This window comes from Mytilus trossulus, chromosome 12 (assembly GCF_036588685.1).
Source record: "Mytilus trossulus isolate FHL-02 chromosome 12, PNRI_Mtr1.1.1.hap1, whole genome shotgun sequence".
Lineage (NCBI taxonomy): Eukaryota > Metazoa > Mollusca > Bivalvia > Mytilida > Mytilidae > Mytilus > Mytilus trossulus.
Window position 1 is genome coordinate 52,229,471 of NC_086384.1, and position 231,852 is coordinate 52,461,322.

Consider the following 231,852-nt stretch of genomic DNA (forward strand, 5'->3'; position numbering starts at 1 on the left):
TTCAGGTGATAAAACATTAACGAAAAAACGTTTGTTGTCAATTACCAGACTATATATTACGGTAAAGTACCTATATATGTGGTATTGTGTTTACATGCAGACTTATGAAAGAATCATTCGTCGTTTAGCTATTACAGTATTCCGTCCGGTGCGTTTTATCGCTATTTACTATATAATTTGTTAGGGTGCATATAATTCATACAACGTCACTAGATTAAAGAACATTGCATGTCATTTTCAGAATTTTTACACTTGTAGACGTTGAATTAAGTGTATGTCAATGCTTTTCGTCAACAGTATACAATGTTTAAAGAAATTTTAAAAAGATTTAAAAATCTATCTTTCTAAAGAATATATAATTTCAAAACAAGAGAGCACACTTTGAATTGTCTCGCCTTTTTTACTTATGATTAAATTTATGTGTAGGTTGCAACAAAACGATTTTACTATAAGTATCAAATAAAATTAATATAAAAAAGAAAATGGGGTGTGATTGCCAATGAGACAACTGTCCACAACAGACCAATACTACAGAGAAATTAACAATTATAGGTCACCCTACGGCCTTCGACAATGAGCAAAGCTCATACCGCATAGTCAGCTATAAAAGGCATCAATGTTCTATGATAATGATTTCATGGTCAGATGAACCAGGCCATACAGACGAATACCCCTTCAAATCATCCCATAAACCTAATATAGACCTATTAATTATAGTACTTGAAAAAAAAAAAAAAAAAATCAATATTGACCAAACAAAACCACGAAAATGAAGTCAATGTCAGATAATATTAAACTGCCAGACAGACATGTACATTTTAAAATTGTTCCATACACCAATTATAGCTGACTTATTGTTACTATAATTTGAAAATATACCAAAACACACACACTTAACATTAACCAATAAACCATAAAATGACATCAAACATGCCAGACTGACATGTACTCCTTACAATCATTCCATATACCACCTACCGCTTATTTTTTCTAATAAACGGACCTAATCTTGTAACTTTAACCTTTGATTACTGATCCATGAAATGAGGTCGAGGTAAGGTGAACACTGTCGGACAGACTTGTTGATGAAGTGAAAAAAAACATTACGATGTCTCCCAAAAAATATGTACGATAGAATTATAGATATGAACAAAACTTGGAATGTTAATTTTTTTAAAAGAAATGTTTTTAGGTATGGTTGGTATTTATATAATTAAAGATGACCTTTTTTTCAGATCCGGACCATCAATATGGACAAGATTTTATATGTCGGTTTAATACCTATTTCTGGAGTCCTTTTATGGCTTTTTCCTTCCATCATGCCATTGACGTTTTGTATATATGCAGGGTATTGTGTAGTCTTGTATGTTTTCAAGTACCAATACAAAGTAGCTATACATGGTAAATATCTATTGTTTCAAATGAGAAATAGTTATCAAAGGTACCAGGATTATAATTTAGTACGCCAGACGCGCGTTTCGTCTACATAAAGACTCATCAGTGACGCTCAAAACAAAATATTTATAAAGCCAAACAATTACAAAGTTGAAGAGCATTGAGGATCCAAAATTCCAAAAAGTTGTGCCAAATACGGCTAAGGTAATCTAAAAATGTTCCTTACTACAATGTCGTCCCTTTTCACGATGGGACCTACCAAATAAAACTATTTATCGGGTTTGTAATAATATGAGCAACACGACGGGTCCCTAACATGGAGCCAGACCTGCTTACCCGTCCGGAACACCTTAGATCACTTAGTGTTTGGTGCGGTTCGGAATGTTAGACTTCAGTTTTTCTATGTTGTGTCTTGTGAACTGTGTTTGTCTGTTTGCCTTTATCTTTTTAGCCATTGCGTTGTCAGTTAATTTTCGATATATGAGTTTGAATGTATCTTTCGCTCTTCTTTTATCCCCTTCTCGGTAACTAACATATAAGAAATATTATGGCATTTATATTCATCATTGAGTTTACTTTTTTGGCAATAATTTCCAAACTAAACACTGGGGGTATCAAATTATTTGCCTGAAACCTTTGATAAATTGTGCCAACAATTGACTGACTTGACTTGCTGAGTTTACGTCTCTGTGAGTTTCACCAGCTCAGTTGTAACGCCACTCTGCTGGCATGTCTTTATTGTGATGGATTGCAATATTCAGAACGCAGGTTTCTCTAATCCAATGCATAATGAGCATTCTCTATATTTGATTTGGTTTTTTTAGGTATATTTCGATGCGGACGCTTTAAAATGCGTATATGGAGTGCTTATTTATGACTTTAACATGATATATTTGATAAGCTTTTAAACACAATTTAGATCAACAGTATGTCCTAATATCAACCAGGAAACAACAGTTTTTATTTAAATTAAAATTTTTGTTAGTATGCTGCTGATTATACAAGCAAAACTGTCCATTCGAACAGTTCAACTGAGTTTTTCTTTTAATAACGAAAAAATTAATTAATAATGTTAGAACATTTAAAAATCATTTCTGAGGCTAAACATTTCAGTCGCTTTCCGTTTTATAGATATGTACTCTCACTCAATATTCCAAAGCTTGGTCACTACAAGTATGTTTGGAGCATGCATTCCAACGATTTTAAAATGACGATACCACGTATACTTTTAAATTATCTCATATTTTCACTCATATTGAAAAATGGACAACGAGGATTGGTTAAAACCAAACCTTAATTACTACGTTACAAAAGTGAAACATTTCAGCTGCATAGAGTATATATATCAAAGTTGATACAATATTTCATATGCTGCTTTTCATATCATCATACATTTGATAAAATGTTACTTCTCACAATGAAGCAATTGAACCAACATAGTAAGGGATGCAATCATCACAAGTTGGTTGCGCATTATAGAATATAAAAAGAATGGTGTGTCCAAATTGTCGTAACGACGGCCCTGTTCTCCTGTTGTGACAACACCGAATGAGACAATTCGTCTTACTATTTTTAAAAGAGCGACACAAAAGTTTAGTTTTGTACGTATTTTACAAAATTGTATTACCTTAAGGTCGTTTTACGTGTTCACGGCATTGGCAGTTTCTCTACGACTAATAGAAATTAATTCTTCTCCATTTTTAGCCTCATTTGAAACTATAAATTGGAATACTGCAGTGAAACGATTACTAGTACTTGTATAGATGCAACTAAATGCTTAATCTCTTTTTTTTTTAAATAATTAGACCCAGAGAACTCATCTCAAAGAAATAACTACTTTAAATTAGTAGCGTTGATTGTTGATGTATCATACGTCGTTCTATGGAAGTACATAGAAGAGCAAGTAATAGGATCGAACAATTTTGAGTCATATCTGAACACTATTGCAGCAAAACACTGCATCTTTCATCTATACAAAATTACACCATGCTGTGAATGTAGAATAACGAAAATAAAAGGAGAAAAGCTAATATCGGATAAACAATTTCGTATGTTATATCAATGTGATGAAAACAAATCTTTATCGGATCACCAAAAATATTCGAGGGGAAAACTATCTCAAAACTGTATCTGCTGTTATTCTGCTGTACAAAATGTCAGTGTAAGAGTTCTCGATATAACACTATCAAACCATTTGATAAAGAGGTGTGGAAAGCAGGCTCTTGGACTTGACATGTGGATGAGAACAATAACCAAACTTAGAAATGAAATTTTTCATCATTCTGATATACAAGAAATGACAGATGACAAATTTAGCCGCAGATGGCAACAATTAGAAGGATCAATAATTGGTATAGCCAATCTAATATCCGCTGAATTTGCTAAGGAAATAAATAGGGAAACAGAAAAACTCAAGCAATTAGTCGTTATTTCTGATCAAGTGTTGCAGCATGAGAAATTATGTCGAGACTATTGGAAAAGTAAATGTGCTGAATTCGAGGTACTATTCATACATTTAAGACATTGAGATTTATTAATTCAATTTGATATTAGGGGAAATTAAAAAGAAACCTCATGGCATAGTCGAAAATATTTTCAACCACGTAATGAATAGAATTGTTAAGAACAAATTAAAAAAGATACTAAAATTGCACCATATATCCTATCATATGATCGCCTGGAAATAGTAGGCGGTGGACAGATGTAAACAACATAAACTTAGCTGCCTACCAGGTTATCGAATACAAATAGATACGGGTAAAATAATTCAGTGAAGGTCTAAGGAACGTAAATTATACGCAATAGGACATGTTTGATTATGAAGTCTTTGATCATGACAGATATATAAATATCTGTGTCAATGTGATTTTTTTTTTAGTTTTAAATTAGTGTGTTCAACGGTTAACCGGAAGGACCGAATATCGAACACCAAAAACGCTATCCGGTTAACCGGACGTTTTATTTTAATTTTAATAGATTTGATATAAATGTGTATTGAAATCATTAAATAATTGTGTTCTATTTAAAAATATTCGTCGAGGTAATTAATTTGACCAATGATTTGTATAGTCTAACTATACAAATCCTACATTTGACAGATCAATTGTTCAGTATATACTGATTGCTATTGATAATAATAAAAAAATAAATAATTAGAACTTACTAGACACATTGTATATCAGCTCGGGATAAGCTCTTAAGTAAACATATTTAGTATACATGTTTTTTTTAGTAATCGGAATAAATTTTACGATTTACTTCATTATTATATTTTTATCTAATATTGCGTAGAACTACAACTGAATGTGCAACCTTCATTGTTCAAGGCTTAATTTGTCATACATGTACTTTAAACGAAATGCCGACTAAAAAATGTGAAATTTAAATAAACATGTATGTAACGTTATATATATTTGATGGTACGAGGAAAAGGTTTAATCATTTCAAATTGAAACACTCCACATTATTTTCTGGGACATCAAGAAGAAAAAAAAGAATCATTGTATCAGACATTTTCAATTCGACAGGCAAAAAAGTTTTTTTTTTTATTTCAATATCAAACTATTACAAACGCCATAGTAGATACGATTTATTGGATTATTAAAAGTCAAACTTAGATGGAAATCCTCACAGACAAGCCTTATAATAACAAACTCCAATACATCGCATTATAAAACGTACATGTGTATGGTACTATAGATAAGACCTTCGAAAATCAACTTAAACTACCGGTTAGGCAAAACTGTACAAATTGACAACCCTATTTTAAACTTATAGGCAAACAGATCACTGATGGTTGTCTTACGAAAATGTGTGACATGCATCCTATAGGCGAATGCAGAAGAGTTAAATTTCCATCGTCGGCAGCAAATACGTTTTTCGAATGTAACACTGTAAATAAAATACTTCGGTAACTATCAATTCTTGAATTAGTTTACCCGAATGTACAGATGCATCAACTTTTCATTCAACTCATCATAAAATGATAAATGTCAGTTCATTCTATATTTTTTGTATAACTGTTTTTGATGTATTTATTTGATAACACATATCACTTTGCATTGACTTTTGTTTTATTATCTAAAGCGAATGCAAATGGAAGAAATGAAAGCAAATACAGTAGAACTGTGTGAAATTCATCCTGGAAATACGAGTGGATCAATTGAAATGATGTGTGGAGAGGTATTTCAAAAAATTGGTAAGATAACATTTCGGCTTCTAATTTGACTATTCTGACCGTCTTAAAAATACAAGTAAAATATATAATTTATTAAAGATTAAAGAGTCATGCAGATATATTTAATGTACAGAACCTAATACCCGGAACATTAGTTGATTGTAATAGCAAAGTGACACTTACAGCTAGATCATGAAAAAAGTGCGGGCAATCTTTTTTTAAATAATCTGTTTAAAACCATAGCATGTGTAGGCACTAAATGTTTCATCAATAGATCACTATCGAGTTATGTACTTATCAGGGAAAGTTCGTCAATTATACGTAAAATAATGACGTCAATTACAAGATAGAGTGGACCGCTAGCATCTCTGCAACATTTACGTACACCAAGCGCCTAAATGATAAATATAATGTCTGTTCTATAGATAATCACAATTCTGAATGACACCCGTGCTGATTATCAATTTTAAGAATTTAATTTGCCTAATAATTCGTGCAATCAACCGCTCGCTCAACATGGGAATAAAGTGGCGATGCCCCGAAACGCACGAATGATGTTCACTAAAATTAAGGATTTTGTCCTCAACGCAACTAACTCGAACTTATCTAGGGAGTCTAAAATATACCACCAGATAAAATATCGGTTCATATGTTCTTTAATCTTGTTAATACACATTAAAAAAATAAAGGTTACTAGTATATAAAAAACAAATAAACAAAATTTCCACACTTTCTATAACATAATGCACACACTGACGGCAAAAACATATGATCTCGAGTAATATTTTTTTATCGTTTCTATGTGATTATTTATCAATTATTTAACACAGACAACAAAGTATGAGGCCGTATATGAGGTCTAAATGGTTGTTGTCTGCTCTATGATCGGGTTGCTGTCTCTTTGCCACATTCACCTTTTTTTTAATTTGTTTTATTCATTTCTATATTTTCTCTTTTCACAATTTATTGCATCTCAAATGTCATAAATAAATGGTTGAAATGTTCCTATCATAGTTTACTATGAAATACACATATTATATGACTCTCATCCAACAAAAATACAGTAGTGGGTTACCATGGTATTTAAATATAACCTCAAAATTGTATGACTTTATATTTAGAATCGAATACATTCGATAACAACAAAAAATGAATGCTCTTTTCTTCTTGGTACAGAAATACATGCAAGTAAATGTTGATTTTAAATAAGATGTTCGCAATGTACTGGCCCTTTTATTGTGGTCATGCAAGAAAACAATTATCTTATAAACCAACCATAGTCAGCCTAAATCACATTAGACATGTGTTGATTTATAATATGACAAGATAACCAAATTTGGTCGCGTCATGAAATGCGGGGGAAGTATTTGTAACGCCCTGTTTTTGTAGGAGAAAAGACATATTTTTCATGTCTTTGTGTATTTTTTCTATTATAAAGAATTGAAGATCAGACTGTTTACTGTATATAGCAAGGAATATAAACCCGATATGACCTTACTGGCTGATAGATCATACACACGAAAATGAGATAAAAATATGCCGTTACAAAAGATGAATGTATTGTACATTGTATTCTCCATGATCAAAGCAGAACTTTGACGATTTTGGTTTTGTCTGTGAATGTGAAATTATTCGTTTGTTTCATCACATGTAACTAACTTACTTATGTTTATTTTCATATGCGATTTCATTTACAATAACATTTTGCAAACTTGTATCGAATATTTACAGAAACCCTTAACACAGCTGTTGATGAAATCCTCATAAATGTATTTGGAAGTGACGGTGTAACCGAGCTATTTGAACCACATGAAACTACAGAAGAAGAAGGTATGCAAATATAATTACATTAGATGTATGTTTCATTATAATACGTTATTCTGATTGGCTACTTGCACATCACATGTTTTTCCGTAAGCAGTTGCATGAGACAATAACATTTCATTCATGATGACACGAGGTCCCACAATAAAGTGCACAGGTGAATTTAAAAATTTAACTTCATGAAAATCGTGTTTTTATAATCCTAGCTAAAAAATGTAATTATAAGTATTGAATGCTTCTTTTTGTAACTTTATAGGGTTGTAAAAGCATTGACCGTGCGTACATTTTTAGAATGAAGCGCTTCCGCGCTTCATACAAAATGTACTTCGGTCAACGCTTTTACACCCCAATAAATTTAAAAAAAGAAGCATTCAATTCTTAAATAAAAACTTCATAAGATTGCATTTAATAGAGGTACTATAACAAGAATAACAATCGATTAACCACGCCGCATGTTTGCGTTTGTCCCAAGTCAGGACCCTCTGTGCTATGTAATTCTGTGTTTTTTAGTATTATTTTAGTTGAATGTTTTGGAGTTTAGTGTAATGTCCATTTTTTACTGAACTAGTACACATTTTATTTAGGGTCAGCCTAAGCTCACCTCAAGGTGCCAAATGATCACGCTGCGTGGAAGGCGCGTTTGTTGCCTTCGGCTGTGTTCTGTTCTTTGACATGTTTTTTTTCTTCATAGACACATTCAACATTTCTATTCTCAATTTTGTAGATGTTTTTTCACTATTTTTCACTGTCAAATATGGATTATTGGATAAACCCAATCGAGAAAGTTGAATTATCGAAATTAACTTAAAATCCGAGCCTTAGCGACAATTTTATAATTGAAAATTTTATTATCGAGATCATCAAACCGATAATCCTGGGTAATTATTTCAGAATATGAAAATAAACTGAAAATACCATGGTTAAAAATAAATAAAACAAACAGAAAAACAATAAAGTACACATTACACAACATAGAAAACTAAAGAATAAGTAAAACGAACCCCACCAAATGGTTAAATTGCCACAGAATTTAGATAAACGAAATATTTATCATTATTATGATATCACACTCTAGCCATATATTTTATATGTTATGACATGGTATGCTTATTATGTTCATTTATTATACTTGCTAGATTATAAGATATTAATTAAATGTTTTAAAATAAATTTTATTTCGCATCAGATTATGTCTTTAATTAATAATTGTACACCATAAATGCACGTAATTAAATATTTGAATAATAGAACACAAATAAAAGATTCAGAATCAATCATCAAAAGAGGTACGAAAGATACCAGAGGGACAGTCAAACACATAAATGGAAAATAAACTGACAACGCTATGGAAAAAAATGAAAATGACAAACAGACAAATAATAGCACATACGACACAACACATAAAACTAAAGAATAAACAACAAGAACCCCACCAAAATCCAGGGGTGATCTCATGTGCTCCGAAAGGGTACGCAGATCCTGCTCCACATGTGGCACTCGTCGTGTTGCTTATGAGATAATAAATCCGGTAAATAGTCTAATTCGGTAGGTCACATTTATAAAAGGAGAGGGGATTGTAGTTACGACGTAAGGAACATATCCGATATCATTTGTGAAACGGTTATTCCATAACGGTCAACCAACTCGTGATGACGTCCGTAAATAGTTATCAAATGTACCAGGATTATAATTTAGTACGCCAGACGCGCGTTTCGTCTACACGAGACTCATCAGTGACGCTCATATCAAAAAATTTATAAAGCCAAATAAGTACAAAGAGTAAGAGCATTGAGAATTCAAAATTTCTAAAAGTTGTGCCAAATACGGCTAAGGTAATCTATGCCTGGGATCAGAAAATCCTTAGTTTTCAAAAAATTCAAAGTTTTGTAAACAGGAAATTTATAAAAATGACCACATTATTGATAGTCATGTCAACACCGAAGTGTTGACTACTGGACTGTAGATACCCTCGGGGACGAAACGTCCACCAGCAGTGGCAAATTTACGAAGAGATGATTTCAACTTCACCATTTGGAACTCTTGATTTAATAGTTTCCTTGTGAGCAACAACCCTCCACCAAGAAAATCATGATAGGAAATGCAAGCACGGGTATATCGTATCAATCAGATATCAGATATATAAACCGTATGCAGGTGCTGCTGGAATGTTGATACTTAGAAATGGAAAGTTCACAATTGAAAAGCTCTTTTGTCGTAAAGTTTTGTTTGCAATCGACCCTCATTGTCAATTTATAGATGAAAGTCAAGATATGAGGCCGACTTAACTGTATCTGTTGTATCCTTTATCTCTTGTTTAATGGTATAGATGTGTTCGACATAGTCACCAAATTTTGAATTGTTTAGTAAAAGAACATCATCTTTATAGCGCAAAGTAGAGTTAACGGATATAGCTAACTTCTTATCGTTCTTCCTAAGACGTTCCTGTATGAAGTCAGCTTCATAATAATAAAGAAACAAGTCGACAAGAAGAGCACAATTAGTTACCATTGATTATCGATAGTCTGTTGAAAACACGTCCTCCGAACGTAACAAATATGTTGTCAATCAAGAAATCAAGCATCTTGATAATGTCAGTTTCAGAGGATTCTTTGTTTGAATCAGAGTGATCCTTTACAAAGTAGGATTTATCCCTTCCTATAACAAGATACTTGTATCTTCGTTCGCCATTCTTTTTTATGAAACAAAGTTATACCAACTCTTTCAATTTGTCTTTTAGTTTGGAATGAGGAATACTTGTATAAAGTGTTGAAAAGTCAAATGTTTTAATACTATTACAAGATGAAAGAGAGTTAGATTGTATGTAATCTAAAAGATCTTTGGAAATTTTAAGTATCCCCATCTGATTCACGCCACCTCTAAAAAATGCAGTTTCACAATAAATTTGAAGCCCGTTTAACCTGCTCTTCGCGTAATCAATGCATTGTTCTTAGAAAATATCAAAAAAAATTCACCATTGTTTTGTTTAATTTCAGAACAAAAGACTGTTCCTATTCTTTTCCAGTTAGAAGTACCAACATCGTGGAACACCAGAAAAATAATGAAAGCAGCCGAACAAATACGCTTAAGTGGCACTTGTGACACTGGGTTAAAAATCAAGGCCGTATCAAGTGATGATCTATACATATTTGCAGAAATAGCAAAAAAAGTTTTACACGAGTCAGAGAAGTTAAGTATAGAGATCAACCAACTTATGACCAATATATTGACCAAAGCTAAGGTTAACACTGTTGAAAGGGAAAACGTGAACATCAACTTGAGAAACCCAAAATCCAAAGGTAGATTATTTACCAATCACATATTGAGAATATATTTGTTCAAATATGAATTAAGTCAATTTGGGACATAAGTCTTACATTTTATTTCTTAGATAAATAAACAAAATATCAAACAATCGAGTTACCACATAGAATTATTAACTTCCGTTGCAAGTGTATGCTTCAGTTTTGTTTTTCTGGGTCTGTTTGATTTCAATTTATAGACAAAAACAATATGTCAATCGTCTTTCTTACCTGTAAACTATATGTGTCAAAGCGGCACGAATGGCCCCGTCTTAAAAAGTTCAAAAATCTGCAATTTCAATAACATATGTGGACACAAACATGATGGTAGTCTCACATAACGAAAAAAAAGTTTAAATCTGGAGGCGTATAGAAAAATGTCTGTATAACTGTGATTATCAACAATTAAAAAGTTTATCAAAGTGCAAAGCCCAAAAATACAGTAAAAATTAGCGGAGCGGAATGAAACTTTAATTTGATCTGTAACTCATCACGAGTTACTCACATACCAAAAATCCGCCCAATAACTGAAAGCGTTTCGAAAAAAAAGTCCGTATAACAGTGATTTTCAACAATTTATCAAAGTGCAAAACCCGTAATTTTGGCAAAAATAAGCCAAGCGGAACAAAACTTAAACTTGATCTGTGTAACTCATTTTGGTTAACTCACATGCCAAAAATAATCCCAATATATGAAAGCGTTCAGAAAATAAGTTCGTATAATTGTATTTTAAACAATTTATGAAATTCCAAAGCCCGTTATTTCGGCAAAAATAAGCGGAGCGAAACGAAACTTAAACTTGATCTGTAACTCATCATGGTTAACTCCCATTCCAAAAATCAGCCCAATATCTGAAATCGTTTAGAAAAAAAATCCGTATAATGGTTTGTTGCGGAATGACGGAATGACGGAATTACAGAATTACGGACAAGGGTAAAACTGTATGGTACCGACAACTTCGTTGACATAAAAAAAATGAGTTTCTGTGAATCGGATCAGTCAACAAAATGGCTTACCCTTGTTTCACTTTCAATGTTGACATTCATTTCCTTTTAATATAGCTGAACACGTAACCCGTCTCTAGATAAGAGGTTAAATTGACCTGAATACGGATGCAATGAGGTCGAATTACTTTCTTGCAAGTGAAGTTGTCAGTTACGGGCATCGTGATCTAGTTGTGGTAAATTATACAGACTATCACTGTCAAAAATTATTTTTTAAGTAACAATAGACTAGAGAAAATAAAAGTTGTGTCTTTTGTCGTAATTCTTTGTGTAGAATTTCTTGTGTAATCCTGAAATTCTTTGCGTAGAGTTTCTAGTGTAAAACTGAAATATGATAATCTATAAAATGCCAGTTATTGCTATTAACATTTGATTTATCTAAAATCATTCCATTGGATAAATGTGTACAAAATCACGGTAACAGTTATAAATTAAAAGGAATTTAAATGGGTTTAACTGTGTTTGGCCTTATACTGTGCCTCAGAACAGACTGTAACACGTTTGCTATTTAAGAGGCACATTTGTTCAGGAGAAAATTTACAGCTTTAATCATTTCATCGCACATCCAGTAAGAACATTTTGTATATTTATCTTTATAATTCAAGGAAAGGGTTGTATATGAGTTGCAGCAAATCAATTTTCAATCAGTATTTTTAAAGACTATTTATTAATTAATAAAAAAAACGTTTGATTGATAACACTGTGTGAATGTGTTGAATAGATTTTAAAGAGAAAAGTCGTACAGCTGACCACATATTCACTCTTAAGACCATAACTGATCAATATAGACAAAAAAAGAAAAAAAGTTTTTGCTGCCTTCATAGACTTAAAAAAGGCATTTGATGCTGTATGGCGACTAGGTTTATTTTCTAAACTCATAAAACATATTATCCCCCAAAAAATGTTTAATGTTATTTATTCAATGTATACTGATACAGTATATAGAATAAAATTCTCTAATGGGTTGAGTCTCCATTCCTATCAGAAAGGGGTGTTAAACAAGGTGACGTATTGAGTCCCCTTCTGTTTAACTATTTTATAAATGAACTAGTAGGTAATCTTGATAACAAACATACGGATCAAGTTGCCATTGGGAATACCTCTTTCAACATTCTTTTATATGCAGATGATATTGTTTTACTATCTGAAAGCAAAGAGGGTCTACAAAAATCTCTTGATATTTTACATGAATATTGTTCAACATGGAAACTACAAGTTAATACTGATAAATCAAAAATTATTATATTTAATTCTAATGGCAAGACATTGTTAAACCATTTTACTTATGATAATGCATATCTTGAAACGGTAACAAATTATTGTTACTTGGGTATTGCTTTAAAGTATAATGGCAATTTTTGCCTTGCTGTGAATACTCTAATGGAAAAAGCCAGGAAGGCATATTATAAGATTAAGAAAACTATCGGTCTCAACAACCCATGTAGACTTCTTGAAAAATTGTTTGATTGTTTAGTTACTCCCATTCTTACATATTGTAGTGAAATTTGGGGGGTGGATTCACATTTTAAAGACTCTGATTTATAAAACTTCATGTTAAATTTATCAGACATATTGGTGGTTCACAGTAAGGCATCTAATGATGGATGTCGAGCCGAACTTAATAGAATTCCCTTGAAAAATAAAATATTATATTCAATATTCAACTACCTGAACCATATAGTTTCTTCGGAAAATTCTTTTGCATATGATATATTCACTAAATCTGTAGATTCAAACCCTTGGGTCATAAAGGTCAAGAGTCTTCTGAATGAACTTGGAATGTCTTATATCATCAATAACTTTAATTATGTTAAAGGTAATTTAAATTCTATTAAACAAAGAATTAATGACCAATGTTTGCAAGTTCAAAATGCAACTATATTTGAATCCAAAGGGTTAGACTTTTTCAAGAGTGTCTACATAATGGGCAGAAGACCACCCTATGTTGATATATTAAAAACAAAAGTGACAGAGCTGCACTATGTAAGATCCGTATAAGCGCTCATATACTGATGATTGAAAGAGGGAGACATCTAAATAGTCCCAGAAATGAGAGATACTGCTCTGTATGTAATTCTGGTCAAATTGAAAATGAAAAACATTTTCTTTTACATTGTGAAAAATACTCAACTAAAAGGGACATAGTTTACCATAAAGTTTTAAATATAATCGTTGATCCTACAAAATTTCAAAAATATGAAAATAATATAATCTTTTTATTAAATAATAACTCATACACAATCCTAAAATTAACTTCCTCTTTCATCTCAAACAGTTTGAACCTGCGTAAAGCAGAACAAACTCTATAAAATTGTCAATATGGCTAATTCATAATCATTGTTCATAATATTACATATTAATATTGTCATTATTTTCAATACTTATTATGTTTGACCCACTATGTAATTGATATATATTTTTTTTCTTAACCATTTATTGTTGATGATATTGATATATTTATAACTGCACTTTTCATTGTTCGAAATATGCCTATTGATATTCTATGCAGTATTGTTTAATTGCTGCATCATTACTATTGGTATACCAGTTGTATGGGCCATTGTCAATTATTGTAATTGTGTTTGTGCCAATAAAATATTTGTATTTGTATAAATGGTGAAAAAGCCCAAACTATCAACCTAATCGAAAAGACCATCAAAAGCACGTAATTCATCTAAAGCATTCAAAAAATAATTTCACTATTTCCATATGTTGTTTTATTACAAATATTATTGATATGGTTTTTAATTTTCTTGTAGATTTTTATGTACCTACCAGTGTTAAGTTAGAACTGACCAGGTGTATTCCAGTCAACACTGAAAGTCTTTTAAGAAATTGCATAGTAGCTGGTAACAATATTGTTATGATCGAGATTGGCAAAGGATTGCAAATCTTCAAAGTAGATGGAACTTTCGACAGAACTATCAAACTCGAAAAAGTGTATTATGTAAATCGGTTGTTTTTAATCGATTGTAATACAATAGCTGTATCATACCGTCTTCGTTCTGTAGATGTTTTAGATCTTTGCACAGGACTTGTGAAAAACACCATAGAGCTGTTTATAAGTAATACAGACTATGAAATAGCTTATGCAGATGGATTAATGTATGTTGTTGAATATGGTGATAAATTTACCGGAGATTTAAACGAAAAAGAAAAAAAGGTTATTGTAATGAATTTGTCAGGGAAAGTAATTCGATGTATCTTTTTTACGTCAAATCGATGGGGTAATACATCTATTGTAACTGATTCAAAAGGACTTTTCAGCATTTCAAAGAATAATTTAGTATATTGTCATGATTTGAAAGGAACATTGAAATGGAAATTTCAACCTGACAAACCGTGCTATATTGAATCCATTGCAACATACGAAGATGGTCAATTATTTGTAGGCATTAAAGGTCACATTTTGTTATTGTCATCAGATGGAAAATCGCTTGACGTCGTATTGACTTTAGAAGATTCGAAACATATAAGTGATCTTTATTACGACAAGGCACTTAAGCTGCTTGTGTTTTATGATTCAGATAATTTATATCTTTATCAGGTTAAACAATAACAATTTCTTTAGGTATACATTATCAATTTGAATAACAGTTATGAGAAGGTATCTTTTGTCCTTAACTCGTTTTCATTTCCAGGCTTTTTTTTGTATTTGACAGTATATTCACTTAATAATTTAGAAAGGTTTAACAACTATATCAAATGTAGATATGTGTTTTTAACTTACTTTAAATAAAGCTAATACTAACAATGACCACTGCCCTTTCCTCGATCTTGATATCTATATCACTAACGGAAAGGTGAATACTAAAATTTATGATAAAAGGGATGAATTTTCATTTCCTATCGTTAATTTTCCGTTTTTATATGGTGACGTTCCCTTGTCACCATCTTACGGTGTTTATATATCTCAACTTGTACGATTCGCTCGTGTATGTAACAATGTTTTAGATTTTAACAAGAGAAATTTATGTATTACTGAAAAATTATTACACCAGGGTTTTCGATATCACAAACTAGTCAAAACATTTACTAAATTGTATCATCGGTATAAAGACATCATTCGTAAATATAGCTCAACATGCAGACTTCTTCTACGTTCAGGTATTTCACATCCAATTTTTTATGGAAATATTCTTTATAAAGCACAAAAGTGTCAGTATTATATGCACCTCAGAAACTTACAAAACCTTTGAATAGACTTATTAAGAAGGGATATATTTGCGATACTGTTGTTAAGTCATTTAAGATTGCATATTTTGGCGTTAATATTGAGTCACTGATAAGGTCTTTGCGTCGGAACTTAACACATTTATTCTAAAAACAGTTGTTGGCATGAAACGGGTTATGTTCTTCTCATATATGTTATGATGGTATGATACTAAACCCCTAACGGGAAGGATTGTGCCTGATGTTCATATGATGAAATCATAATCTTTCAGTCAGTTTAATTGAAGTCTGGAGCTGGCATGTCAGTTAACTGCTAGTAGTCTGTTGTTATTTATGTATTATTGTCATTTTGTTTATTTTCTTTGGTTACATCTTCTGACATCAGACTCTGACTTCTCTTGAACTGAATTTTAATGTGCGTATTGTTATGCGTTTACTTTTCTACATTGGTAAGAGGTAAAGGGGGAGGGTTGAGATCTCACAAACATGTTTAACCCCGCCGCATTTTTGCGCCTGTCCCAAGTCAGGAGCCTCTGGTCTTTGTTAGTCTTGTATTATTTTAATTTTAGTTTCTTGTGTACAATTTGAAAATTAGTATGGCGTTCATTATCACTGAACTAGTATATATTTGTTTAGGGGCCAGCTGAAGGACGCCTCCGGGTGCGGGAATTTCTCGCTACATTGAAGACCTGTTGGTGACCTTCTGCTGTTGTTTTTTTATTTGGTCGGGTTGTTGTCTCTTTGACACATTCCCCATTTCCATTCTCAATTTTATTTTTTGTATTGCATCAACAAGTACGTTGCTATTTGCCTTATCATGTTATCATGGTTATGTTAATGTTTAACTTGTGTTCGTATTCACACTTGAAGTATAAAAAAAAATATGTATGAACATGTTTTTACACTGACTGTCCACATATTTTGGACACCGACACAGTAATTAATTTTACTTCTTTGCTATTAAAGAGAAATAACAGTTCAATATTGGTTTACACAATTTATATCTAGTTCCGTGTTTCTGTTGTTTCGATTTCGATTTGTTTCCTCTTATAGTTTTGGTTTGTGACCCGGATTTGTTTCAGTTAAATCAATTTATAACTATTGAACAGCGGTATACTACTATTGCCTTTATATTTTAATTTATGATGAGATTATCTTTTAATATAAAGATAAAACTGAATGATTCCATCAGAGGGTATCCTCATTGGGTTAAATCAAATGTTGAAATTGAAATGACAATATTTTAATATGTATACCATCACTGAAAAGGTAGGACTGGACCAAATAATATTCATAAAAATTAAATGTGCCAATACTAATACAACTGCATAACAAACCAAATACCATTATCCTTCAACTAGCGGTTCCCAATAAACTTACCTAATCACAAACTAATATATGTAAAAAAAATAGTTTCAAGTCAATAACCCCTGAGAGAGAGGGTGGGACCAAATCATCTCCATAGATGTGCCAATACTAACACAACTGCATACAAAACATCACTGACTTATCACCAGTGGTTCCCCATAAACTGAAATAATTACAAATTACTAATACATTTTGTATATGAAAACTAAGCAAATATTCAATGTCAGTAGATCATAACTAAGGTGGCAGGGTCAAATAATCTTCAAATGATGTGTCAATTTGTATACAACAGTATACCAAATATCATTGATCTACCACTATAGTGGTTCCCAACAAACTAACCTAAGCACAAAATTATACATGTACATTATTGATTCCATCAGACACAGTATGTGTTAGGCCGTGTTCACATTGACCTAAACTCGGTGTTGTGTTAGTGTAACTCACACATAAACTAAACATAATTACGTTCTCATTGATAAAACTCAATGTTTACATGTAGTGTAAATCATGTTTTGTCTACACGCAGTCGATAGTCGAGTTAGGCCTTGTGTAGGTTAAGTGTACACAAAAACAAGGCATTCAGAATTTGATTTGCCCATGTATATTTCAAAAAGAAGCGATTTTTATATAAAATTGATACTTACAACACTTATTAATAAAGTTCTTGCAGAAATATTTGTCTAAACTTGATATATTAATTTGTTATAAAATCACTATACGTAGCCTCATTAACCTCTTATCGAGACAGACAAGACTCATCCATCATCATTGCCGAACACATAATTCATTTGAAAAAGTCTTCCCGAATCGACTGGACGTACACACTGACAGAAATATTTGCCACTGGTCTTTACTCAAACAACGATTCACTCATAAATGCATTAGTGAAAATGGTGTTGCTAATTGTTTATGTGTGCACTGTGCAGTATCTCAAGTCCGTTAAAATACAGTTAGAAAAAAACCCATAACACCCTCCTTTTGCTAAATACTCTTTGGAGAAAAAATACCAATTGCAACAAACAGAAAAGATAGAAATGTAGTGATCCTTAACGTCTCAATTCTATTTCTTCGTCTGGTTTGTAAGCAAGCTGATGCAGCCTTTGTTTTTAATGCGTAATCGAGACATCTTTAAACTACTGAAAATCATCCAAAATGACTTTCTTAAAGGAGCAAATGTAACGGTTTATTTCTTCCTCAGTGATATTTTATCCTGAGGATAATTTGTCACGGTAAATTTTTTCCAGGCATGGTATTTCACAGGTAGAATTTTTCCAGAGGAGTGAAAATCTATCTGTGTTATGCGGATAGTATGTACCGGTATATATTAGCCGTATCATATTTCACAGAACCTTGTGAAATATAGTCCCATTAATTAGTATGTAGGTTACTCGCAATCAATATATACCTGACTTTGATTATAAAATGTTTCATAAAGGTAGAACAAATTTGCATAATTTATCAAAGGGAGGTAATTATGAGCAATTTATATTTTAAAGATATTAATATAGTATATTCCTGAATCTATTTCATAGTGAAATTTTTCCTTGAATCTTATTTTTTATATATTCATTTATATAACAAGATGACTAAAACAACATGAATTTTTAATAAGACAGATAAAATTTCACAGGTAAATACTATCCAGCTGTTTAAATTACTTCTTTTCCAATATATTGTTATGCTATAATTTATCTGATTTCCATATAATCAACGGTAACATCTTTGTCCCCAGACTATTTATATAGTTAAAAATATTATCATAATCAAATTCTTCCATTACTGTTAACAGTAGTAATGCAACTATATTTCTACCTTTACGTTTTAATTTAGATTTGTACTGAGATCTGAAAACAACTCACTTTTACATGTATTTCATTTACATTATTTAATCATGATATTATTTTACAATTACGATCTTTCAAATTATTTCTGGTTTTCTTTCTTATGTTTAATGTTCTTTTTAAAAGAATGATATTTAGGAAATTTTTTCAATGATAATGTGTGAAATAATTCCCATTATAATACATTTTTTTTTTACAAAATTGGTTTAATTCAAATACACGATTATTATTTCATAGTATTTGTAAAGGATAAGTTTTTTTCTAATAACTTTTCAATAAGTTAACTACCCAGATAGAATTTCACGGTAAAGGAAAAAATATCCCAGGGAAGTATTTTCCTCCGGATAAAAAAATAACAACAACTACTGTGACATTTTTTCCTCCGGGTCAAATTTCACCCGGATATAATTTTGCTTTACACAAACACTTTATTTCAAAATAAGGGGGGTGGGGTCTGAGTCGGAATTTTTTCTCGCGCAAAAGTTTTATCTATTTATTTTTTCTATGGTACCAATTCAATATTTGACACTACAATGTATGGACAAACTTTGGATTCAGAATATTTGTTCATTCTAATCATCTGTTTTTTTTTCAAATTGTGGTAAAATCACCCCCCTTTTTTAAAGTCAATTGGTTGTTACCTAACTGCTAGAAAAGTTGTTCGAAAATTTGAAATCTGTTCTACGTACTGAACATTTAAATGACATATAGTTTACAAGTGTGAACAAAACTTATGTACACAGTACAGGTAGCTAAACAAGATGTATAGATGTGAACAAATTTAATGTGAAACTAGTGTGCATTACATTAAACCAAATGTAAACATGTTTACTGTACACAGCGTTTGGTGTGAACACGGCCTTAGTCTCACATGTTTTATTGTGCGCGACTACACAAAAAGAAAATTTAAATATTTCCACATTATTTTTCAGAAAAATTTCATTTTGAAAAGGAAGTTTCTTTCAAAGATAGATATACATAAACGACAATTTATCATAGAATAAAAATTTTGTCCTCCATCTACCTTTTAAAATCTTATAACAAAAAAAAATGTTTTATCCAGAATTAAATGAAGACTCAAAGTGCTTGTTAGCACTGAAAGGTGAAGATAACTTAGATTTTTCAATGTTTTTAAATTATGAAATAAAACATAGCATTGAAATTTGGCACGTTGAAATTTAATTTCCTGTGTTCATGATTGGAGTTGAAACTATTTCTATAACAGATTCATAAACAGATAATAAAGTATAACATATCATTTATAAATTCTTTGACTGAATGGGATCAAAGTAATGATCACTTCAGTCTTCACTGCACCATTTTGTTTGAAGTATCAGGCAGAGATCAACCTTGTAAAATATAGATATCAATTCAGTATAGCAAGGTTTCAAATAAGCTCATCATAGATACCAGGATCAGTGGCGGATCCAGAAATTTTCATAAGTGGGAGGCCCACTGACTGACCAAAGAGGGGGCTCGCTCCAGCCACACTTCAGAGATTCCCTATATAAGCAACCAAATTTTTTCCCAAAAAGGGGGGGACCAGGCCCCCTGCCCCCCTCCCTTAATCCGCCTCTGAGGATTGAATTTTTTTATTAGCGTCTCGTTAGCAGCATTTCATGATATCTTTACCCCAAAACAGCAATATATGAACATTATATTTGAAAAACAATTCGTACTTGAGCTACCTTTTCAAAAGTTTGTCAATAGCTCTTTTTTTTTAAGTCATCAGTGTAAAATTTATAATTCCTATGATATATGGTATTACCTACAGGTAATGTCAGTACCTAATCCTTTTGATGTTTTAATCACAAATAAACCAAATTAACTTACTTCGTATCTACAATCCCCTTCCCTTTCATGAATGTGACTTACCGAATTAGACTATTTACCGGATTTTTTATCACATGAGCAACACGAAAGGTGCCACATGTGGAGCAGGATCTGATTACCCTTCTGGAGCACCTGAGATCAACCCTAGTTTTTGGTGGGGTTCATGTTGTTTTCTATGTTGTGTCATTTGTACTATTGTTTGTCTTTTTGTCTTTTTCATTTTGGGCCATGGAATTGTCAGTTTATTTTAGATTTATGAGTTTGAATGTCCCTTTGGTATCTTTTGTCCCTCTTTTAAGACATGGTAATTTATAACTTGCAGCTATCTTCACTGAACGTTTTTAATCAATTTAAAAAGTAATTTCTTACAGTCATTCTACAGATTTTATAATTCATCTAATCAAAATTCTTATATTTTGTTTCAAAAACACTTTCATTGTTACCTTGTTTTTGGAAGTCAACAATTTACTCTAATTGAACTAAATAGAGTGGTGTGCTCATTTTCGCCGTAATTTTCCAAGTTTACGGCTATTTTTGTGTAGGTCTTTATGTTTTTAAAGTATACTGATATTTCAATATGAAGATAACATCAAAAGCAAAATATTCTTAGCTGGAAAACGTGTTTCTTTGAAAAAAAATCCTTGAAAAGTAAGATTAAAGGCTATTTGAAATGTCCTGATGTTTTGTCAAAGGGGGTCACATATTCTCCCTTTTTACATATCTATTTAAAACCAAAATACTGCAGCTTTAAAAAATATTTAATAAGTCAATTTTATTATAGATGAATAGCATACATTTCAAGGATTTAAAGAACTGAAATTTATGGCAATCAAGTCAAAGATTTACTAAGAAATGCTTCTTTGAAATCATGTATTTCATTCCAGAAATTGGCTTCAAATCGTTGTCTGTTTTTCAGTCCTTTGCAGTTAGTGGCGAAATTTTGTCTAAGTTTAAAAAATAATCATTTTTTTTGCAAAAATATAATTTACCAGCATATTTCTTCCATTTTAGCCATCTTTTGAAGTTTTTACACCTCAAAATCATTAAACGGCGAAATTGTTTCCCCGGCGAATATGGGATCTCCACTCTAACCAGAAATAAACATCCGACTACATACCTACCATTTTCTATGCATTATTCTTCATTAAATTCAAACATTTGTGGTTTAAGTTACCCAAGAAAATTGATATTCAATGATGAAAAATAAATCCACAGTACAACATTTAATAATATTTAGTTTTCTGAGTAACCTCCCCTTGTATGGCTTAGTTAAGGTTGCAGTCTTGTAATTGACTGCTCCATAGGCTTACATGCAAAACAGCTGATCTTTGAAAATAAAAAAATAAAAAATGCTACATAGAAAAAATATTTCATGTTCATATCATGTATGTACTAATGTGAAATTGTGATTTAATCGAAAAAAAAGGGGGTGTTGCCACGAAGAATAAAACATACGCAATCCTGAAGTCAAAACATTTTTTTTCTACTCTATATTTGCTATTTTTACTAGGCCACTTCCAGTAAACTTGATATCCTTCCACTTTCCTGGATTGATATCCCCAAAAGATGAAAGATTTTTTTTAGAGTCTATATATATGTTTCAATTCAGCATAAACCTATAATCAAACAGAAAAAATTGAGTTCAGAAAAAAATTCAGAAAAAAATGCACTATTTTGTTTCCCTCCATGTTTTGACATGCAACGGAAACTGGAGTTGTAATACAAGACTGGTACCTTATGAATAATTTAAATCGAACAGAAAATAATATAAATAATATATATTTGTTAAAACAATAGAAATCATAAGATAAAATAAATCATCCAAATCAAACTTCTAACAAATGAATTGCATCCCTGTCTCAAAATTTGCATATTTGATGACGAATCTAGACGGATTGTGTTCTGCTATTGTGTTGTCCAAGATGGTTGTTTAGCACCTGATCTACGTGAAACTGATGTAACCTGACTAATTATTTTGCTATGATGTAGTTGATTGGAGTTGCCGGCCTTTGTTCTTTATTACTTGTATTAAATTGTTCTGTTTTTGTTTTTCACAGTTCATGGATATGTATGGTAGAAAAAATAGAAAATTTCCATTGTCAGGTAACAAATTTAAAAATTCTTCTGGTCCTGTTGTTTTTGCTAGGAAGTCAAGTATATCTAAAAATAAAAAAATGGCAGAAGTTTAGTAATAATCAAAATAAATTAGTAATATCTTCAGTCTTTATCTGCATTTTTCACTAGGTCCTCAATCATCATTACTATATAAAGAGTTTCTTAATTTTGATCATATTCATTTCACAGATCTAACTTTAAAGAATAAATTTTAGACACAAAGTCACACAATATCACTATTTGCAGGGGGGGAGGTTCCCCAATGGAGGCTCCCAAATGAAAATTTTGAAAGAGCAATTGTGTTCACAATTTTAAACAAAACAATCAATTTTACAATGGCTTAGGCTTGAACAATTATGAAGAAGCCAGAAAACAACATTATATATTTGAAGGCACCCTTGAAGAAGGTTTTTAGGACTATAAGAGCCATTGTGCACGTAAAACCCCCATGGGCATTTTGAAAAGTTTGCAGGTATGCAATATAGTGCAGTATATCATGATTAATACAAAAGTGTCTCTATGACAATATTGATTTAATGGTGGTGTCAAATTACAGTAGGGTTAATCTGGATAAAGGAATAAAAAAAAAGATTTTTTGTTAGAATTTTTTAAGATGAAATCTTCTTTTAAAAATCTTTCCATATGCCTAATTCGCCAGTGTGCATAATCAAAGAGCTGATAGCTCTGAAGTGGAAGAAGGTGAATAAAAAGTAACTTGAATTACCATAAAAGCAGCCCCACTTACCCAGGCTGCTTTGTTCCATTATTGTTAAAATGTATTTTTTTCTTCAAACAAGAAAAGGTCATAAGTACATGGATTTCCCATCCGTACAATCTCTTTCTATGTTCAGTTGACTATGAAAATTAGGTAAAATCTTTAATTTGGCAGTAAAATTAAGAAGATCATATCAAGAGGAACACATGTGTACTAAGTTTCAAGTTGATTAGATTTCAACTTCATCAAAAACTACCTCGACCATAAACTTTATAACCAGAAGCAGGACGGACGGACAGACTAGAAAACATATTGCCCATAAATGGAGCATAAAAATAGTTGTTACATACCCGCTAACTTTTGAAAGTTCCCATATGGGTTTTTACTGCACAACAACAATTTTAAAGGTTACAATTTTAGCGACGTATTTTGCAAGATCTGGATTGTCTAGAAAAAGTGTCATATTTGTATGATGAACTTACATGCCTTTTCCTTAAGTCTGTTTGCATGATTCTAGTTATATATTAAATCGGTAGAAAAAATATACATGAAGCTAGCAGACCAGGGTTTATTTTCCAGATTAAGAATATTAGATGCTTGTTGAAATTTCCAATTTCGAATAATGCACAAAGATGGACCTTTAACAGGTTGGGAACAACACTCCAAATGAGGGTAACCTAACTGGAAGATCATCACAACCCACTGTAAAAAATGAGCACAAAAAAAGTCATTTATATTCATATTATTTGATAAAACTTCCCCAAGAACTATGCATCTATTAAGTACTGAATGGTCAAAACATCATGTTTTTTAATCGACATAAATTTTGTCGTAAATGTAACCAAATGATGTAGAAATTGTAATGTTTATAGTTCCCTTATTGCCTCTATTTGAATAAAATAAAATAATAAGAAGAATCTGTTTCTTGTTTTGTTTTGTTTTTGACAAATGATTGTTCACTGCTTGCAAATGAATCATTATATTTATATATCTTATCTGTATATATTTTTGTTCATGTCTCCATCTCCGTATCATTTGTAAATGTTTAGACAAATAAGAAAGAAATAAGCTCCACATGTTTATTTGCAACATCGTAAATTAATTAAAAAAATAACATACACTAACACTAGTACTGCATGGATTTTAAGCATTATGAAAGTCATATTTGTAGAAAGCTTAAAAAGACTTAAAAACCGTGTAAAATGTCTTGCTAGTTCTTAGCTTACACAATAAAATCTAATATAAACTAACATTTACAGATTTAAATTTCAAAATTTTACTAGGAATAAATTTGACTGCTAGACCTTTTTGTAGTCTAGTTGCACATATTGTGTGTTCACTTCTAATCAATAAAAAACAAATGTATTATATAAACTTTAATGTAATCCTTGAAAGGAGGTCTAGATTGCTAAAATAATTTATAAATTTTTATTTTTTTATTTGTCCAAAATCATTTAAATTCATTTAATTAACATTATTTTATGATTAATTGATTAAAATGTTAATCATTTATAGTATTTTTACAATTTACATTTTTAAAAGCAAAATAACTGAAAACAGGCTAAAACAAAGGGAAGTAACAAAAAAGTATTTCAATATTCCCAATACACATCGTTTTGATAACACAACGGCAGTTAGCCGGAGGTAAACATCGTTGATTACCAGTATGTTTGACACCCAAGCTGTCAAGTGAAGCCATATAATTATTCATCTTCTTTGATGTTCAGGTAAAATTTAACACAGGTGTCAATTAGACCCGTGCAGTAGTAAGAAATGATTAAATATGGCGTCTGAAAATTTTCATTCATGAAATATTTCATACACAGGAGTTTTTTCTCCTAAACGAGAGGACGGGAGGAGACCCCTGAAAACGGGAGTTTTGTTCTCCCGCCGGGAGGTTCACATGTATGGTATTACGAAGGGCATCTAATCCACATGACAAAGGAAAACCATGAATAAAGACAATTTATATATCCTTTTTATTTATATAAAAATAAAATCTTCTTGTCTGCAGGATTGCAAATTCGTAACTTCAAGGGCGAACTTGTAAACAGGGCGAGTTGTCCCGATACCAAATTCACGCATGCGTAATACAAATATCTACAGTTACAAGTAAACAAATAACCTTCATGTGGATGAGATGAAATCTAATAATTTACATAAATAAAAGGGTCATATTTACGATAGTGATTGTTTTACAATCATAATTTACAAATTAAATGATTCAGATGCCTAATCATGTGTAAAAATCGGTGTCAGGAATCTAAGTTGTTTTGAAATTGTAATATACGAAATGAATGCGGCATACAGAGACTCAATGCCAAGGGTCGGCCCCTTAAGTCTTCAGAAGACTTGACGTCTTCTTCCACTAAAAACATCATTGTTGTTATTGTTATTTAAGGAATAAGGAATGACCGTAATATCTTTTCTCTCAATGAAGAAATAACATAACAAATATGGTACAAACTGATTATTACATTTTAAGCCGGTTAAATCATGAAAAAGCATTCCTATGAGCTGATAGATAAACACTGTCAGCCAATCAGAAGGCATGTTCCATCCAAAATTAAATAATAGAGTTATAGTTATGTCTGAAATTAAGTGTGTGATGTGTAAATAATGCTACTCACTTTTCAATGATTGAAGATAAACTGGTTCATTGTCATCTGGTTTTCCAATCTGTTGTTGGAGAGCTGTGTATACACTGTCTAAAACTATTTTTCTCTGCAAGGTAAACGACAACAATCTGATGAGAATCTATAAAAATGACTAAATTTTCAAAAGAACAAAAATATCATAAATCAGAAGGTTAAGGGGAATTAAATAAAAATCTTTAAGAATTGTTTATATCAAAGTTTTTTAAGGGTTCCGCATATCCTAGTGTCTCGCCTACTTTATGAGTATAATAAATGTTTTAAGAAATCTTACCTGTTCCCTGTCAGAACTCATTACACATTTCCCAAACTCTAATATAACACTAGGATATTTCTGAACCACAATATCTGTTGCCCTCTGCTTGTTATTTTTTAACAGTACCAGTATCAGTATAGAATCCTGACCAGGAACCAGATTGTCTTGATCCAACAACTCTAATACTCTGTTCAATAAACTCTCACTTGCTTTAGGAAAACATAACAAACTCTGAAAAAGATCAAATATATGTATATAAGTGTTAGCAAGATAAACCAATTCATCTTAGTTATTGACATAAATTAAGACTAGACAAAGGGGGTGTGGCCAATAATCTCCATGGAAATGAGATGTGAGATTTCTTATACAACTGCATACCAAATCACTATGTGTTCCCCTTAAACTGACCTAACCACAAACCATATCATTTAAACTAAGGAGGAGACAAGAGACCTCATGAAAACAAGATTAACCAACGCTAATGCAACTGCAGACCAATTGTCATTGTCTTTGTTATACCTTAACTTACCTTTTCACAAACTAATATTTTGTTGTCATTGTTGTTAGTACCCATTAGCCATTACTATATTTTACTAATTACCTGTAATTTTAGAAGATCTTCAAAACACAAACCACAGTTACAATGATCATGGGTAACAGCATGCTGCTTGATCTTTGAAGCATTTTTCCGAGCTGTTGTAGGACTGGCACGTAAAATATACTGACATGGCTTTTTCATATCTTCAGGTCCTTTGAAGGGAGGTAAGCAATCCAACCAACTGTATCTTCTTCCAAAATGGCCCTCATCAGCAGGCTGAAATATCAGATACATTAAGTCAATTATTATCTGCAGCTATTTTTATTTTCTGAAAAAAGCATTATGGATGATATTTTTTAAGTCTATATGGTTATTAAGTCTTCTTGAAACTGCCCCTTTTCACTAACAATACTTAGTAGAAATGTGCAGCAGTAGACATATAACTGTCCTCTAACCTGGGACAGTGGTGTAACAGTACAACATAGGAATAAATTGTAAAATTGGTTCAGAAATGGCGTGACTAATCAGATGACAATGTAGCACTAAAAGCAACCAACTGTAAGACAAAAGACACAAGGAACTGTTTGGAGAGTATTCAGGGTTACTGAAACAAGCTCTCAAAGTAATTCCAATTAATAAATGAATCCTTTTCTAAAACAAAAATGTTTCCTCCCACTATTAAAAAACAAAAATGTGTCTCTAATATACAGATGCCCCTTCCACGCTAACATTTATAATGGTCAGTGGACCGTGAATATGGGGTAAAATTCTAATTTGGCATTAAAATTAGACAGATCATATCATAGGGAACATGTGAAATAAGTTTCAAGTTGATTGGACTTCAACTTTATCAAAAACTACATCGACCAAAAACTTTAACCTGAAGCATGAAGATGGACAAATGGACAAACGAACAGATGCACAGACCAGAAAACATAATGCCCATAAATAGGGCACAAAAATCAATATCATTTTAAGCAAAGCCAAAGTGAAAACTTCTTGATTTACAGTAGAAATCATATTTTTATTTTAAATTGCTTTCATGAAAATAAGGTTTTATGCTAAATAGTAAATAATTATATAATTGCGGATCCATGATTATTGCTGGGTAACTCATTTTTGTAAACATTTATATAGAAGAGAGAATAAAAACTGTGAAAGTGTTAAAGAGACAACAATCGACTAAAGAGCAGAAAACAGCCGAGGACAACAAAGGGATCTGCAACACAGCCAGAAAATCCTGCTCTTTGAGATGAGCTTGAACAGGCCAATAAACTATTACACTAGTTCAGTGAAATGGATGCCACAGTGAACTCCAAATTACAAATAAAACAAAATTGAAAACAAACACCAGACTAACAATGACTAGAGGTTCCTGACTTGGGACAGGTCAAAAGCTGTTCATAACATGTGTACTTACCAACTGTAATACTTGAGGGGCTGTTCTTTTCTTTGATATCACAGATTTGTAATCAGCCAGTCTTTTGATATACATTTCACTCAACAAAACCTAGAATAAATAATATTTGATGGTTTTATTATAGATATCAAGATAGCAGGTAAGTGGACAATTAAGAAGGATTTTTTTTATTGCAATTATACATCAACAATTCCAGATAAAAATAATAATATTCAATAAAACTAAGTGATAGACATGAATGGGCTCATGAATTTTAATAACATTTTTAAGAACTAGATCATAAGGAAAGCCATTTTTTAAATTTACATGCAGTGTATACATTTGTATTCCTATTTCCAAAATATTTAATTTACTTTATCTGAAAAAAAAGTATAATACATGTAGTTAAAAAAAAAAATTGTTTTGCAATATTTATTTATGCTCCTCTTGTCTGATTGATAGATAGATGGACAGATAGAAGCATAAACAAAAGGCAATCACAGTGCAAATCTAAAGTCCTCTTTGACTTTCACAACAGGGAATAACAAGCACAAAAATCACCAAAGTAAATAACATCATTTCATACTAGCTTTGACATTCTAAGCAGGCATTCATTCAAGGCGTTTTTTCAGGGGGAGGTGCTCAACTTATTACAACTAACTTGGTCATACTTACAACAGCCTCTTCAAAAATGTATCTTCTTTGTGTATCTACAAAATAAAATTTAACTTTGATGCTATTTGTGAGAATGAGAAAAAATTAGATGTTTTATCTAGTAAAGTGAGTTGTACACAACAGATGAGTTCTTCCCATTTCGTTACTGCATGTCTGTTGGTAGTTTTTAGGTAATACAAATTTTTACTATGACATGCTTCTTTTACTTTGTACACAACACTGTGATAAAATTCACCATATATATGTAATAAGCGCAGACTCAGAGATGTGCGTAAAAAAGGCTGTAAAAATATACCTCCCACATAAACCAACATGTAGCATAACCTATTTGCACCCTTAAGAAACTTATTCTTTTTCTGAGACTTTACAAAAGAAAAAAATGCGTAAGAGATTGGGAAAATGTACAAAATCAAAATAAATTAAAATATTCGAAATCACAGTAAGATTTTTTGCACCATAAAGTCATTTCAAAATATGACATCATCCAAATGAAAATGGCAAAGCTGAAGGTCATTCCATTGTGTTTACTTTCTAAACTTGGATAATACTGCATTATATACAATAAAGTTTTTGAGTTGGTAGGTGCGTTTTTTTCTGTTTCTATTGCATTCTTTGCCCATTTACATATGATTGCAGCAAGTCAACATGGCTTCTTGGTAACAAAATGTCAACATTGAATGTGAAGGTAGCTTACGAGAAAAAAACATTTCATCAAAAATGGCAAATGTTGGGAGATTCAAAACAAATGAATTGCATTTGCTTCTAGCTATAGCGGTTATTAAACCAAGGATTCCTTCAAGCTACAGAGTTATTACATTTTTTTTTACTTTTATCAGTGGATAAAATAGAACATTCACACCACACACAGCATACCCACCCTCACTTAAGTTTTTAAATGACTATGTTTGTCCTATTGAAATCGAAATAATTTATATTTATAACATGTTTCTTAATTTTACCGCTAAGGCTTAGGATAAAATTTGAATTGGCTTCCATGAATTTTTTCTTAATTCTAAATATTTGTAAACTAGTGTTTCTTGTAAGGAATTCACCATGGTATTTGCAGGATTAATATTAATAAAAATTCTTTTTAGTTTAAACATATTTATTTATAGTGGATTGGGAAACAAGTTTTGCAACTTATATTAATCCCTTTCCACTTTGCGGGTGCGAGTGCTGCCTTGTAACGGCATTAGCCTACTCTTTTTTCGAAATCTACAAGGGTGTCTTTAACGTGCAAGAGATATGGCTCTCTCTTAACACGGGTCAGCCATTTATCGTCCCTGTCCGACGGACTATCATCGTTTCCTCAAGACCATACTCGCGAATGGTGTCAAGGGAGAGCCGAAAATTGAGTTTCTGAAATTTTCATCCCAAACGGGAATCGAACTAGGAACCTTTGTGTTAGTAGTCCGATGCACTAACCACTACACCACGTCTCTCAAAATTCTTTTTTTAAATGCATTCCTTAATTTGCGTTCTCATCATGTTTTACCACTTGCTATTTCTATATAAAACAAATTTTTACCATTCAACAAAAGTTCCAGGTATTCTTTAACATGAGTATTTTTATACATTTCTTCACTGCTGCTTGTACCCTACAAGAAAAAAAAAAACAAGATACAGATACACTGTAAGTTTAGAAATTATTGCATTGTTTTTATTATTGCAGTAATGCACCTGGAGGAGTCCTTCAGCTGGCCCCTAAACAAATATATTGCTAGTTCAGTCATACTAAACTCTGAAAATTATACACAAGAAACTAAAATTAAAAATCATACAAGACTAAAAAAGGCCTGAGGCTCCTGACATGGGACAGACACAAAAATGTGGCTGTGTTAAACATGTATTTTGAAATCTCAACCCTCCCCTATAACTCTAGTCATTGTAGAACAAGAATGTGTCCCAAGTACATGGATGCCCCACTCGCTTTATCATTTTCTATGTTCAGTGGACTGTGAAATTAGGGTCAAAACTTTAATTTAAAATTAAAATTAGAAAGATCATATCATAGGGAACATGTGTACTAAGTTTCAAGTTGATTAGACTTCAACTTCTTCAAAAACTACCTTGACCAAAAACTTTAACCTGAAGCAAACGGACGAACAGACGCACAATAATATGCATGGTAAAACTCAGTTTAAGACATCAGAACATTTCACATTATTTCAACAAGTATGGACACAACATTCAAGCTGGATTCAGCTCTAAATTTGGATTGTGATTAAATAGTTGACACAGCATAGGTTTCTGACACAGAATGAATGTGGTCTAATGAATTTAATTTTTTTGTTTTCTCTTAGAGCAATTCACTATGCTGTTGAATATTAATCCTCTCAAAAATGTTTGAAGAAATTTTCTTTTTATTTAAGAAATTTCAAATGAGAAAAATTGAACCCAATTTTTTTAATCACATCCCCCTTTCCCTTATTCCAAAACTAATCTCAATTAAAATTTCTAATGGAGTTTGCAAGAATAACTACTCATTTAAATACATCATAAAATATTAAGATGTAAAAAAACTGCTTGTTATCACTGTATGGTAAAGATTATTTTAATTTATCAGTTGGTAGTAAAAAGTGAATATACATTGTATATTATATATAACAAAGATTTAAGTTGATTCTGGACAAAGAAAGATAACTCCAATTAAAAAAAAAAATTGCTATTTCACAATATTGTGCAATTAAATATTTCTTGCTTACTATTCTGGACAAAGAAAGATAACTCTAATTAAAAAAAAAAAATTGCTATTTCACAATATTGTGCAATTAGATATTTCTTGCCATTGTGCAATAATGTGCAATTGAAAAGACTTGCTATTGCACAATACTTAATATAATAATTTTAGATCCTGATTTGGACCAACTTGAAAACTGTACATGTTTGGATTCAGCATATCAAAGAACTCCAAGATTTCAATTTTTGTTAAAATCAAACTAAGTTTAATTTTGGACCCTTTGGACTTAAATGTAGACCAATATGAAAACAGGACCAAAAATGAAGAATCTACATACACAGTTAGATTTGGCATATCAAAGAACCCCATTTATTCAATTTTTGATGAAATCAAACAAAGTTTAATTTTGGAACCCGATTTGGACCAACTTGAAAACTGGGCCAAAAATCAAGAATCTAAGTACATTTTTAGATTCAGCATATCAAAGAACCCAACCGATTAATTTTTTGTCAAAATCAAACTAAGTTTAATTTTGGACCCTTTGGACCTTAATGTAGACCAATTTGAAAACGGGACCAAAAGTTAAGAATCTACATACACAGTTAGATTCGGCATATCAAAGAACCCAAATTATTCAATTTTGATTAATATCAAACAAAGTTTAATTTTGGACTCTTTGGGCCCCTTATTCCTAAACTGTTGGGACCAAAACTCCCAAAATCAATACCAACCTTCCTTTTATGGTCATAAACCTTGTGTTTAAATTTCATAGATTTCTTTTTACTTATACTAACGTTATGGTGTGAAAACCAAGAATAATGCTTATTTGGGCCCTTTTTGGCCCCTTATTCCTAAACTGTTGAAACCAAAACTTCCAAAATCAATCTCAACCTTTCTTTTGTGGTCATAAACCTTGTGTCAAAATTTCATAGATTTCTATTGACTTTAACTAAAGTTATAGTGCGAAAACCAAAAAAATGCTTATTTGGGCCCTTTTTGGCCCCTAATTCCTAAAATGTTGGGACCAAAACTTCCAAAATCAATACCAACCTTCCTTTTGTGGTCATAAACCTTGTGTTAAAATTTCATAGATTTCTATTCACTTTTACTAAAGTTAGAGTGCGAAAACTAAAAGTATTCGGACAACGACGCCAACGTGATAGCAATATACGACGAAAAAATTTTCAAATTTTGCGGTCGTATAAAAATTGAAATCACTTTTAAGTCCAACATGACAAAATAGAGATAAAAATTTGTAAGGGTTCCGCGGAACCCAGTGTCTCGCCTACTTTTGCTGAAATTCACAGGCTCAACAAAATGAGGAAAAAAATCAATAAAAATATTCCTCTTGATACTATCTTTTGATTTTAAGTAGCTTCTGTCCAAGTTTAGTAAAAATCCAGGATAGTTTATGAATCTAATAAATGTTTAAAAACTTTAACTGCAGACTGTATGTAATGTTAACTGGAAGAAAACTTAGTCCATTTATAAGTAAAATACAGATACACAGGTACAAAATATTATCAAAATTTCCTTCTAAACACTAGCTTATGATCTTAAACAAGCTTCTGTCTAAGTTTGGTACAAATTAAAAGTAGCAAAAGAAAGTATTTTTTTTTTTTAAATTTAACCACAGAGTGAACATGTTATTTCCTGGCAGAAAATCTAAGTCCATTTAAAAGTAAAATACAGAAAAAATGGATTTATTTTTTTACAAAATTTCCTTATGCATATTATCTTTTGATCATAAACTAGCTTCTGTCTAAGTTTGGTAAAAACCCAGGATAGTTTAAGAAAGTTATTAAAATTTTAAAAACTTGAACCACAGAGTGAATGTAATGTTTCCCCGCAGAAAAAACTAAGTCCATTTATAAGTAAAATACGGAAAAAATGGAATTCTATTTTTACAAAATTAACATTTGGATACTATCTTATGATCATAAACAAGCTTCTGTCCACGTTTGGAAGTAATCCAGTATAGTTTAAGAAAGTTATTAAAATTTCAAAAACTTTAACCACAGAGTGAATATAATGTTTCCCTGAAGAAAAACTAAGTCCATCTATATGTAAAATACGGAAAAAAAGGAATTTTATTTTTACAAAATTTACTCCTGGATACTATCTTATGATCATAAACAAGCTTCTGTCAACGTTTGGAAGTAATCCAGTATAGTTTAAGAAAGTTATTAAAATTTCAAAAACTTTAACCACAGAGTGAATATTTGTGGACGCCGCCGACGACGACGCCGACGCCGACGGAATGTAGGATCGCTTAGTCTCGCTTTTTCGACAAAAGTCGAAGGCTCGACAATAAATGCATGCAATAATTTCTGAATTTACAGTAAAGAAATTGAATGAGGAAATTATACAATCATTTCAAATATTATTGTTATATGAAAATAAGGAGATGTGGTATTACAGATGGGGAGACTATCTACCAGCAATCAAAGGTTCTCTAGCTTGCTCTTTCTTTTGGTCTTTTGGATGTAATCATAATGAACAAAGAGAGAGAAAATAACAGAACAAGGCCTACAATGGGTCTTCAACACAATGAGAAAATCTCTAACTGGAGGCAACTTCAGCTGGCTCATTAATAAAAATGTGTACAAGTTAAGTGAAAATATACACCACACTTAACTCCAAATGATATAAAACTTTAATTAGAAGAAATACAAGACTGACAAAGGCCTCTGTAGAACAAACAAACACAGCAATATACACAGTTAAACGCAGTTTCAAAGAAGTCTGAGTCCAATACCCAAATTGGTATCAAATGCAACTAAGCAAATTGACAGCAAAACAAGCAAGAGTCTCTTGTTCAAAGTGGGGTCAAATGAGGTCAAAACTACAGAAAAACTACTCTTGACATCCAGCGCCTCTCACATTTATGTGTGTTTAAAGCTAAACATACCTGAAGAAGCTGTATAGCTAAGTCAAGTGATATGGTTCCTTTGTCATGCAGAGCCACCATTGATTGTGTCAATACACTGGGACAACATCTTCTCATCAGCTACAACAAAAACAGGTATAGTTATTTTAAAAAATATAAACAGTTTCTGTAAACTTGATAAAAAACTGATGGCTAGTAATGATTGATGTAGACTTTATTATACTTGCTGAACAATACACTTTTTTTTTATTTAATTATGAAATCTTAGGCATTTGAAGAGCACTACCCAATATTTTACTTGTTTCTAAGCCTTCTCAAAATTATTTTACATACATACACAATATTTGTTAATTCTTGCATTTTAAAGTCAACCTGGATTACGACTTGTCCTCTAGGTCATTTTCAAAGATTTATACAGATTTTTACTTTATAAATACCTGTGACAAGGGAGACAGCTGCTGGAAATTATCATGAAGAATTTCATTGTGTTGAACACATATTTTCATTAAGTCAACCTACAAATTAGAAAATTTATTCATTAAAAACAATAAGCTTTTTATACATTGGAGTGAAATCACAAACTTTCAGTATATTTCAACTTAAATAATTGTCCAGCTTTTTTTTTACCTAATCATATGCACGTCACTTAATAATATTAGGAAAAAAAGGCCAAACACAAAAACTTTACTTTGACCACTGAACCATTAAAATGAGGATTAAGGTCAAGAGATGACGCCTGCCAGTTGGACATGTACACCTTACAGTCATTTCATATACCAAATATAGTACCGATAGACCTTTTGCTTATAGTATCTATTACATGGACTTGACCACAAAAAAGTTAACCTTGTTCACTGATCCATAAAATGAGGTCGAGGTAAAATAAAAACAGTCTGAGGGGTATGAAGATCTTGCAAGGTATGCACATACTTAATATAGTTATCCTTTTACTTATAATAAAAAAATAATTTAAAAACACAAAAAAATTGAACTCTTTTTTTCAAGTACTGGGTAGCCACTGAACCATGAAAATGAGACATATGACAGATAAAAACTTCATATGTAAGGCATCTATCTATATACAAAGTATGAATCAAGGTGTTTCTAAAATATAAAGCTTTCAAGAAGTTAGCTAACATGCACAGCAGCCACCTCCACCGTTGATCACTTTCCTTATGTCAAGCTTTCTGTCACAGAAGTTGCAAGCTCAACAAAAATCATTATATCATAATACTGAGATTTATATAGTTAAGTATATCACAAGAAGAACTTTTATTAAATAAGTTGTTACCTTTGGAATCAATAGCAAGGTCCTCTCTGCTGTTTCTGGATCACACAAAACCAGATATAGATTGGTCAATGCTAACTTGTCTGTTATACTGAAAAATTATGAATATTTTGGTTTTTAACTGACATCCACTTCTGTTGGACTGTAGGAGATAGTGGTGTAATTGTTAATCATACTACTTTAATTAAATAATTCAATTAGGTTACCAATTCAACACTATAATTAGATCAATGAAAAAAAAATTGGTTACATTTGTATTACGGTAATATTGATTTTGTCATCAGTAAATTAAAATCAAGCTACGTAATATTTTTTTTATACATGTGTACATTCATGTCTCCCTTCTATCAATAATTGTATCTTGACATTGTTTAAGGTTTTCTCTGATTGTTTATGACGTTTTAACACTAAATCGATTGGATGTTGGATGTGTACTGATTGATAAGTTGTTATTGGCTCTGAACTAGCTAGCTGTCAGTAGTAGCTGTGCGTACTCTTAGATCTGCACTGAGTGTAATTTTTTTGTGGGATGTATAAGAACCATGCCACTTCCACTCTGTGTTTTTGTTAGATGTATTTCTGCTGTGTACAGATCTGATAAGTTGAGTCCTTTTCAACTGATATCTATAGTTTTTATGTTGAACTGTTATACTGCTGTCCCAGGTTTGGTGAGGGTTGTATGCTTTCCAACAAGTGTAACCCTGCTACATTCGGTATGTGCCTTACCAAGACAGGACCCTGTAAATCAGTGGTTGTAGGTTTCTTTCATTATTTTGTACATGAATTTGTCATTTTGGGGCCTTTTAAAGTTGACTATGTGAAATGAGTTTTATTAGATATCTATTGATTCATCAATCAAAAAAAGTAGATTAAAATTGTACATGTATGTAGGGTTCAAAATAAACAGAGACCATAACAATAGCTGCTGTGACCCTGACCTTTGGCCTTATGACTCTTAAATCAATTGTACTCTTTTATCTATGAAAAGTAATTAAAAAACAGTTAACCTTGACTTTTCTCCATGTCTTGCAAGTTCTTTGATCCAAGTTTGTAGCAAGGTAAGGGCATTTTCTGAAATAAATTTAATGTCTGATTTAAGTATTATAAATTCAGAAATTATTGCATGCATTTAATTTATTATTGCAATTTTGGAGAAATGGACGTAAATGGAAGATTCATTATTGCGACTACATGAAAATATGCATACATACATTTGCATTCAATATCAGAATGTGAGTTCTTATTATTGTGATACTCATCCAGTCACATTATTCCCAATAATTAAAACCTCACAATAATTTCTGAATTTACAGTATTCAGTGTAATCATATATATACATGTATGTAAAAGGGTCAAACATGTCCAATCATCAAAATGTTTCCATTTTCCTCAAAACAAGTCCTTAAAATCACACATTATCAAAATGGTCAAACAATTGTTATCCACTAAAACATCTTCGTTTTAAGGCACCAAAACATAAGATGTCCTTTGCTTAGACAGTAACTTCTGCTGCATATTCAAAGATAATTTGGGAGTTAACTGGGGTCTAGAGATAACAAAAAATGAATGAAAACTGTTATCTGATGCTATCAATGCAGAAGTATTTGCGGTACTGGTAAACATCCTGGGGATTTAAAGAGTTACTTATAACACTTACAAAGAAATCCGGGACCAAAATGTCATGCAGGTGAAACAATAATTCAACTCCATTTACCTGAATTAAATTCCTTCACTCTGGAAAACAAAATGATATCTGAGAGCAGGTCAGGAATTGCTTTACTGCAAATAGACAGAATCATATCACCTTCTGCCTACAAAGAAAATTAATTAACATTATTAGTTAGGAGTATTAAAATAAGAAATTACAAGTATAAGTTGAAATAATAAATAATCCAAACTGAAACTGTATTTTATAAATTGTTATAATGTAGTCTACAATTTCAATATAAACTGAGACTAATAGCATGTTTTCATTTTGGCCTTCCACTTTAATAGATTACATATTCTTTCTCCAGTTTATTGAGGCATATATTTTAATTTATTATTAAACATTGGCTCTGACTTGAGTTTCTGTAGTCTCTTTGACTTGAGGTTATTTAGTCCCTCTGACTTATTACCTCTAACTTGAGATAATTTAGCCCCTCCAACTTGGGGTTATTTAGTCATTCTGACTTGAGGTAATTCAGTCCCTGTAACTTGAGGAAATTTAGTCCCTCCAACTTTGGGTAATAGAGGGAAGAAAGATACCAGAGGGACAGTCAAAGTTATAAATTGAATATAAACTGACAATGCCATGGCTAAAAATAAAAAAACAAACAGACAAATAATAGCAGTTTAGTCCATCTGACTTGAGGTCATTTATTCCCTGTAACTTGAGTTAACTAAGTCTTTTTGACTTAAGGTAGTTTAGTCCCTCTAACTTGCATTGTGTTAATTAAGCCCCTCTGACTTGAAGTTATATAGTCCCCTAACTTGAGGTAATTCAGTCTCTCTGACTTGAGGTAATTTAATCTCTCTGAATTGAAATACTTCAGTCCCTCTGACTTGAAATAGTTTTAGTCCCTCTGACTTGAGAAATAATTTAGTCTTTATAATTTAAGGAAGTTTAGTCCCTCTGACTTGAGGATATTTAGTCCCTTTAACTAGAGGTTATTAAGTCCCTCTAAGTTGAGGTAGTTTAGTCTCTCTGACTTGAGGTTATTACGTCTCTCTTCTCTCTGACTTGAGGTTATTAAGTCTCTCTGACTTGAGGTTATTACGTCTCTCTGACTTGAGGTTATTACGTCTCTCTGACTTGAGGTTATTAAGTCTCTCTGACTTGAGGTTTTTAAGTCTCTCTGACTTGAGGTTATTAAGTCTCTCTGACTTGAGGTTATTAAGTCTCTCTGACTTGAGGTTATTAAGTCTCTCTGACTTGAGGTTATTACGTCTCTCTGACTTGAGGTTATTAAGTCTCTCTGACTTGAGGTTATTACGTCTCTCTGACTTGAGGTTATTACGTCTCTCTGACTTGAGGTTATTACGTCTCTCTGACTTGAGGTTATTACGTCTCTCTGACTTGAGGTTATTACGTCTCTCTGACTTGAGGTTATTAAGTCTCTCTGACTTGAGGTTATTAAGTCTCTCTGACTTGAGGTTATTACGTCTCTCTGACTTGAGGTTATTACGTCTCTCTGACTTGAGGTTATTAAGTCTCTCTGACTTGAGGTTATTAAGTCTCTCTGACTTGAGGTTATTAAGTCTCTCTGACTTGAGGTTATTAAGTCTCTCTGACTTGAGGTTATTAAGTCTCTCTGACTTGAGGTTATTACGTCTCTCTGACTTGAGGTTATTACGTCTCTCTGACTTGAGGTTATTAAGTCTCTCTGACTTGAGGTTTTTAAGTCTCTCTGACTTGAGGTTATTAAGTCTCTCTGACTTGAGGTTATTACGTCTCTCTGACTTGAGGTTATTACGTCTCTCTGACTTGAGGTTATTACGTCTCTCTGACTTGAGGTTATTACGTCTCTCTGACTTGAGGTTATTACGTCTCTCTGACTTGAGGTTATTACGTCTCTCTGACTTGAGGTTATTACGTCTCTCTGACTTGAGGTTATTACGTCTCTCTGACTTGAGGTTATTACGTCTCTCTGACTTGAGGTTATTACGTCTCTCTGACTTGAGGTTATTACGTCTCTCTGACTTGAGGTTATTACGTCTCTCTGACTTGAGGTTATTAAGTCTCTCTGACTTGAGGTTATTACGTCTCTCTGACTTGAGGTTATTACGTCTCTCTGACTTGAGGTTATTACGTCTCTCTGACTTGAGGTTATTAAGTCTCTCTGACTTGAGGTTATTAAGTCTCTCTGACTTGAGGTTATTAAGTCTCTCTGACTTGAGGTTATTACGTCTCTCTGACTTGAGGTTATTACGTCTCTCTGACTTGAGGTTATTACGTCTCTCTGACTTGAGGTTATTAAGTCTCTCTGACTTGAGGTTATTAAGTCTCTCTGACTTGAGGTTTTTAAGTCTCTCTGACTTGAGGTTATTAAGTCTCTCTGACTTGAGGTTATTAAGTCTCTCTGACTTGAGGTTATTACGTCTCTCTGACTTGAGGTTATTACGTCTCTCTGACTTGAGGTTATTACGTCTCTCTGACTTGAGGTTATTACGTCTCTCTGACTTGAGGTTATTACGTCTCTCTGACTTGAGGTTATTACGTCTCTCTGACTTGAGGTTATTACGTCTCTCTGACTTGAGGTTATTAAGTCTCTCTGACTTGAGGTTATTAAGTCTCTCTGACTTGAGGTTATTACGTCTCTCTGACTTGAGGTTATTACGTCTCTCTGACTTGAGGTTATTACGTCTCTCTGACTTGAGGTTATTAAGTCTCTCTGACTTGAGGTTATTACGTCTCTCTGACTTGAGGTTATTAAGTCTCTCTGACTTGAGATACTTTTAGTCCCGATGACTTGAAATTATTTAGTCTCTATAATTTAAGGAAATTTAGTCCCTCTTGGTTGAGTTTATCTATTCCCTTTGACTTAAGATAATGAAGTCCTTCTAAGTTGAGGTAGTTTAGTCTCTCTGACTTGCAGAAATTGAAGGCTTTCCATTTGGAAAAGAATGTTTCTATAATTAAAAAAAAAATATATACTGTGGATTTTTGTTGAATGAATTTTGTAAATGAACCAAAAATTCAAATATGCACTTGAGGTAATTTAAGTGTTTCTACTTTAACAATTGTGGACAGTTTGAATGGAAAAGTTGTATATGCTCAACATTTTTCAAGTTAAAAAAAAATCATTATATGACGTTCAAAATACCTCTATCAACTCAAAAGGTTCTGCATCCTGCAGTAGAACATGCTTTAAATAAGCTATAAATCCTTGACCATGGTCAGAGTATCCCATCTAAAAAAAAAATCAAATTTGAATGTTTTTTATACCATTCCTTCTTCAATTCTTGTAAGATTAAAAGCAAAGTTATTTTGGCATGATATTTCTGAAGCTACACACTTCATCATTCACATTGTACCCTATTATACTATTTATGATAAATTGCTTTAAAATTCAAAAATGTCTGAATAAAGAAGAGTAATAAATACACTGATATAAAAATGTTCTACCAAGTGTGATGCAATATTTCTTAACTCTAAACATTTCAATTTTAAAATTCTTTTTTTAAGCTAACTGTTGATTTTCTAAATGTGGAAACTGTCTAAAATTAAACTCAAATGGTAAAATTGTGAAGATTTCAGTAACTTAGCATGACTTCATGCATGATGCTTACACCTGATACATGTGCAACTGCATACCAAATACTGTAGACTTACCACTAGTGGTTCCCAATAAACTGACCTAATCACAAACCAATACATCGTTCATGCTCAATCACTGACTTATCCTATCTATAGTGGTTTTCAAGAAAATGGACAAAACTTACAATTTACCCATATGTTACAATATAGCCATTTTAGCCAATCTTTAAACAAATAATTATTGTGGTCAACTATTGTTGAATTTGACTCCGAAGAATTTTTTAAAAGGTCTATGAACAGACGACAGATACCAAGTTAGGGGAAAAGCTTTCACTAACCTTTGGAGTAAGTGAGCTGAGAATCAGATCTAATTAGGTTATGATCTCTAACCAGTTAAAGAAAGAGATAGATTAAAGTTAATGACTAAATATTTTATTTTGTTATCATCAAAGATTTTGAGTTTAAGCAGAGCTACAAATACTGTGGATTCATTATTATTGATTGGATAACAATTTTTGTGGATTTCCTGGGTACCTGTAATTACCTTTTCATGACTCTCCACTAGGTGTCTGATGATGTCAGCTACACTCAGCCCAGACATGGTTAGATAAGGAATACACAATTGTCCATCTGTACCTTTCTCTCTAAACAATATTATGTAAACATCTTGAGTTAACTTATTTATGAACTCATTTTTCACACGGTTATCAGTAACACCATATTTGGAAGTATTTTGCCTTCAAAAATGTACTAATATACAATCAAATTGGTCCACACTGAAACATATTTAAAGTTTTAAATTTTGCTAGCATAAGATGTTTCCATACCTTTCAGCTATTCATCCTGGATTTTTTAATGGATGTCTGTTGCTTAATCTTTTGTTTTCTGTTTAGTGTTTAGTGGCATGTTGTTTGTCTTTAAATATTTTTCTTTTGGCCATGTTTGTCTAACATCAACTTCTGTTTTATTATTCCTTGTCTGTGCTTATTTTTTTACAACAGTTGAATTCCCTCATAAATGAGTTCAATTTTGATAAGTTTGGTTGAGACATGTTTCAATCAATTATTTGAAGTGAATCGTTTCTCTGGCTTTTGCAAACAATGGGGAAGTTTTTTTCATTTTGCATGATATAAATTACCAAACGAAAAAATTAAATTAACTTTTTAAAGGATAAGTGTTATTTAAAAATCACAACCATAAATTCAATAATTATCAATAAATACATTTGAAACATTCTCTACTTACTTAGCATAGTATTCACCAATCAAAAGACAGGATTCTCTGAACAATTCCTCTATTTCACTGTCATTTATGTCTCCACCAATAAAAGTGTTTCTTAAGGTCATGTGACCCTCTAGCAGAAGATTTAAATATGTTCCTTCATTATGTTTCCTTGACCTTTCTCCATATTTAACCTGTGTAAATAAAGGCATGTTGATTGTTATTGGTATATCTTATCATGGCATAGCCAAATGCATAAAAACAGTTTATTTTATCAAAAGTTAAACTGTCAGATACCAAATTAGTTATAATATACACATTAGTTAAAGCAAGTTATTACTTTTATCATTTCATCATGCAAAACTCCTTATAGCACAAAGCATTTTTTCCTTTTTAAAAATTCATTGCTAGGTACTTCAAAAAGTCTTAAATTGTTTCATTTTTGATTCTGTCACATGGGGGGTAACTCTGTTTTAGAAAAAAATGTAATACATGTATATGTATTGTAAAACCTCCGGTGACTCAAATTAATTGATTGTTGTTTACTTAATATTTTGTGTTTATTCTATGTTATACACCTTCAAGACAAAACAAATTCTTAATAAATAGAATAGGTAGGTTTTTGCAGAGTGGGTAGACTTGGACATTTGGTCGCTTGTGGAGAGTTGTCTCATTGGCAATCATACCACATCTTCTTTTTTATATTGGATGAATGGTGCATAGAGACTGCTGCTGGAAAATAAGGGTACTGCAAATTCAGTATTACCATGGAGTACCAATTTTCAAGGATTACATAGGTAAAGGGAAACCATGAATTAAAATGTTCAGTAAAGTACACATTTTCAAGAGATTTGTATGCCGACATTGGCTATATCAAGAAATCAACCATAAACAAAAATTGGTTCCAATGAAATTTAATAAATCAACAGTATGTGCTATTGCATAAAAGTAGAAATTTTGCTTTGCAAGTTGCAACAGGCCATCTACACCACCCCCCCTTGCTGCAAAAAAGAATTTATCTGCAAACAGTACCTTCATAATCTTGATGTGGTTAAGAAATTTCTGTAAGAATGTTACCATACTTTAATTATAAACCGTAATGTCAATGTACTTACCATATCTTTATACAGTTCTCCAGGGGAACATTTTTCTACAGCATATAAACTACAGGAACCTTCATCTGACCTTAACAACCAAGCACAATTATGTCAAAACTTCAGTATCTTAGGTCAAATAATTATGATGAAAATATTGAATGAATGTAACAAAAAGTGTCTATTCCTAAATTCTGCCTAAAACATAGACATATATTTTAGCAGAAGAAAGCAGAAAAATAAATATTTTAGATTTTATTCATTGAACTGAAAAAGTAGTTAAATGTTTGGAAGCCCTGTCATCAGTCAGATTTCATTTATCTAAAGTTTAACTTCTATTGCTATTAAAAACTGATAATAAAAGTTTGAAATTGTTTGAATATTTTACCCCAAAAAAATGAAAAAAAAACTTACAATAAACAAACTACTTGAATGCTATGATATCTTTAAACTAAATATTGTCTCTCAAAATTACATCAGAAATTATTATTATTATTAACCGGGTATATTTTTGATTGATATAATTACCTTTGAACTCCATCTAATTTGGACAAGATGATAACATACTTGTCACTAACATCCAGTTTTATTGTATTCATGAATAAATGGACGCCACACAGACATGTGTCCATGTCAGCTGAAGGAAAAGCCTAAAATGGAAAATAATATAAGCTTGATTTTACTTCTTTGAGTTGCTCTTTCTTTACAGAAAATAGTCTAGAATAGTATATGGTAACAAATTAGCATAGAATAATCCTTGTTGTTGCAAGCTAACAAATACCTTTGTGCTCTAGTTAAGGTGGTACCCAACACTTGCAGTAAGATTAATTTGGCTTGCTTAGTTTTCATAAAATTTTGTCAAAGTACTTACTTTGATCCTTTAACAAAAATATAAAAATTTCAAAAATTTTGAACCAACCGTTTTGTCAGAAAAATTACACTGGTTATACATTTATAATTTTTAGCTGACTTTACAGAGTTATCTCCCTGTAGTGTTAGGTACCACCTTAAAAAAGGTAAAATAATAGCCTGAAGTTGTTAAACTGAATGTTTTAGATAGAGCATGCACATTTTTTTTAATTTAAACTTATTGACTGTGATGAAACATGACATTCATAATAAGTAGTTTTTTCTGGTATAGAAATTACTAGTTCTAGAGTGAGAATAAACAAGTGGCGCCCCTCATATTAGACATAAACAAATGGCACCTTTAATGTTAGACGTGGTCTACAATACCTTCTCCTTTGTATTGAATCTTTCTGTATGATGAATAGCTGCTGTACCACAACGACTGGTGTAGATCTCTAACCCACGGCCTGTCAATACATACAGCAAGTCTTCATTCATCACGATCTGAAATGGTAAGTGCAAATAATGAAAACAAAAGTTTGATCAAGGATGTCTGCTTACCTTGTTTTTGACTTTTAAATGTCAGATTTGTCTTGAGTTTTTTTCTTTAAATTAATTAACTTTGTGTGAAACTAGGTAAATATTTTTACATTTAATTTCATATGTTCTTTCGACTTTGTTTTTATTTTCCATGCTTTATATTGTAACCTTTACAAGAAATCAGCCAATCCCACATCAAGCTTAAGAGATTTTTATAAATATGTTCTTTTTGTTTAAACAAGATAAACTAAAACATAAAAGCATTTATGTTTAAATTTTAATGTACTCATCTATAAATACAGAGATATTGGAGCATATTACTAACCTGCATAGGAATATCCGAGTAACTGTAGGTTGACAATTGAGTTGACACGGTTGACCAAATATCAAATACATATCCATTACTGTCACTGCTGATAAAGCAGCTAATTCCAACCATACTATTATACACCACTGATCTAAGAGGTACTGAACCAGGCATTACTCTTGTAGACAGTCTACTTATATCTGTAATTATAAAACAGCTTTGTTAGACCATACTGATAGAAAAAAAAGCAGAAAATTCACACGATCATGTTTCTTTGACTGTTTGCTCCATATTTACACTAAATCCTTTGGATGTTGGATGCATACTGATTGACTGTTAAATACATTTAAAGGAGAACATGATGATACTAACTGACAGATCTAAAAACTGATACCCAACATTGTCAATTTAATAAATTACTTTGAGATATGGAACAAAAACAAATTAGGAAAATAGTGTTAAATTGTCAAACAGCAGAAATTTAGATGCCTTTTCATTTTTCATGATTTTTAAAATAGTAAACACTGATAGAGTTCATCTAAATATACAATTTCCCCCAAACAAAGATAATCATGAACATTTACACTGATTTTAGTAATTTCAGCTAGATGAGGAGTAGGAAAACCTATGTAAAATCTCTATGCATTTTTTACAACAATAGGTTTATGATGTCCCAAAATAGTGATTTGATGTTGATACATACTCGAGATAATCTCTTAACCATATTAAATAAAAACAAATCTAAGGGAAAAGTCAGTGAAATGTTCATGATTGAACTGATAATATAAAACCTTACTTGATATATATGAAGGTATGAGCTGCAGGTGTCTGAATTCATCTTCTGTCCTCTTTGTTTTCTGGTGATGGACTGTCATGACATGGATAGATCCTGCTGTCTGGTGACCACCACCTATATCATATCAACACAATATATTTTATAAAGACTGAACATCATTAATGCATCATAAAATACATGTTAAATAATTAGAAACACAAGTGAAAATAAAATTTGCTGGTGAGGGATTTTCCTGCTGTGTTGAAGACCTATTGGTGGCTTTCAGATGTTTTCTGCAGGTTGTTGTCTCTTTAACATATTCCTCATTTCCATTTTCAATTGTATATACAATCACCGCTACATGAATGTTGCTTTTTTAAAGAATTGGCCCAGAATCCTTGAATCAAAACTAAGGAAAATATACTTGTACTTTTTGTGTTTATCTATAACAACTTTTGAAATTGATGAACGCCACCTGTTACACTTTTGTACTATTTCGCGACGAATAGTTCTTATTCTGGAGGACCATCTAAAGGGCAACATACAGTCACCAACAATAGACAACCTGGTATACATGACAAATTCTTAATCATCCTTATATGCTCTTGATGTGGGTCAAGGTTAAACTTTACAATGACTAAAACTTGCAAATGATCAATCAAGTTTGAAAATTTAAAAAAATTCCTTGTGGTGCAGTAAATGTAAAATATACTAAAACCAGCCACACCCACTTGTGTCCATCTGATAACTTAAGCCTTTTTCAACTGATTTTTATAGTTCTTTCTTATGTTGTACTGTTATACCACTGTCCCAGGTTAGGGGAGGGTTGGGATCCCGCTAACATGTTTAACCCCGCCACATTATTTAAGTATGTGCTTGTCCCAAGTCAGGAGCCTGTAATTTAGTGGTTGTCGTTTGTTTATGTGTTACATGTTTGATTTTGTTTTTTTCGGTTTTTTTTATTTTATATAAATAAGGACGTTAGTTTTCTTGTTTGAATTGTTTTACGTTGTCTTATCAGGGCCTTTTATAGCTTATTTTTGCGCCTGTCCCAAGTCAGGAGCCTCTGGCCTTTGTTAGTATTGTATTATTTTAATTTTAGTTTCTTGTGTACAATTTGGAAATTAGTATGGCGTTCATTATCACTGAACTAGTATATATTTGTTTAGGGGCCAGCTGAAGGACGCCTCCGGGTGCGGGAATTTCTCGCTACATTGAAGACCTGTTGGTGACCTTCTGCTGTTGTGGTTTTTTTTTTGACACATTCCCCATTTCCAATCTCAATTTTAGTATGCGGTATGGGATTTGCTCATTGTTGAAGGCCGTACGGTGACCTATAGCTGTTAATGTCTGTGTTATTTTGGTTTTTTGTGGATAGTTGTCTCATTGGAAATCATACCACATCTTCTTTTTTATATTAAAACACTCATTGTCAATTTTTGTGGTTGATCTCTATCACTTTTTATTTCATTTGAGACAAGCTTTTTAAATTTATGTTGTAGATAATAAACATGTACAAAATGCATGCCCAATGTTATGTACTATTGTTATATATGCGTGTATCGTATTGGGGAGAAAACTAAGTAATAAAATTGAGTAAGTATGTTTTACTTGTCAATAACCCATTTTACATTGAACAATTAAAATATGCTAAAAAAGAAATCTATTAAAATATAACAGAGTGGGCATATTTTTTTTAGAGACAAAAGTTTTGTTCATTCACTTTACAGTTACCATGGTTACCTCTAAAATCTGTAACATCTGGTTCCAGAACTTTGTCACAGTTGTGTTCCTGTAGCTTCTTCAGATGTATGGTTTTAATTGATTTGTTGGAAGAATGTGATTGGTTCAATTTCAAATCATCTAAATTTATCTTGATAAAATGGTCATCTTCTTTTATAATACTGACAGAATCTACAGATTTATTCAACAGTAACGAAGGACTTGCATTAGCAGATGATCGACAACCAACTCGGGAAAATTGTGGTGTATCTGGGAGGGAAAGACTACTTTTTGATGAAAGAAAAGAAACATTACTCATAACAGATGAAGATTTTAGGTGATTACTTCCCCTTCTCTCTGAAGAAGATCGTCTGTCAGCTTCAACATTTTGTAATCTTCCCAAATTTTCATCTGAGTAAACCACTTTAACAATTTGTGTCTCTCTCTTTGATAGAACTCCAATATAATCTTCACAGAGAACAGTTTTTGTAACATGTCCAATGTGCCATTCAAGCTGAAGGAATTTAACAATGTCAAGGTAAACTCTATCAGAATTCAAAATTTTTTTCTCCACAAGATGATAAACATCTGTTACCTCCTTGGAAACGGTGATCAAATTACCAGTTTTCTGACAAATACTAAAGTCCTGTATTTCCTCTTCATAAGGGATTTCTATAACTTGAACAAGGGATTCATCTACAGCAGATGTTGTAACATTTTGGTCCTTTCCTGCTAAACGTATGGCTGTTCTATGATTATCTTTGACAGATGCAACCTCCCAATTTAAGTAAACTTTAATGTAAAAGACATTTTTCTTTGATCTACGATTGTACGTCGACTCAATAGTTGCTACATAATTACCTAAACAGAAAAGAAACACAAAATAAAATACTTTTATAACAGATTGTTATAACAGAAATGAATAAAATATCTATAATTTGTATAAAATATAGAAATCATGTAAAATAAAGAATAAAATCAGTTTCATCAGAATTTTACAGAATAATCATTAATTTCAAAGATATAGATAAATTACCTAAAAATTTCAAGTATACAGAAATTAATGATCCCTTGTCTAACAAGATTTTTCATAAATAAAACACTGAGCACTTGATTCATAGCACAAAAAAAAATGTTTTTAAGTATAGAAAATATATGGAGAATGATGCCCCCTTAGCACTCCCTTTGCACATCAAAAGTAAAACTTCCTAATTATAAATTTGTTCTTGATCTGAGTTTTGTGGAATAGATTTGTTTTTTGTTGTAATTATTTTTTTTAAATTTTGTGTATAAGTTTCATTACATTTGGTTGAGGCAAATTGAAGTTTATAAAGAACCAGAAACAAAAATATCAGCATTTTTTTGTGTCTTAAAAGGAGCATAACTTATGAACATTTAAAGTGACCCCTCCTAATTTCAAACTTGATCTGTATTATGTAGTTGTATGCAGCATTGTGTGCAAGTTTCATAACATTTGGTTGAGGGAATCTTCATGGCGCCACAGTTCCGCACTCCAGCATCAGAGTCTTTCCCGTAACAGGAAGAAGAACTAAAGTCAGAGAATGTTTACAAAATTCCAGCACTTTTTTCATTTGTAAAGAAACATAACTCTAGAAAGGTTCTAGTGACGCCACCAAAATTTAATTTTAATCCCTGTGTTGTGGTCATAAGGTTTGTTTATAAATTTCACAACATTTTGTTGAGGTAAACTAAAATTGGAGAACAGAATAAACCAACTTTGGGACGTACAGACAGATAGAGCCTCGGACAAGAGTGAAACTTAATTGCCACCACCATTAAAATGGTCAATACCACAGACTGGCACAGTGTATACATATATGAAACACTCAGAAACGTGTCCTTCCCCCCAAACGTGTCCGATTCCCCAAACATGTCTAGTTGAAAACAGCGCCAAAGCGTGTCATTTCAATAAACGCCCAAACGTGTCTATTTCTCAACTAACCCTCAAACGTGTCCATATCAAGCGTTTATTGGTTATTGCTATTTCATTAACGTATACTAATTTTACCATTTAATTAACAATATACATAAGGCATGTAAGTACTTTTTCAAACCGGAAGAATTAAACTGGGTTAAAGTGGGGGCGTCATTTCGGCTATATCGTGTGTAAATTGTAAGCAAACATGTTGAGTTAAACTCTACAGTTAACGGGTCAAAGTGTCCTTTTCTCTGCACATTAAAACTTTAATGTTCTCTCTAATTATGCATGAAATACTGACAAATGGACAATTCGTAATCTACAGTCTAAAGTTAATTTATTCAGTAGAACTGAAAACACATTAAAACTTGTATGTTTTCTCTAATTTGCATGCAATACTTGCAACTAGACAATATGCAACCAGCAGTCTAAAGTTTATCTTAACAATAGAACAGTAAAAAAATTAAAACATGTATGTTCAAATGTCAAAAAATAAATAAAAACAAGTAGCCTATGATCTCTAAATAGAACTGCAAAAACATTTAAAAAAAACAAAAAAAATTGTATGTTCTCTCTAAATATGCATGAAATACTTGCAACTGGACAATACACGATCATCAGTTTAAAATCATCAGTTTAAAGTTAATTTGTACAGTACAACTGTAAAAACATTAAAACTTGCAAAACTAATGTGCACTCTAAATATGCATAAAGTACTTGCAACTGGACAATACATAATCAACAGTCTAAAGTTTATTTATACACTACAAAATAAATTTGCAATTAAAACCGGCGTTGATCACATAACAGTCATATTCATAAAATAAGAATCTATAAAACTTATGCATGAAATATTTGGCTCTGGACGTTATGTCTCTTTATCGTGTGTCTTTGGTAATGCTGGAGCCTGGAAACCTAAAATTTATTAAAAAACCGGATAAGCAGTTTATGATTTGATGAGCTTTTGAAAAACGCATAGACTATTGACAAAAGTGGAAAAAAAAAATGCTGTTAAAAGCCCGCCATGCAATAAACGGATAAATATAAAAGACATCGTTGAAGTTTATAAGTACAAATAATTAACAAAGTTAACAATTAATTCAACTTCAGAATTATGTGTTTGTTCGCTCTAAATGATTTTCTTTATGTTGTATTTGCATAAATTGTCATGTTTAATGTGTTTATATCTTGGAATACGCATTGTATCATATGTGCTTTGTCCAATAAAATATTTGAATTTGAAAAAATGAATATGAAATACTTGCAACTGAACAATAAGCGATTTCAGTCAAAAGTTAATTAATAATAACAGATTAATTTTGCAATTATTATAATCATTAAAAACCTACATTGATCTAACTAAATCTGATAAATGACAACTTCATCACCTGTGTCTCCCATCATAGAATTGCCGTAAACGTTATCAGCGATATTATTTAGGAGATATATGTATTAGCGCTAAAAGACTTGTGACGTTTCGGCGTTAAATATTGGACACGTTTTGGCGAAAAACAATTATCGGACACGTTTAGGGGTTATGAAATCAGACATGTTTGGGGAATATTGTACATTTTGGACACGTTTAGGGTGAAAAGACACGTTTGGGAGAATCGGACACATTTGGGGGGAAGGACACGTTTGGGAGTGTTACATATATTCTAATTTTTTTTTCTTACCAGGGTAACAAAATACTATGTCATGAATTGTTTGTTCTGTTGTGGAAAAACTACTAATTTTACTGATAGAATTTCCCAATGAAAAAACTTCAATTGTGCATTTATCTGTTGCAACAAACAGTTTATCTTTGTGGTTGAAGAATGCAATGGGTTCTCCATCAACCTGTACAACGCTCTGCGATTTAAAATTGTGGCATTTGAAAACCTTAACCATTTCTACTTTCACTTCCCAATTCAGTCACATGATCGTCATACATAAATAGCACAATTATAAGAGGCTAATTCTGATAGGCTGATTTCTTGAACTTCGACTTATCATAAACGATCTAACAGTTAATACAGGTACTTTCGGTTTACCTCGTTACTTTTCATTTGTAGAATACTATGGCGCTATATTTAAACAAACATGTTACAACACAGATGAGATATACACGATAGATAAAAGAAAAACACACATATTTACACTTTCCTACAGAATCATTTCTCTTTAGAAAAAGTGAGTCTTACTTTTAAGTTTAATAATCTAACATTAAAATCGAGATGTCATGACAACTTGTGATTTATAAATGGTTAAAAAAATAAGTGACAGATCAGTCAGTCTGACTTAGTCCAAATAAATATATCATTTTTGTACAGCTTTTTGAAAAAAAAACAAATTTTGGGATGCCTTCCTTCAATGTCATTACGCGGAATCCTTTTTCTCCTGTAGGAACCGAAGGCGTAACAGGCCCGTAGCCAAGAATTTCCAATCTTGAGGGTTCGTTGGCCTCACAAACTTGACTTTAACAGTTACAATTAGAACAGGACATTGACTTATTTTGCTTATTTGTTTTCAATGGGGGGTGGGGGGTCATCTTGAACCCGGGTCCGTTCGCGCCCATTCATGTTCACACCCACTCATGTTCGCCCCCTTCGCATTCGCACCCAACATGTTCACACCCTACATGTTCGGGCCCAATTTTAATTGGTTTTGTGTTTAATAACTTTGTAATCAAGTTTTGGCAAGTAGTATTCTTAAAAGTATAATTGATTTCATTGTCTCAAAATAAAGCGAGACAGCATTTTTTATGTGTTGAATAAATCTTAATCATGTTTTTGAGAGTGTATTGTTAAAAAAAATAATATTCCTTTCTAATTAAAGATTGATTCTGTTAAGGTTTTATTTTCTGTTAAATAACACTTAATCATGTTTTGTTTAGGGTATTACCTATAACTTTGTTTCGTTGACTTGTTTCAAAATGAAGTGAGATTCTGACTACGTTTTTTTTGTGTGCGTTGAATAAATTTTATCATGTTTTGGTTTATATAATAGTGTATTGCTATATTTTATTATTTCATTGTTTCAGATCAAAGCTTGGACCAAGCTGTTAAAAACAATTATCCTTTGTGTTTTTCATTTAAAATATTTAATCTTTTACTCATACCAAGCTTTAAATACATTCAATATTTACATCAAAGCAATTAAAAACATCAATCATGATTTTCCATTTATTCAACTTGAATTTGAATTAAAATTGGGCGCGAACGTGTAGAGTGCGAACGGACCTTGGGTGTGAACATGCGAGGTGCGAACGGGTAGGGTGCGAAAGTATATTGGGCGCGAACGGACCTGATACCGGTCATCTTAACCCACCTGGCTATGGGTATGCGTAACAGCAAAATCAAAAATAGCCTTTACATTGCACACTTGTTCTTTGTGATGTGTTTTTCAGTTTCTACATTTGATTTGGAATAACATTTACAAAATGTACAACATAAAATTGAGAAAGGAAATGGTGAATATGTCAAATGGACAACCACCCGACCATAGAGCAAACAACAGCCGAAGGCAACCAATGGGTCTTCAATGCAGCAAGAATTCCCGCACCCGTAGGTGTCCTTCAGCTGGCCCCTAAAATATGCATAATAGTACAGTGATAATGGAAGTCATACTAAACTCCGAATTATACACAATTTAAAATCATACAAGACTAACAAAGGCCAGAGGCTCCTGACTTGGGACAGGCGCAAAATTGCGGCGGGGTTAAACATGTTTATGAGATCTCAACATAACATATTTAAAATTGAAGTTGTCAGGTAATTTTTAATCTACCAGTTTGATGTTTGACTGTCTGTCAAGACTCTTTTAAAACATATTCAAAATTGCTTCATAAAGATGTTAGAACAAATTCAATCAAACTTACTTGTTTAGCCATATTTTATTTTATTTGTAAAATGATTGGAGTTTTTAATGACCTTGACTGCTATACTGCCCTTGCACGGTCTTAATGTACATCACTAGAATAGTTGTTGAGAAAAATTCTGAAGGGTTACATCATCATAAAGTAAATCAAAGCAAAAATGTAAGAAACAGTTTTCTTAGTCAGAATATTTATTTCCAACTTAAAGGCAAGCAGATTATTTATTTTCACTCAGATCAGGACTAGAATATTTCTGCTTTTCCCAAATAAGAAACAAAAACTATCCTGAATTTAAAAAAGTCATCCTTTATAAAGACCAATTTAATTTTAGGCAGTACTAGCTATTTTGCCAACACCAGCAAAGTAGAAAATATCCATGTTTGCCTGCTCTGATAATTAATAGGGATGTAAGACAATGTAAGATGCTAGAGGTATAGGGGGAGGGTTGAGATCTCATAAACATGTTTAACCCCGCCGCAATTTTGCGCCTGTCCCAAGTCAGGAGCCTCTGGCCTTTGTTAGTCTTGTATGATTTTAAATTTTAGTTTCTTGTGTATAATTCGGAGTTTAGTATGATGTCCATTATCACTGTACTATTATGCATATTTTTAGGGGCCAGCTGAAGGACACCTACGGGTGCGGGAATTCTCGCTACATTGAAGACCCATTGGTTGCCTTCGGCTGTTGTCTGCTCTATGGTCGGGTGGTTGTTGCTTCGGCATATATTCACCATTTCCTTTCTCAATTTTATGTAAAGGGGAGTATCTGCACGGAAGAACGAGTGAACTATAACAATAAATTTCTTGCATGTTCCAAGATAGTTTTACCAATTTCACAAAACATGATAAATAACAAACCTTTTTCATGGCTGCAGTTGCAATAAAAATGGCAAAACATGTTGCACGAAAATAACCCATTTACCACCCTCTGATTGTAAATATTTAAATTATAAACCATGTAAACTGGCTAAATACATGTTGCATATATGTTATTATATACTCATAATATACATTGTAGCTTGAAAATCAAAACGTTATGAAATTAAATTTGCTTTTAAAATATTATTGATTAAATTCAGTTCTTAAGGTAGGAAACAAAAACTGTTTTGATTCTTGGCACAATTTGCATACAAGCTATTTATTTGAACTGAAATGCAAATTGATATGTAATCTGACATGTGCTTCTTTTAGAGATCAATGTTGTTTTAATTTAATATATGTACCCTATTGATGAAGATGTGGTATGATCGCTTAAATTAAAAGGCACCAAAAAGACCAATGTAAAACAATACAAACATAAAAATTTATGGCCTGACTTATGTACAAAACAATAGACAAAAACCATGTAGCAGCAACAAAAAACAAGCTTTTACAGACTTCTGACTTTAGGGATAAACAGAATGTGGAGGGGTTAAACTTGTTTGCTGGAGCCAAACCCACCCAATAACCTTGTACAGTAATTGTGTAACCTTGCAACATGTACACTAGAACCAACTATAAAAATCAGTGATAAAAGGTATAAACTCAACATCTAAAAAATACAACACATACAAACTCTGAGATAACTCTTAGATACTAAATGCTAGGTCAAAGCAAATAACAACTAATGTAAAAAAAAAAAAAAAAATCATGTATCTAAGACTAAAAAATCCATCAGTAGGCATCCAACATCAAATGGATATATTATAGTGTGAAGATGTCATTAACAGTTGGAGAAAAACATGACCTTGTACATATTTGCAATGTCAAAATATGGGTTTGTAGATTGTAGAACCATGAATGTAAATATGAACAATATTCAGTTTGGTTTAAATTAAGGGATAACAAAATTAATATTTATACCCATAAATCAATAATCAAAGATCTAATAACAGTATTATATTTGTAACCTTTAGAATAAGTTTATTTAATTGCACAGATCATATCTAACTTTAGGAGCTCTGTGATTACATCACCCTGGTGTAGTGGTTAGTGCATTGGACTACTAACACAAAGGTTCCTGGTTCTATACAAAAATAATTTTCCTTCCTCAGCATGCTCAGTACTGTTTTTGTCAAGCCTTCGACTTTAGTCAAAAAAGCGAGACTAAGCGATCCTACATTCCGTCATCTGCGGCGGCGGCGACGGCGTCCACAAATATTCACTCTGTGGTTTAAGTTTTTGAAAATTTAATAACTTTCTTAAACTATATTGGATTTCTACCAAACTTGGACAGAAGCTTGTTTGTGATCATAAGATAATATCCAGAAGTAAATTTTGTAAAAATAAAATTCCATTTTTTTCTGTTTTTTATTTATAAATGGACTTAGTTTTTCTGTGGGGAAACATTACATTCACTCTGTGGTTAAAGTTTTTAAAATTTGAATTATTTTCTTAAACTATACTGGATTTTTACCAAACCGGGACAGAAGCTTGTTTATGATCATAAGATAGTATCCAGAAGTAAAATTTCCAAAAATAAAATTCCATTTTTTCTGTTTTTTACTTATAGATGGACTTAGGTTTTCTGCCAGGAAACAACACATTCGCTTAGTGGTTAAATTTAAAAAAAAATTATTAATACTTTCTTATGCTATTTTAAATTTGTACCAAATTTGGTCAGAAGCTTGTTTATGATCAAAAGCTAGTATCTAGAATGGAAATTTTGTTAATATTTGGTACCTGTGTATCTGTATTTTACTTATAAATGGACTTAGTTTTTCTTCCAGTTAACATTACATACAGTCTGCAGTTAAAGTTTTTAAAACATTTATTCGATTCATAAACTACCCTGAAATTTTTACCAAAATTGGACAGAAGCTTCTTACAATCATAAGATAGTATCAAGAGGAATATTTTATTGATTGTTTTCCTCATTTTTGTTGAACATTGGAGTTACAGCAAAAGTAGGCGAGACACTGGGTGTGCGGAACCCTTACAATTTTTTTCTTTCAATTTAAGGGGTTATAAATGGTTGCATTACTGTTTTCCCGTTTTGCCAAAAATGTAAATGCATTTGATTGTAATTTCATAAGATAATTAGATTATCTCCCTTATTTGATTTTCTATAAAATTTATTTTATAATAGTTAATTGCCATTGGTATTCTGTATTATAGTAGATCAAATTTAAGACAAATATATTATAGTAATGTTTGCAAGTTGTTAGATTCTCAGACAAATTATTAATTTAATTTTATTTAATTTATGTATTTCCATCTTTCCTTATACATATGATCACAATTTTTCAATAATTTTAGCTATATTTATAAGGAAGTATGTTTAATTTGATAATCAATGGCTAATCAACTCTTCATCAGAATTGTTTATGTTTGCTGTCATTTTACCTATTGTTAATCAAGAGCTTGTACAAATGGTACAATATTAAATCAATACATTATATTCTTGCCAGCCTGATTCGGAGCTTGATTGTACTGAAGGAAAATCAATCTATCGTGTTTCTCTGAATGTAGTTGACATTTTAAACTAATGGTATAATCTTTTTTGGAGTCTTCTGCTTTACAAAAGGATAAATATACAAAATCAGTTTTTGTAATGTGTAAATTTTGTCTGTTTTCTCGAGTGATTGTAATATATTTCGATTTACATTTACATGTTTTTCATTGATTACAGGATACTAGAGAGATATATAAAGATACATTATGCTGTTTTGATGTAGTCTATGTCATTTACTGTATATCTGAGTGATTGTATTATTAGGATTTACTTTTACATGTTTCTGTTTTTCATTGATTATAGGATACTAGAAAGATATAAAGATACAATTATAATGCTGAAGATCTCTTCATTGGTTGATTAAGAGATTGTACGTCAAACAGTAATTACAGATTGGTTGGAAATTTATGCTAAAAATAGGTAAGTGCATATTTATTTATATCAAGATGTTTACTTTCCATAATTATTTGTTGATGTAGAGATATTATGATTACTCTTCAATACTATCTGTTTATATAGAGATATAGGTTACAATAAACAGATAGTGCACTTAAAAACTTGACTTACAAATGTAAATCAATGAATATTTTCAATGTAAATATTCTTTTTCATGATTCTTCAAGTGCTGTTGATATTAAATTGAGGATAGTATTTAAGAAATCTTTTATTCATGCCATGCTCTTTGCTGATTTTTACATTGGTAGGAATTTGATTGTCTATATCTTTATTTCTATTCTAAATTGAGTGTAGATATACATGTAGATTTATCTTGGTGCAACTCAATGACATAAAAGTGGAGAGATGTCAGGGATGAATCCAGCCATTTTTAAAGGGGTATCTAAATATATATCCTCATTCAAATGCATTGATTGTAAAAAAAAAATGGGGGTTCCAACCACCCAGTACCCCCTCACCCCCCCCCCCCCCACACACACACTTTTTCACCCCCCCCCTTCACACACACACTTTTTCACCCCCCCCCCCCCCCCTCAATCATCCACTGATGAGACAATAAGAACATACATCTTATGATAATAATTACCATGATCATGGTCACAGTGCAAAGGTGATTGTCATGAGAAGTTATATGGTAGTAGTTGTAGCGTAGTAAATCAAGTGTTATAAATTTAAAAAAAAAATCATGACTGCAAATGAAAGCTAAACATAAGTCCAAATAATGTACATGATGCATGCTGAGTAAATGCAGTAAAACTGTTGTATTTTGTCTAGCATCTATACATCTACACAGATGCTAGACTTAGGCCAAAAGTTTTGGAAATGGCATTAGGAAATTATTTATAGAATGTGATAAGCTCATTTCAAAGATCAGAGGCAGGTCCAGCTATTTTTAAAAAGGAGGGGTTCCAACCATATGTCTCCATTCAAAAGCTTTTGATTGTAAAAAAAAAGGGGGGGTGCAGCCCCTGGAAATCAAAGTTTTTTAAGGTCAGTTTAAGGGGAACCATTTACATGTATTCAATTGTAAAAACATGATCATCTCATTTGTCCATGCACTTTAATTGAATAAAATATCAGAACCTTAAAAAATAATCATATGGTGTGAATAAAAATTTTAAAATATGTGAGATCTTAATGCATTTTAAAACTTTTAAAGAAACTATTCTCCAATCCAGATATCTCATTCTCAGCAGCAATCACAATCAATTTCAACATGTGGTAAATGCAGGTTATTACAAATGCATTAACGAACCAGATCTGAGCCAATTTACTCCTCTAAGTATAAAGGAATAATGTTAGGCCGGTTGCATTCCCTGTAATTATTAGCAGTAAGATATTAATTTGACAATAAAAAGAGATGATATTATCAGCTAATTGCTCTGTTGACATGGTTTTTCTGACATCATTTCAATCAAACATTTGGCACACCATCAGGAGGGATAATTCTCAGTGCTAGTACATGTATACATCAATTATGTTTTAACACAGGTAGGATATTTTTTTTATTTCTAGCACAATAGAGACCTGTAATTTATTTTTATTATTTACTTTTCTAAAATGCAATAGTTATTGTGTTTAGAATTTACATAAAACTGATTTGTGGGTAGGCTATATGTTTATTTAGATTTACCATACATATATCTACTCTTATTTTATTATCTATACTGGTAAATTTCTCTTTTCTGGGTTTTGCCTAATTGTTGAGCCTGCAACTTTTGTTGACATAGGGATAGTGATCCGGCTGCGGCGTCTAAGCTTACTTCTTTTAAAAAAGCTTTATATTTTAGAAGGTGTAAGACCTGGATGCTTCATACTTTGTATATAGATGCCTCCTGTCACTAAGTTTCTGTCAGTCACATGTCCAATGTCCTTGACCTCATTTTCATGGTTCAGTGACTACTTGAAAAAAAAGTTAAGATTTTTTGTAATGTTAAATTCTCTCTTATAAGTAATAGGATAACTAATTTTTTTTAATTCATAAGCAATGGTCAACTAAATTTGTTGTATGGGAGAATTGATAGCAGTACATGTCTGCCTGGCATGGTTCATCTGACCTTGACCTCATTTTCATGGTTTATTGATCAATGTTTAGTTTTCTTGGTTAATGTTAATTTATGGGACAGTTGTAATAAAGCTTTATATTAAGGACTACATGTATCAACATGATATCAATGTTTAGTAAAAAAGGCAAGGCATTTCAGCGTGTGCACTCTTATTTTTCCAATGTGATAATAATAATACCCCTCCCTTTAAGAGTAAAGGCTCTATTTCAAACACCTTTTCTGTCTTTTTTCCACCCAATTCTCAAACAAATTAGGTTATATTGTAATCACCTTGTCTTTCCATTTGCCTAGCAAATATTAAAACAAAAATGCTAGTATCAACCCATAACTTAATAGAGTAAATGAACAATACAGATATTTGTTTTTGGTATTTATGGATTGCTGTTGATATTGGCATATATATCCAGCAACTTATTTTATTCATAGAGAAAATAGCATCAGCCTACTGACATGACTGATGGACTGTGCAGGAAATCTGTCTTGAAAGATTTGATAATTAAGACTTGGTAATTGTCACCTCAAAGCTTGTTTATATGTTGATCTATCATGAGGGCAATGAGAGGTGTTGTTCTGTTGACGAATATATCACCCCAATGTTAATGCATTATTGATTTCTTTGTATTTTCTAGATTAAAACAAGATCAGCCATTCATAATTGATTGTATTCAATTTTGTACAAGATACATTAAACATTGTAGCCAACTGCACATTGAAGGTTCAATTAGAAGCAAAAGATATATAAATCATGAAATGCTGAGTTAGGAATTTCCAGAAAACTTATTTTGGTGAGTAAATCTTTGTTTGATTAATAATCATCCTTCAATACTACCAGATGTTTTATACAGCTTTTATTGTTTCATGGCTTTAAGTGGAACATCACTCTATTTTTAGCTCACCTGGCCAAAAAGGCCATTTACTGAGCTTTTCTCATCACTTGGCGTCTGTATTCCCTTTATAGTCAATTTTTGTAATCTTTTACAAAAAATTCTTTTCCACTGAAAATATTGAGACAATTTAACCAAACTTGGCCACAATTGTTTTTAAAAATGTATCCCATGACCCAACCAACCTACCAATCAACAAAATTAGTTACAATTTATAATAAATGTTTCCATAACAGAAAGTGCAATTTACAATCCTAGTAAATTACGAAATACATATTTGATTCTTAGAAGACATTTTTATGCTAAAACCATAAAATAATGAGCTGTATCAAACTTGTCCATTATTTTTCTATGCACTGTTGTGAAGTTGTCATTATAAGCATATGTCAAATCTTATTGAGAAAATACAATTTGATATTGGAATGCCTTGTATCAGTTCAGCCAATCAAAAGTACAGATTCTTATGACACATAGATACATGTTAAATAATTTTTTTTATTTTTAATATCTTTTTTTTACAAATTTCAGATGTCAACTAAAATGAGTACCAATTCCCTGGTAAATTACCGGTAAGTTTAATTGATATTCATAGTATTTTGTACCTCCAATTAGAAGAAAATACCAAATTACAGCTGTTTTCAATTGAGGTACAAATTTTTATGCCCCATTTATTGGCATTGTGTTTTCTGTTCTGTTGGTCTGTCCGTCCTGCTTCATATTAAAGTTTATGGTTAAGGTAGTTTTTAATGAAGTTGAAGTCCAATCAACTTTAATTTAGTACACATGTTCCCTTTGATATGATCTTTCTAATTTTAATGCGAAATTAGAGTGTTGACCCCTATTTCACGGTCCACTGAACATAGCAAATGATAATGCCTTTGGGGCATCAGGGTTCTATGGACACATTCTTGTTATAAGCTGATTTGTAGTAAACAGTTATATTTCAAAGAGCAATCTGTTCTGCATAGGAAATGGTTTTTCTTTCTTAGAACGGGCAAAGAGAAATCCTGCATTGGAATATTGAAGTGCTTGTAGACCTGAACAAAATTGTTAGAAAATACACAAATTAAAAGCCTCTCAACATATGTAATTTTCAAAGAAAAGTAGAAGTTGACTTTCATACCCGTAGCCAGGGGGAGTTCGGGGGGTTCGGACGAACCCCCCCTTGAAAACAAATAATGACTGTTAAAGTCAACGTTCTGTTCGAATTGTGACTGTTAAAGTTGAGTTTTTTAGGCCAACTAACACCCCTTTTGAAATTCCTGGCTACGGGCCTGACTTTACTTGAAGTCTTTGGGTAGAATTAGTTTTAGTAGAGAGTCAGATAATTTAAACAATACCTAAGTGTGTTGTAATTACAATGTATATCTCTGGTGTCTGTTTCTCTACAATGATTGGCATGTTTTGACAGCTTTGATGTTAATTTCATCCATGTAACCTACATGTGTTGATGGTTATATATAACTGAGGAATGATATTCTAGAACCTGCTTAGTTTTTGCTTTTTACCATGTCATTTGGTATGCATTCTCTTTTATTGATTTTAATGTCTATCCATTAGTTAATGTTGGCATCATATTGTATTTTTACATTAAATTGCAAATATGAGGCTGAATTCTATAAAGTCATTATATATAAACCTTCTTCTAACTAGATTACCAGTGGCGGATCCAGAGCCCACTGACTGACCCAAGAGGGGGCTGCTCCAGTCACGCTTCAGTGATTCCCTATATAAGCAACCAAATTTTTTTCCCAAAAGCAGGGGCCCGGGCCCTCCCCCCTAAATCCACCTCTGATTAAAAGACCTAACTACCTATTGTAGATTTAGTTTAACTTGTTCTCGTCCTGACCATGCATGAAATATTTGCCCCCAGACATTAAGCAACTAACGATTAACCAGTAAATCAATATTCTAAGAGGAGGGGCAGGATCTTTTTCAGGACTTCAGGATTTCATTTTTGAAAATTCAGGATGTCTGGATTTGTGTTTTTTCTAAATTTTGGACATCTGGATTTTTTAGGCCTTAGGTTTCTTGGGGTCTGGACCCCTCCATATCCCCCTCTTCTAACCAGATAATTGTACTAATAAATCTGGATTCTAAAAAAGTGTTTGCATATATTTCGCTTCATTCTAACTAGATATTTGTACATCACACCAACTAGAATAACTAACATAGATTCCTTATCACATGTAATATGTGATTGTACCACCTATAAAAAACATCAACATTGGGTATCCTGTTAGAAATTATTATTTTGAACAATGATAATTTTATTTTATTTCAGGTATCTTGGGAAATCTGGCCTGCGAGTATCTTGTGTAGGCTTAGGTAAGTTCTTACATCTTATACAATATACCAATATTTTATGGTAAGCACAAAAATGTCAGCATTCACCTCAAAAGTTAACCAATTTACTTTCAAATAGATCTATTAAGAAGGGATGTTGTTATGATACAGTCGTCAGGTCTTAATATAGGATTGCATATTTTGGTATTAATATTGATTCAATCTTAGGGTCTTTGCATTGGAAATAAACACATTATGTTTTATGAGATTTTAATTTCGATTTAATGAATAAACTGCTTGTTTGCCAATCAATACATGTACCTTGAATTCATCAAAATGTTAAATAAAGATTTTAATTTCGATTTTATGAATTAACTGTTTGCATTATTTGCCTAGGCCTATACATGTACTTTAAAATCTTCAAAATGTTGAATAAAAGATTTCAATTTCGATTTTATGAATGAACTTTTTGTTTGTAAATACAAGTGTACTTTTAATTCATCAAAATTTTGAATTGAAGTAACAAAAATATCTTCTCACGTTCCTAGAAACTGAAAAACAATATGACTTCATATTTGGTCAGATGAAACATTTGCTTACAGCAGGAAATTGATCAAATTCCATTCATTTTCTCAATTGTTTCTTTGAAATATTTTGTTATTATGTTTTCTTGCTTTGAATTTCAAAAGATATAAAACAGAAACAATTTGGATGTTTCCCAATATTTATATTTATATTCTGTTATGACATCTTCAGTAGATTGAAGAATGATTTCAGATTACAGTTTTGTAGAAATTTTACAACCTCTATTAAGTAGATATTTTATGTTCTTCAGTTGCAATGTAATCTTCCTTTTATTCATTTTACGACAGCTAACTATTAACATATCACACAGATAATGATGATTTTCTCTGTTAATGTCATTATAAATAATCAACAGTTTAATTGAGTGTCTCAAGATGCATCAATAAGTACTCTAGCAGTTTTATTAGGGGGAAATCAGCTCAAAACTTTTGTTATATGAAATAAGAACTTTATAAAAGTTAGAAGATGTGCTATGATTGCCAATGAGACAAATCTACACCATTCTAAAACTGATTCTGAAAATCTTTTTGATCACTTTTAGTTTTGATATCATAATATTAGCACTTCAAACAGAGCCTTGGTGTTATTTTTAATAATTGTGACTTTGATGGAGAGTTGTCTCATTGGCACTCATATGACATCTTTTTATATATCTAAGTATTCTTTATAGATTCTCGAAATTTATTGGAATAAGATATGGAATAATTCTAGGAGGATGAGTTCATTAGCTTTCCTTCATTATATAAAGAATTTGCTAATTGCTAACTTAAAACAACATTAAGCTTTTTGTAACACATGTCAGGTTTAGAGATTATAGTTAAAGTTTAGAGGCTTTATGTTTGATCACAGTCAGAAATGATTAAACTATTAAATATCTATGTGAAGTTACCTCACACACAGTGTACGATAGATTTAAAAGTACAGGATTGTCTGAAAAATATTGGTTAGATGTTTTATTTATAGTTCTTTAAATTAGATATTTTTCAATGAGGTTTTGTCAGTTAAGTTACAAGTTATAGTCTAATTAATTAAAACATTGTGCTCATGTAGTTAAACTGTTTAAAGTGTTTGAAAGTCTGGTAATTGTTCATTTTAAGAAAGTTTATGTACCTGCCTTTAGTCAGGAATCATACAAGTGGTTTTCTCTGTTTCTCTTTATGTTTCATGAAAAGTTTGTTGATGTTATTAGGTGTTTTAAAATTTGTCTGAACATGAAAAAAAAGAAGATGTGGTAGGTTTACCAATAAGACAACTCTCCACAAGAGATTAAATGACACAGAAATTAATTCACAAAATTAACCAAGCTTAGGTTATCAATTTTTGTTTATGTAAATTTAAGAGTTAAACTCAAATATTAATATATAGATATAGGAAGATGTGATGTGAGTGCCAATGAGACAACTCTCCCTTCAAATAACTATTTAAAAAGTAAACCATTATAGGTTTAAGTACGGCCTTCAACACGGAGCCTTGGCTCACACCGAACAACAAGCCCCAAAATTACTATTGTAAAACCATTCAAAACCATATGCCCATTATGAAATATTTTTTGTTTTACTTTATGATTAAGGATCTTTATTTACAAACAAATTGTCTTTGAGTCCTTGACCTCATTCTGAACATGAAGAGTAGCCAAACATAATACAGGTCAGATTACGGTCTGCTGCCAGTTTTGATCTATTAATAATTGTTTTATCTGCCTCTCTGTGGTTAATAAACTGATAATGTTGGCTTTCATCTATTACTTTCAATCAAAATCAACTATTTATAGTTCAAATCAACAACTTGACGCCAGAAATAGAAGGGGAATTTTTGGAACCATGTTACTGTTTTTTTTTAAGTTTATGTTTAACCTATTTCATATTTCATTGCTTATTAATACTGTATATCTGTTAATCATATATTCTGTGTAAATCTTTTTCTAAGTTAATCTTAAAGAAGACACAAGCAGTCAATTCAGTGGAAGAACCCAGAGGGGGAATCTGGGGTTGGAAAACTCCCTTTGTTTTTGGACCATCAATGCATTTTAATGGGGACATAAATACCCCCTTTAACCTGGTTTGGGAGACAACAACCCCCCTTATTGAAAATGGCTGTATCCATCCCTGCATTTGATGTTCTTGTTTTTACAGCTGTATTTTGTCTTGAACTCTAACCTGTATTATTTAAGGGTTTTAATTATCATTGTTATTTACTGTACAACTGAAAGTTGATTATCTCATTAAAGACAGGCAGAGTATGATAGATTAGCTACAAGCACTATACTATCTGTTTTATCTGAAATCTATTGATGTCTATCAATGTACTGCAGAATCTTTTAGAACCAAAGGTGCTCAGTTTGTTTTTGTTTTTTTTGCTATAACAAGCTGCTAAGATTGCACTTTTGTTCTGCTTTATCTTTTATCAGATAGGGAAATTGAATGTCAGATAGGGCCAAGTGATCTAGCCTGCCAACAGAGGCAGATGCATTTGAATATGACCTTTATTGACAAGAATTGCTAGTTAAATGCCAAATGTTGATGGTTCTCTGGGTATCCAGGCTTCTTTCTCCAATGGTAGCTGGTTGACATAATATAGCTGTTCCGGACCATATGAGTATTTGGACCATATGCGTATGGTCATGACAATATGCATATACTCATATGGTCCGACCATACGCGTATGGTCCGACCGTACGCGTATGGTTCGACCATATGAGTATAATACTCGATTGGTTATTAACGGGCCGGACCATATGAGTATTTGGACCGTATAAGTATTTTTTTTTAAATTACATGATAAAAGTTTCAAAAGTACATAAACTTTATCTGATAAAAAACAATGATGGTTACATGACTATGTATTATTTTTTTAATTCAAATACTTCGTAAAAAAAAATAATTTTGATGCAACAGTTTTTATCGCTAATTACATTCTTGCATGTAGGCTTGGGTGATATTTACTTTCACATGGTCTCATATTTTTTTGGCGTTTGCAAGTCTTGGTTGTGCATGATCCTTTTCATATTTCTACGGTGTTTTTAATGAGCTCTAGATCTAAAATATCGTAACATGATCGCAAAACACCATATTCACAAGACAACTATGTAAACTATGTTTCTTTCCATCGACTTCTTGTGTAACAGTTCATTAAGATTTTTTTTGATTTTTTTTTTTAAGTCGCCATTCACTCGTAAACGTTAACAAATCGGTAATGACCATCGGTATAAAATGTGTTTATTATTGTTTTGACAAGTAAGTAAAATTAACTATGTGAAACTTTTAATTTTTATATATAAAATTTACTAATCTGGTTATCATAATATAAATTAATAAAATTACTTATATGATAGCGTCTTTTTAATGAACGGTCATATTGTATGACGAGTTTAGAGGTATTAAAAGTAAACTGTAACAGAGTGTTAATTACCCCGACCATACGCGTACAGTCGGACCATACGCGTATGGTCGGACCATATGAGTATATACCCATATGGTCATGACCATACGCGTATGGTCCAAATACTCATATGGTCCGGAACATAGCCATTGAGCTGAGAGTGGTATTTAACACCAACAACTAATCAGTTTCATGTTTATACTTTTGTATTAAAATATCAACATTGGTCAACGATATTTTGATTCACTGAGTCTAGGGTTAGAGAATACTGTAAATTCAGAAATTATTGCGTACATTTATTATTGCGATTTTGTCATTTTACACTTGAATGCGATTTTAATTTTTACGATTTTGAGAAAAGTCATGCTTAATTCAGTTAAAATATTACAAAATGCGAGTTTTAATTATTGCGTTTACAACTCATTCGCATTATTCGCAATAATAAAAACCTCGCAATAATTTCTGAATTTACAGTATTATACATCATTCATTGTTAAACTATTTTATTTTTTTCACCACTCAACTGATGGAAATCTAGAGTTTACTGTACAGTATGAAATTCCTTAATGAATACAGAGGGGCGTCAAGAGGGGTATCTGCACAGAAGAACGCGAAATAAAGTAGCCATTTCACATTGAAGGAACAATTATAAATTTCTTCTTGTTGATCTTTTTACCAATTTTACAAAACACGGTAAATAACGAACTTTTTTCATAAATAAAAATAAAGATGACAAAACACATTGCACGAAAAAATAACCCTTTACCACACTCAATAAAAATCATCACTAAACTTGTATGTTTATTTGGCTGCATTTTATTTACCTCTTTATATTTTTGTTTCAGGAACATGGGTGACCTTTGGAGGTCAGATTACGGATGAGGTTAGTACATGTACTTATATTGAGCCATACAGATATTTCCATGTTTTTACAGGATACAGAACAAAGGGGAATAATTGTTGAAACATTAAAAAAAACATTATCAGAATTCAAAGTATAAAACCTGACAGTAAAATTAAAGAAAAGACTGAATACAAAACGTGTAATAAAGAGATGATATAATAAAGGCTGACAATAGGTTCTACAGATAAAGAGTAACAAGACATCGGTTTCATAATTTCCTGATTTTAGCACATATTTTTATTACAGAATTTCTACTACTAGTAGTTTAGGACTTTAGAATTTGTGAAAAATGGTTATGATTTCTATTTTAGAGTTAGTGCCCTTGCATCACTGAAACATTGTAATTTGGGTTATAATGTATATTTGTAAATCAAAATCTCTACTCATCTTTGTTTATTTTTATTTTGTAACATGTCTTTTCTGATATAATATTTAATCTTGCCAACTACAAAGAAATAGAATTTAAATGAGTATTTCCTTAAGTAAGTTTTGAATTTCAGATGGCTGAAGAGATTTTGACCTTGGCCTATGAAAGTGGAATCAATTTCTTTGACACAGCTGAGGTGTATGCAGCGGGAAAGTAAGTAGAACCACAATAATTATTGCAGAAAAAGATAAACTGTTAAATCATAAATTTTCCTGGAGGTTTTAATTTCGTTTACTGTGGATTCATTTATTTTCGTGGGTACCAATTTTCGTGGTTTAAGGAAAACTTACATATTTGTGGATATATAATTTCGTGGTTTTGGCAAAGTCTACACACATTCCTTTACAAAATTTGTATTTCGTTGAACATTTGAATTTGTTATTCTCCTGTACCCACGAAATCCACAAAAATTGTTATCCAACGAAAATATTAATGAATCCACAGTATATCATGGAAAGGAAATATCCACGAAATTAAAACCCTCACAAAAATTTAACCGACAAAATATCACTTCCATTTACTGGAAACCACGAAATTATATCCCCATCTTATGTAGAGACAAAACTATGAAATTTTAACCCCACAAAAATTAATGTTTCGTCAGTAAAACAAACAAAGTGTACATTACTATCTTACAATGATAGTTGTTGTTATGTCAACTTAATTTTGTCTTTGTATGTGAACATTATAAAGCCATTGATTCAAAGTCTTCTTGCTCACAAACCTGTTCAACAATACTGCAAAAAAAAACTCAAGTTTTAGGTTCTGACCAAAAGTATTTGACAAAAAAAAACATTTTAATGCAAAACTTTTAGTTTCCTATATTTACTTAGCTTTAATGAAGTGACTCATATTTCCATAACACTCTCCATTTCTGATATAACATGCTATCAGCTTTCATACTTGGTATGACTGTTTGTCATTATTTGTAATCTACAATACTATCCCACTTTTTGAATCCTTACAGTGGTACCAAACACGCTGACTAAAATTAATATGGCTCGTATAATTTTCATAACATTTTGACAAAATTTCTGCTTTGACCCTTTGACAAAAATAGAAAGAATTCAAGAAATTTGAACCACTCTATTATCTAAAAATTTTCATTGGATATATAGCCGAATAACAAACACAAATTTTGTTCTTTGAGAAGCTAAGTATTGCCTTGACAATAGACCATGATTCAAATGTGGAGTTGAGTTTTACAGAGTTATCTCCCTGAAGTGTTATGTAAATGTACCACCTTAATTGTTGTTATAGACAGTATTTGTACTTTACAATACTATACCACTATTTGAATCCTTAATTGTTGTAATAGATATGGGAATTTGACCTGTTTTTATGCCGCATCTCCGATAGTCAAGGGGCATTATGTTTTATGGTCTGTGCCTCCATTTGTCCGTTCGTTCGTCCTGCTTCAGGTTAAAGTTTTTGGTCAAGGTAGTTTTTGATGAAGTTGAAGTCCAATCAACTTAAAACTTAGTACACATGTTCCCCATGATGTGATCTTTCTAATTTTAATGCCAAATTTAAGAATTGAACATGTAAAATGATAGTGCTAGTGGGGCATCCATGTACTATGGACACATTCTTGTTCCAAAGTAAATTTCCAGATAAAATGGTTAAGTATATGTATGTCATGCAGCTGCTGACAATTTCTTTACGTTAACTTATTTCCAAACTTTACATCTGACATTATCTCTTAATCATAACAAAGCTGCTTTTACAGTTTTATAAAATCCTATGAAGGTTTATAAGTATTTGATATGTAAAAAGCTTTAACCTCAGACTGTATCTTCTTATTTTACAGGTAATAAACTAAGTTCATTAATCGTTAAAATATGGAAAAACGGAAATATTTTCAAAATTTTGCTCTGAACCTAAATGATGACCCTGCCTATGCAGTCACAGTAAATGGAATTGAGGATTGCTGTGTTGTTTTTTGAAGGCTCGAAAAAAAAACAACACATTCATGCTTTTTCATTCTAATATTCTTTTTTTGCTATTTCAGGGCAGAAATCCTGTTGGGAAAAATTCTGAAAAAGAAAACATGGAGACGGTCAAGTTATATTATATCAACAAAACTATACTGGGGCGGAAAGTAAGTTTATACATTTAGCTTTTTGCTCTGTGTACAGTGTGCTTTATGAAGCCACTTAACTTCAGTAAATATATAAATACACCATGTATAAGGATTAAAACGAAAGGTTGATGCTAATTTATAATAAATCAGGGAATACACTAAATATTTTTATCTTACAAATACTTGCCTGATTAACATTAAATTAAGCCTACAAGACTAAAAGTTTGGAAAGCCAAAAATATGAAATATTTGAGGTAATAAAAAACCAAAACAGGACTCCCAAAGCTGACTTAACTCTTAGTTTTAGCTCAATTATAATATTGTCTTATAAACTGACATTATATAATCATCTAAACTGCCATAGGTATCCAACACTTGGTTGTTAATGTTTAAAAAATAAGGCCACTTTTGGGCTATTTCATGGCAATCAGTTTTAATGGGTTTAGGAAGCTGGAATTCCTGGAGAAAATCACAGTCCTTTGATAGGAAAACTAACAATCCTAGTCAATTAAGATTGGAGTCAAGTTCTCTAGCACAAGAGGGATTAAAAATCACAACCTCAATGTTGACTGGATAGCGATCACAGTAGTAGAACTACTTAGACCACTTGGCCACCAAGGCCCCTATATCCAACACTAAAGAATGATAACTATTTGGTATCTAAACATGAAAAAATATGCAGATGGATAGATTAAAAACTTATATTTTTGATGATTTCATTCCAGAGCAGAAACAGAAAAGGGTTTGTCAAGAAAACATATTATTGAAGGTAAGATCATAGTTTATAAAATTATTCTGCTCATTCCATTGAGTAACCTTCTTAATCTAACACCTGATGGTTCCAAAATATACCTATCCTAGCCAAAAAAACTCCGACACCCTGCTTAATCCGACATTTTTATCTGGCCCCCAGCGTGTCAAATAACACTGATAACACTGTATCTTACATAAGTCCTCGCCTTGAGTTTATATAAGCAATTATTTTAAAGATAAACAATCATAAAACTTTTAGAAGATTCATAACAATTTCCGCGTCAGAATTGTTAAAAATGTTTTTGGTTGTATTTTCTTTGGAACTAAAAATTTAAGGGCATACAATACAGTTACAGGGGAGGTAATGACGTTGTTTGCGTAAATTGTTATTTTCGCGACGTCAAACTATGACTTATTGGGAAAAGATGCAGTTTTCGACTGATTTTTCTCATTCAAACTGGTTTATCTTGAAAACGAGCTCATGGACGCCTCTTTTTTAAAACGGCAATTTGTTTCATTTTGCAAGGAGATTATGTGACCTACAATTTATACATGTTAACTGTAAATAGTGGATTTTTTTTAATTTTGATAAACATGCAGCAAAATATGACGTTTTTTCCTCAATTCATGAACATTTGAATGCTATTTCTGAATAAAAATTGCATAATTTTTTAGGATACTTATAAAATAAAGCAAATTTCTTTTATTTAACAAATACCAATTTGTGTTTATCTTTTAAAACAAAAAAGTTATGTCTTTCTTTCAAAAAAGAAAATACAGCCAGAAATCTGAATTTTGAGCAAATATACAAAATTTCAGCCTCATTTTACTCAAAAAGTAGCATATGAAGGTATATTTTTTATTTCATATTTGATTTAATCAGGTAAAAAATAGCTGATATGCAAATTTTCATCAACTTGTAAATACAGGATCAAAACTGTATCGTAAACCCTTAAGGTTTCTGGAATTTAGTATCAACTATGTAATCATGCTATTGTTTGTGGTGCATTTTCAGATTCAATTAACAATTCTGGGGAAGAATTTTAGGAATCTTCTAAATGTTTTATGATTTTTTTATCTCTCAAATTAATAGTACATTGATCCCTGCATCAACAGCAATTTTTAAAGAATTGTTTACTATGAAAATTTGTAATGCGTGGTCTGAAGGTCTGACTGTTTAAAGTTGAGTCTGTGTATGATTGTTTTATAAAGGATAAAGGACCAATGATTGACTATAGAATATAGATAGATATTTTTATTTTAAAGTACAACTTGGTACATATACAATAAATACAATATATTACAATTTTAAACATGAGCAGTCAATTAACATGTATAGTTATACCAGCCAGCCTTTAGAGGCTTATGATGCAGTGTCATTTATGTACGAAAAATTATCTGAATAAATTTCAAATCCATTAATCATTATTATATCAGAGGCTTAATTCTTATTAGATGCAATGTTGTTTTGATGTATCAGTTGTGTTTAATAATTAAATGAAAAAAATAAGTAACTTAATAATTTTTGGTCTGATAATGTAAGGGTGGTACAAATGTACATGGAAAATTTGGAAGATAAAAGTTGTCTCTCTTTGTATGTATCCACATTATATTAAGGGGGAAAAATAGAAATTCAAATAAAAGATAAAAGGAAGTTTATCGCCTAGAATTTACTAAATTCTGACAGTTGATCTATATAATTGTAATTTGTCATTTGCTGTGAAATCAAAATAGTATGTGATCACTATGGCTATTATTTGAAAATGTGAACAGGTACATGGAAATGCAAACAAGTAAACAAAAATTGACACTATTTATCACAATAAATACGGTACATAACAAGCATGTTTAACAATGAACTAACCAGACCCTACTTAGTACAATGCAGCTATTATAAAAATATATTTTTATAGACTAGAGCTTGTATAAACATGATAAATGTGTAGTTTGTCTTTTCATCTTGGTGTAACTTTGGGTTACCTCCCTCTATCAAAATTGAAAAATTGGCATTTGCATTGTAAGTTACACACTGACGAAAAATTTGTCTTATAAATGAGCAGACTTTGAACATGAATATTTATATATTGATCAGCTTCAAACTTTTCTATTAAATTATTTTGATAAAATAGAATAGTTATTTTTGATCTGATTTTGATGAAATTATAGTTTGAATTTTGGAGGTTTAGTTCTTTTGAGGATAGTTGTCTCATTGGCAATCATACCACATCTTCTTTTTTATATTTACTCATTTATTAATAAAATGATATTGCAAAAGAAATGTTTCTGAAGAGTAATCTTGTGAACAATTTACAGTTTGGTATTAGTAAGCATAATACATTTATCAATTTAAACCTTTATCTGAAAAATGTTTATCACAAATAATATGGAACTACAACATTTTTAACTTGAAATTTATCAAAGTTTTACAAATTTACTTTTGACTTTCTTCTTTTCCTGAAAAAAGTGTTTAGATTAATATGAACTATATCTTGCAAAGACCTTTTTAACCGGATTTTTGGAACAAAAATGTCAGTTATTGATTTGGTGATGTAAGGCGGGCGGGCGGCCCGGCGGTCGGGCAGGCAGGCAGCAATCAAATGTTGTCCCTGCATTAACTCATGAACTGTTCAACCAAAGCTTTTAAACTTTTAATATGTTGTTACTGACAACTGAATGAAGATCAAGTTCAATAATGGTGATTTTCACTTTTACCGTTCAGGAGTTATGGTTCTTGAAAGATGGAAAAATTTAGTTTCCAGTCGTGTCCCTGCATTAACTCATAAACCGTTCAACCAAAGCTTTTAAAATTTTAATATGTTGTTACTGACAACTAAATGAAGGTAGTTAAATAATGGCGATTTTGACTTTTACCTTTCAGGAGTTATGGTTCTTGAAAGATGGAAAATGGAGTTTCCAGTCGTGTCTGTGCATTAACTCATGAACCGTTCAACCAAAGCTTTTAAAATTTTAATATGTTGTTACTGACAACTAAATGAAGGTCAAGTTGAATAATGGCGATTTTGACTTTTACTGTTCAGGGGTTATGGTTCTTGAAAGATGGAAAAATGAAGTTTCCAGTCGTGTCCGTGCATTTACCCATGCACTGTTCTACCAAATCTTCCCAAATTTTAATATGTTGTTACTGATGACAAAATGAAAGTCAAGTTCAATAATAAGGATTTTGACTTTTACCGTTCAGCAGTTGTGGTTCTTGAAAGATTGAAAAATGGTGTTTCCAGTCGTGTCCTTGCATTTTCTCGTGAACCATTCAACCAAAGCTTTTGAAATTTTTACATGTTGTGACTGATGACAAAATAGAGGTCAAGTTTAATAATGACGATTTTGACTTATTATGGTTCTTGAAAGATCTTAAAATGGAATTTCCATTCAAGTTGTTACATTTACTCATGAACCATTCAATCTAAGCTTTTTAAATTTTAAATATGTTGATACTGATGACAAAGTTGAGGTCAAATTTGATATTGACGATTTTTACTTTCACCGTTCATCAGTTATGGTTCTTGTGATATTTGCAGGACACAAATAAATGTTAATAAATCCGGTTTGCTGTCATTGTGACAGCCTCTTGTTGATAATGATCCGTTGAATACAAGTATCAGAGATACAGTTGAATACAACAGATCATTATCAAAAAGGTCTTTGCAAGACATATTTTGAAGGGCTAAATGAGCTTTTCTCATCACTTGGCAGCCATCGTCATTAACTTTTACATAATTTTTTCTCCTCTGAAACTACTGAACCAAATTTAACCAAACTTGGCCACAATCTTCATAAGGGTATCTTATTTTTAAAAAATGTGTCCGATGACGCCGCCTGCCAACCAACATGGCCAACATTGCTTAAAAATTAACATAGGGGTAAAATGCAGTTTTTGGCTTATCTCTGAAACTAAAGCATTTAGGGCAAATCTGACATGGGGTTGAAATATTCATCAGGTTAAGATCTATCTGCCCTGAAACCCACTTTTTTGGTTAATTTGACAGTTCATTCCTTATGCATTTAAATGAAACAATAAGTTAATAATTATAGTGCTTTATGGATAAATTCAACTAGAACACACCCGTGATGTCACGGATCCGTGACTGAATTTAAGTATATAACTATGCGCAAGCCTTATTTTAGTATTAGTATTGTCATCTGATAAAGTCATGCCGATTATATGATACAGTTTTCTCTGCTTTCAAATTTTTCTGTGTGAACCCGTCGAACTGGAACTTATCAATTATTGGTAATATTAATTATTTGGAAAACAAAAGGTCCTGGAATAAAGTATTTTTTAATCAACAGCATTGTCCTATATTAGTTATAAATACAGTTGAACATTTTACGTCATGCACGCTTACAAATTAAAAACTGTACCTATACGCCTTATTTTTTTGTCCAGATTTTTAGTATTCTTATTGTTATCTTAGAGAGTCTTAGACGAAACGCGCGTCTGGCCTACTAAATTATAATCCTGGTACCTTTGATAACTATTTACTGATTAAAATACTACAGTAGACTGTAACAATTTGACAATTTAGTAGTGTCAAGTCTGTGATTATGACCTGTGTATATGATCCTGAATAAGCATATTAATCCTCAATACACCGTTTGCTGGTGCGCCTGTCAGGTGCGGAACGTACAGATAAGGTAATAGGTAACAGGTGAATATACTATTGGTATCGGAATCGGACATGACCCGGAACTTCTTAATTATTGGCAATGTTAATTACGTGGAAAACAAAAAGGCCTGGAGTGGTGTAATTTTTAATCTACACCTTTGTACTATATTAGTTATATATAAAGTTGAATTCTTTGATTCGTTGTTTTTACATGATGATGGCTGACAAATTGGACCTCGTAATTTTAGTATTATAGATAATTATTTGAATTGTTTTAATATCCTGAAGAGGTCTCCTAATATATATCTTGGCTTTCTTGGCTGTACTGCCTGTCTATTCCCTCCTATGTAAAGTTAGTTTTTGAAGTAAATTCCAGAGAATTTGGAAGTATCCATGTAATGTTCTTTGTGTGATAATGTGTTCTCAGATCACCTAAATCTCCTTATTAAAGGAATGACTGTAATATTTTTTCTGCTTTATGAAGAAATAACATAAAAAAATGTGGTGCACACTTAATAACATCACAGCAGGTTGTTATTAAGTGTGCACCACATTTTTTATGTTATTTTGAATAGACAGAAAAAAATATTACAGTCATTTCTTATAATCTAAATTTGATTATAGCTTGTGTAATAACGAAAGGGTGTTGACGTCAGGGTCACATGACAAAATTATGGGCTGATACACAATACAATGTCAGCCAATCAGAAAACGTGTTACAACCAAAATTAAATTATATATGGATAACCTGAGTTTTCACATCTGCTATTATAATATTATCTCTTTATATAATGTTTAACACTATGTCTGTTGGATAGAATTGTTTATCCCTGGGTCTCCTTTATATATATTGATAATATCCCCACCCTGTCTTAACACCACTTCTCTGCCTCTGTCAGCACATACTACATCCACCTCATGAATATTCATATTTATATTTTAAACTGGTACTGGTACTGGTACATAATGTTTTAATTGATTAACATCCTGATACGGTCACTTCATATATCTTGGATTCCTTGATTGTACTGCTGTTTGGTGGGATACATCCTATATAGAGTTGACCTGTTGAAGTGAATGTAAAAGACACTGGTAACATTATGTTTATGTCACTTGTTTTATAGCATGTCATCAGCAGGCCAGCATTGTTCAGGATATGAAGGGTGTGAGTATCCATATCAACTACAATAACATTGTCTCTAGGTGTTGTCACTATGTCTGTTGGGTAGAATCGTCTGTCCTTGTTGATCTCTGTATCTCCTGTATAGATATTAACTATATCACCATCCTGTCCTAACACTACTACTCTATGTCTGTCAGTATCTGCTCCATCCGACACATATATATTCCCATTACTGGTGCTGGTGATACTCCAGGGACCAGAAAATATAGATTGTTTATGTTTATCATGTTCATACACTCTCTCATGGTCTCCATTCTGATTCATCAGAATTACAACTCCTTTTTCTCTATTAACACCTCCTACTAGAACTTTATTGTCACTAGTGATATGGATTGCTGTAGGAAGGAATGGTGACACATTATATACTGAGTCTGTTAGTGTACCTGTATTACTACTGATTTGTTTCAGTCTTGATCCATCTGTAGATAAAAGTAGATTGTTTGATTGAGTAATAGCCATACCATAGACCTCGATATTAAAGCTGGATAGTATGTTTAGTTTGGTTCCTTCAGGTTTTACCCTTTGTAATACATTACTTGTTATACTACTTATCCACAACGAATCATCAGAACAATAAGACAAAAAAGATACTACATCTAGTTTAGTTTTATATTGTTTATTGATGTTCAGTTCTACACCAGTCAGTTGTCCCACATCTTTGATGTTTACTACCTGATGATTCTCGGTGTTTTTTAATTCTGGATGAACCTTTTCTTTACAATGATCACACATTAATATACTACAGTCAAAACACTTCCACTTTATTGGTCGGTCAGTTTCACATATTCCACATTTAGCTGGGGCTTGACTTCTAATAACAGATTGAGAGAAGGCCATTATATATAAATATATGATATATTTTCCTCCTTTAAATAATACTACAGACATCGTACTTTGATAAGTGATATGATAATAGGAGGTCAAGGTTGTTAGATACCCAGTCGCATGATTTGTTTAAACACTTATTACTAAATTGATTAGATAGATAAAAACCTGACTACTAGGTTAATAATTGTATCAGCTGATTTTAAGTATTTCTGTACATCTTTATAATTTGATTTCATTTGATTTATTATTTTTTTTAAGCTCACCTGGCCCACAGGACCAAGTGAATTTTTCTCATCACAAAATTACAAAATCTCCCACTTAAATTACTGGGCCAAATTGGCTATTTGCCAATTCCCGTAATTGACACTGTAAGTAGAGATCCCTAATTTGGTTGTCTCCCTTATGACGGACATTATTTTTTATTTTCAATGGAGAGCAAGTAGAAAGAGCAAATTTACCTGTGCGTAATGTTAGTAATCTATAAGGTTTTTAAACCTTTAATTACATTAATTTGTTGTTTAGCTAAATACTTTTGACATCAGAAATTATTTTTCAAGAAAAATTAGTTAAACCATCGATACATCACTTTCAATTTATCATGCTTTTTCATTGGCAAAAGGGAATCTTGTCCAGTATGGAACCAGTCTATGATTGACAAAGGGAAGTAAATTGTTTAAAAAAGTGTGTTATAATAGAATCAAATCAGTAATTGGCAAATGGACTATTAAGCCAAACTTCACCATGGCTAAAAATAGTACATGAGAATATCTGGCTGACATCTCTGAAACTAAAGAATTTACAGCAAATTTGACCTGGGTTAAATATGTTCATCAGGTTATAATCAATTTTATACAAATCACACAACCTGTTGGGTAGCTGCCTCTGAATTGATTATTTAAGAAAATTTTCCAGTTTTTGGTAATAACCAATATTATTATAGATAGAGATAAACAGGAAACAGCAGTAATATTCAGCACAGTGGTTTCTACAAAGAAGTTCACACTAAAATGATCATTATTGCCCTTATAGTCAATTTTAAAGTCATAAGAAACCTCAAATCAAAAAAAAATAATGTATATGTTTTTTATAACTCAATCGATAGTTTTCATTGTAAAACTTATGAACATATACTTTTTTCTGAAGAAAATTCTTTAATTTATTCATATTTAGAAGAAGTTTACTTTATTTGAATTGCTTCCTTCCAGCAAGCAATTCCCCCGATATATTTTCCGTATGCAAGGTGACCTCAGTGTGACCCATCTCGTAAAAATCCGGTGACCACAATACGCATGGATGTCCTTAAAATAAACTATTATCTGAATTTACATGTTAAACACATGCTCAATTTCCATGCTTTTTTGTTTATTTTTCGTCAATTGTTGACAAACAGGTGACAATCGTTAAACTTCGGCTTCAAAACACGAACTTTAATTACCTGCCATATTTTCAGAACAACACTGACCGATTGAAAAAAAAATTGACGATTATACGAAGTTTACACAAAAAAAATGATAAATTCGAGCACAGAAGACTACGTTTATGATGTTTGTATGCATTGGTTTAAGAATTGGAAGAACATTATTTTTTACAGGTCACTCGTTTCTTATGACTTTAAACAATATCTGTAAATTTTTGTAATATTTTCAAGTCTTCTCCTCTGAAACTAACCAAACTTCTGAGACAAATTTAACCAAACATTCACATTCATCATTAGGGTATTTAGTATTAATATGAGTCTGATGACCCTGCCTGCCAACCTGAAGATGGCAGGCAGGGCTAAAAATAGGACATATGGGGTAATCAGAGATTTTCGTCATGAAGTCTAATTTCGTAAAGTGTTCATGGATATTGTCCTGTGTTTGATATATACAGTGGCGGATCCAGGAATTTTCATAAGTGGGGGCCCACTGACTGACCTAAGAGGGGGCCCACTTCAGTCACGCTTCAGTGATTCCCTATACAAGCAACCAAATTTTTTCCCAAAAAGGGGGGGCCCGGGCCCCCCCCCTACATCCGCCTCTGATATATACCCAGTTGAGCGACACTGACTCTCTAGAGCCTCTAGTTTTCAGGAAAGATTAAAATTCAAATAATTTTGATGACACAAATTTGGTTGTATTGCTGAAGTATACCTCTAATGGCTGTTTCAGTAATTCGACATTATGATTCATTGTTATTAACTGTATGAGGTGGTAGTATTGATACATTTACCTTTAATTAATCCAATTCCTGTAATATTTTACATTTTAGGATTGAAATGTTCCTTAGAAAGACTTCAGTTAGATTATGTAGATATAGTATTTGCTAACCGACCAGACTCACACACTCCAATGGAAGGTATGTATATGTTGAACAACCAAAATTGAAATGTAGTTAGTTTAATTTAAACATATTTATTTTTAGTGGATTGGGAAACGAGTTATTAGGGCCCCGACTAAAAGTCGGGTCGCCCTATTGTGATCAGTCTGTCTGTCCGTCCGTCCGTCCGTCCATCTGTCCGTAACACTTTAACTTTGTGTCCGCTCCATATCTAGAAAACCATTATGATTTCATACTTTATACCTTACATGTTTATTAACCACCACCAGAGGGGGTGTCATGATGTATGTACAACTTTCTAGGTCAAAGGTCAAGGTAAAAAACTTTGGTTTCAGTTGACAACCCTGTGTCCTGTGATGAAGATCGTGTCCGCTACATATCTAGATAACCGTTCTGATTTTATACTTAATACTTAACATGTTTATAAACCAACACCAGAGGATGTGTCATGATGTATGTACAACTGCCTAGGTCAAAGGTCAAGGTCAAAAACTTAGGTTTCAGTTGACAACTCTGTGTCCTGTGGTAAAGATCGTGTCTGCTCCATATCTGGGTTACCTTTATGATTTCAAATTAGGGCCCCGACTAAAAGTCTGGTCGCCCTATAGTGATCAGTCCGTCCGTCCGTCCGTAACACTTTAACTTTGTGTCCGCTCCATGTCTAGAAAACCATTATGATTTCATACTTTATACTTTACATGTTTATTAACCACCACCAGAGGGCGTGTCATGATGTATGTACAACTTTCTAGGTCAAAGGTCAAGGTAAAAAAACTTTGGTTTCAGTTGACAACCCTGTGTCCTGTGGTGATGATCATGTCCGCTCTATATCTTGAGAACCCTTATGATTTCAAAGTTTATACCTGACATCCATTTTAACCAACACCAGAGGGTGTGTCATGATGTATGTACAACTTCCTAGGTCAAAGGTCAAGGTAAAAAAAACTTTGGTTTCAGTTGACAACCCCGTGTCCTGTGATGAAGATCGTGTCCGCTACATATCTAGATAACTGTTCTGATTTTATACTTAATACTTAACAGGTTTATTAACCAACACCAGAGGATGTGTCATGATGTATGTACAACTGCCTAGGTCAAAGGTCAAGGTCAAAAACTTTGGTTTCAGTTGACAACTCTGTGTCCTGTGGTAAAGATCGTGTCTGCTCCATATCTGGATAACCTTTATGATTTCAAAGTTTATACTTGACATCCATTTAACCACCAACAGAGGGCGTGTCATGATGTATGTACAACTTTCTAGGTCAAAGGTCAAGGTAAAAAAACTTTGGTTTCAGTTGACAACCCTGTGTCCTGTGGTGATGATCATGTCCGCTCTATATCTTGAGAACCCTTATGATTTCAAAGTTTATACCTGACATCCATTTTAACCAACACCAGAGGGTGTGTCATGATGTATGTACAACTTCCTAGGTCAAAGGTCAAGGTAAAAAAAACTTTGGTTTCAGTTGACAACCCCGTGTCCTGTGATGAAGATCGTGTCCGCTACATATCTAGATAACTGTTCTGATTTTATACTTAATACTTAACAGGTTTATTAACCAACACCAGAGGATGTGTCATGATGTATGTACAACTGCCTAGGTCAAAGGTCAAGGTCAAAAACTTTGGTTTCAGTTGACAACTCTGTGTCCTGTGGTAAAGATCGTGTCTGCTCCATATCTGGATAACCTTTATGATTTCAAAGTTTATACTTGACATCCATTTAACCACCAACAGAGGGCGTGTCATGATGTATGTACAACTTTCTAGGTCAAAGGTCAAGGTAAAAAAAACTTTGGTTTTAGTTGACAACCCTGTGTCCTGAGTTGAAGATTGTGTCCGCTCTATATCTTGGGAACCGTTTTGATTTCAAATATTATACTTGACATCAATTTTAACCAACACCAGAGGGTGTGTCATGATGTATGTACAATTTCCTAGGTCAAAGGTCTGTCTGTGTGTTGGTCTGTCCATCGCTTACAATTTTGATTCACACTATATTTATTTACCCAACGTTATTGACAGCGGGGCCCACAGAGATGGCTTCCATCTCAATGATATCTAGTTGCAACTTATATTAATCCCTTTCCACTTCGCAGTTGTGAGAACTGCCTTGAAGTGGCATTAGCAAGCTCTTTTTAGAAATCTACAAGATTTTACATACAAGAGATATGGCTCTCTCTTAATACAGGTCAGCCATTTATCGTCCCCTTTCAATGAACTATCATTGTTTCTTATCAAGACCATACTCTCTAATGGTATCAAGGGAGAGCCGAAAATTCAGTCCCTGAAATTTTTATCCCTGTAGCGGGGAATAAACCAGGAACCTTTGTGTTAGTAGTCTGATGGGCTAACCACTAAACCACAGCTCTCAGATCTTAGCTTACCTGACCAAAAGGATAAAAAGACCTATTTTCAATATTTGCATTGGTTTTGTGATATAATTGAACACTTGGAGGATTTAAACTGCAAACGCAAATTCCATAGCCACCTATGAATTTCATATTTAAACAAAACAGTAGTTTTAGTGTCAATAACATATGATTTTAAAAGGAAATTCATAAGACAGGTTTTTAAGAAAAAGCAACATTAGTTAAGTAATTAAATATTTGTTTCATGCCCTGCTGCCTTGTTTTCATCTGTTAGTCCTTACATCCCAAAATTGGTTTCCTTTCTCTAACTTTAATTTGTATCATGCTGAATGTGTCGTTTCCACTGCAACTTTACTTTGCCATGATGTAATGTTCTGCAACTTATAAACAAAATTTTGATTTGAGACCCAAATAATACCAATGCTAGTATAAAAAAAAGTCTGAGTCAGCCTTTTACAAGCATATTTGGAAATGCATGAAAGATGTTTTTTTAATTTATTTTATTATTATTTTTTGTGTGAGTAAAATTTAGTCTGTATCATTATTGTAACTTTAAACTGCTAATTGCTGTATTTTTTCTTTTAGAAATTGTTCGGGCTTTCACATATGTTATAAACCAAGGTTGGGCTATGTACTGGGGTACATCACGTTGGTCCCCTACAGAGATAATGGAGGCCTATTCTGTAGCTCGCCAATTTAACCAGATCCCCCCAATAGCTGAGCAAGCTGAATATCACTTACTACAGAGAGAGAAAGTAGAACTTCAAATGCCAGAACTCTATCAGAAAATAGGTATGAGTTTAGTATGGCGTTCATTATCACTGAACTAGTATATATTTGTTTAGGGGCCAGCTAAAGGGCACCTCAGGGTGTGGGACTTTATTGCCTCATTGAAGACCTATTGGTGACCTTCTGCTGTTGTCTCCTCTATGGTCAGGTTGTTGTCTCTTTGACACATTCCCCATTTCCATTCTCAATTTTTGTGATTTGTGGAATAGATGCCACACATATTTGTGACATTTGCTGGTTGAAACTTGTATTTGTTTTCTGTTTTTTTGTCAATTAAAGTAATTTAGATAATTCAAAATAAACATAAGATTCCAGATCAAAAGGGATATGTTGCTAAAGAAATTCAGAGAAAAAGTTGTGTTTTTTGTGGATTGGTTATAATCATATAATCCCTTTTTTGTAACCTTGCATTGTAAGGACTCAGAATTGGTTATAATGAAATGGTCCCACTAGTCACCATGTTATTTTAAGAAAATATTATGCCTTAGTGATCCAGATTTCTCATTGACATATTGCATAAGACACTTTTATAAGGTTGAGGATTGATTCCACATTTTACACACATATTTTCAAGTATTAAACATACCATTGGATTCTTACAATTTTTTGTACAAAACAAAAACAAAAATATGATATACATCCAATGTTCCTTTGTTTCACTAGGTGTTGGTACAATAACCTGGTCACCATTAGCAGGTGGTATTCTGACAGGGAAATATGATATACTTCTTATGTTACTTTGTTCCCCTAGGTGTTGGTACAATAACCTGGTCACCATTAGCAGGTGGTATACTGACAGGGAAATATGATCTACTTCTTATGTTACTTTGTTTCTCTAGGTGTTGGTACTATAACCTGGTCACCATTAGCAGGTGGTATACTGACAGGGAAATATGATATACTTCTTATGTTACTTTGTTTCACTAGGTGTTGGTATGATAACCTGGTCACCATTAGCAGGTGGTATACTGACAGGGAAATATGATCTACTTCTTATGTTACTTTGTTTCTCTAGGTGTTGGTACGATAACCTGGTCACCATTAGCAGGTGGTATACTGACAGGGAAATATGATCTACTTCTTATGTTACTTTGTTTGCCTAGGTGTTGGTACGATAACCTGGTCACCATTAGCAGGTGGTATACTGACAGGGAAATATGATCTACTTCTTATGTTACTTTGTTTCACTAGGTGTTGGTATGATAACCTGGTCACCATTAGCAGGTGGTATACTGACAGGGAAATATGATCTACTTCTTATGTTACTTTGTTTGCCTAGGTGTTGGTACGATAACCTGGTCACCATTAGCAGGTGGTATACTGACAGGGAAATATGATCTACTTCTTATGTTACTTTGTTTCACTAGGTGTTGGTATGATAACCTGGTCACCATTAGCAGGTGGTATACTGACGGGGAAATATGATCTACTTCTTATGTTACTTTGTTTGCCTAGGTGTTGGTACAATAACCTGGTCACCATTAGCAGGTGGTATACTGACAGGGAAATATGATCTACTTCTTATGTTACTTTGTTTCACTAGGTGTTGGTATGATAACCTGGTCACCATTAGCAGGTGGTATACTGACAGGGAAATATGATCTACTTCTTATGTTACTTTGTTTCACTAGGTGTTGGTACGATAACCTGGTCACCATTAGCAGGTGGTATACTGACAGGGAAATATGATCTACTTCTTATGTTACTTTGTTTCACTAGGTGTTGGTATGATAACCTGGTCACCATTAGCAGGTGGTATACTGACGGGGAAATATGATCTACTTCTTATGTTACTTTGTTTGCCTAGGTGTTGGTACAATAACCTGGTCACCATTAGCAGGTGGTATACTGACAGGGAAATATGATCTACTTCTTATGTTACTTTGTTTCACTAGGTGTTGGTATGATAACCTGGTCACCATTAGCAGGTGGTATACTGACAGGGAAATATGATATACTTCTTATGTTACTTTGTTTCACTAGGTGTTGGTACGATAACCTGGTCACCATTAGCAGGTGGTATACTGACAGGGAAATATGATCTACTTCTTATGTTACTTTGTTCCCCTAGGTGTTGGTACGATAACCTGGTCACCATTAGCAGGTGGTATACTGACAGGGAAATATGATCTACTTCTTATGTTACATTGTTTCACTAGGTGTTGGTACAATAACCTGTTCACCATTAGCAGGTGGTATTCTGACGGGGAAATATGATATACTTCTTATGTTACTTTGTTCCCCTAGGTGTTGGTACGATAACCTGGTCACCATTAGCAGGTGGTATACTGACAGGGAAATATGATATACTTCTTATGTTACTTTGTTTGCCTAGGTGTTGGTACGATAACCTGGTCACCATTAGCAGGTGGTATACTGACAGGGAAATATGATATACTTCTTATGTTACTTTGTTTCACTAGGTGTTGGTACGATTACCTGGTCACCATTAGCAGGTGGTATTCTGACAGGGAAATATGATATACTTCTTATGTTACTTTGTTCCCCTAGGTGTTGGTACGATAACCTGGTCACCATTAGCAGGTGGTATACTGACAGGGAAATATGATATACTTCTTATGTTACTTTGTTTGCCTAGGTGTTGGTACGATAACCTGGTCACCATTAGCAGGTGGTATTCTGACAGGGAAATATGATATACTTCTTATGTTACTTTGTTTGCCTAGGTGTTGGTACGATAACCTGGTCACCATTAGCAGGTGGTATTCTGACAGGGAAATATGATATACTTCTTATGTTACTTTGTTTGCCTAGGTGTTGGTACGATAACCTGGTCACCATTAGCAGGTGGTATTCTGACAGGGAAATATGATATACTTCTTATGTTACTTTGTTTCACTAGGTGTTGGTACGATAACCTGGTCACCATTAGCAGGTGGTATACTGACAGGGAAATATGATATACTTCTTATGTTACTTTGTTTCCCTAGGTGTTGGTACAATAACCTGGTCACCATTAGCAGGTGGTATACTGACAGGGAAATATGATCTACTTCTTATGTTACTTTGTTCCCCTAGGTGTTGGTACAATAACCTGGTCACCATTAGCAGGTGGTATACTGACAGGGAAATATGATCTACTTCTTATGTTACTTTGTTTCACTAGGTGTTGGTACAATAACCTGGTCACCATTAGCAGGTGGTATACTGACAGGGAAATATGATCTACTTCTTATGTTACTTTGTTTACCTAGGTGTTGGTACGATAACCTGGTCACCACTAGCAGGTGGTATACTGACAGGGAAATATGATATACTTCTTATGTTACTTTGTTTCACTAGGTATTGGTACGATAACCTGGTCACCACTAGCAGGTGGTATACTGACAGGGAAATATGATCTACTTCTTATGTTACTTTGTTTGCCTAGGTGTTGGTACGATAACCTGGTCACCATTAGCAGGTGGTATACTGACAGGGAAATATGATCTACTTCTTATGTTACTTTGTTTCACTAGGTGTTGGTACAATAACCTGGTCACCATTAGCAGGTGGTATACTGACGGGGAAATATGATATACTTCTTATGTTACTTTGTTTCACTAGGTGTTGGTACAATAACCTGGTCACCATTAGCAGGTGGTATACTGACGGGGAAATATGATATACTTCTTATGTTACTTTGTTTGCCTAGGTGTTGGTACGATAACCTGGTCACCATTAGCAGGTGGTATTCTGACGGGGAAATATGATATACTTCTTATGTTACTTTGTTCCCCTAGGTGTTGGTACGATAACCTGGTCACCATTAGCAGGTGGTATACTGACAGGGAAATATGATATACTTCTTATGTTACTTTGTTTGCCTAAGTTTGGTACGATAACCTGGTCACCATTAGCAGGTGGTATACTGACAGGGAAATATGATATACTTCTTATGTTACTTTGTTTCACTAGGTGTTGGTACGATTACCTGGTCACCATTAGCAGGTGGTATTCTGACAGGGAAATATGATATACTTCTTATGTTACTTTGTTCCCCTAGGTGTTGGTACGATAACCTGGTCACCATTAGCAGGTGGTATACTGACAGGGAAATATGATATACTTCTTATGTTACTTTGTTTGCCTAGGTGTTGGTACGATAACCTGGTCACCATTAGCAGGTGGTATTCTGACAGGGAAATATGATATACTTCTTATGTTACTTTGTTTGCCTAGGTGTTGGTACGATAACCTGGTCACCATTAGCAGGTGGTATTCTGACAGGGAAATATGATATACTTCTTATGTTACTTTGTTTGCCTAGGTGTTGGTACGATAACCTGGTCACCATTAGCAGGTGGTATTCTGACAGGGAAATATGATATACTTCTTATGTTACTTTGTTTCCCTAGGTGTTGGTACAATAACCTGGTCACCATTAGCAGGTGGTATACTGACAGGGAAATATGATCTACTTCTTATGTTACTTTGTTCCCCTAGGTGTTGGTACAATAACCTGGTCACCATTAGCAGGTGGTATACTGACAGGGAAATATGATCTACTTCTTATGTTACTTTGTTTCACTAGGTGTTGGTACAATAACCTGGTCACCATTAGCAGGTGGTATACTGGCAGGGAAATATGATATACTTCTTATGTTACTTTGTTTGCCTAGGTGTTGGTACGATAACCTGGTCACCATTAGCAGGTGGTATACTGACAGGGAAATATGATATACTTCTTATGTTACTTTGTTTCACTAGGTGTTGGTACGATTACCTGGTCACCATTAGCAGGTGGTATTCTGACAGGGAAATATGATATACTTCTTATGTTACTTTGTTCCCCTAGGTGTTGGTACGATAACCTGGTCACCATTAGCAGGTGGTATACTGACAGGGAAATATGATATACTTCTTATGTTACTTTGTTTGCCTAGGTGTTGGTACGATAACCTGGTCACCATTAGCAGGTGGTATTCTGACAGGGAAATATGATATACTTCTTATGTTACTTTGTTTGCCTAGGTGTTGGTACGATAACCTGGTCACCATTAGCAGGTGGTATTCTGACAGGGAAATATGATATACTTCTTATGTTACTTTGTTTGCCTAGGTGTTGGTACGATAACCTGGTCACCATTAGCAGGTGGTATTCTGACAGGGAAATATGATATACTTCTTATGTTACTTTGTTTCACTAGGTGTTGGTACGATAACCTGGTCACCATTAGCAGGTGGTATACTGACAGGGAAATATGATATACTTCTTATGTTACTTTGTTTCCCTAGGTGTTGGTACAATAACCTGGTCACCATTAGCAGGTGGTATACTGACAGGGAAATATGATCTACTTCTTATGTTACTTTGTTCCCCTAGGTGTTGGTACAATAACCTGGTCACCATTAGCAGGTGGTATACTGACAGGGAAATATGATCTACTTCTTATGTTACTTTGTTTCACTAGGTGTTGGTACAATAACCTGGTCACCATTAGCAGGTGGTATACTGACAGGGAAATATGATCTACTTCTTATGTTACTTTGTTTACCTAGGTGTTGGTACGATAACCTGGTCACCACTAGCAGGTGGTATACTGACAGGGAAATATGATATACTTCTTATGTTACTTTGTTTCACTAGGTATTGGTACGATAACCTGGTCACCACTAGCAGGTGGTATACTGACAGGGAAATATGATCTACTTCTTATGTTACTTTGTTTGCCTAGGTGTTGGTACGATAACCTGGTCACCATTAGCAGGTGGTATACTGACAGGGAAATATGATCTACTTCTTATGTTACTTTGTTTCACTAGGTGTTGGTACAATAACCTGGTCACCATTAGCAGGTGGTATACTGACGGGGAAATATGATATACTTCTTATGTTACTTTGTTTCACTAGGTGTTGGTACAATAACCTGGTCACCATTAGCAGGTGGTATACTGACGGGGAAATATGATATACTTCTTATGTTACTTTGTTTGCCTAGGTGTTGGTACGATAACCTGGTCACCATTAGCAGGTGGTATTCTGACGGGGAAATATGATATACTTCTTATGTTACTTTGTTCCCCTAGGTGTTGGTACGATAACCTGGTCACCATTAGCAGGTGGTATACTGACAGGGAAATATGATATACTTCTTATGTTACTTTGTTTGCCTAGGTGTTGGTACGATAACCTGGTCACCATTAGCAGGTGGTATACTGACAGGGAAATATGATATACTTCTTATGTTACTTTGTTTCACTAGGTGTTGGTACGATTACCTGGTCACCATTAGCAGGTGGTATTCTGACAGGGAAATATGATATACTTCTTATGTTACTTTGTTTGCCTAGGTGTTGGTACGATAACCTGGTCACCATTAGCAGGTGGTATTCTGACAGGGAAATATGATATACTTCTTATGTTACTTTGTTTGCCTAGGTGTTGGTACGATAACCTGGTCACCATTAGCAGGTGGTATTCTGACAGGGAAATATGATATACTTCTTATGTTACTTTGTTTGCCTAGGTGTTGGTACGATAACCTGGTCACCATTAGCAGGTGGTATTCTGACAGGGAAATATGATATACTTCTTATGTTACTTTGTTTCCCTAGGTGTTGGTACAATAACCTGGTCACCATTAGCAGGTGGTATACTGACAGGGAAATATGATCTACTTCTTATGTTACTTTGTTCCCCTAGGTGTTGGTACAATAACCTGGTCACCATTAGCAGGTGGTATACTGACAGGGAAATATGATCTACTTCTTATGTTACTTTGTTTCACTAGGTGTTGGTACAATAACCTGGTCACCATTAGCAGGTGGTATACTGACAGGGAAATATGATCTACTTCTTATGTTACTTTGTTTACCTAGGTGTTGGTACGATAACCTGGTCACCACTAGCAGGTGGTATACTGACAGGGAAATATGATATACTTCTTATGTTACTTTGTTTCACTAGGTATTGGTACGATAACCTGGTCACCACTAGCAGGTGGTATACTGACAGGGAAATATGATCTACTTCTTATGTTACTTTGTTTGCCTAGGTGTTGGTACGATAACCTGGTCACCATTAGCAGGTGGTATTCTGACAGGGAAATATGATCTACTTCTTATGTTACTTTGTTTCACTAGGTGTTGGTACAATAACCTGGTCACCATTAGCAGGTGGTATTCTGACAGGGAAATATGATATACTTCTTATGTTACTTTGTTTCACTAGGTGTTGGTACGATAACCTGGTCACCATTAGCAGGTGGTATACTGACGGGGAAATATGATCTACTTCTTATGTTACTTTGTTTGCCTAGGTGTTGGTACGATAACCTGGTCACCACTAGCAGGTGGTATACTGACAGGGAAATATGATCTACTTCTTATGTTACTTTGTTTGCCTAGGTGTTGGTACGATAACCTGGTCACCATTAGCAGGTGGTATACTGACGGGGAAATATGATCTACTTCTTATGTTACTTTGTTTGCCTAGGTGTTGGTACGATAACCTGGTCACCATTAGCAGGTGGTATTCTGACAGGGAAATATGATCTACTTCTTATGTTACTTTGTTTGCCTAGGTGTTGGTACGATAACCTGGTCACCATTAGCAGGTGGTATACTGACAGGGAAATATGATATACTTCTTATGTTACTTTGTTTCACTAGGTGTTGGTACGATAACCTGGTCACCACTAGCAGGTGGTATACTGACAGGGAAATATGATCTACTTCTTATGTTACTTTGTTTCACTAGGTGTTGGTACAATAACCTGGTCACCATTAGCAGGTGGTATACTGACAGGGAAATATGATCTACTTCTTATGTTACTTTGTTTACCTAGGTGTTGGTACGATAACCTGGTCACCATTAGCAGGTGGTATACTGACAGGGAAATATGATATACTTCTTATGTTACTTTGTTTCACTAGGTGTTGGTACGATAACCTGGTCACCATTAGCAGGTGGTATACTGACAGGGAAATATGATATACTTCTTATGTTACTTTGTTTCACTAGGTGTTGGTACAATAACCTGGTCACCATTAGCAGGTGGTATTCTGACAGGGAAATATGATCTACTTCTTATGTTACTTTGTTTCACTAGGTGTTGGTACAATAACCTGGTCACCATTAGCAGGTGGTATACTGACAGGGAAATATGATCTACTTCTTATGTTACTTTGTTTGCCTAGGTGTTGGTACGATAACCTGGTCACCATTAGCAGGTGGTATTCTGACAGGGAAATATGATCTACTTCTTATGTTACTTTGTTTCACTAGGTGTTGGTACAATAACCTGGTCACCATTAGCAGGTGGTATACTGACAGGGAAATATGATCTACTTCTTATGTTACTTTGTTTCACTAGGTGTTGGTACAATAACCTGGTCACCATTAGCAGGTGGTATACTGGCAGGGAAATATGATCTACTTCTTATGTTACTTTGTTTCACTAGGTGTTGGTACAATAACCTGGTCACCATTAGCAGGTGGTATACTGACAGGGAAATATGATCTACTTCTTATGTTACTTTGTTTGCCTAGGTGTTGGTACAATAACCTGGTCACCATTAGCAGGTGGTATTCTGACAGGGAAATATGATCTACTTCTTATGTTACTTTGTTTGCCTAGGTGTAGGTACGATAACCTGGTCACCATTAGCAGGTGGTATTCTGACAGGGAAATATGATCTACTTCTTATGTTACTTTGTTTGCCTAGGTGTTGGTACGATAACCTGGTCACCATTAGCAGGTGGTATACTGACAGGGAAATATGATCTACTTCTTATGTTACTTTGTTTCACTAGGTGTTGGTACAATAACCTGGTCACCATTAGCAGGTGGTATACTGACGGGGAAATATGATATACTTCTTATGTTACTTTGTTTGCCTAGGTGTTGGTACGATAACCTGGTCACCATTAGCAGGTGGTATTCTGACAGGGAAATATGATCTACTTCTTATGTTACTTTGTTTGCCTAGGTGTTGGTACAATAACCTGGTCACCATTAGCAGGTGGTATACTGACGGGGAAATATGATATACTTCTTATGTTACTTTGTTTGCCTAGGTGTTGGTATGATAACCTGGTCACCATTAGCAGGTGGTATTCTGACAGGGAAATATGATCTACTTCTTATGTTACTTTGTTTGCCTAGGTGTTGGTACGATAACCTGGTCACCATTAGCAGGTGGTATACTGACGGGGAAATATGATATACTTCTTATGTTACTTTGTTTGCCTAGGTGTTGGTACGATAACCTGGTCACCATTAGCAGGTGGTATTCTGACAGGGAAATATGATCTACTTCTTATGTTACTTTGTTTGCCTAGGTGTTGGTACGATAACCTGGTCACCATTAGCAGGTGGTATTCTGACAGGGAAATATGATCTACTTCTTATGTTACTTTGTTTGCCTAGGTGTTGGTACGATAACCTGGTCACCATTAGCAGGTGGTATACTGACGGGGAAATATGATATACTTCTTATGTTACTTTGTTTCCCTAGGTGTTGGTACGATAACCTGGTCACCATTAGCAGGTGGTATTCTGACAGGGAAATATGATGATGGTGTACCTATTTATTCCAGAGCAGCTTTGAAGGTAAGTTGCCCAAACACTGATGACCTTTTTTATGAAGTTATACCTTAAATGATGCCTAGATGATTATCCAGGTTTAAGAATTAGTAAAGTAATTTTTTGATTTTAAGATTTTTTCTTCCAGGGTTGTGAGGCTTTAGCCGTTAGATTTAATGATTGCTATCATGATTTTTATTCTCAGGAATGTTTTGTTGAGGGGAATACTGTAAACAACTTTATATTTTGTTTTTGAAAAAAGCAAAATATTGAAAATAGTTGAACCCAATATATGACAATACCTTCACAAAAAGGAATTTAAACTTACTGGAATGAATGTGGGGAAAACATCATTTAAATTCTTAGTAGTTTATAAGTAGTTTTTGTATGAATTTGGCTTAAACAGACAGTTTACTTCCAGATTCCATCCTCTGACGATGTTTTGTATCTAATACGAATACATGTACTATTATTCTCATAATTTAATAGGATAGTACACAATTAAAAGAAACTATGTAAGAATAAGAAGATGTGGTATTATTGCCAATGCGACAACACTCCACATGAAATAGAAATAAACGACTGTAGGTCACTGTATGGCCTTCACCAATGAGTAAACCCCATACAGCATAGTCTGTTATACAAAAACCCTAACCTGCATCACCTCTAGAATGCTAAGTTTTAAAACTATTGTGTTGGTGTTTATTTTTTCAATCATTTTAAGTAAAAAGCTAGATGTTAAGTATTATGCATAAATAACATGTGTGTGCAACCACTCATGGGAGTGTGTAGTTTGTACTGTAAGGCTTGCTGACATTTGGGCCTCTTACAATTGTTAACTCTCAATTTAAAAATCAGTCGAACCATTAGGTTGACGTAGTTTACTCTAATTTTCTAACTAAATTGTATAATTATGAAAGGATTATATTAAATTTCTATAAATAGGGTTATTCCTGGTTTAAAGACAAAATTCTGGGAGAGGAGGGAAGAAGGCAACAGGCCAGGTTAAGAGAGGCAGCCATTATAGCAGACAGATTAGGTTGTTCTATGTCACAGTTAGCATTAGGTAGGTATTTAAAAAAGCTGAGGTTAACAAGCCAAATGGTAGCTATAGAGAGCCAGTTATATTTGTGGACAAATTTACATATCTCTGTTACCTTAGGTAGGTATCATAAATCTTACAGTAAAAACTCTGAAGGTGAAGTTAACAACCCTAGCCTTAGAAAGGTATTACAAGGGTCTGGATGAGTTCACAGAATAGAGAATAAACCATAGATATGAAGAATAGAGAAAAATTGGCATAGCAAATTAACAAATTGTGGTCTTCATCACACACACACACTTCATTAGGTTCAAAAGAGTAAATGTTCAAACTGGACAAATTCTATAATATATCCATCCTATCATCCTTAATGCTGCCAAATCACTAGGTTGCTTATTGCTTTTCCAAAGAAATTTCTTGAATGTTTATAAACACAACGGTTTAAAATTGATGATTCCTTTTTAGATAAGGGAGATGATCTGCTACTGCCAGAGTAAACATTCCAGTGTCATCTAATAGATTGCATTGCACTGATTCAAGAAATATGTGTTTTGCTTCAAGTAATGGAGATAATTTACTACTTTGCTCCAAATAAGGAAGATAATTCACTACTTTGCCTCAAATGGAGATATTTTTACTACAGATAATTTACTACTTTACTGCAAATAAGGGAGATATTTTACTATTTTGCTTCAAAAAAGGTAGATAATTCGCTGCTTCCTTTTTTACAAAATATCACTTATCTGTTTTGTAGCTTGGGTATTAAAAAATGAAAATGTACAGTGTGTATTACTAGGAGCTTCCACGGTAGATCAACTTTATCTTAACATTCAGGCTTTACAGGTAACTATTCCATCCAAAGTAGATCAACTTTATCTTAACATTCAGGCTTTACAGGTAATTATTCCATCTACAGTAGATCAACTTTATCTTAACATTCAGGCTTTACAGGTAATTATTCCATCTACAGTAGATCAACTTTATCTTAACATTCAGGCTTTACAGGTAACTATTCCATCCAAAGTAGATCAACTTTATCTTAACATTCAGGCTTTACAGGTAACTATTCCATCTACAGTAGATCAACTTTATCTTAACATTCAGGCTTTACAGGTAATTATTCCATCTACAGTAGATCAACTGTATCTTAACATTCAGGCTTTACAGGTAATTATTCCATCCAAAGTAGATCAACTTTATCTAAACATTCAGGCTTTACAGGTAATTATTCCATCTACAGTAGATCAACTGTATCTTAACATTCAGGCTTTACAGGTAATTATTCCATCCAAAGTAGATCAACTTTATCTTAACATTCAGGCTTTACAGGTAATTATTCCATCTACACTAGATCAACTTTATCTTAACATTCAGGCTTTACAGGTAATTATTCCATCTACAGTAGATCAACTTTATCTTAACATTCAAGCTTTACAGGTAATTATTCCATCTACAGTAGATCAACTTTATCTTAACATTCAAGCTTTACAGGTAATTATTCCATCTACAGTAGATCAACTTTATCTAAACATTCAGGCTTTACAGGTAATTATTCCATCTACAGTAGATCAACTTTATCTAAACATTCAGGCTTTACAGGTAATTATTCCATCTACAGTAGATCAACTGTATCTTAACATTCAGGCTTTACAGGTAATTATTCCATCTACAGTAGATCAACTTTATCTTAATATTCAGGCTTTACAGGTAATTATTCCATAACCAATCATTTTACATTCATATATAAATTAATAATATTTGGCGAAAAAGTTCTTTATATAAAAAAGATGTGGTATGATTGCCCATGGGACAATTCTCTACAAGAGATCAAATGACCCAGAAATTAAAAAACAACTAAGGTCAACAATAAGCAAAGCCCATACCGCATAGTCAGCTATATAAGGCCCCAAAATGACAATGTAAAACAATTCAAAAGAGAAAACTAACAGCCTAATTTATGTACTTTAAATGATTGAAAACATATATGTAACACATAATTACAGGACAACCTCTGAATACATTGGTAATTGAATGATGAGCTTTCATGGAATTATAGGGTGTCAGTCAATCCATCCCATCTATTAAGGCTCTCAAAGGTTCAATTCTTGCCACATTTTTATAAAACTTATACTTTAGGTTAAAATCAGTAATATCTCAAACAAGTTTTATAATAATGGACGTTGACTTTTGTTTTAAGAGTTTTACCCTTGGAAATATTGAATTTATGGAAATTGGCCTCGTAAGCACTACAAAAAAGTGTTTTATTTTGCCATTGTACCTTGGAAAACAAAAATGAAGACACAAATCTAGATCTGAGAAAGCTCGTTCAAAGACAATTTATTTTATTGATTATTGATATTTTTTTCTTTCTATTTTTGTTTTTTTAGTATGTACCTAAATTGTCAGCAAGTATTATGCAAGAGTTAGACAAGATTTTAGGGAACTCACCAAAACTGAAGAAAGAAAGTAATATGAGGTATGATAAAACAAAAGTGTCATCTTATATGGATGTGTTTGCTTACCTTGCTATTGTCTATTTGTGATATATTTATTCTAATTTGGATTTGAACATTTTTGGGAAAAATAAAGCTGCTCTCAATTGTAACACATTTATACAGGTGAAAAATAGCAATAGTAGTACATGTACATGTTTATTTTTAACTTCAGTCATACCATTTTTGCTCACTTGAAATATATATTATTCAACAAATTTGAAGTTCATTCTGACATTTTGACTTCATTTTCATGAATCCTGAAGAAGTTATTGTCTGTAAATGACAATTTTTTACTTACTTTAATATTTATGTCTATTGTCTTAAACTGTAGAAACTGTAAGCTCCAAATTGATCAGCAATACAACCAATATGATCAAAACCATTCACTTACCGGTAATACTTAAAGGATTTATTGCCCTTAAAGATGTTTTTTTTCCTTTTAATTTACAGGTACTTCTTTTTGAATGTTTGTCTATTATCTCTGAAAATTTATAGAAAGGCAAAAACTTAATAGCAAAATTAATCATGAAGATTTACCAAAAATGCCAGTTTAACTAAATCAATTGGATAACAGAAGAGTTATCTCCCTGAAAGGAGTACGAGGGTTTAAAAATTTCAGAAATTAATTGAACATTTTTTTTTTTTTCATTTCAAATTTTATATGTTTCTTTAATAGTTGTTACTATATGATATGGTACAAAAATCAACCAAAAAAATCAATCGGTTTTGGCCCCAGATGACTTTTAAAATGTATATATCATTGAAAAAGCTCTAAATTATCTCCCTTTGGTTCAGACATGCCATTTTTTTGGCATTAACATTGAAATATCTTTTTTAACTCATTGATGACCTTTACTTTTTATTATTATTTTCAAATAAGATGTACTTAAACTAAACTATTGTAAAATTTGGGCAATTTCTGTAAAAAATGGAAAACAACATGTTTAATCATTTATGTCGTCTGGATTTACCTTCATCAGGAACGCTCAAAGCCAAACATTTGAAATCCGAAGATGGATAAGTACAAAAAATCGTTGAAGAGCTATATGTCAAAAATACCTAAAATAAATAGCCAAATTTATTAAGTATAAGATAAATAAAATTGAGAAAGTTCATATATAGATAAATACACAGAAATCCAATATTAAGATCAAAAATAGATTTGGACCTGTGAGCCCCCTTTAATGACAATTTTTGCTTAATTTACTTTATATTTGCCTTATAACAAGATATTGATAATTATTTCAAATTTAAATAGGTGAGTGATTGAGACTAATATGTACATATATAAAGTGTTTTTTCTACAATTCAGTGATGGATGAAAAAAAGTCTTTTAGAATAGTTATATGTCTGTCTATTCTCCTTGACCTTTTTTGTTCCAATGTTAATATAGATTTTGACATGTCAATGTTTGTGTGACGTGGTATAAATAGCAATTGATGAATCATTTTTGCTTCTTTTGCTAGTAACTTGTTATTTTGCTTGTTTGGCATATTTTTCCTCTTTTCCCTTATTTGTATCCTTCAGTTTTGCAGGCTTTTTTGTATGACAATAGTGTTTTTGATTTTTTTAAATCATTAATCTTGGTTTGTATTTATTACTATATGTTTTATAGTTGAACTATTACTAGAAATCCATGTACAATAATTTTGAGAACAGCTATTTTTATTTGTCATACTATAAAGACATCTTATACTCTTTGTAGAAACTGGTTACAAAGGTCAACAAGCAAGCCTTAACTTCCCCATATAAATAGGTATATCTTTAGGAATGAAATTTAGCCTCCTATTTGGTTTTGTGCATCTTCCTTTTTATTTGTATTTAGTAGTTTGAATGTGTAATTTAAGTTTATATAATTATATTCTCCTTGTTCTAATCATTTTGATAATCTATTTATTATAATTTCATTTTACAGCATGCATTTAATTGTCCCCAGGTGTAAGGGTTATGTTTGAGTATGGTAGAGAGACGATTTGAATTTTGTATCATTCATTTCCCATATTTAAGCATGAATTTAATTGTCCCCAAGTATAAGGGTAATGACAATGTTATAGTACGATAGAGAGACAATTTGAATAACTTGTGTTTCATTCATTTCCAATATTTAGGCAAATAAATTATGTTGATAATAATCAATATTTTAGTTGTCAAATTTGTTAGGCTTGGTAGGAAATTAGCCTGGGAACTGTAGCTCTTTGGTCCTTATGACCATAGGTCCGCCAATAGTCAAAAAATAGCATAAGGACCTAAGAGCTACGGTTTCGCAGCTAGGTAGGAATCTGTTTAAACAAATTAACAGGTTTAAAATATGAACTGCTCTTGCCAGGAATGTAAACATAATACCTCAATCCAAACCATTTCACTGGTATCTACAGCCTAGGAATATATAGGTTTTTTGTAACAGACAACATTTAGTATAAGATGTGGTATGAGTGCCAATGAGACAACTCTCCATCCAAGTCGCAATTAGTAAAAATAAACCATTATAGTGTCCTTAGTCTTGAAATACAAGAAATGAAAAGCTGTAAAAAAGACTATTATTTATGTTTGTTTCATCTAAATTTGCTAAATTTTATGTAGGTTTTATTCAAAATTATTTGATTTCTTTATGAATTTTAGGCCACAAAGGAGATAATGGTATGACATTGATTGGCTAATTTGAACATAGAATAATTTAAACACTTGCTCAAAGATATCTTTTGCACTTGTACATAGATATAGTAATAGCTTAGAGGAATGAATCTAGTAGTTCTTGTTTGCATTTTGAGTGTTAATTTTGTTTTATGCCCTGACTTGCGTCAGACGAAGTGCATGTTGGCTTTCAAACCTTGCCTTTCTATTTATTTTTAGGTCTTTTCCATTTACATGAACAAAGTTTTGATTAAGACCGGATAATGCTAAGAAAATATGCAGTCATTATAAAACAAATTCAAATTATATAATCAAAATCTCAACTACACAAAAAAGGATATGTTTGAAGGATGCTGTAACCTACTTTTCATTGTAGACTGGTCATTGATAATATTTTTATTTTAAAATATTAACATCAGAAACATTTTGAAATACAGTATCTATTTCTCCAGATATCTGCTGATGTTCAATCGTATTGGTATCTTCCTCAAAGTAGAAGTATTGGCTTGCCTCTCAGACCTCCCTATGGGCTTAGGCTTTTTCTTATCTGCTCTTTGACATATTCACCATTCTCATTCTCAATTTAATTTCCTAATTTTCCCTTTTTTTATGTTGCCTAGCAATATCCAGTTTTCATAAGGGACAGCTTGCGGTTTAGTACGGCATCATCTGTGTCAACTCCTTCAATAGCTTTCATCGGAATTCAACTAATGTTATACAGAGCCTTTACAAGACAAAAAGTTGTGCACCTGGTACTTTTTTCCCCCACAGATAAAATTGAAGGGGACTTCGGATTTGCACTCTGTCCATCTGTCTGTCTGTCCATCCATAAGTCCAGCAAATTTTCCAGACTTTTTTCCTTCATGCTTGAAGATATTGATTTGATATTTTGGTGTATTGTTTAATCATGACAAGTTACAGGTCAAGTTCGATTTTCATGATTTTAGCTAAAGCCCTGTCCCTGGAAACAAATTTTTTATGAAAAACTTATTTCAAAATCACTAGATTTCTGTCGAAACGGAAATTTCTCAATTTTTTTTTTCTTTCCCTAGAATTAAATTTATAATGAAATACTTTTTAACTTCTAAGACTTCTGTTCAAAGGGAAATAACTCTCGTTTTTTTTAATTGTAAAAGACATTGTATTAGGATAAATGACATTTTGGATTTTTTTTCCTTTTCTTCAGTAAATTATTTTAAAGAATTTAGTGGAAGGTTTGTGCTTAAATCATGTAGTTTAAAACATGACAAGTTATAGATCAAGTTAGAATTTTGTACCATTACAATGAATTTTTAACTATGTATTGCAAGACTACCATTTTTGAAAGTGCTGCGAAAATTAGACATATGCGAATTTTTTTTACAGATTTACCATTTATGGTCTTTCAGTCTGGAGCAAGTTTTTAGGTTGTATCTCATCTTAAGGCTGTCACTTTTTATTGAGAATGCAGCTGATAGGTAATCTGTTTATGAATCTCACTGTCTAAGTTTTGTTCAGTTATTTGACACAAGACATTGTCATGAATATCAATTGAATGGTCATTATATGGTCATTTTTATAAATTCATTGTTTGCAAAAAGATGAGTTATTCGAAGTTCTAAGGATTTTCTTATCCCAGGCATATATTACCTTAGCCGTGTTTGGCATCACTTTTTATACGCCCGTCAAAATTTTGACGGGACGTATTATGGTATACAAATGTCTGGTGTCTGTCCATCCGTCTGTCTGTACGTCAATCCGTCTGTCTGTACGTCAATCCGTCTGTCTGTCTGTCTGTCCATCGGTCTGTCTGTCTGTCTGTCTGTCTGTCTGTCCGTTTAAACATGTCCCACCGTAACTTGAGAACGACTTATCCAAATTTCATGACACTTAACATAGTTGTTTCTTATGATGGTCAAATGATCTGTATACTTCTTGGTGAAAATAAGATAAAAACTTTTTGAGTTACGGCACTTTGTAACTAAAACAGGGGGGTGTCGCACCGTATCTCAAAAACGATTCTTGATTATGGCTTAAAACTTTAAACACTTCTTAGTTATATTAATCTTAATATCTGTATACTTTTTGGTGATGAATCAAAATTTCATTTTTGAGTTATTGAGTATTTTGTAAAAAAGGGGGAGGTTTTTTTTACATGTCTCACCATATCTCAAAAACGATTTATGATTATTGCTTAAAACTTTACAAATGTCTTTGTTATATTAATCTGAAGATCTGTATACTTTTTAGTGATGATTAAAAAATTCATTTTTGAGTTAATGAGTATTTTGTAAAAAAGGGGGAGGTATTTTTTTTACATGTCGCGTCGTATCTCAAAAATAATTTGTGAATATTGCTTAAAACTTTACACACTGCTTTGTTATATTAATCTAAAGATCTGTATACTTTTTGGTTTTAATTCAAAATTTTATTTTAGTGATATTTAGTTTTTTGTAAAAAAAAAACAGGGTTGGGGGTTTCACATGTCCCGCCGTGTCTCAAAAACAATATATGGTTATTGCTTAAAACTTTCTCAGAAACTATTTATGATTATTGCATAAAACTTCCACACAAGACATCGGGCGTATCATGCGCTCATGGCGCAGCTGTTTATTTTGATTTGTCGAGTCCTCAATGCTCTTATTTATGGTCGGTCTATGCAAACATGAGCTTTTGAATGTAAGTTGTAATGTCAATATATTTCATCAGCTAATAACTTATCTATATTTTGGGAAACATTTACAGTCTGATCAAATGAATTATTTATGATGTTTATTTCAAATTATTCAGTTGCCTAGAAATGGTTGTTAATATGTTAAAGATTGTAACTTGTTATAATTTTAGGGCTGCAGGAACATGAAGAAGGTGTCTTTGAAATAATATTAATAAGGCTACAGGTTTAGGAACATGAATCCACACTAACTGAGGTGGACTTTCTAAATTTGTCCAGTTTAAGCTACATTGACCCTATCTGTTTCTGTTCCATTTTCCTCAAAAAACAAATAAAAAAAAATTCTATCAGCAATGGAAAAAGGTCAACATAATTATGTATAAACGTATTTGTCAAAGTCTCACAAAGTTGAAAGGAAAATGGCCAGTGCATAAAAGCTCTTTAAATATTTTCTCAGTTTATCAAAAACTTCATATTAATATATGGTTTTATTTATTACATAGCTTTTTTTTATGAGAGAGTTATCAACTAATAAAGACTGTCTAATTTTTCATTTAAAATTTGATTTTGATCTTTTTCAGGTAACCATTATAACGGAATATACCACACATGATGTATGGCTGAAAGAACGGAAGATTGCAAAATACGCAAAAAGTTTGTAATTTTGATGATGACTCAACATTAGTTTACCACAGAACTCTATTGCATCTGTTGTATTACCTGAATAATAAGGCATTTAGATTTATACTTTTTTTCATACATTCCATTTGAAGACAATGCAAGAAATAGAACTTTAATGGAAACAGGAAATGATCAGATGATTACTTTGACACAAGGAGGAAGAATTCTCTGTACCACATCAGTTGTATTGAAATGATATTGTATAATGTGAACTAAGAGGCAACTGATTAATTTATCTGGGTTTCACATTTGGTTGATTCTATGCATAAATTATTGTTTTGTCGATAACTTGCTCAAAACCTTTTGAACTTAATTTGATATTTTATTGACATAAATGGGGGCCCTCTGATTGCATAAGAGAGGCGATGCAATTCATGCTTCCGTGATTTCCTAAATAGTCAATCATTTTTGTTTCCAACAAAAGGGGGGTGAACCACCTGTTCCTCTAAATAAGCCTTTGAAATGCACTAGAAATTAACAATTAATGGGAGCTAACTCTGTAATCATTAAAACCAAAAGTTATCAACAGATTTCTCACATTACCAGACAAACTAAAGATCTAACATTTCTAAATCAATGGGTAACTTTAAAATAGGATCTTTAGGTGGAAATGAAAGATCCAACATTTCTAATTCAATATAATTGTAACTTTGAAACAGGATACTTAGGTTGATGTTTTTTTGTAAACTTGCCTGATTCTAACAAAGACTAATGGCACTTAAGTTGGTTGTGTGCAGTTCAACATTCCTATCTTCCTATTATAGTATCAGTATTAAGTTATATAACATCTACCCCTTGTTACTATTGTTCATATCTTACTTCATTTTAAGAATAATTGTATGGTATACAAGATTGTTATGATTGTTATGATTGTAGAGTGATTCATACTGAATCCTGTTCATGATTTTATTGATTCAATATTGAACAAGCAAAGTATGTATACATTGTATGTATTTGTTTAGTTTCCAGCTGTTCAATTTTTAGAAGTAAACAATCACTGCCAGAATAAGCAAAATAAAATATTATGTACCATGACAACTTTACGGGATTTGAATGATATCAATTTTATTTTGCATGTGGTGCCTGAATGTTGAAGGAAATTTACAAAACCTTTCAGAATTTTGGGTTCTCAACGCTCTTCAAATTCATTCTTTCTTTGGCTGTTTTACTTTTTTTTATTCAAGCGTAATTCATGAGTCTTTGAAGATGAAACATGTGTCTGGTTACAGTGTTATTCCTGGTTTTTAAGATGAGGTTATGGACATACTTCAATTTATCAATTGATTATCTTTCTATGTGAGGATTGCATGACACTGCAAGTGGTTGAATGTAAAATATAATAAAATGTACAAAAATGTAAAGTTAAGTATTTAATATTGTTAACTTATTAAAAGTTTATTAATAATTGTATATATGTATATGTATATAAGTCCTGTTGTATATTTGATGTATATTTCACCATACATATCTCATTCAAAGGTTGTGAATATTATTTAAGGATTGTTTTAACTGTAATATTGATATACGAGTATATGGCCTCCTACCAAGATGTATATAATCCTCAATTTTTATAATTTATGCTAGATCAAATTAAATGAATAATAAATGGACAGCAAAGTGAATCATTGTTTTAGTTATACAATGCAAAATATCTGAATAGAGGAGTCTTTCAACTTCTTAAAAGCTTTATATTTTAGAAGTTAGAAGACTTGGATGCGTTATACTTTGTGTATAGATGCCTTATGTTATAAAGTTTCTGTCTGTCCATTGTCCTTGACCTCATTTTCATGGTTCAGTGACTACTTGAAAAAAAGGTTAAGCTTTTTTTAAATGTTAATTTCTTTCTTATTGTGAGTAATAGGATAACTATATTTGGTATGTGCTTACCTTGCAAGGTCGTGATGCACATCAACCAATTTTCATTTGACCTCAACCTCATTTCATGATTCAATGAACAAGATTTAGTTTTCATGTTCAAGTCCATATATCAGATACTGTAAGCAATAGGTCTATTATATTTGGTATATGGAATGATTGTAATGTGTACATGGTCATTTGGTAGATGTCATCTGACCTTGACTTCATTTTCATGGTTCAGTGGTCAAATTTAAATTTTTGAGTTTTGGTCTTTTTTCTAAATACTATATGCAAAGGTCACCTATATTTGGTGTATGGAAATATTTTATGATGTACATGTCAGTCTCACATAATATTTGACTTTGACCTCATTTTCAAGGTTCATTTCTCAGTGTTGAGTTTTTTTTGTTTTGGTCTGTTTTTCTTTAACTATAAGCAATAGATCACCTATATGTGTTTAATGGAAGGATTGTTAGATGTATATGTAAGTATGCCTAATTCATTTAACCTTGCACTTTGTTGACTAATGTCTGTGTTTCATTAAAACAGAGGAGCTTTTGTGACTAGTGGTGTAAGTAGTTTTACTACTGTATCACTAGCCAGTCAACACTGATGTTGTGAGTTTGACATGTTACATGTGTAAGACTCCAATCTTAAGCTGTTGGCTAAATATAAGAAGCAAATATTACATGCCCATTCAGGAAAAGAACAAATTAAAAAGTAAACCAATGAATTATAGGTTCTGCAGACTGAATAGACCTGGCTGAAGGGCAGTAAATTAGGATTGCCACTAGAAAAGTAAGGAGTTTGGATAAAGGCAGAAAATTAGCAATGCAACAGATACCTTCAAGAGTTGCTACTAGAGTTTAAAGTGTTGAAAGCAAGGAGCTCAATCATTTAATTAAAGGGAAGTTCCTATTTTAACAAGGTTAAACATTTATATATCTTGCACAGTCAGACCTTGTTCTGCATTGAACTTTCATACTTATTAGATTTTAGATTGCTATGTTTCTATAACCAAAAACAGTCCCCAAGGAGGAATTTGATTGCACATGTTAAGGGAGTCCTATGAACTCTGCAAGACAGGCATGTACATCTTACAATCACACCATACACCAACTATAGTAGACCTTTTACTTGTGGTGCTGTGGATTCATTGTTATTCGTTAGATACCAATTTTTATGGATTTCGTGCGTTTTAGTGAACCCAATTTCAAGTGTTCAACGAAAACCATGTTTTCAGTCGACTTTGTATACAGAGATTTCAAAAATCAAATACTGCCCTTGCAAAAATGGTGCAGGATATCACAAGATATCCCAGGATATCTCAGGATAATCTTGAGAAAAATCACAGGGCAATTTTGAGATATCTGATCCTGAGATAGGGTTAAACATGGGACGGTATTGGAACAAGGATATTCCAGGGATATCCAGGGACCATCCAGACCATAAATATCTTTGTAGAAAATCCTATGATAATCCTGTGCTCAGGATTTATTAGGTCCTGGTCTCAGGAAATTATCCTGATGTCAGGATCCACGAATGTGCAAGTTTTCAGCTATCCACGAAAATGTATACCCAAGAAAATAAATGAATCCACAGTATATGAGAAGAACTAATTACAAAATTGAACATTGAACAATGTACCGTAACAATCAGGTTCGTGTTAGACGAACCATGTCAGAAAACATGTACACATTTCAATTCAAAGTCAGATGAATCCTGCCAGACAGACATAAAAATCTGATAATCATCCTATATATCAAATTAAGTTGATCTATTGCATATAGTAACTTAGAAACGGAACCCATATACCAAACAACACTAGTTTTTTTAAAGCAGTCATTGTCCTGAGAGTCATTTGACCATAACAATGAGGTCAAGAACAAAACATTCTGAATATACGACAGACGAAAACTTTGCAACATAAGGCATCTGCATATAAGGTAACAAAAAAAGGTGCACAAAATGATAAAACAGCATAACGCTAAAGATTAAGCAACATGAATCCCACTAAAAATCGGGGTTGAAATCATGTGTACCAGAATAGTAGACATATCTTGTTTCTTTTTGTGGCATCTGTCGTGTTGCTTCTGCAAGTGCAAATACGATGATGTCACGATATAGAAAAAGATGATTGCGGAACGTGAAGTTAAAGGAATGCAATCTTCTTTTCATTTTTTCCTACTACTAGAAGCTCTTGTACGTAGTCCGCCTCACGTGTCACAGGCACTTGTCTTAGATTTTTTTTCCATAAAAATTATATGAAGAAAAATCTGAGACAAATGCTTGTGACTATGTCAGAGATTTTCTTCAAATTTTGCGTACACTTTGGTTCGTTGAACTGTGTATGAAAATCGAAAATATAAAACCTTATCTCTTTTTTAACTTAAGTATTACTGATTGAATTCTTTCAAAAGAGGTGGTTTTTGAATAGAATGCACATAAAATCGGCGAAAAATGTTCTTACTGAATTTGTCTCTAAATCATCAAAAGTCCAATTTTTACTCCATAGATTTTTGAAAAAAACTACATGTTGTTGATACATAGATTTTCGATTTAATGATGTAAAATAACAATTTAATAGGTTAACCGACTTCCTTTGTACGGTATGCATCAAGCAAAGTGGTATACTTGTTGAAAAAATACACAAAAAACGTCGAAATAATCGTAAAAAGACTTTTGTCTGGAATAGCTCGACACATTTGGTAGCAATGCGGCAGCGGCGTTAAATAACTTTTTAAAAGCTTTATTTCAACAGGTGGAAGATCTGGATGCTTCATACTTTGTATATGCTACGATGTTTCAGTCTGTCACATGTCCATTGTCCTTGACCTTATTTTCATGGTTCAGTGAATACTTGAAATGAAAGTTTATTATATTTTTTGTGATGTTAATTTCTCTCTTATTATGAGAAAACATTGTAAGGGATCCGCGGAACCCAGTGTTTTGCCTATTTTTGCTGTTAATTGAAGGCTCAACAAAAATGAAGAAATATCGGGTAATTGCATGATGCTAAATAACTGAAATCTTCACAATTTCAGCATGTGTGTTAAATTTTTGACGGTTTTCGTCTTAAATAGAAGTGACCCATTCGTGTTTATTCTAGATATTCAAATGTAAGTTATATTTGATGATAATACATAACATATATATATAAAGGTTGAGGGTGAACACGGATGCGGCCACTTGAATTTTTGACAAAAACTATCTGAAAAGTGACATATTATGGCATAATTGATAGATTTAAGCTTGAATATGAGCGACAGAAATGACTAACTTAGCTCAAATATTTCACGCAAACTGATTGAATCGACCTGACATACTCGGCCTTTCAAAAACTTTAACCACAGCGTTAATATTTGTGGACGCCGCCGCCGCATAAAGTTTTTGAGTTGTTGTCTTTTTATCTAATACTATATGAAATAGGTCAGCTATTTTGGGTGTATGGAAATATTTTAGGATGTACATGTCAGTCTCGCAGTTTTTATTTGACCTTGACCTCATTTTCACGGTTCATTGCTCAGTTTTAAGTTTTTGTGATTTGGTCTGTTAGGTCACGTATGTTTGTTGTATGGGAGAATTGTAAATGTCTGCCTGGCATGTTTCATCTGACCTTGACCTTATTTTCATGGTGCATTGGTTAATGTTTAGTTTTCTTAGAAACCATAAGCAATAGGTCAACTGTATTTAGTGTATTGAATGATTGTAAGGTGTACATGTATTTCTTTTTTTGGTAAATTTGACCTTGACTTCATTTTCTTCAATGTTAAGTTTATAAGATAGTAGTAAAGTTTCAAATTCCAGAACATCAACGAATGTTATCAATGAATAGTAAAGAAGGCGACATTTCAGCGTGTGTGCTCCTGTTGACCTTTTTTATACTACTGTTCATAGACCTACATATTTATACGAAGTAATGGAATGGTTAATAACTCAAAAACGAAGTTGGTGACCATATGGTTATTGTATATTATTAAACCGAAATTTATGTATCAACAACATATAGATATAGGAAGATGAGGTATGAGTGTCAATGAGACAACTCTCCATTCATGCCACAATTTATAAATTTTAAGTTAGCTATGTAGTTTTTTTTAAATGAATTTGTTGTTTTTAAGGTAAAACTATGAACTTTTGTGTCGATTTCGTGTGCTTCCTATACAAATTTTCACCTATTTTGAAAAGATTTAATCAGTAATACTTAAAAAAGAATAAGAGAGATAAATGTATTGTTTTCGTTCGATTTTCATATATAATTCAACGATCCCAAGCTATATGCTAAATTTTACCCAAATCTGTCACATAGTCCATTTACTGTTCATTGACCTTAACTCCTTTTCTTTGCAAAATGACTCCCTTTTGTAACACATGACCGTAGAAACGTTGCACAAACGATGAATCACCATAGCAGATTAAATTAAGTCTTTTAAAAAATTGACATTATTCACTCTATGTACAGTTTGTATGCTGACACGTAAATTACATTGATGACCATTGTTGTCAAAAGTATTCTCACGACATAATCTAAATCTTCATCCTTATCAAATTATTTGAAAAATAGTTTAAAATCAGATTTCCCTAACAAAAGGCAGTGCCAGATCCGGATATTTTCATAAAGGGAGGGCCCGCTGACTGCCTATGAGGGGGCGCTCCAGTCGCGGGCATATGACGTTTGCGTGTTTTTTTTTACAATACTATACCACTGTTTACATCCTTATGGTGATACCAAACATGCTGACTAAAATTAATATGGCTCGTATAATTTTCATAACATTTGACAACATTTCTGCTTTGACCCTTTGACAAAAATATAAAGAATTCAGAAAATTTGAACCATTCTATTATCTAAAAATTTTCATTGGATATATAGCTGAATAACAAACACTAATTTTGTTCTTTGAGAAGCTAAGTATTGCCTTGACAATAGACCATGATTCAAATGTGGAGTTGAGTTTTACAGAGTTATCTCCCTGAAGTGTTATGTAAATGTACCACCTTAATTGTTGTTATAAACAGTATTTGTACTATACCACTTTTTGAATCCTTAATTGTTGTAATAGATATGGGAATTTGACCTGTTTTCATGCCCCATTTACGATAGTAGAGGAGCATTATGTTTTATTATTGCCCATCTACGATAGTAGAGGGACATAATGTTTTATGGTCTGTGCCTCCATTTGTCCGTTCGTTCGTCTGTGTGTCCGTTTGTCCCGCTTCAGGTTAAAATGTTTGGTCAAGGTAGTTTTTGGTGAAGTTGAAGTCCAATCAACTTAAAACTTAGTACACATATTCCCCATGATGTGATCTTTCTAATTTTTATGCCAAATTAAAGTTTTGACCCAAATTTCACAGTCCATTGAACAAAGAAAAAGATAGTGCGAAAAATATTTTCAAAATTTTGCTCTAAACCTAAATGATGACTCAGCCTACGCAGTCACAGTAAATGGAATTGAGGATTGCTATGTCGTTTTTTGAAGGCTCGACACAAAAAAAACATGCATGCTTTTTAATTCTTATATTCTTTTTTTGCTATTTTAGTGCAGAAACCCTGTTGGGAAAAATTCTGAAAAAGAAAACATTTTCAAGTCAAGACGGTCAAGTTATATTATATCATCAAAACTATACTGGGGCGGAAAGTAAGTTGATACATTTTGCTCTGTGTACGGTGTGGTTTATGAGGCATCTTAACTTCAGCAAATATATATAAGAAGTGAAATGAAAAGTGGATGGTAATTTATAGTAAATCAGGGAATACACTAAATATATGTATTTTACAAATACGTGCCTGATTTACAATGAAACTAAGCAGAAAAGACCAATAGATTAGAAAGCCAAACATATGAAATATTTGATGTAATAAAAAACCAAAACAGGACTCCCAAAGCTCACTAAATGTAAAATTTGCCTGAAAGAATTTGAATTCTTAGTTTAAGCCCAATTATATGATTGTCTTAACTGACATTTTATAAACATATAAACTGCCATAGGTATCCAACACTTATTGATTGATTGATTGGTGGTGTTTAAAAAATAACGCAACTTTTAAGCGCGACTTTTAGACTATTTCATGGCAATCATTTTTAATGGGTTTAGGAAGCTGGATTTCCCAGAGAAAACCACTAACCTTCAATAGGAAAACTGACAACCCTAGTCAATTAAGATTGGATTTGAGTGCACCGACATGAAAGGGGTTCGAAATATCAACCTCAGTGTTGACTGGATAGCGATCACAGTAGTAGAACTACTTAGACCACTTGGCCACTGAGGCCTCGTTATCTAACACTGAAGAATGATAACTATTTGGTAGCTGAACATGAAAAAATATCCAGATAAATAGTTTAAAATCTTTTATTTTTGATGATTTCATTTCAGAGCAGAAACAGAAAAGGGCTTGTCAAGAAAGCATATTATTGAAGGTAAGATCATAGTTTATAAAATTATTCTGCTCATTCCATTACAGTGTAACCTGCCTAATCTGACCTTACAGTATTCCCACTTCCTGTTTAACCAACACATTTTCATGGTCCCAAAATATACCTATCCAACCGAAAAAAATAAATATTCTGACACCCTGCTAAATCTGACACTTTTTCTCTGGTCCCCCAGTGTGTCAAATAACACAGGTTACACTGTAACTTTTATTAGTCCTCACCTTGAGTTTATATAAGCAATTATTTTAAAGATAAACAATCATAAAACATTTAGAAGATTCCTAAATTTCCGCCCCAGAATTGTTAATTGAATCTGAAATATTTTTTATAAATCGTGCTATAATTTGTGGTGCATTTTCAGATTCAATTAACAATTCTGGGGCGAAAAAATGAGGGGGGGGGTCTGAAGGTCTGACTGATTAAAGATAGATATTTTTATTTTAAAGTACAACTTGGTACATATACATGAAACACAATATATTTCAATTTTAAATATAAGCAGTCAATTAACATGTATATTTATACTAACAAGCCTTTAAAGGCTTATGATGCACTGTCATTTATGTACAAAAAATTATATGAATAAATTTCAAATCCATTAATCCTTATATTATATCAGAGGCTCAATTCTTATTAGATACAATGTAGCTTCGATATATCAGTTGTGTTTAATAATTAAATGAAAAAATAAGTAACTTGATAATTTTTGGTCTGATAATGTAAGGATTGTACATGTACATGGAAAATTTGGAAGATAAGAATTGTCTCTCTTTGTACATATCCACATTATATAAAGGGTATAAATAGAAATTGAAATTAAAGATAAAAGAGAATTTATCACCTAGAATTTACTAAATTCTGACAGTTGATCTATATAATAGTAATTTGTCATTTGCTGTGGAAGCAAAATAGTATGTAAATATTCCGGATCATATGAGTATTTGGACCATACGCGTATGGACCATATGAGTATTATACTCGTTTGGTTATTAACGGGCCGGACCATATGAGTATTTGGACCATATAGGTATTTTTCAAATATACAATAGAAATAATACGTATTAATTTTACATTTCAAAAGCTACATAAACATTAAATATTGATGCCACAGTCACTTGCTCTTAATTGTATTCGTGTATGCTTTTGTATACTTAGAATGACATTCATATGGTACCATACATGTAGCTTTTCTGAGATTGCTTGTTTTGGCTGCGTGCAGTGATATCGACTCGGACAATTCCGATGTGTCTACGGTGTTTATAAGAAATTCTAGATTTCCAATATCTCTTCCTCCGTAAAATGAATATTACAGATCAAATTAAATAAAGACAGAATCTATGTCATGGCTCTTAAATGCTATTTTACCGGTCTTATAATTAAGATTGAAATAGAAATATAGAAATAAGAAATAGAAAAAAAATAAAGAAACATACACTTTTAATATTTTACTTATATTTTTACAAAAATGTCTTAAAAAATATCATGATCTACGAAAAATATCATGATCCTTGCCGGTGAGGTCACCTACTTAAATAAATTAAATTCCTTTTACAATATGTTCATTTGATTTTGACATCTTCTTATAATTGTACTTACAAATAGTAAGTAATATTTACTGTATGAAACTGTTTTATGATAAATGTGTAGTTTGCCTATTCATCTTGGTGTTACTTTGGGTTATCTCCCTTTATCAAAATTTCAAAATTGACATTTGCTTCAGTTATTTGGATGTATTTTGTTTTCTTTTTTCTTTTTTAAAAGATAAATTTGTTAGTGTATACAGTGGTTCTATTGGGTTAAAGTGAATTTGTATCATTGGGTATATCATCGTCTCATGTGTGCCTGTTCCAGTGATACATGTATATTCCACTAAGTGTTTTGTCTTGAGTTACATTGTAGTTTAAAACATAATTCAAGCTTTTTTCAAATGTAAAATGATTGACCTTACATATATTATATACAAATTGTATGCACTGTAAATGTTGATATGTAACATCTCTTACTTTAACATTTATATTACATTGCATTCACATTACCACATAAAAATAAAGCTTTCATGTACACTATTCTCAAAAAATTTTACAGGGTCTTAGCATAGATTGTCAAACTCAAAAGTGTGAATAGAATTGTACAGTAACATGTAAGAAAATTCATGTTACTGACTGACGAGAAATTGTCTAACAAATGAGAAGACTTTGAACATAAATATTTATATATTGATCAGCTTCAAACTTTTCAATAAAATTATTATGAATGTGTAGAATAGTTATTTTGTGATCTGATTTTGATAAAATTATAGTTTGAATTTTGGAGGTTTCTCAATAGATAACTCATTTATTGATAAAATGATATAGCAAAAGAAACGTTTCTGAAGAGTAATCTTGTGAACAATTTACAGTTTGGTATTAGTAAGCATAATACATTTATCAATTTAAACCTTTATCTGAAAAAGGAATGTTTACCACAAATAATATCGAAGTACATCATATTTAACTTGAAACCTATCAAAGTTTAACGAAATTTACTTTTGTTTTTCTTTTTTTCCTGAAAAAAAGTGTTTTGATGAATATGAACTATATCTTTCAAAGACCTTTTTGATAATGATCTGTTGAATACAACTATCAGAGATACAGTTGAATACAACAGATCATTATCAAAAAGTTCTTTGCAAGACATATTTCATATTTATGTAAACTCTAACCTGGTTTAAGGGCTAAGTGAGCTTTTCTCATCACTTGGCGTCCATCGTCGTTAACTTTTACATAAATTTTTCTCCTCTGAAACTACTGGGCCAAATTTAACCAAACTTTGCCACTATAATCATTAGGGTATATAACTTTTAGTTTAAAAAAATTGTCCGATGACACCGCCTGCCAACTAACGTGGCCGACATGGCTTAAAATATATCAAAGGGGTAAAATGCAGTTTTTGGCTTATATATCTCTGAAACTGAAACATTTAGGGCAAATCTGACATGGGATTTAAATATTCATCAGGTTAAGATCTATTTGCCCTGAAACCCAGTTTTTTAGCTCACCTGGCCCAAAGGGCCAAGTGAGTCTTTCTCATCACTTTGCGTCCGGCGTCGTCCGGCGTTAGCTTTTACAAAAATCTTCTCCTCTGAAACTACTGGGCCAAATTCAACCAAACTTGGCCACAATCATCAATTGGGTATATAGTTTAAAAAATGTGTGACGTGACCCGGCCAATCAACCAAGATGGCCGCCACAGCTAAAAATAGAACATAGCGGTAAAATGCAGTTTTTGGCTTATAACTCAAAAACCAGAGCATTTAGAGCAAATCTGACATGGGTAAAATTGTTTATCAGGTCAAGATCTATCTGCCCAGAAATTTTCAGCAATAGTGTTCAGCAGAGTAAGATCTACAAATAAGTCAACATGATCAAAATGGTCAGTTGACCCCTTAAGGAGTTATTGCCCTTAATAGTCATGTTTTACCAATTTTTCGTAAATTTTGTAATCTTTTACAAAAATCTTCTCCTCTGAAACTACTTGACCAAGTTTAACCAAACTTAGCTACAATCATTATTAGGGTATCTAGTTTTAAAAATGTGTGCGATGACCCGGCCAACCAACAAAGATGGCCGCCATAGCTAAAAATAGAACATAGGAGTAAAATGTAGATCTTGGCTTATAACTCTGAAACCAAAGCATTTAAAGCAAATTAAACAAGGGATTAACTTTTTTAGTTAGTAAATATCTATCTGCCCTGAAATTTTCAGATGAATTGGACAACTGGTTGTTGGGTTGCTGCCCCCCAATTGATAATTTTTAAAGAAATTTATCTGTTTTTGATCATTATCTTGAATACTATTATAGATAGAGATAAACTGTAAACAGCAATAATGTTCAGCAAACTAAGAACTACAAATAAGTCAACATGACCAAGATGGTTAGTTGACCCCTTAAGGAGTTTTTGCCCTTTATAGTCAATTTTTAACAATTTTCATGAATTTGGTAAATTTTGGTATTTTTTCTCAAAATATTTTCCTCTATAACTAAAGGGCCAAGTTTATTACCGATAGAGAAAATTTTAAGTGGCAAGAATGATCAGTAAAGTATAATCAACATTTTCCACTGAAACTACTGGGCCAAGTTCATTATAGATAGAGATAACTGTAAGCAGCAAGAATGTTCAGTAAAGTAAGACGTACAAACACATCACCATCACCAAAACACAATTTTGTCATGAATCCATCTGCTTCCTTTGTTTAATATTCACATAGACCAAGGTGAGCGGCACAGGCTCTTTGGAGCCTCTTTTTTTTTTTTTAAATTTGACAGCTCATTCCTAATGCATAAATGAAACGAAACACAAGTTAATACTTATAGGGGTTTATGTATAAATTCGATAATTATTTTAATTGTTTTAATATCCTGAAGAGGTCTTGGAATATATATTTTGGCTCTCTTGGCCTGTCTACTTCCTCCTATGTAAAGTTAGTTTTTGAAGTAAATACCAGAGAATTTGGAAGTATCCATGTAATTTTCTTTGTGTAATAATGTGTTCTCAGATCACCTGAATTACCTTATTTAAGGAATGACTAATATTTCGAATAGGCAGAAAAATGTTACAGTCATTTCTTATAATTTAATTCTTAAATCCATTTAAACTGGAGTAAATCAGAAAAAAAACGTTGATGACATCACGATCACATGACAAAATTATGTCTAGGGGCTGATAACTAAACAACGTCAGCTAATCAGAAGACGCGTTACAACCAAAATTAAATTAAATATGGATAACCGGAGTTTTCACATCTGTTATTATAATATTATCTCTTTAAACAATGTTTAACACTATGTCTGTTGGATAGAATTGTTTATCTCTGGGTCTCCTGTATAGATATATATTGATTATATCCCCACCCTGTCTTAACACCACTACTCTGCCTCTGTCAGCACATACTACATCCACCACATGAATATTTAAGGTCTTTCCTCTCCGTGAGGAAAGACCTTATTGTTTTTCGCATGTTTTTAAGGTCTTTCCTCTCCGTGAGGAAAGACCTTATTGTTTTTCTAATGTTTTTTTTTCTTTTTTTTCTTCCAGCATTTGTTTGGCTCGCCCTCCTACCGCTTCTATTGGAGTTATCAATACCAAAATTAAACCATCAATAGACCTCAACATGAACTTTTACCAGATGAACTTTTGTAGGATTTCACCTTCCCCTTAAGAAGTTATCTCCCTTTTGTTGATTTTTTTCAACATGGTCCCCCCAAAATGTGTTAAAAGATATCACGACTTTATTTGGACAAAAGGTAGATCTCATCATAATGTATTACCATATGAGGCTGCATAGGATTTCATCATCTACTTTGAGAGTTATATCCCCTTGAATCAATTTCTTTTATTTGCATTTTTTTCAAAAAGTATTAGAGATAGAATTTAATTGAAAATGACAGCATGTATTAGAACAGATGGCAATGTTTATAAACATAAACAATTTATTTGTTATTAACCCTTATAAGGAGTTATTTCCCTTTAGAAATTAAAAATATATTTTCAAAAATTTATATTCGAGAACCGGAAGTCATAGAGACTTGTAACCTTCACCAATAATCTTAAATTCATATGACCTTTAATATGCACCCAAGGTCAAAGGTCACCGAGTGCAAACAAAAATTACGCTGCAATTTCAAGCTTACATATTAGGAAAACGATAAGACTTTGCTGCATACATACAGCGTATGAAATGTTCTTCTCGACAAGCTCTACATTTTATACAATAAGCCCAAAAATGTCCGACCGTCTGTTCAAAAGTTACAACGGGATGATTCTTAAAAGTATAGTATTGTGTGAATATCTTTTTAAAGGTAACAGATATCAACCTACTATAAACTGCAAAGATGATCAGTAGTTCGAGACCTTCAATTTGAGGTCAATGTCAGGTCATGATGAAATTTCACCTTGACCTTCACAGTATACTATGACCTTGACCTTGTGATAGTTGAAAGGTTAAGTGGTCCTGAGTTGAATGGTGCTAGTCCCATGTTTCTACGACTTCCGGTTCTTAAGTTTAGTATTGCATCATATATTTGATGATAAATTGTGACCTTTATGAACTTTGAAATTGTCCCAATTCTTTTTCTATAATGTTGTTGTTCAACTGTATATCGTTTATCATTTAACATATTTGAAATATCTATAGTCCTTTTAGAGATAATGCAGTTTGAAGTTTTGCGAGCGGAGGCATGTATTTCTGAATCATCAAGAGTTTACCACTTAAAATGTCTTAGAAATTGAAGAGGTTGACATAGTTATATGTTTGACCAAATACCAAAAACATTCCATGGAAAAAAACACCAAAAAATCAATTTGAAATTTTCAAGTTTTGCATTGACTTTGTAAGTTTCATAACTTCTATTTATATAGTTGATATTGCATCATTATTTGCACTTTGTCAAATGGGGTCATCTGATATATCAAATTGAAGGTCTCAATAAACTCTACTTAAAAATGAAAATTTTAAACCTCCTTTTCATCCCAGGGGGACGGGTGGGGTCATTTAGTGCAAACATTCAAATTTCTCAGATGGTAAGGTTGTTGCATATCAAATGAAAGAACATAAAGCGTACATTTCAAATTTCAAATTGACGTCTCCAAAAAATTGGTTGGATGGGGTCATTGAGTGCAAAAAATAAATTTTCTTTTAAGGTAGGGTTGTTGTATATCAAATGAAAGGTCATGATGTGTACATTTGATATATCAAATTCCCGACCTCCAAAAATTAGTTGGATAGGGTTATTCAGTGCAAAAATCAAACTTTTTAGAACATGGTGTTGTCGCATATCAAAAGAAAGCTCATCTACTCTGTTCCATGTATCATAATTCCGATCTCAAAAATGTAGGCGGATGAGGTCATTAAGTGTAAAAAGCGAAAAGTTTCAGAAGGTATGCTGTCTTATATCAAACGAAAGGTCGTACAAATTACAATACGAAAACATCACTTTTACAGGAAAGACCTTTCAATTGTTTTACAAACAACTGAGATACTAGTTTTTTTTTTTTTTTTTTTTTTTTTTTTTCATCCAGCATTTGTTTGACATGGCCTCCCCTCGTTTCTATTGGAGTTATCAAAACCAAATATGGACCATCGGTAGACCTCATTATGAAGTATTACCAGATGAGGCTGTGTAGGATTTCATCATCCCCTTTAGAAGTTATCTCCCTTTTATTGATTTTTTTCAACATGACCCCCCCTCGTTGTTTTTAAAGATATCATGATCTTATTTTTACAATAGGTACATCTCATCATGATGTATTACCATATGAGGCTGCATAGAATTTCATCATCCCCTTTGAGAGTTATTTCCCCTTGAAACAATTTCTTTCCTTTGCTCATTTCTCAAAAAATGTTAGAGATAGAATCGATTTGAAAACGGCAACATGTACAGGAACAGATGGCAATGTTAATGAACATATACAATCATTTTGTTATTAACCCTTATAAGGAGTTATTCCCCTTGAAAAATTGTATACAATTTTAGAAAAAATCTATTGCAAGAACTGGAAGTCGTAGAGACTTGGGACCTTCACCAATAATCTTTAATTCATGTGACCTTCAATATGCACCCAAGGTCAAAGGTCACAGAGTGCAAAAAAAAATTACGCTGCAATTTCAAGCTTACATATTAGGAAAACGATAAGACTTTGCTGCCTACATACAGCGTATAAAATGTTCCTCTCGACGAACTCTACAATTTATGTAATAAGCCCAAAAATGTCCGACCGTCTGTTCAAAAGTTACAACGGGATGATTATTAAAAGTATAGTATTTTGTGTATATCTTTTTAAAGGTAACAGATATCAACCTACTATAAACTTAAAAGATGATCAGTAGTTCAAGACCTTCAATTTGAGGTCAATGTCAGGTCATGATGAAATTTCACCTTGACCTTCACATTATACTATGACCTTGACCTTGTGATATTTAAAAGGTCAAGTGGTCCTGAGTTGAATGGTGGTAGTCCCATGTCTCCACAACTTCCGGTTCTCAAGTTTGGTATTGCATCATATATTTGATGAATAATTGTGACCTTGGTGAACTGTGAAATTGTCCCAATTCTTTTCCTATAATGTTTTCCTTCAACTGTAGATCATTTATCATTTAACAGATTTGAGATATCTTTTATCGTTTTACAGATAATGCAGTTTGAAATTTTGCGAGAGGAGGCATGTATTTCTGAATTAACAAGAGCTTACCACTTAAAATGTTTTAAAAATTGAAGAGATTAACTTAGTTATATGTTTGACCAAATACTAAAAATATTCCATGTAAAAAAACACCAACAATTCAATTTGAAATTTTCAAGTTTTGCATTGAGTTTGTAAGTTTCATAAGTTCTATTTATATAGTGTATATTGCATCATTATTTGTACTTTGTCAAATGGGGTCATCTGATATATCAAATTGAAGGTCTTTATAAACTCTACTTAAAAATGAAAATTTAAAACCCCTCTGTCCTTCCAGGGGGACGGGTGGGGTCATTAAGAGCAAACATTCAAATTTCTCAGATGGTAAGGTTGTCGCATATCAAATGAATGAACATAAAGCGTACATTTCAAATTTCAAATTGACGTTTCCAAAAAATGGGTTGGATGGGGTTATAGAGTGCAAAAATAAATTTTCTTTTAAGGTAGGGTTGTTGTATATCAAATGAAAGGTCATGATGTGTACATTTGAAATATCAAATTCCTGACCTCCAAAAATTAGTTGGATAGAGTTATTAAGTGCAAAACTCAAACTTTCTAGAACATGGCGTTGTCGCATATCAAATGAAAGCTCATCTACTCTATGTTACATATATCATACTTCCAATCTCAAAAATGTAGGCGGATGAGGTCATTAAGTGTTAAAAGCGAAAAGTTTGAGAAGGTATGCTTGTCATATATCAAACGAAAGGTCGTACAAAGTACATTACAAAAACGTCACTTTTACAGGAAAGACCTTTCAATTGTTTTACAAACAATTGAGATACTAGTTAAGGTCTTTCCCCTACGTGAGGAAAGACCTTATTGTTTTTCTAATGTTTTTTTTTCTTTTTCTTTTTTTTCTTCCAACATTTGTTTGACAAGGCCTCATCCCCTTTCTGTTGAAGTTATCAAGACCAAATATGGATCATTGATAGACCTCATCATGAACTTTTACCAGATGAACTTTTGTAGGATTTCATCATCCCCTTTAGAAGTTATCTCCCTTTTATTGATTTTTTTCAACATGGCCCCCCTTAAATGTTTTAAAAGATATCATGACCTTATTTGGACAAAAGTTAGATCTCATCATGATGTGTTACCATATGAGGCTGCTAAGGATTTCATCATTCCCTATGAGAGTTACGTCCCCTTGAAGCAATTTCTTTCTTTTACATTTTTCTCAAAAAGTATTCAAGATAGATTCGATTTGAAAACGGCAACATGTACAAGACCAAATGGCAATGATAATAAACATATACAATCATTTTGTTGTTAACCCTTATAAGGAGTTATTTCCCTTGAAAAAATATACACAATTTTTGAAAAATTGTATCTCGAGAACCGGAAGTCGTAAAGACTTGGGACCTACACCAATAATCTTAAGTTCATGTGACCTTTAATTTGCACCCAAGGTCAAAGGTCACCAAGTGCAAAAAAAAATTACGCTGCAATTTCAAGCTTGCATATTAAGAAAACGATAAGAGTTTGCTGCATACTAACAGTGTATAAAATGTTCCTCTCGACGAGCTCTACATTTTATACACTGAGCTCAAAAGATTCCGACTGTCTGTTCAAAAGTTACGACGGGATGATTCTTAAAAGTATAGTATTGTGTGTATATCTTTTTGAAGGTAACAGATATCAACCTACTATAAACAGCAAAGATGATCAGTAGTTCAAGACCTTCAATTTGAGGTCAATGTCAGGTCATGATGAAATTTCACCTTGACCTTCACATTATACTATGACCTTGACCTTGTGACATTTGAAAGGTCAAGTGGTCTTGAGTTGAATGGTGATAGTCCCATGTCTCTACGACTTCCGGTTCTCAAGTTTTGTATTGCATCATATATTTGATGATTAATTGTGACCTTGGTGAACTTTGAAATTGTCCACATTCTTTTTCTATAATGTTGTCCTTCAACTGTAGATCATTTATCATTTAACAGATTTGAGATATCTATTGTCGTTTTAGAGATAATGCAGTTTGAAGTTTTGCGAGCGGAGGCATGTATTTCTGAATCATCAAGAGCTTACAACGAAAAATGTTTTAGAAATTGAAAAGGTGGACATAGTTATGTGTTTGACCAAATACCAAAAACATTCCATGGAAAAAAACACCAAAAAATCAATTTGAAATTTTCATGTTTTGCATTGACTTTGTAAGTTTCATAACTTCTATTTATATAGTTGATATTGCATCATTATTTGCACTTTGTCAAATGGGGTCATCTGATATATCAAATTGAAGGTCTTAATAAACTCTACTTAAAAAATGAAAATTTTAACCCCCCTTTTCATCCCAGGGGGAAGGGTGGGGTCATTTAGTGCAAACATTCAAATTTCTCAAATGGTAAGGTTGTCGCATATCAAATGAAAGAACATAAAGCGTACATTTCAAATTTCAAATTGACGTCCCCCAAAAATTGGTTGGATGGGGTCATTGAGTGCAAAAAATAAATTTTCTTTTACGATAGGGTTGTTGTATATCAAATGAAAGGTCATGATGTATACATTTGAAATATCAAATTCCCAACCTCCAAAAATTGGTTGGATGAGGTTATTAAGTGCAACAATCAAACTTTTTAAAACATGGCGTTGTCGCATATCAAATGAAAGCTCATCTACCCTGTGTTACATATATCATACTTCCGATCTAAAAAATGTAGGCGGATGAGGTCATTAAGTGTAAAAAGCGAAAAGTTACAGAAGGTATGCTTGTCGTATATCGAACGAAAGGTCGTACAAAGAACATTACGAAAACATCACTTTTACAGGAAAGACCTTTCAATTGTTTTACAAACAATTGAGATACTAGTTAAGGTCTTTCCTCTCCGCGAGGAAAGACCTTATTGTTTTTCTAATGTTTTTTTTTTTTCTTTTTTTTCTTTTTTTTCTTCCAACATTTGTTTGACAAGGCCTCATCCCCTTTCTGTTGAAGTTATCAATACCAAATATGGATCATTGATAGACCTCATCATGAACTTTTACCAGATGAACTTTTGTAGGATTTCATCATCCCCTTTAGAAGTTATCTCCCTTTTATTGATTTTTTTCAACATGGCCCCCCTTAAATGTTTTAAAAGATATCATGACCTTATTTGGACAAAAGTTAGATCTCATCATGATGTGTTACCATATGAGGCTGCTAAGGATTTCATCATTCCCTATGAGAGTTACGTCCCCTTGAAGCAATTTCTTTCTTTTACATTTTTATCAAAAAGTATTCAAGATAGATTCGATTTGAAAACGGCAACATGTACAAGACCAAATGGCAATGATAATAAACATATACAATCATTTAGTTGTTAACCCTTATAAGGAGATATTTCCCTTGAAAAAATATACACAATTTTTGAAAAATTGTATCTCGAGAACCGGAAGTCGTAAAGACTTGGGACCTACACCAATAATCTTAAGTTCATGTGACCTTTAATTTGCACCCAAGGTCAAAGGTCACCAAGTGCAAAAAAAAATTACGCTGCAATTTCAAGCTTGCATATTAAGAAAACGATAAGAGTTTGCTGCATACTTACAGTGTATAAAATGTTCCTCTCGACGAGCTCTACATTTTATACACTGAGCTCAAAAGATTCCGACTGTCTGTTCAAAAGTTACGACGGGATGATTCTTAAAAGTATAGTATTGTGTGTATATCTTTTTAAAGGTAACAGATATCAACCTACTATAAACAGCAAAGATGATCAGTAGTTCAAGACCTTCAATTTGAGGTCAATGTCAGGTCATGATGAAATTTCACCTTGACCTTCACATTATACTATGACCTTGACCTTGTGACATTTGAAAGGTCAAGTGGTCTTGAGTTGAATGGTGATAGTCCCATGTCTCTACGACTTCCGGTTCTCAAGTTTTGTATTGCATCATATATTTGATGATTAAATGTGACCTTGGTGAACTTTGAAATTGTCCACATTCTTTTTCTATAATGTTGTCCTTCAACTGTAGATCATTTATCATTTAACAGATTTGAGATATCTATTGTCGTTTTAGAGATAATGCAGTTTGAAGTTTTGCGAGCGGAGGCATGTATTTCTGAATCATCAAGAGCTTACCACGAAAAATGTTTTAGAAATTGAAGAGGTGGACATAGTTATGTGTTTGACCAAATACCAAAAACATTCCATGGAAAAAAACACCAAAAAATCAATTTGAAATTTTCATGTTTTGCATTGACTTTGTAAGTTTCATAACTTCTATTTATATAGTTGATATTGCATCATTATTTGCACTTTGTCAAATGGGGTCATCTGATATATCAAATTGAAGGTCTTAATAAACTCTACTTAAAAAATGAAAATTTTAACCCCCCTTTTCATCCCAGGGGGAAGGGTGGGGTCATTTAGTGCAAACATTCAAATTTCTCAAATGGTAAGGTTGTCGCATATCAAATGAAAGAACATAAAGCGTACATTTCAAATTTCAAATTGACGTCCCCCAAAAATTGGTTGGATGGGGTCATTGAGTGCAAAAAAAAAAAAAAATTTCTTTTACGATAGGGTTGTTGTATATCAAATGAAAGGTCATGATGTATACATTTGAAATATCAAATTCCCAACCTCCAAAAATTGGTTGGATGAGGTTATTAAGTGCAACAATCAAACTTTTTAAAACATGGCGTTGTCGCATATCAAATGAAAGCTCATCTACCCTGTGTTACATATATCATACTTCCGATCTAAAAAATGTAGGCGGATGAGGTCATTAAGTGTAAAAAGCGAAAAGTTACAGAAGGTATGCTTGTCGTATATCGAACGAAAGGTCGTACAAAGAACATTACGAAAACATCACTTTTACAGGAAAGACCTTTCAATTGTTTTACAAACAATTGAGATACTAGTTTTTTCTTTTTTTTCTTCCAACATTTGTTTGACAAGGCCTCATCCACTTTCTGTTGAAGTTATCAAGACCAAATATGGATCATTGATAGACCTCTTCATGAACTTTTACCAGATGAACTTTTGTAGGATTTCATCATCCCCTTTAGAAGTTATCTCCCTTTTATTGATTTTTTTCAACATGGCCCCCCTTAAATGTTTTAAAAGATATCATGACCTTATTTGGACAAAAGTTAGATCTCATCATGATGTGTTACCATATGAGGCTGCTAAGGATTTCATCATTCCCTATGAGAGTTACGTCCCCTTGAAGCAATTTCTTTCTTTTACATTTTTCTCAAAAAGTATTTAAAATAGAATCGATTTGAAAACGGCAACATGTACAAGACCAAATGGCAATGATAATAAACATATACAATCATTTTGTTGTTAACCCTTATAAGGAGTTATTTCCCTTGAAAAAATATACACAATTTTTGAAAAATTGTATCTCGAGAACCGGAAGTCGTAAAGACTTGGGACCTACACCAATAATCTTGAGTTCATGTGACCTTTAATTTGCACCCAAGGTCAAAGGTCACTAAGTGAAAAAAAAAATTACGCTGCAATTTCAAGCTTGCATATTAAGAAAACGATAAGAGTTTGCTGCATACTTACAGTGTATAAAATGTTCCTCTCGATGAGCTCTACATTTTATACACTGAGCTCAAAAGATTCCGACTGTCTATTCAAAAGTTACGACGGGATGATTCTTAAAAGTATAGTATTGTGTGTATATCTTTTTAAAGGTAACAGATATCAACCTACTATAAACTGCAAAGATGATCAGTAGTTCAAGACCTTCAATTTGAGGTCAATGTCAGGTCATGATGAAATTTCACCTTGACCTTCACATTATACTATGACCTTGACCTTGTGACATTTGAAAGGTCAAGTGGTCCTGAGTTGAATGGTGATAGTCCCATGTCTCTACGACTTCCGGTTCTCAAGTTTTGTATTGCATCATATATTTGATGATTAATTGTGACCTTGGTGAACTTTGAAATTGTCCACATTCTTTTTCTATAATGTTGTCCTTCAACTGTAGATCATTTATCATTTAACAGATTTGAGATATCTATTGTCGTTTTAGAGATAATGCAGTTTGAAGTTTTGCGAGCGGAGGCATGTATTTCTGAATCATCAAGAGCTTACCACGAAAAATGTTTTAGAAATTGAAGAAGTTGACATAGTTATGTGTTTGACCAAATACCAAAAACATTCCATGGAAAAAAACACCAAAAAATCAATTTGAAATTTTCATGTTTTGCATTGACTTTGTAAGTTTCATAACTTCTATTTATATAGTTGATATTGCATCATTATTTGCACTTTGTCAAATGGGGTCATCTGATATATCAAATTGAAGGTCTTAATAAACTCTACTTAAAAAATGAAAATTTTAAACCCCCTTTTCATCCCAGGGGGAAGGGTTGGGTCATTTAGTGCAAACATTCAAATTTCTCAGATGGTAAGGTTGTCGCATATCAAATGAAAGAACATAAAGCGTACATTTCAAATTTCAAATTGACGTCCCCCAAAAATTGGTTGGATGGGGTCATTGAGTGCAAAAAATAAATTTTCTTTTACGATAGGGTTGTTGTATATCAAATGAAAGGTCATGATGTATACATTTGAAATATCAAATTCCCAACCTCCAAAAATTGGTTGGATGAGGTTATTAAGTGCAAAAATCAAACTTTTTAAAACATGGCGTTGTCACATATCAAATGAAAGCTCATCTACCATGTGTTACATATATCATACTTCCGATCTAAAAAATGTAGGCAAATGAGGTCATTAAGTGTAAAAAGCGAAAAAGTTACAGAAGGTATGCTTGTCGTATATCGAACGAAAGGTCGTACAAAGAACATTACGAAAACATCACTTTTACAGGAAAGACCTTTCAATTGTTTAACAAACAATTGAGATACTAGTTTTTCTTTTTTTTCTTCCAACATTTGTTTGACAAGGCCTCATCCCCTTTCTGTTGAAGTTATCAATACCAAATATGGATCATTGATAGACCTCATCATGAACTTTTACCAGATGAACTTTTGTAGGATTTCATCATCCCCTTTAGAAGTTATCTCCCTTTTATTGATTTTTTTCAACATGGCCCCCCTTAAATGTTTTAAAAGATATCATGACCTTATTTGGACAAAAGTTAGATCTCATCATGATGTGTTACCATATGAGGCTGCTAAGGATTTCATCATTCCCTATGAGAGTTACGTCCCCTTGAAGCAATTTCTTTCTTTTACATTTTTATCAAAAAGTATTCAAGATAGATTCGATTTGAAAACGGCAACATGTACAAGACCAAATGGCAATGATAATAAACATATACAATCATTTAGTTGTTAACCCTTATAAGGAGATATTTCCCTTGAAAAAATATACACAATTTTTGAAAAATTGTATCTCGAGAACCGGAAGTCGTAAAGACTTGGGACCTACACCAATAATCTTAAGTTCATGTGACCTTTAATTTGCACCCAAGGTCAAAGGTCACCAAGTGCAAAAAAAAATTACGCTGCAATTTCAAGCTTGCATATTAAGAAAACGATAAGAGTTTGCTGCATACTTACAGTGTATAAAATGTTCCTCTCGACGAGCTCTACATTTTATACACTGAGCTCAAAAGATTCTGACTGTCTGTTCAAAAGTTACGACGGGATGATTCTTAAAAGTATAGTATTGTGTGTATATCTTTTTAAAGGTAACAGATATCAACCTACTATAAACAGCAAAGATGATCAGTAGTTCAAGACCTTCAATTTGAGGTCAATGTCAGGTCATGATGAAATTTCACCTTGACCTTCACATTATACTATGACCTTGACCTTGTGACATTTGAAAGGTCAAGTGGTCTTGAGTTGAATGGTGATAGTCCCATGTCTCTACGACTTCCGGTTCTCAAGTTTTGTATTGCATCATATATTTGATGATTAATTGTGACCTTGGTGAACTTTGAAATTGTCCACATTCTTTTTCTATAATGTTGTCCTTCAACTGTAGATCATTTATCATTTAACAGATTTGAGATATCTATTGTCGTTTTAGAGATAATGCAGTTTGAAGTTTTGCGAGCGGAGGCATGTATTTCTGAATCATCAAGAGCTTACCACGAAAAATGTTTTAGAAATTGAAGAGGTGGACATAGTTATGTGTTTGACCAAATACCAAAAACATTCCCTGGAAAAAAACACCAAAAAATCAATTTGAAATTTTCATGTTTTGCATTGACTTTGTAAGTTTCATAACTTCTATTTATATAGTTGATATTGCATCATTATTTGCACTTTGTCAAATGGGGTCATCTGATATATCAAATTGAAGGTCTTAATAAACTCTACTTAAAAAATGAAAATTTTAACCCCCCTTTTCATCCCAGGGGGAAGGGTGGGGTCATTTAGTGCAAACATTCAAATTTCTCAAATGGTAAGGTTGTCGCATATCAAATGAAAGAACATAAAGCGTACATTTCAAATTTCAAATTGACGTCCCCCAAAAATTGGTTGGATGGGGTCATTTAGTGCAAAAAATAAATTTTCTTTTACGATAGGGTTGTTGTATATCAAATGAAAGGTCATGATGTATACATTTGAAATATCAAATTCCCAACCTCCAAAAATTGGTTGGATGAGGTTATTAAGTGCAACAATCAAACTTTTTAAAACATGGCGTTGTCGCATATCAAATGAAAGCTCATCTACCCTGTGTTACATATATCATACTTCCGATCTAAAAAATGTAGGCGGATGAGGTCATTAAGTGTAAAAAGCGAAAAGTTACAGAAGGTATGCTTGTCGTATATCGAACGAAAGGTCGTACAAAGAACATTACGAAAACATCACTTTTACAGGAAAGACCTTTCAATTGTTTTACAAACAATTGAGATACTAGTTCTAATGTTTTTTTTTCTTTTTTTTTTCTTCCAGCATTTGTTTGGCACGCCATTCTACCGCTTCTATTGGAGTTATCAATATCAAAATTAAACCATCGATAGACCTCATTATGAACTGTTACCTGATGCACTTTTGTAGGATTTCATCATCCCCTTGAGAAGTTATCTCCCTTTTATTGATTTTTTTCAACATAGCCCCCCCTCGTGGTTTATAAAGATATCATGACCTTATTTGGACAAAATGTACATCTCATCATTATGTGTTACCATATGAGGCTGCATAGGATTTCATCGTCCCCTATGAGAGTTATATCCCCTTGAAACAATTGGTTTCCTTTGCATTTTTCTCAAAAAGTATAAGAGATAAAATCGATTTGAAAACGGCAACACGTACAGTAACAGATAACAATGTTAATGGACATGTACAATAATTTTGTTATTAACCATTATAAGGAGTTATTTCCCTTGAAAAAATGAACATAATTTTTGAAAAATAGTATTTTGAGAACCGGAAGGCATATAGACCTGGAACCTTCACCAATAATCTTTAATTTATGTGACCTTTAATATGCACCCAAGGTCAAAGGTCACAGAGTGCAAAATAAAAGTACGCTGCAATTTCAAGCTTACATATTAGGAAAACGATAAGACTTTGCTGCATACATACAGCGTATAAAATGTTCCTCTCGACGAGCTCTACAGTTTATATAGTAAGCCCAAAAATGTCTGACCGTCTGTTCAAACGTTACATCGGGATGATTCTTAAAAGTATAGTATTTTGTGTATATCTTTTTAAAGGTAACAGATATCAACCTACTATAAACTGCAAAGATAATCAGTAATTCAAGACCTTCAATTTGAGGTCAATGTCAGGTCATGACGAAATTTCACCTTGACCTTCACAGTATACAATGACCTTGACCTTGTGATATTTGAAAGGTTAAGTGGTCTTAAGTTGAATGGTGCTAGTCCCATATCTCTACGACTTCCGATTCTCAAGTTTGGTATTGCATCATATATTTGATGATTAATTGTGACCTTGGTGAACTTTGAAATTGTCCCAATTCTTTTTCTATAATGTTGTCCTTCAACTGTAGACCATTTATCATTTAACAGATTTGAGATATCTATTGTCGTTTTAGAGATAATGCAGTTTGAAGTTTTGCGAGCGGAGGCATGTATTTCTGAATCAACAAGAGCCTACTTCTTAAAATGTTTTACAAATGAAGAGGTTAACATAGTTATATGTTTGACAAAATACCAAAATCATTCCATGGAAAAAAACACCAAAAAATCAATTTGAAATTTTCAAGTTTTGCATTGACTTTGTAAGTTTCATAACTTCTATTTATATAGTTGATATTGCATCATTATTTGCACTTTGTCAAATGGGGTCATCTGATGTATCAAATTGAAGGTCTTTATAAACTCTACTTAAAAATGAAAATTTTAAACCCCCTTTTTATCCCAGGGGGGCGGTTGGGGTCATTTAGTGCAAACATTCAAGTTTCTCAGATGGTAAGGGTGTCGCATATCAAGTGAAAGAGCATAAAGCGTACATTTCAAATTTCAAATTGACGTTTCCCAAAAATGGGTTGGATGGGGTTATTGAGTGCAAAAATAAATTTTCTTTTAAGGTAAGGTTGTTGTATTGTTACGCTGCCTCTCTGGCGTTAGAGTCGGGCACCAGAGATAACAGGGTTACATAAAAAGGAACCTATTAGAGGTCGAGAAAGGTGTCTTAATTTAAACCACCGATCTAAACCCGAAATAGGACGAAGGAATTATATACCAATAAAGGTGTATTAATGCGCTATTGTAGTCCTGTTTTCATAAGTATTATTAAAATAAAAATAGAATAATAATGAAGTTCAACATTTTATTAATGAGATAAAATACTGGAACGAGTCTGGACTCTCGGTGCTGTCACTGGTTAGTGCCCCCGGGTATGGTTGGTCTTACAATTATTCACGAGAGTGAATACTACTCATAAACTATATATTTATAGCTTTTCTTTAACACAAATCCTTAATATCAAGGTTTCAATCATAGTTATATAATGACTCTTATTAAACAAGATCAAAAGCCTTGTTCTTCATCAAACTGTTATATTAAAAACATATAAATATATATATGTTCTTCAATTAACTATCTTTGTTACTATCTCAATAGTCACGGTTATATTTTCATTAATTTATATTATACACATCTGAATCTCCAAATCTGGTGACAAAAATATTTAGTCACCGTCACCCGCAAGTATAGTAACCATCACCGACAGCTATAGTCACCGTCACCGATATTATAGTCACCGTCACCGAGATTTAATCACCAGGACTTAGATTTGTCACCGTCACCTTTAATAAACTATAATTATATAATATATTTCACAATACTAACTTTTAAACTCATTACATCCGACATAATTGTATTTTAGTTTATCTATCTATTTCATACGACTCTTTCCACAAGTTTGAGCTATCTCCCTTGACGCAGTCAACCACACGTATTTATATCCTTAATTGACCAATGAGAATTGAGCTTATATAAAGACGTCCAATCACGAGCCATCACTCTTCTTAGGGAAATTCCCTTAACGGTGACAAAATAGTAAACAATGCCATGTTCTTCACGAATAAATATAGTTTAAGTATTTAAAATGCAACTAAAAGCTTGGAAAACTTTTGTAATGGATACAAACAGATACAAACTACTGTATATAGCAATCGAAAGTCAACAAATAACGAGCATTATAACCAATACACATCAAACATGTAAGTATCACCTAGATCGGTGACCAACATTGAAAATCGGAACGAGAGTTATTTACAGTCTTTAACTGTTCCGAGAAATTAGCAATCATACACAAAAGAAACCCAAACATAACGAATTATAAGATGTAAAATTATGCCGACATGAATCACCATTTAATTATTATTTACAGCCGTAAACAAAAATCTATGGCCTACTTTCATTTTCCAACAGTACGAGAATAAACATCATCTGTCTCAAAAACAATGATACTCAGTTTTAAATCATACAAATTAATAGTTTTATATATACAACAATAAGCCTTTCCTGACTTATCAAACACATTCGATAACCAACTTCTGATCATGGATCATAACAACAACATACATGCATATTAGAAACTGAATAGCTACGGGGAGCCGGCATAACATTGCCCCCTTCCTTAAGGATTTGGTCCCCAAATATATGAGCTTAGTAAGCTTATTGATACAGCTTAGGAAAAACTCATCAAAGTAGCTGTATTTTTTTTTCAGCTGACAGTATGCCTGTACTATGTGGATTTAACAACAAAGATATCATTTCATTCCCAAGATAAATTTTACTAAACATATTAGCAACAAACATCAAACTACAACAAATTTAACAACAAAGTCTAAAAACTACTGAGTCTGCATGCACATAAGTCATTCAATCTCTCCTGTACTATGGAAACAAGCCCTGACAGTTTGTAAAACTTTGCCTCCTGTAATAACTCATACAGATATATGTGTTCTCTAGGTAGATATCTTTTTTCTACGTTGCAATTGTTCCTTAAATAATTAAGAATGATCTTAAAGTGAGCTGGATCTCGGTCAAAGAAATACACATTGTTTGATGGTCGGAATGGACTTAACGGTTGCAGCATTAATGCAAATACACATGAAGGATCTGCTCTGAGTGTGTTTTTACTTGTTTCTATCTTCATCCCTCCAACATTGAGGGTAAGTGTGTTTTCTTGTGTGTCCTGTAGGGACTGTAAGAAGGTCTCTACCAATTCTGTTTTAGCAGAAAATTCAACATTCCTGATTGGATCGATTTCGGTCTCTACAGGTTCTTCTACAACGTTCTCCGTATTTTGTGGTCTACTATCTGGAGTTGGTTTCTTTACTGTCCTTGAGGAGTTAGAAGAGCTAGACGACGTTCCTGACGAGGTTGTTGAGGAGGAGGAACTCTTGTTATAGTTGTCTGCTTTCTCTAACGTCTTCACTTCAGTTTCTGATACATGCAGCTCGACTTCTTCCTCTAACAATTGGCTGCTTGTATTTCCCTCTACTTTATCTGCCTCTGGCTCTACCGATATGGTTATGGTTTCCCCATTCTCACTCATAAGATCTTGTAGTACTTCTTTTATTTTCTTCAGCCTTTGTTCTTTTGTCTCTGATGGTTTACAAATCTTTGCAGGAGTTGGCCCGGAGAGGTTGCTATTTTCTTTGTTCTCTTCTATGTCAGATCTATCAGTTCTTTTTCTCGATGTTTCCATCAATGAGCTTCCTCTCTTCTTCCACTCCACTCCTTTATTAGTACCAGTGGTTCTATAGCTGGTTTCGCCCATCTCTGATTTGGCATATCTATTACGTCTGGGTGCCAGTTCGATCTCATTCCCATTACCATCTACTAATTTGATTTTCTTTGGCATTTCCTCAGTTCTAAACTTTTCAAAATCTTCTTCCGCCTCTTTTCCCCTACGTCCGGAGCTGTTCTGAAAGCATATCATCTGGCTTTCTAGAACCTTGCATCCATGGCTTGAATTCCGTCTTTGGAATAATTTCTTGCATTCTGGACACTTCCAGGCAAAGTCTGAGTGTCTTTCTAGTATGTGTCTCTCCAGGAACCACCTCTTATCAAATGTCATATCTTCACAGATAACACACATCCATTTACTCTATAATAGAATAAAATAACAATCATAAGAGAGAGATACATATCATGGACTGATCATTATAATAATTTATATTTTTACAACTCAACAACGTATACAAAGAGTAGTAAAACTAATTTAATTACCAGTAACGGTCATACCTATATATGTTTTTTTTTTGGTATTCAATATTTAATCATATGTAATAATTATAGATATATATATATAAAAAAATAACCAACATGCATACAATACAACTTTGATCAAAGAACAAAGTTAAACTAAATTTGATAATTATCGACTATGAAAACCAGGTTGGACCATGATCTCCCAAATAAGGTTTGAGTTTATCATGGTGAACCACTTTCGGTTTCATTCTTGGACCTAGCTGAATTCTATATAAGACGTCATTCAGTCGATGGGTAACAACAAATGGACCATGCCAAGGTCTCTGAAATTTTGGATTTACACCAACTTTCCGTTGATATTGGTAATACCAGACTGGATCACCAGGATTGAACAGCTTTAAATGAATGTTATGATCATAGTTTCTCTTCATAACATCACTAGCAACATTTAAATTGGTTCTCGCAAATTCATGAACAGTCAACAATGTATGTTCAAGATCATTTACAAAGTCAGAAATAGAACTTTTAGGAGTGTCAGGAGATTTACCAAACAATAAATCTACCGGTAGATTGATTTCACGTCCATACATCATTTTACAAGGTGACACACCCGTACTTTCGTGTTCAGCTGAACGATATGCCATCATTAGAATGGGCACAAATTTGTCCCAATCCTTTTGGTGGTTCGATACAAATGAAGACAACATATTTTCCAGGGTTCTCATAAACCTCCCAGCCATTCCATCAGACTGGGGTCTCATAACCGTGGTTCTTGTTTTGTCAATATCTATCAACTTGCAAAGTTCTTTAAACAGATGAGACTCGAAATTAGCCCCTTGGTCCGTATGTATTTGTAAGGGGACTCCAAAGATCGAGATAAAATTGTCTACTAATGCTCGAGCTACCACCTCTGCTTCCTGAGATTTTAGTGGAATGGCATGTACAAACTTAGTGAAGTAATCACCAATTACGAGTAAATAATTATTTCCCTGAATTGACCTAGGCAAAGGCCCCATTATGTCCATAGCAACCCTTTCTAGAGGCGCACCGACATTATATTGTCTCATAGGTGCTTTTGGCTTCCTATTTGGTCGCTTTCGTGAAGCACATACATCACATTTGTTACACCAATTCTCAACATACTTTCGTACTCCAAACCAAAAGAATCTTTGTCTAACCTTACTTAAGGTTTTCTTGATACCTAAATGACCACCAGTGACACTATTGTGTAACTGCTTGAGCACACTTTCTTTCAAATTTTCTGGAATTACTTTTTGCCAGGTGACCTTGTCCCCTTTTTCACTTTCCCATTTTCGACATAGAATACCGTCTCTTATCTCAAATGATTCAATTCTATTCCAGAAGTATTTGATAATCGGACTGAATTTTGATATTTCTGACCAAATGGGTTTGAAATTGTTTACTAGCCAATCTCTAATTATCTTTAGTACCGGGTCATTTTCTTGTTCATTTTCTAAATCAAAATCTATCTCAACAAATTGTGCATCGTGTATCGGAGATGACGAGCTCTGTTTTTGTTGGTCCAAATGATTAGGTGTCATACTTCGAGTTTTAACTACTCCTACCCGTTGGTTGTTTTCAGGGGTCTTTGATTTGCAAACATCCACTGATGTTTCTCCTGCAAATCCTCTTTTCCCTTTTATTTTCACGGACCTTTTCAAATTGGGAACATTTAAAGTTTCAGAACTACTTGATTTACGAGCATCATATGATGCCTTTAAAGCAAATCCACTTTCATCCTTCACTTTATCAGATATGTTCACACTTTCATTTTCATGTTTTGTACAGGGTTTAGAAGCGTTTAAATCGTCTGATCTATAACTAGCATAAAGTTCTGCTGCTTCATGTTTCTTACTAGTCTCTAGACGTTGACTACCTTCAACTTTAACGGCGCCTGTTAAAGTATTCGTATCATCAACCACAACTGACTTTACTACCACTTCTTTAGCTGAAATCTCGTTATTTATTTCAACCTCTCCTAAACCCACATTTGAAAATTTATTCTCAACTTTCGAGCAATATGAACAATCATCTGGACAAGGTTTACGACTCAATGCATCAGCATTTGAATGAATACGACCAGGGCGATGTATTATTTGAAAATCATATGCACCAAGTGTTTCCAACCAGCGGGCAAGCTGACCCTCAGGATTTTTGAAATTTACTAACCATCTAAGAGACCCATGATCTGTACGAACAGTAAAAGATCGACCATAAAGATAGTGATGAAAATTTTTAACTGCACGGACGATAGCAAGCAATTCTTTTCTGGTGACACAATAATTCCTTTCACTTTTAGAAAACGTTTTACTAAAATATCCAATCACTCGTTCTACCCCATCTTGGATTTGAGATAAAACAGCCCCCATTCCTACATTGCTAGCATCTGTATCAAGAATAAAACCACCATCATCCATTGGATAACCTAAGATAGGTGCAGATATTAACAACTTTTTCAGATGCTCAAACGAGCAATTACAAGCTTCTGTCCATTCAAATTTCTTACACTTCTCGGTTAATTGATGAAGGGGCTTTGCAGTAGTAGAGAAATTTTCTACAAATCGACGATAATATGAACAAAGTCCGATAAAGCTACGTACATCTTTTACATTCTTGGGAGTGGGCCAATCTTGCACGGCCTTAATTTTTTCATCGTCAGTACTTATCCCTTCATGACTAACTTTATGTCCCAAAAAGGTTACTTCCTTTTGAAGAAGGAAGCACTTCTTAGGATGTAATTTTAAATTAGCTGATCTTAGCCTATCACAAACTTCACTTAAATTTTTGAGATGCTCATCAAAAGTTTTGGAGAACACAATAATGTCATCAAGATACACTAAGCATATCCTCCAAGTTAGACCAGAAAATATTTTCTCGACTAACCGCTCAAAAGTCGCGGGAGCCCCACATAGTCCAAAACATAGCACTTTAAATTGCCATAAACCACTACCAGGTATTGCAAAAGCTGTTTTCTCCCGATCTTTCTCATCTAAACCACATTGCCAGTAACCACTGCGCATGTCCAGAGTTGAGAACCACTTACTGCCGCTTAAAGCATCCAGAGTGTCCTCTATACGAGGAATCGGTTGGCTATCTTTTTCAGTAATATCATTAATTTTTCTAAAATCTATACAGAATCGAATACTCTGGTCTTTCTTTTTCGTGACCATGACCACTGGGGAACACCAAGCACTACTTGAAGGTTCTATGATACCCCTTGATGCCATGTCTTGTATCTCTTTCTCTGCCACCTCTCTCTTTGCCAAAGGCAGTCTATAAGGTTTAAGTTTGATGGGTTTTGCATTGCCCGTATTTATTTTATGGTTAACGATTTCAGTATGCCCAATATCAGATGGAGATTTTGAAAAAACATCTTGATAAGAACATAAAAACTCCCTTAACTTTTTGACTTCAATATTATCCAAATCTTTGGAACTTCTCTCAAATACACCCTTTAAATGATCAGGAATGTCCACTTTAGTGTTACTATCTGCACAATTGACCCGACTTACAGTACTCACTTCATACGTTTCTAAGTCAACAGGTTCAAAAGTACCCACAATTGTGTTTTTATAAACCTTGACCGGCTCTGAGCTAAAATTAGCAACCCTTAAAGGTATGATATTTGAATTTGGCTGAACTACTACTCTGGCTAACAACAAACCAGTTTTCTCAATAAACGACCTGTTTGTCTCCACAAGACCTACTTCATTAAATATAACCGGGCCACATGGAACTCCTTTTATTATCATTTCACTATCAGGCGGAATATCAACTGTTTCCGCAATTGAGATTCGACAACATGAGCTATCACCTTTATTTGTAAAACAGGTTATAAACTCATCCTTAATTCTCAGGCAACCTTTGCTAAAAAGAACATCAATACTATTAGTCATCAAAAAGTCCATACCAAGTATAGCCATATCTTTGATTTCAGCTAACAAAAACTCGTGTTTGAAAACATGTTTTCCTAATTTTATTTCTAAATTAACTTTTCCAATAAACTCTGAAACCTCTCCAGTTGCTGTTAATAAATTCATTCTGACTGGCATAACTTGAGGTCTATTCTCAAGTGCAAGGCTATCAAAGAAATCTTTTCTCAAAATGGAGACACTCGCCCCAGAATCAACCAACATATTTACAGACATAGAATTTATACTAGCAACTACAAAATATCCATTATCTTTTCCCCAAGAAACATTTGAAATAACTGTGTTGGGTCTTTTTATCGTGGTCGAGCCGCGACCCCCGCACTCGACGCTTGGTAGTTTTCCGAGCTGTTATAATTTTGGTTGTTGTTTCTATTCCCAAAATTATTTGATCCTCTTTCCTGACGTGAACCATTATTGTTATTATTGGTATAACGTTGACTATTAGTATTATTTTTCTTTATGGCCCCTACATCATTTTGTAGATTTCGTATGCCTAGTTTTATTTCTTTTATTTCACTAGCCAATTTACTATCATCACTGTCACATGCATCAGCAGTTCTCACTGATCGCCCTTTTTGTCTATCTGCTAGTCTTAAAGCTTCAAGACGAACAGCAATATTTTCAGCTTCATATATCGTTTTTGGACCTACTTCTCTCAATCTTAGACGAATGTCAGTTTCAGTTATAGCGTCAATAAAGTAATCAAGCGCAAGGGTATCCCTGGCAATAGGGGAAGTACCAGGATATGCTCGCCTTGTAAGTTTTTTAATTGCCTGTGCCAGTTCAGGCAAACTTTCGTTCCTTAATCTTACTCTAGTCTGTAGCTCAGCTCTAAAAACTTCTGACCGATTTATAGAACCAAATCTGCTTTTAAGCATTGTCACTAAACATTCAAAGTCATGCCTTTCACCCTCTGTCATTTCATTTAAAAGAGCACGAGCGCTACCTGTGAGACTACTTGCCAACAATAAGGCTTTAGACCTTAAGTCCCAATCATTAAGTTCCGCCAAAAGATAAAATTGTGTGAGATACTCTTCTAGATCGTCTGATCCGTCATACAGCTGAGGTTTAATTTTACATTTTATTTCAGGTTTAGCCCTGATGTTCTCAGTGAAATGGCTATTATTCAAATCTTGTTTATTATGTTTGGCTTCTCCACTCGCACTTATAGAGGAACTATCATACCCCCTTCCCAAAATTGGAGTGGTTTTATTTGTTAAATGATGGTCAAATTTTGCCAACATACTGTCCATTTTCTCAGAAAAATCTGAAAGACATTTATCTACCATAAATTTCATTTCAACTTTAGCGTCAGCAACCCTTCTATCTGCTGCTACATTGTTTTCACTACTAGAAGCTATCACTTCATTCGATAGTGTTTCATTTACCTCATGTCTACTCCCAGTATTGGGACCGAACGTAACGATATTTGAATCGTCCATTTCTATTTTTACAACAACTTTAGATTTTGATATACAAACAATATTAGACTCTAATATATTGAGAGTGGTATCCCACCGCTGCCACCAATTGTTACGCTGCCTCTCTGGCGTTAGAGTCGGGCACCAGAGATAACAGGGTTACATAAAAAGGAACCTATTAGAGGTCGAGAAAGGTGTCTTAATTTAAACCACCGATCTAAACCCGAAATAGGACGAAGGAATTATATACCAATAAAGGTGTATTAATGCGCTATTGTAGTCCTGTTTTCATAAGTATTATTAAAATAAAAATAGAATAATAATGAAGTTCAACATTTTATTAATGAGATAAAATACTGGAACGAGTCTGGACTCTCGGTGCTGTCACTGGTCAGTGCCCCCGGGTATGGTTGGTCTTACAATTATTCACGAGAGTGAATACTACTCATAAACTATATATTTATAGCTTTTCTTTAACACAAATCCTTAATATCAAGGTTTCAATCATAGTTATATAATGACTCTTATTAAACAAGATCAAAAGCCTTGTTCTTCATCAAACTGTTATATTAAAAACATATAAATATATATATGTTCTTCAATTAACTATCTTTGTTACTATCTCAATAGTCACGGTTATATTTTCATTAATTTATATTATACACATCTGAATCTCCAAATCTGGTGACAAAAATATTTAGTCACCGTCACCCGCAAGTATAGTCACCGTCACCGATATTATAAAGTCACCGTCACCGACAGCTATAGTCACCGTCACCGACAGCTATAGTCACCGTCACCGATATTATAGTCACCGTCACCGAGATTTAATCACCAGGACTTAGATTTGTCACCGTCACCTTTAATAAACTATAATTATATAATATATTTCACAATACTAACTTTTAAACTCATTACATCCGACATAATTGTATTTTAGTTTATCTATCTATTTCATACGACTCTTTCCACAAGTTTAAGCTATCTCCCTTGACGCAGTCAACCACACGTATTTATATCCTTAATTGACCAATGAGAATTGAGCTTATATAAAGACGTCCAATCACGAGCCATCACTCTTCTTAGGGAAATTCCCTTAACGGTGACAAAATAGTAAACAATGCCATGTTCTTCACGAATAAATATAGTTTAAGTATTTAAAATGCAACTAAAAGCTTGGAAAACTTTTGTAATGGATACAAACAGATACAAACTACTGTATATAGCAATCGAAAGTCAACAAATAACGAGCATTATAACCAATACACATCAAACATGTAAGTATCACCTAGATCGGTGACCAACATTGAAAATCGGAACGAGAGTTATTTACAGTCTTTAACTGTTCCGAGAAATTAGCAATCATACACAAAAGAAACCCAAACATAACGAATTATAAGATGTAAAATTATGCCGACATGAATCACCATTTAATTATAATTTACAGCCGTAAACAAAAATCTATGGCCTACTTTCATTTTCCAACAGTACGAGAATAAACATCATCTGTCTCAAAAACAATGATACTCAGTTTTAAATCATACAAATTAATAGTTTTATATATACAAAAATAAGCCTTTCCTGACTTATCAAACACATTCGATAACCAACTTCTGATCATGGATCATAACAACAACATACATGCATATTAGAAACTGAATAGCTACGGGGAGCCGGCATAACATTGCCCCCTTCCTTAAGGATTTGGTCCCCAAATATATGAGCTTAGTAAGCTTATTGATACAGCTTAGGAAAAACTCATCAAAGTAGCTGTATTTTTTTTTTTTCAGCTGACAGTATGCCTGTACTATGTGGATTTAACAACAAAGATATCATTTCATTCCCAAGATAAATTTTACTAAACATATTAGCAACAAACATCAAACTACAACAAATTTAACAACAAAGTCTAAAAACTACTGAGTCTGCATGCACATAAGTCATTCAATCTCTCCTGTACTATGGAAACAAGCCCTGACAGTTTGTAAAACTTTGCCTCCTGTAATAACTCATACAGATATATGTGTTCTCTAGGTAGATATCTTTTTTCTACGTTGCAATTGTTCCTTAAATAATTAAGAATGATCTTAAAGTGAGCTGGATCTCGGTCAAAGAAATACACATTGTTTGATGGTCGGAATGGACTTAACGGTTGCAGCATTAATGCAAATACACATGAAGGATCTGCTCTGAGTGTGTTTTTACTTGTTTCTATCTTCATCCCTCCAACATTGAGGGTAAGTGTGTTTTCTTGTGTGTCCTGTAGGGACTGTAAGAAGGTCTCTACCAATTCTGTTTTAGCAGAAAATTCAACATTCCTGATTGGATCGATTTCGGTCTCTACAGGTTCTTCTACAACGTTCTCCGTATTTTGTGGTCTACTATCTGGAGTTGGTTTCTTTACTGTCCTTGAGGAGTTAGAAGAGCTAGACGACGTTCCTGACGAGGTTGTTGAGGAGGAGGAACTCTTGTTATAGTTGTCTGCTTTCTCTAACGTCTTCACTTCAGTTTCTGATACATGCAGCTCGACTTCTTCCTCTAACAATTGGCTGCTTGTATTTCCCTCTACTTTATCTGCCTCTGGCTCTACCGATATGGTTATGGTTTCCCCATTCTCACTCATAAGATCTTGTAGTACGTCTTTTATTTTCTTCAGCCTTTGTTCTTTTGTCTCTGATGGTTTACAAATCTTTGCAGGAGTTGGCCCGGAGAGGTTGCTATTTTCTTTGTTCTCTTCTATGTCAGATCTATCAGTTCTTTTTCTCGATGTTTCCCTCAATGAGCTTCCTCTCTTCTTCCACTCCACTCCTTTATTAGTACCAGTGGTTTTATAGCTGGTTTCGCCCATCTCTGATTTGGCATATCTATTACGTCTGGGTGCCAGTTCGATCTCATTCCCATTACCATCTACTAATTTGATTTTCTTTGGCATTTCCTCAGTTCTAAACTTTTCAAAATCTTCTTCCGCCTCTTTTCCCCTACGTCCGGAGCTGTTCTGAAAGCATATCATCTGGCTTTCTAGAACCTTGCATCCATGGCTTGAATTCCGTCTTTGGAATAATTTCTTGCATTCTGGACACTTCCAGGCAAAGTCTGAGTGTCTTTCTAGTATGTGTCTCTCCAGGAACCACCTCTTATCAAATGTCATATCTTCACAGATAACACACATCCATTTACTCTATAATAGAATAAAATAACAATCATAAGAGAGAGATACATATCATGGACTGATCATTATAATAATTTATATTTTTACAACTCAACAACGTATACAAAGAGTAGTAAAACTAATTTAATTACCAGTAACGGTCATACCTATATATGTTTTTTTTTTGGTATTCAATATTTAATCATATGTAATAATTATAGATATATATATATATAAAAATAACCAACATGCATACAATACAACTTTGATCAAAGAACAAAGTTAAACTAAATTTGATAATTATCGACTATGAAAACCAGGTTGGACCATGATCTCCCAAATAAGGTTTGAGTTTATCATGGTGAACCACTTTCGGTTTCATTCTTGGACCTAGCTGAATTCTATATAAGACGTCATTCAGTCGATGGGTAACAACAAATGGACCATGCCAAGGTCTCTGAAATTTTGGATTTACACCAACTTTCCGTTGATATTGGTAATACCAGACTGGATCACCAGGATTGAACAGCTTTAAATGAATGTTATGATCATAGTTTCTCTTCATAACATCACTAGCAACATTTAAATTGGTTCTCGCAAATTCATGAACAGTCAACAATGTATGTTCAAGATCATTTACAAAGTCAGAAATAGAACTTTTAGGAGTGTCAGGAGATTTACCAAACAATAAATCTACCGGTAGATTGATTTCACGTCCATACATCATTTTACAAGGTGACACACCCGTACTTTCGTGTTCAGCTGAACGATATGCCATCATTAGAATGGGCACAAATTTGTCCCAATCCTTTTGGTGGTTCGATACAAATGAAGACAACATATTTTCCAGGGTTCTCATAAACCTCTCAGCCATTCCATCAGACTGGGGTCTCATAACCGTGGTTCTTGTTTTGTCAATATCTATCAACTTGCAAAGTTCTTTAAACAGATGAGACTCGAAATTAGCCCCTTGGTCCGTATGTATTTGTAAGGGGACTCCAAAGATCGAGATAAAATTGTCTACTAATGCTCGAGCTACCACCTCTGCTTCCTGAGATTTTAGTGGAATGGCATGTACAAACTTAGTGAAGTAATCACCAATTACGAGTAAATAATTATTTCCCTGAATTGACCTAGGCAAAGGCCCCATTATGTCCATAGCAACCCTTTCTAGAGGCGCACCGACATTATATTGTCTCATAGGTGCTTTTGGCTTCCTATTTGGTCGCTTTCGTGAAGCACATACATCACATTTGTTACACCAATTCTCAACATACTTTCGTACTCCAAACCAAAAGAATCTTTGTCTAACCTTACTTAAGGTTTTCTTGATACCTAAATGACCACCAGTGACACTATTGTGTAACTGCTTGAGCACACTTTCTTTCAAATTTTCTGGAATTACTTTTTGCCAGGTGACCTTGTCCCCTTTTTCACTTTCCCATTTTCGACATAGAATACCGTCTCTTATCTCAAATGATTCAATTCTATTCCAGAAGTATTTGATAATCGGACTGAATTTTGATATTTCTGACCAAATGGGTTTGAAATTGTTTACTAGCCAATCTCTAATTATCTTTAGTACCGGGTCATTTTCTTGTTCATTTTCTAAATCAAAATCTATCTCAACAAATTGTGCATCGTGTATCGGAGATGACGAGCTCTGTTTTTGTTGGTCCAAATGATTAGGTGTCATACTTCGAGTTTTAACTACTCCTACCCGTTGGTTAATTATGTTTTCAGGGGTCTTTGATTTGCAAACATCCACTGATGTTTCTCCTGCAAATCCTCTTTTCCCTTTTATTTTCACGGACCTTTTCAAATTGGGAACATTTAAAGTTTCAGAACTACTTGATTTACGAGCATCATATGATGCCTTTAAAGCAAATCCACTTTCATCCTTCACTTTATCAGATATGTTCACACTTTTATTTTCATGTTTTGTACAGGGTTTAGAAGCGTTTAAATCGTCTGATCTATAACTAGCATAAAGTTCTGCTGCTTCATGTTTCTTACTAGTCTCTAGACGTTGACTACCTTCAACTTTAACGGCGCCTGTTAAAGTATTCGTATCATCAACCACAACTGACTTTACTACCACTTCTTTAGCTGAAATCTCGTTATTTATTTCAACCTCTCCTAAACCCACATTTGAAAATTTATTCTCAACTTTCGAGCAATATGAACAATCATCTGGACAAGGTTTACGACTCAATGCATCAGCATTTGAATGAATACGACCAGGGCGATGTATTATTTGAAAATCATATGCACCAAGTGTTTCCAACCAGCGGGCAAGCTGACCCTCAGGATTTTTGAAATTTACTAACCATCTAAGAGACCCATGATCTGTACGAACAGTAAAAGATCGACCATAAAGATAGTGATGAAAATTTTTAACTGCACGGACGATAGCAAGCAATTCTTTTCTGGTGACACAATAATTCCTTTCACTTTTAGAAAACGTTTTACTAAAATATCCAATCACTCGTTCTACCCCATCTTGGATTTGAGATAAAACAGCCCCCATTCCTACATTGCTAGCATCTGTATCAAGAATAAAACCACCATCATCCATTGGATAACCTAAGATAGGTGCAGATATTAACAACTTTTTCAGATGCTCAAACGAGCAATTACAAGCTTCTGTCCATTCAAATTTCTTACACTTCTCGGTTAATTGATGAAGGGGCTTTGCAATAGTAGAGAAATTTTCTACAAATCGACGATAATATGAACAAAGTCCGATAAAGCTACGTACATCTTTTACATTCTTGGGAGTGGGCCAATCTTGCACGGCCTTAATTTTTTCATCGTCAGTACTTATCCCTTCATGACTAACTTTATGTCCCAAAAAGGTTACTTCCTTTTGAAGAAGGAAGCACTTCTTAGGATGTAATTTTAAATTAGCTGATCTTAGCCTATCACAAACTTCACTTAAATTTTTGAGATGCTCATCAAAAGTTTTGGAGAACACAATAATGTCATCAAGATACACTAAGCATATCCTCCAAGTTAGACCAGAAAATATTTTCTCGACTAACCGCTCAAAAGTCGCGGGAGCCCCACATAGTCCAAAACATAGCACTTTAAATTGCCATAAACCACTACCAGGTATTGCAAAAGCTGTTTTCTCCCGATCTTTCTCATCTAAACCACATTGCCAGTAACCACTGCGCATGTCCAGAGTTGAGAACCACTTACTGCCGCTTAAAGCATCCAGAGTGTCCTCTATACGAGGAATCGGTTGGCTATCTTTTTCAGTAATATCATTAATTTTCCTAAAATCTATACAGAATCGAATACTCTGGTCTTTCTTTTTCGTGACCATGACCACTGGGGAACACCAAGCACTACTTGAAGGTTCTATGATACCCCTTGATGCCATGTCTTGTATCTCTTTCTCTGCCACCTCTCTCTTTGCCAAAGGCAGTCTATAAGGTTTAAGTTTGATGGGTTTTGCATTGCCCGTATTTATTTTATGGTTAACGATTTCAGTATGCCCAATATCAGATGGAGATTTTGAAAAAAACATCTTGATAAGAACATAAAAACTCCCTTAGCTTTTTGACTTCAATATTATCCAAATCTTTGGAACTTTTCTCAAATACACCCTTTAAATGATCAGGAATGTCCACTTTAGTGTTACTATCTGCACAATTGACCCGACTTACAGTACTCACTTCATACGTTTCTAAGTCAACAGGTTCAAAAGTACCCACAATTGTGTTTTTATAAACCTTGACCGGCTCTGAGCTAAAATTAGCAACCCTTAAAGGTATGATATTTGAATTTGGCTGAACTACTACTCTGGCTAACAACAAACCAGTTTTGTCAATAAACGACCTGTTTGTCTCCACAAGACCTACTTCATTAAATATAACCGGGCCACATGGAACTCCTTTTATTATCATTTCACTATCAGGCGGAATATCAACTGTTTCCGCAATTGAGATTCGACAACATGAGCTATCACCTTTATTTGTAAAACAGGTTATAAACTCATCCTTAATTCTCAGGCAACCTTTGCTAAAAAGAACATCAATACTATTAGTCATCAAAAAGTCCATACCAAGTATAGCCATATCTTTGATTTCAGCTAACAAAAACTCGTGTTTGAAAACATGTTTTCCTAATTTTATTTCTAAATTAACTTTTCCAATAAACTCTGAAACCTCTCCAGTTGCTGTTAATAAATTCATTCTGACTGGCATAACTTGAGGTCTATTCTCAAGTGCAAGGCTATCAAAGAAATCTTTTCTCAAAATGGAGACACTCGCCCCAGAATCAACCAACATATTTACAGACATAGAATTTATACTAGCAACTACAAAATATCCATTATCTTTTCCCCAAGAAACATTTGAAATAACTGTGTTGGGTCTTTTTATCGTGGTCGAGCCGCGACCCCCGCACTCGACGCTTGGTAGTTTTCCGAGCTGTTATAATTTTGGTTGTTGTTTCTATTCCCAAAATTATTTGATCCTCTTTGCTGACGTGAACCATTATTGTTATTATTGGTATAACGTTGACTATTAGTATTATTTTTCTTTATGGCCCCTACATCATTTTGTAGATTTCGTATGCCTAGTTTTATTTCTTTTATTTCACTAGCCAATTTACTATCATCACTGTCACATGCATCAGCAGTTCTCACTGATCGCCCTTTTTGTCTATCTGCTAGTCTTAAAGCTTCAAGACGAACAGCAATATTTTCAGCTTCATATATCGTTTTTGGACCTACTTCTCTCAATCTTAGACGAATGTCAGTTTCAGTTATAGCGTCAATAAAGTAATCAAGCGCAAGGGTATCCCTGACAATAGGGGAAGTACCAGGATATGCTCGCCTTGTAAGTTTTTTAATTGCCTGTGCCAGTTCAGGCAAACTTTCGTTCCTTAATCTAACTCTAGTCTGTAGCTCAGCTCTAAAAACTTCTGACCGATTTATAGAACCAAATCTGCTTTTAAGCATTGTCACTAAACATTCAAAGTCATGCCTTTCACCCTCTGTCATTTCATTTAAAAGAGCACGAGCGCTACCTGTTAGACTACTTGCCAACAATAAGGCTTTAGACCTTAAGTCCCAATCATTAAGTTCCGCCAAAAGATAAAATTGTGTGAGATACTCTTCTAGATCGTCTGATCCGTCATACAGCTGAGGTTTAATTTTACATTTTATTTCAGGTTTAGCCCTGATGTTCTCAGTGAAATGGCTATTATTCAAATCTTGTTTATTATGTTTGGCTTCTCCACTCGCACTTATAGAGGAACTATCATACCCCCTTCCCAAAATTGGAGTGGTTTTATTTGTTAAATGATGGTCAAATTTTGCCAACATACTGTCCATTTTCTCAGAAAAATCTGAAAGACATTTATCTACCATAAATTTCATTTCAACTTTAGCGTCAGCAACCCTTCTATCTGCTGCTACATTGTTTTCACTACTAGAAGCTATCACTTCATTCGATAGTGTTTCATTTACCTCATGTCTACTCCCAGTATTGGGACCGAACGTAACGATATTTGAATCGTCCATTTCTATTTTTACAACAACTTTAGATTTTGATATACAAACAATATTAGACTCTAATATATTGAGAGTGGTATCCCACCGCTGCCACCAATTGTTACGCTGCCTCTCTGGCGTTAGAGTCGGGCACCAGAGATAACAGGGTTACATAAAAAGGAACCTATTAGAGGTCGAGAAAGGTGTCTTAATTTAAACCACCGATCTAAACCCGAAATAGGACGAAGGAATTATATACCAATAAAGGTGTATTAATGCGCTATTGTAGTCCTGTTTTCATAAGTATTATTAAAATAAAAATAGAATAATAATGAAGTTCAACATTTTATTAATGAGATAAAATACTGGAACGAGTCTGGACTCTCGGTGCTGTCACTGGTCAGTGCCCCCGGGTATGGTTGGTCTTACAATTATTCACGAGAGTGAATACTACTCATAAACTATATATTTATAGCTTTTCTTTAACACAAATCCTTAATATCAAGGTTTCAATCATAGTTATATAATGACTCTTATTAAACAAGATCAAAAGCCTTGTTCTTCATCAAACTGTTATATTAAAAACATATAAATATATATATGTTCTTCAATTAACTATCTTTGTTACTATCTCAATAGTCACGGTTATATTTTCATTAATTTATATTATACACATCTGAATCTCCAAATCTGGTGACAAAAATATTTAGTCACCGTCACCCGCAAGTATAGTCACCGTCACCGATATTATATAGTCACCGTCACCGACAGCTATAGTCACCGTCACCGATATTATAGTCACCGTCACCGAGATTTAATCACCAGGACTTAGATTTGTCACCGTCACCTTTAATAAACTATAATTATATAATATATTTCACAATACTAACTTTTAAACTCATTACATCCGACATAATTGTATTTTAGTTTATCTATCTATTTCATACGACTCTTTCCACAAGTTTGAGCTATCTCCCTTGACGCAGTCAACCACACGTATTTATATCCTTAATTGACCAATGAGAATTGAGCTTATATAAAGACGTCCAATCACGAGCCATCACTCTTCTTAGGGAAATTCCCTTAACGGTGACAAAATAGTAAACAATGCCATGTTCTTCACGAATAAATATAGTTTAAGTATTTAAAATGCAACTAAAAGCTTGGAAAACTTTTGTAATGGATACAAACAGATACAAACTACTGTATATAGCAATCGAAAGTCAACAAATAACGAGCATTATAACCAATACACATCAAACATGTAAGTATCACCTAGATCGGTGACCAACATTGAAAATCGGAACGAGAGTTATTTACAGTCTTTAACTGTTCCGAGAAATTAGCAATCATACACAAAAGAAACCCAAACATAACGAATTATAAGATGTAAAATTATGCCGACATGAATCACCATTTAATTATTATTTACAGCCGTAAACAAAAATCTATGGCCTACTTTCATTTTCAAACAGTACGAGAATAAACATCATCTGTCTCAAAAACAATGATACTCAGTTTTAAATCATACAAATTAATAGTTTTATATATACAAAAATAAGCCTTTCCTGACTTATCAAACACATTCGATAACCAACTTCTGATCATGGATCATAACAACAACATACATGCATATTAGAAACTGAATAGCTACGGGGAGCCGGCATAACAGTATATCAAATGAAAGGTCATGATGTGTACATTTGAAATATCAAATTCCCGACCTCCAAAAATTAGTTGGATAGGGTTATTAAGTGCAAAAATCAAACTTTCTAGAACATGGCGTTGTAGCATATCAAATGAAAGCTCATCTACTCCGTGTTACATATATCATACTTCCGATCTCAAAAATGTAGGCAGATGAGGTCATTAAGTGTTAAAAGCGAAAAGTTTGAGAAGGTATGCTTGTCGTATATCAAACGAAAGGTCGTACAAAGTACATTATGAAAGCATCACTTTTACAGGAAAGACCTTTCAATTGTTTTACAAACAATTGAGATACTAGTTAAGGTCTTTCCTCTCCGTGAGGAAAGACCTTATTGTTTTTCGCATGTTTTTTTTTTTTTTTTTTTTTTTTTTTTTTTTTTTTTTTCATCCAGCATTTGTTTCACATGGCCTCCCCTCGTTTCTATTGGAGTTATCAAAACCAAATATGGACCATCGGTAGACCTCATTATGAAGTATTACCAGATGAGGCTGTGTAGGATTTCATCATCCCCTTTAGAAGTTATCTCCCTTTTATTGATTTTTTTCAACATGGCCCCCCCTCGTTGTTTTTAAAGATATCATGATCTTATTTGGACAATTGGTACATCTCATCATGATGTATTACCATATGAGGCTGCATAGAATTTCATCATCCCCTTTGAGAGTTATTTGCCCTTGAAACAATATCTTTCCTTTGCTCATTTCTCAAAAAATGTTAGAGATAGAATCGATTTGAAAACGGCAACATGTACAGGAACAGATGGCAATGTTAATGAACATATACAATCATTTTGTTATTAACCCTTATAAGGAGTTATTCCACTTGAAAAATTGTATACAATTTTAGAAAAAACCTATTTCAAGAACTGAAAGTCGTAGAGACTTGGGACCTTCACCAATAATCTTTAATTCATGTGACCTTCAATATGCACCCAAGGTCAAAGGTCACAGAGTGCAAAAAAAAATTACGCTGCAATTTCAAGCTTACATATTAGGAAAACGATAAGACTTTGCTGCCTACATACAGCGTATAAAATGTTCCTCTCGACGAACTCTACATTTTATATAATAAGCCCAAAAATGTCCGACCGTCTGTTCAAAAGTTACAACAGGATGATTATTAAAAGTATAGTATTTTGTGTATATCTTTTTAAAGGTAACAGATATCAACCTACTATAAACTGAAAAGATGATCAGTAATTCAAGACCTTCAATTTGAGGTCAATGTCAGGTCATGATGAAATTTCACCTTGACCTTCACATTATACTATGACCTTGACCTTGTGATATTTAAAAGGTCAAGTGGTCCTGAGTTGAATGGTGATAGTCCCATGTCTTTACGACTTCCGGTTCTCAAGTTTTGTATTGCATCATATATTTGATGATTAATTGTGACCTTAGTGAACTTTAAAATTGTCTTAATTCTTTTTCTATAGTGTTGTCCTTTAACTGCAGATCATTTACCATTTAACAGATTTGAGATATCTATTGTCGTTTTAGAGATAATGCAGTTTGAAATTTTTCGAGCGGCGGCAAGTATTTCTGAAACAACAACAGCTAACCACTTAAAAAGTTTAAGAAATTGAAGAGATTGACATAGTTATATGTTTAACCAAATACCAAAAACATTCCATGGAAAAAAAGCACCCAAAAATAAATTTGAAATTTTCATGTTTTGCATTGACTTTGTGAGTTTCATAACTTCTATTTATATAGTTGATATTGCATCATTTTTTGCGCTTTGTCAAATGGGGTCATCTGATATATCAAATTGAAGGTCTCAATAAACTCTACTTAAAAATGAAAATTTTAAACCTCTTTTTCATCCCAGGTGGAAGGGTGGGGTCATTTAGTGCAAACATTCAAATTTCTCAGATGGTAAGGTTGTCGCATATCAAATGAAAGAACATAAAGCGTACATTTCAAATTTCAAATTGACGTCCCTCAAAAATTGGTTGGATGGGGTCATTGAGTGCAAAAAAAATAATTTCTTTTACAATAGGGTTGTTGTATATCAAATGAAAGGTCATGATGTGTACACTTGAAATACCAAATTCCCAACCTCCAAAAATTGGTTGGATGGGGTTATTAAGTGCAAAATTTAAACTTTTTAGAACATGGCGTTGTCGCATATCAAATGAAAGCTCATCTACCATGTGTTACATATATCATACTTCCGATCTCAAAAATGTAGGCGGATGAGGTCATTAAGTGTAAAAAGCGAAAAGTTTCAGAAGGTATGCTAGTCGTATATCAAACGAAAGGTCGTACAAAGAACATAACGAAAACATCACTTTTACAGGAAAGACCTTTCAATTGTTTTACAAACAATTGAGATACTAGTTTTTCTAATGTTTTTTCTTTTTCTTTTTTTTCTTCCAACATTTGTTTGACAAGGCCTCCTCCCCTTTCTGTTGAAGTTATCAAGACCAAATATGGACCATCGATAGACCTCATCATGAACTTTTACAAGATGAACTTTTGTAGGATTTCATCATCCCCTTTAGAAGTTATCTCCCTTTTATTGATTTTTTTCAACATGGCCCCCCTTAAATGTTTTAAAAGATATCATGACCTTATTTGGACAATAGCTAGATCTTATCATAATATGTTACCATATGAGGCTGCTAAGGATTTCATCATCCCTTATGAGAGTTATGTCCCCTTGAAGCAATTTCTTTCTTTTACATTTTTAGCAAAAAGTATTCAAGACAGAATCGATTTGAAAACGGTAACATGTACAAGAACAGATGGCAATGTTATTGAACATATACAATCATTTTGTTATTAACCCTTATAAGGAGTTATTCCCCTTGAAAAATTGTGAACACTTTTAGAATTTTTTTATTTTCAGAACCGGAAGTCGTAGAGACTTGGGACCTGCACCAATAATCTGTAATTCATGTGACCTTGAATATGCACCCAAGGTCAAAGGTCACTGAGTGCAAAAAAAAATTACGCTGCAATTTCAAGCTTACATATTAGGAAAACGATAAGACTTTGCTGCATACATACAGCGTATAAAATGTTCCTCTCGACGAGCTCTACATTTTATATTATTAACCGAAAAATGTCCGACCGTCTGTTCAAAAGTTACAACGGGATGATTCTTAAAAATCTAGTATTTTGTGTATATCTTTTTTAAGGTAACAGATATCAACCTACTATATACTGCAAAGATGATCAGTAATTCAAGACCTTCAATTTGAGGTCAATGTTACGTCATGATGCAATTTCACCTTGACCTTCACATTATACTATGACCTTGACATTGTGATCTCTGAAAGGTCAAGTGGTCCTGAGTTGAATGGTGATAGTCCCATGTCTCTATGACTTCCGGTTCTCAAGTTTGGTATTGCATTATATATTTGATGATTAATTGTGACCTTGGTGAACTTTGAAATTGTCCCAATTCTTTTTCTATAATGTTGTCCTTCAACTGTAGATCATTTATCATTTAACAGATTTGAGATATCTATTGTCGTTATAGAGATACTGCAGTTTAAAGTTTTGCGAGCGGAGGCATGTATTTCTGAATCAACAAGAGCTTACCACTTAAAATGTTTAAGAAATTGAAGAGGTTGACATAGTTATATGTTTGACCAAATACCAAAAACATTCCATGGAAAAATACACCAAAAAATCATTTTGAAATTTTCAAGTTTTGCATTGACTTTGTAAGTTTTATAACTTCTATTTATATAGTTGATATTGCATCATTATTTGTACTTTGTCAAATGGGGTCATCTGATATATCAAATTGAAGGTCTAAATAAACTCTACCTAAAAATGAAAATTTTGAACCCCCTTTTCATCCCAGTGGGCAGGGTGGGTTCATTTAGTGCAAACATTCAAATTTCTCAGATGGTAAGGTTGTCGCATATCAAATGAAAGAACATAAAGCGTACATTTCAAATTTCAAATTGACGTCTCCCAAAAATGGGTTGGATGGGGTCATTGAGTGCAAAATATAAATTTTCTTTAAAGATAGGGTTGTTGTATATCAAATGAAAGGTCATGATGTGTACATTTAAAATATCAAATTCCCGACCTCAAAAAATTAGTTGGATAGGGTTATTAAGTGCAAAAATCAAACTTTCTAGAAAATGGCGTTGTCGCATATCAAATGAAAGCTCATCTACTCTGTATTACATATATCATACTTCCGATCTCAAAACTGTAGGCGGATGAGGTCATTAAGTGTTAAAAGCGAAAAGTTTGAAAAGGTATGCTTGTCGTATATCAAACGAAAGGTCGTACAAAGTACATAACGAAAACACTAGTTAAGGTCTTTCCCCTACATGGGAAAGACCTTATTGTTTTTCTAATGTTTTTTTTTCTTTTTTTTCTTCCAGCATTTTTTTGGCACGCCCTCCTACCGCTTCTATTGGAGTTATCAATCCCAAAATTGAACCATCGATAGACCTCAACATGAACTTTTACCAGATGAACTTTTGTAGGATTTCACCTGCCCCTTAAGAAGTTATCTCCCTTTTATTAATTTTTTTCAACATGGTCCCCCCAAAATGTGTTTAAAGATATCATGACTTTATTTGGACAATAGGTAGATCTCACAATGATGTATTACCATATGAGGCTGCATAGGATTTCATCATCTACTTTGAGAGTTATATCCCCTTGAAGCAATTTCTTTTATTTGCATTTTTTTCAAAAAGTATCAGAGATAGAATTTAATTGAAAATGACAGCATGTATTAGAACAGAAGGCAATGTTTATAAACATAAACAATTAATTTGTTACTAACCCTTATAAGGAGTTATTTCCCTTTAAAAATTAAAAAAAATAATTCAAAAATTTTATTTCGAGAACCGGAAGTCATAGAGACTTTGAACCTTCACCAATAATCTTTAATTCATGTGACCTTCAATATGCATCCAAGGTCAAAGGTCACAGAGTGCAAAAAAAAATTACGCTGCAATTTCAAGCTTACATATTAGGAAAACGATAAGACTTTGCTGCCTACATACAGCGTATAAAATGTTCCTCTCGACGAACTCTACAATTTATATAATAAGCCCAAAAATGTCCGATCGTCTGTTCAAAAGTTACAACGGGATGATTATTAAAAGTAAAGTATTTTGTGTATATCTTTTTAAAGGTAACAGATATCAACCTACTATGAACTTAAAAGATGATCAGTAGTTCAAGACCTTCATTTTGAGGTCAATGTCAGGTCATGATGAAATTTCACCTTGACCTTCACATTATACTATGACAATGACCTTGTGATATTTATAAGGTCAAGTGGTCCTGCGTTGAATGGTGATAGTCCCATGTCTTTACGACTTCCGGTTCTCAAGTTTTGTATTGCATCATATATTTGATGATTAATTGTGACCTTAGTGAACTTTATAATTGTCTTAATTCTTTTTCTATAATGTTGTCCTTTAACTGTAGATCATTTATCATTTAACAGATTTGAGATATCTATTGTCGTTTTAGAGATAATGCAGTTTTAAGTTTTGCGAGCGGAGGCATGTATTTCTGAATCATCAAGAGCTTACCACTTAAAATGTTTAAGAAATTGAAGAGGTTGACATAGTTATATGTTTGACAAAATACCAAAAACATTCCATTTAAAAAAACACTAAAAAATTCAATTTGAAATTTTCATGTTTTGCATTGACTTTGTAAGTTTCATAATTTCTATTTATAAAGTTGATATTGCATCATTATTTGCACTTTGTCAAATGGGGTCATCTGATATATCAAATTGAAGGTCTTAATAAACTCTACTTAAAAATGAAAATTTGAAACCCCCTTTTCATCCATGGGAGACGGGTGGGGTCATTTAGTGCAAACATTCAAATTTCTCAGATGGTAAGGTTGTCGCATATCAAATGAAAGAACATAAAGCGAACATTTCAAATTTCAAATTGACGTCTCCCAAAAATGAGTTGGATGGGGTCATTGAGTGCAAAAAATAAATGTTCTTTTAAGGTAGGGTTGTTGTATATCAAATGAAAGGTCATGATGTGTACATTTCAAATTGCAAATTCCTGACCTTCAAAAATTAGTAAGATAGGGTTATTGAGTGCAAAAATCAAACTTTCTAGAATATGGCGTTGTCGCATATCAAATGAAAGCTCATCTACTCTATGTTACATATATAATAATTCCGATCTCAAAAATGTAGGCGGATGAGGTCATTAAGTGATAAAAGTAAAAAGTTTCAGAAGGTATGCTTGTCGTATATCAAACGAAAGGTCGTACAAAGTACATTATGAAAGCATCACTTTTACAGGAAAGACCTTTCAATTGTTTTACAAACAATTGAGATACTAGTTTCTTTTTCTTTTTCTTTTTTTTCTTCCAACATTTGTTTGACAAGGCCTCCTCCCCTTTCTGTTGAAGTTATCAAGACCAAATATGGACCATCGATAGACCTCATCATGAACTTTTACAAGATGAACTTTTGTAGGATTTCATCATCCCCTTTAGAAGTTATCTCCCTTTTATTGATTTTTTTCAACATGGCCCCCCTTAAATGTTTTAAAAGATATCATGACCTTATTTGGACAATAGCTAGATCTTATCATGATGTGTTACCATATGAGGCTGCTAAGGATTTCATCATCCCTTATGAGAGTTATGTTCCCTTGAATAAATTTCTTTCTTTTACATTTTTCTCAAAAAGTATTCAAGCTAGAATCGATTTGAAAACAGCAACATGTACAAGAACAGATGGCAATGTTAATGAACATGTACAATCATTTTGTTATTAATCCTTATAAGGAGTTATTCCCCTTTAAAAATTGTACATAATTTTAGAAAAATTGTATTTCGAGAACCAGAAGTCGTAGAAACTTGGGACCTTCACCAATAATCTGTAATTCATGTGACCTTTACCATGCACCCAAGGTCAAAGGTCACCGAGTGCAAAAAAAAATTATGCTGCAATTTCAAGCTTACATATTAGGAAAACGATAAGACTTTGCTGCATACTACCAGCGTATAAATTGTTCCTCTCGACGAGCTCTACATTTTATACAATAAGCCCAATAATGTCCGACCGTCTGTTCAAAAGTTACAACGGGATGAGTCTTAAAAGTATAGTATTTTGTGTATATCTTTTAAAAGGTAACATATATCAACCTACTATCAACGGCAAAGATGATCAGTATTTCAAGACCTTCAATTTGAGGTCAATGTCAGGTCATGATGAAATTTCACCTTGACCTTCACAGTATACTATGACCTTGACCTTGTGATATTTGAAAGGTCAAGTGGTCCTGAGTTGAATGGTGGTAGTCCCATGTCTCCACGGCTTCCGGTTCTTAAGTTTGGTATTGCATCATATATTTGATGATTAATTGTGACCTTGGTGAACTTTGAAATTGTCCCATTTCTTTTTCTATAGTGTTGTCCTTTAACTGCAGATCATTTACCATTTAACAGATTTGCGATATCTATTGTCGTTTTAGAGATAATGCAGTTTGAAATTTTTCAAGCGGCGGCAAGTATTTCTGAAACATCAACAGCTAACCACTTAAAATGTTTAAGAAATTGAAGAGATTGACATAGTTATATGTTTAACCAAATACCAAAAACATTCCATGGAAAAAAAAACACCCAAAAATAAATTTGAAATTTTCATGTTTTGCATTGACTTTGCGAGTTTCATAACTTCTATTTATATAGTTGATATTGCATCATTTTTTGCACTTTGTCAAATGGGGTCATCTGATATATCAAATTGAAGGTCTCCATAAACTCTACTTAAAAATGAAAATTTTAAACCTCTTTTTCATCCCAGGTGGAAGGGTGGGGTCATTTAGTGCAAAAATTCAAATTTCTCAGATGGTAAGGTTGTCGCATATCAAATGAAAGAACATAAAGCGTACATTTCAAATTTCAAATTGACGTCCCCCAAAAATTGGTTGGATGGGGTCATTGAGTGCAAAAAAAAAAATTTCATTTACAATAGGGTTGTTGTATATCAAATGAAAGGTCATGATGTGTACATTTGAAATATCAAATTCCCAACCTCCAAAAATTGGTTGGATGGGGTTATTAAGTGCAAAATTTAAACTTTTTAGAACATGGTGTTGTCGCATATCAAATGAAAGCTCATCTACCATGTGTTACATATATCATACTTCCGATCTCAAGATGTAGGCGGATGAGGTCATTAAGTGTAAAAAGCGAAAAGTTTCAGAAGGTATGCTTGTCGTATATCAAACGAAAGGTCGTACAAAGAACATAACGAAAACATCACTTTTACAGGAAAGACCTTTCAATTGTTTTACAAACAATTGAGATACTAGTTAAGGTCTTTCCCCTACGTGAGGAAAGACCTTATTGTTTTTCTAATTAAGGTCTTTCCCCTACATGAGGAAAGACCTTATTGTTAAGGTCTTTCCTCTCCGCGAGGAAAGACCTTATTGTTTTTCTAATGTTTTTTTTTTTTCTTTTTTTTCTTTTTTTTCTTCCAACATTTGTTTGACAAGGCCTCATCCCCTTTCTGTTGAAGTTATCAATACCAAATATGGATCATTGATAGACCTCATCATGAACTTTTACCAGATGAACTTTTGTAGGATTTCATCATCCCCTTTAGAAGTTATCTCCCTTTTATTGATTTTTTTCAACATGGCCCCCCTTAAATGTTTTAAAAGATATCATGACCTTATTTGGACAAAAGTTAGATCTCATCATGATGTGTTACCATATGAGGCTGCTAAGGATTTCATCATTCCCTATGAGAGTTACGTCCCCTTGAAGCAATTTCTTTCTTTTACATTTTTATCAAAAAGTATTCAAGATAGATTCGATTTGAAAACGGCAACATGTACAAGACCAAATGGCAATGATAATAAACATATACAATCATTTAGTTGTTAACCCTTATAAGGAGATATTTCCCTTGAAAAAAAATACACAATTTTTGAAAAATTGTATCTCGAGAACCGGAAGTCGTAAAGACTTGGGACCTACACCAATAATCTTAAGTTCATGTGACCTTTAATTTGCACCCAAGGTCAAAGGTCACCAAGTGCAAAAAAAAATTACGCTGCAATTTCAAGCTTGCATATTAAGAAAACGATAAGAGTTTGCTGCATACTTACAGTGTATAAAATGTTCCTCTCGACGAGCTCTACATTTTATACACTGAGCTCAAAAGATTCCGACTGTCTGTTCAAAAGTTACGACAACTGATTCTTAAAAGTATAGTATTGTGTGTATATCTTTTTAAAGGTAACAGATATCAACCTACTATAAACAGCAAAGATGATCAGTAGTTCAAGACCTTCAATTTGAGGTCAATGTCAGGTCATGATGAAATTTCACCTTGACCTTCACATTATACTATGACCTTGACCTTGTGACATTTGAAAGGTCAAGTGGTCTTGAGTTGAATGGTGATAGTCCCATGTCTCTACGACTTCCGGTTCTCAAGTTTTGTATTGCATCATATATTTGATGATTAATTGTGACCTTGGTGAACTTTGAAATTGTCCACATTCTTTTTCTATAATGTTGTCCTTCAACTGTAGATCATTTATCATTTAACAGATTTGAGATATCTATTGTCGTTTTAGAGATAATGCAGTTTGAAGTTTTGCGAGCGGAGGCATGTATTTCTGAATCATCAAGAGCTTACCACGAAAAATGTTTTAGAAATTGAAGAGGTGGACATAGTTATGTGTTTGACCAAATACCAAAAACATTCCATGGAAAAAAACACCAAAAAATCAATTTGAAATTTTCATGTTTTGCATTGACTTTGTAAGTTTCATAACTTCTATTTATATAGTTGATATTGCATCATTATTTGCACTTTGTCAAATGGGGTCATCTGATATATCAAATTGAAGGTCTTAATAAACTCTACTTAAAAAATGAAAATTTTAACCCCCCTTTTCATCCCAGGGGGAAGGGTGGGGTCATTTAGTGCAAACATTCAAATTTCTCAAATGGTAAGGTTGTCGCATATCAAATGAAAGAACATAAAGCGTACATTTCAAATTTCAAATTGACGTCCCCCAAAAATTGGTTGGATGGGGTCATTGAGTGCAAAAAATAAATTTTCTTTTACGATAGGGTTGTTGTATATCAAATGAAAGGTCATGATGTATACATTTGAAATATCAAATTCCCAACCTCCAAAAATTGGTTGGATGAGGTTATTAAGTGCAACAATCAAACTTTTTAAAACATGGCGTTGTCGCATATCAAATGAAAGCATATCTACCCTGTGTTACATATATCATACTTCCGATCTAAAAAATGTAGGCGGATGAGGTCATTAAGTGTAAAAAGCGAAAAGTTACAGAAGGTATGCTTATCGTATATCGAACGAAAGGTCGTACAAAGAACATTACGAAAACATCACTTTTACAGGAAAGACCTTTCAATTGTTTTACAAACAATTGAGATACTAGTTTTTCTAATGTTTTTTTTTCTTTTTTTTCCTTTTTTTCTTCCAACATTTTTTTGACATGCCCGCCTCTTGTTTCTGTTGAAGTTATTAGGACCAAATATGGACCATAGCTAGACCTCACCAAGATGTATTACCAAATGACCCTGTTAAGGATTTCATCATCCCCTTTAGGAGTTATCTTCCTTTTATTGATTTTTTTCAACATGACCCCCCCTCGTTGGTTTTAAAGATAGCATGACCTTAATTGGACATAATGTAGATCTCATAATGATGTATTACCATGTGAGGCTGATTAAGATTTCAGCGTCCCCTATGAGAGTTATATCCCCTTGAAACAATTTCTTTCTTTTGCATTTTTCACATAAAGTATAAGAGATAGAATCGATTTAAAAACGGCAACATGTACATGAACAGATGGCAATGCTAATAAACATGTACACTCGTTTTGTTATTAACCCTTATAAGGAGTTATTCCACTTGAAAAAATGTACATATTTTTAGAAAAACTGTATTTCGAGAACCAGAAGTCGTAGAGACTGGGGACCTTCACCAATAATCTTTAATTCATGTGACCTTTAATATACAATCAAGGTCAAAGGTCACTGAGTGCAAAAAAAATTACGCTGCAATTTCAAGCTTACATATTAGTAAAACGATAAGACTTTGCTGCATACATATAGCATGTAAATTGTTCCTCTCGACGAGCTCTACATTTTATACAATAAGCCCAATAATGTCCGACTGTCTGTTCAAAAGTTACAACGGGATGATTCTTAAAAGTATAGTATTTTGTGTATATCTTTTAAAAGGTAACATATATCAACCTACTATCAACTGCAAAGATGATCAGTATTTCAAGACCTTCAATTTGAGGTCAATGTCAGGTCATGATGAAATTTCACCTTGACCTTCACAGTATACTATGACCTTGACCTTGTGATATTATAAAGGTCAAGTGGTCCTGAGTTGAATGGTGGTAGTCCCATGTCTCCACGGCTTCCGGTTCTTAAGTTTGGTATTGCATCATATATTTGATGATTAATTGTGACCTTGGTGAACTTTGAAATTGTCCCATTTCTTTTTCTATAGTGTTGTCCTTTAACTGCAGATCATTTACCATTTAACAGATTTGCGATATCTATTGTCGTTTTAGAGATAATGCAGTTTGAAATTTTTCAAGCGGCGGCAAGTATTTCTGAAACATCAACAGCTAACCACTTAAAATGTTTAAGAAATTGAAGAGATTGACATAGTTATATGTTTAACCAAATACCAAAAACATTCCATGGAAAAAAAAACACCCAAAAATAAATTTGAAATTTTCATGTTTTGCATTGACTTTGCGAGTTTCATAACTTCTATTTATATAGTTGATATTGCATCATTTTTTGCACTTTGTCAAATGGGGTCATCTGATATATCAAATTGAAGGTCTCCATAAACTCTACTTAAAAATGAAAATTTTAAACCTCTTTTTCATCCCAGGTGGAAGGGTGGGGTCATTTAGTGCAAAAATTCAAATTTCTCAGATGGTAAGGTTGTCGCATATCAAATGAAAGAACATAAAGCGTACATTTCAAATTTCAAATTGACGTCCCCCAAAAATTGGTTGGATGGGGTCATTGAGTGCAAAAAAAAAAATTTCATTTACAATAGGGTTGTTGTATATCAAATGAAAGGTCATGATGTGTACATTTGAAATATCAAATTCCCAACCTCCAAAAATTGGTTGGATGGGGTTATTAAGTGCAAAATTTAAACTTTTTAGAACATGGCCTTGTCGCATATCAAATGAAAGCTCATCTACCATGTGTTACATATATCATACTTCCGATCTCAAAAATGTAGGCGGATGAGGTCATTAAGTGTAAAAAGCGAAAAGTTTCAGAAGGTATGCTTGTCGTATATCAAACGAAAGGTCGTACAAAGAACATAACGAAAACATCACTTTTACAGGAAAGACCTTTCAATTGTTTTACAAACAATTGAGATACTAGTGTTTTTTCTTTTTCTTTTTTTTCTTCCAACATTTGTTTGACAAGGCCTCATCCCCTTTCTGTTGAAGTTATCAAGACCAAATATGGATCATTGATAGACCTCATCATGAACTTTTACCAGATGAACTTTTGTAGGATTTCATCATCCCCTTTAGAAGTTATCTCCCTTTTATTGATTTTTTTCAACATGGCCCCCCTTAAATGTTTTAAAAGATATTATGACCTTTTTTGGACAAAAGTTAGATCTCATCATGATGTGTTACCATATGAGGCTGCTAAGGATTTCATCATTCCCTATGAGAGTTACGTCCCCTTGAAGCAATTTCTTTCTTTTACATTTTTCTCAAAAAGTATTCAAGATAGAATCGATTTGATTACGGCAACATGTACAAGACCAAATGGCAATGATAATAAACATATACAATCATTTTGTTGTTAACCCTTATAAGGAGTTATTTCCCTTGAAAAAATATACACAATTTTTGAAAAATTGTATCTCGAGAACCGGAAGTCGTAAAGACTTGGGACCTACACCAATAATCTTAAGTTCATGTGACCTTTAATTTGCACCCAAGGTCAAAGGTCACCAAGTGCAAAAAAAAAATTACGCTGCAATTTCAAGCTTGCATATTAAGAAAACGATAAGAGTTTGCTGCATACTTACAGTGTATAAAATGTTCCTCTCGACGAGCTCTACATTTTATACACTGAGCTCAAAAGATTCCGACTGTCTGTTCAAAAGTTACGACGGGATGATTCTTAAAAGTATAGTATTGTGTGTATATCTTTTTAAAGGTAACAGATATCAACCTACTATAAACTGCAAAGATGATCAGTAGTTCAAGACCTTCAATTTGAGGTCAATGTCAGGTCATTATGAAATTTCACCTTGACCTTCACATTATACTATGACCTTGACCTTGTGACATCTGAAAGGTCAAGTGGTTCTGAGTTGAATGGTGATAGTCTCATGTCTCTACGACTTCCGGTTCTCAAGTTTTGTATTGCATCATATATTTGATGATTAATTGTGACCTTGGTGAACTTTGAAATTGTCCACATTCTTTTTCTATAATGTTGTCCTTCAACTGTAGATCATTTATTATTTAACAGATTTGAGATATCTATTGTCGTTTTAGAGATAATGCAGTTTGAAGTTTTGCGAGCGGAGGCATGTATTTCTTAATCATCAAGAGCTTACCACGAAAAATGTTTTAGAAATTGAAGAGGTTGACATAGTTATGTGTTTGACCAAATACCAAAAACATTCCATGGAAAAAAACACCAAAAAATCAATTTGAAATTTTCATGTTTTGCATTAACTTTGTAAGTTTCATAACTTCTATTAATATAGTTGATATTGCATCATTATTTGCACTTTGTCAAATGGGGTCATCTGATATATCAAATTGAAGGTCTTAATAAACTCTACTTAAAAAATGAAAATTTTAAACCCCCTTTTCATCCCAGGGGGAAGGGTGGGGTCATTTAGTGCAAACATTCAAATTTCTCAGATGGTAAGGTTGTCGCATATCAAATGAAAGAACATAAAGCGTACATTTCAAATTTCAAATTGACGTCCCCCAAAAATTGGTTGGATGGGGTCATTGAGTGCAAAAAATAAATTTTCTTTTACGATAGGGTTGTTGTATATCAAAAGAAAGGTCATGATGTGTACATTTGAAATATCAAATTCCCAACCTCTAAAAATTGGTTGGATGGGGTTATTAAGTGCAAAAATTTAATTTTTTTAGAACATGGCGTTGTCGCATATCAAATGAAAGCTCATCTACCATGTGTTACATATATCATACTTCCGATCTAAAAAATGTAGGCGGATGAGGTCATTAAGTGTAAAAAGCGAAAAGTTTCAGAAGGTATGCTTGTCGTATATCAAACGAAAGGTCCTACAAAGAACATAACGAAAACATCACTTTTACAGGAAAGACCTTTCAATTGTTTTACAAACAATTGAGATACTAGTTTTTAAGGTCTTTCCTCTCCGCGAGGAAAGACCTTATTGTTTTTCTAATGTTTTTAAGGTCTTTCCCCTACGTGAGGAAAGACCTTATTGTTTTTAAGGTCTTTCCTCTCCGCGAGGAAAGACCTTATTGTTTTTCGCATGTTTTTTTTTTTTTTTTTTTTTTTTTTTTTTTTTCATCCAGCATTTGTTTGACATGGCCTCCCCTCGTTTCTATTGGAGTTATCAAAACCAAATATGGACCATCGGTAGACCTCATTATGAAGTATTACCAGATGAGGCTGTGTAGGATTTCATCATCCCCTTTAGAAGTTATCTCCCTTTTATTGATTTTTTTCAACATGGCCCCCCCTCGTTGTTTTTAAAGATATCATGATCTTATTTGGACAATAGGTACATCTCATCATGATGTATTACCATATGAGGCTGCATAGAATTTCATCATCCCCTTTGAGAGTTATTTCCCCTTGAAACAATTTCTTTCCTTTGCTCATTTCTCAAAAAATGTTAGAGATAGAATCGATTTGAAAACGGCAACATGTACAAGAACAGATGGCAATGTTAATGAACATATACAATCATTTTGTTATTAACCCTTATAAGGAGTTATTCCCCTTGAAAAATTGTATACAATTTTAGAAAAAATCTATTTCAAGAACTGGAAGTCGTAGAGACTTGGGACCTTCACCAATAATCTTTAATTCATGTGACCTTCAATATGCACCCAAGGTCAAAGGTCAAAGAGTGCAAAAAAAAATTACGCTGCAATTTCAAGCTTACATATTAGGAAAACGATAAGACTTTGCTGCCTACATACAGCGTATAAAATGTTCCTCTCGACGAACTCTACATTTTATATAATAAGCCCAAAAATGTCCGACCGTCTGTTCAAAAGTTACAACGGGATGATTAATAAAAGTATAGTATTTTGTGTATATCTTTTTAAAGGTAACAGATATCAACCTACTATAAACTGAAAAGATGATCAGTAATTCAAGACCTTCAATTTGAGCTCAATGTCAGGTCATGATGAAATTTCACCTTGACCTTGTGATATTTGAAAAGTCAAGTGGTCCTGAGTTGAATGGTGGTAGTCCCATGTCTCCACGGCTTCCGGTTCTTAAGTTCGGTATTGCATCATTTATTTGATGATTAATTGTGACCTTGGTGAACTTTGAAATTGTCCCATTTATTTTTCTATAGTGTTGTCCTTTAACTGCAGATCATTTACCATTTAACAGATTTGAGATATCTATTGTCGTTTTAGAGATAATGCAGTTTGAAATTTTTCGAGCGGCGGCAAGTATTTCTGAAACAACAACAGCTAACCACTTAAAATGTTTAAGAAATTGAAGAGATTGACATAGTTATATGTTTAACCAAATACCAAAAACATTCCATGGAAAAAAAAACACCCAAAAATAAATTTGAAATTTTCATGTTTTGCATTGACTTTGTGAGTTTCATAACTTCTATTTATATAGTTGATATTGCATCATTTTTTGCACTTTGTCAAATGGGGTCATCTGATATATCAAATTGAAGGTCCCAATAAACTCTACTTAAAAATGAAAATTTTAAACCTCTTTTTCATCTCAGGTGGAAGGATGGGGTCATTTAGTGCAAAAATTCAAATTTCTCAGATGGTAAGGTTGTCGCATATCAAATGAAAGAACATAAAGCGTACATTTCAAATTTCAAATTGACGTCCCCCAAAAATTAGTTGGATGGGGTCATTGAGTGCAAAAAAAATAATTTCTTTTACAATAGGGTTGTTGTATATCAAATGAAAGGTCATGATGTGTACATTTGAAATATCAAATTCCCAACCTCCAAAAATTGGTTGGATGGGGTTATTAAGTGCAAAATTTAAACTTTTTAGAACTTGGCGTTGTCGCATATCAAATGAAAGCTCATCTACTATGTGTTTCATATATCATACTTCCGATCTCAAAAATGAAGGCGGATGAGGTCATTAAGTGTAAAAAGCGAAAAGTTTCAGAAGGTATGCTTGTCGTATATTTAAGGTCTTTCCCCTACGTGAGGAAAGACCTTATTGTTAAGGTCTTTCCCCTACGTGAGGAAAGACCTTATTGTTAAGGTCTTTCCCCTACGTGAGGAAAGACCTTATTGTTTTTCTAATGTTTTTTTTTCTTTTTCTTTTTTTTCTTTTTTTTCTTCCAACATTTGTTTCACAAGGCCTCATCCCCTTTCTGTTGAAGTTATCAAGACCAAATATGGATCATTGATAGACCTCATCATGAACTTTTACCAGATGAACTTTTGTAGGATTTCATCATCCCCTTTAGAAGTTATCTCCCTTTTATTGGTTTTTTTCAACATGGCCCCCCTTAAATGTTTTAAAAGATATCATGACCTTATTTGGACAAAAGTTAGATCTCATCATGATGTGTTACCATATGAGGCTGCTAAGGATTTCATCATTCCCTATGAGAGTTACGTCCCCTTGAAGCAATTTCTTTCTTTTACATTTTTCTCAAAAAGTATTCAAGATAGAATTGATTTGAAAACGGCAACATGTACAAGACCAAATGGCAATGATAATAAACATATACAATCATTTTGTTGTTAACCCTTATAAGGAGTTATTTCCCTTGAAAAAATATACACAATTTTTGAAAAATTGTATCTCGAGAACCGGAAGTCGTAAAGACTTGGGACCTACACCAATAATCTTAAGTTCATGTGACCTTTAATTTGCACCCAAGGTCAAAGGTCACCAAGTGCAAAAAAAAATTACGCTGCAATTTCAAGCTTGCATATTAAGAAAACGATAAGAGTTTGCTGCATACTTACAGTGTATAAAATGTTCCTCTCGACGAGCTCTACATTTTCTACACTGAGCTCAAGAGATTCCGACTGTCTGTTCAAAAGTTACGACGGGATGATTCTTAAAAGTATAGTATTGTGTGTATATCTTTTTAAAGGTAACAGATATCAACCTACTATAAACTGAAAAGATGATCAGTAGTTCAAGACCTTCAATTTGAGGTCAATGTCAGGTCATGATGAAATTTCACCTTGACCTTCACATTATACTATGACCTTGACCTTGTGACATTTGAAAGGTCAAGTGGTCCTGAGTTGAATGGTGATAGTCCCATGTCTCTACGACTTCCGGTTCTCAAGTTTTGTATTGCATCATATATTTGATGATTAATTGTGACCTTGGTGAACTTTGAAATTGTCCACATTCTTTTTCTATAATGTTGTCCTTCAACTGTAGATCATTTATCATTTAACAGATTTGAGATATCTATTGTCGTTTTAGAGATAATGCAGTTTGAAATTTTGCGAGCGGAGGCATGTATTTCTGAATCATCAAGAGCTTACCACGAAAAATGTTTTAGAAATTGAAGAGGTTGACATAGTTATGTGTTTGACCAAATACCAAAAACATTCCATGGAAAAAAACACCAAAAAATCAATTTGAAATTTTCATGTTTTGCATTGACTTTGTAAGTTTCATAACTTCTATTTATATAGTTGATATTGCATCATTATTTGCACTTTGTCAAATGGGGTCATCTGATATATCAAATTGAAGGTCTTAATAAACTCTACTTAAAAAATGAAAATTTTAAACCCCCTTTTCATCCCAGGGGGAAGGGTGGGGTCATTTAGTGCAAACATTCAAATTTCTCAGATGGTAAGGTTGTCGCATATCAAATGAAAGAACATAAAGCGTACATTTCAAATTTCAAATTGACGTCCCCCAAAATTGGTTGGATGGGGTCATTGAGTGCAAAAAATAATTTTTCTTTTACGATAAGGTTGTTGTATATCAAATGAAAGGTCATGATGTTTACATTTGAAATATCAAATTCCCAACCTCCAAAAATTGGTTGGATGGGGTTCTTAAGTGCAAAAATCAAACTTTTTAAAACATGGCGTTGTCGCATATCAAATGAAAGCTCATCTACCCTGTGTTACATATATCATACTTCCGATCTAAAAAATGTAGGCGGATGAGGTCATTAAGTGTAAAAAGCGAAAAGTTACAGAAGGTATTCTTGTCGTATATCGAACGAAAGGTCGTACAAAGAACATTACGAAAACATCACTTTTACAGGAAAGACCTTTCAATTGTTTTACAAACAATTGAGATACTAGTTTTTTCCTTTTTTAAGGTCTTTCCTCTCCGCGAGGAAAGACCTTATTGTTTTTCTAATGTTTTTTTTTTTTCTTTTTAAGGTCTTTCCCCTACGTGAGGAAAGACCTTATTGTTTTTAAGGTCTTTCCTCTCCGCGAGGAAAGACCTTATTGTTTTTCGCATGTTTTTAAGGTCTTTCCTCTCCGTGAGGAAAGACCTTATTGTTTTTCTAATGTTTTTTTTTCTTTTTTTTCTTCCAGCATTTGTTTGGCTCGCCCTCCTACCGCTTCTATTGGAGTTATCAATACCAAAATTAAACCATCAATAGACCTCAACATGAACTTTTACCAGATGAACTTTTGTAGGATTTCACCTTCCCCTTAAGAAGTTATCTCCCTTTTGTTGATTTTTTTCAACATGGTCCCCCCAAAATGTGTTAAAAGATATCACGACTTTATTTGGACAAAAGGTAGATCTCATCATAATGTATTACCATATGAGGCTGCATAGGATTTCATCATCTACTTTGAGAGTTATATCCCCTTGAATCAATTTCTTTTATTTGCATTTTTTTCAAAAAGTATTAGAGATAGAATTTAATTGAAAATGACAGCATGTATTAGAACAGATGGCAATGTTTATAAACATAAACAATTTATTTGTTATTAACCCTTATAAGGAGTTATTTCCCTTTAGAAATTAAAAATATATTTTCAAAAATTTATATTCGAGAACCGGAAGTCATAGAGACTTGTAACCTTCACCAATAATCTTAAATTCATATGACCTTTAATATGCACCCAAGGTCAAAGGTCACCGAGTGCAAACAAAAATTACGCTGCAATTTCAAGCTTACATATTAGGAAAACGATAAGACTTTGCTGCATACATACAGCGTATGAAATGTTCTTCTCGACAAGCTCTACATTTTATACAATAAGCCCAAAAATGTCCGACCGTCTGTTCAAAAGTTACAACGGGATGATTCTTAAAAGTATAGTATTGTGTGAATATCTTTTTAAAGGTAACAGATATCAACCTACTATAAACTGCAAAGATGATCAGTAGTTCGAGACCTTCAATTTGAGGTCAATGTCAGGTCATGATGAAATTTCACCTTGACCTTCACAGTATACTATGACCTTGACCTTGTGATAGTTGAAAGGTTAAGTGGTCCTGAGTTGAATGGTGCTAGTCCCATGTTTCTACGACTTCCGGTTCTTAAGTTTAGTATTGCATCATATATTTGATGATAAATTGTGACCTTTATGAACTTTGAAATTGTCCCAATTCTTTTTCTATAATGTTGTTGTTCAACTGTATATCGTTTATCATTTAACATATTTGAAATATCTATAGTCCTTTTAGAGATAATGCAGTTTGAAGTTTTGCGAGCGGAGGCATGTATTTCTGAATCATCAAGAGTTTACCACTTAAAATGTCTTAGAAATTGAAGAGGTTGACATAGTTATATGTTTGACCAAATACCAAAAACATTCCATGGAAAAAAACACCAAAAAATCAATTTGAAATTTTCATGTTTTGCATTGACTTTGTAAGTTTCATAACTTCTATTTATATAGTTGATATTGCATCATTATTTGCACTTTGTCAAATGGGGTCATCTGATATATCAAATTGAAGGTCTCAATAAACTCTACTTAAAAATGAAAATTTTAAACCTCCTTTTCATCCAAGGGGGACGAGTGGGGTCATTTAGTGCAAACATTCAAATTTCTCAGATGGTAAGGTTGTTGCATATCAAATGAAAGAACATAAAGCGTACATTTCAAATTTCAAATTGACGTCTCCAAAAAATTGGTTGGATGGGGTCATTGAGTGCAAAAAATAAATTTTCTTTTAAGGTAGGGTTGTTGTATATCAAATGAAAGGTCATGATGTGTACATTTGATATATCAAATTCCCGACCTCCAAAAATTAGTTGGATAGGGTTATTAAGTGCAAAAATCAAACTTTTTAGAACAGGGTGTTGTCGCATATCAAAAGAAAGCTCATCTACTCTGTTCCATGTATCATAATTCCGATCTCAAAAATGTAGGCGGATGAGGTCATTAAGTGTAAAAAGCGAAAAGTTTCAGAAGGTATGCTGTCTTATATCAAACGAAAGGTCGTACAAATTACAATACGAAAACATCACTTTTACAGGAAAGACCTTTCAATTGTTTTACAAACAATTGAGATACTAGTTTTTTTTTTTTTTTTTTTTTTTTTTTTTTTCATCCAGCATTTGTTTGACATGGCCTCCCCTCGTTTCTATTGGAGTTATCAAAACCAAATATGGACCATCGGTAGACCTCATTATGAAGTATTACCAGATGAGGCTGTGTAGGATTTCATCATCCCCTTTAGAAGTTATCTCCCTTTTATTGATTTTTTTCAACATGGCCCCCCCTCGTTGTTTTTAAAGATATCATGATCTTATTTGGACAATAGGTACATCTCATCATGATGTATTACCATATGAGGCTGCATAGAATTTCATCATCCCCTTTGAGAGTTATTTCCCCTTGAAACAATTTCTTTCCTTTGCTCATTTCTCAAAAAATGTTAGAGATAGAATCGATTTGAAAACGGCAACATGTACAGGAACAGATGGCAATGTTAATGAACATATACAATCATTTTGTTATTGACCCTTATAAGGAGTTATTCCCCTTGAAAAATTGTATACAATTTTAGAAAAAATCTATTTCAAGAACTGGAAGTCGTAGAGACTTGGGACCTTCACCAATAATCTTTAATTCATGTGACCTTCAATATGCACCCAAGGTCAAAGGTCAAAGAGTGCAAAAAAAAATTACGCTGCAATTTCAAGCTTACATATTAGGAAAACGATAAGACTTTGCTGCCTACATACAGCGTATAAAATGTTCCTCTCGACGAACTCTACATTTTATATAATAAGCCCAAAAATGTCCGACCGTCTGTTCAAAAGTTACAACGGGATGATTAATAAAAGTATAGTATTTTGTGTATATCTTTTTAAAGGTAACAGATATCAACCTACTATAAACTGAAAAGATGATCAGTAATTCAAGACCTTCAATTTGAGGTCAATGTCAGGTCATGATGAAATTTCACCTTGACCTTCACATTATACTATGACCTTGACCTTGTGACATTTGAAAGGTCAAGTGGTCCTGAGTTGAATGGTGATAGTCCCATGTCTCTACGACTTCCGGTTCTCAAGTTTTGTATTGCATCATATATTTGATGATTAATTGTGACCTTGGTGAACTTTGAAATTGTCCACATTCTTTTTCTATAATGTTGTCCTTCAACTGTAGATCATTTATCATTTAACAGATTTGAGATATCTATTGTCGTTTTAGAGATAATGCAGTTTGAAGTTTTGCGAGCGGAGGCATGTATTTCTGAATCATCAAGAGCTTACCACGAAAAATGTTTTAGAAATTGAAGAGGTGGACATAGTTATGTGTTTGACCAAATACCAAAAACATTCCATGGAAAAAAACACCAAAAAATCAATTTGAAATTTTCATGTTTTGCATTGACTTTGTAAGTTTCATAACTTCCATTTATATAGTTGATATTGCATCATTATTTGCACTTTGTCAAATGGGGTCATCTGATATATCAAATTGAAGGTCTTAATAAACTCTACTTAAAAAATGAAAATTTTAACCCCCCTTTTCATCCCAGGGGGAAGGGTGGGGTCATTTAGTGCAAACATTCAAATTTCTCAAATGGTAAGGTTGTCGCATATCAAATGAAAGAACATAAAGCGTACATTTCAAATTTCAAATTGACGTCCCCCAAAAATTGGTTGGATGGGGTCATTGAGTGCAAAAAATAAATTTTCTTTTACGATAGGGTTGTTGTATATCAAATGAAAGGTCATGATGTATACATTTGATATATCAAATTCCCAACCTCCAAAAATTGGTTGGATGAGGTTATTAAGTGCAACAATCAAACTTTTTAAAACATGGCGTTGTCGCATATCAAATGAAAGCTCATCTACCCTGTGTTACATATATCATACTTCCGATCTAAAAAATGTAGGCGGATGAGGTCATTAAGTGTAAAAAGCGAAAAGTTACAGAAGGTATGCTTGTCGTATATCGAACGAAAGGTCGTACAAAGAACATTACGAAAACATCACTTTTACAGGAAAGACCTTTCAATTGTTTTACAAACAATTGAGATACTAGTTAAGGTCTTTCCTCTCCGCGAGGAAAGACCTTATTGTTTTTCTAATGTTTTTTTTTTTTCTTTTTTTTCTTTTTTTTCTTCCAACATTTGTTTGACAAGGCCTCATCCCCTTTCTGTTGAAGTTATCAATACCAAATATGGATCATTGATAGACCTCATCATGAACTTTTACCAGATGAACTTTTGTAGGATTTCATCATCCCCTTTAGAAGTTATCTCCCTTTTATTGATTTTTTTCAACATGGCCCCCCTTAAATGTTTTAAAAGATATCATGACCTTATTTGGACAAAAGTTAGATCTCATCATGATGTGTTACCATATGAGGCTGCTAAGGATTTCATCATTCCCTATGAGAGTTACGTCCCCTTGAAGCAATTTCTTTCTTTAACATTTTTATCAAAAAGTATTCAAGATAGATTCGATTTGAAAACGGCAACATGTACAAGACCAAATGGCAATGATAATAAACATATACAATCATTTAGTTGTTAACCCTTATAAGGAGATATTTCCCTTGAAAAAATATACACAATTTTTGAAAAATTGTATCTCGAGAACCGGAAGTCGTAAAGACTTGGGACCTACACCAATAATCTTAAGTTCATGTGACCTTTAATTTGCACCCAAGGTCAAAGGTCACCAAGTGCAAAAAAAAATTACGCTGCAATTTCAAGCTTGCATATTAAGAAAACGATAAGAGTGCTGCATACTTACAGTGTATAAAATGTTCCTCTCGACGAGCTCTACATTTTATACACTGAGCTCAAAAGATTCCGACTGTCTGTTCAAAAGTTACGACGGGATGATTCTTAAAAGTATAGTATTGTGTGTATATCTTTTTAAAGGTAACAGATATCAACCTACTATAAACAGCAAAGATGATCAGTAGTTCAAGACCTTCAATTTGAGGTCAATGTCAGGTCATGATGAAATTTCACCTTGACCTTCACATTATACTATGACCTTGACCTTGTGACATTTGAAAGGTCAAGTGGTCTTGAGTTGAATGGTGATAGTCCCATGTCTCTACGACTTCCGGTTCTCAAGTTTTGTATTGCATCATATATTTGATGATTAATTGTGACCTTGGTAAACTTTGAAATTGTCCACATTCTTTTTCTATAATGTTGTCCTTCAACTGTAGATCATTTATCATTTAACAGATTTGAGATATCTATTGTCGTTTTAGAGATAATGCAGTTTGAAGTTTTGCGAGCGGAGGCATGTATTTCTGAATCATCAAGAGCTTACCACGAAAAATGTTTTAGAAATTGAAGAGGTGGACATAGTTATGTGTTTGACCAAATACCAAAAACATTCCATGGAAAAAAACACCAAAAAATCAATTTGATATTTTCATGTTTTGCATTGACTTTGTAAGTTTCATAACTTCTATTTATATAGTTGATATTGCATCATTATTTGCACTTTGTCAAATGGGGTCATCTGATATATCAAATTGAAGGTCTTAATAAACTCTACTTAAAAAATGAAAATTTTAACCCCCCTTTTCATCCCAGGGGGAAGGGTGGGGTCATTTAGTGCAAACATTCAAATTTCTCAAATGGTAAGGTTGTCGCATATCAAATGAAAGAACATAAAGCGTACATTTCAAATTTCAAATTGACGTCCCCCAAAAATTGGTTGGATGGGGTCATTGAGTGCAAAAAATAAATTTTCTTTTACGATAGGGTTGTTGTATATCAAATTAAAGGTCATGATGTATACATTTGAAATATCAAATTCCCAACCTCCAAAAATTGGTTGGATGAGGTTATTAAGTGCAACAATCAAACTTTTTAAAACATGGCGTTGTCGCATATCAAATGAAAGCTCATCTACCCTGTGTTACATATATCATACTTCCGATCTAAAAAATGTAGGCGGATGAGGTCATTAAGTGTAAAAAGCGAAAAGTTACAGAAGGTATGCTTGTCGTATATCGAACGAAAGGTCGTACAAAGAACATTACGAAAACATCACTTTTACAGGAAAGACCTTTCAATTGTTTTACAAACAATTGAGATCCGCGAGGAAAGACCTTATTGTTTTTCTAATGTTTTTTTTTTTCTTTTTTTTCTTTTTTTTCTTCCAACATTTGTTTGACAAGGCCTCATCCCCTTTCTGTTGAAGTTATCAATACCAAATATGGATCATTGATAGACCTCATCATGAACTTTTACCAGATGAACTTTTGTAGGATTTCATCATCCCCTTTAGAAGTTATCTCCCTTTTATTGATTTTTTTCAACATGGCCCCCCTTAAATGTTTTAAAAGATATCATGACCTTATTTGGACAAAAGTTAGATCTCATCATGATGTGTTACCATATGAGGCTGCTAAGGATTTCATCATTCCCTATGAGAGTTACGTCCCCTTGAAGCAATTTCTTTCTTTAACATTTTTATCAAAAAGTATTCAAGATAGATTCGATTTGAAAACGGCAACATGTACAAGACCAAATGGCAATGATAATAAACATATACAATCATTTAGTTGTTAACCCTTATAAGGAGATATTTCCCTTGAAAAAATATACACAATTTTTGAAAAATTGTATCTCGAGAACCGGAAGTCGTAAAGACTTGGGACCTACACCAATAATCTTAAGTTCATGTGACCTTTAATTTGCACCCAAGGTCAAAGGTCACCAAGTGCAAAAAAAAATTACGCTGCAATTTCAAGCTTGCATATTAAGAAAACGATAAGAGTGCTGCATACTTACAGTGTATAAAATGTTCCTCTCGACGAGCTCTACATTTTATACACTGAGCTCAAAAGATTCCGACTGTCTGTTCAAAAGTTACGACGGGATGATTCTTAAAAGTATAGTATTGTGTGTATATCTTTTTAAAGGTAACAGATATCAACCTACTATAAACAGCAAAGATGATCAGTAGTTCAAGACCTTCAATTTGAGGTCAATGTCAGGTCATGATGAAATTTCACCTTGACCTTCACATTATACTATGACCTTGACCTTGTGACATTTGAAAGGTCAAGTGGTCTTGAGTTGAATGGTGATAGTCCCATGTCTCTACGACTTCCGGTTCTCAAGTTTTGTATTGCATCATATATTTGATGATTAATTGTGACCTTGGTAAACTTTGAAATTGTCCACATTCTTTTTCTATAATGTTGTCCTTCAACTGTAGATCATTTATCATTTAACAGATTTGAGATATCTATTGTCGTTTTAGAGATAATGCAGTTTGAAGTTTTGCGAGCGGAGGCATGTATTTCTGAATCATCAAGAGCTTACCACGAAAAATGTTTTAGAAATTGAAGAGGTGGACATAGTTATGTGTTTGACCAAATACCAAAAACATTCCATGGAAAAAAACACCAAAAAATCAATTTGATATTTTCATGTTTTGCATTGACTTTGTAAGTTTCATAACTTCTATTTATATAGTTGATATTGCATCATTATTTGCACTTTGTCAAATGGGGTCATCTGATATATCAAATTGAAGGTCTTAATAAACTCTACTTAAAAAATGAAAATTTTAACCCCCCTTTTCATCCCAGGGGGAAGGGTGGGGTCATTTAGTGCAAACATTCAAATTTCTCAAATGGTAAGGTTGTCGCATATCAAATGAAAGAACATAAAGCGTACATTTCAAATTTCAAATTGACGTCCCCCAAAAATTGGTTGGATGGGGTCATTGAGTGCAAAAAATAAATTTTCTTTTACGATAGGGTTGTTGTATATCAAATTAAAGGTCATGATGTATACATTTGAAATATCAAATTCCCAACCTCCAAAAATTGGTTGGATGAGGTTATTAAGTGCAACAATCAAACTTTTTAAAACATGGCGTTGTCGCATATCAAATGAAAGCTCATCTACCCTGTGTTACATATATCATACTTCCGATCTAAAAAATGTAGGCGGATGAGGTCATTAAGTGTAAAAAGCGAAAAGTTACAGAAGGTATGCTTGTCGTATATCGAACGAAAGGTCGTACAAAGAACATTACGAAAACATCACTTTTACAGGAAAGACCTTTCAATTGTTTTACAAACAATTGAGATACTAGTTAAGGTCTTTCCCCTACGTGAGGAAAGACCTTATTGTTTTTCTAATGTTTTTAAGGTCTTTCCCCTACGTGAGGAAAGACCTTATTGTTTTTCTAATGTTTTTTTTTCTTTTTCTTTTTTTTCTTCCAACATTTGTTTGACAAGGCCTCATCCCCTTTCTGTTGAAGTTATCAAGACCAAATATGGATCATTGATAGACCTCATCATGAACTTTTACCAGATGAACTTTTGTAGGATTTCATCATCCCCTTTAGAAGTTATCTCCCTTTTATTGATTTTTTTCAACATGGCCCCCCTTAAATGTTTTAAAAGATATCATGACTTTATTTGGACAAAAGTTAGATCTCATCATGATGTGTTACCATATGAGGCTGCTAAGGATTTCATCATTCCCTATGAGAGTTACGTCCCCTTGAAGCAGTTTCTTTCTTTTACATTTTTCTCAAAAAGTATTCAAGATAGAATCGATTTGAAAACGGCAACATGTACAAGACCAAATGGCAATGATAATAAACATATACAATCATTTTGTTTTTAACCCTTATAAGGAGTTATTTCCCTTGAAAAAATATACACAATTTTTGAAAAATTGTATCTCGAGAACCGGAAGTCGTAAAGACTTGGGACCTACACCAATAATCTTAAGTTCATGTGACCTTTAATTTGCACCCAAGGTCAAAGGTCACCAAGTGCAAAAAAAAATTACGCTGCAATTTCAAGCTTGCATATTAAGAAAACAATAAAAGTTTGCTGCATACTTACAGTGTATAAATTGTTCCTCTCGACGAGCTCTACATTTTATACACTGAGCTCAAAAGATTCCGACTGTCTGTTCAAAAGTTACGACGGGATGATTCTTAAAAGTATAGTATTGTGTGTATATCTTTTTAAAGGTAACAGATATCAACCTACTATAAACTGCAAAGATGATCAGTAGTTCAAGACCTTCAATTTGAGGTCAATGTCAGGTCATGATGAAATTTCACCTTGACCTTCACATTATACTATGACCTTGACCTTGTGAAAGGTCAAGTGGTCCTGAGTTGAATGGTGATATTCCCATGTCTCTACGACTTCCGGTTCTCAAGTTTTGTTTTGCATCATATATTTGATGATTAATTGTGACCTTGGTGAACTTTGAAACTGTCCACATTCTTTTTCTATAATGTTGTCCTTCAACTGTAGATCATTTATCATTTAACAGATTTGAGATATCTATTGTCGTTTTAGGGATAATGCAGTTTGAAGTTTTGCGAGCGGAGGCATGTATTTCTGAATCATCAAGAGCTTACCACGAAAAATGTTTTAGAAATTGAAGAGGTTGACATAGTTATGTGTTTGACCAAATACCAAAAACATTCCATGGAAAAAAACACCAAAAAATCAATTTGAAATTTTAATGTTTTGCATTGACTTTGTAAGTTTCATAACTTCTATTTATATAGTTGATATTGCATCATTATTTGCACTTTGTCAAATGGGGTCATCTGATATATCAAATTGAAGGTCTTAATAAACTCTACTTAAAAAATGAAAATTTTAAACCCCCTTTTCATCCCTGGGGGAAGGGTGGGGTCATTTAGTGCAAACATTCAAATTTCTCAGATGGTAAGGTTGTCGCATATCAAATGAAAGAACATAAAGCGTACATTTCAAATTTCAAATTGACGTCCCCCAAAAATTGGTTGGATGGGGTCATTGAGTGCAAAAAATAAATTTTCTTTTACGATAGGGTTGTTGTATATCAAATGAAAGGTCATGGTGTATACATTTGAAATATCAAATTCCCAACCTCCAAAAATTGGTTGGATGAGGTTATTAAGTGCAAAAATCAAACTTTTTAAAACATTGCGTTGTCGCATATCAAATGAAAGCTCATCTACCCTGTGTTACATATATCATACTTCCGATCTAAAAAATGTAGGCGGATGAGGTCATTAAGTGTAAAAAGCGAAAAGTTACAGAAGGTATGCTTGTCGTATATCGAACGAAAGGTCGTACAAAGAACATTACGAAAACATCACTTTTACAGGAAAGACCTTTCAATTGTTTTACAAACAATTGAGATACTAGTTAAGGTCTTTCCTCTCCGTGAGGAAAGACCTTATTGTTTTTCGCATGTTTTTTTTTTTTTTTTTTTTTTTTTTTTTTTTTTTTTTCATCCAGCATTTGTTTGACATGGCCTCCCCTCGTTTCTATTGGAGTTATCAAAACCAAATATGGACCATCGGTAGACCTCATTATGAAGTATTACCAGATGAGGCTGTGTAGGATTTCATCATCCCCTTTAGAAGTTATCTCCCTTTTATTGATTTTTTTCAACATGACCCCCCCTCGTTGTTTTTAAAGATATCATGATCTTATTTTTACAATAGGTACATCTCATCATGATGTATTACCATATGAGGCTGCATAGAATTTCATCATCCCCTTTGAGAGTTATTTCCCCTTGAAACAATTTCTTTCCTTTGCTCATTTCTCAAAAAATGTTAGAGATAGAATCGATTTGAAAACGGCAACATGTACAGGAACAGATGGCAATGTTAATGAACATATACAATCATTTTGTTATAAACCCTTATAAGGAGTTATTCCCCTTGAAAAATTGTATACAATTTTAGAAAAAATCTATTGCAAGAACTGGAAGTCGTAGAGACTTGGGACCTTCACCAATAATCTTTAATTCATGTGACCTTCAATATGCACCCAAGGTCAAAGGTCACAGAGTGCAAAAAAAAATTACGCTGCAATTTCAAGCTTACATATTAGGAAAACGATAAGACTTTGCTGCCTACATACAGCGTATAAAATGTTCCTCTCGACGAACTCTACAATTTATGTAATAAGCCCAAAAATGTCCGACCGTCTGTTCAAAAGTTACAACGGGATGATTATTAAAAGTATAGTATTTTGTGTATATCTTTTTAAAGGTAACAGATATCAACCTACTATAAACTTAAAAGATGATCAGTAGTTCAAGACCTTCAATTTGAGATCAATGTCAGGTCATGATGAAATTTCACCTTGACCTTCACATTATACTATGACCTTGACCTTGTGATATTTAAAAGGTCAAGTGGTCCTGAGTTGAATGGTGATAGTCCCATGTCTTTACGACTTCCGGTTCTCAAGTTTTGTATTGCATCATATATTTGATGATTAATTGTGACCTTAGTGAACTTTAAAATTGTCTTAATTCTTTTTCTATAATGTTGTCCTTTAACTGTAGATCATTTATCATTTAACAGATTTGAGATATCTATTGTCGTTTTAGAGATAATGCAGTTTTAAGTTTTGCGAGCGGAGGCATGTATTTCTGAATCATCAAGAGCTTACCACTTAAAATGTTTAAGAAATTGAAGAGGTTGACATAGTTATATGTTTGACAAAATACCAAAAACATTCCATTTAAAAAAACACTAAAAAATTCAATTTGAAATTTTCATGTTTTGCATTGACTTTGTAAGTTTCATAATTTCTATTTATATAGTTGATATTGCATCATTATTTGCACTTTGTCAAATGGGGTCATCTGATATATCAAATTGAAGGTCTTAATAAACTCTACTTAAAAATGAAAATTTGAAACCCCCTTTTCATCCAAGGGAGACGGGTGGGGTCATTTAGTGCAAACATTCAAATTTCTCAGATGGTAAGGTTGTCGCATATCAAATGAAAGAACATAAAGCGAACATTTCAAATTTCAAATTGACGTCTCCCAAAAATGAGTTGGATGGGGTCATTGAGTGCAAAAAATAAATGTTCTTTTAAGGTAGGGTTGTTGTATATCAAATGAAAGGTCATTATGTGTTCATTTCAAATAGCAAATTCCTGACCTTCAAAAATTAGTAAGATAGGGTTATTGAGTGCAAAAATCAAACTTTCTAGAATATGGCGTTGTCGCATATCAAATGAAAGCTCATCTACTCTATGTTACATATATAATAATTCCGATATCAAAAATGTAGGCGGATGAGGTCATTAAGTGATAAAAGTAAAAAGTTTCAGAAGGTATGCTTGTCGTATATCAAACGAAAGGTCGTACAAAGTACATTATGAAAGCATCACTTTTACAGGAAAGACCTTTCAATTGTTTTACAAACAATTGAGATACTAGTCTTTTTCTTTTTTTTCTTCCAACATTTGTTTGACAAGGCCTCCTCCCCTTTCTGTTGAAGTTATCAAGACCAAATATGGACCATCGATACACCTCATCATGAACTTTTACAAGATGAACTTTTGTAGGATTTCATCATCCCCTTTAGAAGTTATCTCCCTTTTATTGATTTTTTTCAACATGGCCCCCCTTAAATGTTTTAAAAGATATCATGACCTTATTTGGACAATAGCTAGATCTTATCATGATGTGTTACCATATGAGGCTGCTAAGGATTTCATCATCCCTTATGAGAGTTATGTCCCCTTGAATAAATTTCTTTCTTTTACATTTTTCTCAAAAAGTATTCAAGCTAGAATCGATTTGAAAACAGCAACATGTACAAGAACAGATGGCAATGTTAATGAACATGTACAATCATTTTGTTATTAATCCTTATAAGGAGTTATTCCCCTTTAAAAATTGTACATAATTTTAGAAAAATTGTATTTCGAGAACCAGAAGTCGTAGAGACTTGGGACCTTCACCAATAATCTGTAATTCATGTGACCTTTACCATGCACCCAAGGTCAAAGGTCACCGAGTGCAAAAAAAAATTATGCTGCAATTTCAAGCTTACATATTAGGAAAACGATAAGACTTTGCTGCATACTACCAGCGTATAAATTGTTTCTCTCGACGAGCTCTACATTTTATACAATAAGCCCAATAATGTCCGACCGTCTGTTCAAAAGTTACAACGGGATGAGTCTTAAAAGTATAGTATTTTGTGTATATCTTTTAAAAGGTAACATATATCAACCTACTATCAACTGCAAAGATGATCAGTATTTCAAGACCTTCAATTTGAGGTCAATGTCAGGTCATGATGAAATTTCACCTTGACCTTCACAGTATACTATGACCTTGACCTTGTGATATTTGAAAGGTCAAGTGGTCCTGAGTTGAATGGTGGTAGTCCCATGTCTCCACGGCTTCCGGTTCTTAAGTTTGGTATTGCATCATATATTTGATGATTAATTGTGACCTTGGTGAACTTTGAAATTGTCCCATTTCTTTTTCTATAGTGTTGTTCTTTAACTGCAGATCATTTACCATTTAACAGATTTGCGATATCTATTGTCGTTTTAGAGATAATGCAGTTTGAAATTTTTCGAGCGGCGGCAAGTATTTCTGAAACATCAACAGCTAACCACTTAAAATGTTTAAGAAATTGAAGAGATTGACATAGTTATATGTTTAACCAAATACCAAAAACATTCCATGGAAAAAAAAACACCCAAAAATAAATTTGAAATTTTCATGTTTTGCATTGACTTTGCGAGTTTCATAACTTCTATTTATATAGTTGATATTGCATCATTTTTTGCACTTTGTCTAATGGGGTCATCTGATATATCAAATTGAAGGTCTCCATAAACTCTACTTAAAAATGAAAATTTTAAACCTCTTTTTCATCCCAGGTGGAAGGGTGGGGTCATTTAGTGCAAAAATTCAAATTTCTCAGATGGTAAGGTTGTCGCATATCAAATGAAAGAACATAAAGCGTACATTTCAAATTTCAAATTGACGTCCCCCAAAAATTGGTTGGATGGGGTCATTGAGTGCAAAAAAAAAAATTTCATTTACAATAGGGTTGTTGTATATCAAATGAAAGGTCATGATGTGTACATTTGAAATATCAAATTCCCAACCTCCAAAAATTGGTTGGATGGGGTTATTAAGTGCAAAATTTAAACTTTTTAGAACATGGCGTTGTCGCATATCAAATGAAAGCTCATCTACCATGTGTTACATATATCATACTTCCGATCTCAAGATGTAGGCGGATGAGGTCATTAAGTGTAAAAAGCGAAAAGTTTCAGAAGGTATGCTTGTCGTATATCAAACGAAAGGTCGTACAAAGAACATAACGAAAACATCACTTTTACAGGAAAGACCTTTCAATTGTTTTACAAACAATTGAGATACTAGTTTTTTCTTTTTCTTTTTCTTTTTTTTCTTCCAACATTTGTTTGACAAGGCCTCATCCCCTTTCTGTTAAAGTTATCAAGACCAAATATGGATCATTGATAGACCTCATCATGAACTTTTACCAGATGAACTTTTGTAGGATTTCATCATCCCCTTTAGAAGTTATCTCCCTTTTTTTTATTTTTTTCAACATGGCCCCCCTTAAATGTTTTAAAAGATATCATGACCTTATTTGGACAAAAGTAAGATCTCATCATGATGTGTTACCATATGAGGCTGCTAAGGATTTCATCATTCCCTATGAGAGTTATGTCCCCTTGAAGCAATTTCTTTCTTTTACATTTTTCTCAAAAAGTATTCAAGATAGAATCGGTTTGAAAACGGCAACATGTACAAGACCAAATGGCAATGATAATAAACATATACAATCATTTTGTTGTGAACCCTTATAAGGAGTTATTTCCCTTGAAAAAATATACACAATTTTTGAAAAATTGTATCTCGAGAACCGGAAGTCGTAAAGACTTGGGACCTACACCAATAATCTTAAGTTCATGTGACCTTTAATTTGCACCCAAGGTCAAAGGTCACCGAGTGCAAAAAAAAATTACGCTGCAATTTCAAGCTTGCATATTAAGAAAACGATAAGAGTTTGCTGCATACTTACAGTGTATAAAATGTTCCTCTCGACGAGCTCTACATTTTATACACTGAGCTCAAAAGATTCCGACTGTCTGTTCAAAAGTTACGACGGGATGATTCTTAAAAGTATAGTATTGTGTGTATATCTTTTTAAAGGTAACAGATATCAACCTACTATAAACTGCAAAGATGATCAGTAGTTCAAGACCTTCAATTTGAGGTCAATGTCAGGTCATGATGAAATTTCACCTTGACCTTCACATTATACTATGACCTTGACCTTGTGACATTTGAAAGGTCAAGTGGTCCTGAGTTGAATGGTGATAGTCCCATGTCTCTACGACTTCCGGTTCTCAAGTTTTGTATTGCATCATATATTTGATGATTTATTGTGACCTTGGTGAACTTTGAAATTGTCCACATTCTTTTTCTATAATGTTGTCCTTCAACTGTAGATCATTTATCATTTAACAGATTTGAGATATCTATTGTCGTTTTAGAGATAATGCAGCTTGAATTTTTGCGAGCGGAGGCATGTATTTCTGAATCATCAAGAGCTTACCACGAAAAATGTTTTAGAAATTGAAGAGGTTGACATAGTTATGTGTTTGACCAAATACCAAAAACATTCCATGGAAAAAAACACCAAAAAATCAATTTGAAATTTTCATGTTTTGCATGGACTTTGTAAGTTTCATAACCTCTATTTATATAGTTGATATTGCATCATTATTTGCACTTTGTCAAATGGGGTCATCTGATATATCAAATTGAAGGTCTTAATAAACTCTACTTTAAAAATGAAAATTTTAAACCCCCTTTTCATCCCAGGGGGAAGGGTGGGGTCATTTAGTGCAAACATTCAAATTTCTCAGATGGTAAGGTTGTCGCATATCAAATGAAAGAACATAAAGCGTACATTTCAAATTTCAAATTGACGTCCCCCAAAAATTGGTTGGAATGGGTCATTGAGTGCAAAAAAATAATTTCTTTTACAATAGGGTTGTTGTATATCAAATGAAAGGTCATGATGTGTACATTTGAAATATCAAATTCCCAACCTCCAAAAATTGGTTGGATGGGGTTATTAAGTGCAAAATTTAAACTTTTTAGAACATGGCGTTGTCGCATATCAAATGAAAGCTCATCTACCATGTGTTACATATATCATACTTCCGATCTCAAAAATGTAGGCGGATGAGGTCATTAAGTGTAAAAAGCGAAAAGTTTCAGAAGGTATGCTTGTCGTATATCAAACGAAAGGTCGTACAAAGAATATAACGAAAACATCACTTTTACAGGAAAGACCTTTCAATTGTTTTACAAACAATTGAGATACTAGTTTTTCTTTTTTTTCTTCCAACATTTGTTTGACAAGGCCTCATCCCCTTTCTGTTGAAGTTATCAATACCAAATATGGATCATTGATAGACCTCATCATGAACTTTTACCAGATGAACTTTTGTAGGATTTCATCATCCCCTTTAGAAGTTATCTCCCTTTTATTGATTTTTTTCAACATGGCCCCCCTTAAATGTTTTAAAAGATATCATGACCTTATTTGGACAAAAGTTAGATCTCATCATGATGTGTTACCATATGAGGCTGCTAAGGATTTCATCATTCCCTATGAGAGTTATGTCCCCTTGAAGCAATTTCTTTCTTTTACATTTTTATCAAAAAGTATTCAAGATAGATTCGATTTGAAAACGGCAACATGTACAAGACCAAATGGCAATGATAATAAACATATACAATCATTTAGTTGTTAACCCTTATAAGGAGATATTTCCCTTGAAAAAATATACACAATTTTTGAAAAATTGTATCTCGAGAACCGGAAGTCGTAAAGACTTGGGACCTACACCAATAATCTTAAGTTCATGTGACCTTTAATTTGCACCCAAGGTCAAAGGTCACCAAGTGCAAAAAAAAAATTACGCTGCAATTTCAAGCTTGCATATTAAGAAAACGATAAGAGTTTGCTGCATACTTACAGTGTATAAAATGTTCCTCTCGACGAGCTCTACATTTTATACACTGAGCTCAAAAGATTCCGACTGTCTGTTCAAAAGTTACGACGGGATGATTCTTAAAAGTATAGTATTGTGTGTATATCTTTTTAAAGGTAACAGATATCAACCTACTATAAACAGCAAAGATGATCAGTAGTTCAAGACCTTCAATTTGAGGTCAATGTCAGGTCATGATGAAATTTCACCTTGACCTTCACATTATACTATGACCTTGACCTTGTGACATTTGAAAGGTCAAGTGGTCTTGAGTTGAATGGTGATAGTCCCATGTCTCTACGACTTCCGGTTCTCAAGTTTTGTATTGCATCATATATTTGATGATTAATTGTGACCTTGGTGAACTTTGAAATTGTCCACATTCTTTTTCTATAATGTTGTCCTTCAACTGTAGATCATTTATCATTTAACAGATTTGAGATATCTATTGTCGTTTTAGAGATAATGCAGTTTGAAGTTTTGCGAGCGGAGGCATGTATTTCTGAATCATCAAGAGCTTACCACGAAAAATGTTTTAGAAATTGAAGAGGTGGACATAGTTATGTGTTTGACCAAATACCAAAAACATTCCATGGAAAAAAACACCAAAAAATCAATTTGAAATTTTCATTTTGTAAGTTTCATAACTTCTATTTATATAGTTGATATTGCATCATTATTTGCACTTTGTCAAATGGGGTCATCTGATATATCAAATTGAAGGTCTTAATAAACTCTACTTAAAAAATGAAAATTTTAACCCCCCTTTTCATCCCAGGGGGAAGGGTGGGGTCATTTAGTGCAAACATTCAAATTTCTCAAATGGTAAGGTTGTCGCATATCAAATGAAAGAACATAAAGCGTACATTTCAAATTTCAAATTGACGTCCCCCAAAAATTGGTTGGATGGGGTCATTGAGTGCAAAAAATAAATTTTCTTTTACGATAGGGTTGTTGTATATCAAATGAAAGGTCATGATGTATACATTTGAAATATCAAATTCCCAACCTCCAAAAATTGGTTGGATGAGGTTATTAAGTGCAACAATCAAACTTTTTAAAACATGGCGTTGTCGCATATCAAATGAAAGCTCATCTACCCTGTGTTACATATATCATACTTCCGATCTAAAAAATGTAGGCGGATGAGGTCATTAAGTGTAAAAAGCGAAAAGTTACAGAACAGAAGGTATGCTTGTCGTATATCGAACGAAAGGTCGTACAAAGAACATTACGAAAACATCACTTTTACAGGAAAGACCTTTCAATTGTTTTACAAACAATTGAGATACTAGTTTTTCTAATGTTTTTTTTTCTTTTTCTTTTTTTTCTTCCAACATTTGTTTGACAAGGCCTCCTCCCCTTTCTGTTGAAGTTATCAAGACCAAATATGGACCATCGATAGACCTCATCATGAACTTTTACAAGATGAACTTTTGTAGGATTTCATTATCCCCTTTAGAAGTTATCTCCCTTTTATTGATTTTTTTCAACATGGCCCTCCCTATTTGGTTTTAAAGATATCGTGACCTTAATTGGACATAATGTAGATCTCATCATGATGTATTACCATGTGAGGCTGAATAGGATTTCATTGTCCCCTATGAGAGTTATATCCCCTTGAAACAATTTCTTTCCTTTGCATTTTTCTCAAAAAGTATAAGAGATAGAATCAATTTGAAAACAGCAACATGTACAGAAACAGATGGCAATGTTAATGAACACGTACAATCATTTTGTTATTAACCCTTATAAGGGGTTATTCCCCTTGAAAAATTGTAAATAATTTTAGAAAAATTGTATTTCGCGAACCAGAGGTTGTAGAGATTTGGGACCTTCACCAATAATCTTTAATTCGTGTGACCTTTAATATGCACTCAAGGTCAAAGGTCACTGAGTGCAAAAAAAAAATACGCTGCAATTTCAAGCTTGCATATTAGGAGAACGATAAAACTTTGCTCTATACATACAGTGTATAAAATGTCCCTCTCGACGAGCTTTACATTTTATATGATAAGTCCGAAAATGTCCGACTGTCTGTTCAAAAGTTACGACGGGATGATTCTTAAAAGTATAGTATTGTGTGTATATCTTTTTAAAGGTAACAGATATCAACCTACTATAAACTGCAAAGATGATCAGTAATTCAAGACCGTCAATTTGAGGTCAATGTCAGGTCATGATGAAATTTCACCTTGACCTTCACAATATACTATGACCTTGAACTTGTGATATTTGAAAGGTCAAGTGGTCCTGAGTTGAATGGTGGTAGTCCCATGTCTCCACGACTTCCGGTTCTCAAGTTTGGTATTGCATCATATGTTTGATGATTAATTGTGACCTTGGTAAACTTTGAAATTGTCCCAATTCTTTTTCTATAATGTTGTCCCTTAACTGTAGATCATTTATCATTTAACAGATTTGAGATACCTATTGTCGTTTTAGAGATAATGCAGTTTGAAATTTTGCGAGCAGTGGCATGTATTTCTGAATCAACAACAGCTTACCACTTAAAATGTTTTATAAATTGAGGAGGTTAACATAGTTATTTGTTTGACAAAATACCAAAAACTTTCCGTTTAAAAAAACACCAAAAAATCATTTTGAAATTTACATGTTTTGCATTGACTTTGTAAGTTTCATAACTTCTATTTATATCGTTGACATTGCATCATTTTTTGCACTTTGTCAAATGGGGTCATCTGATATATCAAATTGAAGGTCTCAATAAACTCTACTTAAAAAATGAAAATTTTAAACCTCTTTTTCATTCCAGGTGAAAGGGTGGGGTCATTTAGTGCAAAAAAATCAAATTTCTCAGATGGTAAGGTTGTCGCATATCAAATGAAAGAACATAAAGCGTACATTTCAAATTTCAAATTGTTGTCCCCAAAAAATTGGTTGGATGGGGTCATTGAGTGCAAAACATAAATTTTCTTTTACGATAGGGTTGTTGTATTTCAAATGAAAGGTCATTTTGTGTACATTTGAGATATCAAATTCCCAACCTCCAAAAATCAGTTGGATGGTGTTACTTAGTGCAAAAATCAAACTTTTTAGAACATGGAATTGTCGCATATCAAATGAAAGCTCATCTACCCTGTGTTACATATATCATACTTCCGACCTCAAAAATGAAAGCGGATGAGGTCATTAAGTGTCAAAAGCGAAAAATTTCAGAAGGTATGCTTGTCGTATTTCAAACGAAAGGTCTTACAAAGAACATTACGAAAACATCATTTTTACAGGAAAGACCTTTCAATTGTTTTACAAACAATTGAGATACTAGTTCTAATGTTTTTAAGGTCTTTCCCCTACGTGAGGAAAGACCTTATTGTTTTTCTAATTAAGGTCTTTCCTCTCCGCGAGGAAAGACCTTATTGTTTTTCTAATGTTTTTTTTTTTTCTTTTTTTTCTTTTTTTTCTTCCAACATTTGTTTGACAAGGCCTCATCCCCTTTCTGTTGAAGTTATCAATACCAAATATGGATCATTGATAGACCTCATCATTAACTTTTACCAGATAAACTTTTGTAGGATTTCATCATCCCCTTTAGAAGTTATCTCCCTTTTATTGTTTTTTTTCAACATGGCCCCCCTTAAATGTTTTAAAAGATATCATGACCTTATTTGGACAAAAGTTAGATCTCATCATGATGTGTTACCATATGAGGCTGCTAAGGATTTCATCATTCCCTATGAGAGTTACGTCCCCTTGAAGCAATTTCTTTCTTTTACATTTTTATCAAAAAGTATTCAAGATAGATTCGATTTGAAAACGGCAACATGTACAAGACCAAATGGCAATGATAATAAACATATACAATCATTTAGTTGTTAACCCTTATAAGGAGATATTTCCCTTGAAAAAATATACACAATTTTTGAAAAATTGTATCTCGAGAACCGGAAGTCGTAAAGACTTGGGACCTACACCAATAATCTTAAGTTCATGTGACCTTTAATTTGCACCCAAGGTCAAAGGTCACCAAGTGCAAAAAAAAATTACGCTGCAATTTCAAGCTTGCATATTAAGAAAACGATAAGAGTTTGCTGCATACTTACAGTGTATAAAATGTTCCTCTCGACGAGCTCTACATTTTATACACTGAGCTCAAAAGATTCCGACTGTCTGTTCAAAAGTTACGACGGGATGATTCTTAAAAGTATAGTATTGTGTGTATATCTTTTTAAAGGTAACAGATATCAACCTACTATAAACAGCAAAGATGATCAGTAGTTCAAGACCTTCAATTTGAGGTCAATGTCAGGTCATGATGAAATTTCACCTTGACCTTCACATTATACTATGACCTTGACCTTGTGACATTTGAAAGGTCAAGTGGTCTTGAGTTGAATGGTGATAGTCCCATGTCTCTACGACTTCCGGTTCTCAAGTTTTGTATTGCATCATATATTTGATGATTAATTGTGACCTTGGTGAACTTTGAAATTGTCCACATTCTTTTTCTATAATGTTGTCCTTCAACTGTAGATCATTTATCATTTAACAGATTTGAGATATCTATTGTCGTTTTAGAGATAATGCAGTTTGAAGTTTTGCGAGCGGAGGCATGTATTTCTGAATCATCAAGAGCTTACCACAAAAAATGTTTTAGAAATTGAAGAGGTGGACATAGTTATGTGTTTGACCAAATACCAAAAACATTCCATGGAAAAAAACACCAAAAAATCAATTTGAAATTTTCATGTTTTGCATTGACTTTGTAAGTTTCATAACTTCTATTTATATAGTTGATATTGCATCATTATTTGCACTTTGTCAAATGGGGTCATCTGATATATCAAATTGAAGGTCTTAATAAACTCTACTTAAAAAATGAAAATTTTAACCCCCCTTTTCATCCCAGGGGGAAGGGTGGGGTCATTTAGTGCAAACATTCAAATTTCTCAAATGGTAAGGTTGTCGCATATCAAATGAAAGAACATAAAGCGTACATTTCAAATTTCAAATTGACGTCCCCCAAAAATTGGTTGGATGGGGTCATTGAGTGCAAAAAATAAATTTTCTTTTACGATAGGGTTGTTGTATATCAAATGAAAGGTCATGATGTATACATTTGAAATATCAAATTCCCAACCTCCAAAAATTGGTTGGATGAGGTTATTAAGTGCAACAATCAAACTTTTTAAAACATGGCATTGTCGCATATCAAATGAAAGCTCATCTACCCTGTGTTACATATATCATACTTCCGATCTAAAAAATGTAGGCGGATGAGGTCATTAAGTGTAAAAAGCGAAAAGTTACAGAAGGTATGCTTGTCGTATATCGAACGAAAGGTCGTAAAAAGAACATTACGAAAACATCACTTTTACAGGAAAGACCTTTCAATTGTTTTACAAACAATTGAGATACTAGTGTTTTTTTTTCTTTTTCTTTTTCTTTTTTTTCTTCCAACATTTGTTTGACAAGGCCTCCTCCCCTTTCTGTTGAAGTTATCAAGACCAAATATGGACCATCGATAGACCTCATCATGAACTTTTACAAGATGAACTTTTGTAGGATTTCATCATCCCCTTTAGAAGTTATCTCCCTTTTATTGATTTTTTTCAACATGGCCCCCCTTAAATGTTTTAAAAGATATCATGACCTTATTTGGACAATAGCTAGATCTTATCATGATATGTTACCATATGAGGCTGCTAAGGATTTCATCATCCCTTATGAGAGTTATGTCCCCTTGAAGCAATTTCTTTCTTTTACATTTTTAGCAAAAAGTATTCAAGACAGAATCGATTTGAAAACGGTAACATGTACAAGAACAGATGGCAATGTTATTGAACATATACAATCATTTTGTTATTAACCCTTATAAGGAGTTATTCCCCTTAAAAAATTGTGAACAGTTTTAGAATTTTTTTATTTTCAGAACCGGAAGTCGTAGAGACTTGGGACCTGCACCAATAATCTGTAATTCATGTGACCTTGAATATGCACCCAAGGTCAAAGGTCACTGAGTGCAAAAAAAAATTACGCTGCAATTTCAAGCTTACATATTAGGAAAACGATAAGACTTTGCTGCATACATACAGCGTATAAAATGTTCCTCTCGACGAGTTCTACATTTTATTTTATTAACCAAAAAATGTCCGACCGTCTGTTCAAAAGTTACAACGGGATGATTCTTAAAAATCTAGTATTTTGTGTATATCTTTTTTAAGGTAACAGATATCAACCTACTATATACTGCAAAGATGATCAGTAATTCAAGACCTTCAATTTGAGGTCAATGTTACGTCATGATGCAATTTCACCTTGACCTTCACATTATACTATGACCTTGACATTGTGATCTCTGAAAGGTCAAGTGGTCCTGAGTTGAATGGTGATAGTCCCATGTCTCTATGACTTCCGGTTCTCAAGTTTGGTATTGCATCATATATTTGATGATTAATTGTGACCTTGGTGAACTTTGAAATTGTCCCAATTCTTTTTCTATAATGTTGTCCTTCAACTGTAGATCATTTATCATTTAACAGATTTGAGATATCTATTGTCGTTATAGAGATACTGCAGTTTAAAGTTTTGCGAGCGGAGGCATGTATTTCTGAATCAACAAGAGCTTACCACTTAAAATGTTTAAGAAATTGAAGAGGTTGACATAGTTATATGTTTGACCAAATACCAAAAACATTCCATGGAAAAATACACCAAAAAATCATTTTGAAATTTTCAAGTTTTGCATTGACTTTGTAAGTTTCATAACTTCTATTTATATTATAGTTGATATTGCATCATTATTTGTATTTTGTCAAATGGGGTCATCTGATATATCAAATTGAAGGTCTAAATAAACTCTACCTAAAAATGAAAATTTTGAACCCCCTTTTCATCCCAGTGGGCAGGGTGGGTTCATTTAGTGCAAACATTCAAATTTCTCAGATGGTAAGGTTGTCGCATATCAAATGAAAGAACATAAAGCGTACATTTCAAATTTCAAATTGACGTCTCCCAAAAATGGGTATGATGGGGTCATTGAGTGCAAAATATAAATTTTCTTTAAAGATAGGGTTGTTGTATATCAAATGAAAGGTCATGATGTGTACATTTAAAATATCAAATTCCCGACCTCAAAAAATTAGTTGGATAGGGTTATTAAGTGCAAAAATCAAACTTTCTAGAAAATGGCGTTGTCGCATATCAAATGAAAGCTCATCTACTCTGTATTACATATATCATACTTCCGATCTCAAAACTGTAGGCGGATGAGGTCATTAAGTGTTAAAAGCGAAAAGTTTGAAAAGGTATGCTTGTCGTATATCAAACGAAAGGTCGTACAAAGTACATAACGAAAACATCACTTTTACAGGAAAGACCTTTCAATTGTTTTACAAACAATTGAGATACTAGTGTTTTTTTTTCTTTTTAAGGTCTTTCCTCTCCGTGAGGAAAGACCTTATTGTTTTTCTAATTAAGGTCTTTCCCCTACGTGAGGAAAGACCTTATTGTTTTTCTAATGTTTTTTTTTCTTTTTCTTTTTTTTCTTTTTTTTCTTCCAACATTTGTTTTACAAGGCCTCATCCCCTTTCTGTTGAAGTTATCAAGACCAAATATGGATCATTGATAGACCTCATCATGAACTTTTACCAGATGAACTTTTGTAGGATTTCATCATCCCCTTTAGAAGTTATCTCCCTTTTATTGGTTTTTTTCAACATGGCCCCCCTTAAATGTTTTAAAAGATATCATGACCTTATTTGGACAAAAGTTAGATCTCATCATGATGTGTTACCATATGAGGCTGCTAAGGATTTCATCATTCCCTATGAGAGTTACGTCCCCTTGAAGCAATTTCTTTCTTTTACATTTTTCTCAAAAAGTATTCAAGATAGAATCGATTTGAAAACGGCAACATGTACAAGACCAAATGGCAATGATAATAAACATATACAATCATTTTGTTGTTAACCCTTATAAGGAGTTATTTCCCTTGAAAAAATATACACAATTTTTGAAAAATTGTATCTCGAGAACCGGAAGTCGTAAAGACTTGGGACCTACACCAATAATCCTAAGTTCATGTGACCTTTAATTTGCACCCAAGGTCAAAGGTCACCAAGTGCAAAAAAAAATTACGCTGCAATTTCAAGCTTGCATATTAAGAAAACGATAAGAGTTTGCTGCATACTTACAGTGTATAAAATGTTCCTCTCGACGAGCTCTACATTTTCTACACTGAGCTCAAAAGATTCCGACTGTCTGTTCAAAAGTTACAACGGGATGATTCTTAAAAGTATAGTATTTTGTGTATATCTTTTAAAAGGTAACATATATCAACCTACTATCAACTGCAAAGATGATCAGTATTTCAAGACCTTCAATTTGAGGTCAATGTCAGGTCATGATGAAATTTCACCTTGACCTTCACAGTATACTATGACCTTGACCTTGTGATATTTGAAAGGTCAAGTGGTCCTGAGTTGAATGGTGGTAGTCCCATGTCTCCACGGCTTCCGGTTCTTAAGTTTGGTATTGCATCATATATTTGATGATTAATTGTGACCTTGGTGAACTTTGAAATTGTCCCATTTCTTTTTCTATAGTGTTGTCCTTTAACTGCAGATCATTTACCATTTAACAGATTTGAGATATCTATTGTCGTTTTAGAGATAATGCAGTTTGAAATTTATCGAGCGGCGGCAAGTATTTCTGAAACAACAACAGCTAACCACTTAAAATGTTTAAGAAATTGAAGAGATTGACATAGTTATATGTTTAACCAAATACCAAAAACATTCCATGGAAAAAAAACACCCAAAAATAAATTTGAAATTTTCATGTTTTGCATTGACTTTGTGAGTTTCATAACTTCTATTTATATAGTTGATATTGCATCATTTTTTGCACTTTGTCAAATGGGGTCATCTGATATATCAAATTGAAGGTCTCAATAAACTCTACCTAAAAATGAAAATTTTAAACCTCTCTTTCATCCCAGGTGGAAGGGTGGGGTCATTTAGTGCAAAAATTCAAATTTCTCAGATGGTAAGGTTGTCGCATATCAAATGAAAGAACATAAAGCGTACATTTCAAATTTCAAATTGACGTCCCCCAAAAATTGGTTGGATGGGGTCATTGAGTGCAAAAAAAATAATTTCTTTTACAATAGGGTTGTTGTATATCAAATGAAAGGTCATGATGTGTACATTTGAAATATCAAATTCCCAACCTCCAAAAATTGGTTGGATGGGGTTATTAAGTGCAAAATTTAAACTTTTTAGAACATGGCCTTGTCGCATATCAAATGAAAGCTCATCTACCATGTGTTACATATATCATACTTCCGATCTCAAAAATGTAGACGGATGAGGTCATTAAGTGTAAAAAGCGAAAAGTTTCAGAAGGTATGCTTGTCGTATATCAAACGAAAGGTCGTACAAAGAACATAACGAAAACATCACTTTTACAGGAAAGACCTTTCAATTGTTTTACAAACAATTGAGATACTAGTTTTCTTTTTCTTTTTCTTTTTTTTCTTCCAACATTTGTTTGACAAGGCCTCCTCCCCTTTCTGTTGAAGTTATCAAGACCAAATATGGACCATCGATAGACCTCATCATGAACTTTTACAAGATGAACTTTTGTAGGATTTCATCATCCCCTTTAGAAGTTATCTCCCTTTTATTGATTTTTTTCAACATGGCCCCCCTTAAATGTTTTAAAAGATATCATGACCTTATTTGGACAATAGCTAGATCTTATCATGATATGTTACCATATGAGGCTGCTAAGGATTTCATCATCCCTTATGAGAGTTATGTCCCCTTGAAGCAATTTCTTTCTTTTACATTTTTAGCAAAAAGTATTCAAGACAGAATCGATTTGAAAACGGTAACATGTACAAGAACAGATGGCAATGTTATTGAACATATACAATCATTTTGTTATTAACCCTTATAAGGAGTTATTCCCCTTGAAAAATTGTGAACAGTTTTATATTTTTTTTATTTTCAGAACCGTAAGTCGTAGAGACTTGGGACCTGCACCAATAATCTGTAATTCATGTGACCTTGAATATGCACCCAAGGTCAAAGGTCACTGAGTGCAAAAAAAAATTACGCTGCAATTTCAAGCTTACATATTAGGAAAACGATAAGACTTTGCTGCATACATACAGCGTATAAAATGTTCCTCTCGACGAGCTCTACATTTTATATTATTAACCGAAAAATGTCCGACCGTCTGTTCAAAAGTTACAACGGGATGATTCTTAAAAATCTAGTATTTTGTGTATATCTTTTTTAAGGTAACAGATATCAACCTACTATATACTGCAAAGATGATCAGTAATTCAAGACCTTCAATTTGAGGTCAATGTTACGTCATGATGCAATTTCACCTTGACCTTCACATTATACTATGACCTTGACATTGTGATCTCTGAAAGGTCAAGTGGTCCTGAGTTGAATGGTGATAGTCCCATGTCTCTATGACTTCCGGTTCTCAAGTTTGGTATTGCATCATATATTTGATGATTAATTGTGACCTTGGTGAACTTTGAAATTGTCCCAATTCTTTTTCTATAATGTTGTCCTTCAACTGTACATCATTTATCATTTAACAGATTTGAGATATCTATTGTCGTTATAGAGATACTGCAGTTTAAAGTTTTGCGAGCGGAGGCATGTATTTCTGAATCAACAAGAGCTTACCACTTAAAATGTTTAAGAAATTGAAGAGGTTGACATAGTTATATGTTTGACCAAATACCAAAAACATTCCATGGAAAAATACACCAAAAAATCATTTTGAAATTTTCAAGTTTTGCATTGACTTTGTAAGTTTCATAACTTCTATTTATATAGTTGATATTGCATCATTATTTGTACTTTGTCAAATGGGGTCATCTGATATATCAAATTGAAGGTCTAAATAAACTCTACCTAAAAATGAAAATTTTGAACCCCCTTTTCATCCCAGTGGGCAGGGTGGGTTCATTTAGTGCAAACATTCAAATTTCTCAGATGGTAAGGTTGTCGCATATCAAATGAAAGAACATAAAGCGTACATTTCAAATTTCAAATTGACGTCTCCCAAAAATGGGTTGGATGGGGTCATTGAGTGCAAAATATAAATTTTCTTTAAAGATAGGGTTGTTGTATATCAAATGAAAGGTCATGATGTGTACATTTAAAATATCAAATTCCCGACCTCAAAAAATTAGTTGGATAGGGTTATTAAGTGCAAAAATCAAACTTTCTAGAAAATGGCGTTGTCGCATATCAAATGAAAGCTCATCTACTCTGTATTACATATATCATACTTCCGATCTCAAAACTGTAGGCGGATGAGGTCATTAAGTGTTAAAAGCGAAAAGTTTGAAAAGGTATGCTTGTCGTATATCAAACGAAAGGTCGTACAAAGTACATAACGAAAACATCACTTTTACAGGAAAGACCTTTCAATTGTTTTACAAACAATTGAGATACTAGTGTTTTTTTTTCTTTTTTTTCTTCCAGCATTTGTTTGGCTCGCCCTCCTACCGCTTCTATTGGAGTTATCAATACCAAAATTAAACCATCAATAGACCTCAACATGAACTTTTACCAGATGAACTTTTGTAGGATTTCACCTTCCCCTTAAGAAGTTATCTCCCTTTTGTTGATTTTTTTCAACATGGTCCCCCCAAAATGTGTTAAAAGATATCACGACTTTATTTGGACAAAAGGTAGATCTCATCATAATGTATTACCATATGAGGCTGCATAGGATTTCATCATCTACTTTGAGAGTTATATCCCCTTGAATCAATTTCTTTTATTTGCATTTTTTTCAAAAAGTATTAGAGATAGAATTTAATTGAAAATGACAGCATGTATTAGAACAGATGGCAATGTTTATAAACATAAACAATTTATTTGTTATTAACCCTTATAAGGAGTTATTTCCCTTTAGAAATTAAAAATATATTTTCAAAAATTTATATTCGAGAACCGGAAGTCATAGAGACTTGTAACCTTCACCAATAATCTTAAATTCATATGACCTTTAATATGCACCCAAGGTCAAAGGTCACCGAGTGCAAACAAAAATTACGCTGCAATTTCAAGCTTACATATTAGGAAAACGATAAGACTTTGCTGCATACATACAGCGTATGAAATGTTCTTCTCGACAAGCTCTACATTTTATACAATAAGCCCAAAAATGTCCGACCGTCTGTTCAAAAGTTACAACGGGATGATTCTTAAAAGTATAGTATTGTGTGAATATCTTTTTAAAGGTAACAGATATCAACCTACTATAAACTGCAAAGATGATCAGTAGTTCGAGACCTTCAATTTGAGGTCAATGTCAGGTCATGATGAAATTTCACCTTGACCTTCACAGTATACTATGACCTTGACCTTGTGATAGTTGAAAGGTTAAGTGGTCCTGAGTTGAATGGTGCTAGTCCCATGTTTCTACGACTTCCGGTTCTTAAGTTTAGTATTGCATCATATATTTGATGATAAATTGTGACCTTTATGAACTTTGAAATTGTCCCAATTCTTTTTCTATAATGTTGTTGTTCAACTGTATATCGTTTATCATTTAACATATTTGAAATATCTATAGTCCTTTTAGAGATAATGCAGTTTGAAGTTTTGCGAGCGGAGGCATGTATTTCTGAATCATCAAGAGTTTACCACTTAAAATGTCTTAGAAATTGAAGAGGTTGACATAGTTATATGTTTGACCAAATACCAAAAACATTCCATGGAAAAAAACACCAAAAAATCAATTTGAAATTTTCAAGTTGTAAGTTTCATAACTTCTATTTATATAGTTGATATTGCATCATTATTTGCACTTTGTCAAATGGGGTCATCTGATATATCAAATTGAAGGTCTCAATAAACTCTACTTAAAAATGAAAATTTTAAACCTCCTTTTCATCCCAGGGGGACGGGTGGGGTCATTTAGTGCAAACATTCAAATTTCTCAGATGGTAAGGTTGTTGCATATCAAATGAAAGAACATAAAGCGTACATTTCAAATTTCAAATTGACGTCTCCAAAAAATTGGTTGGATGGGGTCATTGAGTGCAAAAAATAAATTTTCTTTTAAGGTAGGGTTGTTGTATATCAAATGAAAGGTCATGATGTGTACATTTGATATATCAAATTCCCGACCTCCAAAAATTAGTTGGATAGGGTTATTAAGTGCAAAAATCAAACTTTTTAGAACATGGTGTTGTCGCATATCAAAAGAAAGCTCATCTACTCTGTTCCATGTATCATAATTCCGATCTCAAAAATGTAGGCGGATGAGGTCATTAAGTGTAAAAAGCGAAAAGTTTCAGAAGGTATGCTGTCTTATATCAAACGAAAGGTCGTACAAATTACAATACGAAAACATCACTTTTACAGGAAAGACCTTTCAATTGTTTTACAAACAATTGAGATACTAGTTTTTCCTTTTTTTCTTCCAACATTTTTTTGACATGCCCGCCTCTTGTTTCTGTTGAAGTTATTAGGACCAAATATGGACCATAGCTAGACCTCACCAAGATGTATTACCAAATGACCTTGTTAAGGATTTCATCATCCCCTTTAGGAGTTATCTTCCTTTTATTGATTTTTTTCAACATGACCCCCCCTCGTTGGTTTTAAAGATATCATGACCTTAATTGGACATAATGTTGATCTCATAATGATGTATTACCATGTGAGGCTGATTAAGATTTCAGCGTCCACTATGAGAGTTATATCCCCTTGAAACAATTTCTTTCTTTTGCATTTTTCACATAAAGTATAAGAGATAGAATCGATTTGAAAACGGCAACATGTACATGAACCGATGGCAATGCTAATAAACATGTACACTCGTTTTGTTATTAACCCTTATAAGGAGTTATTCCACTTGAAAAAATGTACATAATTTTAGAAAAACTGTATTTCGAGAACCAGAAGTCGTAGAGACTGGGGACCTTCACCAATAATCTTTAATTCATGTGACCTTTAATATACAATCAAGGTCAAAGGTCACTGAGTGCAAAAAAAAATTACGCTGCAATTTCAAGCTTACATATTAGTAAAACGATAAGACTTTGCTGCATACATATAGCATGTAAATTGTTCCTCTCGACGAGCTCTACATTTTATACAATAAGCCCAATAATGTCCGACCGTCTGTTCAAAAGTTACAACGGGATGATTCTTAAAAGTATAGTATTTTGTGTATATCTTTTAAAAGGTAACCTATATCAACCTACTATCAACTGCAAAGATGATCAGTATTTCAAGACCTTCAATTTGAGGTCAATGTCAGGTCATGATGAAATTTCACCTTGACCTTCACAGTATACTATGACCTTGACCTTGTGATATTTGAAAGGTCAAGTGGTCCTGAGTTGAATGGTGGTATTCCCATGTCTCCACGGCTTCCGGTTCTTAAGTTTGGTATTGCATCATATATTTGATGATTAATTGTGACCTTGGTGAACTTTGAAATTGTCCCATTTATTTTTCTATAGTGTTGTCCTTTAACTGCAGATCATTTACCATTTAACAGATTTGAGATATCTATTGTCGTTTTAGAGATAATGCAGTTTGAAATTTTTCGAGCGGCGGCAAGTATTTCTGAAACAACAACAGCTAACCACTTAAAATGTTTAAAAAATTGAAGAGATTGACATAAATATATGTTTAACCAAATACCAAAAACATTCCATGGAAAAAAAACACCCAAAAATAAATTTGAAATTTTCATGTTTTGCATTGACTTTGTGAGTTTCATAACTTCTATTTATATAGTTGATATTGCATCATTTTTTGCACTTTGTCAAATGGGGTCATCTGATATATCAAATTGAAGTTCTCAATAAACTCTACTTAAAAATGAAAATTTTAAACCTCTTTTTCATCCCAGGTGGAAGGGTGGGGTCATTTAGTGCAAAAATTCAAATTTCTCAGATGGTAAGGTTGTCGCATATCAAATGAAAGAACATAAAGCGTACATTTCAAATTTCAAATTGACGTCCCCCAAAAAATGGTTGGATGGGGTCATTGAGTGCAAAAAAATTAATTTCTTTTACAATAGGGTTGTTGTATATCAAATGAAAGGTCATGATGTGAACATTTGAAATATCAAATTCCCAACCTCCAAAAATTGGTTGGATGGGGTTATTAAGTCCAAAATTTAAACTTTTTAGAACATGGCGTTGTCGTATATCAAATGAAAGCTCATCTACCATGTGTTACATATATCATACTTCTGATCTCAAAAATGTATGCGGATGAGGTCATTTAGTGTAAAAAGCGAAAAGTTTCAGAAGGTATGCTTGTCGTATATCAAACGAAAGGTCGTACAAAGAACATAACGAAAACATCACTTTTACAGGAAAGACCTTTCAATTGTTTTACAAACAATTGAGATACTAGTTTCTTTTTCTTTTTTTTCTTCCAACATTTGTTTGACAAGGCCTCCTCCCCTTTCTGTTGAAGTTATCAAGACCAAATATGGACCATCGATAGACCTCATCATGAACTTTTACAAGATGAACTTTTGTAGGATTTCATCATCCCCTTTAGAAGTTATCTCCCTTTTATTGATTTTTTTCAACATGGCCCCCCTTAAATGTTTTAAAAGATATCATGACCTTATTTGGACAATAGCTAGATCTTATCATGATATGTTACCATATGAGGCTGCTAAGGATTTCATCATCCCTTATGAGAGTTATGTCCCCTTGAAGCAATTTCTTTCTTTTACATTTTTAGCAAAAAGTATTCAAGACAGAATCGATTTGAAAACGGTAACATGTACAAGAACAGATGGCAATGTTATTGAACATATACAATCATTTTGTTATTAACCCTTATAAGGAGTTATTCCCCTTGAAAAATTGTGAACAGTTTTAGAATTTTTTTATTTTCAGAACCGGAAGTCGTAGAGACTTGGGACCTGCACCAATAATCTGTAATTCATGTGATCTTGAATATGCACCCAAGGTCAAAGGTCACTGAGTGCAAAAAAAAGTTACGCTGCAATTTCAAGCTTACATATTAGGAAAACGATAAGACTTTGCTGCATACATACAGCGTATAAAATGTTCCTCTCGACGAGCTCTACATTTTATATTATTAACCGAAAAATGTCCGACTGTCTGTTCAAAAGTTACAACGGGATGATTCTTAAAAATCTAGTATTTTGTGTATATCTTTTTTAAGGTAACAGATATCAACCTACTATATACTGCAAAGATGATCAGTAATTCAAGACCTTCAATTTGAGGTTAATGTTACGTCATGATCCAATTTCACCTTGACCTTCACATTATACTATGACCTTGACATTGTGATCTCTGAAAGGTCAAGTGGTCCTGAGTTGAATGGTGATAGTCCCATGTCTCTATGACTTCCGGTTCTCAAGTTTGGTATTGCATCATATATTTGATGATTAATTGTGACCTTGGTGAACTTTGAAATTGTCCCAATTCTTTTTCTATAATGTTGTCCTTTAACTGTAGATCATTTATCATTTAACAGATTTGAGATATCTATTGTCGTTATAGAGATACTGCAGTTTAAAGTTTTGCGAGCGGCGGCATGTATTTCTGAATCAACAAGAGCTTACCACTTAAAATGTTTAAGAAATTGAAGAGGTTGACATAGTTATATGTTTGACCAAATACCAAAAACATTCCATGGAAAAATACACCAAAAAATCATTTTGAAATTTTCAAGTTTTGCATTGACTTTGTAAGTTTCATAACTTCTATTTATATAGTTGATATTGCATCATTATTTGTACTTTGTCAAATGGGGTCATCTGATATATCAAATTGAAGGTCTAAATAAACTCTACCTAAAAATGAAAATTTTGAACCCCCTTTTCATCCCAGTGGGCAGGGTGGGTTCATTTAGTGCAAACATTCAAATTTCTCAGATGGTAAGGTTGTCGCATATCAAATGAAAGAACATAAAGCGTACATTTCAAATTTCAAATTGACGTCTCCCAAAAATGGGTTGGATGGGGTCATTGAGTGCAAAATATAAATTTTCTTTAAAGATAGGGTTGTTGTATATCAAATGAAAGGTCATGATGTGTACATTTAAAATATCAAATTCCCGACCTCAAAAAATTAGTTGGATAGGGTTATTAAGTGCAAAAATCAAACTTTCTAGAAAATGGCGTTGTCGCATATCAAATGAAAGCTCATCTACTCTGTATTACATATATCATACTTCCGATCTCAAAACTGTAGGCGGATGAGGTCATTAAGTGTTAAAAGCGAAAAGTTTGAAAAGGTATGCTTGTCGTATATCAAACGAAAGGTCGTACAAAGTACATAACGAAAACATCACTTTTACTGGAAAGACCTTTCAATTGTTTTACAAACAATTGAGATACTAGTTTTTCTAATGTTTAAGGTCTTTCCTCTCCGTGAGGAAAGACCTTATTGTTTTTCTAATGTTTTTTTTTCTTTTTTTTCTTCCAGCATTTGTTTGGCTCGCCCTCCTACCGCTTCTATTGGAGTTATCAATACCAAAATTAAACCATCAATAGACCTCAACATGAACTTTTACCAGATGAACTTTTGTAGGATTTCACCTTCCCCTTAAGAAGTTATCTCCCTTTTGTTGATTTTTTTCAACATGGTCCCCCCAAAATGTGTTAAAAGATATCACGACTTTATTTGGACAAAAGGTAGATCTCATCATAATGTATTACCATATGAGGCTGCATAGGATTTCATCATCTACTTTGAGAGTTATATCCCCTTGAATCAATTTCTTTTATTTGCATTTTTTTCAAAAAGTATTAGAGATAGAATTTAATTGAAAATGACAGCATGTATTAGAACAGATGGCAATGTTTATAAACATAAACAATTTATTTGTTATTAACCCTTATAAGGAGTTATTTCCCTTTAGAAATTAAAAATATATTTTCAAAAATTTATATTCGAGAACCGGAAGTCATAGAGACTTGTAACCTTCACCAATAATCTTAAATTCATATGACCTTTAATATGCACCCAAGGTCAAAGGTCACCGAGTGCAAACAAAAATTACGCTGCAATTTCAAGCTTACATATTAGGAAAACGATAAGACTTTGCTGCATACATACAGCGTATGAAATGTTCTTCTCGACAAGCTCTACATTTTATACAATAAGCCCAAAAATGTCCGACCGTCTGTTCAAAAGTTACAACGGGATGATTCTTAAAAGTATAGTATTGTGTGAATATCTTTTTAAAGGTAACAGATATCAACCTACTATAAACTGCAAAGATGATCAGTAGTTCGAGACCTTCAATTTGAGGTCAATGTCAGGTCATGATGAAATTTCACCTTGACCTTCACAGTATAATATGACCTTGACCTTGTGATAGTTGAAAGGTTAAGTGGTCCTGAGTTGAATGGTGCTAGTCCCATGTTTCTACGACTTCCGGTTCTTAAGTTTAGTATTGCATCATATATTTGATGATAAATTGTGACCTTTATGAACTTTGAAATTGTCCCAATTCTTTTTCTATAATGTTGTTGTTCAACTGTATATCGTTTATCATTTAACATATTTGAAATATCTATAGTCCTTTTAGAGATAATGCAGTTTGAAGTTTTGCGAGCGGAGGCATGTATTTCTGAATCATCAAGAGTTTACCACTTAAAATGTCTTAGAAATTGAAGAGGTTGACATAGTTATATGTTTGACCAAATACCAAAAACATTCCATGGAAAAAAACACCAAAAAATCAATTTGAAATTTTCAAGTTTTGCATTGACTTTGTAAGTTTCATAACTTCTATTTATATAGTTGATATTGCATCATTATTTGCACTTTATCAAATGGGGTCATCTGATATATCAAATTGAAGGTCTCAATAAACTCTACTTAAAAATGAAAATTTTAAACCTCCTTTTCATCCCAGGGGGACGGGTGGGGTCATTTAGTGCAAACATTCAAATTTCTCAGATGGTAAGGTTGTTGCATATCAAATGAAAGAACATAAAGCGTACATTTCAAATTTCAAATTGACGTCTCCAAAAAATTGGTTGGATGGGGTCATTGAGTGCAAAAAATAAATTTTCCCTTAAGGTAGGGTTGTTGTATATCAAATGAAAGGTCATGATGTGTACATTTGATATATCAAATTCCCGACCTCCAAAAATTAGTTGGATAGGGTTATTAAGTGCAAAAATCAAACTTTTTAGAACATGGTGTTGTCGCATATCAAAAGAAAGCTCATCTACTCTGTTCCAAGTATCATAATTCCGATCTCAAAAATGTAGGCGGATGAGGTCATTAAGTGTAAAAAGCGAAAAGTTTCAGAAGGTATGCTGTCTTATATCAAACGAAAGGTCGTACAAATTACAATACGAAAACATCACTTTTACAGGAAAGACCTTTCAATTGTTTTACAAACAATTGAGATACTAGTTTTTTTTCTTTTTCTTTTTTTTCTTCCAACATTTATTTGACAAGGCCTCATCCCCTTTCTGTTGAAGTTATCAAGACCAAATATGGATCATTGATAGACCTCATCATGAACTTTTACCAGATGAACTTTTGTAGGATTTCATCATCCCCTTTAGAAGTTATCTCCCTTTTATTGATTTTTTTCAACATGGCCCCCCTTAAATGTTTTAAAAGATATCATGACCTTATTTGGACAAAAGTTAGATCTCATCATGATGTGTTACCATATGAGGCTGCTAAGGATTTCATCATTCCCTATGAGAGTTACGTCCCCTTGAAGCAATTTCTTTCTTTTACATTTTTCTCAAAAAGTATTCAAGATAGAATCAATTTGAAAACGGCAACATGTACAAGACCAGATGGCAATGATAATAAACATATACAATCATTTTGTTGTTAACCCTTATAAGGAGTCATTTCCCTTGAAAAAATATACACAATTTTTTAAAAATTGTATCTCGAGAACCGGAAGTCGTAAAGACTTGGGACCTACACCAATAATCTTAAGTTCATGTGACCTTTAATTTGCACCCAAGGTCAAAGGTTACCAAGTGCAAAAAAAAATTACGCTGCAATTTCAAGCTTGCATATTAAGAAAACGATAAGAGTTTGCTGCATACTTACAGTGTATAAAATGTTCCTCTCGACGAGCTCTACATTTTATACACTGAGCTCAAAAGATTCCGACTGTCTGTTCAAAAGTTACGACGGGATGATTCTTAAAAGTATAGTATTGTGTGTATATCTTTTTAAAGGTAACAGATATCAACCTACTATAAACTGCAAAGATGATCAGTAGTTCAAGACCTTCAATTTGAGGTCAATGTCAGGTCATGATGAAATTTCACCTTGACCTTCACATTATACTTTGACCTTGACCTTGTGATATTTGAAAGGTCAAGTGGTCCTGAGTTGAATGGTGATAGTCCCATGTCTCTACGACTTCCGGTTCTCAAGTTTTGTATTGCATCATATATTTGATGATTAATTGTGACCTTGGTGAACTTTGAAATTGTCCACATTCTTTTTCTATAATGTTGTCCTTCAACTGTAGATCATTTATCATTTAACAGATTTGAGATATCTATTGTCGTTTTAGAGATAATGCAGTTTGAAGTTTTGCGAGCGGAGGCATGTATTTCTGAATCATCAAGAGCTTACCACGAAAAATGTTTTAGAAATTGAAGAGGTTGACATAGTTATGTGTTTGACCAAATACCAAAAACATTCCATGGAAAAAAACACCAAAAAATCAATTTGAAATTTTCATGTTTTGCATTGACTTTGTAAGTTTCATAACTTCTATTTATATAGTTGATATTGCATCATTATTTGCACTTTGTCAAATGGGGTCATCTGATATATCAAATTGAAGGTCTTAATAAACTCTACTTAAAAAATGAAAATTTTAAACCCCCTTTTCATCCCAGGGGGAAGGGTGGGGTCATTTAGTGCAAACATTCAAATTTCTTAGATGGTAAGGTTGTCGCATATCAAATGAAAGAACATAAAGCGTACATTTCAATTTTCAAATTGACGTCCCCCAAAAATTGGTTGGATGGGGTCATTGAGTGCAAAAAATAAATTTTCTTTTACGATAGGGTTGTTGTATATCAAATGAAAGGTCATGATGTATACATTTGAAATATCAAATTCCCAACCTCCAAAAATTGGTTGGATGAGGTTATTAAGTGCAAAAATCAAACTTTTTAAAACATGGCGTTGTCGCATATCAAATGAAAGCTCATTTACCCTGTGTTACATATATCATACTTCCGATCTAAAAAATGTAGGCGGATGAGGTCATTAAGTGTAAAAAGTGAAAAGTTACAGAAGGTATGCTTGTGGTATATCGAACGAAAGGTCGTACAAAGAACATTACGAAAACATCACTTTTACAGGAAAGACCTTTCAATTGTTTTACAAACAATTGAGATACTAGTTCTAATGTTTTTAAGGTCTTTCCTCTCCGTGAGGAAAGACCTTATTGTTTTTCGCATGTTTTTTTTTTTTTTTTTTTTTTTTTTTTTTTTTTTTTTTTCATCCAGCATTTGTTTGACATGGCCTCCCCTCGTTTCTATTGGAGTTATCAAAACCAAATATGGACCATCGGTAGACCTCATTATGAAGTATTACCAGATGAGGCTGTGTAGGATTTCATCATCCCCTTTAGAAGTTATCTCCCTTTTATTGATTTTTTTCAACATGACCCCCCCTCGTTGTTTTTAAAGATATCATGATCTTATTTTTACAATAGGTACATCTCATCATGATGTATTACCATATGAGGCTGCATAGAATTTCATCATCCCCTTTGAGAGTTATTTCCCCTTGAAACAATTTCTTTCCTTTGCTCATTTCTCAAAAAATGTTAGAGATAGAATCGATTTGAAAACGGCAACATGTACAGGAACAGATGGCAATGTTAATGAACATATACAATCATTTTGTTATTAACCCTTATAAGGAGTTATTCCCCTTGAAAAATTGTAAACAATTTTAGAAAAAATCTATTGCAAGAACTGGAAGTCGTAGAGACTTGGGACCTTCACCAATAATCTTTAATTCATGTGACCTTCAATATGCACCCAAGGTCAAAGGTCACAGAGTGCAAAAAAAAATTACGCTGCAATTTCAAGCTTACATATTAGGAAAACGATAAGACTTTGCTGCCTACATACAGCGTATAAAATGTTCCTCTCGACGAACTCTACAATTTATGTAATAAGCCCAAAAATGTCCGACCGTCTGTTCAAAAGTTACAACGGGATGATTATTAAAAGTATAGTATTTTGTGTATATCTTTTTAAAGGTAACAGATATCAACCTACTATAAACTTAAAAGATGATCAGTAGTTCAAGACCTTCAATTTGAGGTCAATGTCAGGTCATGATGAAATTTCACCTTGACCTTCACATTATACTATGACCTTGACCTTGTGATATTTAAAAGGTCAAGTGGTCCTGAGTTGAATGGTGATAGTCACATGTCTTTACGACTTCCGGTTCTCAAGTTTTGTATTGCATCATATATTTGATGATTAATTGTGACCTTAGTGAACTTTAAAATTGTCTTAATTCTTTTTCTATAATGTTGTCCTTTAACTGTAGATCATTTATCATTTAACAGATTTGAGATATCTATTGTCGTTTTAGAGATAATGCAGTTTTAAGTTTTGCGAGCGGAGGCATGTATTTCTGAATCATCAAGAGCTTACCACTTAAAATGTTTAAGAAATTGAAGAGGTTGACATAGTTATATGTTTGACAAAATACCAAAAACATTCCATTTAAAAAAACACTAAAAAATTCAATTTGAAATTTTCATGTTTTGCATTGACTTTGTAAGTTTCATAATTTCTATTTATATAGTTGATATTGCATCATTATTTGCACTTTGTCAAATGGGGTCATCTGATATATCAAATTGAAGGTCTTAATAAACTCTACTTAAAAATGAAAATTTGAAACCCCCTTTTCATCCAAGGGAGACAGGTGGGGTCATTTAGTGCAAACATTCAAATTTCTCAGATGGTAAGGTTGTCGCATATCAAATGAAAGAACATAAAGCGAACATTTCAAATTTCAAATTGACGTCTCCCAAAAATGAGTTGGATGGGGTCATTGAGTGCAAAAAATAAATGTTCTTTTAAGGTAGGGTTGTTGTATATCAAATGAAAGGTCATTATGTGTACATTTCAAATAGCAAATTCCTGACCTCCAAAAATTAGTAAGATAGGGTTATTGAGTGCAAAAATCAAACTTTCTAGAATATGGCGTTGTCGCATATCAAATGAAAGCTCATCTACTCTATGTTACATATATAATAATTCCGATATCAAAAATGTAGGCGGATGAGGTCATTAAGTGATAAAAGTAAAAAGTTTCAGAAGGTATGCTTGTCGTATATCAAACGAAAGGTCGTACAAAGTACATTATGAAAGCATCACTTTTACAGGAAAGACCTTTCAATTGTTTTACAAACAATTGAGATACTAGTTTCTTTTTCTTTTTTTTCTTCCAACATTTGTTTGACAAGGCCTCCTCCCCTTTCTGTTGAAGTTATCAAGACCAAATATGGACCATCGATAGACCTCATCATGAACTTTTACAAGATGAACTTTTGTAGGATTTCATCATCCCCTTTAGAAGTTATCTCCCTTTTATTGATTTTTTTCAACATGGCCCCCCTTAAATGTTTTAAAAGATATCATGACCTTATTTGGACAATAGCTAGATCTTATCATGATATGTTACCATATGAGGCTGCTAAGGATTTCATCATCCCTTATGAGAGTTATGTCCCCTTGAAGCAATTTCTTTCTTTTACATTTTTAGCAAAAAGTATTCAAGACAGAATCGATTTGAAAACGGTAACATGTACAAGAACAGATGGCAATGTTATTGAACATATACAATCATTTTGTTATTAACCCTTATAAGGAGTTATTCCCCTTGAAAAATTGTGAACAGTTTTAGAATTTTTTTATTTTCAGAACCGGAAGTCGTAGAGACTTGGGACCTGCACCAATAATCTGTAATTCATGTGATCTTGAATATGCACCCAAGGTCAAAGGTCACTGAGTGCAAAAAAAAATTACGCTGCAATTTCAAGCTTACATATTAGGAAAACGATAAGACTTTGCTGCATACATACAGCGTATAAAATGTTCCTCTCGACGAGCTCTACATTTTATATTATTAACCGAAAAATGTCCGACCGTCTGTTCAAAAGTTACAACGGGATGATTCTTAAAAATCTAGTATTTTGTGTATATCTTTTTTAAGGTAACAGATATCAACCTACTATATACTGCAAAGATGATCAGAAATTCAAGACCTTCAATTTGAGGTCAATGTTACGTCATGATGCAATTTCACCTTGACCTTCACATTATACTATGACCTTGACATTGTGATCTCTGAAAGGTCAAGTGGTCCTGAGTTGAATGGTGATAGTCCCATGTCTCTATGACTTCCGGTTCTCAAGTTTGGTATTGCATCATATATTTGATGATTAATTGTGACCTTGGTGAACTTTGAAATTGTCCCAATTCTTTTTCTATAATGTTGTCCTTCAACTGTAGATCATTTATCATTTAACAGATTTGAGATATCTATTGTCGTTATAGAGATACTGCAGTTTAAAGTTTTGCGAGCGGAGGCATGTATTTCTGAATCAACAAGAGCTTACCACTTAAAATGTTTAAGAAATTGAAGAGGTTGACATAGTTATATGTTTGACCAAATACCAAAAACATTCCATGGAAAAAAACACCAAAAAAATCAATTTGAAATTTTCATGTTTTGCATTGACTTTGTAAGTTTCATAACTTCTATTTATATCGTCGATATTGCATCATTTTTTGCACTTTGTCAAATGGGGTCATCTGATATATCAAATTGAAGGTCTCAATACACTCTACTTAAAAATGAAAATTTTAAACCTCTTTTTCATCCCAGGTGGAAGGGTGGGGTCATTTAGTGCAAAAATTCAAATTTCTCAGATGGTAAGGTTGTCGCATATCAAATGAAAGAACATAAAGCGTACTTTTCAAATTTCAAATTGACGTCCCCCAAAAATTGGTTGGATGGGGTCATTGAGTGCAAAAAAAATAATTTCTTTTACAATAGGGTTGTTGTATATCAAATGAAAGGTCATGATGTGTACATTTGAAATATCAAATTCCCAACCTCCAAAAATTGGTTGGATGGGGTTATTAAGTGCAAATTTAAACTTTTTATAACATGGCGTTGTCGCATATCAAATTAAAGCTCATCTACCATGTGTTACATATATCATACTTCCGATCTCAAAAATGTAGGCGGATGAGGTCATTAAGTGTAAAAAGCGAAAAGTTTCAGAAGGTATGCTTGTCGTATATCAAACGAAAGGTCGTACAAAGAACATAACGAAAACATCACTTTTACAGGAAAGACCTTTCAATTGTTTTACAAACAATTGAGATACTAGTTATATTTATATTTTATACTGGTGCTGTTACATAATGTTTAAATTGATTTAAAATAACAATAAAGGAAACAATTTGTTTCTTCGTTACATTCACATGATTAACATCCTGATATGGTCACTTCATATATCTTGGCATCCTTGATTGTACTGCTGTTTGTTGTCAAACATCCTATATAGAATTGTCCTGATGGAGAGAATGTAAGAGACCGTGGGAGCATTATGTTTATGTCCCTCGTTTTATAATATGTCATTAACAGGCCAGCATTGTTCAGGATATGAAGTGTACAAGTCCTTGCATCAGCTATAATAACATTGTCTTTAGGTGTTGTCACTATGTCTGCTGGATAGAATGGTTCATCCTTGTTGATCTCTTTGTCTCCTGTATATATATTGATTATATCACCACCCTGTCCCAACACTACTACTCTACGTCTGTCATCACTTGCTAGATCCACCACATAAATATTCCCGTTACTAGTGCTGGTGATACTCCACGGACCAGAAAATATAGGTTGTTTATGATGATCATGTTCATACACTCTCTCATGGTCTCCATTCTGATTCATTAGTATTACACCACCTCTTCCTCCATTAACACCTCCTACTAGAACTTTACTGTCACTAGTGATATGGATTGCTGTAGGAATGAATGTACGTGACACATTATAGACTGAGTCTGTTAGTGTACCTGTATTACTACTGATTTGTTTCAGTCTTCTCGATCCCTCAGTAACGATAAGTAGATTATTTGATTGAGTAACAGCCATACCATAGATCTCAATATTCAAGCTGGATAGTATGTTCAGTTTGGTTCCTTCAGGTTTTACTCTTTGTAATACTTTATCTATGTAACTACTTATCCACATTGAATCATCATGACAATAAGATAAAGGAGATACTTTAGATAAATTAGTTTTATATTGTCTATTGATGTTCAGTTCTACTGCAGTCTGTTGTCCCACATCTTTGATGTTTACTACCTGATGATTCTCTGTGTTTTTTAATTCTGGATGAACCTTTTCTTTACAATGATCACACAGCAATTTACTACAGTCAAAACACTTCCACTTTATTGGTCGGTCAGTTTCACATATTCCACATTTAGCTGGAGCTTGACTTCTTATAACAGACTGAGAGAAGGCCATTATATATAAATATATGATATACTTTCTTCCTTTAATAATACTACATATATTGTACTTTGATAAGTGATATGATAATAGAAGGTCAAGGCTTTTAGATACCCAGTTACATGATTTGTTTAAACACTTATTACTAAATAGATTAGATAGATAAAAACCTGACTCCTAGGTTAATAATTGTATCAGCTGATTTTAAATACTTCTGTACATCTCAATAATTTGATTTCATTCAATTATTATTATTATTTTTTTATTTAGTTAAATTATTATTTAAGCTCACCTGGCCTACAGGGCCAAGTGAGCTTTTCTCATCACTTGTCGTCTTTTGTCATCTTCCATCATCTTTAATTTTTACAAAATCTTCCTCTGAAATAATTGAGCAAAATGAAGGCAAACTTGGCCACAATCATCATTGAGGTATATACTTGAAATATGTGTGGCATGATCGGGCCTGCCATATAAGATGGCCACCATGGCTAAAAATAGAACATGAGGATAAAATGCAGATTTTGGCTGACATCTCTGAAACTAAAGAATTTACAGCAAATCTGACATGGGTTAAATATGTTCATCACTCAGGTTATAATCTATTTGCCCTGCAATTTTTATACAAATCAGACAACCTGTAGTTGGGTTGCTGCCCCTGAATTGGTTTAAGGTGAAATGCAAAGGTTCTTAAAAACTTTTTTTATTTCATATTTTAATGAATTGGTTAAAATAAATACTAAAAATATATTGATAGATGTTTGTGTGTCCTCGTAATACCTATAAAACAGGCAAATTTTGCAGTTTATGGTTATTATCTTTGTCATTATTATAGATAGAGATAAACAGTAAACAGCAATGAAAAATATAGGTCACCGATGAGTTAAAAAAGATATTTGAATTTTGATGCAAAAAAATTGCATTTCTGCACCAAAGGGAGATAATTTGGAGCTTTTTGAGTGTTATCAACATTTTAAAAGTCACCTTGGGCCAACACGAATTGATGTTTTGGAATGATTTTTGGATCATATGATAAAGTAACAACTACTTAAGGTAGTAAATAAAATTTGTAATGAAAAATTAAAGTTTATTTTTTTTTGGAAAATCTTATACCCGCGAGCCTCCTTAAGAAGTTATTGCCCTTTATAGTCAATTTTAAACCATTTTTTGAAAAAAAATGTAATCTTTTAAAAAATCTTCTCCTCTGAAACTAACCAAACTTCTCAGACAAATTTAACCATACTGTCCACAATCATCATCAGGGTATGCAGTTTAAAATGTGTCTGATGACCTCTGAAGTATACCTTTAATGTCTATTTCAGTAATCAGACATTATGATTCATTGTCGTAAACTATAAGATATATGTATTTTTAAATAATCGAAAATCTCGGGTCACACCCGCAGAAAACGGGTCAGTTGACTGGTATGTAATCCAATTTCTGTAAATTTTTTCATTCTAGGTTTAAAGTGTTCGTTAGAAAGACTTCAGTTAGATTATGTAGATATAGTATTTGCAAATAGACCAGACTCACACACTCCAATGGAAGGTATGTATGTGTACAACAACCAAAATAGAAGCACAGTTCTTAGCTCATCTGACCAAAATGGTAAAAAAAAATAAAAAAATACCTCTTTAAAAAGTGAGGGTATACTGTTTTACCTCCATCCATCCGTCAGTCTGTTCCTCCCATGAATATTTTTCGTTGCATTTTTCTCAGGAACTACAATACAAGGATTTTTGATATTTAGTTTCAAGGTTTATATAAGTCAGTCATACCGTGTGATGCGTTTTTAGATTCATCACTCAACAGCTTCCTGTTTACTGAACACATGTATTATTTTACACATGATAGCCAAGTTAAAAGTTTATGATACATGTTTCTAAGGAATTAAAATACAAGGATTTCTGAAATTTGGTTTTAGGGTTCATATAAGTCAGCTATACAGTGTGATGTGTTTTCAGTTTCATCTCAACAACTTCCTGTTTACCAAACACTAACATATTTTAACACTATTACGATTATCTTCTTGCAGCAGGGGTATCATCAGTGAGCAGTAGCTCACAGTTTCACTTGTTATATCTATTTTGTAGTGAGAATAAAATTAGTCTCGAGTCTATGCCATTGTTATAATTATGTTAACCAATAGTTGCTGTAATTTTTCTTTTAGAAATTGTTCGGGCTTTCACATATGTTATAAACCAAGGTTGGCCAATGTACTGGGGTACATCACGTTGGTCGCCCACAGAGATAATGGAGGCCTATTCTGTAGCTCGACAATTTAACCAGATCCCTCCAATAGCTGAGCAAGCTGAATACCACTTACTACAGAGAGAGAAGGTAGAACTACAAATGCCAGAACTCTATCAGAAAATAGGTATGAGTTTAGCATGGCGTTGATTATCACTAAACTAGTATATATTTGTTTAGGGGCCAGATGAAGGACACCTCCGGGTGTGGGAATTTCTCGCTACATTGAAGACCTGTTTGTGACCTTCTGCTGTTGTCTGTTCTATGGTCAGGTTGTTGTCTCTTTGACACATTCCCCATTTCCATTCTCAATTTTATGATTTGTGGAATATATACCACACATATTTGTGACATTACCTGGTTGAAACTTGTATTTGTTTTCTGCTTTTTTGTCCATTAAAGCAATTTAGATAATTCAAGATTCCAGATCAAAAGGGATTTGAAAGAGCACCAACACTTTGTTGCTGAAGAAATTCAGAGTAAAAAATCGTGTTTTTTGTGCATTGGTTATAATCATGTGATCACTTTTTTGTCACCTTGCATTGTAAGAACTCAAAATTGGTTATAATAACATAGTCCCACCAGTCACCATGCTTATTTTAAGGAAATATCATGCCTAAGTAATCCAGATTTCACGTTGACATATTGCATAAGACACTTTTCTAAGGTTGAGGATTGATTCCACATTTTACACACATATTTTCAAGTATTAAAAACATCTCATTTATCATCAAGCAAACATACCATTGGATTCTTACAAATTTTTGTACAAAACAAAGAAAACCAGATATGATATATATCCAATGTTACTTTGTTTCACTAGGTGTTGGTACAATAACCTGGTCACCATTGGCAGGTGGTATACTGACAGGGAAATACGATACATTGTATGTATGTTTCTTATGTTACATTGTCAGGTGTTGGTACATCAGAATGCTTACAACTTTTTGTACAAAACAAAGAAAACTAAATTTGATATAAATTCAATATGTAAATTTGCATAGGTGTTGGTACAATAACCTGGTCACCATTAGCAGGTGGTATACTGACAGGGAAGTATGATCTACTTCTTATGTTACTTTGTTTGCCTAGGTGTTGGTACGATAACCTGGTCACCATTAGCAGGTGGTATTCTGACAGGGAAATATGATATACTTCTTATGTTACTTTGTTCCCCTAGGTGTTGGTACGATAACCTGGTCACCATTAGCAGGTGGTATACTGACGGGGAAATATGATCTACTTCTTATGTTACTTTGTTCCCCTAGGTGTTGGTACGATAACCTGGTCACCATTAGCAGGTGGTATACTGACAGGGAAGTATGATGATGGTGTGCCTATCTATTCTAGAGCAGCTTTGAAGGTAAGTTGCCCTAACACTGGTGACCTTGCCTCACGGTCATAAAACTTTCGAGCATGATTTTTGTACTCTGACTCAAAAATCAACCAATCAAATTGATGGATTTCATGTTTCGAGCATGATTTTTGTACTCCAACTCAAAAATCAACCAATCAAATTGATGGATTTCATGTGTCGAGTATGATTTTTGTGCTCAGAGCACTGAGCAAAGTTTTATGTCTTCAAGGCCTGATGCTACAAATGACTTCTAGATAATCCTTCTGGTTTTTGCCTCACATAAGTTGGTTTTCCAGAGACGTTGTATTGCCTAGGACTGTGTCAATTGTTTAGTTTTCTGCTGAAGTTAGTTTGATAAAAAAAAGAAGGAAATAAAAAAGGACAAATAAGGAACTTTATAAAAATGGAAGTTGTGGTTTGCTTGTCAATGAGACAACATTCCACAAGGGACCAAATCATACAGAAACTGTAGGTTACTGTATGACCTTGAACAATGAGTGAACTACCCCAAAATGCTATTTCTGCATCATCTCTAGAAAGCTTAGTCTGGAAATCACAGTTGATGTTTATTCAATAATTATAGATAAAAATTTTAATGTTATATATGTATTATACATAAATAAAAGGTGTGTTGCAACCACTCATTGGAGTTTGTAGTTTGGACTGTAACCAGGCTTGCTGACATCTACAAGCACTTGGGCCTCTAGCAATTGTATTAAGTTTATTTAGTCTATTCTATAAAATTCTAACTTAATTGTATGATCATGAAAAAAATTTCTATGGCTAGGGTTATTCATGGTTTAAAGACAAAATTCTGGGTGAGGAGGGAAGAAGGCAACAGGCCAGGTTAAGAGAGGCAGCCATCATAGCAGACAGATTAGGGTGTTCTATGTCACAGTTAGCATTAGGTATGTACTTAAAAGCTGAAGTTGACAAGCCTAATGGTAGCTATAGAGAGGGGGTCATATGAGGGGGCAAATCTCCTTTACCTAAGGTAGGTATCTAAAATCTTACAGAAAAAAACTCTGAAGCTGAAGCTAACAACCCTAGCCTGAGAGTGGTACTATAATGGTCTGGTTGATTTAACAGTATAGAGAATAAACCATATTATGAAGAATAGAGAAAAATTGGCATAGAAAAATAACAAGTTGTGGTCTTCATCACACCCACTTCATGAGGTTCAAAAGATTAAATGTTCAAACTGGTCAAATTCTATAAAATATCCATTCAAATTACTAAATATCACTTATTGCTTTTCCAAAGAAATTTCTTAAATGTTTATAAACACAACGGTTTAACAAGTGATGATAATTTGTATTTCTTCTTTTTAGATAAGGGAGATAATCTGCTACTTCCAGAGTCAAACATTTCAGTGTCATCTAATAGATAACATTGCGCTGATTCAAGAATTAGGGAGTTAATTTAGTATACTACTTTGCTCCAAATAAGGGAGATAATTTGTTACTTTTCTTTAAATAATGGAGATAATTCACTACTTTGCTTCAAATAAAGATATTTTTAATTCTTTGCTTCAAAAGGAGATAATTTACTACTTTACTTCAAAAAAGGGAGATAATTTACTACTTTACTTCAAAAAAGGGAGATAATTTACTACTTTACTTCAAATAAGGGAGATAATTCCCTTCTTCCTTTTTACAAAATATCACTTTTCTGTTTTGTAGCTTGGGTATTGAAAAATGAAAATGTACAGTGTGTACTACTAGGAGCTTCTACCGTAGATCAACTTTATCTTAACATTCAGGCTTTACAGGTAATTATTCCATAACCAATTTTTTAGGGTCCATATTGTTGATGACGTCATGGTTACATGACAAAATTATGTCTTTGAACTGATAAACAAAACACTGTCAGCCAATCAGAAGAATTGTTACATCCAAAATGGATTTTTTTCACAATGTTAAAGAAAAGATACATTGCAAAAAAATTCTATATATTGGTAATTGAATAATGAGCTTTCATGGAAATATTGAGTGTCCGTCCATCCATCCAGTCATGTAACACTCTCACAGCTTCAATTCTTGAAAGATTTTTATAAAACTTATACTGCAGGTTAATAGCAATATCTAGGTTAGGTTCAAAAATGGTAGCTGAAAAAGAAAAAAAAAGAGTTATGCTCCTTGGTAATATTAAATTTATGGAAAATGGCCGCTTTAGCTCATGAGTACAATTTTTGCCAGATTTTTATAAAACTTATACTATAGGTTAAAATCAGCAATATCTCAAACAAGGTTTATAATGATGGATGTCGACTTTTTTTAAAGACTTGTACCCCTTGGAAATATTGAATACATGGAAATTGGCCTCGTAAGCACTACAAAAAAGTGTTTTATTTTGCCATTGTACCTTGGAAAACAAAAATGAAGACACAAATCTAGACCTGAGAAAGCTAGTTCAAAGCCAATTTACTTGAATGATAATTGATATTTTTTTCTTTCTATTTTTGTTTTTTTAGTATGTACCTAAATTGTCAGGAAGTATTATGCAAGAGTTAGACAAGATTTTAGGGAACTCACCAAAAGTGAAGAAAGAAAGTAATATGAGGTATGATAAAACAAAAGTATCATCTTATATGGATGTGTTTGTTATTGTCAATTTGTGAGTAGAAATTTTATTTTAATTTGGATTTGAACATTTTGGGAAGGTCTAAATTGTAACACATTTATACAGGCGGAAAATTAGCAATAGTAGTACATGTACATGTTTATTTTTACCTTCAATCATTCCATTTTTGATCAATTGAAATCATAATGTATATTTTTCAACAAATTTGAAGTTCATTCTGACATTTTGACTTCATTTTCATGAATCCTGAAGGAGTTATTGCCTGTTAATGACAATTTTTGACTTGTTTTAATATTTTTATCTATTGTCTTAAAAATGATGATTCGTAGTTAGAAAATGTAAACTCAAAATTGATCAGCATACACAAAGGCGGATTTAAATTTTCAGGGGACCAGGGCCCCCCTTTTCTGGGGGAAAAATGGTTGATTATATTTGGAATCACTGAAGCATGACTAGAGCAGGGGCCCTCTTAGGCAGTCAGTGGGCCCACACTTATGAAAATTTCTAGATCCCCCACTGATACAAAACCAATAAAATATCCAATATGATCAAAACCATTCAATATATACTAAAAGGAATTATTGCCCTTTAATGATGTTTTTCTTCTTTTGATTGATTTCTTTTTGAGTGTTTTGTCTATTATCTCTGAAAAAAATATAGAAAGGCAAAACTTTAAAATAGCAAAATTGATCATTAAGATTCACAAAAAATACCAGAATAACTAAATTTATTGGATACTGTATAGCAGGTAATTTTTTCACGGGGTGTACATTTTTGCTTATTTTGACTGATAGAACAAAATCGCCAAAATAAATTCCACCAATTTTAAAGTCCACATGAAAAGAAGGTATTGATATCAGGTTTGAATCCGCAAAAATAATAATCGCTAAAATATATATTGTATACCTTATTAAGTGAAAATTGCGAAATTTTACACCTGCGAAAATAATTTGCTATACAGTAACAGCAAGAGTTATTTCCCTTAATTGACAATATTTGACTAGTTTCAAGTTTTTGCCTTATCACAAGATATTGGTAGTTATTTCAAATGTTAATAGGTGAGTGATTCAGACTAATATGTATACATATAAAGTGTATTTTCTACAATTCTGTGATGGATGAAAAATTCTTTTAGAATAGTTATATGTCTGTCTATCCACCTGTCTATCAACCTTGGCCTTTTTTGTTCCAATGTTAAAATAGATTTTGACATATCAATGTTTGTTTGACTTGGTATAAATAGTAATTGATGAATTGGTTTTGCCTGTTTTGCTGGTAACTTGTTATTTTGCTTGTTTGGCATATTTTTCCCTTTTCCCTTATTTGTATCCTTCAGCTTTGCTGGCTTTTTTGTATGACGCTAGTTTTTGATTTTTTTAAATCATTTAACTTGGTGTGTATTTATTAATATATTTTTTATCGTTGAACTATTACTAGAAATCGATGTACAATGATTTTGAGGAAAGCTATATTTTTTTTTATTTGTAAAGACATGTTATATACTCTTTGTAGAAACTGGTTACAAAGGTCAACAAGCAAGCCTTAACTTCCCCATATAAATAGGTATATCTTTAGGAATGAAATTTAGCCTCCTACTTGGTTTAGTGCATCTTCCATTTTATTTTTATTTAGTATTTTGAATGTGATATTTAAGTTTATATATATTCTCCTTGTTCTAATCCTTTAGATTTTATTTTGTATGTTTTTGTTTGACAGAAATACTTATGGCAAATATATAAAAGATTTGGTATGATTGCAATTGAGACAACTTTCTACAAGAGACCAAATGACACAGAACTTAACAACTATAGGTCACCATAGGCCTTCAACAATGAGCAAAGCGCATATAGTCGGCTATAAAAGACCCTGAAATATAGAACAATTCAAATGAGAAAACTGACTGCCTAATTAAAGTATAGAATATGAAAGAAAAAACAAAAATGTAACACATAAGCAAACGACAAACCACTGAATTACAGGCTCCTGACTTGGGACAGGCACATCCATAGAGAATGTGGCGGGTTGTAAAAATATGAGAGCATACACTACAGGCAAAGGGACACATTCTAGTGCATCCACACTGCACAAGTAACAAAGCATGTTTTCAATTAGTGAAGGAAAATAAAAATTTCTTCACATGATATAATGTTATTCCATAAATTTCTTCCTTTTGACATTGACAATGAAATTTCAAAACCTTGTTCCTATTGACCTTGACCAGGGATGGGGTAATTGTAATCTGTAATTGAATCGATTGTAATTGATTACATTTTTTCAAGTAATCGATAGTAATCTGTAATCGAAGACATTTTCGATTACGTGTAATCTTAATTTAATTGATTACAGCAAAAATTTGGATGTAATCATCGCTTACTTTTCGATTACTCTAGTAAAATAGTTTGACAATGTAAACCATGTGAGTGCTCTACACACCTTAGTCTGGCAATACAAGAAATGAAAAACTGTAAAAAGACTATTCTTTATGCAGTTTTCATCTAAATTTGTTAAATTTTATGAATGTAAGTTTTATTCAAAATTATTCGATTTCTTAATGAATTTTAGACCACAAAGGAGGTAATGGTATGATTGCCTAATTTGAACATAGAATAATTTAAACACTTGCTCAAAGATATCTTTTGCACTTGTACATAGATATAGTAATAGCTTAGAGGAATGAATCTAGTAGCTCTTGTTTGCATTTTGAGTGTTAATTCTGTTTTATGCCCTGACTTGCCTCAAAAGAAGTGCATGTTGGCTTTCAAACCTTGCCTTTCTATTTATTTTTAGCTGTTTTCCATTGACATAAACAAAGTTTTGATTAAGACTGGATAATTCTAAAAATATATGCAGTCATTATAAAACAAAATCAAAATATAATCAAAATCTCAACTACAAAAAAAAGGATATGTTTGACTATTAACACCACTGGGTCGATGCCACTGCTGGTGTACGTTTCGTCCCCGAGGGTATCACCAGCCCAGTAGTCAGCACTTCGGTGTTGACATGAATATCAATTATATGGTCATTTTAATAAATTTTCTGTTTACAAAACTTTGAATTTTTTGAAAATCTAAGGATTTTCTTACCCCAGGAGTAGATTACCTTAGCCATATTTGGCACAACTTTTTGGAATTTTGGATCCTCAATGCTCTTCAACTTTGTATTTTTTTGGCTTTTTAACTATTTTGATCTGAGCGTCACTGATGAGTCTTATGTAGACGAAACGCGCGTCTGGCGTATAAAATTATAATCCTGGTACTTTTGATAACTATTTGAAGGATGCTGTAACCTACTTTTCATCGTAGACTGGTCATTGATAATATTTTTATTTTAAAATATTAACATCGGAAACATTGTGAAATACAGTATCTATTTCTCCAGATATCCACTGAACTCTATAATTACTGCAGATTCATTTTTAGCGTTGGATACCAATTTTCATGGGTTTCGTGGTTACAAGAAAACCACCAAAAATCAAATGTTCAATGAAATACGAATATCATTTAGGCTTTGTATACATTTATTGCTACACCATGAAATCAAATATCCAGGAAAATGCAAGTTTTCCTCAATCCATGAAAAATTGATAACCACAAAAGTAAATGAATCCACAGTATTTGTTCAATCCTATTGAAATCTTCCTCAAAAGAGGAGTACTATTGACCTGCCTCTCAAACCTTCCTATTAGCTAATGCTTTTCCTTGTCTGCTCTTTGGTCGGGTTGTTGTCTCTTTGACATATTCCTCATTCCCATTATCAGTTTTAATCCCCTAATTTTCCATATTTTAATGTTGCCTAGCAGTATCTAGTTTTCCCTAGTGACAGCTTGCGGTTTAGTTTGGCATCGTCTGTGTCACTATCAACTCCTTCAAAAACTATCATCAGAATTCAACTAAAAAGTTGCACAGACTGTTTACACCAAACTTGTCATCATCTTCAAAAATTTTTGGTATAGCGTAAGCGAACTCTTCCTCGCTGTTTTCCTCTGACTCGACCTCATCATCTGCATTGTTTCCAAAAATGTCATATTGACTTAAAGTTGTGCACTTGGTATTTTATGCCCCACCTACAATAGCAAAGGAGCATTATGTTTTCTGGTCTGTGTGTGTGTCTTTCAGTCAGTCCTTCTGTCTGTTCGTTTTTCTCTACTGCTTCAGGTTAAAAAAAAAGTTATTGGTTTGGCCAAGGTAGTTTTTGCTTAAAGCAAACTATTATTATGTAAAAAAATCTTTTTTTTTTTACTTTTGTCAATGATAGAAATCACATTTAAGGAAAATAGATATTTCAAGTCTAAACATGTGCGTGCTTTGTTACAAAAAAGATGAAATATTTTTGGAATCAATACTGTTATTTTTATGCATTATGTTTTCTGGTCTGTGAGTCCATTTGTCCATCTGTTCATTCCTACGTCCATCTGTCCCACTTCAGATTAAAGTTTTTGTTCAAGGTAGTCTTTAATGAAGTTGAAGTCCAGTAAACTTAAAACTAAGTACACACGTTCCCAATGATGTGATCTTTCTAATTTCAATACCAAATTGGAGTTTTTACCACAATTTCACAGTCCGGTGAACATAGAAAATGCTGGTGCAAGTGGGGCATCAGTGTACCATGGACACATTCTTGTTTTATACATTTTTGAATAACCAATACTGCTAGTCAGCGTTCAATTTATAAAATCAAGTCATTGTTTAAGCGAAAAAATGACACAAGATGTATGTATTGCTTATGAGTTTAGATGAAAAAGGTGTTTTTTCTGAAGTCTGTTCTAATATTTCATTTTCTAATTTGCACTTCTACTCTTTAAGAATATTACATGCATAAAAGAGGAGCGCATGTTAGAGGGACAATTAAACTTATAGATTGAAATATAAACTGATAGCGTCATGGCTAAAAAGCAAAAGGACAAACGGGCAAATAATAGTACACAAGACACAACATATTTTTATATAGATTAGACCATTATCATTCTTATGGTCCTTTATATCTTGCTTATGATGTGAGGCAAGGCTCTTTCTTGAAGGCCATACCTTGACCTATAATGTTTTCTTTTTTACACATTGTGACACACAACACAAAATTTCCTATTAACAATGTAAGATGTAATAAGTCAATATATTTCATCAGCTGATAACATGTCTCTATTTTTGGAAAGTCTGATAAAATGAATTATTCATGATATATATTTCAAATTATTCAAGAATCTAGAAATGGTGGTTGATATATTATAAAATTTTGGATCTTTAAAATCATGTTAATAGGGCTACAGGTTTAGGACCATAAATCCCACTGACTGAGGTGGACCTTCTAAATTTTGTCCAGTTCAATCTACATTGACCCTTTTTGTTTTAATTCCATTTTCCAAAAAAAAATTCCAAAAAAAATCTATCAGCAATGGAAAAAGGTCAACATAATTATGTTGAAATTATTTGTCAAAGTCTCACAAATGTGAAAGGAAAATTACCAGGCAGTGCATGAAAGCCCTTTAAATATTTTCTCAGTTTATTAAAAAAAATTATATTATAGGAGAGAGTGATCAAGTATTAAAGTCTAATTATCATTTAAAATTTGATATGTTATCTTTTTCAGGTAACCATTATAACTGAATATACTAAACATGATGTATCTCTGAAAGAACAAAAGATTGCAAAATACGCAAAAAAGTTTGGAATTTTGATGATGACTTAATCATTAGTTTACCACAGAACTCTATTGCATCTTCTGTATTACCTGAATAATAAGTCATTTAGATTTAGACTTTTTTTTCGTACATTCCATTTTAAGACAATGCAAGAAATAGAACTTTAATGGAAACAGGAATTAATAAGATGATTGCTTTGACACAAGGAGGAAGAATTCTCGGCACCACATCAGTTGTATTGAAATGATATTGTACAATGTGTACTCAAAGGCAACTGATTCATTTATTTGGGTTTCACATTTGGTTGATTCTATGCATAACATATGGTTTTGTCGATAACTTGCTCAAAACCTTTTGAACATTAATTTGTTCTGATATTTTATTGACATAAATGGGGGTCCCTCTGATTGTAGAAGTTGGGGGGGGGGGGGGGGGGGCGATGCAGTTCATGCTTCCGTTATTCCTAAATGGTCAACCATTTTTGTTTCCCACAAAATGGGGGCTGAACCGTCTGCCCCCTCTAAATCAGCCTTTGAAATGCACTAGAAATTGACAATTAATGGGAGCTAACTCTGTAATCATTAAAACCAAAAGTTTTCAACAGATTTCTCCAATTACCAGACAAACTAAAGATCTAACATTTCTAAATCAATATAAGGGTAACTTTAAAATAGGATGGTTAGATGGAAACAAAAGATCTACCATTTCTAATTAAGTATAAGGGTAATTTTTTTATGTTTAGATGTTTTGATTTTTTTCAAAATTGCCTGATTCTTACGAAGACTAGTTGCATTTAAAGTGGTTGTGTGCAGTTCAACATTCCTATCTTCTTATTATAGAATCAGTATTAAGACATCTACCCCTTTGTTACTTTTGTTCATATCTTACTTCATGTTAAGAATAATTGTAAAAAAGATTGATTGTATTGTGATAATTGTATGATTCACATTGAATCATGTTCATGATTTTATTGATTCAATGTTTAACAAGCAAAATATATATACATTGTATATATTTGTTTAGTTTCTAGCTGTTCAATTTTCAGAAGTAACCAATCACTGCCAGAGTAAGCACAATAGAATATTATGTACCATGACAACTTTACAGGATTTTGAATGATTTCAATTTTATTTTGCATGTGGTGACTGAATGTTGTAGGAAATTTGCAAAACCTTTCAGAATTTTGGGTCCTCAACACTCTTCAACTTCATTCTTTATTTGGCTTTTTTCCTTTTTTTTATTCAAGCGTATAGATGAGTCTTTGAAGATGAAACATGTGTCTGGTTACAGTGTTATTCCTGGTTTTTAAGATGAGTTTATGGACATAATTAAGTTCAATTTATTAATTGATTTTCTTTCTATGTGAGGATTGCATGACACTGCAAGTGGTTGAATGAAAAATATAATAAAATGTACAAAAATGTAAAATTAAGTATTTAATAGTGTTAACTTATTAAAAGTTTATGTATAATTGTATATATGTATATGTATATAAGTCCTGTTGTATATTTGATGTATATTTCACCATACATATCTCATTCAAAGGTTGTGAATATTATTTAAGGATTGTTTTAACTGTAATATTGATATATTTATGGCCTCCTACCAAGATGTATATAATCCTCAATTTTTATAATTTATGCTAGATCAAATTAAATGAATAATAAATGGACAGCAAAGTGAATCATTGTTTTAGTTATATAATGCAAAATATTTGAATGGAGGAGTCTTTCAACTTCTTAAAAGCTTTATATTTTAGAAGTTAGAAGACTTGGATGCTTTATGCTTTGTATGTTACAAAGTTTCTGTCTGTCATATGTCCATTGTCCTTGACTTCATTAAACTAGAGGCTCTCAAGAGCCTGTGTCGCTCACCTGTTACTGTATTTACTGATGTCGGTCATCTTGGTTGGTAGGTTGGGTCATTAGACACTTTTTTTAATAGATACCCTAGTTATGATTGTGGCCAAGTCTGGTTAAAAATGGCCCATAGTTTTAGAAAAGAAATTTTTGTACAAAAATGACGAAAATTTGTTAAAAATTGACTATAAAGGGCAATAACTCCTTAAGGGGTCCTCTAACAATTTTGATCATTTGACTTATTTGTAGATCTTATTTTGCTGAACATTATTGCTGTTTACAGTTTATCTCTATCTATAATAGTATTCAAGATAATAACCAAAAACTGCAAAATTTCCTTAAAATTACCAATTTTAGGGCAGCAACCCAACAACGACTTGTCAGATTCATCTGAAAATTTGTGAGGGAATAGATCTTATTCTGATGGACATTTACATCTTGAAAGATTTACCCTAAATGTTTTAGTTTCAAAGATATAAATCAAAAACTGCATTTTACCACTATGTTCTAATTTTAGCCATGTCGGCCATTTTGTTTGGTAGGCGGGTCATCGGACACATTTTTAAAACTATATACCACTATGATAATTGTGGCCAAGTTTGGTTAAATTTGGTCATGTAGTTTCAGAGGAGAAGATTTTTGTAAAAGTTTACGGATGCAGGACGACAGACGCCAAGTGATGAGAAAAGCTCACTTGACCTTTCTGGTCATGTGAGCTAAAAAGGTTAAGATTTTTTTGCAATGTTATTTTTTTTCTTATTGTGAGTAATAGGATAACTATATTTGGTATGTGCCTACCTTGCAAGATCGTGATGCATATCAACCAATTTTCATTTGACCTCAACCTCACTTCATGATTCAATGAACAAGATTAAGTTTTCATGGTCAAGTCCATATATCAGATACTATAAGTATAGGGCTAGTATATTCAGTGTATGAAAGGACTGTAAGGTGTACATATTCATCTGGTAGATGTCATCTGACCTTGACCTCATTTTCATGGTTCAGTGGTCAAACTTAAACTTTTGAGTTTTGATCTTTTTTTCTAAATACTATATGCAAAGGTCACTTGTATTTGGTGTATGGAAATAGTTTATGATGTACATGTCATTCTAGCATATTATTTGACTTTTAAGTCATTTTTCTCAGTGTTGATTTTTGGTATGATTGATAAATATAAAAAAAAGAAGATGTGGTATGATTGCCAAAGAGACAACTATCCACAAAAGACCAAAATGATACAAACATTAACAACTGTAGGTCACCGTACAGCCTTCAACAATGAGCAAAATCTATACCGCATAGTCAGCTATAAAAGGCCCCGATAAAACAATGTAAAACAATTCAAACGAGAAAAAGATATGTTCCGTTGGAAATTTTCAACTTGTCACTTTGTTCCGGTGGAACTTTTAAACAAGAGGAAGAACAAAGTAACTAGTTGATAAGTTCCAACGCCAGAACAAACAAGCATTTACATAAGTAGTTCAATTACTGTATCACTAGCCTGCCAACACTGAGGTTGTTAGTTTGAACCCCACATATGTCAGGTGTGCTACACTCCAATCTTAAGCTGTTGCTGGCTATATATTAGTAGCAAATACTGCATGCCCATTCAGGAAAAGAACTAATTAAAAAGTAAACCAATGAATTACAGGTTCTGCAGACTGAATAGACCTGGCTGAAGTTCCGCTGAAGGGCAGTAAATTAGGATTGCCACTAGAAAAGTAGGTAAAATTGAGAAAGGAAATCGGGAATGTGCCAGAGCGACAACCCAACCGTAGAGTTCAAATAAAGGCAGAAATTTACCAATGCAACAAACACCTCAAAGAGTTGCTACTAAAGTTGTTTACGTTTTGTAAGCATGGAGCTCAATCATTGAATGAAAGGGAAGTCCCTATTTTGACAACGTTTTTCTTTTATATATCTTGCACAGCCATTAATGCTGTTCTGCATTAATCTTACTTTCATACTAATAAGATTTCAGATGGCCATGTTTCTATAACTAAAAACAGTCCCCCGGGAGGAATTTAATTTCATATTTTTAAGAGTCTTAGATGAGCTCTACCAGACAGACATGTACACATGCATTACAATCACACCATACACCAAATGTAATAGACCTTTTAATTGTGGTATATAAGAAAACTAATTACAAAATTAAACATTAGAAATTGACCAATGTACCATAAACATCAGGTTCTTGTTAGATGAACCAGAGACATATAATATTTGTATTATATGTCTCTGGATGAACCATGTCCAATTGAAAACTTATTGCTTGTGGTTTCTGAAAAACAAACATAATCATGACAAATGAAAATCCATGAAATCTGAGGTCAAAGTCAGATGAATCCTGCCAGACAGACATATAAATCTGATAACCATCCTATATATACCAAATTTGGTTGCCCTGTTGCTTCTAGTATCTTACAAAACTAGACCAAATTAAACAGGAAATAAAATACCAATAAAAACTAAGTCAATGTCAGATGAAACCTACCTGTCGGACATCATTTCATACATTAATAAAATTGAGAAAGGAAATGGGGAATGTGTCAAAGCGACAACAACCTAACTATAGAGCAGACAACAGTCAACGGCCACCAAATATAGTTGACATATTGCTTATAGTAACTGAGATATGGAACCCATATACCAAACAAACGAACTACATTTTCTATATCCCACCTACGGATAAGAGGGTCAATATGTTTTTGGTATGTGGGTCTGTTCGTTCTTTCATCCATCTGTTTGTGTGTCTGTCCCACTACAGGTTAAAGTTTTTGGTCAAAGTAGTTTTTGATGAAGTTGAAGTCCAATCAAATTGAAACTTAGTACGCATGTTACCTATGATATGCACTTTCTAATTTGAACCCCTAATTTGAATGCCAAATTTTAAAGTTTCGACCCCAATTTCACGGTCCACTGCACATGTAAAATGATAGTGCGAGTGGGGCATGCATGTATAACGGACACATTCTTGTTTAAAGCAGTCATGCATTGGACCATAAAAATGAGGTCAAGAACAAAACACTAAGAATATACAACAGACGAAAACTTTGTGTTTTGGTGGTGGTAATGTGTTTGTATATCTTACTTTATATTTGAAAACAAGAATGTGTCCATAGTACACGGATGCCCCACTCCCATTGTCATTTTCTTGTCAGTGGACCGTGAAATTGGGACAAAAAATATAGTAATTTGGCATTTAAATTAGAAAGATCATATCATAGGAAACATGTGTACTAAGTTTGAAGTTGATTGGACTTAAACTTCACCAAAACTACCTTGATCAAAAACTAGCCTGAACGAATGAAAGGACAGACGGACGGACGAACGGACGCACAGACCAGAAAAATGAGAAAATTTATGAAAATTGTTAAAAATTGACTACAAAGGGTACTTACTCCTAAGGGGTCAATTGACCATTTTTATCATGTTGATTTATTCGTACGTCTTACTTTGCTGAACATTATTGCTTTTTAAGTTTTCTCAATCTATAATAATGTTCAAGATAATAACCAAAAGCTGCTAAATTTTCTTTAAATTACCAATTCAGGGGCAGCAACCCAACTACGAGTTGCCTACTTGGTCTGAAAATTTCAGGGCAGAGATCTTGATAAATAACGAATTTGATTTCAGTCAGATTTGCTCTAAATTCTTTAGTTACAAAGATATGAGCCAAAAACGGCATTTTACCGTATGTACTATTTTAGCAATGTCGGCCATCTTGGTTCTCAGAGTCATCTGACACATATTTTTAACTAGATACCCTAATAAAGATTAAGGACAAGTTTGGTTAAATTAGTTCTAGTAGTTTCAGAGGAGAATATTTTTGTAAACGATTACAGAAAGGAGTAGGTCCGGTAAGGGTCGATTTTGGCCTCAAACTTTAGGTTCATCTGTCGAATGATTTTGAACACTTTTTAAACAATAAATTGTCTATTTCAGTTGATCCAATTGGTTAACGTGAAAGATTTTAACTGATTTAGTCATTAATAACGCTCTGATTCAAGCCTACATACGAAAAATCTATCAAATATGCAAGAAATGTCACTTTTCAGATGATTTTAGTCAAAAATAAAAGTGGTCGCATCCGTGTTCATCCTCAACTGTTATATATGTTATGTATTATCATCAAGTACAACTTACATTTCAATGTTATGAATGAACACATATGCGGCCTCTTTCGTTTAAGACGGAAACCGTCTAAAATGTAACTAAAATGTAACTAAAATGCCACTATTGTGAAGATTTCAGTAATTTAGCATGACATTACGATGCTAGTATCCGATATATATGTGTATAGTATTGTCGAAAACAGCCCATATGTATGTAGAAGCAATCTACTTTATAATAAATAACTCAAAGTTAAAATTTTAACAATTTTGTAAAACTGCTAAATTTTGGGGCCAAAAAGGGGCGACACTGGACCTACTCCAAATTTACGGGGAAAAAATTTGACTATACAGGGGCGGATCCAGCCATTTAAAAAAGGGGGTCCCAACCCAGAGTAATTGGGGGTTCAAACTATATGCTCCCATTCAAATGCATTGATCGTCCAAACCCCGGACCACCCTGGATCCGCCACTGCTATAAATGGGAATAACTCCTTAAGGGGTCAACTGATCATTTTGGTCACACCAGACCTATTTGTAGATCTTACTTTGCTGAACATTATAACTGCATACAGTTTATCTCTGTCTATCATGGTATTTAAGATAATAACCGAAAACGGCAAAATTTCCCTAAAATTGCCAATTCAGGGACAGCAAACCAACAACGGGTTGTCACAAATTCGGGCCGGTTCTGAAAATTTCAGGGCAGATAGATTTTGATCTGATAAACAACTTAACCCCGTCAATGTTGCTCTAAATGTTTTGGTTTCAGAGATATAAGCCAAAATCTATATTTTATGTACTATTTTTTGCCATTACGGTCATCTTGGTTGATTGGCCGGGTCACCGGACAAATTTTTAAACTAGATACCCCAATAATATATTGTGGTCAAGTTTGGCAGAGTAGTTTCAGAGAAGAATTTTTTTGTAAAAGTTAACGACGACGGACGACGGTTGCCAATTGAGCTAAAAAGGGTGAACAAAATGATGAAACAGCATAACATTAAAGATTTAGCAACTTATATCCCACTAAAAATTGGGGTTGAACACACGTGCTCCAGAGTGTCAGGCATATCCTGTTCCTTTTGTGGTATCTGTTATGTTGCTTGTGCAAGTACAAATACGATGATGTCGCAATATAGGAAAAGAGGATTGCGGAACGTTAAGCTATAGGAATGCAACTGTCTTTTAAAGAAGCTACTTTAAGTTATAACATAGACATATATACACAGTGTCTCTGGTTATAATAAGGTATACATAAAACAAAATTCTGAGACAAGTGCTTGTGGCTATTTCACCGATTTTCTATAAATTTTGCGTACACCTTTGGTTCGTTGAACGTACTGTATATTAACATTGAATATATTGCCTTTATTTCTTTTTTTCCAAATATGTGTCTATTTGTAGAAAAACGCATATAAAATCGGCAAAAAATGTTCTTAAATGTGTCTTAAAATGATCAAAAGTCTAATTTTTACTCCGTAAATTTTTCTTAAAAAATTATACGCTGTTGATTCAAAAATTTCCGAAAAAATACTAGTAGGGTAACCGACTTCGTTTTTGCGGTAATACATCAAGCAAAGTGGTGTACTTGGCGAAAAAATCCCCAAAACGACGAAATAATCGTACGGACACACATTGCGTTGTAGAATCTAAATTTAGTAGTCGACTTTTGGAAGGTGGAAGATCTGGATGCTTCATACTTTGTTTATGTTACGAAGTTTCCTTCTGTCACATGTCCATTGTCCTTGACCTTAGTATATTAGGTGTATGAAAGGACTGTAAGGTGTACATATCCAACTACCTGTTGTCATATGACCTTGATCTCATTGGTCTGTTTTTTCCTTTACTGAAGGTTATCGGTCTACTCTATTTAGTACATATGGAATGAAACATGCATGTCAGGCCAACTGGTAGGTGTCATCTTACCTTAGCCTCATTTTCATGGTAATCAGTGGTCAAAATTAAGATTTTGAGTTTGTTTGGTGTATTTTCTAATACTATATATGCAATAGGTCAACTACATTTGGTGTATGCAAATATTTTATGATGTACATGTTAGTCTGTCACGGAATAGAAGTTCCTTCATAATGTAAGTTCCAAATGGAAAAATATTCTGGAATATTACTTCCACAGGAATAAATGTTACAGTAGATGTTCCTAACGGAATAAATAGTATAGAATATTTGTTCCATCAGGTACAGGTATTATGACATTGTTTATGATAAAATTTCCACTGGAACTTCTACAATTAGGTGGAACAAAATACGTTGACAAGTCTCGTAGTTGAATTTTTTTTACCTTGACCTCATTTTCACGGTTCATTGCTCAGTTAAACTGTTTTAAGTTTTTGTGTTTTTATTAAACGATAAGGAATAGGTCAACTATATGTGTTGTATGGAAGAATTGTAAGATGTCCATTTTGTACGTGTCTGCCTGGCATGGTTCATCTAACCTTGACCCAATGGTGCATTGGTTGATGTTTTGTTTTCTTGGTTAAATTGTTTCTTAAAAAAACTATAAGCAATAGATCAACTAAATAAAAAAAAGTAAATTAAAGTAATTTTTATATAGTCGGGTTGCATATATATACACAATAACAATGAATTTAGTGTATAGAATGTTTGTAAATGAGGGACGAAACTGAGATACCAAAGGGACAGTCAAACTCATAAATCTGAAATAAACTGACAACGTCATGGGTAAAAATGTAAAAGACAAACATACAATTAATAACAATAAGGTGTACATGTATTTCTTCTTTAGTTTATATGACCTTGACCTCATTTTATTGGATAATAATTGTAGTAAAGCTTTAAATTTAAGACTATCAACGTATTTTATATCATTGATAAGTAAATTGATAAGTGTGCACTCCTGTTGGCCTTCTTTGTACATACAAAGTAATGGATTGGTAAATAGCTCAAGAACGAAGTTGGTGACCATATGATTATTGTATATCATTAAAACGGAACTTTGTGTTTTAACAAAAATAAAATTTAAAAAGAAAAATCCATGGAGTGAAAATGAGAATTTGTTGATTTTAATGTAATTGTATCAACGTTTTTTGTCGATTACATGTGCTTCATATAAAAATATAAAAAAAAAAGAAAATGTGGTATGATTGACAATGAGACAAATGTCCACAAGAGACCAAAATGACACAGACATTAACAACTATAGGTCACCGCACGGCCTTCAACGTTCACCTATTTTGAAAGAATTTAATCAGTAATTAAAAAAATTAAATAGGAGAGATATTTTTTTTTTTAGATTTTCATATATAATTCAACGAGCTCAAGCTATATGCAAAATTTTATCAAAATCTGTTAAATAGCCCATTTACTGTTCCTTGACCTTAACTTTTTTTCATGCAAAATTCCCCGTTTTGAAACACATGACCGTTGAAACGTTGTGACAACAGACAAAGGGTTAAATAAACAAGTTGTATCCAAACAATCTAAGCAGATTAAATTAAGTCTTAATTGATATTATTCACTCTTATACAGTTTGTATGTTGACAAGTAAATTAATTAAATTGGTAACATTGTTGTTTCAAAGGTTTCTCACGGCATAATCAAGATCTTAATCCTTATCAAATTATTTGAAAAATAGTTCGAAATCAGATTTCCCGAACAAAAGGCAGAGGTGGGTTCGGATATTTTCATAAAGGGAGGGCCCGCTGACTGCCTATTAGGAGGGGGCCGTTCCAGTCGCGGGTTCATGACGGTTTTTTTTTTTTTTTTTTTTGTTACTGTAACAAGAGAATAAGAGAATAAGGATAAGAGAATAAGAATTTTATTAGTTTGAAATCCAAAAAATAGGATTGTTACTAAAATACACAACAATGTAACACGATACGCCATTTGCGCTCCAAACACAATAGTCATTTGCGCTTTATATTTTGATACACCCGTGTAGTAGATTTACTTTTGCGCTTTTACTTATAGTCGTCTTCTTATTACTTTATTAATGAGTAACGAACATAAATTCTGCATGATGTTCGTTGTGAACCAAGGCTCCGTGTGGAAAACTGTACTTTGACGTATAATGGTTTACTTTTACAAATTGTGACTTGGCTCGGAGACTACTATATGTGTTATAATAGTCTCAGCTTGAATTAAATGTAGAGT

General features: G+C 33.0%; 5 protein-coding genes across 5 annotated transcripts; 2 read left to right on the forward strand and 3 right to left on the reverse strand.

Annotated features, from left to right (window-relative positions):
- Positions 1-22,755: 22,755 nt before the first annotated feature.
- Positions 22,756-51,732, reverse strand: LOC134692568 (BLOC-2 complex member HPS3-like). The gene is made up of 22 exons (XM_063553025.1): positions 51,490-51,732; positions 47,896-48,735; positions 46,174-46,287; positions 45,396-45,577; positions 44,918-45,034; positions 44,210-44,331; positions 43,703-43,772; positions 42,612-42,781; positions 41,911-42,010; positions 40,933-41,019; positions 37,842-37,938; positions 37,135-37,216; positions 36,131-36,218; positions 35,277-35,354; positions 34,861-34,959; positions 30,798-30,867; positions 29,270-29,304; positions 28,616-28,705; positions 27,259-27,471; positions 26,676-26,888; positions 26,378-26,471; positions 22,756-23,077 (listed from the first exon to the last, which is right to left on the reverse strand). The coding sequence occupies exons 1-22, from the start codon at positions 51,701-51,703 to the stop codon at positions 22,896-22,898; spliced, it is 3,357 nt and encodes a 1,118-aa protein (XP_063409095.1). The 5' UTR covers positions 51,704-51,732; the 3' UTR covers positions 22,756-22,895.
- Positions 51,733-51,828: 96 nt separating this feature from the next.
- On the forward strand, positions 51,829-97,879 carry LOC134692822 (voltage-gated potassium channel subunit beta-2-like). The gene is made up of 16 exons (XM_063553400.1): positions 51,829-51,985; positions 57,405-57,521; positions 60,253-60,408; positions 61,036-61,076; positions 62,792-62,835; positions 67,602-67,639; positions 68,161-68,240; positions 70,099-70,188; positions 70,896-70,939; positions 79,810-79,896; positions 82,836-83,042; positions 92,502-92,596; positions 93,515-93,635; positions 94,366-94,454; positions 95,999-96,087; positions 97,812-97,879. The coding sequence occupies exons 4-16, from the start codon at positions 61,036-61,038 to the stop codon at positions 97,843-97,845; spliced, it is 1,059 nt and encodes a 352-aa protein (XP_063409470.1). The 5' UTR covers positions 51,829-51,985; positions 57,405-57,521; positions 60,253-60,408; the 3' UTR covers positions 97,846-97,879.
- Positions 97,880-106,911: 9,032 nt separating this feature from the next.
- Positions 106,912-222,045, forward strand: LOC134692569 (voltage-gated potassium channel subunit beta-2-like). Its single transcript, XM_063553027.1, has 11 exons — positions 106,912-106,926; positions 109,467-109,564; positions 110,301-110,344; positions 211,376-211,462; positions 212,085-212,291; positions 213,433-213,527; positions 214,309-214,429; positions 215,204-215,292; positions 215,995-216,083; positions 217,617-217,667; positions 221,691-222,045. The coding sequence occupies exons 1-10, from the start codon at positions 106,912-106,914 to the stop codon at positions 217,648-217,650; spliced, it is 879 nt and encodes a 292-aa protein (XP_063409097.1). The 3' UTR covers positions 217,651-217,667; positions 221,691-222,045.
- LOC134693711 (uncharacterized) lies at positions 130,487-132,055 on the reverse strand. Its single transcript, XM_063554613.1, has one exon. The coding sequence runs from the start codon at positions 132,043-132,045 to the stop codon at positions 130,786-130,788; it is 1,260 nt and encodes a 419-aa protein (XP_063410683.1). The 5' UTR covers positions 132,046-132,055; the 3' UTR covers positions 130,487-130,785.
- On the reverse strand, positions 139,442-147,831 carry LOC134693498 (uncharacterized). The gene is made up of 2 exons (XM_063554333.1): positions 147,077-147,831; positions 139,442-140,710 (listed from the first exon to the last, which is right to left on the reverse strand). Exons 1-2 carry the CDS (start codon positions 147,098-147,100, stop codon positions 139,442-139,444), a joined length of 1,293 nt encoding a protein of 430 aa, XP_063410403.1. The 5' UTR covers positions 147,101-147,831.
- Positions 222,046-231,852: the final 9,807 nt, after the last annotated feature.

Coding starts and splice junctions, on each gene's coding strand:
- LOC134692568 (XM_063553025.1), bottom strand. CDS start 51,703: ATGGTTAAGGTTTTCAAATGCCACAATTTTAAATCGCAGAGCGTTGTA. Junction 46,288..47,895: donor AGATGTTACAGATTTTAGAG/GTAACCATGGTA, acceptor GATATGATATAG/GTGGTGGTCACCAGACAGCA. Junction 45,035..45,395: donor ACTCGGATATTCCTATGCAG/GTTAGTAATATG, acceptor TTACCATTTCAG/ATCGTGATGAATGAAGACTT.
- LOC134692569 (XM_063553027.1), top strand. Junction 212,292..213,432: donor AGAACTCTATCAGAAAATAG/GTATGAGTTTAG, acceptor TTGTTCCCCTAG/GTGTTGGTACGATAACCTGG. Junction 216,084..217,616: donor AAGAAAGAAAGTAATATGAG/GTATGATAAAAC, acceptor TACTCTTTGTAG/AAACTGGTTACAAAGGTCAA.
- LOC134693498 (XM_063554333.1), bottom strand. CDS start 147,100: ATGTCGGATGTAATGAGTTTAAAA. Junction 140,711..147,076: donor CGGATGTAATGAGTTTAAAA/GTTAGTATTGTG, acceptor ATTCTATTATAG/AGTAAATGGATGTGTGTTAT.
- LOC134692822 (XM_063553400.1), top strand. CDS start 61,036: ATGTCAACTAAAATGAGTACCAATTCCCTGGTAAATTACCG. Junction 70,189..70,895: donor AAACTATACTGGGGCGGAAA/GTAAGTTTATAC, acceptor ATTTCATTCCAG/AGCAGAAACAGAAAAGGGTT. Junction 70,940..79,809: donor AAGAAAACATATTATTGAAG/GTAAGATCATAG, acceptor TTTACATTTTAG/GATTGAAATGTTCCTTAGAA.
- LOC134693711 (XM_063554613.1), bottom strand. CDS start 132,045: ATGTGTGTTATCTGTGAAGATATGACATTTGATAAGAGGTGGTTCCTG.